Source organism: Symphalangus syndactylus, chromosome 24 (assembly GCF_028878055.3).
Source record: "Symphalangus syndactylus isolate Jambi chromosome 24, NHGRI_mSymSyn1-v2.1_pri, whole genome shotgun sequence".
NCBI classification, from domain to species: Eukaryota; Metazoa; Chordata; class Mammalia; order Primates; family Hylobatidae; genus Symphalangus; species Symphalangus syndactylus.
Window position 1 is genome coordinate 50515402 of NC_072446.2, and position 241226 is coordinate 50756627.

The 241226-nt window shown below is 46.3% G+C and overlaps 3 protein-coding genes, 1 long non-coding RNA gene, 1 other non-coding gene and 1 pseudogene across 13 annotated transcripts; 2 read left to right on the top strand and 4 right to left on the bottom strand.

The window, feature by feature from the left end:
- The first annotated feature begins 47715 nt into the window (after nucleotides 1-47715).
- Nucleotides 47716-60642, top strand: NANP (N-acetylneuraminic acid phosphatase). The gene is made up of 2 exons (XM_055265632.2): nucleotides 47716-50393; nucleotides 57630-60642. Exons 1-2 carry the CDS (start codon nucleotides 49956-49958, stop codon nucleotides 58284-58286), a joined length of 1095 nt encoding a protein of 364 aa, XP_055121607.1. The 5' UTR covers nucleotides 47716-49955; the 3' UTR covers nucleotides 58287-60642.
- Nucleotides 60643-63012: 2370 nt separating this feature from the next.
- LOC129474956 (uncharacterized) lies at nucleotides 63013-63091 on the bottom strand (annotated as a pseudogene).
- Nucleotides 63092-93019: 29928 nt separating this feature from the next.
- Nucleotides 93020-94047, bottom strand: LOC129474356 (small ribosomal subunit protein mS26-like). Its single transcript, XM_055265634.2, has one exon. The coding sequence runs from the start codon at nucleotides 94045-94047 to the stop codon at nucleotides 93430-93432; it is 618 nt and encodes a 205-aa protein (XP_055121609.2). The 3' UTR covers nucleotides 93020-93429.
- Nucleotides 94048-96885: 2838 nt separating this feature from the next.
- On the top strand, nucleotides 96886-237402 carry NINL (ninein like). Of its 9 annotated transcripts, XM_055265606.2 has the most exons (25): nucleotides 146584-146603; nucleotides 152928-153015; nucleotides 161044-161234; nucleotides 171597-171693; nucleotides 176422-176594; nucleotides 178684-178750; nucleotides 184347-184537; nucleotides 185307-185459; nucleotides 188451-188621; nucleotides 191091-191242; nucleotides 192639-192779; nucleotides 197980-198154; nucleotides 199496-199606; nucleotides 200145-200225; nucleotides 207058-207190; nucleotides 208886-208992; nucleotides 209944-210224; nucleotides 212040-213086; nucleotides 221525-221629; nucleotides 222601-222670; nucleotides 227536-227694; nucleotides 228449-228562; nucleotides 231557-231721; nucleotides 234313-234426; nucleotides 236462-237402. In XM_055265606.2, exons 3-25 carry the CDS (start codon nucleotides 161055-161057, stop codon nucleotides 236651-236653), a joined length of 4179 nt encoding a protein of 1392 aa, XP_055121581.2. In that variant the 5' UTR covers nucleotides 146584-146603; nucleotides 152928-153015; nucleotides 161044-161054; the 3' UTR covers nucleotides 236654-237402. The 9 variants fall into 9 exon arrangements, with proteins under 9 accessions (XP_055121578.2, XP_055121583.2, XP_055121585.2 ...); XM_055265603.2 differs by lacking the exons at nucleotides 146584-146603; nucleotides 152928-153015 and adding an exon at nucleotides 96886-97012; XM_055265608.2 differs by lacking the exons at nucleotides 146584-146603; nucleotides 152928-153015 and adding an exon at nucleotides 96886-97012 and having other exon boundaries at nucleotides 191106-191242.
- On the bottom strand, nucleotides 138150-138253 carry LOC129474958 (small nucleolar RNA U13). Its single transcript, XR_008654701.1, has one exon. It is a non-coding gene; the product is annotated as a small nucleolar RNA U13 (small nucleolar RNA).
- LOC134735925 (uncharacterized) lies at nucleotides 216260-218688 on the bottom strand. The gene is made up of 2 exons (XR_010119531.1): nucleotides 218277-218688; nucleotides 216260-216870 (listed from the first exon to the last, which is right to left on the bottom strand). It is a non-coding gene; the product is annotated as an uncharacterized lncRNA (long non-coding RNA).
- Nucleotides 237403-241226: the final 3824 nt, after the last annotated feature.

Consider the following 241226-nt stretch of genomic DNA (forward strand, 5'->3'; position numbering starts at 1 on the left):
GAAGATTCCACACAAAAAACTGTTAGAACTAATAAATAAATTCAACAAAGTTGCAAAATACAAATACAAAAAAAAAGAGGTGGCCAGGCGTGGTGGCTCACGCCTGTAATCCCAGCACTTTGGGACGCCGAGGTGGGCGGATCACGAGGTCAGGAGATCAAGACCATCCTGGCTAACACGGTGAAACCCTGCCTCTACTAAAAATACAAAAAATTAGCCAGGCGTGTTGGCGGGTGCCTATAGTCCCAGCTACTGGGGAGGCTGAGCCGGGAGAATAGCGTGAACCCAGGAGGCGGAGCTTGCAGTGAGCCGAGATTGCACCACTGCACTCCAGCCTGGGAGACAGAGCGGGGCGACAGAGTGAGACTCCGTCTCAAAAAAAAAAAAAAGAGGTGACCTTGAATTGGCCAACCTAAGTCTTCTTCAGTGTCTGAATAGAGCTGGAAATAGAAATTATGTTCTCATCTAAAAAATTTAAAAATTATATTGTTCAGGCACCAAATTTTGGCAATTCCCAATCTAATTTGCATTATCTATGCAAAGACATCTAAACAGATTGTCATTGAATAATTTAAATATCCAGAGCCACAAATTAGTATTTCCCTACTTCATTCCTATCCCAAGGAAATACCTTCACCATGGCAAAACTTTCTCCAATAAATTTGCCCTGATGATGAAATTCATTTGCCTCTGCAAACTGACCAAATATTTATCTAGACACTCACACACACCTCCCACCCCACCCCACTTCTGTCTCATTCACTCACAATTTGGCTTACACTTTTTAAACTTTTTTATTTTTTTGAGACAGGGTCTTGCTCTGTCACCCAGGCTGGAGTGCAGTGCTGCAATCATGGCTCACTGCAGCCTTGACCTCCTAAACTCAGGTGATCCTCCCTCCTCAGCCTCCCAAGTAGCTGGGACTACAGGCACATGCCACCATGCCTGGCTAATTTTTGCATTTTTTGTAGAGACTGGGGTCTCCCTATGTTGCCCAGGCTGGTCTGAAACTCCTGGGCTCAAGTGATCCTCCCACCTCAGCCTCCCAAAGTGTTAGGATTACAGGCATGACCACCGTGCGATAAGAGAAAATTTTACTATTTTTAATTGGTTAAAAAAATATATCTAAGACATAGCCTTTACATTTATTTTGATGTTTTAAAAATTGCAGGCTGGATGCAGTAGCTCATGCCTGTAATCCCAGCTGAGGCAGGAGGATTGCTTGAGCCTAGGAATTCAAGACCAGCCTGGGCAACATAGCAAAACCTCATCTCTACAAAAAAAAAATATAAAAATTAGCTGACATGGTGGTGCATGCCTGTAGTCCCAGCTACTTGGGAGGCTGAAGTGGGAGGATCGCTTGAGCCCAAGAGGTTGAGGTTGCAGTCAGCCAAGATGGTGCCACTGTCCTCCAGCCTAAGCAACAGAGTGAGACCCTGTTTCAAAAAAAAAAATTATATTAAAACACACAACAAAATTTACCAACTTTGTCATTTTTAAGCATATATTTTAGTATCATTAAATATATTCGCAATGTTGTGGACCAGATCCCCAGAACTTCTGCATCATGCAAAATGGAATCTCTATAGTCATTAAACAACTCCCCATTTTTCCCCTTCCCTCCACACCCTAGTAAATACCATTCTACTTTGTGTTTCTGTGAATTTTTCTACTTTAGATTACTCATGTAACTGAAATTACACAGTCATTTTGTGACTGGATTCTTTCACTTAGCACTCAAGATTCATCCATGTTGGAGCATGAGACAGGATTACCTTCCTTTTTAAGTCTGTGTAATAGTCCATTGTGTATATATTATGGGTCTTCCGTATCCATGGGTTCTGTGTCTCTGTATTTAACCAAACTCAGATTTAAAATATTCAAAAATATGTTAAATTTCACAAAGTTCCAAAAAGCAAAACTTGAATTTTCCCTGAGCCAAATACTAAGTCAAATCCACACCAATAAAGTTATATGTAGGCACTGTACTAGGTATTATAAGTAACCTAAGAATCTAGGTATTATAAGTAATCTAGGATTTAAAGCAGTGGTCCCAAGCTCCAGGCCGTGGATGGGTACCAGTTCATGGCCTGTTAGGAACCAGGCCACAGAGCAGGAGGTGAACAAAGGAGCCAGCAAGTATTACCGCCTGAGCCTCACTTCCAGTCACATCAGCGGTGGCATTAGATTCTCATAGGAACATGAACCCTATTCTGAACTGCACATGCAAGGGATCTAGGCTGCACACTCCTTATGAGAATCAAACTAATTCCTGATGATATAAGGTGGAACAGTTTCATCTGAAAACCATCCCCCTGACCCTGTCCGTGGAAAAATTGTCTTCCACAAAACCGGTCCCTGGTGCCAAAAAGTTAGGGACTGTTGTTAAAGTATATGAGAAAATGTGCCTAGATTATATGCAAATACTATGCCAAATTATATAAGGGACTGGAGCATTTGTGAATTTTGGTATCCGCAGAGTATCCTGGAATTAATCCCCTACAGATACTGAGGGAAAAGTGTGTCACATTTTGCTTATCCATTCATCTGTTGATGGACATTTGGGTTGCTTCTATCTTTTAGCTATTCTGAATAGTGCTGCTATAACATGCCTATGTAAACATCTCTTCAATACCCTGCTTTCAATTATTTTGGGTATATACCCAGAAGTGGGATTGTTGGATCAATAGCAGTTTTAATTATCTGAGGAATTTCAATGTTGCTTTCCAAAGCAGTGGTGCCATTTACAATCCCCAAAAAGGTGCACGAGGTTGTAATATGTTCACATCCTGACCAACACTTGTTATTTTGTTTTTCTTATAGTAGCTATCCTAATAGGTGTGAGGTGGTATCCCAATATAATTTTGGCTTGCATGTCTTTAATGATCAGTGATGGTGAGCATCTTTACATATGCTTCTGGGCCATTTGTATATCATCTTTGATGAAATGTCTATTCAAGTCCTTTGCTATTTTTAATGTTATTTGTCACTGAGTTGTAATTCTTTATACATTCTGCACATAAACCCCTTATCATATATATGATTTGTAAATATTTTCTCCTACCCTGTATGTTGCCTTTTCACTTTATTAATTATATTCTTTGATAAATAAATATTCTTATTTATTATATTTAAGAAATATTTATATTCTTAAATATATATTCTTTATATATAAATAATTATATTCTTTGATAAATAAATAAATTTATTTATTTATTTATTATTTTTTGAGACAGCCTCGCTCTGTCACCCAGACTGGAATGCAGTGGTGCAATCTCAGCTCACTGCAACCTCTGCCTCCCAGGTTCAAGCGTTTCTCCTGCCTCAGCCTTCTGAGTAGCTGGGATTACAAGAGTGTGCCACCACGTCCAGCTAATTTTTTTGTATTTTTAGTAGAGACAGGGTTTCACCATGTTGGCCAGGCTGGTCTTGAACTCCTGACCTCAGGTGATCCACCTCAAGTGATTACAGGCGTGAGCCACCATATCCGGCGATACACAGAAGTTTTAAAGTTTGATTTAGTGGTCTTTAAATTTTTGAATGCTTTACAGGAGGCATAAAACTGCCATACTACATGAGAACTCAAATGGTAAGTACTTAAATAAATATGAATTCTGGAACATTAGATTCTAAATGGGAGGCATGCAACAGATAGAACTGGAAAGGTCCCTGAAAGGACAGGAAAACAGACTATACCCTCTGGTTCACCCTCCCAAGGCTCAGTCCTTCCCTCACTGTCCCAGGCCCACGGCAGAATCTCTCAAAATAGACATATCCTGGACAACCCACCAGACTTGTCACTAACAAATGTATGCAGGATTGGGAACGGTTCCAAAAGCAAAAGCATTAATAGTAGGGTCATTGAGTCCTGTATGCCTTAATGCTTTGACTGGTTTCCAGTCTGTACCTAGAAAGCTTGGAACCAGTGCCTTCCCCTTCATGCTTTTGGATAACTCCAGATGTTTCCAAACAAAAGGAATGCCCAGATCACCATACTGTTCTTCCCATACTCCCATGAGAAAAATATACTCAAAGGTTGAAAGGAAACTACAAGAGAGTGGCCAGGCACAGTGGCTTATTATGCTTGTAATCCCAGCACTTTGGGAGTTCAAGGTAGGAGGATCACTTGAGCTCAGGAGTTCGAGACCAGCCTAGGCAACATCATGAAACCCTATATCTACAAAAACAAAAAACAAAAAATTAGTCAGGTGTAGTGGTATGTACCTGTAGTCCCAGCTACTCAGGAGGCTGAGGTGGGAGGATTACTTGAGCCTGGGAGGTCAAGGCTGCAGTGAGCCAAGATTGAACCACTGCACTCCAGCTTGGGTAACAGAGTGAGATCCTGTGTCAAAAAAAAAAGGAATGAAAAGAGAAAGAGAAAGAAAATTACAAGAAAGTAGTTGTAACATCTGTTACAATGTGGATGAACCTTGAAGACATTATGCTTAGGGAAAACACAAAAACACAAAAGGTCACATATTGTATGATTCTATTTAAAATATTCAGAGTAAGTAAATCCATATGGATGAAAAGAACACTGGCAGTTGTCCGGGACTAGGAGGAGGGAGAAATAAGGAGCTGCTTAACAGGTAGGTACAGAGCTATATTTTGACATGGAATTGTTTGGAACTAGATGGAAGCAATGGTTGAGCAACACTGTGAATCTACCAACTGCCACTGAGTCGTTCTCTTTACAATGGTTAGTTTTATATTATATAAAATCTCACTTCAATAAAGAAATCAATCAATCAATGTATAAAACACTGAATGTCACCTCGAATCCCATGATTAAGGCAGAGACTCATTGGCCCCATGATTAAATGGCTTCCTCTCCATTCACTCCCAAGCCTGCATACATTTGTCAGTGTGAATCTTAGCAGGGTCTGACCCACACCCTCTGCAGTAACCAGCTCAGAAAGGCAAACCAGGAACTGCTGTAGCAACCAACCCACACCAGTCAGGACATGGCAGTGACGCAGCTTCTCTAATTTATGCCCTGGCTTCCAACTCAGAACCAAGCAGAGAAAGCCAAATGTACTCCCATAACCAGTCATATGAGATGCCTCAATGCTTATTAGACACTTCCAGTGTCCCATGTCAATAGCCTCCAGTCAACAGCACATCTGATGCCTTCCCTTTTGTTCACTACAAAGCTTTCCCACTTTGTCAAAAGTGGCTGACTCTCTTGCTTTAGCAAGCACTTTCTAAGTAGGCCCTGATTGTTCCCATTTGAGTTGTCTTTATTTCCACACAGCTGTCAAGCCATTACCAGGGATTCTCACATTTCGGTGACCTTCAATGATAATCACATCTACCATCGCACACCACAGTACACAGACACTCTCTCCTAAACAAAATGCTTTCTTCAACAATGGGTGAACATCCTATGTACAAATGATGAAGTAAAAACACAGTGCCATTCAGATCTTTACTGATATTTAAACAAAGTATAGAGGAAAATTCCAAATAAACAATACAGACACAAAAAAATAAGTGCTGGTCGAAACTACTGAGAAGTGACCTGCAGTTTAGTGAATCAAAGGTTTTCCTTGTTCTTTAAACACTTTTTAATAACAGGCATGTCCTTCCTAAAGAAGCACATACCTTTCTCCTAATTTTATTCTTACCAAAGATTATATTGTATTTCTTTACAATTACATACTCTCCTCCACACCTGTGGTTATGTCTTACTTTTGGTTTTCTTTTTCTTTTTCTTTTTTTTTAAGAGATGGGGCCTTGCTATGTTGCCCAGGCTATTCCAAGTGATCCTCCTGCCTTGGCCTCCTGAAGTGCTAGAATTACAGGTGTAAGCCACCATGCCCAGCCACTTTTGTTTCTTATGCTCTTTATTTTATAACTATTCTTGCTAAATATTTTTCTATTTTAATTTTGATCAAAGAACTAGCTTTCTGTTTCCTTGATCACTAATTCACTTCTGTTTTTGGTTTTGTAGTTTGTTAACCTACATTTTTATATTTACTTATTTTCTTGGCAATTTGTTTGAGCTATTTTTATTGCTTTCTCTTTCTTTTTTTTTTTTTTTTTTGGTCTTGCTCTGTCACCTAGGCTGGAATGCAATGGTGTGATCACAACTCACTGCAGCCTCAAACTTATGGGCTCTAATGATCCTTTCCTGCCTCAGCCTCCCAAGTAGCTGGGACTACAAGCAAGCACCACCACACTTGGCTAATTTGTGTACTTTTTGTAGAGACAGGGTCTCATTCTCTTGCCCAGGCTGGTCTTGAACTCCTGGCACCACGTGATCTTCCCACTTCAGGCTCCCATAATGCTGGGATTTCAGGTATGAACCACTATGCCCGGCCATTTGGTCCTTTTCCAGCTTCTTACATTGGTATTACACTCATTTGTTTGCTTCTTCTTGTTTTTATCAAAATATCTTTAAGTTTCTAAAATGTATGCTGGATGTCATTTCCTTTCTTTAAGCTGCAATTTTTACTTTTACTTCTTCTGTAAGCTAAGACTCCAATGTATGTTTAAAATGTCCAAATGGATACATTTTTTGTTATCTTTCATTTTTAAATTTCTGCATTGTGGTCAATGTCTCACATTACTTCTGCCTTTTCAAATTTATAGTTTATTTTTGAAATCAAGTACCTGATAAGAACTTCTGAATTTTCATGTTTTAGAATAAACTGTAGTATCTAAAAGGAAAGTGTAGGTATGTATATACACATACACAGAAATCAACTGTTCATATTTCATCTCATTTTAATTTTTCCATTGTTTCATACTCTTTAATATTGTCTCATTTTTATTTTAAAACATCTACTAAATTATATATGTAAAGAAAACACACAAAATATACTTTTTTTACTATTTATATTACACTTATAAATATATGTGTTTAAAAACACATGACAAGAAGTTCCAAGCTGGCTTCAATCCCCACCACAGAAAACCAAAACCAAATATGCACCTCCAAACTCCTCACCAGCAACAACCCAGAGCTCAGGTACAAGGGTGAGACCGTTCCCAGGGCCACAGAGAAGGGGAAAAACTTCAAGCAAAGGACAGGAGAATTGGACTTCCATATCCATGATGCCCCTCCCCCTATTATGCCTGACACCAGTCTCCCCACAGCTCATGGTTTCTACAATGGAAAAAGTGAAATTGAGGTGGTCAGCCACTTCTCCAACTTCTTGGATTCCCAGGCAGGAGACCTCTCCATGCTTTAACCTATGGGTAGCATCGTGACTGCCTGAAGGGAGAACTAACCCTAAGGACAGGCAGAAACAAGCAGGGTAGGCTGGAGTACCATCCCCAGCCTCAGAAACCACTTTGTAACTCAGCCAAAGGAGATGCTAAATCAGAGTGTCTGTTCACCAGCACCATGCTGTAGGAGGAAGTTCCCTAGGTCCCCTGGACATGAACTCCTAGACAATCTTCCTTCACTGCTGGAATAATATCTTTAGGACCTCTTCCATTTAGGACAGGCAGCGCTCTGACCACTTAGAATAGAAGAGGCAAACCTGGGCTTAACGCGCCACCTAGAGCCACAGAGGAGGCAGCGACTTAGTAGCGAAGATTCACTAAGCAAATATGTTCAATAAAAAGCAAAACAAGCCAGAGAAAACTAGAATAAATAACTAATCCTCCATTGCAAAAACATAGATATATACCCACAAGAAACAACAGTAAACAGAGGAATATGACCTCCCCAAAAGGACAAAGCAAAAATCCAGAGAGTGACCCTATCCAGATGGCGACTTGTGAGCTCTCTGACCAGGAATTCAAAATAGCAATTTTGGCCGGGCAAGTGGTGACTCGCGCCTGTAATCCCAGCGCTTTGGGAGGCCGAGGCAGGTGGATCACTTGAGGTCAGGAGCTCAAGACTAGCCTGGCCAACATGGCGAAAACCCATCTCTACTAAAAATACAATAATTCAGCTGGGGTGGTGGCTGGCGCCTGTAGGTGGGAGGATCGCTTGACCCCAGGAAGTCGAGGCTGCAGTGAACCATGATCGTGCCACTGCACTCCAGCCTGGACAACAGAGCAAAACTCTTCCTCAGTAAAAGAAAGAAAGAAGATAGAGAAAATTACCTCCAAAGACCAAATCTAAGAATGATGTTCAAGAGTCAGCTGACCAAGAGCAAAGGGTAGAAATCTTCTTCAAAGAAATGATAACAGAAAATGCCAAAAACAGGAGAAAGAGATAAATATCCAGGTGCAGGAAGGTGTTAGAACATCAAACAGATTCAACCCAACAAGACTATCCCAAGGCATATAATAATCAAACTCTCAAGGGTCAAGGACAAAGAGAAGATCCTAAAATCAGTGAGAAATAAGAAGCAAATAACATACAAAAGACCTCCAATATGTCTGGCAACAGACTTCTCAGTGGAAATCATACAGGACAGTGGAAATCATACAGGAAATCATACAGGAGGGAGTGGAATGACTTTCTCAGTACTCAAAGAAATAAAAACTGCCATCCAAGGATATCGTATCCAACCGAACTGTCATTAAAATATTAAGGGGAGATAAAGTATTTCCCAGATAGAATTCACCACCACCAGATCCTTCTTGCAAGAAATGCTAAAGACAGTTCTTCAACCTGAAAGAAGAAAACACTAATGTGCAAAAGAAAACTTATTATTTTACATAAAAATGTATAAATTGGCTGGGAGCATTGGCTCATGCCTGTAATCCAAGCAGCTTGGGAGGTTGAGGCTGGCAGATCACCTGAAGTCACAAGTTTGAGACCAGCCTGGCCAACATGGCAAAACCCCATCTCTACTAAAAGTACAAAAATTAGATGGGTGTGGTGGCAGGCAACTGTAATCCCAGCTACTCAGGAGGCTGATGCAGAAGAATTGCTTTAACCCGGGAGGCAGAGGTTGCAGTAAGCTGCGATTGCACCACGGCACTCCAGCCTGGGAGACAGAGTGAAACTCCATCTCAAAAAAAAAAAAAAAGTATAAATTGAGACAACTAAAAGTTAAAACGTGGGGGTAGGAATTAAACTGTAAAACTTTTGGGGGGTTTTTGGCTTTGTTTGTTTCTATTATTTGGGATCTAAGATAAGTTGTCATCTCTTTTAAATAACTCATCTATAAAAACATTTTTGTAAGCTTCATGGTAACCACAGCAGTTTTTATAATAGATCCACTACAAGTAAAAAGCAACAAATTAAAACATACTATGAGATAAGGAAGACAGTAAGAAAGGAAGAAACAGACAAGTCTCAAAACAACCAGAAAACAAGCAACAAAATGGTAGTAGTTAAGTCCTTACTTATCAATAATAACACTGAATGTAAATGTTCTCACTTCTCCAGCTAGAAGACATGAGTGGCTGAATGGATAAAGAAGCAAAAACCAACTATATGCTACCTTCAAGAAACCCGTTTCACCTCTAAAGACACATGTAGACTGAAAGTGAAGGGGTGGAAAAAGATATTCCATGCAACTGAAAAATTTTAAAAAGCAGGACTATCTATACTTACATAAGATAAAATATGCTACAGATCAAAGACTATAAAAAAAGAAAAGGAGGGTCACTGTATAATGATAAAGGCATCAATTCAGGAAGAGAATATAACAATTATAAATATCTGTGCACCCGGCCAGGCGCAGTGGCTCACACCTGTAATCCCAGCACTTTGGGAGGCTGAGGCGGGTGGATCACGAGGTCAGGAGATCGACACCATCCTGGCTAACACGGTGAAACCCCATCTCTACTAAAAATACAAAACATTAGCTGGGCGTAGTAGCCAGCGCCTGTAGTCCCACCTACTCGGGAGGCTGAGGTAGGAGAATGGCGTGAACCTGAGAGGCGGAGCTTGCAGTGAGCAGAGATCACGCCACTGCACTCCAGCCCGGGCAACAGAGCGAGACTCCATCTCAAAAATAAATAAATAAATAAATAATCTGTGCACTCAACACCAGAGCTCCCAAGTATACAAAGCAAACATTAATAGCTCTAAAGGGAGAGTTAGACTATAATACAATAATAGTAGAGGCTTTTAACACCTCACTCTCAGTAATGGACAGATCATCCACACGGAAAATTAACAAAGAAATGGCAGAGTTAAACTACACAAGATCTAATAGGTCAAACTGACATTTAAAGAAAATTTCAGCTGGGCACGGTGGCTCACGCCTGTAATCCCAGCACTTTGGGAGGCCGAGGTGGGAGGATCACCTCATGTCAGGAGTTCGAGACCAGCTTGGCCAAAATGGTGAAACCCCATCTCTACTAAAAATAAAATTTAAAAAATTAGCCAGGCGTAGTGGCGCATGCCTGTAATCCCAGCTATCCGGGAGGCTGAGGCAGGAGAATTGCTTGAACCCAGGAGGCAGAGGTTGCAGTGAGCTGAGATCATGCCATTGCACTCCAGCCTGGGTGACAAAAAAAAAAAAAAAATTTCACACAACTGCTATCAAATGCAGCAGTTTTGCCAGTACATGGAACATTCTCCAGAGGAGACCATACCTTAAGCCACAAATCAAGTCTGTATCAAGTCTGATTTCTATTCAAAAAAAACAAGTCTGACTTCTATTTGAAAAAATAGAAATCATATCAAGTATTTTCTCTGACCACAATGGAATAAAACTACAGAAATCAATAACAAGAGGAATCTCAGAAAAATACACAAACACATGGAAATTAAACAACATGCTCCTGAATGACCAATGGGTCAAAGAAAAAATTAAGAAGGAGCCAGGTGCAGTGGTACATGCCTATTGTACAAGTTACTCAAGAGGCTGAGGCTGGAGGATCACTTGTATCTAGGAGTTCTGGGCTATAGTATGGTATGTCAATTAGGTGTCCACGCTAAGTTCAGCATCAATACAGTGACCTCCTTGGAGCAGGGGATCATCAAGTTGCCCAAGGAGACTGGGAAGTGACCCAAGTTGGAAACAGGGCTGGTCAAAACTTGCATGCTGATCAGTAATGAGCTATGCCCAGGCAACATAGCATAGGCAACATAGCAAGATCATCTCTTAAGAAAAAAACAAAAGAAGAAATTTTTTTTTTTTTGAGACAGGGTCCTGCTCCATTGCCCAGGCTGGAGTACGGTGATGTGATCACTGCTCACTGCAGCCTCAAACTCTCAGGCTCAAGTGATCCTCCTGCCTCAGCCTCCTGAGTAGCTGGGACCACAGGCATGCGCAACCACACTTGGCTAATTTTTTATTTTTATTTTTGTAAAGACTGGTTTTTGCCATGTTGTCCAGGCAGGCCTCAAAATCCTGGACTCAAGAGATACACCTACCTTGGCCTCCCAAAGCACTGGGATTACAGGCATGAGTCACCACACCTGGCCTAGAAAAAGGAAATTTTAAAATGTCTTGAAACAAATGAAAATGGAAATATGGCATACCAAAGTCTATGGGATACAGGAAAAGCAATACTAAGAGGGAAGTTTATAGCAACTAACGCCTATATCAAAAAAGTAGAAAGACTTCAAATAAACAACCTAACGATACACCTCAAGAAACTAGAAAAGCAAGAACAAACCAAACCCAAAATTAGTAGAAGGAAAGAAACAATAAAGATTAGAACAGAAATAAATGAAAAGAAATCAACAAAATGAAAAGGCAGTTTGGTGGGCTTTGTTTTTTGTTTTTTTTTGTTCTTTTTTTTTTTTAGACAGGGTCTCACTCTATTGCCCAGGCTGGAGTGCAGTGGCACCATCTCTGCTCACTGCAACCTCCACCTCCCAAACTCAAGCCATCCTCCCACCAAATAGCTGTGACTACAGGCATGTGCCCCCACACCCAGCTAATTTTTGTATTTTTTATAGAGATAGGGTTTTGCCATGTTGCCCAAGCTGGTCTTGAACTCATGAGCTCAAGTAATCTGCCCACCCCAGCCTCCCAAAATGCTGGGATTACAGGCATGAGCCACCATGCCCGACCTTGTTTTTTTGAAAAGATAAACAAAATCAACAAATCTTTATCTAGACTAAGAGAAAAAGAGAAAGATCCAAATAAATAAAATCAGAAATGAGAAAGGAGATACAACAACTGAGACCTTACAAAGGATTATTAGATACTATTGAAAGGAGTTATTTAGCTTCCCTTAGATAGATAACAAGGGAAGAGTGCCAGAGAGCCCCTGGTCCGTGGATCAGTGCCTCATTCTCACATAACATAAAAAGCAGCCTGAGAGGCCCCGGCGGTGGCTCACGCCTGTAATCCCAGCACTTTGAGAGGTGGAGGCGGGTGGATCACGTGGTCAAGAGATAGAGACCATCCTGGCCAACATGGTGAAACTCTGTCTCTACTAAAAATACAAAAATTAGCTGGGCATAGTGGCGTGCCATCTGTAGTGCCAGCTACTCTGGAGGCTAAGGCAGGAGAATCGCTTGAACCTGGGAGGCGGAGGTTTCAGTGAGCTGAGATCGCGCCACTGCACTCCAGCCTGGCGACAGAGCAAGACTCTGTCTCAAAAAAAAAAAAAAAAAAGCAGCCTGAGAAAAAATTTAGGCTGATAAGGGAACTAACACAGGGTGCTGTGCCTAGAGACATGCCCATGGTGGCACAGATAGTAAAGCCTCTGGCCCTTTGGGATACAAACTTGCGCAAACCTCCAGCTCCCTCAGATAAGAGAACAAGGCCTGGCATAGAAATGCCTTTGTCCTTTGTATACTCAGCAGGTTCTGAGGAAAAGTTTCTTCTCCTTTTGTGGGCATGGGCACAGTGGGTTCTAGTGGGCACTCTATTTTCCTTTATTTGGACTGTAAGTCTGGCTTCTATGAATTATCATTTCAGCCCCTGATTGGTCCCAGGCTAAGGTCCTGGGCCAAGCTTTCAATTCAGCTTCTGATAGGTCCTGGGCCAAGCTGAGCAGCATCTATAAATCATGATTTCAGCTCCTGATTGGTCACGGCCAAGGTCCCTGGGCCAAGCTGAGTCACGTGTTCTCCAAGACAGCCCAGGAACTAAGCACATTCCTTCCCCTTCCCAGTCCATAAAACCCGGGACCCCAGCCACTCTTCTTTCGCTTATTAAACTTTTGCTCTAACCTCACCTTTGTGTCTGTACTCCTTAATCATCTTGGAGGTAGGACAAAGAACTCCAGGTGTCATCTCAGACAAGGAGAGACTGTTACATCTTCATGCATTGCTGAGACTACAACACTATTATGAACAACTATACAACAAATTTCAAAACCTAAGAGAAATGGATAAAGTCCTAGACCTATAAAGCCTACCAAGATTCAACCATGAAGAAATAGAAAACCTCAACAAACCAATAAGATCCAAGCCATAATAAAAAGTTTCCCATCAAAGAAAAGCCCTGAACCTGATGGATTTGCTGCTGAATTGTACCATTAAAGAACTAATACCAATCCTACTCAAACTCCTCAAAAAAACTGAAGAGGAAGGAATACTTCTAAACTCACTCTACAAGGCCAGCATTACCCCAATACCAAAATGAGAGGAGGACACAACCAAAAAAAGAAAACTACATGCCAATATCAATGATAAACATAATGTAAAACTCCTCAACAAAATACTAGCAAACCAAATTCAGTAACACATTGAAAAAGTCATTCACCATGATCAAGTGGAATTCATTCCAGGGATACAAAGATGGTTCAATGTATGCAAATCAACAAACATGACACAATTGCATTAACAAAGTCAATAACAAAAACCATTACTTCAATGGATGCCAAAAAAAATTTGATAAAACTCAACATCCTTATATGATAAAAAAAAAAAAAACAACTCATCAAAATGGGTATAGGAGAAACTACTTCAAAATAATAAAGGCCATGTATGACAAACCCATAGCTAATAGCATACTCAACACAGATAAATCGAAGGTCCCTCCTCTAAAGGCTGTAACAAGACAAGGATGCCTACTTTCACTGCTGTTATTCAGCATAATACCAGAAGTCATGGCCAGAGCAATTAGGCAAGAGAAGAAATGAAAGGCATCCAAATTGGAAAGGAAGAAGTCAAACTAGCTTTGTTTCCAGATGACATGATCTTATAATTACAAAAACCTAAAGACTCCACCAAGAACACTATTAGAACTGATAAACGAATTTAGTAAAGTGGCAGAGTACAAACAAAACAACATACAAAAATCAGGAGCATTTATATATGTCAACAGTGACTGATGTGAAAAAGAAATCAAGAAAGCAGGGCCGGGCACAGTGGCTGATGCCTGTAATCCCAGCACTTTGGGAGGTCAAAGTGGGCAAATCACCTGAGGTCAGGAGTTTGAGACCAGCCTGACCAACATGGAGAAACCCTGTCTCTACTAAAAATACAAAATTAGCCAGGCATGCTGGCACATGCCTGTAATCCCAGCTACTCAGGAGGCTGAGACAGGAGAATCGCTTGAATCCGGGAGGCAGAGGTTCTAGTGAGCTGAAATCAGGCCACTGCACTCCGGCTTGGGCAACAAGAGCAAAACTCTATCTCAAAAAAAAAAAAAAAAAAATGAAAGGAAGAAAGCAATCCCATTTATAATAGTTACAAAATATATAAGACACCCAGGAATCAATCTAACCAGAGAAGAAATATCTATACAAGGTCGGGCGCGGTGGCTCATGCCTGTAATCCCAGCACTTTGGGAGGTGGAAGTGGGTGGATCACAAGGTCTGGAGTTCGAGACCATCCTGGCCAACATGGTGAAACTCCATCTCTACTAAAAATACAAAAAATAAAATAAAATAATGAGCCAGGCATGCATGGTGGCATGCACCTGTAGTCCCAGCTACTCAGGAGGCTGAGGCAGGAGAATCGCTTGAACCCAGGAGGTGGAGGTTGCAGTGAGCTGAGATCACAGCACTGTACTCCAGCCTGGCAACAGAGTGAGATTCCATCTCAAAAAAGAGAAAAAGGAAGGAAGGAAGGAAGGGAGAGAGGGAGGGAGGGAGGGAGGGAGGAAGGAAGGAAAGATCCATACAAGGAACACTATAAAATTCTTATGAAAGAAATAGAAGAAGACAAAAATGAAAAGATTTTCCATGCTCATGGTTTGGAGGAATTAATATTGTTAAAATAACAATACTACTCAAAGCAATTTATGGATTCAATGCAATCCCTCTCAAAATACCAATGACATTCTTCACAGAAATAGGAAAAATAATTCTAAAGTTTATATAGAACCACAAAAGATACCAAATAGCCAAAGAAATCCTGCCAACAAGAACAAACCTGGAGGCATCACACTACCAGAATTCAAAACTTACTACAAAGCTATAGTAACTAAAACAGCATGGTACTCACATAAAAACAGACATATAGACCAATGGAACAAAATAGAGCACTCAGATATATACCCACATATTTACAACCACCTCATCTTTGATAAAGGTGTCAAGACCATACAATGAAAAAAAGACAGTCTTTTCAGTAAATGATGCTGGGAAAACTGGGTAAGTATCTTACAGAAGAATGAAACTAGACCCCTATCTCTCAGCATACATGAAAATCAAATCAAAATGGATTCAAGACTGAAATCTAAGACCTGGAATGATGAAAGTACCAGGAGAAAACATTGAGGAAATGTTCCAGGACATTGGTCTGGGCAAATAATTTTGTATATGACCTCAAAACACATAGGCAACCAAAGCAAAAATGAAGTCCTAGCTAGTCAGGAGGCTGAGGTAGGAGGATCACTTGGGCCCAAGAATTTGAGGTTATAGTGATCTGTAATTGAGCCACTACATTCCACTCTGGGTGACAGAGTAAGACCCTGTATCTAAAAAATAAAAAAAAAGTAAAAAGATTAAAAACAGACAAAAGATCTTAACAGACATATCCCAAGAGAAGACATACAAAATGACATTTTGACATATAAAGACACACAAAAAGACAATGTACAGATGGCCAACAGGTATATGAAGCTATACTCAATATTACTAATCATTAGAGAAGTTCAAATCAAAACCACAATGCAATATCATCAATCTCACCCCAATTAAAATAGTCTGCATCAAAAAGATAGGCAATAACAAATTCTGGCAATGATGTAGAGAAAAGGGAACCCCCATACACTGTTGGTGAGAATATAAATTAGTACAGCTACTATGAAGAACTGTATGGTAGTTCCCCAAAAAAGTAAAAACAGAGCTGCCATATGACCCAGCAATTCCACTACTGGGCATATTTTTAAAAAGAAGAAAAAAGGAAATAAATACAACAAAGAGCTATCTGCTCTCCCACGTTTGCTGTAGCACTATTCACAATAGCCCTAATACAAAATCAACTGAAGTGCTCATCAGCAGATGAACAGATAAAGAAAATGTGGTAAATATACACAATAAAAAATTATTCAGCCATAAAAATAATGAAATCCTGTTACTTATAGTAATATGGATGGAACTAGAGGCATTATGTCAAGCAAAATAAGCCAAGCACAGAAAGACAAATATCACATGTTCTCACTCATATGGAAGAGCTTTAGAGCTTTACAGCTCTTACATATGAGTAAGATACAGAGTAGAGGCTGGGGGCGGTAGCTCACGCCTGTAATCCCAGCACTTTGGGAGGCCAAGGCGGGCGGATCACGAGGTCAGAAGATCGAGACCATCCTGGCTAACACAGTGAAACCCCGTCTCTACTAAAAATACAAAAAATTAGCCGGGCGTGGTGGTGGGCGCCTGTAGTCCCAGCTACCCGGAGAGGCTGAGGCAGGAGAATGGCGTGAACCCGGGAGGCTGAGCTTGCAGTGAGCCGAGATTGCTCCACTGCACTCCAGCCTGGGCAACAGAGCAAGACTCCATCTCAAAAAAAAAAAAAGATACAGAGTAGATTGGTTGTTACCAAAGGCTGGGAAGAAGAAAGGCGAGTAGGAAGATAAATGGAAAAACTTATATAAATGTATTTATTACATTGAACTTGACACTTAAAATGGTAAACATGATAAATTATATACATATTATTTACCTTACTAAAGACAAAGGAAGAAAAAAACAGCAATTGGTAGAAGCTCAGCATCTTATGCTGCCTGAAGTGATGAAGGAGAACAACCAAGTGTAGAGACCCAAGAAGACACGACTTCACATGCTATAGAAAGATTATGGGCTTTGAATTCATGGGACTGAGTTCAAATCTTGGCTTGCATTCTTACTATGAGATATTAGATGAGTTATCTGGCCTCTCTAAATCTGCTTCCTCCTTGTATAAAGGAGATAAGTAAAATAACTAAAGCAAGGGTGGGCCATAAGTGCTCAGTGAATATCTGTTTCCTTCATGTTTCCTCTTTCAGCCATAAAAAAAAGAGACATGTCAGGCTGGGCACGGTGGCTCATGCCTGTAATCCAAGCACTTTGGGAGGCCAAGGCAGACAGATCATCTGAGGTTGGGAGTTTGAGACCAGCATGACCAACATGGAGAAACCCCGTCTCTACTAAAAATACAAAACTTAGCTGGGCGTGGTGGTGCATGCCTGTAATCCTAGCTACTCGGGAGGCTGAGGCATGAGAATCACTTGAACCTCGGAGGCAGAGGTTGCAGTGAGCCGAGCCAAGATTGCACCATTGCATTCCAGCCTGGGCAACAAGAGCGAAACTCTGTCTCAAAAAAAAAAAAAGGAGACACATCACTGCAATTGAGAAGTCCTTGCATAGGGGTGATAGGGTACACCAAGGGGCCCATCATGGGTGCTGTATTCTTGAAGCATAAATCCAAGATATGAGGTTTTGCAAATCCAATATAAGGCTGCCACCCACTTGCCTTAGCCTAGGGTCCCCCAAAAGGCTTGTGCATAGGTAGCTTGTTTGCTAACGTGATTCTGGGGAGCAGAAATGCAGGATAGGGGGAGTAAAACAGAGCAAGGGAAAGACCAACTCAAGGATGCATTATTACATTAGCTGTTTGATCCCACTGGGACCTGTAGGGGTTTTCTGAAGCATCTCAGAACTGTCCATCAGGAGATGAAATGGGGATGCATTTATCCATTGACTCCAGATCTTCATTGGTCAAGAGTAGACCTCATGGCACTGACTCCCCATCACAGCTGGGTTGCGCTTGAGTGTGAAGTGGATGCCTAGGACTATTAAGCTGAAGAATAGAGATGCATAGGGCAGGAAGCAAATAATACAGTATGAGGGATGAGGTGAGGTCACTGCCCAGGTGCACCTGTGCAAAGCTGCTCAAAACATGCAGGGAAACAGTCTCCTACAGTTGTGGCTGAAATAAGAGGAGAAACAGAGAATTGTGAAATGGTGTACAAGAGGGGTCCAATACACTATCTTTCATGGGGATGCCTTATCTTTCTGCCTAGAAAGAAGGTGCTAAAATAAATTTCTTGGAGTGTCTTTGGCTTTCAATTTTATGATTCATGAAGATTAAACCAAAACTTACTAAAAATCTATTGAATAGTACAATGTGAACAGACACACACACACACACACACACACGACCATCTCATTTGATGCAGAAAAAAACTTGACAAAATTCAATGCCCATTCATGATTACAGCCAATAAATTACAAGTAAAAGGACTCTATGTCAACATAATAAAAATTGCATATAAATAGGCCAGGCACAGTGGCTCACACCTGTAATCCCAGCACTTTGGGAGGCTAAGGCAGGCAGATCACTTGAGATCAGGAGTTTGACACCAGTCTGGGCAACATGACAAAACCTCGTCTCTACTACAAATACAAAAATTAGCTGGGCCTGGTGGCACATGCCTGTAATCCCAGCTCCTGGGGAGGCTGAGGCAGGAGAACCACTTAAAACCAGGAGGTGGAGGTTGCAGTGAGCTGAGATCAGGCCACTGCACTTCAGCCCAGGCAAGCAAGACTCTGTCTCAAAAAAAAAAAAAAAGATTGTATGTAAAAAGCCCACAGCTAATATTATACTCAACAATGAAACACTGCAAGTTTTCTCCAAGGTCAGGAACGTGATCATGATGCCTGCTATCACCATTTCTATGAAACATAGTACTGGATAGTACTGGATGTTCTAACCAGAGCAATTAAGCAAGAAAAAGAAAACTCCCTTTCCCCTTCAACTGAGAAAGGAAGAAGTAAAATTATCTGTTTGCAGACAACATGATCTTATATGTAAAATTATCATGTTTGCAGACAACATGATCTTATATGTAAAAACACAAGAGATCTTACATGTAAAAACACAGACACAAAATGTTAGAATTAAGAAATGAATTTGGCCAGGTGCGGTGGCTCACACCTGTAGTCCCAGCACTTTGGGAGGCTGAGGTGGGTGGATCACGAGGTCAGGAGTTCGAGACCAGCCTGGCCAAAATGATGAAATCCCATCTCTACTAAAAATACAAAAATTAGCTGGGCATGGGGGCGGGTGCCTGTAATCCCAGCTAATTGGGAGGCTGAGGCAGAAGAATTGCTTGAACCTGGGAGGCGGAGGTTGCAGTAAGCTGAGATCATGCCACTGTACTCCAGCCTGGGTGACAGAGTGAGACTCCATCTCAAAAAAAAAAAAGAAAAAAATGAATTCATTATATTCAATTCAATTCAGTTCAAGTTGCGAGATACAAAATTAATACTCACAAATCCATTATATTTCTATACACTAACAATAAACAATCTGAAAAGGAAATTAAGAAAACAATTATGTTTGCAATAACATCAAAATTAATAAAATACTTATGAATAAATTTAACCAAGGAGGCAAAGGATTTCTACACTGAAAATAACAAAATGTTGCTTAAAGAAGTTAAGTAAGGCACAAACAAATGGAAAGACACACTGTGATTATGGATTGAAATAGTAAATACTGTTAAGATGCCAATACTATTCAAAGGGATCTACAGATTCAGTGCAATCTCTACCAAAATTCCAGTGATCTTCTTTGTAGAAATAGAAAAGGCCATCCTAAAATTCATATGAAATCTCAAGAGACTCCCAAATAATAAAAACAATCTGAAAAGATTAGAACAAATTCGGAAGATTCATACTTCCTGATTTCAAATCTTACTACAAAGCTATAGTAATCAAAACAGTGTGGTACTGGCGTAAAGGCAGATATATAGATCAATGGAGTACAATAGAGAGCACAGAAATAAATGCTTGCATATATAGTCAAATGATTATTGACAAGGGTGTTAAGACAATTTGGTGAGAAAATAGTTTTTTCAACAAATGCTGCTGGGAAAACTTCATATGCTCATGCAAAAAAAAAAAAAAAAGGTATCTCTTTACCTTATACCATATATAAAAACTGCTCAAAATGCATCAAAGTCCCAGCACTTTGGAAGGCTAAAGCAGAAGGATTTCTTGAGCCCAGTTCAAGACCAGCCTGGGCAACATAAAGAGACCTCATCTCTACAAAAAATTTAAAAATTAGCAGGCTGTGGTGGCACTCACCTGTAGCCCCAGCTACTCAGGAGGCTGAAGCAGAAGGATCACTTGAGCCCAGGGGTTCAAGGCTGCAGTGAGCTATGATGTTGCCACTGCACTCCAACCTGGGTGACAGAATGAGACCATTTCAAAAAAAGGAAAAATATTTTAAAAATTAATTTAAAAATGTATCAAATAACTAAATGAAAGGGATAAATCTATAAAACTCTTAGAAGAAAATAAGGGAGGAGGCCGGGCATGGTGGCTCATGCCTGTAATCCCAGCATTCTGGGAGGCTGAGGCAGGTGGATCACCTGAGGTCATGAGTTCAAGACCAGCCTGACCAACATGGAGAAACCCATCTCTACTAAAAATACAAAGAAAATTAGTCGGGGTGGGTGGTAATCCCAGCTACTCAGGAGGCTGAGGCAGGAGAATCGCTTGAACCTGGGAGGCAGAGGTTGCGGTGAGCCAAAGTCGTGCCATTGCACTCCAGCCTGGGCAACAAGAGCGAAAAAACTCTGTCTAAAAATAAAAAATAAAAAATAAATAAAATAAAATAAAAAATAAAAACAGAAAATAAGGGAGGAAAGCTTCATGACATTATAATGACATTATATTTGGCAATGATTTCTTGGATGTGACATCATAAGCACAGACAACAAAAGCAAAATGGAACTACATCAAATTATAAAACTTTTGTGGACACTATCAAGAAAGTAAAACGGAAATTTACAGAATGGGACAAAAGATTTTCAAATCATACATCTGATAGGTGGTTAATATCCAGAATATTTAAAGAACTTCTGTAACTCAACAAAAAAACCAATAACACATAATCCTAAAATGAATAGGAAATCACAAAAGACTTCAAGTAGTCAAAGCAATCTTAAGCAAAAATAACAAAAGAGGTATTACACTACCTAACTTCGAAATATACTACAAAGCTATAGCAACCAAAACAGCATGGTACTGGCATATGTGAAAGGAAAATAAATCTTGGAGCCCCAAAAATCACTAAGCTAAAGGGAAAAGTCAAGCTTGGAACTGCTTAGGGCAAAACTGCCTTTCATTCTATTCAAAATTATCCCTCTGCTCACTGACATAAATGCATATCTGATTGCCTCCTTTGGAAAAGCTAATCAGAAACTCAAAAAGAATGCAACCGTTTGTCTCTCATTTGTCTCTCACCTACCTGTGACCTGGAAGCCCCCTCCCTGCTTGAGTTGTCTTGCCTTTCTGGACAAAACCAATGTACGTGTTACACATACTGATTGATGTCTCATGTCTCCCTAAAATGCATAAAACCAAGCTGTCCCCTGGCCACCTTGGCACATGTCGTCAGGACCTCCTGATGATACAGGATATAAAAAGAAATTATTTGGGCAGATAATGAGGGCAAACGAGTCCTTGGCAAAACTTCTCTTCTAACAAAAAGCAGCCCTAGAAATAACTTCTTTTCTAACACAGAGCAGCCTGAAAGATAGAGCTGCAAATATATAAAAGGAAGCTGGAATCTTGCACAGGGGGAGGCCTGTGGCTACACCAATAAAAAGGGGCTACCTGGGGGCCAGGCATATCCACCATGGGGCTCCACCTTCCCTTTTTTGTTAGCACATATACAGTAAGAAATGGGCAACATGAAGAAGTTCAGGCACAGAACCCACCTGCATAATAAAAAATTGGGGTGGAGGCTGCCAGAGACTCACACCCTGTGCAGATGGCACACCTGGTCCTGGTGGTTTTTCACACTCTATGTAGATCAGACACTGCCTTCCCACTAGCTCATCTATAAAAGCCCCTGCATTTCACCATGGATCAGCAACCCATTTTTCTAGGACCCCTCTCTGTAGCAGAGAGCTATTCTCTTTCACCTATTAAATTTCTGCTCTTAAAGTCACTCTGTGTGTGTCTGCATCCTTGATCTCCATGGACGTGAGATAATAAACCTCAAGTGTCACCCCAGATGATGAGGCCACTTTATTGAGGCTGTGTCACAGGCATGCATCCTCAACCTTGGCAAAACGAACTTTCTAAATTAACTGAGACCTGTCTCAGATTTTCAGGGTATACATTTTGGTAACTACAAAAGGATTCTGAGTGGAGGTGCCCCTGACCTTTGACAAATCTCTTATCAGTGCTTGATACCAGTTTGAGCTATCTTTATGGCTCAAACCACTAGGACAATTTGCTGAAGCCTGAAGGCGCCCCCCCACCCCGCCGCCGCCCCCAGAGAATCTCTGGTCTCCCAAGATTTAAAGTTTATTTTGCTGTACAACTTTTTTTTTTTTTAGTTTTACTAGCTTCCAACACAATCAAGGCAAGTTTTTCCTGCTTCCATGAAATTCTTGGAAGGCAGGTAATTCCTTTATGGAGCTTGAGCTCCCTTCCAACAGGGAGGACAGATTTGAGTTTGTTCCTGCTTCTAGGATGGTAGAGAGCATTCTTCCTCCTGAGACCCATCCCTAGGAAAGTGACTGAATTGGGGTTTGTCTTGGCTAAAGTTTAACAACGAGCTGTTCTTAATTTCTCCTTGCCATTGAAGCACTCAGTAATCATATAAGTTGTGTCATTATTTGTTTTCCTTAACTGTTTTCTTGTTGTTATTTCTTTCTGTTTTTGTTGTTGTGTTGGTCTTTTTCCCATTGGGTTTGATCAACTCTATCTGGCTTGATCAAATCCAGAGAAAAGTTCCAAATTATGGAGAACAAGGCCTCTGAAGTGGCTACATTCACACACACACACACACACACACACACACACACACACAAAGGTGATGTGGTGGGGGGAGAAAAATGGCTGGCAAAAGGAAAAAAAAGAGGAAAGACTTTTTGACTACTAAAGGGGCTTTATTTACATAACGACTGCCTTTTTGCTAGCCAGGCCAAACTGAAACAGCAATGGCTGTATTTCTGAAACAGCGGCAATTTGTCGTAGCTGAAATATGGACGTGAGATTTTAAGATTTTTTTCCAAATGATCTCAATGGTTAAAAGTCAGCTTAGTTGAAAGCTAACATCCAAGATGTGTACGTGTGTGTGTGTGTGTGTGTGTGTGTGTGTGTGTGTGTGTGTGTGTGTTTAAAAGGCCTTCATATTTTTGTTTCTCTCCTAGGACCTTGTCTTTTTTTTTAAGCAAATTTTTTTTTCTTCTCAGTTGACTGAATTCTGTTTTCTTCATTTACTTCTGCTGTCTCTCCTTTCTCTTGCACCTTCTGCTGCATGAGGGACCTAAAACAGTTTATGATAGCCAGAGGTTCCTTACAGAAAATGAAGAAGGGGCCAGCCACACTGACTCATGCATGTAATCCCAATGCTTTGGGAGGCCAAGGTGGGCAAATCACCTGAGGTCAGGAGTTCGAGACCAGCCTTGCCAACAAGGTTGGTCTTTGGCAGAGACAGCCTTGAAACCCCATCTCTACTAAAACTACAAAAATTAGCAGCCAGGCATGGTGGTGCATGCCTGTAATCCCAACTACTCAGGAGGCTGAGGCAGGATAATCACTTGAACCTGGGAGGCGGAAGTTGCAGTGAGCCAAGATCACACCACTGCACTCCAGGCCGGGCATGGTGGCTCACGCCTGTAATCCCAGCACTTTGGGAGGCCGAGGCAGGTGGATCACCTGAGGTCAGGAGTTTGAGAACAGCCTGGCCAACCTGGTGAAACCCGTCTCTACTAAAAATACAAAAATTAGCTGGGTGTGGTGGTGGGCACCTATAATCCCAGCTACTCAGGAGGCTGAGGCAGGAGAATCACTTGAACCCAGAAGGTGGAGGTTGCAGTGAGCCAAGATCATACTATTGCACTTCAGCCTGGGCAACAGAGTGAGACTCCGTCTCAAAAAGAGAAAAGAAAAGAAAAGAAGTCACCAGACTCCCGATGCCCTTTTGGGGAGAAATCTGTTTTTAGTTATGGAACCCCAAGAGTGTAAACAGACAAGTTCGTCTCAGCTCTTAAACTGCTTACTTGTATATTATGTTACCTGTTTCTTTTTTCTTTTAAACTAAAATAGTTATTGCAACAAAGGCTACACTTGGGTTTTTAAGGAAGAGTGTAGTTTAGACACATAAAAAGTCTTTGTTTAAAAAAAATTTTAAGGGCACTGTAAAAGCATCACCCGCCCTAACCTCATCATAATTCTCCCTTTTTGGAGACCTAGGATTTAGTGTGGGCTCTTCTCAGACCTCAGAGATCCAGTTAAAAAATAAGTAGTCCCTATCTAAATAAAATTGGTCTCCTTGTACAATCCTATGATACATTTCTATAATTTTGTTTGATTGGTGTGCATCTTTAATCTCCCTCTAGCATCTTTAATCTCCCTCTAGCACCACTAGACTTTCTCTGTCTACATTATGATGTAAATTTTGCTATTTGATTTTCACCTCAGCTGTTTCCTTCAATAGTAAAATTTAAGGCTATTTAGCTGACAACTGTCCAGGGTTGTGAAACAGGTTACCAAGAATCTGAAAGTCGGCCGGGCGTGGTGGCTCACGCTTGTAATCCCAGCACTTTGGGAGGCCGAGGCGGGCGGATCACGAGGTCAGGAGATCGAGACCACGGTGAAACCCCGTCTCTACTAAAAATACAAAAAATTAGCCAGGCATGGTGGCGGGCGCCTGTAGTCCCAGCTACTCAGAGAGACTGAGGCAGGAGAATGGCGTGAACCCGGGAGGCGGAGCTTGCAGTGAGCCGAGATTGCGCCACTGCACTCCAGCCTGGGCTACAGAGCGAGGCTCCGTCTCCAAAAACAAAAGAATCTGAAAGTCTAAGACAGAGGAAGAAAGCAGTTTTTATGAATCTATAAGATATATTTCTATAGGCGTGCCTAATACATCTATGTATTCATGTGTTGTGTATACAATATTTCACTACTGCCAATACATAATAGAGCTCTAATTAATTGGCTTAAGAAAATAAAAGTGCTTGAATCAAATACATTATCAGGAAAAAAGAACAGACTAGTCAAATACTTTTTCAAGTTTACATAACAATTTAAATCTTTAATAAATAAGTTTGTTTCAAGATTGTTGGTAAAGTAATATTAGAAATGTCTTAAGAATTGCCAGCATACATTTTTGTTTGCATTTATTAATCAAGCAATTTCATACTTATCCCTGACAAATACTATTTGCTGTCAAAATTTGGTATAGGGGCTACAAAACTGTAAACCCAGCCCAAAACAGAATAATCTTTGCTTATGTAATTTTTAATAAATAAGACATTGATATTGGTTTAATCAAAATAGCTACATCTTGAATTATTCAGTAAAATTACCATAACTTCTAATCTTGTGGCTTTAGGCAATTGAGTTCACAAACAGTAAGGAGTTTTGTTTGGGAAAGGACAATTATTGTCTTTGCTTCAAAGCCAAACTATAAACCAAGTTTCTCCCAAAGTTAGTTTGGCCTATGCCCAGGAATGAACAAGAACAGCTTGGAGGTAAGAAGCAAAATGGAGTCAGGCAGGTTAGAACTTTTTCACTGTTTCAGTTATAATTTTGCAATGGCGGTTTCATAACTTTAAACAATAATGATCACAGTTTCCATAAATAATCTAGGTAAACAGTTAAAATAGGTAAATGTAATGGGATAAATACTTGTTGAAAAACTTGTCATTATTTAGAGTCTAAAGTTATATTAAATTAAATAGATATTTCATTATTTGAGGATTTTCCAATTAAGATAATTGAAGGAAAACATACTTGCTAGAAAAAAAGTGTCCTTTTTAAAAATGGTGAACAATTTTTGTCTAATTCAAAGCTTATTTAAAGGTTACATATAAAACGAGGTAAAAGGGACCAAGAAATAAGAGAGATGTAAAGAAAGTTATCAAAATAAAGAGGGTTGTTTTTGGTTAAATAAATAAATAAAAAGAAATCATTATATATGAGAAAATCTTGTATGGTAGATTTAGTCCTAGAATAAAATGACTGGTTGTTTAAGAAAGAGGGATGTTTAGGCCAGGCACTGTGGCTCACGCCTGTAATCCCAGCACTTTGGGAGGCCGAGGTGGGCGGATCACAAGCTCAAGAGATCGAGACCGTCCTGGTCAACATGGTGAAACCCCATCTCTACTAAAATACAAAAATTAGCTGGGTGTGGTGGTACGTGCCTGTAGTCCCAGCCGCTTGGGAGGCTGAGGCAGGAGAATCGCTTGAACCCGGGAGGCGGAGGTTGCAGGGAGCCGAGATCACACCATTGCACTCCAGCCTGGGCAACAGAGCAAGACTCCGTCTCAAAAAAAAAAAAAAATTAAAGAAAGAGTGATGTTTAGAACACACCAGAAAGTCCAAGTCATGAACACTCTGTGTAAGTCACAATAAGAGGATTTATTTTAAAACACAGAAAAGAAAAAAAAAAAGAGGCCAGGCACAGTGGCTCATGCCTGTAATCCCAGCACTCTGGGAGGCCAAGGTGGGCAGATCACCTGAGGTCAGGAGTTGGAGACCAGCCTGGCCAACATGGCAAAACCCCATCTCTACTAAAAATACAAAAATTAGCCAGGTATGGTGATGCATGCCTGTAATCCCACCTAGTTGGGAGGCTGAGGCAGGAGAATCACTTGAACCTGGGAGGCAGATGTTGCAGTTGCAGTGAGCTGAGATCACATCACTGAACTTCAGCCTGGGCGACAGAGCAAGACTCTGTCAAAAAAAAAAAAAAAAAAAAAAAAAAAAACCTTTTATTTATTTATTTTTTTTTATTTTTATTTATTTATTTTTTTTTTAATTATACTTTAGGGTTTTAGGGTACATGTGCACAATGTGCAGGTTTGTTACATATGTATCCATGTGCCATGTTGATTTCCTGCACCCATTAACTCGTCATTTAGCATTAGGTGTATCTCCTATGTCCCTCCCCCCTCCCCCCACCCCACAACAGTCCCCGGAGCGTGATGTTCCCCTTCCTGTGTCCATGAGCTCTCATTGTTCAATTCCCACCTATGAGTGAGAACATGCGGTGTTTGGTTTTTTGTCCTTGCGATAGTTTACTGAGAATGATGTTTTCCAGTTTCATCCATGTCCCTACAAAGGACACGAACTCATCATTTTTTATGGCTGCATAGTATTCCATGGTGTATATGTGCCACATTTTCTTAATCCAGTCTATCGTTGTTGGACATTGGGGTTGGTTCCAACTTTTTGCTATTGTGAATAGTGCCGCAATAAACATACATGTGCATGTGTCTTTATAGCAGCATGATTTATAGTCCTTTGGGTATATACCCAGTAATGGGATGGCTGGGTCAAATGGTATTTCTAGTTCGAGATCCCTGAGGAATCGCCACACTGACTTCCACAATGGTTGAACTAGTTTACAGTCCCACCAACAGTGTAAAAGTGTTCCTATTTCTCCACATCCTCTCCAGCACCTGTTGTTTCCTGATTTTTTAATGATGGCCATTCTAACTGGTGTGAGATGGTATCTCACTGTGGTTTTGATTTGCATTTCTCTGATGGCCAGTGATGAGGAGCATTTCTTCATGTGTTTTTTGGCTGCATAAATGTCTTCTTTTGAGAAGTGTCTGTTCATGTCCTCTGCCCACTTTTTGATGGGGTTGTTTGTTTTTTTCTTGTAAATTTGTTTGAGTTCATTGTACATTCTGGATATTAGCCCTTTGTCAGATGAGTAGGTTGCAAAAATTTTCTCCCATTGTGTAGGTTGCCTGTTCACTCTGATGATAGTTTCTTTTGCTGTGCAGAAGCTCTTTAGTTTAATGAGATCCCATTTGTCGATTTTGGCTTTTGTTGCCATTGCTTTTGGTGTTTTAGACATGAAGTCCTTGCCCACGCCTATGTCCTGAATGGTATTGCCTAGGTTTTCTTGTAGGATTTTAATGGTTTTAGGTCTAACATATAAGTCTTTAATCCATCTTGAATTAATTTTTGTATAAGGTGTAAGGAAGGGATCCAGTTGCAGCTTTCTACATATGGCTAGCCAGTTTTCCCAGCACCATTTATTAAATAGGGAATCCTTTCCCCATTTCTTGTTTTTGTCAGGTTTGTCAAAGATCAGATAGTTGTAGCTATGCGGCATCATTTCTGAGGGCTCTGTTGTGTTCCATTGATCTATGTCTCTGTTGTGGTACCAGTACCATGCTGTTTTGGTTACTGTAGCCTTGTAGTATAGTTTAAAGTCAGGTAGCGTGATGCCTCCAGCTTTGTTCTTTTGGCTTAGGATTGACTTGGCGATGCGGGCTCTGTTTTGGTTCCATATGAATTTTAAAGTAGTTTTTTCCAATTCTGTGAAGAAAGTCATTGGTAGCTTGATGGGGATGGCATTGAATCTATCAATTACCTTGGGCAGTATGGCCATTTTCACGATATTGATTCTTCCAACCCATGAGCATGGAATGTTCTTCCATTTGTTTGTATCCTCTTTTATTTCATTGAGCAGTGGTTTGTAGTTCTCCTTGAAGAGGTCCTTCACATCCCTTGTAAGTTGGATTCCTAGGTATTTTATTCTCTTTGAAGCAATTGTGAATGGGAGTTCACTCGTGATTTGGCTCTCTGTTTGTCTGTTATTGGTGTACAAGAATGCTTGTGATTTTTGTACATTAATTTTGTATCCTGAAACTTTGCTGAAGTTGCTAATCAGCTTAAGGAGATTTTGGGCTGAGACAATGGGGTTTTCTAGATATACAATCATGACATCTGTAAAAAGGGACAATTTGACTTCCTCTTTTCCTAATTGAATACCCTTTATTTCCTTCTCCTGCCTGATTGCTCTGGCCAGAACTTCCAGCACTATGTTGAATAGGAGCGGTGAGAGAGGGTATCCCTGTCTTGTGCCAGTTTTCAGAGGGAATGCTTCCAGTTTTTGCCCATTCAGTATGATATTGGCTGTGGGTTTGTTGTAGATAGCTCTTATTATTTTGAGATACGTCCCATCAATACCTAATTTATTGAGAGTTTTTAGCATGAAGGGTTGTTCAATTTTGTCAAAGGCCTTTTCTGCATCTATTGAGATAGTCATGTGGTTTTTGTCTTTGGTTCTGTTTATATGCTGGATTACATTTATTGATTTGCGTATGTTGAACCAGCCTTGCATCCCAGGGATGAAGCCCACTTGATCATGGTGGATAAGCTTTTTGATGTGCTGCTGGATTCGGTTTGCCAGTATTTTATTGAGGATTTTTGCATCAATGTTCATCAAGGATATTGGTCTGAAATTCTGTTTTTTGGTTATGTCTCTGCCAGGTTTTGGTATCAGGACGATGCTGGCTTCGTAAAATGTGTTAGGGAGGATTCCCTCTTTTTCTATCGATTGGAATAGTTTCAGAAGGAATGGTACCAGTTCCTCCTTGTACCTCTGGTAGAATTCAGCTGTGAATCCATCAGGTCCTGGACTCTTTTTGGTTGGTAAGCTATTGATTATTGCCAGAATTTCAGAACCTGTTATTGGTCTATTCAGAGATTCAACTTCTTCCTGGTTTAGTCTTGGGAGGGTGTATTTGTCGAGGAATTTATCCATTTCTTCTAGATTTTCTAGTTTATTTGCATAGAGGTGTTTGTAGTATTCTCTGATGGTAGATTGTATTTCTGTGGGATCGGTGGTGATATCCCCTTTTTCGTTTTTTATTGCATCTATTTGATTCTTCTCTCTTTTCTTCTTTATTAGTCTTGCTAGCGGTCCATCAATTTTGTTGATCTTTTCAAAAAACCAGCTCCTGGATTCATTAATTTTTTGAAGGGTTTTTTGTGTCTCTATTTCCTTCAGTTCTGCTCTGATTTTAGTTATTTCTAGCCTTCTGCTAGCTTTTGAATGTGTTTGCTCTTGCTTTGCTAGTTCTTTTAATTGTGATGTTAGGGTGTCAATTTTGGATCTTTCCTGCTTTCTCTTGTGGGCATTTAGTGCTATAAATTTCCCTCTACACACTGCTTTGGACGTGTCCCAGAGATTCTGGTATGTTGTGTCTTTGTTCTCGTTGGTTTCAAAGAACATCTTTATTTCTGCCTTCATTTCATTATGTACCCAATAGTCATTCAGGAGCAGGTTGTTCAGTTTCCATGTAGTTGAGTGGTTTTGAGTGAGTTTCTTAATCCTGAGTTCTAGTTTGATTGCACTGTGGTCTGAGAGACAGTTTGTTATAATTTCTGTTCTTTTACATTTGCTGAGGAGAGCTTTACTTCCAACTATGTGGTCAATTTTGGAATAGGTATGGTGCTGAAAAAAATGTATATTCTGTTGATTTGGGGTGGAGAGTTCTGTAGATGTCTATTAGGTCCACTTTATGTAGAGCTGAGTTCAATTCCTGGATATCCTTGTTAACTTTCTGTCTCATTGATCTGTCTAATGCTGACAGTGGGGTGTTAAAATCTCCCATTATTATTGTGTGGGAGTTTAAGTCCCTTTGTAGGTCACTCAGGACTTGCTTTATGAATCTGGGTGCTCCTGTGTTGGGTGCATATATATTTAGGATAGTTAGCTCTTCTTGTTGAATTGATCCCTTTACCATTATGTAATGGCCTTCTTTGTCTCTTTTGATCTTTGTTGGTTTAAAGTCTATTTTATCAGAGACTAGGATTGCAACCCCTGCCTTTTTTTGTTTTCCAGTTGCTTGATAGATCTTCCTCCATCCCTTTATTTTGAGTCTATGTGTGTCTCTGCATGTGAGATGGGTTTCCTGAATACAGCACACTTATGGGTCCTGACTCCTTATCCAGTTTGCCAGTCTGTGTCTTTTGATTGGAGCATTTAGCCCATTTACATTTAACGTGAATATTGTTATGTGTGAATCTGATCCTGTCATTATGATGTTAGTTGGTTATTTTGCTCGTTAGTTGCTATAGTTTCTTCCTAGCCTCGATGGTCTTTACAATTTGGCATGTTTTTGCAGGGGCTGGTACCGGTTGTTCCTTTCCATGTTTAGTGCTTCCTTCAGGAGCTCTTTTAGGGCAGGCCTGGTGGTGACAAAATCACTCAGCGTTTGCTTGTCTGTAAAGTATTTTATTTCTCCTTCACTTATGAAGCTTAGTTTGGCGGGATAGGAAATTCTGGGTTGAAAATTCTTTTCTTTAAGAATGTTGAATATCGGCCCTCACTCTCTTCTGGCTTGTAGAGTTTCTGCCGAGAGATCAGCTGTTAGTCTGATGGGCTTCCCTTCGTGGGTAACCCGACCTTTCTCTCTGGCTGCCCTTAACATTTTTTCCTTCATTTCAACTTTGGTGAATCTGACAATTATGTGTCTTGGAGTTGCCCTTCTCGAGGAGTATCTTTGTGGCGTTCTCTGTATTTCCTGAATCTGAATGCTGGCCTGCCTTGCTAGATTGGGGAAGTTCTCCTGGATAATATCTTGCAGAGTGTTTTCCAACTTGGTTCCATTCTCCCCATCATTTTCAGGTACACCAATCAGACGTAGGTTTGGTCTTTTCACATAGTCCCAAATTTCTTGGAGGCTTTGTTCATTTCTTTTTATTCTTTTTTCTCTAAACTTCCCTTCTCTCTTCATTTCATTCATTTCATCTTCTATCAGCGATACCCTTTCTTCCAGTTGATCGCATCTGCTACTGAGGCTTCTGCATTCTTCGCGTAGTTCTCGAAACTTGGCTTTCAGCTCCATCATCTCCTTTAAGCCCTTCTCTCCATTGGTTATTCTAGTTATCCATTCTTCTAATTTTTTTTCAAAGTTTTTAACTTCTTTGCTATTGTTTTGAATTTCCTCTCGTAGCTCAGAGTAGTTTGATCGTCTGAAGCCTTCTTCTCTCAACTCATCAAAGTCATCCTCCATCCAGCTTTGTTCCGTTGCTGGTGAGGAACTGCGTTCCTTTGGAGGAGGAGAGGTGCTCTGTTTTTTAGAGTTTCCCGTTTTTTTGGTCTGTTTTTTCCCCATCTTTGTGGTTTTGTCTACTTTTTGTCTTCGATGATGGTGATGTACAGATGGGTTTTTGGTGTGGATGTCCTTTCTGCTTGTTAATTTTCCTTCTACCAGACAAGACCCTCAGCTGCAGGTCTGTTGGAGTTTACTAGAGGTCCACTCCAGACCCTGTTTGGCTGGGTGTCAGCACCGGTGGCTGCAGAACAGCGGATTTTTGTGAGACCACAAATTCAGCTGTCTGATAGTTCCTCTGAAAGTTTTGTCTCAGAGGAGTACCCGGTTGAATGAGGTGTCAGTCTGTCCCTACTGGGGGGGTGCCTCCCAGTTAGGCTGCTCAGGGGTGAGGGACCCACTTTAGGAGGCAGTCTGTCCGTTCTCAGATCTCCAGCTGCGTGCTGGGAGAACCACTACTCTCTTCAAAGCTGTCAGTCAGACAGGGACATTTAAGGCTGTGGAGGTTCTCGCTGAGTTTTTGGTTGTCTGTGCCCTGCCCCCAGAGGTGGAGCCTACAGAAGCAGGCAGGCCTCCTTGAGCTGTGGTAGGCTCCACCCAGTTCGAGCTTCCTGGCTGCTTTGTTTACCTAAGCAAGCCTGGGCAATGGCGGGCACCCCTCCCCCAGCCTCGTTGCTGCCTTGCAGAGTGATCTCAGACTGCTGTGCTAGCAATCAGCAAGACTCTGTGGGCATAGGACCCTCCGAGCCAGGTGCGGGACACAATCTCCTAGTGTGCCATTTTCCAGGCCCGTTGGAAAAGCGCAGTATTAGGACGGGACTGACCCGATATTCCAGGTGCCGTCTGTTTCCCCTTTCTTTGACTAGGAAAGGGAACTCCCTGACCCCTTGCGCTTCCCCAGTGAGGCAATGCCTCGCCCTGCTTCGGCTCGCACACAGTGCGCTTCACCGACTGTCCTGAACCCACTGTTAGGCACTCCCTAGTGAGATGAAACCGGTACCTCAAGCAGAAATGCAGAAATCACCCGTCTTCTGTGTCGCTGGGGCTGGGAGCTGGAGACCGGAGCTGTTCCTATTCGGCCATCTTGGCTCCACCTGCCTTTCCGATAAATCTTAAACAATGACAGCAATGAAAGCCTCATCTTCAGGCCTGGTAAAAGATGCCAATCAAAATAAACTGCATTCCTGAGACACAGAAATTAAAGCTATTCAACTCCTCAAGGCCAAGGCACTATCAAGGAAGAGGTGGGCATGTGAGATTGTATGGGCTGATTTTGAGAGATAAAATAGTTCAGTTTCTCTATAAATTAACCTTTAATGTCAAAGGCACACAAATGCAAGACCAGCATATGGGCCCCTGTGTCAGATTAACAAGGTTTTCTTAAAGCATTAACAGACTCCCTAATAAAGGTCATAAATGTTATAAAAAGTTTATGGAAGTTATATCTTATGATTAACCTTAAAATTTTATAGATTGTTTATAAAATTTTGAAAAATTTAATTGGCTTCATGCTGTTTTTATTAGGGTATATCATTTGGTAAATTAAGTCTCCTCTCTGGAAGAATGAAGGTTTTTTGAAATCCTTAAGTTATCACTTCAGTTAAATGAATAATATATTTTACAATGACCTGTAATCTCATTTTGTAATATTGAGTGTTTTAAACCTTTGATACTTGACAAACTTTCCAAAGTGAAATTGTAAATTATGTCTTTTTCTGACATAATTAATCCTTTAAGGTATAAAGTTCCCTAAAGTCCAAAAATGACATATATGGGGGTTTTCTGGTATAAAAATTATACAGGAAACATTGTCAAATATGAAATGCTGTTTGGTTTTCTTTGGGCTGTATTTGTATATATTATTGATGTGTTCCAAAATTATGAAAAACTCCTACAATTCTGATATGACTTAGTGTACGTTATCAGTAATAATTATAGTTATGTTAAATTATTGTGTGCCACAGAGGTAACAAATTTTCTTCTCAATTGTGTCTTTGACTATGACTACTCTAAAATTTTTTGTCATCCATGGACAATTGTTGTTTTGGTCCTCTTTAGAAGGTGGTTTTAAAATCAGCTATAAAACTCTTAACAGGTGCTCCTCAATGCAAGTTTCTGATAACTTTGGAGGCTGCAACATCAGAATAGGGGAAAAACTTTCAGGACTCAAAGAGAGCTGAAATGTTCATGAATATTAAGCAAAACAAAAGTTAACTGCATGGACTGAACTAATAGAAGACTGAAGTAATCTTTGTGACTTTTTACTTAAAATGTTGCTGATCCTTTGTTCTGTTTTTTCCGTCAAAGAAACCTTTCTTTTGAGCTATTGACGGCTTTTAACAATTAAGTATACTCCTATGAACAAAATCTGGAACATATTTGTTTCTCTCTACCTGATTTCTCCATAATTTGGAAGCTATTTGTGAGTATTCTTAACTTATGGCAATATAGTTATTGCATAAGCAGAGTAAGAATCTGTTTTCATTTGTAACAGGACACAATTTGAGAATCTGGTTATTTTACCAAGGCTTTGACTGGAATGGTGTGCTTTCGTTTAAGGAATCAAACTTGACTTACAGAGCCAATAAAAGCTCCTTGAGAAAACTGGCCCACACCTCATCTACACGGTTCCTGAACAGGGCTCCTGACCTGTAGTAAGTAGAGACTGTCATTTTCTGACAGGCCCAGGGCCCCAAGTTATCTTAAAGCCTCAAGAGGAGAATTCACACAATTCATGAGTATTTGATGGTACAAATCCATGGCTGTGCTTGGCTTTAAAAAGTCTTATCTGAGATTTCTTCTATGAAACAAAGTTCCATCAAAACCAATTTTAAAAGCCTATTGAAAATATCATTTTTCTTGCTGCACTTTATACAAATAAGCTAGTCAAGTATACTAAGCCAAATTGGTCCTATCATGACTTGTCTTTAGTAAAAATGGGAAACTAGAGACAGAAAAATTATGTTTCAAAAACTATAGTACACCTGTCCTTAGATTCTAGTCTTGCCTGTTTTTCAATTTTTATCATTTTCAACAGTTTGAACTCAGTTCTAATTTTTCCCGGTTACTGGTCTCCAAAATAATGTTTTCAATACTTGCCTTCTTTTCCTTTTTTTATTTTCCTAACTTGAAATCACTGAAAACTAAGATGTGATTTCTTAAAGCCCTGCAAACTGAATCTGGACAACTTAAACATCAGAAGAAAGTAACAGCAACCTATTTACTTACATAAGCCACTTTCATTCCTGCCTATTGATGTATAGACTTCAGAGTAACATGGCCTATATTGATTTTCCATGATTGTTCTTTTGTTTGTTGTTGTTTTTCTCCCTTTTTGTCCCTATTTTCTCTTCATAGAACATGAGAATTCTAACCTGCTAAAAATTGCTTTCTTAACTCAGGACCTACACATCTAGGAATAAACCATCCTAGCCATGAATGATCAGAGAAAACCTGAGACCAGAGACTTGCTTTCTTCTAAAATGCTTTCTCCAGAAGATTTTAAAAAAAGAAAAGGGGGGAAATGTGAAAGGAAAATAAATCTTAGAGCCCAAAAAATCACTAAACTAGAGGGAAAAGTCAAGCTGAAAACTGCTTAGGGCAAGCCTGCCTCCCATTCGATTCGAAGTCATCCCTCCACTCACTGAGATAAATGCATATCTGATTACCTCCTTTGGAAAGGCTAATCAGAAACTCAAAAAAAATGCAACCATTTGTCTCTCACCTACCTGTGACCTGAAAGCATCCTCTGTGCTTGTCCCACCTTTCCTGATGGAACCAATGTATATCTTACGTATATTGATTAATGTCTTATGTTTCCCTAAAACGTATAAAACCGGCCAGATGTGTTGGCTCATGCCTGTAATCCCAGCACTTTGGGAGGCTGAGGCGGGTGGATCACGAGGTCAGGAGTTCAAGACCAGCCTGGTAAAGATGGTGAAACCCTGTCTCTACTAAAAATACAAAAATTAGCCAGGCAAGTGGTGGGCGCCTGTAATCCAAGCTACTCAGGAGGCTGAGGCAGAGAACTGCTTGAACCTGGGAGGCGGAGGTTGCGGTGAACCAAGATTGCACCACTGCACTCCAGCCTGGGCAACAGAGTGAGACTCTGTCTCAAAACAAAAAACAAAACAAAACAAAACAAAAAAAAAAAAAACAAGCTATGCCCCAACCACTTTGGGCACATGTCATCAGGACCTCCTGAGGCTATATCACAGGCACACATTTTTAACCTTTGCAAAATAAACTTTCTGAATTCACTGAGACCTGTCTCAGATTTTTGAGGTTGACACGTGAAATCAGACATACTAGTAGAACAAAATAGAGCCCAGAACTAAATCAATACATTTATGGTCAATTGATTTTTGACAAAAGTGCCAAAGGGGAAAGGGCGGTCTCTTCAATACATGTTGCTGAGAAAATTGAATAACCACATACAGTAGAATGAAATCAGAACTTTGTCTCACACCATATTCAAAAATCAACTTAAAATTTATTACAAACTTAAATGTAAGACCTGAAACTAAAAAACTACTAAAAGAAAATTTAGGGGAAATGCTCCATGATATTGGCAAGGATTTTTTGGATATGACCCCAAAAGCACAGGTTACAAAAATATATAAATGGAATTACATCAAACTGAATAGCTTCTGCACAGGAAAAAAAAAAAAAATCAACAGAGTGAAGAGACAACCAAAGGAATAGAAGAAAATATTTGTAAACCACATATCTGATAAGAAGTTAACCTCCAAAGTATATAAGAAACTCAGGGGCTGGGCGTGGTGGCTCACGCCTGTAATCCCAGCACTTTGGGAGGCTGAGGCGGGCGGATCATGAGGTCAGGAGATCGAGACCATCCTGGCTAACACGGTGAAACCCCACCTCTACTAAAAAAAATACAAAAAAATTAGCCGGGCGAGGTGGTGGGTGCCTGTAGTCCCAGCTACTCGGGAGGCTGAGGCAGGAGAATGGTGTGAACCCTGGGGGGCGGAGCCTGCAGTGAGCCGAAATCGCGCCACTGCACTCCAGCCTGGGCGACAGCGAGACTCCGTCTCAAAAAAAAAAAAAAAAAAGAAACTCAGGCCAGGTGTGGTGGCTCATGCCTGTAAACCTAGCACTTTGGAAGGCTGAGGTGGGTGGATCACTTAAGGTCAGGAGTTCGAGACCAGCCTGGCTAGCATGGTGAAACCCCATCTCTACTAAAAATACAAAAATTAGCAGGCAAGGTGGCACACACCTGTAGTCCCAGCTATTTGGGAGGCTGAGGTAGCAGAATCACTTGAACCCTGGAGGTAGCAGAATCATTTGAACCCACTGAGGTTCTCAGTGAGGTGAGATCATGCCACTGCACTCCAGCCTGGGTGAGAAAGAAAAAAAAAAAGAATATGACAAATAGCAGTTTCAGTATGGGAAAGACATATACTTTCTTATACTTCTGTCATTGTCTGCTGCATGATTTATTCAGATATTTTGGAGGATAGGGAAGGCAGGATTCTGCAATTCTGAATAATGGAAACTGTGGCTAAGTATATAAAGCCCAGGTAGCAGTTATCAGGTATTCTGATAATACTTTGACAACCTTGTTGGTCAGCTGGTATTAACTTGAGTGTGTTCTAGTTTAGTTATTACTCAATTGGTGTCTTCTTATTTTTCACTTCTGACTTCAACAAATGCCTGGAAACTTATTCCGTATTTGGCACAGGTCTATGCTGTGGGAGAATAATAAATATATTAGTGCTCTCAAAAACTTGCAATAAATGGGCCAGGTGCAGTGGCTCATGCCTGTAATCCCAGCACTTTGGGAGGCCAAGGCAGGCAGATAACTTGAGGTCAGGAGTTTGAGACCAGCCTGGCCAACATGGTGAAACCCCGTCTCTACTAAAAATACAAAAATTAGCCAGGCGTGGTGGCAGGCGCCTGTAATCTCAGCTACCCTTGAGGCTGAGGCAGGAGAATCACTTGAGCCTGGGAGGTGGAAGTTGCAGTGAACCAAGATGGTGCCAACACACTCCAGCTTGGGCAACAGAGCCAGAAAAGAAAAAAAAACAGCAATAAATACAGGATGATAGATGCAGGCTGGTAATTTGGGGATACTGTTGAGAACTAAAGAAATAAAGTGCCTGGGATCGTGGGATGTAAAAAATACTTCATGGAGAAAGTGGGCCTCAAGAATGGCTGTGACTAGACCAGTAATTAAGGAAGCAGGGGCCTCCACATTTTGTCCTCCTGCACTCACTCTTTGGTAATAAGGGGACAGAAAAGGAGGGGCATGAAAGGAAGTCTTTTTTCATCCTACTTCTAGGGAAACTGCCCCAAGAAAACTTTGGTTGGCAGCTTCTATAAATCATTGCGAATCTTGTGATCCCCAACATGCAGAAGAAACTCCTCTGTTTACATTTAAGTCTCATAGTATTCCATCCTGTAGATATGCCAAATTTTATTTTGTGGTTCCCGGAGCACCCAAGGGTGGTTTCCACCCTTTTGAATATACAGTGCTGCAGGAAATGCTCTAGTAACTGCATCCTATAAAAGTTGTGAAAGTATTTCCAAGGGTAAATTCCTAGCAGTGGGAATGATTGTTCAAGGGACAGATTATGCCAAATTATTCTCAAAGGAGGCTGCACCAATTTACATTCCTTCCACCAGTACATAAGGGCCTGTTTTCTTACATGGTCACCAGCTCCGACTGTCAAACATTAAACTTTTGCTTATCTCATATATGTAGGTGGTATCTTCTTATAGTTTGGATTTGCATTTCTTAAAATGTGAGTATGACTGACCACCTTTCCGGGATTAATTGGCTGTATTTACTTTTCTATCCTCTGGCCAAGCTAAGTGTTAAGAATCCAGGGAAGATACAACTTTGAGTCATCAGCATATACATACAGATGGTATTTAAAGTCATAAAAGTGAATGAGATCACCAAAGAAGTAAGTATAATTAAGCAGCCGTGGGACACTCCAATATCAGAAAGTCAGGGAAATGGGAGGAACCAGAAAAGAGACTATGAAGAGTAGTCAGTGAGCTGGGAAGAAAATGAAGAACGTGTGGTGTCCCAAAAGCCAAGTAAAGAAAGTTTATCAGCTGGGCACAGTGGCTTACGCTTGTAATCCCAGCACTTTGGGAGGCCAAGGTGGGTGGATCACTAGAGGTCAGGAGTTCGAGACCAGCCTGGGAAACATAGTGAAACCCCTTCTCTACTAAAAATACAAAAATTAGCTGGGCATGGTGGTGCTCACCTGTAACCCCAGCTTCTTAGGAGGGTGAGGCAGGAAAATTGCTTGGACCCAGGAGGCGGAGGTTGCAGTGAACCAGGATTGTGCCACTGTATTGCAGTCTGGGCAACAGACAACAGAGTGAGGCTCCATCTCAAAAAGAAAAACAGAAAGAGAAAAAAAAATCTTATCAAGGAGAAAGCAGTGACTGGCTAGTTCAAATGCTACTGATAGGACAAATAAGAAGAGGCCAGGAAATGGCGATTGAAGAGCAAGGTGAAGGTCATTGGTGGCCTGACAAGAGTAGTTTCGGTGGAGTGGTGTCAGTGAAATGCTAAGGGTGGGAGAACTTTGAAGATGCAAATCCAAGGAGGAAAGAATTGCAGAAAGATGTCCCTCAGTAAGGGTGGGATCCAGCGAACAATAGAAAGGGCTGGCGGTAGCTGGGTAGATGTGGGAGCCTAAGATTCTCTTCTGGTTGCTTCTGTTTCATCCCTATAAACCTGACAATGCCCTAATCTGAGAAAACTTTAAACCAGAAGGCACACTTGCTCTTGAGGCCGTTCAGTTGTAATAAATTTGCACAGGGGAGGTAGTTGGGAAGGGCCAGGGGAACTTCCCCTAAGGTAGGAGACGACAGGCTCAATGCTGGGCATCAGCATCCGCACAACAATGGTACCATTCTGCAGACGGAAGAATGCAGGAGAAACATCACTACAGTACCATTTCCATTCATTCCTAGATCAAGTCTCACAGTCACAAATCTTTTCTTTTTTTTTTTTTTTTTTTTTTTTTTTTTTTTTGAGGCAGGGTCTTATTGTTGCTGAGGCTAAAGTGCAGAGGCAGGACCACAGCTCACTGTAGCCTCAACCTCCTCAGCTCAAGCTATTCTCCCACCTCAGCCTCCCAAGCAGATGGGACCACAGGCACACAACACTACACCCAGCTAATTTTCAAATTTTTTGTAGATATGGGGTCTCACCATGTTGCCCAGCCTGGTCTCAAACTCCTGGCCTAAAGCAATCTGACTGCCTCAGCCTCCCAAAGTGCTGAGGTTATAGGCATGAGCCACTGAGAACAGTGATTTACAAATCTTCTATTCAGACCTTGTTTCCTGCAAATTTGAAGATCTCCTCTAACTACTAGTGTTAATCTTTCAAAATGGCAGTTTAAGTCCTGTGCTTAGCAAACAGGTCCATCTGTAATGAGTCTGTACATCTCACCTCCTTAAAATGCTACAGGAAGACTCATTCATCCACAAATATTAACTGTAACATCCTGAAGTTTCCAGACATTTAATTTAGAAGGAATTAAAGCTGTCAGGCAGGATGTGGTGGCTCACATTTGTAATCCAAGCACTTTGGGAGGCTGAGGCAAGAGGATTGTTTGAGCCTGTGAGTCTGAGACCAGCCTGGGCAACATAGGGAGACCTCCTGTCTACAAAAAAAGAGGGCAAGAAATAACCAAGATCAGAGTAGAACTGAAGGAGACAGAGACACAAAAAAACCCTTCAAAAAATGGGTGAATCCATGAACTGGTTTTTTGAAATGATCAACAAAATTGACAGACCACTAGCAAGACTAATAAAGAAGAAAAGAGAGAAGAATCAAATAGATGCAATAAAAAATGATAAAGGAGATATCACTACCGATCCCACAGAAATACAAACTATGATCAGAGAATACTGTAAGCACCTCTACACAAATAAACTAGAAAATCTAGAAGAAATGGATAAATTCCTGGACACATACACCCTCCAAAGACTAAACCAGGAAGAAGTTGAATCTCTGAATTGACCAATAACAGACTCAGAAATTAAGGCAATAATTAATAGCCTACCTACCAAAAAAAAGTCCAGAACCAGATGGATTCACAGCCAAATTCTACCAGAGGTACAAAGCGGAGCTGGTACCATTCCTTCTGAAACTATTCCAATCAACAGAAAAAGAGGGAATCCTCCCTAACTCATTTATGAGGCCAGCATAATCCAGATACCAAAGCCTGGCAGAAACACAACAAAAAAAGAGAATTTTAGACCAATATCCCTGATGAACATCAATGCAAAAATCCTCAGTAAAATACTGGCAAACCGAATCCACCAGCATATCAAAAAGCTTATCCACCACATTCAAGTCAGCTTCATCCCTGGGATGCAAGGCTGATTCAATATTCACAAATCAATAAACATAATCCATCATATAAACAGAAACAATGATAAAAACCACATGATTATCTCAATAGATGCAGAAAAGGCCTTTGATAAAATTCCACAGCCCTTCATGCTAAAAACTCTCAAAAAACTAGATATGGATGGAACGTATCTCAAAATAATAAAAGCTATTTATGAAGCTCTTATTATTTTATACAAACCCACAGCCAATATCATTCTGAATGGGCAAAAACCGGAAGCATTCCCTTTGAAAACCATCACAAGACAAGGATGCCCTCTCTTACCACTTCTATTCAACATAATGTTGGAAGTTCTGGCCAGGGCAATCAGGCAAGAGAAGGAAATAAAGGGTATTCAATTAGGAAAAGATGAAGTCAAATTGTCCCTGTTTGCAGATGACATGATTGTATATTTAGAGAACCCCATTGTCTCAGCCCCAAATCTCCTTAAGCTGATAAGCAACTTCAGCAAAATCTCAGGATACAAAATCAATATGCAAAAATCACAAGCATTCTTATACACCAATAACAGACAAACAGAGAGCCAAATCATGAGTGAACTCCCATTCACAATTGCTACAAAGAGAATCAAATACCTAGGAATCCAACTTACAAGGAATGTGAAGGACCTCTTTAAGGAGAACTACAAACCACTGCTCAAGGAAATAAGAGAGGACATAAACAAATGGAAAAACATTCCATGCTCATGGATAGGAAGAATCAGTATCATGAAAATAACCATACTGCCCAAGGTAATTTATAGATTCAATGCCATCCCCATCAAGCTACCAATGACTTTCTTCGTGGAATTGGAAAAAACTATTTTAAAGTTCATATGGAACCAAACAAGAGCCCACATAGCCAAGACAATCCTAAGCAAAAAGAACAAAGCTGGAGGTATCATACTACCTGACTTCAAATTATACTTACAAGGTTACAGTAACAAAAACAGCATGGTACTGGTACCAAAGCAGGTATATAGACCAATGGAACAGAACAGAGGCCTCAGAAATAACACCACACATCTACAACCATCTGATCTTTGACACATCTGAAAAAAAAACAAGAAATGGAGAAAGGATTCCCTATTTAATAAATGGTGTTGGGAAAACTGGCTAGCCATATGTAGAAAGCTGAAACTGGATCCCTTCCTTACACCTTATATGAAAATTAATTCAAGATGGCCTAAAGACTTAAATGTTAGACTAAATCCATAAAAACCCTAGAAGAAAACCTAGGTAATACCATTCAGGACATAGGCATGGGCAAGGACTTCATGACTAAAACACCAAAAGCAATGGCAACAAAAGCCAAAATAGACAAATGGGATCTAATTAAACTAAAGAGCTTCTGCATGGCAAAAGAAACTACCATCAGAGTAAACAGGTAACCTACAGAATGGGAGAAAATTTTTGCAATCTACCCATCTGACGAAGGGCTAATATGCAGAATCTACAAAGAACTTAAACAAACGTACAAGAAAAAAACAAACAACCCCATCAAAAATTGAGCAAAGGATATGAACAGACACTTCTCAAAACAGGACATTTTTATGCAGCCAATAGACATGAAAAAATGCTCATCATCACTGGTCATCAGAGAAATGCAAATCAAAACCACAATGAGATACCATCTTATGCCAGTTAGAATGGCAATCATTAAAAAGTCAGGAAACAACAGATGCTGGAGAGGATGTGGAGAAACAGGAATGCTTTTACACTGTTGGTGGGAGTGTAAATTAGTTCAACCATTGTGGAAGACAGTGTGGCGATTCCTCAAGGATCTAGAACTAGAAATGCCATTTGACCCAGTGATCTCATTACTGGGTAGTATATACCCAAAGGATTATAAATCATGCTAGTATAAATACACATGCATATGTATGTTTATTGTGGCACTATTCACAATAGCAAAGACTTGGAACCAACCCAAATGTTCATCAATGATAGACTGGATTAAGAAAATTGGTACATATACACCATGGAATACTATGCAGCCATAAAAAAGGATGAGTTCATGTCCTTTGCAGGGACATGGATAAAGCTGGAAACCATCATTCTCAGCAAACTATCACAAGGACAGAAAACCAAATACTGCATGTTCTCACTCATAGGTGGGAACTGAACAAAGAGAACACCTGGACACAGGGTGGGGAACATCACACACCAGGGCCTGTCACGGGGTGGGGGCCTGGGGGAGGGATAGCATTAGAAATACCTACTGTAAATGACAAGTTAATGGGTGCAGCAAACCAACATGACACGTATATACCTATGTAACAAACCTGCACGTTGTGCACATGTACCCTAGAACTTAAAGTATAATTAAAAAAAAGAAAAAAGAAAAGAGAACAGAGGTGCTCCATTACAGGCTTCAAACAGAGAGAAAGCCAGAGTCACCTATAGCCAAGTCAATGTGGGGATTCCTGCAATGCCTCGGCCAACTGAAGGGTAGAGCATGAAACACACAGCAATTTGATGGTAATTATCTTGAAAAGATCCGACCAGTGATATTTCTGCAAGGAGACCAATTCTGCCACAATTCCTTCCATCTATTAGTCACTATCTTACAATTATTTTGCCTTTTCTGATCAGCAGCTAGGCATTTGAAGCCCTTTCTTGAACACATTTATCATCTCCAATATGATAGAATCAATTTTATTTACCCATGCTAATTATTTACCCATGCTAAGCCTACCACAGTTTCATTTGTAATTACAGAAGTATGCGTGAGGGAAAGGATTTGTTGTTGTTAAATTAGGTCCAACGTTCCCATCCTTGGCGTGTCTGGTGTGTTTATAACATGCCCTCCGCGGCTGGCGGCAGGCGGACTCAGGGTGCCCAACAACGTTCTTCCCTAAATCAAAGTTCATCATGATTTTTCCTATCTAAGTTGCTTCAGGAATTGTCCCAGCTGTCCCCAGCCTGTCCAAGGAGTTCCCTGCTGGAGATTGTTCCCAGTCCACTAGAGCTGATTTTGCCTAACTCTAATAAGATCTGCAGACAAGGAAGAAACCAGGAAATGGTGGCCAAAGAAAGACACCGTGGCACCTCAAAAGTGACAAAACATGGAGAAGCAATGCCCCTCATAATTCTCCATCTCTGTCCAAATGGGCACTTCTTGGGGAACCAAGAATGCACTTCTGATCAACAGAAGGGTATCTTAGGAAGGACATTCACTGCCCATTCCTCACCCAACCCTTGGTGGTTCCAGGCTTCACCTGAATGGGTGTCTCTCCTTCTCCTGATGGCAAACTCAAGGGCTCTGAAGAGCTAATATGTTTCCAGGTCAGGAATGACCCACAATATAACTCAGTCTGTGTTATAACTCCCCTCTTTCTAACCCTTTTAACTTCCCAGTACAGAGCAGACAGCTGTGCTCAAGAACCGTGTCTCCCATGGGTCTTTATTTGGGGAATATGACAAGAAGGAAAAAATGGGACACATACTTTCAGGTGTCACAAGGGAGAGGATGATCCAGCAGCAGTTTTCCCCTTCTTTTCCTGTTAAAGTCCTACCTGACAGCCTACCCCATGGAGAAGACTCATAGGAATTAAGATATTCCAGATATTTTTAGGAAAATGAAATATTGAAGAATGGCTTCCTGAGCCAATAATGGTGGTATATTTGAAAAACAGACCAGAGTGCCAAGTTTAAAAGCCTGAAGTCATAAAAGGTATTATGAATGGATGGATGGGGAACCTCTACAAGCAGAATTCATTGATGTCACTGTAAACAATGAATGCTGTCACTCTTTTTTATATATAACAAGAAGATATGCTGCTGCATTCACACCTCATTGTAGAAGCTGTCATGCTCACTGAAATGGCACTGCATAAGCTATTTATGATGATATGAGGGAAAATATAAGGTTAAGAGATCTTTAACTGCTATCTACAGAAATGTGCTTCCACACAAAGGCGGTACATGAAATAACCTTCTGGATATCCCATGACATTGGGGGAACTGTAAAGTAGATTAACTAGCAGAGACAAATCTGCATTCAAATTACGTTTGTGCTCAACCCTGATGCCTTGGCCTCATGAACACACAGTTGTTTTTCTAGCTTTCTCTATGTAAAATCCCACTCCGAATTTTACAGCACTCGTTGGTGTGACAGATTCGCAAGTGAACTAACAAAAAATTCATGCCCCACCTTCCAGAAGATAGAGGGGCTGCTGGGAACAGATACCCAGCCACAGATGACATCTCCCAGCCACCCTTGTCTTTGTCATGGCCAAACCATAGGCTAGAAGCGGAGGGGAAGTGGTCATTTCCAGGCCAGGGTTTTTCAAAATCAGGTGCTTCCCCGATGATCTCTCCAGGTTTCCAGTGCCTGGGGATAGAGGATTCCCAGGCTCTAGGGGATGGTGAAGCTATGACAAGAAAAACCCTGGGCCTTGGGTCACCCCATGGAGAAATGACACCGCCAACCCAGGACCAATCCACACTGCACTTTATATAAATGAGAAGTGAATCTCTATTTCACTGCCCAGCCAACTAAAATTTGCAGTTTGTTACAACAGTTAGTGTTATCTTTATTAGTTGATATGGTTTGGCTGTGTCCCCACTCGAATTTCATGTCGAATTGTAATCACCAGTGTTGGAGGAGGGGCCTGGTGGGAGATGACTGAATCATGGGGGCAGACATCTCCCTTGCTGTTCTTGAGATAGAGTTCTCATAAGATCTGGTTGATTGAAAGTGTGTAGCACCTCCCCACCTCCTCTCTCCTGCCGGCCATGTGAATATGTGCTTACTTTCTCTTCACCTTCCACCATGATTGTAAGTTTCCTGAGGCCTCCCCAAAAGCAGAAGCCTGTATAGGACAAAAAACCATGAGCCAATTAAACCTCTTTTCTTTGTAAATTTAAAAAAAAAAATTAGCCAAGCATGCTGCCACATGCTGGTGGGAGGACCACTTGAGCCCAGGAGACAGAGGTTGCAGTGAGCCGAGATTGCGCCACTGCCCTCCAGCCTGGGCAACAGAGCAAGACCCTGTCTCGAATAATATTAATTAAAAAAATAAAGCTGGCCAGGTGCAGTGGCTCATGCCTGAGTCCCAGCACTTTGGGAGGCCGAGGCAGGCGGATCAACTGAGATCAGGAGTTCCAGACCAGCCTGGCCAACATGGAAAAACCCCATCTCTACTAAAAATACAAAAATTAGCCAGGCATGGTGGCACGCACCTTTAATCCCAGCTACTAGGGAGACTGGGGCAGGAGAATTGCTTGAAGCTGGGAACTGAGATCACACCACTGCACTCTAGTCTGGGCAACAGAGTGAGACTCTGTCTCAATCAAGGTGTCAGCCAGGCACGGTAGCTCATGCCTGTAATCCCAGCACTTTGGGAGGCTGAGGTGGGCAGATCACTTGAGGTCAGGAGTTTGAAACCAGCCTGGCCAACAGAGCGAAACCCCGTCTCTATTAAAAATGCAAAATTAGCCAGGCATGGTGGTACATGCCTGTAGTCCCAGCTACTTGGGAGGTTGAGGCAGGAAAATTGCCTGAACCCAGGAGGTGGAGGTTGCAGTGAGCTGAGATCATGCCATTGCACTCCAGCCTGGGCGACAAGAGTGAAACTCCATCTCAAAAAAACAGTTAATGATAAAATAATAAAGCTGTCAGGTTTTACTGCATCTAGCCATTATTCAAGTAGCAAAGTTGCAAGGAGCCGAAGACCCATGGGACATGACCAACTCAGCATTCCGCTGGAGGCTATATGATCAAACAGCAAACTGTTTATCATGAATGCAGGATATGGGCAAATTCACACTGCCCTGCCACCAAAAGGTTTGCTGAAGGACATCACTCCTTGGTGACAGGCTCCTTGAAGCTATCTATTGAGAAATCTAGCGCCTAATGTCCAAAGGATGCAGTCTCGCAAGCCTGCTGTGAACCAAATGGCCGACTATTACCAGACAATCACTCCCCTTCTCGCTATCTCTTTTGCCTAATAAATACGGAGGGCTGTGTAACGCTCAGGCCCCTTGTCCACTAGAGGCAAGGTGCCCCCAACCCCTTCTTCTAAATATACTTTTATCTCTTGTCTTTCATTCCCATGTTCCCCCACTTTGTTCAGTCCCCCTAGGTACGTGCTGGTTACATAGTGGTGCCTGGACAGGGACTGATAGCTGTAGTGTATCCTCTGTCCTTTTTCCTATCTATTGGAGGAGGAGACTTAGGTAAGACCTTACTCTGTTTCCTCTTTGTTATTTTGGCCCGGTGATATTGGGGCTGAGGGAAGAGGAGGTGATAAGGCAGGTGACGTTTTCTTCTCCTTCCTCTTTTTAGGATCTTCTGTGTGTAACTGAGCCAGGGCTGCTCAAATTAAAGCCCATAACGTTAAAGATTTTACTGGGACCTGATGCCTTTGTGCCTGATGTTGTTTAAGGTTTCTCCCCACTTGTTCCCAGAGTTCTACGTCTAGCATTCCTTCCTCTGGGAACCATGGGCTTTGTACTCCATTATTGACCACACTAGTTTTTAATTCCTTCAACAACTTAAATTCTTGTGGAGTGTGTTCATGAATAACCTACTGTGGATTATTTGGATCAGGCCTTATGGAAATAAGAAAAGCGCAAGGTCCTAAGGGCTCTCCAGCTATGACAGCAGAGCGTAAAATTCTTTGTATTGGGGTTTCTATTTCTACTACCAAAGGAGGCGATACAGATGTTTCTGCAATTGGAGGAGGCGGTATAGGCCAATTTTAATCCTCCCTGTCCTGTTTTTTATTTTCAATTCGTGCTGTGGGTGGGACAACAGATTCAGATTTTTATGAACAGCAACAGAATAGGGTGCTCTACACAAAGTTGGACAGGTCATGGAATGCCATTAGATGACTTGTCGCAAAAGGAAATCTGTCAAACAACGCATCCCCTTAAAAGGATTATGCAGACTGCTATGCCTCATCTAACCTTAGATTTTTGCCTAAATCAACAAACAACAAACTCGCATGCAAGTCAGAAGAAAAAAAAAGCTGCCCCAAGCTTCCTGTGCCTATAGTTTTATGCTAAATTGATTCTGACATTTCAGGCAATTAAAAGTAACTCCAATTAATTCACTCATAATTTTGGCTGACTGCTAATCTAAATGTCCACAATTGATAGGCTAGCCCTATACATCAACGAGGTAAGCACAGAAAGGAGTCATGGTTTTGAGGAATGCCTGTGGGTTTATTCTCCACCATAGCAATGAGATGTCAACTGTGATCGTGCTCTATAAAATATAGAAACTGTAGGTAGTCTAAAGCTGCAGAAGAAACTGCTATTAATATAGAGATAAACCAATTAATCTAACCTACTGAACATCAGTGGTCTGTTAAGCAGTTTCACCAGCGAGGAGATAGACTGGCAATTTTTTTCTCTAAAGAGCTAAATAATGAATATTTTAGGATTTCCAGCCACGTGGTCTCACTTGCAATTACTCAACTCTGTCTGCTTCTGTATGGCAAAAGCAGCCACAGACGATACAGAAATGAATGTGTACGCTGTGTTCTAATGCAACTATGGGCATTAAAATTTCTTGATTTTCATGTGTAACAAAATACTGTTATTTTGATTTTTTTAAATCCATTTACAAAGTAAAAATCACCCTTAGCCAGGCGCGGTGGCTCACGCCTGTAATCCCAGCTCTTTGGGAGGCTAAGACGGGTGGATCACGAAGTCAGGAGTTCCGAGACCAGCCTGGCCAACACGGTGAAACTCTGTCTCTACTAAAAATACAAAAATTAGCCGGGGGTGGTGGCGTGCGCCTGTAATCCCAGCTACTCAAGAGGCTGAAGCAGAATTGCTTGAATCCAGGAGGCGGAGGTTGCAGTGAGCCACTACACTCCAGCCTGGGTGATAGAGCAAGACTCCATCTCGAAAATAAAAATAAAAATAAATTAAAAAATAAAAAAACCACTTAGCTCACTGGCTAAACAAAATCAGGTAATTGGCCTGTACCTGACAGTCAATTTCTGGTCACTAATGATGACCACATATCCAAATTATAGTAAAGTTACCCAAGAGAGACAAAGATTAGAGATTAGTGTCACGATCCACGTTCTGCCAGCACTAGGTGGCACGAGCTGCTACAGCCCTTCCGCGGGTTTAAAAGGCGGTCGACGTCCCTCAACCTCTTGCTATGCCTGAAAACAACCGAGTAAAAGGCATCCAAAGACTTGAGAACGCAAGGTTTCAGGAAAGCAATCAGGAAGGGCAAAACATGGGGCAGCCACTACACAGCCCCTCCGTCTTAGGGCACAGGTACTAAACGGGTTGTAAGAGACCCAAGTCACATCCTTCAGAAACGTGCTGGCGCGGGCCCAGGCAGACAGGGATTCCACCCCGGCGAAGGCCGCAAACGGCGCGAGGCGGGAAGGCGCAGGCTCCACCTTCCGCCGCCCCCAGATCACCGACAGTGACCCGCGCGCACAGGCAGGCTAGGACCGCGGGCGCTCAAGGCAGACACCCGGCCCGCCGACGTCTCCGCGCCGCCCGCCGGGCCACCCGGAGAGCCCGCTGCCCAGCGCCTGGCAGCGCGGACAATCTCCCTCCGGGCAGTGATGACGGTCCTTCGCGCCGGAGGGCCCAGGGAGGAAAGAGATAAGCAGAAAGACACCAGGGAAGGGCACCACGCTTCGGACCAACCCCAGCCACAGCCATTGAGAAGTCGCCGCACCCCGCGGCGCCGACGCACGTTTCCAGCGCTCTTGAGAGACCAGACCCTGAGAGTCTCGCGGGATCTCACTTTTCTCGGCGGCGCAGGGAATGAGACCGATCGCGGGAATTCCACCGGCGCCGGGAGACTGTCTGGTGACCTCGCGACTCCTCCCACGTCTCGCTGGGCAGCCCGCCTTGCGCATGCGCAGGCGGCAGTGACAAGGCTACGATTCGCGCGACCGGCCGGCGCTATGGGGCTGAGCCGCGTGCGGGCCGTTTTCTTTGACTTGGACAACACTCTCATCGACACGGCCGGGGCGAGCAGGAGAGGCATGTTGGAGGTAACCTCCCCTCCCGCGGCGCTCCTCTGGGCGGGGTCAGTGCGCCCCGCCCCGTCCTGCGCGCTCACCTCCCCTTGACCCCACTTCCACCCCGGCGCCGCGGGCCGCTCTTGCTGGTTGAGACATCTGGGGCGTCCGGGTGCGGAGGTGGCTGAAGGGACGCGGGCCCTGCGGGTCTGTTTTCCCGGGCCTGGCGGCCGCTCGTCACCCAACCTCGAGCCTTGGAGCGGCTGCTCGCAGGTGCCTCAGCGGTCAGGACGCGGAAGGGCTCCGTGACGGCTGCCACGGTGGCGGAGGTGCCCGTGGGCGCGGGAGGCGACAGCAAAGCCGCGAGACCAGGCGCTGGGCCCGCCCCCGGTCAGGCTGTCGGTGTGGAGCTCGACGGAGGGTCGTGTCCCCCACGCGACTTTCGGGGATGCTGGGAGGAGACTTGGTAGAGTTAGCCCCAGTGTTGACCCAACAAGGGACACGGCTGTCAGTACCCAGCCTGGACTTAAGCCCTGCTTTAGAGAATTGTCCCCGCAGAACTCCTTCTGGCCTCCCTGGCGGGGTGGTGGTCACCGTGGCTTTCTGAGGTGACACAGCAAAAGCCCGTGCTGCGAGGCAGCAAATGCCCTTTCCGAGGCGCTCCTCCGCGGCACTGCCCCTCTACACGCGCGGAGGCGGTTTCAGACCTTCCCGTGTTCCAGCCCCAGTCCACCCCGGCTTCCCTTTCTCTACCTTTAGCTTCAAGGGGAAAGGGAAGGATTTATCAGATGTGGAAAACCCACTTTCAAAAGCTAATTCATCCAAACCTGAGCGCCCCGTCCTCTTCATGCTTCATCAGTTAGTTTTTGTGTCCCTGGATCTTCCACTACCTCATCCGTTTTCTTTTTAGCTATATTCCACTCCTGCCGCATATTCATGTTTGCCCCATAGTTTTAAAAAAAGCTTTAAAAAGGATGCCTCCCTTTGGGCTATTCTTCCTGCTCTAGATATTGCCTGTCTCTCTTGACAGCCATGTTTTCCCGGAGAAATCTATACCCGTTATCTCCTTGTCTCTACCTCCTATTTATTACTAAATCCATCGTAATATCGCTTTATCTTCACCGCTAGACTGAAATAGACTTGCTGGGTCACTAGGCAGTCCCAAATTGCTGGAATCCGTATTTTTTAAAGTCTGTCTTCATGACTTTACTGAGGCATTCCACACTTTTAACTTGTTGGCCTCCACCTCAGGGGTGCCACCCTGTGCCATATTGCCTCCAGTATCTCTCGCCGCAGATGTTACATATTTACCTGTGTGTTACTAGTAAGCTGAGTCCTGTGCATTTCAATTAAATTATTGCTGTAGGCCAATTCTTGCTGTAGGCCCAGAGTTTGGGCTTTAAAATCAGACATTTGAATATGAATCACAGCTCTCCCAAAACCTAGCTGAAAGTGCCTCAAGGAATTAACCACTTGGAGCCTTATATCTTCATAAAATGTGAATTATATTAGTCCTCAATCACCCTGTAATACTTGGGAAGCCCATGGGTGCAGTGTCCACTCAGCGAATTATAGCACCTTCCACCCTCGTACGTTGTCTGTCCACCACTGCACATTCCCCGTGCATGTCTCAGTTACAGCTGAACTCATCTCTCACCTAGACTGTTGCTGTGGGCTTGTCTCCAGGTTTACCACATCCTGTGTGTCCTCCACATTCTTGCCACAGCAATATTTTTAAAACAAAGACTAAATCGTATGCCTCCCTGGTCTTTACACCCTCACTTATAGTAGTGCTGTATTTTGTTCAGATATTTCTTAATGCATCTGTCAAAGGATATTTCAATTAATTTTGCAGCTCAGGTGCCTACTACTAAATAGTGAGCTTCTTGGGAGGGAACAAGCTGTCTTAATTATCCTCGTTTGACACATGGCAAATGTTGAATAAATGCTGGATGGATGGATCAAATTTTTACTTCGAGACTTGGTTCTATTACTGCCTCCTTTATAATTACAAATCATTGTAAACAATTTATGAATGGGCCGGGCGCGGTGGCTCACGCCTGTAATCCCAGCACTTTGGGAGACCGAGACGGGCGGATCACGAGGTCAGCAGATGGAGACCATCCTGGCTAACACGGTGAAACCCCGTCTCTACTTAAAATACAAAAATTAGCCGGGTGTGTTGGCGGGCACCTGTAGTCCCAGCTAGTCGGGAGGCTGAGCCAGGAGAATGGCGTGAACCCGGGAGCCGGAGCTTGCAGTGAGCCGAGATCGCACCACTGCACCCCAGCCTGGGCGGCAGAGCCAGACTCCGTCTCTGAAAATAATAATAATAATAATTTATGAATGGAGGAAGAGGGAAAGGTCCAGCCATTTATTGCCTTGGGCTTGGGGAGAAGGGGTCATATACTGACTGTATGTATCAACTTTAATTTTTTCTAATCACTTAGGGAAGTTATTTTTTTCCTCCCTCTTTAGACCTGTTTTTCATGGTAATTACTCAAGAGGAACTTTTCTACAGAAGCCTGGAGTTTCTCAGTGAACAAAGCAGAAGAGATTTCTGCATTTGTGAATTTACTTCTTAGTGGGTATGGCAGTGAACATAATAAGTATTTACAGGTGTGATAGAAAAAGCAGAGAGGGTAACAAATCAACATTTTAAATAGACTAGGCCTCATCGAGTAGGTGATGTTTGTGCACAGACTTGAAATAAAAATAACAGAAGCGCTGCTTGAATTGGTAGGCTGAGTGCAGGCCTCATGTTTTGAGCATATTTAAAAATTATTAATAGTTTTATTTGGAATTCATCCCCTTCTGTCGTGCTGTATCCGTATTGATTTCAGTAGGGGTTGCACCATGTTCAAGAGGCTGAAGATGAGACCCGGAGCCAGCAAATGAGAAAGGGTTTTTGAGAGATCTTATATACAAGACGGTCCATTGGCGGTGGGCTGGACAGAACTGCAGCCACTTGTAAAAAGAATGCAGTTTACATAGCATTTTCACTTAGCACCCTCCCTGCAGCAACCTCCTCCTGGCTACCTTCATTTAATGGAAAAAAAAAAAGGGCCTCTATCCCCTCTGCAACCTGAGTTCCGCAGGATGGGATGGGCCATGATTCAGATCTTCCTCATAAATAAGGAATGAATCTCTGGATTGGACACTCCTGGACTCCTTATCTTGGAACCCGAATACACATTCCTCATAGACCACAGGGTCATTCTAAGGGTGTGCGTAAGTTAGTGCTGTCAGGTGCACCTGCTATATGCTTCATATCCAAATGATTAGTATTCAGAATACACTTGTCTTAAAGTGTTGTAAAGTATTAGATGGTACCCACACTAAGCCCTCAAAAAGTCTTTTAAAATCAGTTAGCTAAACTAAAGTATTGATGATACTAAACTTAGTTCTGGGTCTAGGGAGCGGACAGAAGAATAGAGTTTCCTTTTTTGTATACGTTCAGAGAGAGCCTTAAGATAGAGTCTTGAAGTGGGTGAAGTTTGAGTTCATATTAGTCTACTAACTGATAGCCCTTCTATCAGAGCAGGGCCCTTTTCTTCAGGCCAGTGAGCACCTGGTGGGCTCTTTATACCAAAATCTTTTTCAGCCCTGCCTTACCAGTCACACACAAAGTATCATCACGCCTCCAAGTTAGAGAGCTTTTTCCTTCACCTCCAATTCAATCAATACTCCCATTTTCAGTGCAGGTGTTGGAGAGTTTGTAATAACGCATACTAATTCAGGGTAGGTGTTAATTTCTGTTTGAACTAATAAATGAATGCTGATAAACTTTTTTCCTAAAGATGTTAATATTGTTAAAATGCTACTTACTGTCCCACACCAACCTGTAATTAGTTGCTGTATGACAAAATGAGGAAGTTAATTGAAGGGATAGAATAGGAAAAGATTTTGAAACTTGGGAGTGGCATACCATGCCTTTACAAACATCTCCCTTTTAAGGTGAGCAAATCCTGCTTTTTCAGAGCCCCAAGAATGTGCTTAATGAAGTGCCAGTTGAAGTAACAGGAAATTGGGTCTGTATTGGGTGCTCTCTGTTCACTGGTTATGAGCCAGCCCCTATCTGAGCTCAAGCTCTGTGGAGTCCTAGAGGCATGTGTCCTTGCACTGCTGTAGGGTTGCTGAAACTTTGGAGCTCCTGTCAATCATAGCTTAAGAGTCCTTCAACTGATGTTGCCAGCAAAGATGGTGAGATAAACATGGAGATCGAAAAAGCTTTATTTGTTCATAGAAATTTATAAAGCAAAAATTTACAGCGTTTTGCCTCTACCTAAAATTCCTAGGGCTGGTATATTTTTCTTGGGCAGATAAGATTTTTCTTAATGATTACATTTTCTTTTAAAAATTTTTTTTCTCATATGGCCAAGTGTTCTGATACATTTTCAGATTAGCACAAATACCTCAAAAAATATTTTCCTTTCAGCCAGGCACGGTGGCTCACACCTGTAATTCCCAGCACTTTGGAAGGCCAAGGCAGCAGGAGGATTGCTTGAGGCTAGGAGTTAAAGACAATCTTGGGCAATACAGCAAGACCCCTGTCTCTACAAAAAAAATTTGTTAGCTGGGTATGGTGTTGTGCACTTGTAGTCCTAGCTATTTGGGGGACTGAAGGGAGATGAGCCCAGGAGTTTGAGGCCACAGTGAACTATAATCATTCCTCTACTGCATTCCATCCAGCCTGAGTAACAGAGCAAGATCCTGTTTGGGGAAAAGAAAAAAAAAAAACACACAACCCTTTTTCTTTGTTGTGATTCTTTTACTCTGAGGGAAGAAAAACACATGCGTTTCTCTCTCAGTAGGTGAGTTGAGTTTTTGGTGTGAGTAGCATACTGCTTCTTCCCTAGTCCCGTTACAACAGATATATTTTAACCGTAGCTGGGTGCATTTCAAAAAGCCAGCATTGCCCGGCATGTTTGACTTTCCTCAGGTGCTCACCCGGACACTGGACTTCCAGTGCAGACAGTTCATGAGGCGATCCCAGGATACACGTTAAGGGGTCGGGGAGACAAGAAGGGGAAGGAGTCCAATACGGGTTAGAGCAGCTTAATGAGCAGGTTACTGCTGTGAGCAGCTGGAGATTTCTGGGGGACAGTACACAGAACAGGGTTCAGTTGTGCTCCCCAGGGGGCAAGGAAGCTGTGATATTTATTCGCCAGTTTCTACCCTACATTTGTTGAGGGCTGCTCCCAGGGCAATACTTTTTAGCCCCATCCTGTGTGTATAGATACCCTGTGTGTGGCCAAGTAAAGCCCACAAGCAGAGAGGCCCATACTTGGAGTGGGAAGCCACTAGTGAGTGAATATAGTGTGTGCCAAGGGGATTTAGGCAGCACTTGCTATAGCATGGGGTTCAAGGCCCTTCACAAACTATCTGCGAACAGGTTCCCCAGTTGCATCTCTTGGCATCTTCCCTCACATGCCTCCATTTGGGCTCAACTCAGCTTCTTGCTTTTTCCACAAAATTTTAAACTCTTGGCCTTTGTTCATTCCTCTGTCTGGAATGATTTTCTTCTCTTCCCATACCCACTTTTTCTGCTTGTTTATTACTCCTTGGTCTCAATGTGACTTCCTCTGCCAGCTACCATGTGGAATGACTTCCATATTATTCCCACAGCTTGTTCAAACTGCTGTCATGGCATCTCCCCCACCCTCCGCCCCATGATTTGTAGTGGTTGTATATTATATTCCCCACGAGATAATGCCCCAAGGACAAAGGCCAGTCTCTAGTGCTTAAGACATAGTGCAAAGGCAAGCATGTGGGCTTTGGAAGTAAGCAGGTATGGATGCGGATCCCAGATGGGCGAGTTATTAACAGTTCTGCACTTCCCTGCCTCATTTGGAACATGGAACTGTCTTGCAGGATTGTAGAAAAGTTTAGAAATAATGTATGTAAGTATGTAGTACAATGCTTGCCACATTAGGGGTTTTAGGAAAAGTTAGAAGACAGGCCAAATGGATTAGTGTTATAAAAGCCACATAAAGAGCCTTGGGAACACGGGAGAGGGAGTATTTAACTCAAAAGTACAGAATTGGGGCCGGGCGCAGTGGCTCATGCCTGTAATCCCAGCACTTTGGCAGGCAGAGGCAGGAAGATTACTTGGGGTCAAGAGTTCGAGGCTAGCCTGGCCAACATGGTAAAACCCCGCCTCTACTAAAAATACAAAAATTAGCCAGGCATGGTGGCGGGCACCTATAGTCCCAGCTACACGGGAGGCTGAAGCAGGAGAATCACTTGAACCCAGGAGGTAGAGGTTGCAGTAAGCTGAGATTGCACCACTGCACTCCAGCCTGGGCGACAGAGCGAGACTGTATCCAAAAACAAAAAAGTACAGAATTGGGCCAGGCACAGTGGCTCACGCCTGTAATCCTAGTAATTTGGAGGCCAAGGCGGGCAGATGACTTGAGATCAGGAGTTCGAGACCAGCCTGGCCAACATTGTGAAACCCTGTCTCTGCTAAAAATACAAAATTTAACCAGGCGTCGTCGTGGGCGCCTGTAATCCCAGCTACTTGGGTGGCTAAAGCAGGAGAATCTCTTAAGCCTGGGAGGTGGAGGTTGCAGTGAGCCGAGCTGGTGCCTTTGCACTTCAGCCTAAGCTACAGAATGAGACTGTGTCTCAAAAAAAATAAAAGTGTAGAATTAGATCCCATTATAGGTGATAGTCAATTTAGGTCTTCAAAATGTGAAATGGATGTAGATGAGAAAAGATTAGATGAACAAAGTGTTATTTTTTTCTGATGATAGTCTAAATAGTGGTTGTCAGAAATTTTAAATGTTTTACCAAAAATAAGTACAAGGATTTTTTTTGTTTTGTTTTGTTTTTAAGATGGGGTCTCGATATGTTGCCCATGCTGGTCCTGAACTCCTAAACTCAAGTGATCCTGCCACCTTGGCCTTCCAAAGTGCTGGGATTACAGCCACCACGCCCGGCCCAAAAAGCACAAGTTTTATTTTCATGTCTTCATGCCCAGAATGAAAGATTTTGGACTCTAAACTACCAAACAAAGGATTGTTACTAGCTATATATGAAGAAGTTGGTTTTAAAAAATGAGTGAGTTCTAGAGCGGTTGGAAGAGCCTCACTTTGTTGTCTCTAAAAATAAGGCCAATTGCCACCAGAAACGGTGTAGTTAATAGCTGCTTTAAAGCAGAGGAGTGGAGTTGGAATCTCTCAGCCACTTGTAGGATCACAGCTTCCTAGGGCATGACTATTAAAGACATGCAATATGTTAATGGAGTTATTTTCCATTATTTAGGTGATAAAACTCTTACAATCAAAATACCATTATAAAGAAGAAGCTGAAATCATCTGTGATAAAGTTCAAGTTAAACTCAGCAAGGAATGTTTTCATCCTTACAATACATGCATTACTGATTTAAGGACTTCACATTGGGAAGAAGCAATCCAGGAAACAAAAGGTGGTGCAGCCAATAGAAAATTGGCTGAAGAATGTTATTTCCTTTGGAAATCTACACGTTTACAGCATATGACACTAGCAGAAGATGTCAAAGCCATGCTTACTGAACTTCGAAAGGAGGTCCGCCTACTTCTATTAACGAATGGGGACAGACAGACCCAGAGGGAGAAGATTGAGGCTTGTGCCTGTCAGTCCTATTTTGACGCTGTTGTTGTAGGTGGAGAGCAGAGAGAGGAGAAACCAGCACCGTCCATATTTTATTACTGCTGCAATCTTCTTGGAGTAAAACCTGGGGACTGTGTGATGGTCGGTGACACATTAGAAACCGACATCCAAGGAGGCCTCAATGCAGGATTGAAAGCAACAGTCTGGATCAATAAAAATGGAATAGTGCCACTGAAGTCCTCCCCAGTTCCGCATTACATGGTTTCTTCTGTGCTAGAGTTACCTGCTCTCTTACAAAGTATAGACCTCAAAGTCAGTATGTCCACTTAAAGCACATAAAAGGGCATGATTATGAATGTTAGAGTCAATTTGCTGAGTATGAAATAAGAAAAGTTAGGGCACTCCACTTATAATAATCCAGCTCTAAGAATAATTTTACTTATGATTTAATGGCCAATATTTTGAAGGTCTTCCTAACCCTATTGTTTCTAAGTTTTAACAACCAACCATTGAGTGGTACTTATATCTGAAAATTCAGATTGCATGAATTCAGGTCAGTAGTATAGCCCAGAAAATTTGAGGAAATATATTATTTGTTAGTCTGTAACTGGAGCTTTTTAAAATTATGTTATTAATCTTTTAGTATCTTGGCTGCATAATGCCAAGCAGGATTGCTTTACACATGGATGCACAAATGTAAGGTTTATCTTCTGGCTTAAAAAGAGATATTTTTAAAAAATAGATTTTCTAAAACAGATTTATCAAAGCAAGTGAATCTGGTTAATATGAAATAAGTACTAAGTCACATGTAAATCAAGGTATTTTATAGTGAAATTATTTTGCATATTTTGAAAACATAAACCATAGTTTTTGTCTACTTTGGATATATACTTTCTTTTATGAACCTGATTTTTCTGTATGCCTTTTTTTTTCAGAGGGCAGGGAGCAATTTTTCTATGGCATGTGATAGATTCCTCCAGTTAGAAAAAGCTGTTAAAATCAACACGTGGTGCTCCTTTACCATGACATTTTCTCACCTGTGCACAGTGAGCTGGTAGCTTCCTTTTAGTCTTCACCTCTCAAGGAAATGTTTTTACTGTCTTTTCCCAGACACACAGTGGGGTTGAGGGAGCTAGGCTGTTTTGCTAGAGATAATTGCAAGGCACATGGCACTACAAGTCATTTTTCTTCTGTGGATCCATAAGAGGAACATTTCCTCAGTGTAGCCTAACCATGCAGCCCCCAATCTGTTCCTTTTTTTTTTTTGAAATGGGATCTCTGTCGCCCAGGTTGGAGTGCCATGGCACCATCTCGGCTCACTGCAACCTCTGCCTCCTGAGCTCAAGTGATCCTCCCACTTCAGCCTCCCAAGGGTGTGTATGTGACTACAAGCACACACTACCACGCCCGGCTAATGTTTTTTTTTTTTTTTGTAGAGATGGGATTTTGCCATGTTGCCCAGGCTGGTCTCGAATTCCTGGACTCAAGTGATCCTCCCACCTCAGCCTCCTAAAGTACTAGGATTACAGGCATGAGCCACTGTGCCTGGCCCCCTCATCTGATAGAAAATTAGATTTTGCTATGAGCCATTTTCCGAGGGCCAATTTAATACGCTTGTGACTCTTCTTAGAGTTACCATCTGCCTTAAGTTTCCTCTGTTTTTCACATTCTTGGAAATATATCATTGTTTTGCAAATTTCTATATCTAATTCAGGGTTTACCAGGAGCTTAATAATTAATGGCTACATAGCAAGGCATCATCTTGGAACCGGAGAATTTTCTCTGGACTATTAGGCTAGACAGTCTCATGATTATACTAACCAAACCTGGAGTAAAGTGGTTGAAAAAAAAGAAAGCATAAAGGGGCTTATTAAAGTGGTTAATAAATATGATTTAGGTTGGTTTTTGATATGTTTTTCTTCCAGCTGTTATATAAGAAACTACTAATGTAAAATAGTAGGCTGTATGTTGGATGTGTATAGCTATGTCTTCAAGACTAATACTCAGAGAATCAAATTGTAGATTGTACCCATCTGTGAGCCTATTTCTTTAGCCAGTTTTCTGTCTACTGCCAAGAAACAGGATTCTCTGCCTCATGCAAATGCCCTTTTGTGTTTACTTTTCGCTCTTGATTTTTAAAAATGTGATTGTGCCCTTGACTGTCCCAAAGTGCTATTGCTATAACAGTGAACGTTTGTGAACAGAGGATGTTTGTAGTTTCAAGTGCAGTACCCATATGACCTTGATCATATTTTAGCTATTTAAAAATTAAGTTGGAGGATTGTGGCAGAAGTAGTCATGTGCATGATTGCTCTGATAGATTGGTTGGCGTGTGCTGCAGGGGGCTTGTCCTTTTAACTCTCCCACAGGATGGTTGTAGGCAGTGTCACATTCATTATGCTGAGAGTGAAGGTTCATCACTCCTATATCGTGGTAGCAAATCTCAGCAAGATAGCTTCTAGGATGTTAAGTGAGCAGTTCTCCAGCAGAAATGATATAGGAGGAAAAAATTGAATAATTGAATTTCCTTGTCTTCACAGTTTGTATTCGACAGAGTACAGTAATGTATTACATTCCATTTGCACCCTTCCTTAGGGAAGAACTTTGTGGTTATCTACCTTCTGAGTGGAATGTTACACAAAATATTTTAAAATATTGGAATAAACCTATGATTTTATTAATAATATTTTTTGTTTTAGAATAATATTCCTTAAAATTATGAGTGATGTTTTGTCATCTTTATTTGTTTTCAAAATTTCCCTATACACACAAAGCCAGAGGCCCTCCCTAACACTGCTTACAAAGGTGGGCCTAGAACAGACACCAATGGACACTGCACCTGGAATACCAGCACCTAGTGGGGATGTTTGGTTCCATGTGCACCTCCACATACAAGGGCACGAACATCTCAGATCTGGAAGTTCCCAGGACCCAGTGGATGCTCAGTATTGTAGGAAGGCAGGTCTTTACCAAAGTTCTTGGTTTATTGCTTTCAAATTTCTTTGCAACCTTCAGCAAGAAACATTTTCTATCATAATCTCTTTAACACATTTATAATGTTAGGTAACACTGTAAATATATATAAATATAAATATAACACATTTATATAAAGATATATAAATAAATATAAATATAACATTTATATTTATAGTATAACACATATTAATATGTGTATGGAATCTAGTTTTATATGTTTAATTTTCATAAAACATTCTTGTTATGTATGATGATATTTTTCATTCCATTCTTTTTTGAATTAGCGAATATATTCATTGTTAAACAGGTACTACTTGTAGTACACAAGTCAAAAAAATAAAAGGGTGAATGGTGAAAAGTCATTCTCATCTCTTTGCTAGGGGCCCACAACCCACTTGCCCTAAAAGTTACTACTGTTTAGTTTTTGTTTTATTTTTAAAAATAGAGACAAGGTCTCACTATGTTGTCCAGGCTGGTCTCAAACTCCTGAGCTCAAGCAGTCCACCTGCCTCAGCCTCCAAAAGTGCTAGGGTTAGAGGCGTGAGCCATGTCACCCAGCCAAGGCCAGTGCTGTTACCAGCTTCATGTATACCTGCATATAGAAGTGTATATAAGACTATATAGAATCAATTGAATTCAGGCAGATTTTTAATTTCTGTATTTCAGCTTAGGAAACAATGTTCTTGCTCAGATAATCTAAGAGTCATGCAGCTTGTGTTTAAGCCATTTGTGTTAGGAACATAATACTTTCATGGTCTCAGCCATGTGCGAGATCTCTGTAGTTCCATTGACTTTCGCATACCACCACCCTGGTGATTCCCTTTGCCCCTTATGTTAAATTTCCTATTTTCTGTGTCCTGTGTATTCCTATTTTGACTTATTCCCTCTTTTTGGTGGCATGCATCCTTGAGTAGGTTCCCTGTAAACGTGCGTAGGAGGTAAAACTTTTGAGATCTGAATGTCTGAAAATGTCTTTATTCTCTTCTCCCATCATTGATAGTTTTAATAGTGTGTATTTCGATAACATTTTTACTAGAAATTTTGAAGGCATTGGTCTGTGGTCGAGCATCCATTTGTATGTGACCACTTTCTCTCTTGTAACTCTTAGAACCTTATTTTCCTCCAGTGGTCCACGATCACATGCCTTGGAGAGGGTGTTCCATCCTCTGTGCTTGGCACGCTGAACCCTTTCAATCAAAATCATATTTTCTTGGTCCTGGGGAATTTAATGACTTCATTGATAATTGCCTCCCTTCATTTATTTTCTGATTTCTCTTTACGATTTCTGATTTTTTTCGTTTCTCTTATCCCTGTTATTCAGATGTCAGAACTCCTTTACTGACCTTCCACTTTATATTTTCACTCCCATTTTTCCATCTCTGTTACTCTGTTTCTTCAACTTTACCTTACAATCCTTCTATGATTTTTTTCCCTCTACTATCATACCTTTTAAAGATTTCCAAGAGCTTGAATTTTTTTTTTTTTTTTTTTTTGAGACGGGGTCTTAACTCGGTCACCCATTGAGGAGTGCGGTAGCACAGTCATGGCTCACTGCAGCCTTTAATTCCTGGGCTCCAGTGATTCTCCCACCTCAGCCTCCAGAGTAGCTGAGACTACAGACACATGCTATGATACCCAGCTAATTTTTTTGTATTTTTTGTAGAGACGGGGCTTCACCATGTTGCCCAGGCTGGTCTCAAACTCCTGGCCTCAAGCAATTCACTCACCTGGGCCTCCCAAAAGTGCTAAAATTACAGGCATGAGCCACCGTGCCCAGCCCCAGTGTATTTTTTAATCACTTGAGTTCAGGTATTCAAGACCAGCCAGCCAACATGGTGAAACCCCATCTACCGTAACAAAAATTAGCTGGGGATGGTGGCACACACTGAAGTCCCAGCTACTTGGAAGGCTGAGGCAGGAGAATCACTTGAACACAGGAGGCAGAGGTTGCAGTGAGCCAAGATCACACCACTGCACTCCAGCCTGGGCAACAGAGTGAGACTCGGTCTAAAAAAAAAAAAAAAGGCTTTAGTTTTACTTAAAAAAAAAAAAAAAAAAAAAAAAATATATATATATATATAAAAATATATAATTAGATGCCATGAAGTAGGCGGCAAGGCCTTAACCATATGTGTGTTGTGAGGCCCAAGGGCCTCCCAAAAGCTTTTTTGTTGTTGTTGTTGTTGAGATGGAGTCTTGCTCCGTTGCCAGGCTGGAGTGCAAGTGGCGCAATCTCAGCTCGGGGCAACCTTCACCTCCCGGGTTCAGGCGATTCTCCTGCCTCAGCCTCCCAAGTAGCTGGGACTACAGATGTGCACCACCACGCCCAGCTAATTTTTGTATTTTTAGTAAAGACGGGATTGCACCATGTTAGCCAGGATGATCTCGATCTCTTGACCTCGTGATCCGCCTGCCTCGGCCTCCCAAAGTGCTGGGATTACAGGCCTGAGCCACCACGCCTGGCCCCAAGAGCTTTTTTAAAAAAATTTCTAAATAACATTCTGGGATTTTTGTTTGTTTGTTTGTTTTGTTTTTGAGTGGAGTATCATCTCTGAAAAAAAAAAATTAAGTTTTAAAAGAATCCACAGCATATACCATTCTAAGTTTCCCTAATCTGTTTATTTGGGTCTGTTTGTTCATACTAGAGGCTTTCCTCAAGTGCCCATTAACCCTTGGTTATTTATGATAAAGAGAAGAGAGATGGAAATGCTGATTGGAAGTTCCACACAAGTGCATGGGCCTTCTCAAATCAGAGGTTCTTTTACTGTGGGGTATCTGGATGGGCTGTTAGTTGAGGGATCCCTGAGGTCAGTGTGTTAAAGTCTTTTCTCTTTGTTGGTCTGCTCTCTTAGAGATGAATCTTCAGACTGGAGTGTAGAGGTCTGATGTCAGCATTAGGAGCTGAGTGGGAAGGGTGTGTGTGCATATAGTCACCTGCTCTCTGTTTCTGGTTGCACTTGAGTCCAGCTATGCTTGGTGTTCCCCAGGCTAGAGACCCCTCTGTCTTACCCTCCACAGAGAAGCATCCCAGTGTCTGCTGAGAGAGAACAAGTTGGAGTGGGGACAGGGTTCGTTTGTACCTTGAGCACCTTTTTACCCCAGCCTCCTTAATTCAGCTGCTCCTTTCCTCTCCTTCAGGACCACAGCATCTGGGGATGTCAGTGCCCATGTCTTTGGAGGAGACTGCTGCGTACCACATTATTTCTCAGCCTTCCCCTCTGCTGCTCAGGACTCGCTTTCTTTATTCTGCTAGATCCTTTGCCACTTGTCCATATGCTTTGCAGCTTCCAAACTTGTGTTGTGGTTGACGCCTGTCTTCCTGGTCCTTGTGGGTTTGTGTGTGTATGCTTGTATGTTTGAATTCCTTTACTGTAGTTTTAGCTGAGTTTGGGGTACAAGCTATCGGATGTGTATTTCCATCCACCATCTTGATGTGGAAGTTCTTTTTCCACTTTGTGTTCAGTATTGGTCAAGACCCATGAAACTGACCCCATGCCCGATAGTCACTACTCACAGTTCAGAAATGCTCATTTGAGGTGGAGATTTACAGCATGCCTGCAGCTTTTTTCTTCTTTTAATTTATTGTTTTGAATTACTAGTTTCCTTTTTCTCTGTGTCCTTGTATGTGACACTCTTTGACATAACTCTTATCGTGATGGGAGTCTACTTGTTGTCCTGTGTTTGTGAACTTTCACCATTGCTTGGACATAGATGTTTATTGACATGCTTGCACAGTCTGACTGGGTCTTTGGCCAACATCAGCAACTCTATTCCCAAATCACTTCTAAAACAGGTACACTCACTTAGATTTCTTTAAAATTAAAATTCTTCCTGGGATACATTAGATTTATACTTTGTTTCTTTTTTTCTTAGATTTATACTTTTAAAAAATTAACTTACTCCTAGCAATAGGACTAAAATTTAGCCAGATAAAACCATAAATTTTTAAAACCAGTCTTCATTCATATATGACATATATGATAATACAGTTATTTCCACTAGATTTCTTAGAAGATGTCATTGTGATCAGCCTGACCTTCAGATAAGATCTTCAGGCTGGGTGTGGTGGCTCATGCCTGTAATCTCAGCATTTTGGGAGGCCAAGGTGGGAGTATTGCTTGAGCCCAGGAGTTCAAGACCAGCCTAGGCAACAAGGAGAGATACTGTGTCTACACAAAATAAAAAAAATTAGCCAGACATGGTGATGTGTGCCTGTGGTCCCAGCTACACAGGAGCCTGAGGCAGGAAGATTGCTTGAGCCCAGGAGGTCGAGGCTGCAGTGAGCTGTCTTTCCACCACTGTATACTGTGTTTTTGTCATTGTCTGCCTGGGTGACAGAGCAAGACTCTGTCTTAAAAAAGAAAGATTTCCAATACTCAATTTTTTTTTTTTTTCAGTCACACTCTGTCGCCCAAGTGGGAGTACAGTGGTGCAATCTTGGCTCACTGCAACCTCTGCCTTCCTGGTTTAAGCAAGTCTTCTGCCTCAGCCTCCAAAGTAGCTGGGATTACAGGTGCCTGCCACCACGCCTGGCTAATTTTTCTATTTTTAGTAAAGATGGGGTTTCCCCATGTTGGCCAGGCTGGTCTTGAATTCCTGACCTCAAGTGATCCATCCGCCTTGGCCTCCCAAAATGCTGGTATTACAGGTGTGAGCCACTGCGCCTGGCCAATACTCAGATTTTAAAAGTCATGGAAGATAGCCAGGCATGGTGGCTCACACCTGTAATCTCAGCACTTTGGGAGGCTGAGACGGGAGGATCGCTTAAACCCAAAAAGTAAAAAAAACTAAAATTTTTTTAAAAGTCACAGAAGATAAAATGGTTTTAACCACCAGACAATTAAAGAAATAATACTCAAAATAGTTCCTATTTAAAATTACATTTTTTAATGCTTAAAGGAATTATATTGACCGTTTTATTGAAGCTTAGAGGTTAAGCAAATCAGCCAATTTGGACTCTCAGATATGTGTCCTCAGCCCACGTGGCATCTCTGTGTAGATGTCTAATAGACATTACCAAAATAACTCCTCTGCAACCAAACTCCTGGATTTCTCTCAAAAATCTGCTCTTCCTGCTGTCTTCCACATCTCAGTAATGGCAATGCCACTTTTTTTTCAGGATATGGCTATATCTTGCACTTAAGAATATTCCTGGCCCATGGTAGGCACTCAGTGAATATCTGTTGAATGAAGCAGTTGTTGGCTATTTCTATGAAAATTAATTAAAATTAAACAAATTTTAACAACAAAGGGCAACTCATCAACTCGTTTTTGTTAAAATTTTGCTTTTCCTTCCTTTCACATGCGGATTTGTCCTTTGCACCATGATAAAGCAGAACGGGAATTCTGTGTTGAGGACTGCAGTGATGATGCTAGTTCACTGCCTGTAATGTGCCTGTTTCCAAGCACAAGCTAATAACCTGTACCACACTGTTGAGCTGATACAGAATGACAGTTGATGGAATGGTCACAAATCTCCATTTATTTGACATATGTATTTAATGAAGAAAATCTTCTTGAGTACATTTACAAACTCCAGCACTGACTGTCATTATGATGGAAACTATTCGTGTTCTGTTCCTTTTTTTTTTTTTTTTTTTTTGAGGCAAGGTCTCACTTTGTCACCCTGGGGTGCAGTGGTACGAACATGGCTCACTGCAGCCTCGCCTCCCAGGCTCAAGTAATACTTTCACCGCAGCTTTCCGAGTAGCTGGGACTATAGGTGAGATAGGTGAGCGCCATCACGCCCAGCTAATTTTTGTATTTTTTGTAGAGATGAGGTTTTACCATGTTGACCAGGCTGGTCTCAAACTCCTGAGCTCAAGGGATATTCCCACCTTGGTCTCCCAAAAGTGCTGGGATTACAGGCATGAGCCACCGTGCCCAGCCAGAAAATATTCTTTTTTTTTTTTTTTTTTTTTTTTTTTTTTTTTTTTTTTTTTGAGACGGAGTCTTGCTCTGTCACTCAGGCTGGAGTGCGATGGCGCGATCTCGGCTCACTGCAAGCTCCGCCTCCCGGGTTCACGCCATTCTCCTGCCTCAGCCTCTCCGAGTAGCTGCGACTACAGGCGCCCGCCACCACGCCCGGCTAATTTTTTGTATTTTTAGTAGAGACGGGGTTTCACCGTGGTCTCGATCTCCTGACCTCGTGATCCGCCCGCCTCGGCCTCCCAAAGTGCTGGGATTACAAGCGTGAGCCACCACGCCCAGCCCAGAAAATATTCTTAATACAGTTTGAAATATGCCTTTACTTGGAAGGGCTTTTTTTTATAAAGGATGCTATAGGCTATTTACTGAATACAGTGCTGAAAGCATCTATCACACAACGGAAAAAATGGCAAAAGTAGCTGGAGTCAGTAGAAAAGGGACTAGAAGACAGCAATAGAAAATCAATTACTTATTGGGCGAGGCATGGTGGCTCATGCCTGTAATCCCAGCACTTTGGAAGGCTGTGATGGGAGGATCACTTGAGGACAGGGGTTTGAGACCAGCCTCGTCAACATAGCGAGACCCCCATCTCTTTAAAAAAAAAGAAAGAAAAAATCAATTATTGTTTCAGTAATCTATTGCTGAAAAAAATACACCCCAAAAGTAAGTGTATTAAAACAACAAAAACACTTATTGTGGCATCACCTGGAGTACTGGCTTGTCTGAACTATCCAAAATGGTCTCACTCACATGGCTGGCAGTTCATTCCGGCTGTTGACATGGGTCAACATGGATGATTGCACAGGATGGCTGGAACAACTGGACCGCTCTCCATGTGGTCCAAGAGCCTCTCCATGGGACTAGCTTAGGTTTCCTCTCAACATGGTGGCTGGGCTCCAATAAGGAACATTCCAAGTGGGCAACCCCCCACTTCAATACTTTGAAGCCTCAGTTTGCATCATGCTTTCTAATAATATCTTTTAGCAAGAGCTACTCAAATAAACTATTACAGTTGTGAATGAGGTAGGTACTGCTTTTTTTACATAATTGGGCAGGGAACAGTCCCAAGAGAGACAAGAGGTGAGGTAAAGATAAGAAGGGAAATGTTCCCTCAAAGTGAACAAGCAAGAGGCATTCTGGTACATCCTGAGATATCTATTATTTGTCTCCACTGATATTTATGATAATGAAATAAACCACTGAGCTCGTGTTCTTGTCTAGAAGAACAGCTGCTACATTTGATGTACTCAACCACTAGCTCTACAGTTCAGTTACTTTTTTTTTTTTTAAGACGGAATCTCACCCTATCACCCAGGGTGGAGTGCAGTGGTGTGAACATGGGTCTAGGCAACCTAGACTTCCCTGGCTCAAGTGTCCTCCCACCTCAACCTCCCAAGAAGCTGGCACTGCAGGTGTGCACCACTGCTTCTGGCTGATTTGTGTATTTTTTGTAGAGACAGGGCTTTGGCACGTTGCCCAGGCTAATCTCTCTTTTTTTTTTTATTATTATACTTTAGGTTTTAGGGTACATGTGCACAATGTGCAGGTTTGTTACATATGTATCCATATGCCATGTTGTTTTGCTGCACCCATTAACTCAGTCATTTAGCATTAGGTATATCTCCTAATGCTGTCCCTCCCCCCTCCCCCCACCCCACAACAGTCCCCGGAGTGTGATGTTCCCCTTCCTGTGTCCATGAGTTCTCATTGTTCAATTCCAACCTATGAGTGAGAACATGCAGTGTTTGGTTTTTTGTCCTTGCGATAGTTTACTGAGAATGATGTTTTCCAGTTTCTTCCATGTCCCTACAAAGGACATGAACTCATCATTTTTTATGGCTGCATAGTATTCCATGATATATATGTGCCACATTTTCTTAATCCAGTCTATCGTTGTTGGACATTTGGGTTGGTTCCAACTCGTTGCTATTGTGAATAGTGCCGCAATAAACATACGTGTGCATGTGTCTTTATAGCAGCATGATTTATAGTCCTTTGGGTATATACCCAGTAATGGAATGGCTGGGTCAAATGGTATTCCTAGTTCTAGATGCCTGAGGAATCGCCACACTGATTTCCACAATGGTTGAACTAGTTTACAGTCCCACCAACAGTGTAAAAGTGTTCCTATTTCTCCACATCCTCTCCAGCACCTGTTGTTTCCTGACTTTTTAATGATGGCCATTCTAACTGGTGTGAGATGGCATCTCACTGTGGTTTTGATTTGCATTTCTCTGATGGCCAGTGATGATGAGCATTTTTTCATGTGTTTTTTGGCTGCATAAATGTCTTCTTTTGAGAAGTGTCTGTTCATGTCCTTCGCCCACATTTTGATGGGGTTGTTTTTTTCTTGTAAATTTGTTTGAGTTCATTGTACATTCTGGATATTAGCCCTTTGTCAGATGAATAGGTTGCAAAAATTTTCTCCCATTCTGTAGGTTGCCTGTTCACTCTGATGGTAGTTTCTTTTGCTGTGCAGAAGCTCTTTAGTTTAATGAGATCCCATTTGTCAATTTTGGCTTTTGTTGCCATTGCTTTTGGTGTTTTAGACATGAAGTCCTTGCCCACGCCTATGTCCTGAATCGTATTGCCTAGGTTTTCTTGTAGGATTTTAATGGTTTTAGGTCTAACATTTAAGACTTTAATCCATCTTGAATTAATTTTTGTATAAGGTGTAAGGAAGGGATCCAGTTGCAGCTTTCTACATATGGCTAGCCAGTTTTCCCAGCACCATTTATTAAATAGGGAATCCTTTCCCCATTTCTTGTTTTTGTCAGGTTTGTCAAAGATCAGATAGTCGTAGATAAGCGGCATCATTTCTGAGGGCTCTGTTCTGTTCCGTTGATCTATGTCTCTGTTGTGGTACCAGTACCATGCTGTTTTGGTTACTGTAGCCTTGTAGTATAGTTTGAAGTCAGGTAGCGTGATGCCTCCAGCTTTGTTCTTTTGGCTTAGGATTGACTTGGTGATGCGGGCTCTTTTTGGTTCCATATGAACTTTAAAGTAGTTTTTTCCAATTCTGTGAAGAAAGTCATTGGTAGCTTGATGGGGTTGGCATTGAATATATAAATTACCTTGGGCAGTATGGCCATTTTCACGATATTGATTCTTCCAACCCATGAGCATGGAATGTTCTTCCATTTGTTTGTATCCTCTTTTATTTCATTGAGCAGTGGTTTGTAGTTCTCCTTGAAGAGGTCCTTCACATCCTTTGTAAGTTGGATTCCTAGGTATTTTATTCTCTTTGAAGCAATTGTGAATGGGAGTTCACTCATGATTTGGCTCTCTGTTTGTCTGTGATTGGTGTACAAGAATGCTTGTGATTTTTGTACATTGATTTTGTATCCTGAGACTTTGCTGAAGTTGCTAATCAGCTTAAGGAGATTTTGGACTGAGATGATGGGGTTTTCTAGATATACAATCATGTCATCTGCAAACAGGGACAATTTGACTTCCTCTTTTCTTTATTGAATACCCTTTACTTCCTTCTTCTGCCTGATTGCTCTGGCCAGAACTTCCAGCACTATGTTGAATAGGAGTGGTGAGAGAGGGCATCCCTGTCTTGTGCCAGTTTTCAAAGGGAATGCTTCCACTTTTTGCCCATTCAGTATGATATTGGCTGTGGGTTTGTCATAGATAGCTCTTATTATTTTGAGATACGTCCCATCAATACCTAATTTATTGAGAGTTTTTAGCATGAAGGGTTGTTGAATTTTCTCAAAGGCCTTTTCTGCGTCTATTGAGATAATCATGTGGTTTTTGTCTTTGGTTCTGTTTATATGCTGGATTACATTTATTGATTTGCGTATGTTGAACCAGCCTTGCATCCCAGGGATGAAGCCCACTTGATCATGGTGTATAAGCTTTTTGATGTGCTGCGGGATTCGGTTTGCCAGTATTTTATTGAGGATTTTTGCATCAATGTTCATCAAGGATATTGGTCTGAAATTCTCTTTTTTGGTTATGTCTCTGCCAGGCTTTGGTATGAGCACGATGCTGGCTTCATAAAATGTGTTAGGGAGGATTCCCTGTCTTTCTATCAATTGGAATAGTTTCAGAAGGAATGGTACCAGTTCCTCCTTGTACCTCTGGTAGAATTCGGCTGTGAATCCATCAGGTCCTGGACTCTTTTTGGTTGGTAAGCTATTGATTATTGCCACAATTTCAGAACCTGTTATTGGTCTATTCAGAGATTCAACTTCTTCCTGGTTTAGTCTTGGGAGGGTGTATTTGTCGAGGAATTTATGCATTTCTTCTAGATTTTCTAGTTTATTTGCATAGAGGTGTTTGTAGTATTCTCTGATGGTAGATTGTATTTCTGTGGGATCGGTGGTGATATCCCCTTTTTCATTTTTTATCGCATCTATTTGATTCTTCTCTCTTTTCTTCTTTGTTAGTCTTGCTAGCGTTCTATCAATTTTGTTGATCTTTTCAAAAAAACCAGCTCCTGGATTCATTAACTTTTTGAAGGGTTTTTTATGTCTCTATTTCCTTCAGTTCTGCTCTGATTTTAGTTATTTCTAGCCTTCTGCTACCTTTTGAATGTGTTTGCTCTTGCTTTTCTAGTTCTTTTAATTGTGATGTTAGGGTGTCAATTTTGGATCTTTCCTGCTTTCTCTTGTGGGCATTTAGTGCTATAAATTTCCCTCTACACACCGCTTTGAATGTGTCCCAGAGATTCTGGTACGTTGTGTCTTTGTTCTCGTTGGTTTCAAAGAACATCTTTATTTCTTTCTTCATTTCATTATGTACCCAATAGTCATTCAGGAGCAGGTTGTTCAGTTTCCATGTAGTTGAGCGGTTTTGAGTGAGTTTCTTAATCCTGAGTTCTAGTTTGATTGTACTGTGGTCTGAGAGACAGTTTGTTATAATTTCTGTTCTTTTACATTTGCTGAGGAGAGCTTTACTTCCAACTATGTGGTCAATTTTGGAATAGGTGTGGTGTGGTGCTGAAAAAAATGTATATTCTGTTGATTTGGAGTGGGGAGTTCTGTAGATGTCTATTAGGTCCACTTTGTGTAGAGCTGAGTTCAATTCCTGGATATCCTTGTTAACTTTCTGTCTCGTTGATCTGTCTAATGTTGACAGTGGGGTGTTAAAATCTCCCATTATTATTGTGTGGGAGTTTAAGTCCCTTTGTAGGTCACTCAGGACTTGCTTTATGAATCTGGGTGCTCCTGTGTTGGGTGCATATATATTTAGGATAGTTAGCTCTTCTTGTTGAATTGATCCCTTTACCATTATGTAATGGCCTTCTTTATCTCTTTTGATCTTTGTTGGTTTAAAGTCTATTTTATCAGAGACTAGGATTGCAACCCCTGCCTTTTTTTGCTTTCCATTTGCTTGATACATCTTCCTCCATCCTTTTATTTTGAGTATATGTGTGTCTCTGCACGTGAGATGGGTTTCCTGAATACAGAACACTGATGGGTCCTGACTCCTTATCCAGTTTGCCAGTCTGTGTCTTTTGATTGGAGCATTTAGCCCATTTACATTTAAAGTTAATATTGTTATGTGTGAATCTGATCCTGTCATTATGATGTTAGTTGGTTATTTTGCTCGTTAGTTGATGCAGTTTTTTCCTAGCCTCAATGGTCTTTACATTTTGGCATGTTTTTGCAGGGAGTGGTACTGGTTGTTCCTTTCCATGTTTAGTGCTTCCTTCCGGAGCTCTTTTAGGGCAGGCCTGGTGGTGACAAAATCACTCAGCGTTTGCTTGTCTGTAAAGTATTTTATTTCTCCTTCACTTATGAAGCTTAGTTTGGCTGGATATGAAATTCTGGGTTGAAAATTCTTTTCTTTAAGAATGTTGAATATCGGCCCCCACTCTCTTCTGGCTTGTAGAGTTTCTGCCGAGAGATCAGCTGTTAGTCTGATGGGCTTCCCTTTGTGGGTAACCCGACCTTTCTCTCTGGCTGCCCTTAACATTTTTTCCTTCATTTCAACTTTGGTGAATCTCACAATTATGTGTCTTGGAGTTGCTCTTCTCGAGGAGTATCTTTGTGGCGTTCTCTGTATTTCCTGAATCTGAATGTTGGCCTGCCTTGCCAGAGTGGGGAAGTTCTCCTGGATAATATCTTGCAGAGTGTTTTCCAACTTGGTTCCATTCTCCCCATCATTTTCAGGTACACCAATCAGACGTAGGTTTGGTCTTTTCACATAATCTCAAATTTCTTGGAGGCTTTGTTCATTTCTTTTTATTCTTTTTTCTCTAAACTTCCCTTCTCGCTTCATTTCATTCATTTCATCTTCCATCAGCGATACCCTTTCTTCCAGTTGATCACATCAGCTGCCGAGGCTTCTGCAATCTTCGCGTAGTTCTCGAAACTTGGCTTTCAGCTCCATCAGCTCCTTTAAGCCCTTCTCTCCATTGGTTGTTCTAGTTATCCATTCGTCTAATTTTTTTTCAAAGTTTTTAACTTCTTTGCTATTGTTTTGAATTTCCTCCCATAGCTTGGAGTAGTTTGATCGTCTGAAGCCTTCTTCTCTCAACTCGTCAAAGTCATTCTCCGTCCAGCTTTGTTCCGTTGTTGGTGAGGAACTGCGTTCCTTTGGAGGAGGAGAGGTGCTCTGCTTTTTAGAGTTCCCAGTTTTTCTGCTCTGTTTTTTCCCCATCTTTGTGGTTTTATGTACTTTTGGTCTTTGATGATGGTGATGTACAGATGGGTTTTTGGTGTGGATGTCCTTTCTGTTTGTTAGTTTTCCTTCTACCAGACAGGACCCTCAGCTGCAGGTCTGTTGGAGTTTACTAGAGGTCCACCGCAGACACTGTTTGGCTGGGTGTGAGCAGCGGTGGCTGCAGTACAGCGGATTTTCGTGAGACCACAAATTCAGCTGTCTGATAGTTCCTCTGGAAGTCTTGTCTCAGAGGAGTACCCGGCCGAGTGAGGTGTCAGTCTGTCCCTACTGAGGGGTGCCTCCCAGTTAGGCTGCTCGGGGGTCAGGGACCCACTTTAGGAGACAGTCTGTCCATTCTCAGATCTCCAGCTGCATGCTGGGAGAACCACTACTCTCTTCAAAGCTGTCAGTCATACAGGGACATTTAAGTCTGCAGAGGTTCCTGCTGAATTTTTGTTTGTCTGTGCCCTGACCCCAGAGGTGGAGCCTACAGAGGCAGGCAGGCCTCCTTGAGCTGTGGTGGGCTCCACCCAGTTCGAGCTTCCTGGCTGCTTTGTTTACCTAAGCAAGCCTGGGCAATGGCGGGCGCCCCTCCCCCAGCTTCGCTGCCGCCTTGCAGTTTGATCTCAGACTGCTGTGCTAGCAATCAGCGAGACTCCGTGGGCATAGGACCCTCCGAGCCAGGTGCGGGACACAATCTCCTAGTGTGCCGTTTTCCAGGCCCATTGGAAAAGCACAGTATTAGGGTGGGACTGACCCGATTTTCCAAGTGCCATCTGTTACCCCTTTCTTTGACGAGGAAAGGGAACTCCCTGACCCCTTGCGCTTCCCGAGTGAGGCAATGCCTTGCCCTGCTTTGGCTCGAGCACAGTGCGCTTCACCGACTGTCCTGCACCCACTGTTTGGCACTCCCTAGTGAGATGAAACCAGTACCTCAAGCAGAAATGCAGAAATCACCCGTCTTCTGTGTCGCTCAGGCTGGGAGCTGTAGACCAGAGCTGTTCCTATTCGGCCATCTTGGCTCTACTGCCCAGGCTAATCTCAAACTCCTGGCTTCAAACAATCCTCCTGCCTCAGCCTCCCAAAGTTCTGGGATTACAGGTGAGAGTGTGAGCCACCAAACCTGGCCTCATGACTTCTTTTTTTTTTTTGAGACGGAGTTTCACTCTGTCGCCAGGCTGGAGTGCAATGGCGAGATCTTGGCCCACTGCAACCTCTGCCTCCCGGGTTCAAGCGATTCTCCTGCCTCAGCCTCCTGAGTAGCTGGGACTACAGGTGTGCACCACCACGCCCAGCTAATTTTTGTGTTTTTAGTAGAGATGGGCTCTCATCATGTTGGCCAGGATGGTCTCAATCTCTTGACCTCATGATCCGCCTACCTCAGCCTCCCAAAGTGCTGGGATTACAGGCTTGAGCCACCATGCCCAGCCCTCATTACTTCATTTTATACCAGTGATTTTTATTTGAGTCGCTGCTAAATCGAGAAATCTAGGAAAAGTTATGGACCTTCTTCCACCCAAAATTAATCTATTCACATAACCAAACATTTACATATTATTTTAGGGGTCCACCAAATTCCCCTTAACCCCCCACAAGTCCATCCATAGACACCTCTATGAAACACAACCCTAGTTTATTCCTTGGTGTCTACCACCTTGTTACACTTGCCAAGTTCTTAATAATTAGGGATGTCTGTGTCATCTTTTTGTACGTCTCCCAAGCCTGAAATGTGTGCTTAAAAATGTAATAAATTAAATAATAAAATACACTTTGAAAACGACACAGGCAGTGCTTTACTAAGTGTCCAACAGATGCCACTAAAATGAGATATTGACGCTGCTCCTCCAGAAAGAGCTGTTTTGTTTCTGGGAATTCCTGAGCAAGCCCCTCCCTCTGGGAAGGATGAACACAGCTCAGATGCTAAGTACATACTGAGGCCAGCATCCGTCCATGGGTTTTTTGTGTGGGTAAGTTTTTTGTTTGTTTATTTTTTTGAGACAGAGTGTCGCTCTGTCACCCAGGCTGGAGTGCAATGGTGTGATCTCTGCTCATTGCAACCTCCGCCTCCTGGGTTCCAGCAATTCTCCTGCCTCAGCCTCCTGAGTAGAGTAGCTGATATTATAGGTGCCTGCCATCACGCCCAGCTAATTTTGTATTTTTAGCAGAGATGGGGTTTCATCATGTTTGCCAGGCTGGTCTCGAACTCCTGACCTCAAGTGATTTGCCTGCCTTGGCCTCCCAAAGTGCTGTGATTACAGGCATGAGCCACTGTACCCGGCTGAGTTTTTTTGACTAAAAATGTTAGTGTCCACAGTGTTTTTAACAGTTTTCTAAAACCTTCACTGCAATGAGGAAAGCGAAGTCCAGACTGGTGAAACAACTGGCACACGTTCCTGCCGTGGTGGATCGGCGCTGCCGGCCCTGCTCCCCCCTGGTCTGCCAAATGCTATGCTTGCGCCCATGGGAACTCCCCAGGCAGCATTAGATACTGTGGCAGGTATTTAAATTTTGAGGGTCACATTTGGAACACCAGATATAAAAACTAGAGAACAATGTACTAGATACACGAGTGTAACCAGTGTGCTGGACAAGGATGCCATGAGGCGCGGTGGCTCACGCCTGTAATCCCAGCACTTTGGGAGGCACTTTGGCAGGCGCATCACCTGGCATCAGGAGTTTGAGACAAGCTTGGCCAACATGGTGAAACCTCATCTTTACTAAAAATACAAAATTATAGGTGTGGTGGCACATGCCTATAATCCTAGCTACGCAAGAGGCTGGGGCAGGAGAATCATCTGAACCTGGGAGGCGGAGGTTGTAGTGAGCTGAGAACTTGCCACTGCACTCCAGCCTGGGCGACAGAGCAAGACTCTGTCTCTAAATAAATAAACAAACTACTGGAATTTAGTGGAAGTGAACTTTTTGGTCACCTGCTATCCCTTTCACATCTACTCAGGGTGGGAAGTTTTCTCCTGGCAGTGGACTGAAGGGAGATGTGGACACCAGCCTTTTCTGCTCAGTCCTAGGAAATCGTCCTGTGATGACTTGACGTCACAAGCACCATCCTGATGCAGACCCATGGAGGGTTCAGCCCAGTGGAGGCGGCCACACTTCAGGCTTTGCTCCAAGGAAAACTGACTGCACCTGCCTGCCCCCCAAGGCCTGCCCGACGCAGCCACCCTGTGGGGGTGTGGGATGGTTGGCGTCTTTCTTCCACGCTCATTTCCTCTTTGCAAGTTGGGGGTGAGGTGGGAGGCTGGGCAGGGAAGTAAGTTCTCGCTTGGGACTTCCTCACCAAAGCCTGGTTTTGTCTTGAGTTGGCTCTATAGCCTCCAGGCCCAACCTGCCTCCCATTGGGCACTTTCAGGGGCTCCCATTGGGCACTTTCAGGGGCTCTTGTTTTCTGTTTTTTTCTTTGCCCGGCTGACACCTTGATTTCCTTTTTTTTTTTTTTTTTCTGGAAATGGGGTCTCACTATGTTGCCCAAGCTGGTCTTGAGCTCCTGGCCTCAAGTGATCCTCCTGTATTGGCCTCCCAAGGAGCTGGAAGTACGTGCATGAGCTATTAGGCTTGGCTTCAGGGGCTCTTTAAAGACCTCTGGCAAACCCCCTCCAGCTGCAGCTTAGCTTGTGCTTCTCCAGCGGGCTGTCTTCTGGCCCTAGGTCTCAGGCAGGCCCCTCCACCACTGGTTCTCACCACTGGCCTCCCCTTTGTCTTCTGGAAGGGACCCCAGGTCAGCCTCTCTCCCACGTCCTTGCCCCTTATCAGTGAGAATGGAGTTACATCCCACCCACATCCTTCACACCCCCTACCACCCCTGCCATAGGCCCCTTGAACTTTCATGCTTTCTGCAGAAAAGGCATGCCAACCTCTCTCTGGATTTCACCACTGGGTCGTCCCATTCTCCAGGTTCGGGTGAAGGAAGGAGTTCCCCTCTCACCCCCTGAGAGAACAGCAGCTGCAGGCTGCAGTAGCTTTCTCTCCAAAGAAATCCTGTAAATTCCCTTCCTCTTTCATCTGCGCTTTCTCCACTGCAATATTCTTGAAATAGGTAAGGGACTTCAAAAGTCAGGAAACAAGTTGTTGACTGATTGATTTGAAAAATCCTCCAACAAGTGTCACACTAACTGGTGCCTGATGTCTACTGGCTTAGGTCAAAGTTTCCATTCTGAGGCTGCGTCTGTGAGATCCACCAGAGCACGTGTGTCCTGTGATCCGCCAGAGCACGTGTGTCCTGTGAGATCCGCCAGAGCACGTGTGTCCTGTGCGATCCGCCAGAGCACGTGTGTCCTGTGAGATCCGCCAGAGCACGTGTGTCCTGTGATCCGCCAGAGCACGTGTGTCCTGTGATCCGCCAGAGCACGTGTGTCCTGTGATCCGCCAGAGCACGTGTGTCCTGTGTGATCCGCCAGAGCACGTGTGTCCTGTGTGATCCGCCAGAGCACGTGTGGCCTGTGATCCGCCAGAGCACGTGTGGCCTGTGATCCGCCAGAGCACGTGTGGCCTGTGATCCGCCAGAGCACGTGTGCCTGAATTGCAATTCCTTGCCATTCCTGAATCAACCCTTTGTTTTGGAGGAGAAAAAGTTCCAATTTTGATACCCTGGTACGTAAGCAAGAAGGAATATGGTACAATATAGATGAACACCTCCTGAAACAAAGTCTCATAAAGGAGCTACTGTGCAGTGGCTTGACTGGGGATATGAATCTAAGCTGAGGATTGAAGGAAATGAAACATTTGATTAGGGCAAAGAAGGGAGAGAATTCATTCAGTTCAACACAAGCGTAGAGGGCTCCTCCTGAGTGCCAGGCGCTGAGTATCAAGCAACCAGGAGTTTACGATCTCCACAGAGAGGGATCTGAATAGGGAGCGAGAAGTGAAATTTGGACAGGTAGGATGGACCGTCAAAAGTGGGCTGTGGACATAGGCCTGGAGTCAGAGAACACTGTCCTCTGCATTTTAGGAAGGTGGGGAAGCCTGTGTGCATGTGTCTGTGGGTCTGTGTGGAATGCGATGTGCAGTGTGGAGGTGTGTGAATAGTGAAGGCAAAGGAGGGTGTATGGAGAGGTGTGTGTGAGATAGTTGTGTGCATGTATGTAGGTGCATGGAGAGGTGTGTGTGAGATGTATATGTGTGTGGAAAGGTGTGTGTGAGATGGTCGTGTGTATATGTAGGTGTGTGGAGAAGTGTGTGTGAGATGGTTGTGTGTGTGTATGTAGGTGCATGGAGAGGTGTGTGTGTGAGATGGTTGTGTGTATGTAGGTGTGTGGAGAGGTATGTGTGAGATGGAGAGGTTGTGTGTATGTAGGTGTGTGGAGAGGTGTGTGTGTGAGATGGTCATGTGTATATGTAGGTGTGTGGAGAGGTGTGTGTGAGATGGTTGTGTGTGTATGTAGGTGTGTGGAGAGGTGTGTGTGAGATGGAGAGGTTGTGTATGTGTATGTAGGTGTGTGGAGAGGTGTATGTGTGAGATGGAGAGGTTGTGTGCATGTAGGTATGTGGAGAGGTGTGTGTGAGATGGTTGTGTGCGTGTATGTAGGTGCGTGGAGAGGTGTGTGTGAGATGGTTGTGTGCGTGTATGTAGGTGCGTGGAGAGGTGTGTGTGTGAGATGGTCGTGTGTGTTTGTAGGTGTGTGGAGGGGTGTGTGAGATGGTTGTGTGCGTGTATGTAGAGGGTGGAGAGGTGTGTGTGTGACATGGTTGTGTGCATGTATGTAGAAGTGGCGCATATATATGTACATCGGGAGGCCCTGTGTGTGGAGTGTGAGTGGCAGGTTTAGAGTGCAGGTGTGTGTGTGGGGAGTGCAGGTGTGTGCATGTGTGTATGTGGGTAGTGGGGGATGTGTATGTGGTGGTATGTTTAGTAGCATTGAGTGGGTGTGTGTGTATCATGCTGTGTTTGTATAGCACAGCTGTGTGTAGTAGAGTTGTATGAATGTCTGGGGGACTGTGGTGTGGGACTGTGTGTGTGTGAGTAGTCTATGTGTTGAGTGATGCAGTATATGTGTGAAGTGTGTACAGTGGGTGCTTATTAGTGGGGTGTGTGTGATTAACAAGTGCCGTGAGTAGAGACTGGTGTATGTAGTGGCAGGCATTTAGTGGAATTATGTGTGAGTGGTGAAGTATGTAGTAGTGGGTTCTATGTGTGTAGGGGTGTATAGTAGTATGTTTTTAGTAACATGTATTTGTAAGAAGTGGGGAGTGTGTGAGTGGTGGGTATGTGTGCTGAGTGGGGTATCTGTAGAGTGGGATTGTGTGTAGGGGGTGTGCATGTCACATTGGGTGTATCTAGAAGGGGTGTGTGTGCTTAGTGGGTGTAGTGGTGAGGTTGTGATGAATGTGAGTTATATAGTTGTGTTTGTGTACCTTGTGTGTATGAGAGTGGTACGTGTAGCAGTGTTGTGTTAGGGGTATGTGTGTGTGTAGTGGTTACTGAATAAGAACTATGTGAAGGACAGATGCTTTCTTTATTGAATTAAAACATGCCTGGGTGAGAGAGAGACAGAGCAGCAGAGAGACAGAGGCAGAGACATACAGGGAGACAGAGACAGAGGCAGAGACACAGAGACAGGGAAAGACAGAGACAGTGGCAGAGAGACAGACAGAGTCAGAGACAGAGAAGCAGAGAGAGATGAAGAGAGACACAGAGAGGCCTGGAATGTCCTGTGTGATGCCAGCCAGGGGTGCCTGTTGTCTCTCCTGCAGTCAATTCCTCTAAAGCCCCAGCCTCCTTCTTAGAGAACCTATCCTTGGCCTCTTCTCAGACTGAACTTCTCCAGTGAGTGGGCAGCCGCCTCCAACTGAGCCCAACTGTGCAGGGCAGGTTCTTCCGGGAATTCGGGACTCACAGGCTCTGGTTTGGGAGTGCCTACAGGGTCCAGGCCAGCCTGTAGGTGAGCCACGCAGGCTGGGGGAGGGCACAGAAGTGGTGTGGGCTGTGGCAGACCCACGAGGGGATGACCCAGAGGATACCTGGGCACCAGGCCAAGCCAATCGGGTCTGCAGGCAATACCGCGGGGCTCCTGGTCTGTGCGCTCTTCTGTTGCGTGAACTCTTGAAAGGGCAAGTGAGGTAAAGCCATGGTCACAGAGAAAGGGAGTCTGTGGAGACAGAAGAGTAAGTGGGTCTGCAAGGCAAGGGAGAGGGAGGGACCTGTGGGTCAGGATAGGTACAGTGGACTGAACTGTGTCTCTCCAAAACTCGTGTGCTGAAGCCCCAACCCCTAATGTCACTGTGTCTGGACATGGGGTCTTTAAGGAGGTAAATAAGGATAAACGAGGTCCTAAGGGTGGAGCCCCAATCCAATAGGAATGGTGTCCTTATAGGAAGAAGAAGGGATGCCAGGGATGGGCGTGCACAGAGAAAGCAGAGAAAGGACCAAGTGGGGAAAGGGTGAGAAGTCAGCCATCCACAAGCCAAGGAGAGAGGGTCAGAGAAACCTTGATTTTGAGTGCTCACACCTCGATCTTGAACTCCCAGCCTCCAGCACTGTGAAAAATACATTTCTGTTATTTAAGCCACCCAGTCTGTGTATTTTGTCCTGGCAGCCCAAACAGACTCAAACAAGAAGTAATGGTTGTGATGTCTTTGCAGGCCCTGGTTCAGTTGTACCATTCAGTCAAACATTTGAGCAGTATTGAGTGTTACAGGGTGTCCTAGGCTCTGAGTCTACAGCAGGGAAACAAAGGGGCCCAGACCTGTTCTCATGGAGCTCACAGGCTCAAAGGATGCAGCCACATCATAGGACCTTTCAGTAGGTTCCCTGTGCTGTTAAAGCTCCCGTGTGTGCATGTGATTCAGGCTCCAACAATTCCTGGCCAAGACAACAGCACAGAGGCCCTGGACCACCTCTGGGTGTTCTGTACAGTGGGCCCTTGGGGGCCTGGTCTTTCACCCACTGGGGTGCAATATAAACCCTCTTCAGATGCCAGAACCAAATGAGGGTTCTGGGCCCTCAAGAGGCTTGACCACAGGCAATCATGCCTGCTTTTTTTTTTTTTTTTTTTTGAGACAGAGTCTCGCTCTATTGCCCAAGCTGGAGTGCAGTGGCACCATCTTGGCTCACTGCAACCTCCGCCTCCCAGGTTCAAGCAATTCTCATTCCTCAGCTTCCCGAGTAGCTGGGACTACAGGCATGTGCCACCACATCTGGCTAATTTTTGTATTTTTAGAAGAGACAGAGTTTCGCCATGTTGCCCAGGCTAGTCTCGAACTCCTGGCCTCAAGTGATTCACCTGCCTTAGCCTCCCAAAGTGCTGGGATTACAGGCACAAGCCACCGTGCCCAGCCCCATACCTGCCTTTAAAGGGGAATTTTATTCTAAGTCAGAAAATTCCAGTGTAGAAGGAAAAAAATTCCATAGCAAGAACATCATGTTTCCCTTTATTTCTCAATTTCCTCTTCTACCATTTTCTCTAGAAATGAAAGACCCTTAGATTAGAGTAATTTTCAAAATGAACTTTCTTCTGTCAACAGCATTTTGATTGAAGTGGTAAGGATGATGTCTACTTTGGCTTACAGTAAAAACCCTCAGCTAACTTCTGTTAGCTAGCTGAATGTTAATACCTAATATTCTCACCAAAACAAGACTGCCCTCAAAAAGAACATAGACTCTACTGTAAAATAAATCAAATTAAATAAAGTGACACCATCAAATGCTGACAAGGATGCAGAGGACAGAAACTCACTGGTTGCTGGTGGGGAATGCAAAATGGTGTGGCCACTTTGGAAAACCATTTGGCACTGTCTTCTCCAGTTAAACAGATACTTCCCCTATAACCCAGAGATGCCAATGACCCACTCATAGGTATTTACCAAAGTGAATAGAAAACTTATGTTCAAACAAACAAAAACCTGTATGGAAATGTTTCTAGGAACTCTACTCATTTTTTTTTCTTTTTTTTTTTAGTGACAAGGTCTTACTCTGTCACCCAGGCTGGTGTGCAATGGTACGATCACAGCTCAATGCAGCCTCGACCTCCTGGGCTCAAGCCATCCTCCGCTTCAACCTCCTGAGTAGAGTAGCTGGCACCTCAAGTATGTGACACCATGCCTGGCTAGTTTTTTACCTTTTATTGTAGAGATAAGGTCTTGCTATGTTGCCCAGGCTGGTCTCAAACACCTTGGCTCAAGCAACCCTCCCATCTCAGCCTCCCAAAGTGCTGGGATTACAGGTGTGAGCCACCATGCCCAGCTTTGTAGTTCTATTCATAATTACCAAAAGGAATGAGCTACTGATACACATGACAACATGGATTAATCTTAGACTCATTTTGCTAAGTGAAAGAAGCCAAACCCAAGGCCAGGCACGGTGGCTCAGGCCTGTAATCCCAGCACTTTAAGAGGCCGAGGCAGGCGGATCACGAAGTCAGGAGATCCAGACGATCCTGGCCAACATGGTGAAGCCCCGCCTCTACTAAAAGTACAAAAATTAGCTAGATATGGCGGCACGCACCTGTAGTCCCAGCTACTCGGGAGGCTGAGGCAGGAAAATCGCTTGAACCCAAGAGGTGGAAGTTGCAGTGAGCCAAGATTGCACCACTGCACCCCAGCCTCACAACAGAGCGAGACTCTGTCCCCAAAAAAAAAAAAAAAAAAGAAGAAGAAGAACAAGAAGCCAAACCCCAAAGTCTACATGTGTAATTCCATTCATATGACATTTTAGAAAAGGCAAAACTACAAGGACAGAAGACACATCAATGGTTGCCAGGGACTTGGGGGAGGGGAGCAGTTAATTGCACAGGGACACATAGGGTGACTGTATTAGTCCATTTTCACACTGCTGATAAAGACATACCCGAGACTGGGAAGAAAAAGAGGCTTAATTGGACTTACATATCCACATGGCTGCGGAGGGCTGAGAATCATGGCAGGAGGCGCAAGGCACTTCTTACATGGCAGCAGCAAGAAAAAAATAAGGAAGATGCAAAAGCAGAAACCCCTGATAAAACCATCAGATCTCATGAGACTTATTCACTATCATGAGAACAGTATGGGGGAAACCACCCCTGTGATTCAAATTATCTCCCACCAGGTCCCTCCCACAACACATGGGAATTATGGTAATACAATTCAAGGTGAGATTTGGATGGGGACACAGAGCCAAACCATACCAACGACTTTCACAGTGATGGAACTTTACCTACGGTACCGGGATAGTGGATATATGGTGATCTACACAATTGTCAATTTCATACTTTATTTTTTCATACTGCATGAACTTTATTGCATGCAGATTAAAAAATAATTAAACAGCATATTAAAGACCTAATATGGAAAACAGACTGTGATAAATGAATCTAACCTTATTCTAAATGTATGATATAACCTCACTAAAGGGGCTGAGGGAAAAGGAGCTGACCTAAGTAATTTTGAAAGCTTGTATTTTAACCAGAAACTGTAAGACTAAAGAACTATATTAAGCACTGTACTCTAGTTTATTAATTTGTTTCTCACAGGCTATGGGTTAAAAATTCTGAAAGTAGACTGGGCACAGTGGCTCACGCCTGTAATCCCAGCACTTTGGGAGGCTGAGGTGGGTGGATTGCTTAGCCCCAGGAGTTTGAGGCCAGCTTGGGCAACATGTGGAATCCCATCTCTACAAAAAATATAAAACTAAGCTGGGTGTGGTGGCATAAGCATGTGGTCCTAGCTACTTGGGAGGCTAAGGTGGGAGGATCACTTGAGCCTGGGGAGGTTGAGGCTGCAGTGAGCTAAGATTGTGCAACTGCACTCCAGCCTGGGTGATAGAATGAGGCTCTGTCTCAAAGAAAAAAAAATTCTGAAAGCATTATAAAGAAGTAAGGGGGGTATGCTAGCATGAAGCCTAGGGTATTGGATTTATTTTGGAGACATCAGCATGAACTCAGGTTTAGTTTAATTGGTAGATAGGTAGGTTGGTAGACAGATGGTAGATGGCAGATAGATAGATGATAGAGAATAGACAGATAAGGAGGTGAGAGTAGACATTTATAAACAAGAGTCAATATGTATGTATATTTCCTGAGCCTGTCCACTGAAAGAGCCGAGAAGCAATGACACCTCCAATAGCAATGAACACGCCCTCACTCAGATGTTGGTTTCTAAATACAATTCACCAACCAAAAGAAGCAGGGCTTCTTGGATACCTGGCTTGATACTAGGGCTGAGGCTGGAAAAATATGAGATAAGCCTGGAACATCATATGGTGTTCACAACTACGGAAGTGCTCCAAAAGCAAAATACACAGACACACTGAGGAGTGCAGGACCCGAGCAGAAAGAGCCACCGATTGCCAAGGCTGGAACAATGGGAGCAATGAAATAATATTAGCATTAGATTATAACCTAGAGTAGGAAATAAAAATACAGGAGTCCATATCAATATAAATAGATGATTTGATTGAATCAATAAATAGAAGATAAAGACAGATCCTCCGGATAAAGAATTCTAAATAATGTATGTAGATACTCCTCCTCCAGGAGGTAGAATTTAATCCTCCTTTTCTTGACTGTGGGCTGGAATGGACTTAGTAACTTACTCCTAAAGAACAGAGTATGGGCAGGGCGCAGTGGCTCACACCTGTAATCCCAGCACTTTGGGAGACAGAGGCGGGCGGATCACTTGAGGCCAGGAGTTTGAGTCCAGCCTGGGTAACATGGCAAAACCCCATCTCCACAAAAAATACAAATGTTAGCCGGGCATGGTGCCGACCCCCTGTAGTCCCAGCTACTTGGGAGGCTAAGGTGGGAGGATCACCTGAGCCCGGGAAGTCGAGGCTTCAGTGAGCCAAGATTGCGCCACTGCACTCCAGCCTGGGTGACAGAAGAGACCCTGTCTAAAACAAACAAACAAACAAACAAAACAGAATATGAAGATGAAAATTTGAAACTGCAGTGAGGAAACCTGGCAGACAACACCTGAACCAAGTGATCAAAATGAACATGCCACATGGATGTCAGGTACCCCTTATGTGATGGGATGACAAGGGCACTTCACTTCTGTGTGTTCTTCCCAAAAGCCCCTAACACCAGTCTACTCATGAGAAAACATCAGACAAACCCAAAGTAAGGGACATCCTATGAAATGCCTGACCAATGCTCCTCACAACTGTTAAGGTCATGAAAAACAGGAAAAGTTGAAACTGTCACAGACCAGAGGAAACTAAGGAGACACACTGAGTAAATGCCACATGGGATCCGGGAACACTGGTGAAATCCAGCCGAAGTCTGGAGCTTAGCTGATAGGTTGTGTCATTAGTGGTTAATTCCCTGGTTCTGGTCATTGTACCATTGTTATGTAGGATTTTAGCATTAAGGGAGAGTGTGCAAGGGCCGGGGGGCGGTACGTGGAGCTTTCTGTACTACCTTGGCACCTACTCTATGCATCTAAAAATGTTCAAATAAAACTTACTATGAGGAAAAGAACATGGAATTTACTGAAAGAATCAGATATGCCCAGCCAGGCACTGTGGCTCATGCCTGTAATCCCAGCACTTTGGGAGGCCGAGATGGGCGGATCACTTGAGATCAAGAGTTTGAGACCAGCCTGGCCAACATGACGAAACCCCATCTCTTCTGAAAATACAAAAATTAGCCAGGCATGGTGACACTTGTCTGTAGTCCCAGCTACTCAGGAAGTAGAGGCAGGAGAATCGCTTGATTCTCCTGAGATTGCGCCACTGCACTCCAGCCTGGGCAACAGAGTGAGACGCTGTCTCAAAAAAAGAAGAATCAGATATACGCAGACTGAGTTAAACTGGGTATATCTGAGTTATCAAAGCTTTTTAAAGGCTAATGAAGCAACAATATCCACAAATGAATATATTTTCCAAGTGTTCTGAAATGAGCACTTAGCAATGACTCCTAAGGAAGTTATAAGAACTTGAATGTGGCACATCTTTCCTCTAAAGGCTGACGTTCTCTGTTAAGTCACCTGATTGTGGGTTATTCTGATTAAACTTTGGGAGATGAATGTGAACTAACAACACTGTAAAACATATGCAGGATCTTGTGGCCACTCGTCAAAACACAGCCGTCTGAGGGCTGCTGGCATTTCTCAACTTCCAGCATCACATTGGAATTCACAGATGGCAATTTCATGATAGGTTATTTAAGAAAAATTAAGATGTCTATATCATAGAGGAAAAGCTATACGGGCTGGGCATGGTGGCTCACGCCTGTAATCCCAGCACTTTGGGAGGCCGAGGTGGGCGGATCACCTGAGGTCAGGAGTTTGAGACCAGCCCGACCAACATGGAGAAACCCTGTCTCTACTAAAAATACAAAACTAGCCAGGCACGGTGGTGTATGCCTGTAATCCCAGCTACTTGGGAGGCTGAGGCAGGAGAACCGCTTGAATCCTGGAGGTGGAAGCTGCGGTGAGCTGGGATCGTGCCACTGCACTCCAGCCTGGGCAACAAGAGCAAAACTTCATTTCAAAAAAAAAAAAAAAAAAAAAAGCTATACCCCCATTAATTGAAACCATTGCCAGAAACATAAAATCAACACTAGAATTCAATAAAATGAGGAACCCTTACTGTTTATCGGGCTTTCTATAATACTAGGTGTCGTTGGGGATGTAAAGATAAAAATCTCATCATTCCTGACTGTGGCAGTTTATAATCTTGTTGGGACTCAAACAAGTAGGACCTACCAGTGGAACCTTAGTGTCATAGTACTTAACAGACCAGGACACCAGAATGAATGGTCCAAGGCAGAACAGGACTCCTTATTCAATGGATGGGGTGGAGGACTGCAGTTGCTCTGGAGGTCTTCTCAGAAAAAGACAGATTTGAGCACAACCCTGATGAATGGACAGATTCAAGTTGATGGAAAGGAGGCATGGTGTGTTTAAAACACCAAGGCAAGAGTGCCAGGAGCACTCCCCAGAGTCAGCAAGTACCTGGTTTTGCTGGAGGCAGGGCTCATGGGATGTGATGGGAGAAGTTGGAAACAGGGTCTGGGATTTCTGTGAAGGAGGCTGGGTGAAGGTTTGTGAATCTGGATTTCTCCATCTAGTTAGTGTGGAGTCACCAAAGGCCCTGGGGAAAGGAGGAGTGATCAAAGCAGGTTTTCAGGAAGATGAAGCTCATTTTATCACAACAGATAGAGAGACTAGAGGAGAAACATTTGGGAGGCGGCAAGGCTCTAACCTGGTGGGGCACAGCACTCCTGTTGCCCAGGCTGGGAGTGCAGCAGTGCAATGTTGCCCAGGCTGGGAGTGCAGCGGTGCAATGTTGCCCAGGCTGGGAGTGCAGCGGTGCAATGTTGCCCAGGCTGGGAGTGCAGCGGTGCAATGTTGCCCAGGCTGGGAGTGCAGCGGTGCAATGTTGCCCAGGCTGGGAGTGCAGCGGTGCAATGTTGCCCAGGCTGGGAGTGCAGCGGTGCAATGTTGCCCAGGCTGGGAGTGCAGCAGTGCAATCTCGGCTCACTGAAGCCTGGATTTCTCATGCTCATGTGATCCTCCCTCCTCAGCCTCCCAAGTAGTTGGGACTGCAGGTGGTCGCCACCATGCCCAGCAAATTTTTGTATTTTTCATAGAAACAGGGTTTTGCCACGTTACACAGGCTGGACTCAAACTCCTGGCTTCAAGTGATTTGCCCACCTCAGCCTCCCAAAGTGCTGGAATTACAGGCATGTGCCACTGTGCCCAGCCCTTGGGAGGCATTTTTTTTTTTTTTTTTTTTTGTGATGGAGTTTTGCTCTTGTTGCCCAGGCTAGGGTGTAGTGGCACGATCCCGGCTCACTGTAAACTCCACGTCCCAGGTTCAAGCGATTCTGCTGCCTCAGCCTCCCAAGTAGCTGGGATTACAGGCATACACCACCATGCCTGGCTAGTTTTGTATTTTTAGTAGAGATGGAGTTTCTCCATGTTGGTCAGACTGGTCTCAAACTCCCGACCTCAGGTGATCCACCCACCTCGGCCTCCCAAAGTGCTGGGATTACAGGTGTGAGCCACTGTGTCCGGCGGGAGGCATTTCTGATGTTCATTTCTCTTTGCCTCTTACTTCACTGTTTAGTTTGTAGCTAAATTCTACTACTTCCTTTTACATGCCAGCTCTATCTGCTCCGTGGGCCACTTTTCCCACTAGCTCTGGTCCCTTCCTGCCTGTTTTTCCAGCTGAGTTTCCTGCAGGCATCTTACCCTGCCATTGCCTTCTGTGTCTTCATTATTTGATGTGTCTGGCCCCAGCCTCACAGCTCCCACTTCTCTCCAGCCTCTAAGACCTTCTGAAGCATTTAGAACAATGCCCCACATCTGAAAAGTGAACAGTGCTGGTTCTCACATTCGGGGAGGAGGCTTAGTTTTGCAGGCAGTTAGAACTGCACACTTCCCCCAGGACAGCAGCAGGCAAGAAGCAAGATCGGCCTCCTTGGCAACCTACTTTAAACCACCTGAGGAAAAGGCGTTTATTACTGTGAGGCTTAAAATAAAATAAGAGACAGAGTATTCTTTTTTTTAAATTATGCATTTTAAATATCAATATGTGCATTTGCTTTTACAGTTATAAATTTCCTCATGTTTCAGACAACAGCTTGTAATAGTTTTGAATCCATTAAGATGTTGCTTTCAATTTGAAATACTTTGTGTATACATGTATATAAAAAATAACCCAGTGTATGACTCATTTGACAGATGTTTAAGATCAATAAAGGCTTATTTTTCAACATGCAGTTAGGAAGAGAGAGAAGCAGGCCAACCTCTCTACACTGTCATTTTGCTGGCTTGTTTTTGCAGTGGTACCAATAGTGGTTTTTGGAGGGAACCATGTGCCTTCAGCCTATCTAGTTAAGATCAGATACCACAATCAACAAAGACAGAGTATTCTTTTCTTTTTTTTCTTTTTTTGAGACAGGGTATTGTTCTGTCGCCCAGGCTGGAGGGTAGTGGCACGATCATAGCTCACTGTAGCCTCAGACTCTTGGGCTCAAGCGATCCTCCAGCCTCAGCCTCCTAAAGTGCTGGGATTATAGGCATGAGCCACTGTACCCAGCCTACAATATCTTAAGAATATAATGTTAGTTTGTGAACAGGAGCTCCAGGACAGACAAAACAACAGCGTGGGATGAAAGGAAAGCTGTGGACCTGAGGAAAGAAACCGAAGACCAAAGCTAGATTATTACAAGAGGAGTCAGTAATTAAAAACAGCAATGCTTAAATGGAAAGTAGAGAGGCAAAAGTAGAAGCAAGAGGAGGGCCAGGAGACTATTACACAGACTAAAGGTGGGGGTGAGTGGGTTGGAATGGCCATGATTGGATGCTAGAAGGATCCGGCACTGACAAGAAAAGGGGAGGGACATTAGTGGGAAAACTGGTAAAATCTGAATAAAGTCTTTAGTTAATAGTAACGTACTGATGTTAAATTCCTGGTTTCGATAACTACACCATTATACCATTATAAAAAACATGGCTGGGCAATCCCCTTTGGGTCCCCACCCTTTGTATGGGAGCTCTGTTTTCACTCTATTCAATCTTGCAACTGCACTCTTCTGGTCCGTGTTTGTTATGGCTTGAGCTGAGCTTTCACTCGCCGTCCACCACTGCTGTTTGCTGCCGTCGCAGACCCGCCGCTGACTTCCATCCCTCCGGATCCGGCAGAGTGTTCACTGTGCTCCTGATCCAGCGAGGCACCCATTGCCACTCCTGATTGGGGTAAAGGCTTGCCATTGTTCCTGCACGGCTAAGTGCCCGGGTTCATTCTAATCGAGCTGAACACTAGTCGCTGGGTTCCACGATTCTCTTCCGTGACCCACGGCTTCTAATAGAGCTATAACACTCACCCATGGCCCAAGATTCCACTCCTTGGAATCCGTGAGGCCAAGAACCCCAGGTCAGAGAACACGAGGCTTGCCACCATCTTGGAAGTGGCCCACCGCCATCTTGGGAGCTCTGTGAGCAAGGACGCCCGGTAACATTTATACAATGGAAATTTTCTACGGCAGTAAAATGGACTACAGATGCAAGTTCTGAACACATAACCATGGAAATATCTCAGAAACATATTGAGTGGCTACTCCCACTACAACAACCACCCCTGTTGCCTCTGGAGACCACAAGCAGCTGCCAGCTCTGGCACCTCCCATCATCAAGACAGATTTTGGCTTCCTTAGGGAGAGTGTATCTGACTGGCAGACCTGGCCCATGCTGCAAGGCAGCCGGGATAAGCAAATCTCTGTTACTTCCAAATTCTCTCATGGTAAGCAAGGTTTAGATTATGAGGTAGAAAATTTCCAAACTATAGAAAGACAACTGAAAAGAATATCAAACATGACTACAGACCCCTACAAAAAGACAGGAGATATAGGAAGCAGGTGATCCAGGGAAGTGGTTAATCTAAATAAGCTGTTCTTAATGTTTTAAAAGTAGTAACAAAGAGAATTGAATTTTCAGATAATATTTTATGGGAGATGAAGAAGAGATAGAGAATTAAAAACATTCTGCCCTTTGTCCAGTTTTGAAGATTAATATAGATAATGATTAGCTCTAGGCATTAAAAGAAATATATCTAAATATTCCATTAAAATGAAAAGACAATCCCTTTGGGGCAGTAATATTGGAATGGGATGGAAGAAGGGTTTCAGGGGCACTGGTAATGTTCCTATGCTAGTTACATCAGTGTGTGAAAATTTATCAAACTGTACACTTATGACATGTATACTTGTCTACGTTATACTTAATAAAGTTTTTTAAACTTTAAAAAAAAAACAGCGCTATGGAAGATGCTGATATTTACAGGACCTGAGTGAGAAGAATATGGGACCTCTCTTTTCTACGTTTCCAAGTTTTCTGTAAAGATAACATTAATTCAAAAGAAAAAGGTTTTTTTGTTGTTGTTTCTTTTTTTGTGAGACAGAGTTTCGCTCTTGTTGCCCAGGCTAGAGTGCAATGGCGTGATCTCCGCTCACTGCAACCTCCGCCTCCCAGGTACAAGCGATTCTCCTGTCTCAGCCTCCCAAGTAGCGCGGATTACAGGCATGCGCCACCACGCCCAGCTGTTTTTCTTTTGTATTTAGTAGAGATGGGGTTTCACCATGTTAGTCAGGCTGGTCATGAATTCCTGACCTCAGGTGACCCACCCGCCTCAGCCTCTCCTGCGCCTAGCCAAGAAAAAGTTTTTAAAAAGAAGAGCCATCAGGACGTGATGATGTCGCTGTAGGGTATAAGAGAGAGTCAAGATTGACTCAAAGGTTCTTTCCTGAACAATTGTGGTGTTAGGATATCCACTGGTTTTCATCCACAGTTACTGGCACATGACTCCCATAGCCCTTGCTACAGTTGTTATATTGGGCCTCAGGGGCAGGCCCCTGACCTTCTCCTGGCTTTCTGATTGTGGGTCTTTTTTTTTTATTTTTAGATGGAGTCTCACTCTGTTGCCCAGGCTGGAGTGCAGTGGTGCGACCTTGGCTCACTGTAACCTCTCCGCATCCCGGGTTCAAGCGGTTCTCCTGCCTCAGCCTCCCAAGTAGCTGGGACTATAGGTGTGTGCCACCACGCCCAGCTAATTTTTGTATTTTTAGTAAATATGGCGTTTCATCATGTTGGCCAGGATGGTCTCGATCTCCTGACCTCGTGATCCGCCCACCTCGGTCTCCCAAAGTGCTGGGATTACAGGAGTGAGCCACCGTGCCCTGCCGTCGATTGCGGGTCTTAAGACTCTCCCATGAGAGGGTCTCACCCTACTCCCTGGGAGAAGGAATGCTGATGTCATGAAGCTGCCATAAAACCCCAAGAGGACAGAGTTCAGTGAACTTCTGGGTAGCTGAACAGTGGAGGTTCCTGGAGGGTGGCACCCAGGGAGGTATGGAAGCTCTCCCCCTTCCTCCAAACCTTGCCCTATGTATCTCTTCACCTGTGTCCTTTACAATATCCATTATAATAAACCAGTGGGCCAGGCACGGTGGCTCACGCCTGTAATCGCAGCACTTTGGGAGGCCAAAGCAGGCAGATCACCTGAGGTCAGGAGTTTGAGACCAGCCTGGCCAACATGACGAAACCCTGTCTCTACTAAAAATATAAAAATCTAGCCAGTTGTGGTGGCGCATGCCTGTAGTGCCAGCTTCTTGGGAGGCTGAGGCACAACAATCACTTGAACCTGGTAGGCGGAGGTTGCAGTGAGCTGGGATCGCACCACTGCACTCTAGCCTGGGCGACAGAGCAACACTCCGTCTCAAAAATACATAAATAAAAATAAACCAGTGAACATAAGCGTTTCCCTGAGTTCTGTGAGCCACTCAACCAAACAGGGGGTCAGGGGGTCATGGGAACCCCAACTTGAAGCTGATCTGCCAGAAGTTCTGTGGAGGCCCGGACTTGCGACTGGTGTATGTGAGGAGTCTTGAGGACTGAGTCCTCACCTTGTGGGATCTGACACTCTCCAGGTAGTGACAGAACTGAATTAGAGGATGCCCAGCTGGTGTCTGCTGCTTGGTGTGTGGAGAAAACTCCACACACATTTAGTCATAGGTCTTCTGTGTTGACTGTTGTTGCTGTGTGAGAGTAGAGAGTTTTCCCTACACAACAATAAAATTGAAATGTCTGGAGGTAGGATGGAGGCACTGGTGTTTTTAATTTTTTTTTTTTTTTTGTGACTGTGTTCCAACAAAACTTTATTTACAAAAACAGGAAGCAGGCACGTTTGGCCCTCAGACTGTAATTTTCCCATCACTACTCTTAATGATACTCAGATGACCTGGCTGCCTGAGGGGGCTGTGGCCCTGTCTGATTCTCTGTGAGATGGAAACCACTCTAGGGTCTCCTGGTGTGCTGAGGCTGTACACACGGGCAGAACAGGGCACTGTGTTTGGAAGTTTCTGACCAAGTGGTGACAGCAGAGGGCAAAACGTGAAGGCTGTGCTGGATAAGGCTGAACCTTCCTCATAAGCAGCACCAACTACTTTATTCCAGGTCAGGGCCAACTCTTCTGCCACGATACATACATGGTCCCTGGGAGGGCACTGTCCTTACTGGGCCCCTAGGAGTCCCTGCGTTGTGGCCTGACCACCAGCCCCTCTCTGGTGATGGCCCAGTTGTAGTTCTTCGGGGAGTCCAGTGCTGCTTCCACCCGTGCCTCCAGGTTCTCTCGGGTGATGAAGTTTTTCACCTCTTCCTGCAGCTGCAGCACTTCCCGCTCCTTCCGCTGCTCGCAGGCCTGCACCTCTTCGGCCTTGCGGGCCTGCTCCAACGCCTGCCGCTGCTCCTGCTCCCGCTCCTCCTGCCGCAACCTCGCTATCCGCAGCTCGTGCAGCCGCCCGTTCTCCGCCTGGTTCCAGGCCATCAGTTCGCGGTGCTCGGCGGCGTCCTTCAGGGCCTTCCGCTCCGCCAGAACCCCGGCTCGGGCCTCGTGCACCTTCCTCCGCACCTCCGACACAAACTCCATCCTGAGGGCGCGCACGGTCTGGCGGTAGTGCTGGTAACGCTCCATCAGCACTAAGAACTCCGCAGGGTCCACCGCGGGCGGCATGTTCACGCGCTCGATCTTGGATTTGGGCAGCGGGTCGTGGCGGGTCTGGCGGCCGCGCGCTGGCAGCACCAGAGGGTCCCGGGGTCTGCACGGGGTCCCCGCGCCCAGGCGGCTCAGCGCGCCTAGCATGGCCGAGTCTCCTGGTGTTTTTAATTTTTAAGTAGTCAAAGTGGAGAACTCCTAGTCTCCCCACTTCTCTCTGATGAAGAACCACTACATTAACTCATTTAAATTCGGTATGCTCAACTGGGCACGGTGCCTCTTGCCTGCAATCTCAGTACTTTGGGAGGCCAAAGTAGGAGGATCATTTGAGCCCAGGAGTTCAAGACCAGCCTGGGCAACATAGACCCCATCTCTACAAAAAATTAGTAAGTTAGCCAGGTGTGGTGGTGCATCTGTAGTGCAGCTACTTGAGAGGCTGAGGTAGGAGGATCACTTGAGCCCAGGAGATCAAGGCTGCAGTGAGCTGTGATCACACCACCACACTCCAGCCTGGGTAACAGACTGAGATCCTGTCTCAAGAAATAACAGATAAATTCAGTACACTCCTGTGCAATGGGTAATTTTTACATTTCTATTTTGCAAATAAAACTGAGATCACAGATGTTACATGACTGGGTGATCCACAGTCAAACAGCTAGTAAGTGGCACGATTCCCACCTTCTGACACCAAATTCATTCTCCAGCCAGTGAGTGGGAGCCCGTGCAGAGCATCAGGAGCACTGAAGAGAAGACATGCTTCACAATGGCAGCCCCCATTGGCTCTGAGCACCCCTGGGAATCCAGGGTTATAAACTGGAGTCATCAGGGTCTTGGCTGCGCATCCCACAGGGACCACCTTTGTACGGTGTGCCCTGCCATTGTGCCCCACACTGGTTGGGACAGGTCATGGGCATAGCAAAAGGTATCTGGGCACATTCAGCAGGTCAGAGAAACCTGCCAGCCTAGAACACACTATGAGCGCCTCTGAACCACTCCCTGTGCTTGTCTTTTGCTCTGTATGGGGTTTAGCACTTGCAGGCACTTGGAAATTTTACTCGCCCTTGGAAACTCGGTTCCCCCAGAGCCTGTCTTTCATCCTGCTTCCTTCTCACCCCAGTCATTTTTGCCTCTGATCCTCACATCCTCTAAAGTGGAGTTCCTAAAAAATATATGCACCTTTCTCATGCTGGAGTGTACTGTAGCTCATTTTGTAATTCTGATATATTTATAACTCTCTGACATTTTTGTATATTTATGTTTTTATTTTTATTTTTTGGAGACAAAGTCTTGCTCTGTCGCCCAAGCTGGAGTCTAGTGGCAAGATCTCAGCTCACTGCAACCTCCAACTCCTGGGTTCATGCAATTCTTGTGCCTCAGCCTCCCGAGTAGCTGGGACTACAGGCGCGCGTTAACCACAACTGGCTAATTTTTTTGTGTTTCAGTTAAGACACTGGGTTTCACCATGTTGGCCAGGCTGGTCTCAAACTCCTGTCCTCAGGCAATCTGCCCACAGTGGCCTCCGAAACTGCTGGGATTACAGGCATGAGCCACCGTGCCTGGCTGTATTTACTTTTTTTTTTTTTGAAACGGAGTCTCGCTGTGTCGCCCAAGCTGGAGTGCAGTGGCTTGATCACCACAACCTCCGCCTCTCAGGTTCAAGCGATTCTCCTGTCTCAGCCTCCTGAGTAGCTGGGATTACAGGCATGTGCCATCACGCCTGGTTAATTTTGTATTTTTAGTAGAGACGGGGTTTCTCCACGTTGGTCAGGCTGGTCTTGAACTCACTCCTGACCTCAGGTGATCTGCCTGCCTCGGCCCCCCAAAGTGCTGGGATGACAGGCATAAGCCACTATGCCCGGCCGGGTATTTACGTTTTTAAATTGTTTTCCGTGTAAACTCTATAAGGGGCAGGGATTTTTTGCCCCCCGTTGGCAGCTCCTAGGACAATGCCTGGCCCTAGTAGGTGTTCGATAAATTTATACAGGTTGGATATCCCTTAACCAAGATGCTTGGCACCAGAAGCATTTAGGATTTCAGATTTTGGAATATTTGCATTATACCAATTGAACACCCCTAATCTGAAAATCCAAAATTAGAAATGCTCAATGAAGCCAGGTGCGGTGGCTCATGCCAGTGATCCCAGCACTATGGGAGGCCAAGGTGGGAGGATCACTTGAGGCCAGAAATTCCTGACCGGCCTGGGCAACATGGTGAAGCCTCTTCTCTTACAAAAAATACAAAAATTAGCCAGAGGCTGGGTCTGGTTGTTCTTGCCTGCAATCTCAGCACTTTGGGAGGCCGAGGCAGTGGATCCATCCCTTGAGCCTAGGAGTTCCAGACCAGCCTGGGCAACACAGTGAGACTCTGTGCTAAAAATACAAAAATTAGCAGACATGGTGGCAGGTGCCTGCAGTCCCAGCTACTGGAGGTTGGGACGCTGAGGCGGGAGGATCGCCATAGCCGGGAAAGTCAAGGCTATAGTGAGCCATGACCGCGCCACTGCATCCCAGCCTGAGCAACAGAAGTGACAGCCTTTCTCAAAAGAAAAGCAAGTTAAAAGAAGAAAAAATAAGTGCTCCAATGTGCATTTCTTTTGAGCATTTCGGATTTCAGATGTTTGGATTAGGGATGCTCAACCTGTATTGATTTAATATGCGGTGGAAACGTGACGACCTAGGTTTTAAGTCGCGGTTTCCTCAGTGGTGGGTTTGGGGTATTACCCCTGCCTGGCCGGCCTCCGGGCTTGTTTCCAGAAGATGCTACCCCGAGAGCTGCGAACCGCCAAGCTCTGCAGCGCGCAGGGCCCCGACAGGGACCAGGGAGGTCAGCTCCAAGGGTCATCCCAGGCTCCAAACTGGCCGGAGCCGCCCTGAAATTTGCGGAGGCCGCCCTGCCCCCACCCCGCCCCTCAATCCCGGCCCCGCCCCGCCCCCTCCCCCGTTCGCTCGCCCCCCCCCCCGTTCGCCCACTGCGCCGGGACACCGAGGGGGCGGCGCCTAGAGGCCAGGAGGAGTGTTGCGTCGCAGCCTCCAGACACAAAGAGCGGCCGGCGGGACGGGGGTGGTGCCGCGCTCCTGGCCCCGCGCGGGCGGACGGCGGAGGCGCCTCCCAGGTGAGCGGAGCCTGGGCGTCCGGCGGGCCATTCAGGCGGCTGGTGGGGTCGAAAGTCCGGGGCTGCCCCTGCGTCGCGACTCGCGCCTCAGTCACCAGACCCGGCTCCGGGAGCGCGGCCTCCGGTGCTCCTCGCGGTGCGCGGCGCAGACTTGGCGCATCTGCCGTGGTGCCTGCTCTTCCGGTCGCCCTCGAGGGCGGGGCGGGGGTCACGCCCTAAAATACCGCGCCCGCTGGGCCGAACGCTTGAAAACCGGGTTTCCCGACGGCGGCGGCGCGGGCGCCGTGGGAACGAGGGCCGGGGTCCAGCACAGCCCCGAGGCTCGGCCTGAGGCGGGCGGCCTTGGCCGGGGTCCCCCGCGGTGCCGAGCTCCGCGGTGCTCGCCGTCTGCCCAGTGCGGGCCGTTTATCTTGGCGCCGCCGGCGTCCGGTCGAGGCCCAGGATTCCCTCCCGCCAGTGTGGCTGCGGCCCCCCACGGAGCAGGACCCGCGTTCGTGGCGCTTGGGACGGTTGATTGAAAGGGTGGAGAAGTCTGTTGCGAATTTTATCTGTTGTACTCGTTTTGCAGATTCGCCCCTTTCCTCCCGCCTGTGCGCGCAGTCACACCATGTGGGAGTCTGATCGCGTTGGGTTCATACTCATCGATCGTGCCTGGGTACTGATGCCCCATTGTTAGGAGCTCTGTGTAGGGCTGTATGTTTGCACAGGACTCACGTGAGGAAGGGTGGCCACGTTTCTTTCTGCTCTGTGAGACTTAGGCCAAGCCCTGGAACAAGGGAGGAGGTTCAGGAAGAGACCCATGAAGCTGGCGGGGCTTTGGAGAAGGGCAAGTGATTTTCAAGGTCAGTAGTAAGAGGGATCATGAGTAGTGGTAAGTTTCTTCTTAGAGGCCTTTGCTATGACTTCCAGGTTTTTCATACTGTACTTAAAATACTTTTAAAAGCAGAGTTTTTGTTCTTGTTGTTGTTGTTCTTGTTGCTGTTTATGACACGAAGTTTCACTCTTGTTGCCCAGGCTGTAGTGCAATGGCACCATCTCGGCTCACTGCAACCTCTGCCTTCCGGATTCAAGCGATGCTCCTGCCTCAGCCTCCCGAGTAGCTGGGATTACAGGCGCCTGTTACCACGCCCAGCTAATTTTTTGTGTTTTTAGTGGAGATAGGGGTTTCACCATGTTGGCCAGGCTGGTCTCGAACTCTCAGGAGTTCCAGCTGGTGATCCAGCTGCCTCGGCCTCCCAAAGTTCTGGGATTACAGGCGTGAGCCACTGCGCCCGGCCAAGTTTTTGTTTTGTTTTGTTTTGTTTTCGTTTTTTAATTTTATTTTACTTTAAATTCTGAGATACATGTGCAGAACGTTCCGGTTTGTTACATGGGTATACATGTGCCATGATGGTTTGCTGCACCGATCAACCCGTCTTCTAGATTTTAAGCCCCACATACGTTAGGTATTTGTCCTAATGCTCTCCCTCCTCTTGCCCCCCACCCGCCCCGACAGGTCCCGGTGTGTGAGGTGTGTGATGTTACCCTCCCTGTATCCATGTGTTCTCATTGTCGACTCCCAGTTATGAGTGAGAACATGCGGTGTTTGGTTTTCTGTTCTTGTGTTAGTTTGCTGAGAGTGATGGCTTCCCACTTTATGCATGTCCCCGCAAAGGACATGAACTCATTCTTTTTTATGGCTACGTAGTATTCCATGGTGTATATGTACCACATTTTCTTTATTCAGTCTATCATTGATGGGTATTTGGGTTGGTTCCAAGTCTTTGCTATTGTAAATAGTGCTGCAATAAACATACATGTTTATGTGTCTTTATAGTAGAATGATTTATAATCCTTTGGGTATATACCCAGTAATGGGATCGCCGGGTCAAATGTTATTTCTGGTTCTAGATCCTTGAGGAATCGTCACACTGTCTTCCACAATGGTTGAACTAATTTACGCTCCCACCAACAGTATAAAAGCATTCCTATTTCTCCACAGCCTCTCCAGCATCTGTTGTTTCCTTACTTTTTAATACTTACCGTTCTAACTGGTGTGAGATGGTATCTCATTGTGGTTTTGATTTGCATTTCTCTAATGACCAGTGATGATGAGCTTTTTTTATATATATGTTTGTTGGCTGCATAAATGTCTTCTTTTGAGAAGTGTCTGTTCATATCCTTTGCCCACTTTTTGATGGGGTTGTTTTTTTCTTGTAAATTTAAGTTCCTTGTATATTCTGGATATTAGACCTTTGTCAGAAGGGTAGATTGCAAAATTTTTACCCCATTCTGTAGGTTGCCTGTTCACTCTGAAGAGTTTCTTTTGCTGTGGAGAAGCTCTTAGGTTAGATCCCATTTGTCAGTTTTGGCTTTTGTTGCCATTGCTTTTGGTGTTTTAGTCATGAAGTCTTTGCCCATGCCTATATCTTGAATAGTATTGCCTAGGTTTTCTTTTAGGTTTTTTATGGTTTTGGGTTTTACATTTAAGTCTTTAATCCATCTTGAGTTAATTTTTGCATAAGGTGTAAGCAAGGGGTCCAGTTTCTGTTTACTGCATGTGGCTAGCCAGTTTTCCCAGCACAATTTATTAAATAGGAAATCCTTTCCTCATTGCTTGTTTTTGTCAGGTTTGTCGAAGATCAGATAGTTGTAGAAAGCAGAGTTTTATTTTTTTTTTTTTAAGTAGTTAAAACTCATCTGTTAAACAGAACACTGAATCAGCAGCCTAGCAGTTTTATGAACTGTGTGCAAGAATGATTGTATATTAAAAGGAAAATGCCCAGGTGTTAGAGAAGCAGTCTACTTTCATGCTTGTCCCTTTCGTTTGACTTATACATCATCTATTAGTGGTTTAAATGATGACAGAATGAATTGATCTGTATTGGCAAATAAAAGTGGTATGTGTGTTTATGTAAAGTTCAGGTGCAATAAAAATTAGAGAATAACTCTTCTTTGTAGAATGAGAAAATAGCAGGCCTTCTCCAAGGAACTTGGACTTCAGATTTTTTTTTTTTTTAATGTAGAGCCGGGAGTCTTGCCCAGGGTGGTCTCCAGCTCCTGGGCTGAAGTGTTCCACCTGCCTCAGCCTCCCAAAATGCTGAGATTACAGGTATGAGCCACCACACCTGACCTCAGATAACGTTTAACTCCATCAAATTAGAAAGAAAGCACTTTATAGAGGAATAGATAGGACTTAAGCAAAAAGGTTTTTTTGTTTGTTTGTTTGTTTGTTTGTTTTGAGATGGAGTCTCGCTCTGTTGCCAGGCTGGAGTGCAGTGGCGCGATCTCGGCTCACTGCTATCTCCACCTCCCAGGTTCAAGCGATTCCCCTGCCTCAGCCTCCTGAGTAGCTGGGATTACAGGAGTGCACCACCACGCCCAGCTAATTTTTTGTATTTTAGTAGAGATGGGGTTTCACCATGTTGGCCAGGATGGTCTCCATTTCCTGACCTCGTGATCCACCCGCCTCAGCCTCCCAAGGTGCTGGGATTACAGGCATGGGCCGCCACGCCCGGCCGGACATAAGCAAAATTTAATTGAGCAGTTTACATTAACTTCAATGGAAACTTTTTCGGTAACTCATACTTACCCCATATGTTGTGATTTATAGGACTGCTCTGAGGTGGGTGAATTGATATGGTCATTTGCTAAGAGCATGTTGTAAGTCTTTTAATGTTAGGGTGTCCTTTGAGCATTTGGTGATGGAAAATAGAATAACAAGAATGGCAGAGTTCCAACTGTGTCTGTAGCTTCCCCTTTTACAGTGAGTTCAAGTTCCTTGGAGAAGGCTTGCTATTTTCTCATTCTACAAAAAAGAGTTATCCTCTAATTTTTATTGCACCTGAACTTTATATAAACACACATATCCCACTTTTATTTGCCAATGCAGACCGGCTCAATCTGTCATCATTTAAACCACTAATGGCTCTTTTTAACTTTTTTAGAAGATGGCACATGTGGCATTTGAGACTTAGGGCACGTGAGCGGGGCTCTGTGAGCACATTCTTTCTACGGTGGACATTTACTTTGGATTTTTTTTTTTTTTTAACTGAGAAGGAGTCTCGCTTTGTCACCCAGGTTGGAGTGCAGTGGCACAATCTTGGCTCACTGCAATCTCTGCCTCCTGGGTTCAAGCGATTCTCCTGCCTCAGCCTCCTGAGTAGCTGGGATTATAGGTGCCTGACACCACGCTCAGCTAATTTTTGTATTTTTAGTAGAGACAGAGTTTCACTATGTTGGCCAGGCTGGTCTCAAACTCCTGACCTCAAATGAGCCACCTGCCTTTGCTTCCCAAATTGATGGGATTGCGGGCATGAGCCACTGCATCCAGCCTACTTTTGGATCTTGCGATGAGCAGGTAGCTACTAGATAGCTTTCCTCTTTCCTGGCACAGGACAGATGTGGAAGCAGGAAGCAAAAACAGGAGCAGTGTCTTGGCCTCACACCTGAACTGGCATGGCTTCCTGGCTGCAGGTAATAGCGTCCTCTGCCCTGGAAGGCATTTCCAGCGCTGTGGCCACTTTGCTGTTCCATTCCTTGCTTATTGTGTAAGTAGTTAAGGGCGGTGGCTGTAACTGGAATCTAGGTTTGAGTTTAGCTTAGTCCTTGGCTTCAAGTGCAGATTAGGAATTCAGGCTCAAGGCCAAGACATTTGGTTAGTCACAAGCAGAGGCCAAAAGTTTGGGTCATACTCTACCTGGAGCTATTTAGAGGCAGGCTTTCCTTCTCCCACCTTGGGGTAACTTTGAGCCTCCTAGATTCTGATTATTGTTGTTTGTGAATGGACAGACAATTTTCTGGGACAGAGGAGTCTTTTGGAGCATGGCTTGTATTTTCATCCTTTTTTGACCTAGGTTCGAGAATGCTTCTGGCGCTGGCTGGTTGTACTCCCCTCTCTGAACCCGGATTGTCTTTCCTCGGACTTCAGAAAGATAATGGAGCCTTCCATCATCCTCCAAGCGAGGTGACCCGTTTCCCCCAGGACTGCTGTATAGTCTCCCTGGAGTCAAAGTCATTTGTTAGTTTCTGAAACAGCAGAGCTCTCTAGGTACCTCTGAAGCAATCAAGTTTGAGAACCTCTAGGATATACCAATTTTTGTGCATTGATTGTTACTTTGTATCTCATAAGAGGCAATCGTTACTTTTTTTTTTTTTTTTGAGATGGAGTCTCACTCTGTCGCCCAGGCTGGAGTGCCATGGTGCAATCTTGGCTCACCGCAACCTCTGCCTGCTGGGTTCAAGCGATTCTCCTGTCTCAGCCTCCTGAGTAGCTGGGATTATAGGCGTCCACCTCCACGCCCAGCTAATTTTTGTATTTTTTAGTAGACACAGGGTTTCACCACGTTGGCTATGCTGGTCTCGAACTCCTGACCTCAGGTGATCCGCCTGCCTTGGCCTCCCAAAGTGCTGGGATTACTGGCTTGAGTCACTGTGCCCGGCCCACACATCCTCTTATAACCTTATTTTTGGATCTACTTTGTTGAGTAAAGTAATGATTTTGGTTTGTTGGAGTTTCTAAGAGTGGTCAGAGACCTGAGGGGCAATCACTCTTCAAAATCTCTCAGTTTTTAAGCCTCTGGTAAAGAATTTTACATTTGTAGAGTGTATCAGTTAGGATATTTTAGCCACTAGTGTTGGAAAACCCAACTCAGTCTGGCTTAAATACACAGGGAGTTCACAGAAGACCTCAGGATGGGCTGCTCCATGGTTGAAGTGGCCCTGAGGGACCCAGGTGGCTCCTCTTCTGCACACAGCCTCTGACATCCGTGGGGAGAGGGAGCTTGGCTTCTGTGGCTTCTGTGCCTCTCTGAAGAATGAGGAGTGACAGCTGGTGCCCCCAGCCAGGGTAGTGGAGTCCTGGGCCATTTGAGCCAGTCACCAGGAGGCCTCCCCCGGCTGTCTCCAGAGGCAAGGTGGTGTGGGGGTGTGGGGACAGGAAGGACAGGCTTTTGGGTGCCTGGTCAGTGGGGGCTGTGTGAGCCTCACCATACAGGTAGCATGTCACCTGTGCCCAGTCCCCATGCACTACTTGTACACTGGTTGTGGCTGCCAGAAATGGAGCTCAGGTCTCCTGGTGTTTTGTTTTTAAATTTTGAATGAGCGTTCAGTAGGTGCCAGGCACTGTTCTCAGTGTTCTTGTTAAATTCTTTTACAGAGTACTCACAGCAGGAGGCTGAGCTGGGGTGTGCTGTTGCCCCCATCTCACACACAGAGAGTGCAAGGGTCAGAGAGGATAATAACATGCTCAGGGTCACATGGAGGTCAGGGGTGCTCCGGTCTGGAAAGGCTCTGCAGATTCCATGTCCCCCGCTGTGCCTCCGAACACAGTGGGGTTTCCAGCATCCCTTACTGCCTCCGAGGGACTATATCATTTCTTTACCTTAACAAGAAAATGAGGTATTTTCAGTGCTAGAGAAAAGCTGTGACTTATGTGATCCTGTCTACACATGCTGGTTGAGAAGCAGTATTGAGGACTGTTAGCTCAAAGTCCCATTCTTATTTTATTTATGTTTTAGAGACAGGGTTTCACTGTGTTGCCTGGCTTGACTTGAACTCCTGGGTTCAAGCATTCTCCCACCTCAGCCTCCCAAGTAGCTGGGACTACAGGCATGTACATGACTCCATGTAATGTAATTTAATTTAATTTTGCTTGAACTTTACTGCTTGATCAAATTCCTTTTTTTTTTTTTTTTTTTTTTTTTTTGGAGATAGAGTCTCGCTCTGTCACCCCCAGGCTGGAGTGCAGTGGGCGATCTCCGCTCACTGCAAGCTCCATCTCCCAGGTTCACACCATTCTTCTGCCTCAGCCTCCTGAGTAGCTGGGACTACATGCGCCCGCCACCATGCCCGGCTAATTTTTTGTATTTTTAGTAGAGACGGGGTTTCACTGTGTTAGCCAGGATGGTCTCGATCTCCTGACCTCATGATCCGCCTGCCTCAGCCTCCCAAAGTGCTGGGATTACAGGTGTGAGCCACTGCGCCCGGCTGATCAAATTCCATTTTTAAGCAAGAGTATTGAGGACTTAATGAATTGTGCTTTGCTTTTTGTGGGCTTTGTGTGCGTGTGTGCGCCCATGGAAATAACATTTCAGGGCTGGGCGAGGTGGCTTATACCTGTAATCCCAGCACTTTGGGAGACCGAGGTGGGCAGATCACTTGAGGTCAGGAATTTGAGACCAGCCTGACCAACATGGTGAAACCCCATCTCTACCAAAAACAAAAAAATTAGCTAGGTGTGGTGGGGCATGCCTGTAATCCCAGCTACACCAGAGGCTGACGTGGAAGAATCGCTTGATCCTGGGAGGCGGAGGTTGCAGTAAGCCAAGATTGCGCTACTGCACTCCAGCCTGGGCGCCAGAGTGAGATTCTGTCTAAAAATAAAAAGAATCACGCCTGTAATCCCAGCACTTTGGGAGGCCGAGGCAGGCAGATCACCTGAGGTTGGGAGTTCAAGACCAGCCTGACCAGCATGGAAAAACCCCATCTCTACTAAAAATACAAAATTAGCCAGATGTGGTGGTACATGCCTATAATCCCAGCTACTCGGTAGGCTGAGGCAGGAGAATCTCTTGAACCTGGGAGGCAGAGGTTGCAGTGAGCCGAGATCGCGCCATTGCATTCCAGCCTGGGCAACAAGAGTGAAACTCCATCTCAAAAAAAAAAAAAAAGAAAAGAAAAGAAAATATTTCAGAAAAATGAGTCTGTTCCTGGGACTGGGACAATAACAAGCCCAGAGCTTCTGCTGGCCCCACACAAAGAGGGGTGGTGGGCTCCCCCGCCAGGATGGACCTCACAGGAGCTCCATTCACAAAGAAGACCTCCAGGTTCCCCTTAGAGCCAAGGGTGTCAGACCCTAAACATGGGAACCAGCATCAGTCAATATAGTGAAATATTCACTAACTTGGAGTTTTCGTTTCAAGGGCATAGGAATGTAGTAAACAGCTATTAATTATTTAAAAATCAACAGGGAGAGTCTGCCTGGTGCAGATTTTGAGTAGGTTGTCCCAACCCCAGGGAGAGCTCCTTGTATCTGGAAGGCCTCTGCCTGTCCTGTACTCAGGTGACCTGAGGAAGCGTGTGCTGGACTGTCTGGCCACGTGGCCTTGGGGCTTCCAGCCATGCTTGGGAGGAGGACAAAACCAGGCAGGCAGAAGTGGGTAGCGTGCCAGGTCTCCAACACAGGAGAGGGGGCAGGGCCTTGAACAGACTTCAGGACGCGTGTCTCTATGTGGACCAGTGAGTAAAACTGAGTACCCACGGTCCTGGGATGACCAGCAGGGACTCCAGAGGCTGGTCTCAAATTCCTGACCTCAAGTGATCTGCCCGCCTGGGCGGCAGCCCAGCCAGTTAGCTCCCTGCTTCAGGCAACGGTGTCACTGCTCTCCAAGGCCCCAAATGAAGGTAAGTGACAGGCTGAGATTTTCCCCGACTCTGGGTAGGGACAGAAACATGGATGCCCAATTTTGGAACCCCACAATCTACATTAATGGCCTGTACTGATTTCTGGTACGGTTCCTCAGGAAACTGTGTCAAGCAGGACGTTTGCAGGGGCGGGTCCGAAGTGGATACAGTCCACAGCCTGCATAGTTCAAGACCAGCCAGGCCTTGCTCTGTGGCAAAAGTTTTAAACTGTAGTTGATAGTGTACACTGTTGCACAGCTTTTTAATTCTTATTGAATTTTTATTATTTCCAACTGTGCACATAAAGTAAGACTCTTATAATTGTAGACTTTTACCACTTAAAATTCTCAGGCTGGCACGGTGGCTCATGCATGTAATCCCAGAACTTTGGGAGGCTGAGGTGAGAGGATCTCTTGAGTTCAGGAGTTCGAGACCAACCTGAGCAATGTACTGAAACCCCATCTCTACCAAAAAAAATTGAAAAATTAACTAGGTGCAATGGCATGTGCCTGTGGTCCAAGCTACTTGAGAAGCTGAGATAGGAGGATCACTTGAGCATGGGAAGTGGAGGCTGCAGTGAGTGGAGATGCACCACCGCACTCCAGCCTGGGTAACAGAGCAAAATCTTGTCTCAAAAAAGTAAAATAAAATAAAAATGAATAAACTTCTCATAATTGAAACTCACATAAAGGTGACTACCCTGTTGCAGTCACCATGCTAACCAAGCGATTGCAGTTACTGTCACCAGTTATGAGACATCTGTGCCCCCCATGAGATGTGCCAAGGACACACCTGACCCAGGTGTTCCTGCCACCCCTGAATCTAATTATGCAGACACCAGACAGACTCTGGGACATTCTACAAAATGCCCTGCCTGTGTGTACTCCAAAAATTTCAAAGTTAAGAAACAGAGACTGAGAAAATGGTCTGGTTTAAAGGGACAGGAAAACTGTGTACAGTGCTTGTCTCTGAATTGGAACCTGGACTAGGGTGAAAAAGATAGCTGTAAAGGACATTGTTGGCACCGTGGACAGAATTTGATCTGAATGATGGATTGTATAAATGTCAAATTTCCCTAGCTTGTTGTACTGTGACTGTCTCCTTGAGCTTAGTGAATACATTTTGAACTATTTAGGGATACAGGGGCACAAAGTCTGATACCCGATTTCAAATGGAGAAGGAGAGGAGTAGGGGTAGATAGATGATATGGAGGGAGGGAGGAAGTGAGGGAGAGAAAATGACAAAATGGTCGTGATAAAGGGGGAAAAGTGGAAACAGGTGGTGAAGCCAGCCAGGTGAGGGAGTATTGGAGAATTTTTTGTACTATTCTTACAAGTTTTTTTTTGTTTTGTTTTGTTTTTTTTGAGACTGAGTCTTGCTCTGTTGCCCAGGCTGGATGGTGCGATCTCGGCTCACTGCAACCTTTGCCTCCTGGGTTCCAACGATTCTCCTGCCTCAGCCTCCTGAGTAATTGGGATTACAGGCACACGCCACCATGCCCGGCTAATTTTTTACTTTTTAGTAGAGATGGGGTTTCACCATGTTGGCCGACCTGGTCTCGAATTCCTGACCTCGTGATCCATCCACCTTGCCCTCCCAAAGTGCTGGGATTACAGGCATGAGCTACCCCACCCGGCCTATTCTTTTTTTTTTTGAGACAGAGTCTCGCTCTGTCGCCCAGGCTGGAGTCTGGTGGCGTGATCTCGGCTCACTGCAAGTTCCGCCTTCTGGGTTCATGCCATTCTCCTGCCTCAACCTCTGGAGTAGCTGGGACTACAGGCGCCTGCCACCACGCCCGGCTAATTTTTGTATTTTTAGTAGAGACGGGGTTTCACCATATTAGCCAGGATGGTCTCGATCTCCTGACCTCATGATCCACCTGCCTCGGCCTCCCAAAGTGCTGGGATTACAGGTGTGAGCCACCGCACCTGGCCTATTCTTTTAAATTTTCTATACTTTTGAAAGTTTTTTGGAATAACAAGTCAGTCCTGTATTCACTGCCATCTAAAGACCTCCAACCAATAATAAGTTTACTGTATTTCATCTATTCCAAGATAAACCTTTTTTTTTCTTTGCATGATAATATTTTTGACTTGGGGGTACATTTAAAAACTGATGCCATCTTAGCACTGGGTCACATTTTGACAGCAGTTTTTCGTCATCATTTGTCTTAGAATTAGTGGCATCTCAAATTTGATGAAATACTGTGTTTTTCTCTGGCTCTGTTATGCGAGGAGGTGGGAAAAAAGGAGACTCTTAGGAGCTTTGTATGTGACATTTTTTCAGCCCCTCATGCCCGCATCTACATTCAAGGATTCCACCCCCATGCCGTGTAGCTACATTAAACTCAACATATTCCAGACTGGATTTCTGTCTGTACCTCTATCTACCATGCCAATCTGTGTGTGCTTCCTCTGTTTCCTCCCTCAAGGAACAGAAACCTGATTTTTAGCCACCGATGGCCCCAGAAGGTCCAACGGGAGGAGCTCCAGGACCTGTCTAGGATGGGAGATGCGGACACTTCCTGTAAAGCGGGGCATGCATGAGGAGGAGGTGGCCTGGATCCTTCCCTTTCTGGGTAAAGGGTGGAAGCGGTGTGGATTCTTTACTTCGTGTGTTCTGATAGCCATATGTCACTATGTACTTGTTCTTTGTGTCTTCACATCTCCTTCTGTTGCATTTTAAAGCATTTCAATGGCATTTTTATGCCTAATAAAGCATTCTCATAGAAAAAAAAAGATGATGGTGGGCACAGGCCCTTGCCCAGCCATGCCATGGCACAGACACTAGCTTTGTTTCTTGAAATGACTTTGGCATCCAGATGTCTGTGCTTCATTTTCTCCATTGTCAAGTGAGAATAGTTTTCCCGAGTCAGTTAAGATAATGGACAAGGGAATTTAAGGTGCCATAAAGCTCTAAAATTCTGTGATTTAAAATAGGGGACTTTTGAAACAGTCATTTATACTAGAATCATTCAAATAACAGATAACTTTAGACAAACAGCTCTGAGCGTAGACGTCTGTGAAGGGCAGGGGTGTGGCTGGTTTCTCTGCTTCCTGACTCCCCACACTCCTTCCCAGGTTTCTTTCCCTTACTGGTTCCTGTTTCTGGGTGATTTTTACACTGGATGCTTGCAGGGAATTCATTCCTGACCACCAGGAACAGGTGTGCTATATGGAACAGGCTATGGCCTGATGCTCCGGGCTCTTGTGTGCTCCAGGGTCCCTAGTCACCGCCATGTTGGAAACTTTTCAGGTCTCCTCAGACCTTGAACTCCATGTGTGTCAGACTTAGAAATGGTTCCATTCAAAGTCTTTTTAGTTGACTCAGGGGAAACTGCATCAGCCCAGGATTGTAATATTTTATTTTAGTTTATTTTGTTTGGCATGGACTTCAAGTAGTTGCAATAGCAAAATATGGTAATTTTCCCATCAATGGGCTCCTCAGACTGCTGTGTTTTATCTACATTTAGGGTGATGGGCAATTCTGAATCCTCTTTTAGGGCCTTTGAGTTGTTGGTGTTGACACTGACCTTCACAGCAGGCTCATTCTTTAGAAATAGAAACCCCAAATATTCAGGCCTCTGTCAGAGTCTGTGCACTTTAGGATACGTGTAGAGAGCATAGAAGAGCATCAGTGTTGTGTGTTATGCCTCTAGGCTCCTAATTGCATGGCTGGAATTTCAGATATGAAAGTTGCAATAATCATGAGAAAAGGGGTAGACTGTTCTTAGGATTTTTCAACATAGATTTTATAGGCTATGTTATTTTATTCTTTATTTTTTGTTTTTTGAGATGGAGTTTTGCTCTTGGTGCCCAGGCTGGAGTGCAGTGGTGTGATCTCGTCTCACTGCAACCTCCGCCTCTCGGGTTCAAGCAATTCTCCTGCCTCAGCCTCCCGAGTAGCTGGCACTACAGGTGTGTGCCACCATGACCAGCTAATTTTTGTATTTTTAGTAGAGACAGGGTTTCACCATGTTGGCCAGGCTGGTCTGGAACTTCAGACCTCAGGTGATCCACCCACCTTGGCCTCCCAAAGTGCTGGGATTACAGGTGTGAGCCACCACGCCTGGCCTATTCTTTTATTTCTTTATAGTCAACATGAAACTAGAAAGGTTACACCCAGGTTCTGGGGAAGACAAAGTGTCTCAGTTTTATAACAGATGGATAGAATGGACCGGGACATGGAATGTTTGGTTGAAGTATTGCTTTTTTGTTCTGAGGAGGAAGCAAGTTAATATTCTTTCCTTATAATTCAGTTTACTAATACAGATTCTTACATGACACTAGGGCTTTTCAGGTTGATTTAGAGCTGGAAGACACATTTTCCGTGTATTTTGGATATCGAATTCCTGTACTTATTTCATGGAAAACTTTTAGAAAACTATTCAAAACTACCTTATATGCATGTGTGCTGTTAGTAGGTATGGGGCAGTATGTAAAGGTTTGTGTTCCAACTCTGGAGTTATCACTCACTGTGAGTTCGCTTACCGGATCTGTGACCTTGGGTAAATTGCTTAGCCTCTTCTATGGCTCAATTTCCTCACCTGTAAAATGGGTAATAATAGTGCCTTCTTCAGAAGGATAAATTGCAAAGTGCTTAGGAATGTGTCCAGTACATGATGAGCACTCAAGAAATACAAGTTTTATATCATCAAAAGATAATTACAAAAGCAAGCACCGTAGTGAGGGGTCAATGGTAGAGACACCTCTCCAGTGGCTCTGACAGCTCAGAGAGTGGGCCCCAGGACTGCACTCCCAGGGAGGGAGTGTTAAGAAAATCTCCTGGGGCCGTTTTTTTTCCCCTCAACCTTTAAGGTCACTTGACTGAAACAAAATAAATTGCAACAATTGTCTCATTAAAAAAAAAAAAAAACTACTCAGAATGGCAAAATGTGCAAACACTTCAAAAGAGTATAAACTTAGGCAACTTAAAGGAACAGACTGTATTTCTAAGATGCTGTGGTGACCCTGCAGGTTCTGTCCTCATGTCCTCCTGTGTCTGCACGTGCGTTCTGCAGAGTTGAAAGCTGTCTGTGCTAGGCTTCTGCCGAGTTCTCTTGGTTAGTGTTTTTACAGACAGGTGTCTGCATGTTGACACAGTACATGGCCTGTTAGCTTCAGTGCTGTTGAAAATATATACCATGATGTCTCCCTTTTGTTAGGATTTTGATTTTTTGCTGAGCTAAAGCAACTTTTTTTTTTTTTTTTAGACAGAGTCTCACTCTCTTGACCAGGCTGGAGTGCAGTGGTGTGATCTTGGTTCACTGCAACCTTTGCCTCCCAGGGTTCAAGCGATTCTCCTGCCTCAGCCTCCTGAGTAACTGGGATTACAGGCGTGTGCCACCATGCCCAGCTAATTTTGTATTTTTAGTAGAGACAGAGTTTCACCATGCTGGCCGCACTGGTCTGAAACTCCTGAACTCAAGTGATCCACCCGCCTCAGCCTCCCAAAGTGCTGGGATTCCAGGTGTGAGCCACGGTGCCCAGCCTAAAGCAACTTTTAAATAGCATTCCATGAAGAGTTTCCAAGTCTTCCTGTTTTCCTTCTTTCTGGACTACAGTGTCTCCACCTTCCTTCCTCCCTGCAGCCCTGTCACTGTGTACTCAGGCTGCTGCTGGGGCAGGTGTGCACTGAGTTCTCTTATCACAACCTCCCAGCAGGCTCCTTCGAGGAGTGCTGGAGGGTCTGGGCTGGCCAGGCTCACACAGGCCCACTCCTTGACCCTGGCATGCCAGACACGTGGAGTCATCTCACTTTGCCCCTGGTGAAGGGAGGGAAACCATTTCTTAAGTTGTTTTAATTTGTGTTTCCTTAATGATGAGCAGTACTGTGCCTATGAAACATGCTTATTATAATGAAAGGCAAGATTATCCCCTTATGTGATCAGCCTTCCTTTTTCTGGATATTTTGACATGGTTCTTACAGGAGTAAAGACATCATAGTCATAGCAAGCTGTGGCATCCTCACCCAGCCAGCCGTCGGGGCTTACTCATTAATGAGTGAGAACGGGAAGCTTTCATGGTGACAGCACCTACTTATAGAGCAGTCATCAGTTTTTTTCAGAATAATAACATCTACTTGCCCGGGATTTTGCTGGGCGTGGTGGCTCACACCTGTAATCTCAGCACTTTGGAAGGCTGAGATGGATGGACCACTTGAGGCCAGGAGTTCGAGACCAGCCTGGCCAACATGGCGAAACCCCGTCTTTACAAAAAATACAAAAATTAGCCAGGCATGGTGGTGTGTGCCTGCTGTCTCAGCTACTCGGGAGGCTGAGGCAGGAGAATCACATGAGCCTGAGAGGTGGAGGTTGCAGTGAGCTGAGATTGCGCCACTGCACGCCAGCCTGCGTGACAGAGTGAGCAACTCCTTCTCAAAAAAATAAAAAAATAAAAAAAAAAAATCTACTTATCTACTTGCCTAGGATCTCTGACATTTTGGAAAGGGTAAAAAAAAAAAAAAAAAAAGTGTCTGTATTAGTTCGTTCTCGCACTGCTATAAAGAAATACCTTAGACTGGGTAATTTATAAAGAAGAGAGGTTTAATTGGCTCAGGGTTCTGCAAGCTGTACAGGAAGCATAGCAGCTTCTGCTGGGGAGGCCTCAGGGAGCTTCCAATCATGGCGGAAGGTGAATGGGGAGCGAGGTGGCTCACACAGTGGGAGCATGAGCATGAGAGAGCAAGCAAGGAGGTGCCACACACCTTTAAACAACCAAATCTCATGAGAACTCACTACCCTGACAACAGCACCAGGGGGATGGTGCTTACCCATGAGAAACCGCCCCCACAATCCAGTTGCCTCCCACCAGGCCCCACCTCCGGCATTGAGGATTATAGTTGAACATGAGATTTGGGCAAGGACACAGATCCAAACCATGTTGGTGTCTATATGAATTCTTCTCTGCAATTTCTAGCTTTCGTTTTGTTTTGAGACAGAGTTTTGCTCTGTCGCCCAGGCTGGAATGCAATGGCCCAATCTCAGCTCACTGCAACCTCTGCCTCCTGCGTTAAAACGATTCTCCTGCCTCAGCCTCCCAAGTAGCTGGGACTACAGGCACCCACCATGCCCAGCTAATTTTTTTTTTTTTTTTTTTTTTTAGTGGAGACAGGATTTTGCCATGTTGGCCAGGCTGGCCTCCATCTTCTGAGTGATCTTCCTACCTTGGCCTCCCAAAGTGCTGGGATTACAAGTGTGAGCCACCGTGCCTGGCTGCAGTACCTAGCTTTGATAGAGAATCAGATGTGCCAGCGAGGCTCCTGAGAAAGCTCTGGGTGGTTCCTTGACAGTCGTGACATTTCCATAGTGACAAGGGTAGTGGGGCTCAGTTGTGGCCCTGCTGCATTCAGGAAGGACTGCTCTTCCTGTGGCTGCTTCCCCCGCCTCCATGCTTGCTCCACACCAGGCCATGCCTTCTGCCTGTGAGGGAATCTGGGTTACCAGTCGTCGGCCTCTCAGGTGTCACTCAAAACATATCTGCACCCACATCTCTCCTGCCTCCTGCAGGGCCTCCCAGGGGGAGGTGACCTGCCCACTTCCATTCATCGCTGTCTTGCCCTCCAGGCTCTGAGACATGGGCCGCTGGCTGCTGTGGAAGAGCTGCAGGCATGCAGTGGCTTCTGCACCAGCATCCCACCCCACTGCTGCTCCAACCCAGCACTGTGGAGCTCCCTTGGGAAGCATTATCACAGACCCTCCCAGGTAAATGTAAATTATCTTGTTTAATAAAAACAGGTATAAACTCCTTGGCATGTATGCACCTACAGCAGGATAAGTTATTCAAACTTGTTGTTTGGTTTTCAAGTGTATGGAGATTTTTCTGTTGTATCTTTCTATTACTAATTTAGTTTATATAATTTATTTCTAATTTAATTTTTTTTTTTTTTTTTTTTTTGAGACAGAGTCTTGCTCTGTCACCCAAGCTGGAGTGTAGTGGCGCTATCCCGGCTCACAGCAACCTCCACCTCCTGGGTTCAAGTGATTCTCCTGTCTCAGCCCTGCTAGTAACTGGGATTACAGGCATACATCACCATGCCTGGCTAATATTTTTTTGGTAGAAACGGGGTTTTACCATGTTGGCCAGTCTGGTCTCGAACTCCTGACCTCAAGTGATCTACCCACCTGGGCCTTCCAAAGTGCTGGGATTACAGGTGTGAGCCACCACACCCAGCAGAAAAAAAAAAAAAATTATTTTGTAGAGACAGGGAGGGGTCTCAATGTGTTGTCCAGGTTGGTCTCAAACTCCTGGCCTCAACTGATCCTCCTGCCTCAGCCTCCCAAAACCCTGGGATTATAGGGATGAGCCACCACACTCAATTCCAAATTCAGTTTCTTTCTTCAAATTCAGGGCTGCTATTCAGATAATCTCTTTCATCTTGGAAAAGTTCTGATTGTGGTTTTTAAGAAATTGGTGGCAGGGCGTGGTGGCTCACTCATGTAATCCCAGAAATTTGGGAGGCTGAGGCGGCAAGATCACTTGAGCACAGGACTTTGAGACCAGTCTGGGAAACATAGTGAGACACTGTCTCTACAAAAAATTTAAAAAATAAGCCGGGCATGGTGGCATGTGCCTGTGGTCACAGCTACTCAGGAGGCTGAGGTAGGAAGATTGCTTGAGCGGAGGAGGTTGAGGCTGCTATGAGCCATAATCATGCCACTACTCTTCCAGACTAGGTGACGGAGTGAGACTCTGTCTTTAAAAAAAAAAAGTAAGAAAGAAATTGGTCCTTTTAATCTAAACTGTTGAATTTATGTGTGTGGAGTTTACAGTATTCCTTTATTATCCTATTATGCCTACAGAATCTGTAAAGATACATTTCTCTCTTTTATTGCCAATAATGGCAGTTTGTCTTTTTTTTTTTGAGATCTGACAAATGAAAATTTGTATCTTCTTTCTCTTTTTTTCCCTTCGTTAGTTTTGCTAGAGGTTTATCAATTTTATTGAACTTCAAAAATCAGCTTTGGGTTTTATTGATTTTTTTTCTATTACTTTTCTGCATTCGATTTTATTGATTTCCCCTCTGTTATTTTCATTCTTCTGCTTGCTTCAGTTTATTTTGCTCTTTTTTTCTAGTTACTTGAGCTGGAAGCTGAGATTATTGATTCGAGCCCTTCTTTTCTAATATAAGCATTTAATAATAAATTTTCCTCTGAGAACTGCTTTAGCTGTATCCCACAAATTTTTGTATGTTGCATTTTCATTTCCTTCAGTTTAATATATTTAATTTTTTTCTTGCACTGCCCTCTTTGACCAATGGATTATTGAGAAATGTGTTGTTTAATTTTCAAGTGTATGGAGATTTTCGGTTGCATCTTTCTATTACTGAATTCTAATTTAATTTTATTATGGTCTGATAGCATATTTCGTATTATTTCTATTCTTTTAAATGTATTGATATATATTTTATGGCCCAAAATATAGAATATCTTTTTCTTGGCTTCATGGTATGTGAGAAGTCTGATGTAATAGTTAACTTTGCTCCTAAGGGTTTTTTTTCTTCTGGCTTCTTTCAGGTTTCTCTTTGTCTTGGGTTCCTGCAGTTTGAATATGATAGGCCTTGGCCTCGATTTTTTGGTAGTATCCTGTGTGGTGCTCGCTGAGCTTCCTGAGTCTGTCGTGTGGGGAAATTCTCAGTCATTATTACTTCAAACATTTCTTCTGCTTCTCTCTCTCTTTCTACTTCTAATGTTCCCATTATACACGTGTTACACCTTTGATAATTGTCTCATAGCTGTTGAAGATTCTGTTCTTCCTCCACTATACCACCCCTATTCTTTGTTCTCTTTGCTTTTCAGTTTGTGAAGTTTCTATTGAAATATTTTCAAGCTTGTTGATTCTGTCCTCTACCATGAGCCCATCAAAGGTATTCTTTTAAAAAAAAAATTTTTTTTGAGACAGTGTCTCACTATGCTGCCCAGGTTGGAGTGTAGTGGTGAGATCATAGTTCACTGCAGCCTCAAACTCCTGGGACTATAGGTATGCACCACCATGCCTGGCTAATTTTTTTTTTTTTTTTTGAGACGGAGTCTCGCTCTGTCGCCCAGGCTGGAGTGCAGTGGCGCAATCTCGGCTCACTGCAAGCTCCGCCTCCCGGGTTCACGCCATTCTCCTGCCTCAGCCTCTCCGAGTAGCTGGGACTAAAGGCGCCCGCCACCACGCCCGGCTAATTTTTTTGGTATTTTTAGTAGAGACGGGGTTTCACCGTGGTCTCGATCTCCTGACCTCGTGATCCACCCGCCACAGCCTCCCAAAGTGCTGGGATTACAAGCGTGAGCCACCGCGCCCGGCCATGCCTGGCTAATTTTTAGATTTTTTTTGTCTCACTGTGTTGCCCAGGCTGGTCTCAAACTCCTGGCCTCTAGTGACCCTCTTGCCTCAACCTCCCGAAGTGGTAGGATTACAGGTGTGAGCCACTGCACCCAGCCAGCATTCTTCATTTCTGTTACAAAGGTGTTGCTTTGTTTTCGTTTTTGTTGTTGTTGTTGTTGTTTGTTTGTTTTAGAGATGGGTCTTGCTGTGTCACCTAGGTTGGAGTGCAGTGGTGTCATAGTAGCTCACTGCAGCCTCAAACTCCTGGGCTCCAGCAAGCCTCCTGCCTTGGCCCCCAAAGCACTGGGATTACAGGCATGAGTTAACATGCTGGGTCTGTTAACAATGTTTTTGATCCCTAGCATTTTCTTCTGATTCTTTCTCAGAGTTTGCATATTTTTATGAACCTTACTCATCTTTTTGTATGTTGCCAACTTTTTCCCATTACAGCCCCTCACATGTTAATCATAGTTATCTGAAAGTCTCAGTCTGATCATTGCAACATCTTTGTCAGATCTGAGGTGGGTTCTGATGCTTGCTTTGTGTATTCAGACTTTTTTTTTCCTTGACTTTAATATATCTTGTAATTGTTTGTTGAAAACTGGACATGATGTATTGATTGGGCTATAGGAACTTAAGTAAATGGATCTTTAGTGTGAGGTTTTGTGTTTCTCTGCCTGGCAGTGAGGCTGGGTTTAATGTTTGCTGTAGCTGTAGATGGCAGAGGCTTCATATTCCTCCCGTGTCCATTTTTGTTTCCCAACTGTCTTTGGGTTTTTCTAGAAACTCCTTAAGTGGTGTATGAGGGTTCTCCAGAGAGACCAACAGGGTATCTGTCTGTGTATCTATGGATAATAGGTATGTGAGAGGGGATGTGTTAGGAGAACTGACTCATGTGACTGTGGAGGCTGAAAAGTCCAGTGCCCGGCTGGCTGCCAACTGGACGTCCTAGGATGCTGATAGCATGGCTGAGGCCAGGTCTGAAGGCCTCAGAGCCAGGGAAACCAATGGTGTAACTCTCAGTTTGAAGCCAAAGCTCGGAGAGGGTAAATCTTCCCCACCTAGTCCACTCAGACTCCCATGCCAATCTGCCCTGGAAACACCGTCACAGGCACACCCAAAAATAATGCTTTAGCAGGTTTCTAGGTATTTCTTAATTCAGTCAAGTTGACACCAAAAATTAACCATTACAAGTGGAGTCTTTATCTTGCCCCTCCGTTGTAATTCACTGTGATTATACTACAGCCCTGTTGGTGTGGTGGTAAGGTATTGGGGAAGGAAAATGTCCTGTAATCCTGTGATTCTGTCTCAGTTTTTTATTCAGTCTGAGTCCCTGGACTGTGGACTTCAGAAGTTTCTTTGCCTGCCTGCCTGTCTTCCTCCCTCCCTCCCTGCCTCTCTTCCCTCTCCCTCCTCCTCCTCTTCCCTCCTTTCTTTCTCTCTTCCTCCCCTGACCCACCCACCCCATTAAGTTATCCAGAAAGCTACTGGAGGCTTCATTTTTCAAGTTTTCCTTTTCCCTTGGCCAGATAAGGTTCTGATAAAGTGGTTTTCCTTGATAGAAGGCCTTTGTTATGGAAAACAGAATGTTCTGGGCATTTTTCAAAATGGTTACTTTTCTTTGAGTGCATTTCAAAATAATTATTATTTTTTTCTCTCTCCCCTTGTCCGAAGAGTAAGGGATTTATTTTTTTCTACAGTCTTCATCATGAGAATCTGGTGAGGCTTTTGGAGATATAACAAAACTTAGGAAAGTATGTCACTTCTGCCCCTACGCTGAAAGATTGGGCCTCAGGATTTTCTCTTATACTTGTCTATAATCAGCTTCCAGCAATCATCAGTTGCCGTGTGTTTTTACCAGTTATTGGCTTACTCGGCTTTTGCTTCAGTAAAACTGTGATCTCTGTATTTGCCCGCTGTCTCTTCAGTTTTTAGGTGGGAGTTTGCCTTGTGACCTCGTTCTCTGATGGATATAAGAAGTTTTATTTTATTCAGCTTTTTTTTTTTTTTAAGTGGGGAGGACTTAAATGGCACCTTTCAGGCTCTTCACATGTTAGAACAGAAATGGGGCAGTGGCTCACACCTGTAATCCCAGCACTTTGGGAGGCTGAGGCGGGTGGATCACTTGAGGTCAGTAGTTCAATACCAGCCTGGCCAACATGGTGAAACCCCGTGTCTACTAAAAATACAAAAATTGGCCGGGCGCGGTGGCTTACGCTTGTAATCCCTATACTTTGGGAGGCCAAGGCAGACAGATCACCTGAGGTCAGGAGTTCAAGACCAGCCTGACCAACATGGTGAAACTCTGTCTTTACTAAAAATACGAAAATTAATTGGGCCTAGTGGCATGCGCCTGTAATCTCAGCTACACAGGAGGCTGAGGCAGGAGAATGGGTTGAACCCAGGAGGTGGAGGTTGCAGTGAGCTGAGATCGTGCCATTGCATTCCAGCCTGGGCAAAAAGAGCAAAACTCTGTCTCAAAAAAACAAAAAATTAATTAGCTGGATGTGGTAGCATGCGCCTGTAATCTCAGCTACTTGGGAGGCTGAGGCAGAAGAATTGCTTGAACCTGGGAGGCAGAGGTTGCAGTGAGCTGATATTGCACCACTGCACTCCAGCCTGGGTGACAGAGCAAGACTCCATCTCAAAAAAAAAAAAAAGAAAAGAAAAAAAGTCACCTCAACCTCCCAAGTAGCTGAGACCACAGGTATATGCCACCACACCCAGCTACTACCATGCTGGGCTAATATTTTGATTTTTTTTGTAGAGATGAGGTCTTGCTTTGTTGCTCGGGTTGGTCTCCTGGGCTCAAGCGATCCTCTTGCCTTGGTCTCCCAAAGAGCTGGAATTAACAGGCATGAGCCACCACGCCCAGCCAGTTCTATCCATTTTTGCTTTATGTATTTTGTTGGTTTAATGATTTGTTTCTTCTCCTTCTTCTTCTTCCTCCTCTTCTTCTTCTTCTTCTTCTTCTTCTTCTTCTTCTTTCTTCTTCTTTTCTTCTTCTTCTTCTCTTTTTTTCATTTCTTGACACTAAGTACAAGTATACATTTAGAATTTCTGTGTCTTCTTGGCAAATGGACTTATAAAAATCATTATTTAATGTCCTGCTTTATTTCTGGTAATTTTCTTTTCTCCATAGTCTCTCTCTTTTCATATTAATGTGGCTATCTCACATTAAAAAATATTATTTGCATGATGTATTTTCTCCATCCTTCTACTTATATTTGAAGAAGATTTCTTGTAGGTAGCATATATTTGGGTCTGTTTTAAAGATTCAGTCTGATAGTCCTTCTCTTTAATTGGTGTGTTTAGACCATTTATACTTAATGTAACTATTAATATGTTTGGATATAGATGTATCATTTTGTTATTTTCTTTTTTTTCATTAGGTTTTATTTCTCTTTCTGGGATTTCTTGAATGTTTCTCAGTATTCCATTTAATCAATTTATTGAGGTTTAGACTATATATCTTTGTATAGGTATTTTAGTGGTTACTGCGGGGATTATGGTATTCATATTTAACATTGTTTACTTAGAAACAATATTGTGCCACTTGAAGTGGAATGTAGGAACCATATTACCATACAAATTCCTTTACCCACCAAATTATGCTGTAGATCTATCTATGTTGAAAATTGCTTCAGACAGTATTACAAATTTTGCCTTCAGCTAGCATAAGAAGGAAAATAGTCTATTTATGTAGCTCTTTGTCATTTTGAGATGGAGTCCTGCTCTGTCCCCCAGGCTGGAGTGCAGTGGCGCTATCTCGGCTCACTCCAAGCTCCACCTCCCAGGTTCACGCCATTCTCCTGCCTCAGCCTCCCGAGTAGCTGGGACTACAGGTGCCCGCCACCACACCCGGCTAATTTTTTGTATTTTTAGTAGAGATGGGATTTCACCGTGTTAGCCAGGATGGTCTTATCTCCTGACCTCGTGATCCGTCCGCCTTAGCCTCCCAAAGTGCTGGGATTACAGGTGTGAGCCACCGTGCGCAGCCTGCTCTTTGTCATTTCTGTTTCTCTTCCTTTATTCCTGAAACTCCAGTTTTCCCTCTGGTATTACTTCCCTTCTGTCTGAAGAACTTTGTTTAGCGTTTCTTTTAGAGCAGGTCTGTTGATGGCAAATTTTCTTGTTTTTTTTTTTATCTGAGAATGTCTTTCTTTCACCTTAATTCGTGAAAGATATTTTTACTATCTTTATTGTTGTTTTTGTTGCTGTCATTTACTTCTCAGAGCCCTCAGATCCTGCCTCCTTCCTTGTCTTTCATTGTAGGGCTCTTAGGTTCCTTTGAGGGGTCGTGGTTAGAAAGAGGAGACAGTGAATACCTTGCAAGGGGACATTAAACTCCACGAGAGAGATCCCCCCAAACCAGCAAAGGTACAGGGGGCTATAGATTCCTGGAGAAGAAGAGATCTTCAGCCCACTACTTGAAGATCCTGGGGAAGTGACAGAAACCCGAGTGAGTAGGTTACTGGCTGATGCAGCACTCAGGGCTGCTGGGCTCCAGGCCTTGGCTCAGTCAGGATGCCGGTGCCCATCGCAGCACAGATATATTAGGGCCACCTGACTTCTAGGATAATGAGTGCCTACTGACCTCAGCCAGTTTGATCATTTACAAATTTTAGGTTCCTTTTGCTAGAGGAGACTGGCCACGTAGGAAGTTGGAAATGATGAAAGGTAGTTACTCCCCCTCATTATAACCTTGCTCTCTGGTTATGATGAAAGGGAGTCTCAGACCAGCTTCTGTCAATTACACACATAGGCATTAAACAGTATTTAATAGGCCAGGCATGGTGGCTTATATCTGTAATCCCAGCACTTTGGGAGGCTAAGGTGAAGTAAATAAATAAATAAATAAATGAAGACTTAATTACTGCCTATTCTACTCAGCATGTTTATCTTTGTTTTTTGTTTGTTTGTTTTTGAGATGGAGTCTTGCTCTTTCACCCAGGCTATAGTGTAATGGCGTGATCTCAGCTCACTGCAGCCTCCGCCTCTCGTCTTCGAGTGACTCTTCTGCTTCAGCCTCCCGAGTAGCTGTGATTACAGGCACATGCCACCATACCTGGCTCTTTTTTTTTTTTTTTTTTGTATTTTTAGTAGAGACGGGGTTTCACCACGTTGGCCAGGCTGGTCTGGAACTCTTGGCCTCAAGTGATCTGCCCGCCTTGGCCTTCCAAAGCGCTGGGATTACAAGCGTGAGCCACCATGCCTGGCCAGTATATTTATCTTTGAACAAAGTGGATAGTGTTGTTAAGATCATCTACCTCTTTACTGATAATTCTTTTTATACATCTAGTTCTATCAATTGTCAAGAAGTTAGAGTTTAAATATTCAAATATGCTTGTGGAATTGTCCATTTCTCTCTTTTATTTTGTTGAGTTTTGCTTTATTTTGAGGCTCTATTGTTAGATGCTTATACATTTATGATATATCTTTGTGTTGAATTATCACTATAAAAAGTCCTGTCTTTGGTAATTAATACTGTACTCTTTTTTTTTTCTTTTCTTTTTCTTGAGATGGAGTTTCGCTCTGTTGCCCAGGGTGGAGTGCAGTGGCGTGATCTCGGCTCACTGAAGCCTCCGCCTCCTGGGTTCAAGAAATTCACCTACCTCGGCTTCCCAAGTAGCTGGAATTACAGGCATGCACCATCACACCTATCTAATTTTGGTATTTTTAATAGAGACAGGGTTTTTGTCATGTTGGCCAGGCTGGTCTGGAACTCCTAACCTCAAGTGATTTACCCTCTTCGGCCTCCTAAAGTGCTAGGATTACAGGCCTGAGCCACCACACCTGACCAATACTGTACCTCTTGAAGTCTATTAATATGGTCTCTCCAGCATTCTTGTTTACAGTATGCATGGTGGAGGTCAGCCACATTTCAAAAATAATGGCTTTAATTGAGATATAATTCAAATACCATATAATTCACCTGTTTAAAGTGTGCAGTTCAGTATACAATAAAATACGTGCACAGAGTTGTGCAATGCAGTTTCATCACACCCAAAAGAAACCCTGTACCTGTTAGCAATCACTCCCCATTTCCTTCCAGCTGGGAGTGGGAGCTGTGGAGGTGGGAAACGCCCCTGGTGCCCATAGCTCCCTTCCAGAATCCTCCTGTTTTTGGTTGCTCTCAGGTATCTGCCCTTAGTAGTTGTGTTCTGTATTCTATCCAAAGTTTATCATTTTTATTTGGGGAAAGGTCAGTTTGGTAGGATTATTGGCCCTTATATATGTATCCATGCATGAGGCAGAGTCTCGCCATCACCCAGGCTGAAGTGCGATCTCAGCTCCCTACAGCCTCGATCTCCTGGGCCCAAGTGATCCTCCCACCTCAGCCTCCCGAGTAGTTGGTATCATGGGCATATACCACGACACCTGGCTAATTTTGTTTATTTAATTACTAATTAATTTATTTAGACACAGAATCTCACCCTGTTGCCTAGGTTGGAGTACAGTGGCATGATCATGGCTCACTGCAACCTTGACCTCCCAGACTCAAGTGATCTCCCACCTCAGTCTCCCAAGTAGCTGAGAATACAGTTGCACATGACCATGCCCGGCTAATTTTTGTATTTTTCTTTAGAGACAGGGTTTCATTATATTGCCCAGGCTGGTCTCAAACTCCTTGGCTCAAGTGATCCTCCCGCTTTGACTTCACAAAGTGCTGGGATTACAGGCATGAGCCACTGTACCCATCCTTGATTTTAAATAGATAAAAGTTTTTTGTGTTACATGAAACTTTTTTTTTTTTTTTGAGACAGGGTCTTGCTCTCTCACCCAGGCTGGAGTGCAGTGGCATAATCATGGCTTACTGTAGCCTTGACCTACTAGGCTCAAGCAGTCCTCCCACCTCAGCCTGCTGAATATCTGGAACTACAAGCATCTGCCACCTCGCTTGGCTAATGTTTTGCTTTTTGGTAGAAATGAAGTCTCACTATGTTTGCCTAGGGTGGTCTTGAACTTCTGGGCTCAAGCAATCCTCCTGCCTCGGCCTCCCAAAGTGTTGGGATTATAGGCATGAGGTACTGTGTCCGGCCTGTTTTTTTTTTTTTTTTTAATTGAAAATAGGCCGGGCCTGGTGGCTCACATTATAATCCCAGCACTTTGGGGAGGCCAAGGCGGGTGGATCACCTGAGGTCAGGAGTTCGAGACCAGCCTGGCCAACGTGGTGAAACCCCGTCTCTACTAAAAATACAAAAATTACCCAAGCGTGGTGGTGCATGCCTGTAATCCTACGTACTTGGGAGGCTGAGGCACGAGAATCGCTTGAACCCGTGAGGTGGAAGTTGCAGTGAGCCGAGATTGCGCCATTGCACACCAGCCTGGGCAATAGGGAAAACAGAGACGGAGGCCTCACTGTGTTGCCCAGGCTAGTCTCAAACTCCTGGACTCAAGCGATCCTCCTACCTTGGCCTCCCAAAGTGCTGGGATTACAGGCAGAAGCCACCACGTCTGGCCTGATGTGTCTTTCTCGTTCTGAATGTAGTTACGTGAGTGTGTTCTCTTTGTAAATATTCCTTGAGCCGTATGCTCATGATTTGTATACATTTACTTTTGAATATTTATTTTTCAGTACAAATTTTACTTAGAGTAAATGTGTTAAAACTCTCATTTATCTACCTGGAACATTATCCATGGTATATTGTGTAAATAGATACAGCCTCTATGGACAGCAATTTGGCTATATCCATCAAAATTGTCAGTAGGAAGATGTAGGAGCTTTGGCAGGTGTGTGTGGCATGGGCTGCTTTGTTGTGGGGCCTGTCTGTACGTTACAGAAGAGGTGCCCGAGAGCCACATCTGACAGTGTCACAGGGTTAGGTGGACACAAATTGATGTCCAGGCTCCATCCACCAAGGTAGACGCCTGATAGACTGCCCCTACGTTTTGGGTCAGGACCATGAGGAAGATTATTCCCTAGGAACAGGAGTGAACTGGAAGGAAACTGGCCTTCTCAGAAACCACACGCTGTTTGTATTCATCTCAGCCTGTGATCTCGACTCAGGTTGTTACTGGGGTGCTGATGGCTATTTCTCTGTAGAGGAAAAAAAAAAATCATCCCAGGGCACATATTTTTTCTAGTTTTAAATATATTGGCACACAATCAAGATATTCAGGCCCGTGGAGCTATGATAATCTGAATGAAAGACCTGAGTGGCACATACTGCCAAAGCGGGCTCCCCAGGGTCCCTGATGCTGCAGTTACCAGACACAGGTTTTTTGTTTGTTTGTTTTTAAGATGGTTTTGCTCTGTCACTCAAGCTGGAGTGCACAGGTGCAGTCACAGCTTACTTCAGCTTTGATCTCCTGGGCCCAAGTGATCCTCCTGCCTCAGCCTCCTGAATAGCTAGGACTACAGACCCCCATCACCACACCTAGCTAATTTTTTTGTGTGTGGTAAAGAATGGGGGTCTTACTATGTTGCTCAGGCTGGTCTCGGACTCCTGGTCTCAAGTGATCCACCCACCCCGGCCTCCCAAAGTGCTGGAATTACAGGCATGAGCCACTGCACCTGGCTAGAGCCATAGGTTTTGTATAAATTGTGATCCTTAAACTCCAGTGTGCAGATTGCCATTCTGTTGTCTGGGATGCACTGTGTTCTATTCCATGAGCCCATACCCTTCCAGGTGGCAGAAAGTTCATTTTTATCTATCCAGAGGTCACCCAGGGCTATGTCTCTACCTGGCAGGGGTTTCATGTTCTGTCCACTCTGGCACTCAGGAGGCTGTCCTTCTGTCTGTCTTTGGGCCTTGGTTCCCATGGGTCCCCTGCACACAGACCTTTCTCCTGAACCCGTGTTCCGCAGAGTGCAGCCCTCCCGCTGTGTGGCTCCTTGTTTAGCTTCTGCTCCTTGTTGCCTGGACACACCTCGCTGCCCTTCCTTGCCTGGGCTCCTGCCCCTTCCTGAACGTTGCCTGAAAGAGTGAATTCACTCTCACTTCCCCCACAACTACCTGCAGGTTAGGTTAGAAGGCCTCGTCCTTCTGCCCTGACCTGTGCCCTGCCTGCGAGGCCCAGCCGTAGCTGCCTGGAAGGCTTGCATGTTTATTATTTGCAGCTGTTGGCTGCTGTCCAGGGACTGAGCATCTGAACCTCAGACAACAAGAAGAGCCTCCCAGTTTGTGTTGTTCTGCTCTGTCTCCCTCCTGGGGGCAGCAAGTGCAGAATATCCTCCTGCTGCCCAAGTGGGGCAGAGTGGGCAGGGAGCAGGAAACGGAGTCACCTCCATGGGCCACTGTTTCAGAACCTCTTCCCATCATGCCTGTTGAACTGAGATGCTCTTTCCTTCCTCTTTAGCTTCCCTGGGGAGAAAGATAAGTGAAGGACACTCTTTTTCGACCCAGGTTCACATAATGGCGTGCAAGTCTGTGCATTTTTGTTTAAAGGAATGAGATTTTATTTGGGCTTTACTTGTGACACGTGTTCATGCTAACCTAGCTGTATTTATTTCAGCCTAATATGCATCTGTGTTACACATTGGAGGAAAATATCTTTGCCATGGGAATGATAATTATTTTTCTTAAAATTGTTTTTAATGTTAAAGAAAATCAGAAAGTACCTTTCCCAGTGTGGCCCACAAGCCATTGGTTAGAGAAGTGGAGATGCTGGGGCCGGTACTGTGTGCGTCCTCAGCACTGGCGAAGACCAGTGAGTGGCTCTGTTTAAAATGCCATTTCCCCAACCTTTGGATTTTTGTTTTTGTTTTCGTTTTTTTTTTGTAACAGTATGTCTGAAGCCAATTACGATTCCAATAAGCTGCGTGTGGTGGCAGGTACCTGTAGTCCCACCTACTTGGGCTGCTGAGGTGGGAGGATCATGAGCCCAGGAGTGTGAGGCTGCATTGAGCTGTGATCACACCTGTGAATAGCAGCCTGGACCACATAGCAAGACCCCATCTCCAAAAAAACAAACCCAAACCCAACAAGGGTGAGAAGTAACTTCCAGGCATAGTAGGGTCTGAAGTGGAGGGCCACAGTGAGCAAGGCTGCTGCACCGGTGCCCTTGCGTGGGGAAGCAAAAGGTGAGCTGAGACCCCCCCGCTCCGTGAGTGCCTCACCTGCACCAGCTCTTTCCCAGGGTGTCTCAGCTCAGCCTTTCTTTGATTCTAGCCAGACCCTGATTCTCCAGGAAGGCCTGAGTAACCCAGTGTGTTTACTGACCTTTGCAGATAGGCTTGGCTCTTCCCAAACTTGTCCTCCAAGCTGTAAGGGCCACCTGGAGCTACTCTGAATTACTTTCTGTGTCTCCTTTCTTTTCCCATCCCTGCTCAGCACCTCTGTTTTTCTCTCCTGGACATAGCCTGGGATGTGGTTCTTTCCAGGACCTCTCAGCCTTGCAGGGGGGTGTGTCTAGACCTGACTGAGTTGACTTCAAACTTGAGGGCTTGACCAAATGCTGGAGGCTTGTGGCCCCTCCGTGATTTAGACAGAAGGGCGGGCAAGCATGCCTCTGTCTGTATAGTGCCAGCATGGCTTGGAACAAAAGCTCTGGAATCACTGTTTGGTTAATAGGATAAACATGCAATTGGCCTTACAAATCCAGAGGATTATGTTACCTTTTTTTTTTTTTTTCTAGTAGATTTATTTTTTTCTTTCACAGCTCTTTTAGAAAAGTGGTTTAACCTATTTATATGGTTAGTTTGTCAGGGTTCTTTTTGAGGTGGGGAGGGTCTGGCTATGCTGCTCAGGCTAGTCTTGAACTCCTGGGCTCAAGTGGTCCTCCCACCTTAGCCTCCCATGTAGCTGGGATTACAGGCACACACCACCATGCCCAGCTCTTTTAGTAGATTTTTAACTTGAGTTGGAAGAAAAAAAATGATAAAAGGCTTGAGGGAAATAGCTTCTGTAAAAGAAAATGAAATTTTGGTACCTCCCCATCCCCACCCCGCCAACTGGTTATGCCAAAGGGAGAGTTAAGCCTGGGAATGGAGTCATGCAACTGCTGTTCTTCTTCCTCAAACAGAGCTGTAACTTCACAACCCTGTGTCATAGTGTTAGACGCAAGCCAGGTCCCAGGATGGTAAAAGGCTGTATACCTCCCGATGGCCTCCCTCACAAATTGCTCACAAGGACATCCCTTGCTAGCCCCTAAACCTTTCAGGATACATATCTGCTATAAAACCAGTAGATGCCAATTGTAACCTTGAGTCTGCAAGCCAAGTTTAACTCCTCAAACTGAATCCTGTTAAATCTCACACTGACAATGTTGATGACAAGCTTACCTTCCCAAGTGCAGAACACACACAAGACAGGATCAGTCACTCTTCCTGCTTGACTCTCCTCCGCTCTCTCTTTTCAAAGATTTACCTTATCTGATAAAAAACATACAGCTGCTGAGCAGTTATTAGAGCCTCATAAGAATAACCATTTGCCTCTCTGCCCCCACCCTTGTTTCCCTCCTGCCTGCCCCCACCTCACACACACACTAAGTTCCCACATCCTCTTTAGAAAAGCAGAGGTCACGGATGCTTCAGTGGCTTGTGTTTTTCCTGGGTGCGTCCTCAGACCTGGCTCAATAAACCTCTGCTGATCGAGACACTTGCCTCAGTGACCATTTTTGTTGAACACCCTACCTTCTTTTTTCTACATCTGTCAGGGGCAGGTTCATATTTTCTTTTCTATCTTTTCTTTTTAATTTATTTGAGACGGAGTCTCGCCCTTGTTGCCCAGGCTGGAATGTGTGGGGGAAAGAAAGAGAGATCAGACTGTTACTGTGTCTGTGTAGAAAATAGAAGACATGCCTTTCGGCCGGAACCACCATCTTCCAGTAATTCACCAAAATGACAAACACAAAGGGAAAGAGGAGAGGCACCCGATATATGTTCTCTAGGCCTTTTAGAAAACATGGAGTTGTTCCTTTGGCCACGTATATGCGAATCTATAAGAAAGGTGATATTGTAGACATCAAGGGAATGGGTACTGTTCAAAAAGGAATGCCCCACAAGTGTTACCATGGCAAAACTGGAAGAGTCTACAATGTTACCCGCATGCTGTTGGCATTGTTGTAAACAAACAAGGGCAAGATTCTTTCCAAGAGAATTAATGTGCGTATTGAGCGCATTAAGCACTCTAAGAGCTGAGACAGCTTCCTGAAACGCGTGAAGGAAAATGATCAGAAAAAGAAAGAAGCCAAAGAGAAAGGTACCGGGGTTCAACTGAAGCGCCAGCCTGCTCCACCCAGAGAAGCACACTTTGTTAGAACCAATGGGAAGGAGCCTGAGCTGCTGGAACCTACTCCCTATGAATTCATGGCATAATAGGTGTTAAAAAAAAAAATAAATAAAGGACCTCTGGGCTGTAAAAAAAAAAAAAAAAAGAAAATGGAAGACATAAGAAGAAACTCCACTTTGTTCTGTACTAAGAAAAATTCTTCTGCCTTGAGATGCTGTTAATCTGTAACCCTAGCCTCAACCCTGTGCTCACAGAAACATGTGCTGTATTGACTCAAGGTTTAATGGATTTAGGGCTGTGCAGGATGTGCTTTGTTAAAAATGTGTTTGCAGGCAGTATGCTTGGTAAAAGTCATTGCCATTCTCCAGTCTCAAGTACCCAGGGACACAATGCACTGTGGAAGGCCGCAGGGACCTCTGCCCAAGAAAGCCTGGGTATTGTCCAAGGTTTCCCCCCACTGAGACAGCCTGAGATATGGCCTTGTGGGAAGGGAAAGACCTGACCATCCCCCAGCCCAACACGCGTAAAGGATCTGTGCTGAGGAGGATTAGTGAAAGAGGAAGGCCTCTCTGCAGTTGAGATAAGAGGAAGGCATCTGTCTCCTGCTTGTCCCTGGGAATGGAATGTCTCGGTGTAAAACCTGATTGTACCTTCTATTTACTGAGATAGGAAAAAACCACCTTATGGCGGGAGGTGAGACATGCTGGCAGCAATACTGCTCTTTACTGCACTGAGATGTTTGTGTAAAGTCAAACATAAATCTGGCCTATGTGCACATCCAGGCACAGCACCTTTCCTTAAACTTATTTATGACACACAGTCCTTTGCTCACATGTTTTCCTGCTGACCCTCTCCCTGCCATTACCCTATAGTCCTGCCACATCCCCCTCACCAAGATAATATAGATAATGATCAATAAATACTGAGGGAACTCAGAGACCAGTGCCAGTGCAGGTCCTCACTTGCTGAGCGCCGGTCCCCTGGGCCCACTTTTCCTCCTCTATACTTTGTCTCTGTGGCGTATACCCACAGGTGTGGAGGGGCAAGCCCCCTTCATCATGCAGTGGCACAGTCACGGGTCACCACAGTCTTAACCTCTCGGCTCAAGTGGTCCTCCCACCTCAGCCTCCCAATTAGGTGGGAATACAGGCACGTGCCACCATGCCCGGCTAATTTTTCTGTTTTCTAGACAGTCCCACTATGTTGCTCAGGCTGTTCCCGAACTCCTGGCCTCAGGTGATCTTCCTACGGCAGCCTCCCAAAGTCCTGGGATTACAGGCATGAGCCACTGTATCTACCCCCTTTTTTCTTTAAGTAAACGTAATGTGAGCCAAAGTGTTTGGAAAGAGAGACAAATTCCTTTTGATACACAGATGCCAAGTGTTTCATGTGTTCTTTTCACTGTCCTATCAGTGTTGAATTTACCTCTGATCCACTTTATTTCATTCTTTGGGCTCTAAAAGTTTTCCCCTTTTAGAAGGATGTTTGTAGACATGTGTATGGCAAGCTTAGCTAGAACCTTGCAAATATTATAGCTGGAGTTCTGAAATTTTCCTGACTTTTGACTTTTCCTGTGTGGAAACATTTTTTAAAAAACATGTTAGGGACATTGTGGAGTTGGTTGGAAAGAGTGACCCAAACCAGGCTGAATGGGCGTGTCTGGGGCTCCAAGGTCCGAGTGGGCTTTCCCTGCTGACACTGCTCAGCTGAGTGCATTGTGCTGCACGACCTCAGGCCACGACATTGATTTACTTCCACTCGTGCATGATGAGCTGCCAGCTTTTGTTTGGATGTAAAATAAAAACTCACACTGCCTTTTTCCTAGCACAGAGCAGGAGAGGGAGAGGGGAAGTGAGACTCAGCAGACATTGATGGACGGTCCATTAAGAGCCAGGTCCATGCGGAGCAACGGCCAGAGAGACAGTGTCTGGGGCGAGCTTGGATTCTGGATGAGGCTGGGTGTGGGAGCTATGGCCATGGATGCCAGGGCCAGCCCTGGGTGAGGCTGGGTGTGGGAGCTGTGGCCATGGGTGCTGGGGCCATCCCTGGGTGAGGCTGGGTGTGGGAGCTGTGGCCGTGGGTGCTGGGGCCAGCCTTGGGTGAGTCTAGGTGTAGGAGCTGTGGCCATGGGTGCTGGGGTCAGCCCTGGGTGAGGCTGGGTGTGGGAAATGTGGCCATGGGTACTGGGGTCAGCCCTGGGTGAGGCTGGGTGTGGGAGGTGTGGCCATGGGTGCCGGGGTCAGCCCTGGGTGAGGCTGGGTGTGGGAAATGTGGCCATGGGTACTGGCGTCAGCCCTGCGTGAGGCTGGGTGTGGGAGGTGTGGCCATGGGTGCCGGGGTCAGCCCTGGGTGAGGCTGGGTGTGGGAGGTGTGACCGTGGGTGCTCGGGGTCAGGCCTGAGTGAGGCTGGGTGTGGGAGCTGTGGGTGTGGGAGCTGTAGCTGTGGGTGCTCAGGGCCAGCCCATAGGCCGGCACGCTCAGGTAATGGCCATCTCCAGAACACCCTGTCCAAGACCAGGCTGCTTGGTGTCCTCTGATTTCCCCCTCAGGACTCTTGTGGAGCTCAGTGGTGAGGGGAGCCCAGAAGGCATTGTGCTGGGCCCAAGAGAATGAGAATTTTGGAGCACAAAGGTGCCTGGGATCAGGTTTGGCTTCCTCATTTGATATCTCAGAAAGCTCAGGCCCAGAGAGCATAAGCAGCTTGACTGAGGCCACACAGCTGCACTGGACTGGCTTGTGTGGAGGTGGCCATCCTTAAATGTGCCCCCATGGCAAGGAGAGACAGGGCAGGAACCTTGGGGAAGACCAGCATTGCAGTGCATCTGCCCAGTGGATCCCAGGAATATAGCTATCCTAGGCAGTGTGCAGTGTTATCTCATTAGTTTGATTTGCATTTCCCTAATGACTTATACTGTTGAGCATCTTTCTTTGCACTTATTGCCCATTAATGAATCTTCTTTTGTGAAATGCACATTAAAATTTTGATGCTGACAAGTTGCTGTCCGTAGAGGTTGCCCTGGTTTATTTCCCATCAGCGTGTATGAAGCCTGCTTTCTCATGGCTTCATCAACAGGGTGCCAGTCTGCTATGGGCCAAGTTGTGTTCCCCAGAATTCGGATGTTGAAGCCCTAACATCTAGTACCTCAGAATGTGATTGTATTTGGAGACAGGTTCTTTAAAGAGGTAATCAAGTGAAACGTAAAATGGAAAACATGGTTTCTCTACTCAACAGAACACTTCTAACACTGAACATGTAGTCTTTCCACACCACGCAATTCTCCAGTTCTCTTCAGAGACCCCTGGATGTCCTAGAATTTAACCCAGTTCTACACTACCTGGAGTTAGTGCAGACCCCATAGGTTAAGGGCTCAGTTCCATTTGGCTTCCCCCAGTTCAGAAGGCAGTCATGAGTCCCAGGTTGTGACCTGTGCATCTGAATGACTGACTTTAAATCAAGAGTCCCCAAGACCATCACTGGGGATTGATCATCTGATATTTTGGCTTGCAAAGCTCAAGGAAACATTTACAAATGTTTACTGGTTTATTATGAAGCTGTGACCAAGAATGTGGATGAACAGCAGATGAAGAGGTGGATGGGGTTTAGCTGCAGCCCCGCCCACCCTGGAGGCTGGGAGTGGGATTATCCTAATCCCAGGGTTGGTCCATCTGGTAACCAGCCCCTTTCCTCCTAGAGTCACCTCAGTAGTATAAACGCTGGTGTAGTTGAAAGGGGCTTATTATGAATAACAGAATTCCCTATTACTCAGGAAGTTCTGAGCGTTTTGGGAGCTGTATGTCAGGAACCTAGGACCAAGACTAAACATACACTTCTTGCTACACCGCAGTATCACATGAGGCCATAAAGGTGGCCCTGGTTCTATACAACTGGTGTCCTTATGAGAAGAGATGAGGACACGGGCACATGCACGGGAGACATCTGGAAGCCGAGGAGAGGCCAAAGAAGAAGCCACACCAACTTCTTGATGAGATGCCTCATCTGGGAGTTCCAGGCTCTGGAACAGAGGGAAATACATTCTGTTTCAGCCGCCCGGCCACGGTGCCTTGTCACAGCAGCCCAGCCAACCTGAGGCACAGTCTGACAAGCGAAAAGTCCTCTCTCTCAGTGGGGTTTGTATTTCTCCCGATGAGCACAGTGGAGCATCTCTCCGCATGTTCAAGAGCCATTTGCATTTCCATCTTTGTAATCTAGATCCTTTGCTTTTGGAGGGTGGGGCAGGGTAGGTTGTTTCAGTACTGATTTTAGGAGCTCTTTATTAAAGGAATTAACCTTTGTGATTTACATTAAAATTATCTTCTTGTTTGTCATTTATCTTCTGATTTTATTCTTTCCTATTTAGAAATTTTGACTTTTATATAGTCAAATTTCCCACTCTTTTAAGGGTGAAGCAAAAGCTGCATTTTATTCTAGATCTTTTTTGGGTTAAATTTTTCTTGGTTCTGAGTAACTTCTGACTCTGATGTTCTATAACGTTATCCTCTGATTGAGGGGCACAGGCAAGTAAGAAAGCAGTTACCCACGAAAGCTTGGATTGAATAACAGGGATGGAGAAATCACTCTTAAACTGTTCAGTCAGAATCCACCTGGGGGAAACCTGCTGGACCTGCTCAACCTTCGAAACTCAAGTGTATGCTGTGAAGGTGTTAATGGAAAACCCAAACTGTAAAATATCTTAAGGAGGTTTATGCTGAGCCAATATGATTGACTGTGGCCTGGGGAAAACACAAACCCAGGAAGCCTTGATAAGTGGTCCCGAGGCAGTTAGGGCCTGACTCTGTCTTACGCATTTTAGGGAAGCAGAAGTCACAGGCAAAGTCATACATTAGTACACTGCACTCCAGCCTGGGCAAACAGAGCGAGACTCTGTTTCAAAAAACAAAAACAAAAAACAAAGAAAGAAAAGGGGTTGTGGAGACCAGGGTTCTCATTATACTTAGGGAGCCTCCAGATAGCAGGCTCCAGAGAGAATCCATTGTAAATGTGTCTTATCAGAGCTGATACTCTCCTGGATCAGGAAGAAGGCCTGGAAAAGGAAGGAGATTCTCTTCAGAATGTAGATTTTCCCCACAAGTGACAACTTTGCAGGACTACTTCAAGATATGGCAAAGAAATGTAGTTTGTAGTAAAGTACTTCCAGGGCTTGCTATCTGTCTTATGATGCTGTACTAGAGTCAAGCTGGTATCTGATATCTTATTGCTACAGGAGTCTGCCTTGTCAGTCTTGAGATCTGTTTTAATGTTAATGCTGGTCGGTTGTGCCTGAATTCTCCTAAAGGGAGGAGGGTATAATGGGGCAGTCCAACCCCCTATCCTGTCATGCCTGAACTAGTTCTTTAGGTTAACTTTGGAATGCCCTTGGCTGAGAGGAGGGCACCATTCAGAAGATTGGGGGCACCATTCAATGATTGGGGGGCTCAGAATTTTATTTTTGATTTACACCTCCCATACATGAGGACATGCCAATGTATGGAAAGGGGAGACTTTAGGTCTACAGTCTAAGTCTGGCTCCTGAAACGGCACACTGATAATGTTGATTACAAGCTTATTTTCCCAAGTACAGAGGAAAGACAAACTCCCTTCTCCACCTACCCAGAGATGTCTGTGGAACTGACTCCTCCTTTAGTCCCTCCTCCTCTTCAAACATTCACCTTATCTTATGTAAAATGCAGATTTACTGGGCACCAGCTCAAGGCCCATGGGAATAGAACCATTCCCTTACTGCCTACCTGACCCTCTTCCTACATGCCTCCCACACTTTAAAGGAATGTGTAAATACTAAGCCTCCAGAAAACCTCTTCAGGAAAACAGCCACAGATGTAGCTATCCCAGGTTTTCCTGGCTGCTCCCTAAAGCTGCTTAATAGGCCCTGAGGGTTGAGACTTCTGCCTCAGTCCCTCATCTCACTTGTCATACTTACTGAGATAAAGAGCTCTGTTCCTCCTCAGCTCAGTTAAATCTCCATCTGCTGTTTTAACAAATGCAGCTTGAAGACAGATTTGTTTATTTAAACATTCATCCTGTCAAGGGAGATTGGCCAGCAATGATTAGACCAAGTAAAAGTTGTTTGGGGTGCTCAGGAACCAGAAGTCTCTTTCAGCAAATGTCTTTTCCCTACACCCAGCTTGGTTCCTGCCAAAGGAAAAACCTTTTTGTGGCTGCTTATTTCATGACAATGCTGTTAGCTTTTGGGTAGAAAAGGAGAGAGTTGAGTTTAGGAATCGTAATGTGAAAAAATACAGACTCCAGTGTTGTGGGACTCAGAACAGCTAGACTACTCACAAGGACCTGAAACAAAGACTTGGGCCCTGGGACTGAACATGGCTTCTGAAGTTTCCAAAGATTCCACTTCCTGTTCTCCTAAGCACCTCAAATATTTTATGCCATAGCGGCCTTTCAGCATTGGTCACGTGCAGATCTGTTCTTTAATCTGTCTGCATCCTGCTCATTCCTTGAAAGTAATTCATTACTTTTACTACAAGTTGAGAAATAGGAGATGCAGAGTAGAACTAATGAAAGATCCCTTCCTTCATTGTCTTTGGTCTAAAGATAGATGGTTCTGTGGGCCCATCAGTTCTGTGCGCCCCCTTTATCCTGTTATGTGGATGCTGGTGAGGCCAGAGCCAGGAGTTGCCTGGGGCCACTCAGCATCACTGTTTTCCCGTCCAGATTCCACAAGTCAAATTGTGGGCAGTGAACAGAAGTGAGAATATGTGTGAGTGAGGCTAGATGAGTGTGGGTTTGTCACCACTGCTGGACAAGGTTTCTCTTACACCTTCCATTCTAACACTTGCCTGTCGTGGCTGTCTGGAACCAAATTATGGTTCTAGGCTGGGGCAAGGGCAGCAGCGTCGTGAAGCTCCAGCACTGAATGCAGCCCCGTGCCCAGTGTCAGAAGGGTAGGGACACAGTGCCGTTGTCACACCCTGCTGGCCAACATGGGTTATTTGTAAAGAACCCAGATTTAAAATGAGTTTAACTACTTTCTATTCAATATAGAATTTCAAAAATGGAAGGGATCTTGGGATTCATCTGATTTCATGCAGTTTTACATAAGAGGAAACTGAGGCCCAGCTGGTGTTGATGGAGACAGCCTGAGGTGCTTGCTACTGTGTCCCATCTCCCTTTTGACCAGACATGCTGCTTCATATTCCTAACTGGTGTCGTGTGTGTATTCCGTCAGTCACACCTGACTTCAGGCTTGCAAGCTGAGAACATTTCTTTTATATCTTTTGTATTCCATCAGATTATCTAAGATTTACATAGAGCAGACATTAAATAATTGCTTATTCCTTCAAAAAGCTGTTTGTCAATGAAACCTATAGGAAGATGTGATTTTTTTTTTTAACCTATCAGATTGTAAAAAATATCTGAAAGTTTGATAATGTGCTGTGTTACCAAGGGATAGAGAGGCGGCCTCATCTGTTGCTGGTGGGACTGTGCATTGGTGTAATTTCTTCTGTGGAAGACATTTTAGCAATATCTCTCCATATGGAAAAGATGCACACTCATGACCCAAGGGCTCCACTTCTAGGAATTTATCCCTCAGAGGTTATTTATTACAGCATTGTTTTTATTAGCAAAAGATTGTGTGTTAGGCTGCTCTTGCATTGCTATAAAGAAATATCTGAGACTGGGTAGTTTATAAAGGAAAGAGGTTTAATTGGCTCACATTTCTGCAGGCTGTACAAGCATGGCACAGTCATCTGCCTTGCTTCTGATGAGGCCTCAGGAAACTTCCAATCATGGTGGAAGGTGAAGGGGGAGCAGGTACTGAGAGCGGGAGTGAGGGAAGCAGGGAGATGCCACACATTTTTAAACTACCAGATCTCTCATAAACTCAGAGCAACAGCTCAGTCATTATCGTGAGGACAGCATCAAGCCATTCATGCCAGGTCTGCCCCCAGGACCTAAACACCTCCCATCAGGCCTTACCTCCAACATGGAATCACATTTCAACATGAGATTTGGAGGGGACGAACATCCAAACCATAGCAGATTGGAAACAACCTAAGTATCTATTGATAAGAGGCTGGTTAAGCTATCACACGCTCATAGCAGGAGTCATGTGTGTCCACGGTGGGTGATGTGACAGGATCAGGGCTGATCTAGGCAGGGATCTCACAGATGTTGTGGCAAAGGGGGACTAGATGGCTCAACCCTGAGAGCAGGAGAATGGTCACTAGACTGATTCTAGACTCCACATGGGTGTCGATGGACTTGTTGTATCAACAGAGCCTGGCAGGGCAACCCAGCCATGGGGAAGATGACAGGCTTCCCAGTCAGGCTGATTGGACTTCATGTCAGCTCCAGTATGCCCTTTGTGATGTAAGCCTATGACCCAACTTCTCTGTGACTCAGCTCCATTATCTGCACGTGATAACACTTCCATGGCATTATTGATAGGATGTATTTTATGTCTGAGGCACACAACAGGTGGTCAGTAAAAATTAGTTTTTCTGAGCCAATCATGGTAGCTCACACCTATAATCCCAGAGATTTTGGAGGCCAAGGCAGGAGGATAGCTTGAGGCTAGGAGTTCAAGAGCAGCTTGGGGCAACAAAGTGAGACCCTGTCCCTACAAAATATAAAAACATAGCTGGGTGTGGTGGTACATGCCTGTGGTCCCAGCTACTTGGGAAGCTGAGGCAGGAGGATCACCTGAGGCCAGGAATTTGAGGCTACAGTGAGCTACGATTGTGCCTCCTGTCTTAGCCTCCCAAGTGGCTGGGAATACAATGGCATGCCACCATGCCTAGCTAATTCTATTTATTTATTAATTTTTTTAGAGGCCTTGCTTTGTTGGACAGGTTGGTCTCAAACTCCTGGCCTCAAGTGATCCTCCCTACTCGGCCTCCTAAAGCTTTGAGACTGTAGGTGTGAACTACTGTGCCCAGCTGAGATTCTGTTTTCTGATGTCTGCATCTGAGGCCTCAAGTTCCCCAACATTATAACAAAAGACTAACAAGGACTATAGGAGTTATGAGCCAGGAGCTGTGGATGAAACCAATATGTATGTATATCTCATAATATCACAATAGTATACAAAAACTTTCCTTCTAGATAGCTCTGTTCCTCCCCCTTTTCATGCTGTTATTATCACAAATTACATCCTTAAACATTTTGTACTTATCAAGATAGATATGTAATTATTGTATTGTGCAAATTGCATATTATTGGTCTTTTATACCAAATGAAGGGGAATGAAGTTAAATACAAAAAATTGATTAACTTTTGTATTTACTGATATGGTTACCATTATTGTTACTTTTTATTTCTTCATGTTGATTTTAGTCTAGCATCCTTTTAGCCTGAAGGACACTCTTTAGTATTTCTCATTGGTTAGATTTGCTACTGAAGAACTCTCCCGGTTTTTGTTTATTTGAAAACGTCTTAATTTCCCCTTCACTTAAAAAAATGACTTTATTGGCCGGGCACGGTGGCTCACGCCTGTAATCCCAGCACTTTGGGAGGCTGAGGCGGGCGGATCACAAGGTCAGGAGATCGAGACCATCCTGGCCAACACGATGAAACCCTGTCTCTACTAAAAAAAAATACAAAAAAATAGCTAGGCATGGTGGCGGGCGCCTGTAGTCCCAGCTACTCGGGAGGCTGAGGCAGGAGAATGGTGTGAACCCGGGAGGCAGAGCTTGCGGTGAGCGAAGATCGTGCCACTGCACTCCAGCCTGGTCAACAGAGCGAGACTCTGTCTCAAAAAAAAGAAAAAAAAAATGACTTTATTTTTTAGAGCCAGTTTTGGTTAATGGCAATATTGAGCAGGGTAGAAGAGAGATCCCACATGCCCTCCACTTCTGCCATGCACAGCCTCCTTCACCATCAGTGTCCCACCCCAGCCTGGTCCTTTCATTGCATTTGCTGAACCCACATCGACACATCATCCCCCTCCAGAGACTAAGGTTTATATTAGGGTTTATTCTTGGTGTTGTACATTCTGTGGGTTTTAACAAATGTAAAATGAAATGCATCCACTATTATAATATATTACGGAATAGTTGTACTAACCTAAAATTCCTCTGTACTTCCCCTGTTCATCCCTCTCTTCCCTCCACTGCTGGCAACCACTGATCTTTTTACCATCTCCACACTTTTCGCTTTTACAGAATCATATAGTTGGAATCGTATAGTATGTAGCCTTTCACATTGCCTCTGTCACCTAGCAATATGCATCTAAGATTCCTTCATGTATTTTCATGCCTTCATAGCTCATTTCTTTTTTCTTTTTCTTCTTTTCATTTCAGATGAGTAATGTGCCAACATCATAACAGGGTTTCAGGGTAGCACATCTCACACATGCATGAGAACACCCAGCTATCACACTTATGAACTACAAGAGGATCACTCATTTCTTCTTAGTGCATAGTAGTCCATTATCTAATGTACCACAGTTTATCTGTTCAGCTACTGAAAGACATCTTAGTTGCACCCAAGTTTTGGCAGTTCTGAATGAAGCTGCAATAAATATCCAGGTACAGTTTTTGTGTGGACATAAGTTTTCAACTTATTTAAGGAAATACCAAGGAGTACAATTGTTGGATTGCATTGTAAGAATATGTTTGGTTTTGTAAGGAACTGCCAAACTGTCTTGCAGAGAGGCTGTCCCATTTACATTCCCAGCAGCAGTGAATATGAGTTTCAGTTGCTCCTGATTCTTGTCAGTATTTGGTGGTATTAGTATTTTGTATTTTGGCTATGCTAATGGGTGTGTCATGGTGTCTCTTTGTTTTGTGGTTCCCTGGGGGCATATAATGTTGAGCATCTTCATATGCGTATTTGCCATTTGTGTATGTTCTTAGGTTAGACGTTCACATCTTCTGCCCATTGTTCAATTGAGTTTTTTTCTTATTGTTGAGTTTTTTTGTTTGTTTGTTTGTTTTGTTTTCCTTTTTTTGAGACAGAGTCTTGCTCTTGTTGCCCAGGCTGGAGTGCAGTGGTGCGATCTCGGCTCACTGCAACCTCCGCCTCCTGGGTTCAAGTGATTCTCCTGCCTCAGCCTCCCGAGTAGCTGGGATTACAGCCCTGTGCCACCACGCCCAGCTAATTTTGTATTCTTAGTAGAGATGAAGTTTCACCATGGTGGCCAGGCTTGTCTCAAACTCCTCATCTCGGGTGATCCACCCACCTTGGCCTCCCAAAGTACTGGCATTATAATTGTGAGCCACCATGCCCGGCGTTGTTGAGTTTTAAGAGTTCTTTGGGCCAGGTGCTCACACCTGTAATCCCAGCACTGTGGGAGGCCGAGGCAGGTGGATCACATGAGGTCAGGAGTTTGAGACCAGCCTGGCCAACATGGTGAAACCCTGTCTCTACTAAAAATACAAAGATTAGCTGGGCATGGTGGTGCATGCCTGTAATCCCAGCTACTCAGGAGGGTGAGGCGGGAGAATCGCTTTAATCCAGGAGGCGGAGGTTGCAGTGAGTCAAGATGGCGCCACTGCACTCTAGCCTGGGCAAGAGAGTGAGACTCTGTCTCAGAAAAGAAAAAAAAAAAAAATGAAAATCAATGGACTGTAAATCCAAGGGTTTATTTCTGGACTCTCAGTGCTATTCCATTTGTCTGTGTATCTGTCTTTATGCCAGTACCATACTGCACTGTACCTTTGTAGTAAGCTTTGCAATTGAGTGGGAATATCTAGCTCTTCTTTACCAGGATTATTTTGGTGATTCTTGGTCCCTTGAATTTCCATCTGAATTTTAAGGTCAGCTTGTTAATTTATCTAAAGAAGCCAGCTGAGATTTTGGTAGAGATTGCTTAGACTCTGTGATGGGTGAAGGAGTTACAGCTATCTTAACAATGCTGAGACTTGGGATGTTGTATTAGTTCCTAGGGCTGCTGTACCAAATTACAACAAATCAAGTTAGGGTTAAACAACAGAAATCTATCCTGTGACAGTCATGGAGGCCAGAAGTCTAAATACAGGGTGTTGGCAGGGCCACTTGCTCTCTCTAGATTCCAGGGAAGAATTTGTGCCTTGGCTTGTTCAGCTTCTGGGGGCTACAGGCATTCCTTGGCTTACGGCTGCATCACTCCAGCCTCTGCCTCTGGTCACATTGCCCTCTCTTCTCTCTCAAAATTCTTTCTGCCTTTCGTGAGGCTATATGTAATTGCATCAGGTCCCACCTGGATAATCTTGGATTAAACTCCTCCTCCCAAGATCTTTAATCTACTTAACTTTCTTTGCTATTAATATATAAGATAATATTCACAGGTTCCAGACATTAAGAAGTGAATATATCTTTGAGGAACTACCACAGATGTGTCTCCATTTATTTAGTTACATTTAAACTTTTTTTTTTTTTTTTGGAGGCATAGCCTTGCCCTGTTGCCCAGGGTCCAGGCTGGAGTGCAGTGGTGCAATCTTGGTTCACTGCAGCCTCAACCTCTCAAGCTCAAGAGATCCCCCAACTTCAGCCTCCCAAGTAGCTGGGACTACAGGTGCATGCTACTATGCCCTGCTGATTTTTTCCATTTTTTTGTAGAGATGAGGTCCCACTATGTTACCCAGGCTGGTCTTGAAATCCTGGGCTAAAGCAGTCGGCCTGCCTTGGCTTCCCAAAGTGCTAGGATTACAGATGTGAGCCACCACATCTGGCTTAAGTTTCTTTCAACTATGTTTGTTTCCAGAGTATAGGTTTTACATTTTTAAATTAAATTTATACCTAAGTATTTTGTTCTTTTTGATACTCTAGTGGGATTGTTCATTGCAGGTATATAGAAATAAAATTGAATTTTATTTATTTATTTATGTATTTGAGACAGAGGATCTCTCTGTGGCCCAGGCTGGAGTGCAGTGGCATGATCTTGACTCACTGCAACCTCCGCCTCCTGGGTTCAAGTGATTCTCGTGCCTCAGCTTCCTGAGTAGCTGGGATTACAGGCGTGCACCATCACAGCTCACTAATTTTTTTGTATTAGTAGAGATGGGATTTCACCATGTTGGCCAGGCTGGTCTTGAACTCATGGCCTCTACTAATCCACACCCCTCAGCCTCTCAAAGTGTTGGGATTATAGGCATGAGCCACCACGCCTGTCCTACAATTGAGTTTTTTATATCAGCCTTTTTTTTGTTTTTTTTGTTGTTGTTGTTTTGTTTGTATGTTTGTTTGTTTGTTTTTGAGACAGGGCTCTGTCACCCAGACTGGACTGCAGTGGCACAGTCTTGCTCACCACAACTTCTGCCTCCCGGGTTCAAGTGATTCTTCTGCCTCAGCCTCCCGAATAGCTGAGATTACAGGCAGCTGCCACCCCGCCTGGCTAACTTTTGTAATTTTAGTAGAGATGGGGTTTCACCATGTTGGCCAGGCTGGTCTCGAACTCCTGACCCCAAGTGGCCTGCCCTCCTTGGCCTCCCAAAGTGCTGGGACTACAGACGTGAGCTGCCACACCCCTTTGCTCATTTTTGAATTGGGTTTTTGTTTTTGAGTTGTAGAGTTTTTTATTCTTGATATTAATTCTTCATCAGGTATTTTCTATTGCATAGATTCTCTCTTCTTAAGAGACAATGTCTTGCTATTTTGCCTGGGCTGGACTTGAAACACCTGGGCTCAAGAAATTCTACTGCCACAGCCTCCCAAGTAGCTGGTACTACAGGCACGCACCACTGTGTCCATCTGTGTTTCTCTCTCTTAATAGTGACTTTAAAAAGTGTTTTTTTGGCCAGGCGCAGTGGCTAACACCTGTAATCCCAGCACTTTGGGAGCCCAAGGCAGGTGGATCATTTGAGGTCAGGAGTCTGAGACCAGCCTCACTAACATGGTGAAACCCTGTCTCTACTAAAAACATACAAAATTAGCTAGGTGTGGCGGCATACGCCTGTAATCCCAGCTACTTGGGAGGCCGAGGCAGGAGAATCACTTGAACTTGGGAGACGGAGGTTGCAGTGAGCTGAGATTGCCCACTTGCACTCCAGCCTGAGCAACAAGAGCAAAACTCCGTCTCAAAAAAGAAAAGTTTTTTTGGTTGTGCGTGGTGGCTCATGCCTGTTACCCCAGCACTTTGGGAGGCCAAGGCAAAAGGATTGCTTGAGCCCAGGAGTTCGAGACCAGCCTAGGCAATATAATGAGACCCCCATGTCAACAAAAAAATTTTTTTTAAAAATAGCCAGGAGTGGTGGTGTACACCTGTACTCCTAGCTACTCAGGAGCCTGAGGTGGGAGGATCGCTTGAGCCCTGGAGATTGAGGTTACAGTGAAACATGATTGTGCCGCTACACTCCAGCCTGGGCCATAGAGCAAGAGTCTGTCTCAAAAAAAGAAAAGTATTTTTAATTATTATGGATACATAATAGTTATGTATATTTATGAGGTACATGTGATGTTTTGATGCAGGCATATGATGTATAATAATCAAATCAAGGTATTTGGAGTATCTGTTCTCTTGATAGTGTCATTTGATGCACAAAATTTTTAATTTTCATGAAGTCTAATTTATTTGATTTTAATTTCCTGTTGTTACCTGTGCTTTTGGTGCCATCCAGAAACCCTTGCCAAATCCAGTGTCCTGAATCTTTTCTCCTATGTTTTAAGAGTTTTATAGTTTTAGCCTTTACCTTTTTGTGTAACCCATTTTTAGTTATTTTTTTATTTTTATTTTTATTTATTTTTTTTTTTTAGATTTGCTCTTATCACCCAGGCTAGAGTGCAGTGGTGTGATCTCAGTTCACTGCAAGCTCCGCCTTCTGGGTTCAAGTGATTCTCCTGCCTCAGCCTCCCAAGTAGCTGGGATTACAGGTGCCTGCCACCAGGCCCGGCTAATTTTTTGTATGTTTAGTAGAGACAGGATTTTGCCATGTTGGGCAGGCTGGTCTTGAATTCCTGACCTCGAGTGATCCGCCCACCTTGGCCTCCCAAAGTGCTGGGATTACAGGCATGAGCCACTGCACCTGGCCTAATTTTTATATATAATGTAAGGTAAGAGTCCATCTTCATTCTTTCCCTTACCACAGTGTTTTGATTACTCTGTGGCCTTGTAGTGAGCTTCAAAACTGGGAATTTTGAGTGCTCCAACTTGGTTCTTCTTTTTCAAGATTGTTTTGGCTATTAGGGGTCATTCAAGATTTTATATAAATTTGAGGATGGGCTTTTTCATTTCTCAAAAATGTGACTTTGGGATTTTGTTGGGGATTGCATTGAATTTGTTTCGAAGTATTTTATTCCTTTTGATGCTATTATAAATGGAGTTGTTTTCCTAATGTCCTTTTCAGATTGTTCATTGCTGGTATATAGAATTGCAACTGATTTTTTGTTTGTTTGTTTGTTTGTTTTTGTTTGAGACACAGTCTCACTCTGTTGCCCTGGCTGGAATGCAGTGGCGTAATCTTTGCTCACTGCAGTCTCTGCCTCCTGGGCTCAGGTGATCCACCTGTTACTGGTAGAGGGTCTTGACTCCAAGTTGTCCAGGTTCTTGGCATTTTGAACAAAGAATTGGACAAAACACCCAGCAAAGCAAAGAAAGAATGAAGCCACGAAAGAGCCAAAGCAAGGATTTATTGAAAACGAAACTACACTCCACAGTGTGGTGCGAGCGGGCTGAGCAGCGCCTCAAGGGCCTGCATATAGAATCTTCTCCTGTCCAGAAACCTCCGGCTAGAGGTTTGCCATTGGCCACTTCATGCTCACCTCGTGGAAATGAAGTGGTGGCCTGCAGTTGGTTGCTTTCAGCATCAATCAGAGGCTGAAATGGAGTTCCAAATGTTACACTCTTGTGCAACATCTGATTGGTTGCATTTTGCAGCCAATCAGAGGCTAAGGTAAAGTTACAAAGTTGCAAAGGAGGACTCCACCCACAATCAGTCTGATTGGTTGCAGACAGCCAATTTCCCATCTACCACGCAGAAAAGGTTGGGAGTTTGCAAAGGGAGTAGCCTGAGTAGCCTCTGGTCCTTTTGTTATTTAGGCGTCGAAAGTTAGGATTTTCCTTTCAATTTAGTTGGGCATGAAACAGCCATAGGTTCCCTCCTCCAGAGCCTATTCTCCTGCCTCACTCCTACCTGAGTCTCCTGAGTAGCTGGGACTACAGGCACAGAGCACCATGCCCAGCTAAGTTTTGTATATTTTGTGGAAATGGGGTTTCGCCATGTTGCCCAGGCTAGTCTGGACCTCCAGAGCTCAAGCTGTCTGTGTGCCTTAAAGTGCTGGGATTACAGGCATGAGCTACCACACCTGGCTGCAACTGATTTTTAAGTGCCGATTTTGTATCCTGCAATTTTGCTGAATTCATTTATTGTTTCTAACAGGTGGTGGGTATTTGGGAGGGGGGTGTGTGTGTCTGTGTAATCTTTAGGATTTTCTACACAGATTGTATCATCTACAAACAGATAATTTTACTTTTTTCTTTCCTATTAATAAACCATAAGCCATATTTCTTTTTCTTTTTCTTTTCTTTTTTTTTTTTTTCGAAGACAGATTTTTGCTCTGTTGCCCAGGCTGGAGTGCAGTGGCGTGATCTTGGCTCACTGCAGCCTCCACCTCCCAGGTTCAAGCAATTCTCGTGCCTCCGCCTCCCAAGTAGCTGGGATTACAGGCGAGTAGTGCTTGCCACTACCCCTGGCTAAATTTTGTATTTTTAGTAGAGAGGGGGGTTTCACCATGTTGACCAGGTTGGTCTCGAACCCCTGACTTCAAGTGATCCACCCGCCTCAGCCTCCCAAAGTGCTGGGATTATAGGCATGAGCCATCATGCCCAGGCATTTTTTTTTTTTTTTTTTTTTTTTTTTTTTTTTTTTTTTTTTTAGCGAAAGCAAGTTTATTAGAGAAGTGAAGAAACAAAAGAATGGCTACTCTATAGAGCAACTCCAAGGGCTGTTGGTTGGCTGCTTTCAGAATTCTCTATTTGCCTTTAAGGTTTGACCATATGGCTATAATGAGTCTCAGTGTGGATCTCTTTAAGAATATTCTTTTTGGGTTTCTTACCTTTTGGATCCAAATATGCATGTCTTTCATCAGATTTGAGAAGTTTTTGGCCATTTTTTCTGTGAATGTTTTTTCTGCCCCATACTTCTTCTTGGTCTCATCTGATGTGTATGATTGTACACTTGACCTTTAGACTCTGTTCATTTTTCTTCATTCTTTTTCATTTTCTTCATTCTTCAAATTGTGTAATCTTTCTTGTGTGCAGTGACTGAAGTTTCTGTTCTTGACAGTCAGCCAGTGACCTGACAAAGTTTCTCCCTTCCCAAAAGGTATTCCCATCCCTTTATATATTCTGATAGATGCTTTCGAGGGAAGCTTGTGTAGCCCAGGAAGGCTGAATGCAAGGCAAGGTCTGTTTCATTCCCTAAAGATACCACTAGACCAACCAAAACCCTGAACCCATGCTTTGGAGGACAGGGTCCCCACTGCCCACTCTGGCACCAGCCAGACACCCCAGGAGTGCAGGCTGCTGTCGTCCAGCTCTAGGGCAGCAGGAACAGGGGCTGAGGAACAGGGATGGTAGCAGGCCCATAAGGATCTGAAATGATTCCAGAGTTTTGAAATAGTTGATAGCAGTTGCTCAGTAGTTTCTGTGGGAGCATCTGACCCCCTAGAGCTTCCTGCCCCGCTATTGTGCACAGTGTCACTCCTCCCATTGTTTTTGATCATACACGGATGATTCTTGTCTTATTATAGCTATTACATGGTAGCTGCAAATGTGCTCTTCTAGTTCTCTCATTTCTTCTATTTCTGTTATTGGCTATTTCCAGTGAAAAAGAGGAACTATTGCTTTCTTTACAGTAGATTTATGTTAGAAGTTGATACTGATGCTGAGAATAAAGTTTTCTATTTTTGTAATGATATATATAGAAAGAGCTCATTTTATATACATAGAAGTGTATGTGGATATTCTCATGTCTATAACTAATTGTATGGATATTTTGTAATTATATGGATACACATATTAGTATGTGTGGATATAAAAGTCTTTACATACATTGACATACAATAGGAACTTAAAGGATTAGCTGTATATGATTATTTATCTTGGAAGCTATAAATGCCCACCCAGCTTGTAGATGGTTAGAGACATGTACAGTCCCAGACACATTTGCCTGTATAATGGGGCATGGTAACATTTATTCAGTACTTGCCATCTATCAGGCACGGGTCTCAGTACCTAACATGTTAGCATGCTTAGCATTAGCTCTTTTAATGCTCAGAATGTCCTAATCAGGTTGTTCAGATCACGGAACTGGGGTTCAGGGAGGTGAAGTAACGTGTCCAAGACCACAGAGCTAGAAAGTGGCAGAACCCACATTAAAACCGGAGACTTTGAGAGCAGAGTCTGGCATTGATAGGTACCGAGGTGTCTTTTTTTAGGAGACTACAGAAAGATAGGTGTTCTAGGACAGTTTTAACATTTGGTATCTTTGTAGTTTTTAGTCTAAAAATCTACTTTGTAGGGAAAGTATTATATTAATTAACACTTAAACGAGGTATAAGCTTATTTTTATATTTTTGGGACTGAAACAATAAAAAAGCTTCTTAAACCTTATTTGATAAAAAAGGGATAGCTTTTCAAACTTGATTGTTGAGATATTTCGGGTCTGTGCCTGCAAAATAAATAACTAGCAAAAATTTTGAAAAATAAGCAAAAGCCATGGAAACACTTAAAGCAGAAGTTAATCCTAATAGCTCAGAACTGCCGGAGTGTGAAGGTTGATTCCTGCTGGCAAGGCCATTGGAAGTAGCACTGAGGTCTGTTCAGCTGGAAGGTAGGCACTGGCTTCAGTGTTTTATTGGGGTTATAACATCTTTCCAGATAAAAAAGGAACACCCTCAAACGGCTGCCTCAGCCCTGTTCTTTCTGGGTGAGTGGGATTTACAGAGATCCTTGTTGGGAATGGCTTCCCGTTATGGACACTCTGGGTCTGTAGGTGATCGGCACACCTAGGCTGCCTCCGAGTGGTCATGAATCTCTTCTCTGCCCTTAATGCCCAGTGGATTCTGGGGGGCATAGCTTAAATTCCCTCATCACTGTGCATAAATTAACTAAATTAAATGCAAACCAACACCTTGCTCCTCCGGCCTCCAGAGGGCTGTACTGTCCTGCAGAGCAATGACAGCGTCATATGTCTCTGGGGCAGTGTCCAGTTTGTTGGGGGACAGGCTTTTCCCCTCTGGATGAAAACAGGATTTTCTTTCACTTGGTGGCAAAGTTTATGTTTGTATCTTTATAATTAAGCTTTATAGCATTAGGATTATTGAGAGCCTACTCATTCCGATTTCCAAAAATGAAACTAAGAGAAACTGTGTTGCTTTTTATCTGGAATATTGCCCTCAATTTTATAGTCAGCTGCTGAATGCTGGCCAGGTTTTCTGGTGATTTTGACATGCAAACATTTTATGCACATGTGGAATACCAAGGAGTATTAATAATTCAGTTTGCATGAAGAAGAAACTGAAGAGGCCTCTGAACTGCCCAGGTAAACAGTGTGTATTATTATAGTGAGCTGCTTGTTGTGAGGCTGCACTGAGGCACCTGCACAGGCCTGGGAGCCCCCAGGAACCCGCAGGGGCGTGCAGTGGCAGTGCTGGACGAATGTCTTGGTCCTGAGAGTTCAGGAAAAGCTCCCTGTTTCTTTCCTCCTCCCCGTGGGTCTGTGGAAGGATGATAGAGAAGGGGTGTCCTTGCCTCTGCCCTCACGCAGAGGCTTTGGGGAGTCTAAACAGAGGGCTGTGGGTGGGCAGCTCACGGGCTGTGGGCTCCCTGGGGAGAGTTAGGGCGGCTTTCTCCCCTCGGTGTTCTGTCATTTGCATTGGTTGTATTTCCAAGTAGGGAGGGAGGGGAAGGCCGATTTGCAGCAAGGCACCTCTGGAAATAGGGTTTGAGCAGCATGAGACTGGGATTCTGGGCACCTGTACGTACATGGGACGGTAGTTCTGGTGTCCTTGGCAGTATTACAGCGTGTAGTGAGTAAGCAGCAGTCTCTGTATGGAGCGCCTGGCCTTTTCAGTCATCGCCCCCTTAGTAGCAGGTGTTTAGTTCACCCTGTGGACCTCAAGGCCACAAGTGGCAGGAGCTGGGACTTGCCCAGAGCTGAGCTGCCTGCCTTGGCCACTCAGGGGACCTGCGGCCTCACAGCGGGGTGTGGGCCAGGTTACTCATTCTCCGTGGCTGTGGAGTCAGCATTGCCAACCTCTGTTTATCCAGGGTTGTCTTTTGCATGGGTCAGGAAGATCCCGCTGCTGTGAACCCTGGCATGTGACCTTGGCCTCTCTCTGTTGACCCTGGCAGCAGGAGCATGGCTGTTCGCTGACTCTTTATCTCTGCTGTCCCAGCTGATGCTGTGAGTGTGCATACAACTGTGCTGCAGGGAAATCAGACACTGGATTCTGGGCATCAGCACTCGTGCCAGGGAGCTGACCCCAGCCCTGCCCATGTTAGTGTACGTTTTGGTAACATCAAGTGCCCACCAGGCACTAAAGGGCAGCACTCATGTCATTTGATCAAACACTGCAGGTCAGTGGGCAGGGCCTCTCCAGCAGCAGCTGACAGCCAAGGTGCCCTGGCTGGCAAGTGTCTTCTGCTGTCACCCTTGGTCAGGGCCTGAAGCCCAGCTCTGTGCTCCCTGACCCTGTGTTCCCCAGCCCTGTGCTCCCCGGTCTTGTGCTCCCCAGTTCTGTGCTTCTCCACCCCTGTGCTCTCCCCAGTTCTGTGCTACCCACCCCTGTGCTCCCTAGTTCTGTGCTCCCCAGCCCTACCCATCACTGTGGCCAGGCCATGTCCATGCCTGGGAGCAGAGGCCATGCCATGGTTGGCCAGCCACACATGGCAGCCTAGGACCATGTCTGCCCTGGCTGTGCCCCTGAGAGCTGCCCACCATCTACACCAGGTCCAGGGCATCAAAGGATTCCTTACCCAGAGGAGGCTGGGGTGAGCTGAGAGAACTCTGGAAAGCAAATGTGGGTGTAATTTATGTTGTGGTGGAAGAAAAAGAATATACCACGTAGTATTTTTACAGGACCTGGCAGACTCCTCCCTTCCATGGTGGTCCACTGTCCAAGAGCGAGACCTTTTCATAGGACCACAGGCCACAGCAGAGGTGGGGGAGCCCACCCCTCTCAACCCCTGCTTTCAGAAGAAGAAGCTGGACAGAAACAGAGCTCCTCTCGCCTGTCGACCACAGGAGTCCCCTCTCAGGACAGTGCCTGAGGTGCACAGGCCACGCCCATGCCTCCCTGCCCTTCACTCGGCGGCACATGTTCATCTTCCAGTGGCGTTGTGGGGTTGGGATGGGCCAGGGGCGGCCACCAGCATCTCACACCTTGGTGTCTTTCACCCAGATAAGCCAAGCTCCAACCCCAGGAGAGTCCCCAGCCTGGTCAGGGCACCATGTTGGTCCCGTGGATACCACTGGGGTGGGTAGAGGCTGGGTCCCTGAGAAAGGGGGAGGGAGAGAGACCGAGCAGCAAGAGTGCAAGTGTAGATGTGCAGTTGCAAGTGTAGATGTGCAGTTAACGTGACGTGCATTTCGACTCTTGTCAGGAGCCTCGTTAATGGTGGCCTGTGGTGCCACCGTGGGCCTGAAGGAGACAGTGTCCTGAGGTAGCTGCGCCCCCCACAATGGGACGGTGAAGGCACGAAGCTTGTTTCCAGGTTCCTCCTCCCCACAACCACCCTCCACCTGCTGCAGCCCAGGGCTGTCCTTCCAGAGGGCCTCCCCGTGACGCATCCCCGTCACCCGCAGAGGGTGGTGCTACCTGACAGCCACACTGCTGTGCATGTGGGGTGCTGCATCCGTGAAGTTCAGTGTTTACTCTGGTATTCTGTACTCTGTTTTAATTTTGTGCGTGGGGATGACTGGCTCCATAATGAACTTCACACCTCCCCAGGAGCACTGCTGTGTTGTATGTGCAGAGCCAGCAGGTGCGCAGCTCCTTGACCCATTGGATTTACATCAGTTTTTATTTTGCCAAATAACATACTCACATGGTTTAAAAATGAAAACATTCAGGCCGGATGTGGTGGCTCACACCTGTAATCCCAGCCCTCTGGGAGGCCAAGGTAGAAGGATCACTTGAGCCCAGGAGTTTGAGACCAGCCTGGGTAACATAGGGAGGCCGCATCTGTACAAAAAAGTTTAAAAGTAGCCGGGCAGGGTGGTGCACACCTGTAGTCCCAGCTACTTGGGGGCTGAGGTGGGAGGATCACTTGAGCCCTGGAGGTTGAGGCTGCAGTGAGCCGTGATCAACGCCACTGCACCCCAGCTGACAAGAGGGAGACCCTGTTTTAAAAACAAAGTCAGAAAGTTTAAAAAAGTGTATGTCGACATCAACTACCCCCCTCTGTTGCCTTCATGTCCCCATCTCTCTCCTTAGAGGCAACCACATTTCAGTCTTAGATATTTCTCCTGATACTCATGTCCATACCCTAATTGTACTGTTTTATAGCATGCAGAGTATGAGCAAGGTAATTAAACCTCATTCTGCTGTTATTTCTTATACTCTCTAGGCTCCCCAGTGGCCACTGTGCATTTTTGCTGTTGTCACTGCATAACATTGTCCACTGCAGAACCAACAGGTTGGCCATGATTACACTTCTACTCTTTTGCCAGGTTTGGCTTTATAGAGGCTGATGTTGTCTGGGCTTTTACTGTCTTACTGTTTTTTGGTTTTTTTTTTGTTTTTTTTTGTTTTGTTTTTTTGGAGACAGTCTCACTCTATCGCTCAGGCTGGAGTGCAGTGGCATGATCTCAGCTTACTGCAAACTCTGCCCCCTAGGCTCAAGCGATTCTCTTGCCTCAGCCTCCTGAGTAGCTGGGATTTCAGGCGCCCGCCACCATGCCCAGCTAATGTTTGTATTTTTTGTATTTTTGTAGAGACAGGATTTCACCATGTTGGCCAGGCTGGTCTTGAACTCCTGACCTCAAGTGATCCACCTGTCTGGGCCTCCCAAAGTGCTGGGATTATAGGCGTGAGCCACTGCACCCAGCCCTGGCTTACTTTTTAATGAACTTATTCTTATTTTTTCCAAATGCTCCATCAGCCTTGTCAAAAGCCTATCCCTATTTTTCTCAAATGCTCAGTGGGCAGTACACAGCAGTCTGTTTGAAAGCCTATCCGTATTTTTCCCAAATGCTCAGTGGGCAGTGTGCAGCAATCTGTTTGGGGTTGGTCACCTCCCATCCCTGGCCTGGCTGAGCTCCTACACCAAAGCCTCCCGTCTTGGATGGAGCCCAGATCATGAGGCTGTGTCTTCGAGTTTCTTGGTTCACCCCTTGTTTTGCTGAAGTGTGTGTTCAGCGTGGGTTATATAGACTTTTGGGTAGGTGGAAAGTCATTTACCCTGAGCACATGGAAGGCCCTGGGTTGGCTCTGAACTTTCAGCCTTGCTGCTGCAGGCATGGTGCTGTTCTGATCCCTGTTGCTGTGATGTGGGGCTGCTCTTTCTCTCTGGACATCTGTAGGGCTCACTCGTTAGTTTGCTCTGAAGTTCACGAGGGTGTGCTTGGCGCAGGTGCTTTTCATTTGTTGTCCCAAGCGGAACGACTTTTCCATCTATGTGCTTGGAAAAGCCTTGTATTATTCTAATCATTTCCCCTTTCCCTTCCCTTGGCTCCCTTTTCTGGGCTTTTCAAGGATGTGTAGAGCTTTGGGATTGATTATTTTGCAGGAGAGGGAGGCAAGGAGAAAATTCAGATAAAAGTGCTATAGGAGAACAGAGTTGGGCAGTTTCAGAAAGCAGGCCACCATGTTTTGAACACTTTCTTTCTTTTTAAAAAATACATTTTACTTAAATTTAATGGTGGTAAAGAACACAACATGAAATTTACCCTCTTAACCATTGTTAAGTGTATAGTTCTATAATGTTAACTAGATTCGCTTAGTTTTGTAACAGATCTCTAGAACTTCTCCCCCACCCCAGTTTATGAAGGTATAATTGACAAATAAAAATGGCATATATTTATGGTGTACAAAATGATGTTTTGATACATGTATACATTATAAAATTGTTAAATCTAACTAATTAACATATCTGTCCCCTCACATACTTAATACTTTTTGTGGTGACATTTTAGATTACTCTCATAGCAATTTTCGAGTATACAATATGTTATTATTAATTATAGTCACCACGTTGTACAGTAGATCGCCAAAACTTATTTATGTCATACCCAAAACTTTGCACCCCTACCCAACACCTCCACATCCCCGGACACCAGCCCCTGGCCACTCCCGTTCACTCTTAGCTTCTCTGCGGCCAGCTGCTCTAGAGTCCACATCTGAGTAAGGTCTGTGGCGTTTGTCTCTCTGTGCCGGCCTTACTTCACTTAGCGTTAGTGTCCTCTAGGCGCATCCATGTTGTTGCAAATGACGAGATTTTCCTCCTTTTTGAGGTGTCATAATATTTCATTGTACACAGAAGTACAGTGAGTCTTTTGTATCTGTGGGTTCTACATCTATGGATTTAACTAACCATGATTCAAACAATGTAGTTAGGCCTGTGATGGTTGCCTCTATACTGAACATGTAGAGGCTTTTTGTTTTCTTGTCATTATTCCCTAAACAATATGGTATAACACAGCATTTACTTTGTCTTAGGTATATATAATCTAGAGGTGATTTAAAGTATACAGGAGGATATGCATAGGTTATAGGCAAATACTACATCATTTTATAGAGGGACTTGAGCATCTATGATTCTGGTATCCATGAGAGGTCCTGGAACCACCCCCTATGGATATTGAGGGATGACTGTACATATAGTCACACACCACATAACAATATTTCAGTCAGCAATGGACTGCATATACAGTGGTGGTCTCATAAGATTATAATACTGTAGTTCTGTTCCTTTTCTATGTTTAGATTACCATTGTGTTACAATTGCCTCCAGTGTTCAGTACACAAACCTGCTTGTAGCCTAGGTTTGTGGGAGGCCATGCCATCTTGGTTTGTGTAAGTACACTCTGTGATGTTTGCATAACAACGAAATCACCTAACAACACATTTTCAGAACTTATCACCAGTGTTAAGTGATACATGACTGTATCTCTTTGAGATGCTGTTTTGAATTCTTTTGGTTATTGTCACAGGTGAGCGGCAACTGTCTGGGGCTGGCAGCGCAGGGGTAAGAAGAATTTACCAAGAAAGGCAGAGAGAAAGGAGAAAAATACCTTGTAGGTAGGTAAAGAAGGGCAAAGAGAAAGTAGAAAAATACATTGCAAGGGAGCAACAGGCACAGCAGGAAGAGAGGAGGTGACTGCAAAGAGACAAAGCTTTGTGGGGATTTTATAGAATAGCGTTTATGCTGCATGCTGAAGAGGGCTTTGTGCAGTACTGATAAGGCCAAGGTTGCAGTGAGCTAACGTGCAGGTGTCTGGTGAGAAGTTGGGCACAGGAGGACTGTGTATCCTGGGCCAGGAAGAAGGACAGACTTAGAGCTTACCTACTTTTCTTTTGGCTTCTCCTGCTCCCACCAGCCTGGCCCCGCAGTGCCTTCAAGTTTTCAAGTTTGATGTAGTCCCCTTTGTGTATCTTTGTTTTTGTTGCCTGTGCTTTTAGTGACATAGCTAAGAAATCACTGCCAAATCCAACATTATGAAGCTTTCTCTTTGTTTATAAAACTATTACACTATTTTAGTTAAAACTATAAAAAGCTTTATAGTTTTAGGTCTTACATTTAAGTCTTTGATCCATTTTTGGTAAATTTTACAAAAGTTAATTTTTGTATATTGTAGAAAGCAAGGGTTAAACTTGAGTTCTTTTGCTTGTGGATATCTGTAGTTTTCCCTGCAGCATTTATTGGAGAGATAGTCTTTTTCCCGTTTTGTGGTCTTGACACCCTTGTTGAAGATCGTTTGACTGTATGCATGGGGGTTGATTTCTGGGGTCTGTATTCTGTTCCATGGGTCTATGTCTGCCTGTGCTGAGACCACACTGATTTGACTACTGTATAGAATTGATTTTTAATTTCCCTTTTTTTCTGTCTCATTTTTTATCTTTATTGTTTAGATACACTTTATAGGAGCTTTCCTTGTCTTCTGATTCTGCTGTTGATGTTTGTTTTGCCACTGTAACATGTCAGTGTCCAGGAAACTTCCCTTGGTCTTGGATCGTTCTTTTTTGCCCAGCAGTCTGTTTTATTTCCTGGCTGAAATGGCTTTCCTCTCTCATTCTCTGGGTAGTGCAGTTTTTCTGTGTGTGCGTGTGTGTGTTTTGGGCTCAGCCCCTTCATTATTCTCCTCTCTCACATCCGTCTGTCTGTCATCATCAGCTCCAGACTCCAGGGAGTGGAGTGTGTGTGAACATTGGAATTCTAAGCCCCAACTTCAGGCTGCTCAACTGCTTCTGAGACCCTCCACAGTTCCGCGGGGTTCATGGTTTGTCTGCTGTCTTGTTGCCTGGGCTGTGTTCTGGGGCTCTTGGATCCCAGGGCAGCCACTTGAAGCAGCCAGCCTCTCTGCAGCGGGGTTCCTATGTGGCTGAGCCAGGCCGCTTTCCAGGTGAATGCAGTCTTCTGTGGAGCCTTGGGGTTTTTCTAAGCCTTCCTGGCCAGGGTTTCCAACTGCCTCATTTGCTAAGGTTGGTCATGGGGTATTTGAGAGGTTATGGAAAGACACTTCGCCCCTCTTCCTGGGGTGAGGGGAGGACAGGTTCTATCGGGTGTATGGGAGGAGACAGTACCTCCTCCTTTCCTTTATTTTGAAAATGTGGCTGGATATTGTCTTGGATAGGGGTTAGGCCATACGCTGGCAAATTGTCACAGAAAGGTCTTTGGCTTGTAGACCTGCTGTGTCTGACTCACCTGCTTGCCCGCACCTGACTCACCAGTAGGTGAAGCACCTGCTCTCTGAGCAGAGTCTGAGACGCAGGAGTGAGGGAGAGGAGAGGAGAGGAGCGGCTCCCAATGCTCAGTAACTCAGCCATGGACTTGAGAAGGCTCGGTGCAGCCTTGAGAAGTGGCGGGGGCTGCCTGTACTTCCCTGCTCACATGGGGATGGCGGAGCAGAGCTGCAGGTCCCCTTGGGGGCTGGCTGGTCAGATGGGTGGGCTACCCCTACTGCCTATGCCATGAGCCTGCAAAGACAGGGCCAGAGGGGACCAATGTTTGCCAGACGCCAGCCCTGCTGGCCAGCCCTCCTGTGGATGCTTTATTCATAGTCATATGGGCATTGAAGCTCCTTCCCTCCTCTGGAAATCCTAGCCCAGCCTCGAAAACGTGAATCTGGGGCTCTGGGAGGAAGGGAAGTGGTGTGGCTGGGGCCTCCTGAGAGCCCCACGCATGGAAGGGATCAGTGGGCCCAGCTGCTGTGGGTGGCGGGGAAGGAGCTCATTCTCCAGCCTTGCTGCCCCTGCAGTCCCAGCCATGGCAGGGTCTTTCCTTTTTTGTGCCTCGCTTAGTTCCACAGAGGGTTTGTAGTGTCATGGGCCAGGCCTGACCACACACAGAGCTGTCCTTCTAAGGGCAGCCAGGGCTCTGCAGGGCCCAGTTTGAGACTTTCCCCATCTTGTTTAGAAAGGGAAAGATGCCCGTGAGAAAGAACTTTGAGTCCCCATTTTGTGCCTTCTCCTGTGTAGTAAAAATAGCTGTGGTGTAGGGAGAGCTGAGAGCCAAGGCCGGGCACCCCCAGCTGACTTAGGTGCAGGACTTGCCCACAGCCGAGAGATGAAGAGATCCCTTTTTTACCCTCCGACATTGGGAAAACAGCCCAGCCGCGTGTTTCCTCCAAGCCTCGCTGTCTGGGAAGCACTCCTGGACCTTCCCAAAGGCACAGCTTTTGGGGCATGGTCAGGAGGAAACAGTGGTTGGTTCACACCTTTCAGAGCTCACGAAGAGGAAGGAGCAGGAGTGTTCAATGCAGGAGGTTTTGTCTTCTCCCCTGTTGCGGGAAATCAGGGACCCCAAACGGAGGGACCGGCTGAAGCCATGGCGGAAGAACATAAATTGTGAAGATTTCATGGACATTTATTAGATCCCCAAATTAATATTTTTATAATTTCTTACGCCTGTCTTTACTGTAATCTCTGAACATAAATTGTGAAGATTTCATGGACACTTATCACTTCCCCAATCAATACCCTTGTGATTTCTTATGCCTGTCTTTAATCTCTTAATCCCGTCATTTTCATAAGCTGAGGAGGATGTATGTCACCTCAGGACCCTGTGATGATTGCATTAACTGCACAAATTGTTTGTACAGCATGTGTGTTTGAACAATATGAAATCTGGGCACCTTGAAAAAAGAACAGGATAACAGCAATGTTCAGGAAACAAGAGAGATAACCTTAAACTCTGACTGCCAGTGAGCCGGGCAGAACAGAGCCATATTTCTCTTCTTTCAAAAGCAAATGGGAGAAATATCGCTGAATTCTTTTTCTCAGCAAGGAACATCCCTGAGAAAGAGAATGCATCCCTGAGGGTGGGCCTCTAAAATGGCCCCCTTGGATGCGGCCATCTTTTGTGGTCGAGCTGTAGGGATGAAATAAGCCCCAGTCTCCCGTAGTGCTCCCAGGCTTATTAGGACAAGGAAATTCCCGCCTAATAAAATTTTGGTCGGACCGGTTGTCTGCTCTCAAACCCTGTGTCCTGATAAAGATGTTATCAATGACAATGTGTGCCCGAAACTTCATTAGCAATTTTAATTTCGCCCCGGTACTGTGGTCCTGTGATCTTGCCCTGCCTCCATTTGCCTTGTGATATTTTATTACCTTGTGAAGCACGTGATCTCTGTGACCCACACCTATTTGCTCACTCCTTCCCCTTTTGAAAATCACTAATAAAAACTTGCTGGTTTTGCAGCTTGGGGGCATCACAGAACCTACCGATATGTGATGCCTCCCCAGACACCCAGCTTTAAAGTTTCTCTCTTTTGTACTGTGTCCCTTTATTTCTCAAACTGGCTGACGCTTAGGGAAAATAGAAAAGAACCTATGTGAAATATCAGGGGTGAATTTTGCCCGGTATCTGGCTGAATTTCCCCCAATACTCCCCTGCCCCTCAGATTACATATGCCCATACAAGCAGGAGGTGATGTAAGAGAAAACCCTGGATTCACCTAGCGTCCCTCTTTGAGAATACTTAGTCAGATACATGATGTTGCAGCCCTGCACACAAGAGCTCATTGTATTTTTTAAAATGAGGGAGGCAGGGAACAATCTCTCAGTGCAAGTTTAAAAACAAGTTGGAAAATAATGTGTTCAGTGTTACACTTATACTTAAGTGAAAATACATGTGTGTCTATGTGTTATGTACGTGCCTCGCCGCCCATCTGTTCTAGAGACTTAGAAATGATCTCAAAGCCTGTGTTCCAAGCAGTGATTCTTCTGGGAAGCAGGGAGGGTAGAGGGACAGGCTTATTTTATTTTCTTTATTTTATGTACTTTAAATGGTTGAATTGGTTACAACTAAACATAAAATAGAAAAAAAGTGGAGGAATTTTCAAAACGGATTTTTTCATGATTCTTGGAGACACGGGAAAGGGCTGGAAATTGGGCCCTGGTCGGCTGGGTAAGCCCTGGAGGCATCCTGCTCACCTTCGCCTGGGGTCCTTCCACCAGCCACTCTGCCCTCTGTCCCCATTCCTTGCCTTTCACATTCTTAATTTTACCACTTGTCTTTCTTTTTCATTTCTATTTATTTATTTATTTTTTTGAGACGAGGTCTGGCTCTGTTGCTGAGGCTGGAGTGCGGTGGCGCTATCACAGCTCACTGCAGCCTCGACTTCCTGGCCTCTAGGTGATCCTCCTACCTAAGTCTCCCAAGTAGCTGGGACTACAGGCATGCACCACCACGCCCGGCTAGTTCTTTCTATTTTTTGTAGAGACAGGGTCTCACCATGTTGCCCAGGCTTAGTTTGCTTTCCTTATTGTTTATGGTTTTCTGTCCATTTTCATTGTTACCATCTCAAAACAGTCTGAAAGAGGAGGAAGATGTTCACAGTTCACTTGTCTTCGCCCTGTCTGAACTTCTGTGTACTCCTGTCTGAGAAGGGTTGAGTAATTTGATTAGCAAATAGGGCAGGCCCTTGCAGATGCTGAGCAGATGATCATTTTCACCTGCACTCCATCTGAGACTATGAACCGGTTTGTTCCTTCTCAGTGTAGATACTGGCTGTTTTTACAGCTTATCAACAGGTCTTTAATTAAAAAGTCAGATGTGTTCACCTTCTACAATCAGTTTAATGTCACCATGAAGATTCTACTTAATTTTTTTTTTTTAAGAGACAAGATCTTGCTCTGTCACCCAGGCTAGAGTGCAGTGGTGTGATCATGGCTCACTGTAGCCTTGAATCCTGGGCTCAAGTTATCCTCCTGCCTCAGCCTCCTGAGAAGCTGAGACTACAGGCTCACACCACCATACCTGGCCAACATTAATTTTTATATCACTGATTATATTGTTTTCCTGAGTAAGATGAGGAGCATGCACATTTTCCACTGGGGAGTTGATCTGAACAGATTTTCAGCCCCTCATACATTCTTCTTCTGACTCTGACTTCCCTACCCCATGTGGATGATGGCAAGTAAACGCCACCCGCCACCTTAAAGCGACATCTATATAGAACTGGCATTTACTGTGCTGTGCCTTGCTGGAAAGAGATGTTGCTTCATTGTTTCATGTTTACGAATTACTTGATTATGAATGAGCTTGATTGACTTTTCATGTTGTTGTTTCCTTATATTTTCTCTTTTTTAGAATTGTTACTTAGTTCTTGTGTCTACCTTATAGACTGAACCATATGAAATTGCCTTTTTGTGGGTCAGAATGATGGCCTAATATTGGTGGTTTTATGTGGTTTATCTGAATATCTTTAGGACCTTAATGTTTTTTGTTTTAGTAACATTTTCTAGTTACAAAAGTGTTCTACTTGTTCTAAAATTTTTGAGAGATATAAAAATATATAAAATAGGAAATATAAATGTGTAATACCGTGAAAGCATTTCTTACCATTTTGATGTATTTGTTTCTTTTTTTCCCTTTTTTTAAATATATTTTCCTCCAGAAAGTTGCAGAAGCTTCTTGGTAGTATTGTTATAAGGCATAAATGAATTATTATATGTAAAGTGACCAGTAAGTATATTAGTTATTATTATTATTTTAAAGTTTTTATTCTTCTACACTGCCCATGCTATTAAATATTTTTCAGAAATGTGATTTTGGCTGGGTGCAGTGGCTTACACCTTGTTATCCCAGCACTTTGGGAGGCCACAGCAGGAGATCACTTGAGTCCAGGAGTTTGAGACCAGCCTGGGTAACATAGTAAGACTCCTATCTTGGTAAAAAGTTTTAAATAAATTACCTGGGCACGGTGGTATGCATCCATAGTCCCAGCTACTTGAGAGGCTGAGGCAAGAGGATCTCTTGAGCCCAGGAATTCAAGGTTACAGTGAGCTATGATTGTGCCACTGCACTTCAGGCTGGGTGATAGAGTGAGACCCTGTCTCTAAACAATCAAAAATAAATAAATGTGAATTTCAAGACTATTTAATATTCTGTCATATAAATACACAATAATTTGACAAACTGTTCTTCTGTTGGATATTTTAGGTTATTTTCTTTCCTGTCCTTATATAAATAATATTCTGATGAACTTATATTTTTGTCTGTAGCTCTGTTTTCTTAAATATAAGGAATTTCATGTAAGTAGATACTAGGCCAGTTAATATTTTAAGTATTCGTGATATACAGACAAAGTACCCCCCAGAAATGTTTGCCAATTCCTTTCTCCAGCAGTGGACGAGATCCCCTGCTTACAACAGGCATCCAGGATTTTCAGTCTTGATAATTTGACAGTTACAAATAGCATATCTTGGTTTTAATTTGAGCATTTTTAGATGATTATTAATTTTATATATATATATATATCTTTTGTGATTTATTAACATCCCCTGTGTATTTTTATTGGATTTTCCTTTTTTTCTTTCTTTTTTTTTTTTTTTTTTTTGAGACAGAGTCTCGCTGTCGCCCAGGCTGGAGTGCAGTGGCACGATCTTGGCTCACTGCAGGCTCCGCCCCCTGGGGTTCACACCATTCTCCTGCCTCAGCCTCCCGAGTAACTGGGACTACAGGCACCCGCCACCTCGCCTGGCTAATTTTTTGTATTTTTAGTAGAGACGGGGTTTCACTGTGTTAGCCAGGATGGTCTCGATCTCCTGACCTCGTGATCCGCCCGCCTCGGCCTCCCAAAGTGCTGGGATTACAGGCGTGAGCCACCGCGCCCGGCCTCTTTTTTTCTTATTGTAAGCACTTTTATTTAGTACAATTTAGTAAAATTTTTACTACCTATTATTTGAAAAAAAAAAGAAAACCTTGTAAGGAAAAAAACTATGTACATGTATACAGAAAAATTAATCTGGGCTGCATGCGGTGGTTCACACCTGTAATCCCAGCACTTTTGAGAGGCCAAGGCAGGCGATCACTTGAGGTCAAGAGTTCAAGACCAGCCTGTCCAACATGGTGAAACCTTGTCTCTACTAAAAATACAAAAATTAGCTGGGAGTGGTGGCGTGCACCTGTAGTCCCAGCTACTTGTGAGGCTGTGGCAGGAGAATCACTTGAACCCAGGAGGCAGAGGTTGCAGTGAGCTGAGATTGCGGCACTGCACTCCAGCCTGGGCAGTAGAGCAAGACCCTGTCTCCCAAAAAAAAAAAAAATTAGATTGTATGCTGGTCAAAATATTTATAGTATTGTTTTTATATGGTAGTGGAATTTTTGATGGTTTTAGTTTTCTTTATACTACGTATCTCTATTTTCTAATTATTCTAGAATAGTTTCCTTTTTGAGATAGGGTTTCACTCTGCTGCCCAGGCTGGAGAACAGTGGCACTGTCAAGGCCCACTGCAGCCTTGAACTCCTGGGTTCAAGCAGTCCTCCCGCCTTTGTCTCCCAAAGTGTTGGGATTACAAGCGTGAGTCACCATACCTGGCCTAATGGATATTTTTCATGCAACAAAGAAATTCTGGTTCTTGTGACTGACGACTGAAGGACTATTTATCCTCACTCTCTGTTAACCTGCTCTGGCCTCTCCTGCAAGGGTGGAGCTAAGTCCTCCCACTGTGTGCTTGGCCCTGCAAGGGTCCCTGGTGCCTTCCCCACATGCCAGCTCCTGCGCCTGCTTGGACCATGTAGCTCGGTGCTCAGCGGCAGTGTGGGAATGGGAGGGGAGGTAGCAAAGTGTCCTGATGTTTTCTTCTTCCCTTGCACACTGCCAGCCTGCTATGGGATGGATGAAGAAGAGAACCACTATGTCTCGCAGCTCAGGGAAGTCTACAGCAGCTGCGACACCACAGGGACTGGCTTTCTGGACCGCCAGGAGCTGACCCAGCTCTGCCTTAAGCTTCACCTGGAGCAGCAGCTGCCCGTCCTCCTGCAGACGCTTCTCGGAAACGACCATTTTGCCAGGGTGAGTGTTGGACTTCATTGTCATAAAGGAAAGCACAGGGGTCTATAGTTGGCTTTTATGGGCATTTGGTAAATATCAGCTGAATAAGGATACAAGTATCAAAGGAAAGTTATTAGCAAATGGAACAGTGTCCTAGTTTTTCCCTCTATGGAAATTCTACAGTGTAGAAAGTGGTTTCTTAAGATTACTTGTTTTTAATGTGGTAACTTCCAGAGGTTTGGTTTTGTTTTTCCAGAAAGATATTTTAGTGGTTTGTCACAGGTGCAGAATGGGGAAGGGGTTTGGTATAGGCCAGTGGTGTGTGGTTCACAAAGACCACATGGGTTGGACCTGTGAGCAGCTCACACTGGTAACCAGAGAGAGTGTCACAGTCCCTTGAAGGCAGATTGTCTTACACAATTTCACAGTTTGAAGTCCATCTAGGAGTTGGACAAAACAATTGCAAGCTACTGTTGAAAGAACGAAGGATACTCATGTCCAAAAGTATCCCATAATTTCAACGAGGCCAGATAGAAAATGTGAAATTGGAGGGTTCTTTTCTATCAGAAGGTCAAGATCATCTAGAATGGGGATCTCGGTCCTAGACTGCAACCTGCTTTCATGATCCAAACACTAAAAAGCACCTCTCCGTTCCTACTTCTCAAACGTGCCTGGATGTTACTGCTAACAGCAGTGCCTTATCTTGTTGGTCATCTTAACTTTGAACGAGTAATATTTTTTCCACAAGACTCAGTATTTTCTTTTCGTTTGTTTTTTTGAGACAGTCTCACTTTGTCATCCAGGCTGGAGTGTAGTGGAGCCATCTCGGCTCACTGCAACCTTCACCTCCCAGACTCAAGCGATCCTCCCGCCTCAGTCCCCCAAGTAGCTGGGACTACAGGCCTGCACCACCACACCCGGCTAATTTTTGTATTTTTTTTGTAGAGATGGGGTTTTGCCATGTTACCCAGGCTGGTCTTGAACGCCTGAGCTCTAGTGATCCACCTGCCTTGGCCTCCCAAAGTGCTATGATTACAGGTATGAGCCACCACACCCAGCCAGTATTTTTATTTTGAATGGGGGAAAAGAAACCCAGCCAGTAAATTTTCCTGAAATGGCCCTTGGGCCAAAACAAATGAAGAAAAGAACCACTCACTGCTGGCCAGTAGAGAGTCTGGGTGAATCCGACCTCTTGTTAGTTCCTCAAAGAAGCCTCACCTGCTGTGTCAGCAGGGCACTGTGCCTCCCTCATAAGGAACTCTCCTCAGGCAAACTCATGCCCTTTCTCTGACTTTGGTTTCTATTCCTGCCTTTTTCAATGCGCTTAAGAAGGCAAATGTGTTATTGATAGATAATGATCTAGCCTTTCTTGATATCACCTGGAAGTGTGTTTGGGACATAGATGAGCAAAAGGCACATTTATGAAAAATCAATGCTCTGGTTATTTAAGCAATATAGACAGATGGTCCAGTTTTTTATATATGTGCGTGTGTGTGTATATATATATATATATATATACACACACACATATATATAAATATATATAAAACATATATATTTATATATAAAATACATATATATTATATATAAATATATAATATATATGTTATATATAAATATATAATATATGTTATATATAAATATATATAATATATTTTTTTTTAATTTGGGTCTGTATCTTGCTGAATTGATATTTTTGAAAAATCAAGAATTTGGAAATCAAACTTTGGAAAATTCAAAACCGGAAGAGTAACTTTGGGTCCACGTTCAGATTGCAGGCTCTGCTGATTGAATAAGCCATGTCATTCCCAAGGCTTTCTTCATTTTATATTTACAGGAATGATACAAGACAAACATCCAATTCTGATAGAATAACCATGATTGGTATTAGAACATCAGCAAGGAGAAAAATTCTCTTGGGTTACGTGAGATTTCTGACTGGAACCCTGTCACACGCGCCCCGAAAAGTGGCTCGTCTGAGGCGGAATTTCCTTTCAGGAGGCCTGAGGCTTTTCATATGTTTGTGGGAGGGGATGAGAAGAAAGTTGGGTACCACAAGCAGTGGCAGGAGCCGGGCCCTTTCTGACTCAGCTCCCCCTGGGATAGCCATGCATGTCCAGCCATCGTCCTTCTGTCTGTCCCAGCTCCATCCGCTCCTACAGCCATGCTTCCCAGAAAGCAAGTCAGATGTTAGATAAACTAAGAAGTCACTTTGTTTGCACTAGTGCTGTCGACTCTGCTCTGACATTATCCTTTCTCTTCTCTCTGTAACATTTCGAGAGCACCCTGCCGGTGCTGCAGATGCCTAGCATTCACCTCTCCCTGCCTGTCGCTTCATCCTGTCTCCTCGGAGATGGTTGGTCATGGTGGACCATTTTTCTTTTCAGGCTCTGCTTGCTTCTCTGCTTCGTCCCACAGACAGGGCAGAGCTCCCACAGCCCCTGTAGGTGGAACATCATACAGAGATTTAAGGGAAGCGGTATCCAGCCAGAAATATCCATATAGGTGTCCCAGTTTTTCTACAAGAAACCCAATGGTAGAGATTTCAGGGAGTTTCAAAGAAAACCAAGATAAACCCTTTATCCAGGGGAATGGATTGGCTTTTCGGTTCAAATACCGAAAAGGTCAGGTGCAGTGGCTCACACCTGTAGTCCCAGCACTTTGGGAGGCCAAGGCAGGCGGATCACGAGTTCGGGAGGTGGAGACCAGACTGACCAATGTGGTGAAACCCCATCTCTAATAAAAATACAAAATTAGCCGGGCCTGATGGCACGCACCTGTAATCCCAGCTATTCAGGTGGCTGAGGCAGGAGAATCACTTGAACCCAGGAGGTGGAGGTTGCAGTGAGCCAAGATCGTGCCATTGCACTCCAGCCTGAGCGACAGAGCAAGACTCCATCTCAAAAAACAAACAAACAAATACTACATATCCAGTCCTTGTAGTAACTATCATATATGATATTATATAAATGTTACTAATACAGAAATCTCATAAAAATGAAACTGGCCAGGTGCAGTGGCTCACACGTGTAATCCCAGCACTTTGGGAGGCCAATGTGAGGATTGCTTAAGTCTAAGAGTTCAACATTAGCCTGGGCAACAGAGTGAGACCTCATCTCTACAGAAAAATCTTAAAGGTAGCTGGGTGTGGTGGCCGCACCTGTAATTCCAGCTACTTGTGAGGCTGAGCTGGGAGGATTGCTTGAGCCCGGGAGTTTGAGGCTATATTGAGGTGTGATTGTGTCACTGCACTCCAGCCTGGGCAACAGCATGAGACCCTGTCTCATATATATATATTCTCTCTTATATATATATATTCAGAAAAAAAAGGATGGTCACATCTGTATTGAACAGGTACAGACCTTTTTCTTCTCACTATTTCCTAAACAATGCAGCCTAACAACTATTTACATAGTATTTACATTGTATTGGCTATTATAAGTAATCTAGAGCTAATTTAAAACATACAGGAGGATGTGCATAGGTCATATGCAAATACTACATTTTATACAAGGGACTTGAGCATCTGTGGAGTTTGGTATCTGCCAAGGGTCCCGGAACCAATCCCCCAGGGATACTGAGGGACAATTGTAATTTGAAGTTGAAAGTACCTCTAGATCACACATTCCAGCCTCTTTGTGATGAATGAGTCTGAGATCATGCAGAGATGGGATGTTGTAACTTATTGGTAAAATACCTGAATATATGGGGTTGCTGCTCGCCTTTTGTGAGCTGTAAAGAAGGACACAAGAAAACAAACAAGTGTGGTCAAGATGGTATCAGACTGAAAATGGCACCAGACTGGGCCATCTGATCCCACTGCTCTTTGATGGGTGGAAGAAAGTCAGCTGGTAATTATTACCAACAACACAAAAGAATCTGTGATTAGAACGAGGAAAATTGCAATTTCATCATTTGTTTAGTATTTGACAGCTATTTTGGGGGGACTTATTATGTGCTAGGCAACACCAGATGCTAGGGATGCAAAGAGGAAAGACTCACAGTTTCTATCTTCATGTGAAAGGACATGCATTCAAGATAAGCATTCTAGCATTGATTCAGACAGGAAAAATGTGGAAACAGCTTTTTCAGTATGGGATTGGTTAAATAATCCTGGTAGCTCTCCCTCCCTCCCTCCCTCCCTCCCTCCCTTCCTTCCTTCCTTCCCTCCCTCCCTCCCTCCCTCCCTCCCTCCTCCCTCCCTCCCTCCCTCCCTTCCATCCTTTTCTTCCCTCTGTGGCCCAGGCTGGAATCTAGTCGGCTCGCTGCAGACTCCCTGCCTCCAGCTCGCGTGTTTCTCCTGCCCCGCCCTGCGGGCTGCCTGGGATTGCCGGCGCGCGCCACCACCGCTGCCTGCTTTTTCTCCTCTGGCTGGAGGCGCGGTTTCGCCATGTTGGCCAGGCTGGTCTCCAGCTCCTGACCCCGAGTGCTCTGCCCGCCTCGGCCTCCCGAGGTGCTGGGACTGCAGACGGAGTCTCGCTCACTCGGTCCTCAGTGTTGCCCGGGCTGGAGTGCGGTGGCGTGGTCTTGGCTCGCTGCAGCCTCCGCCTCCCAGCCGCCTGCCTTGGCCTCCCAGGGTGCTGGGATTGCAGCCCCTGCCCGGCCGCCGCCCTGTCTGGGAGGTGGGGAGCGTCTCTGCCCAGCCGCCCCGTCTGGGAGGTGGGGAGCGTCTCTGCCCAGCCGCCCCGTCTGGGAAGTGAGGAGCGCCTCTGCCCGGCCACCCATCGTCTGGGAAGTGAGGAGCGCCTCTGCCCAGCCACCCATCGTTTGGGAAGTGAGGAGCGCCTCTGCCCGGCCGCCCCGTCTGGGAAGTGAGGAGCGCCTCTGCCCGGCCGCCCTGTCTGGGAAGAAGTGAGGAGCGCCTCTGCCCGGCCGCCCCGTCTGGGAAGAAGCAAGGAGCGCCTCTGCCCGGCCGCCCCGTCTGGGAAGAAGTGAGGAGCGCCTCTGCCCGGCCGCCCCGTCTGGGAGGTCTACCACAGAGGCCAGAAGCAATGTGGGGGCTGGACGTGGTGGCTCATGCCTGTGGTCCCAGCACTCTGGGAGGCCGAGGCGGGTTGATCACTTCAGGCTAGGAGTTTGAGACCAGCCTGGCCAATATGGCGAAACATATGAAAAATACAACAGACAAACCAACCAACCAACCCAGTGACAACAAAACAGGTCTACCCTGGAGTCATACTCTAATTTTTTCTATTTTCCTCCCTTTCTGATCCTTTATCCCACTTTCTTTTTCTTCCTCTTCCTTCTCCTTCTTTGTCAAATAGAGGATTGAGTTATTATCATTGATCCATATAAAGTCCGTCTCTCATTTATTTTCTTTAATTCCCACTCCCCATTTCTATTCCCCGTCTTCCCATGTGCAACCTTCCTAATATGTTTGATACACATCTTTTTGTTTGTATGTATTTTTAGAAAATGTTTATTGTTTTGTGTGCAAAAAATTAATAATAAATATTCCTGGTAGCTCCATTTGTTGAAATCTTTTGCAGCCCTAAAAAAAGGAAGAAGTAGTTCAGGTGTTCTGATAATGGCAAGTGAGCTAACTCAGGCCAAGCTTTCAAGGAGGACTACTAGAAAAACTGAACAAAATAATAAAAACAAATATTTTGAAAACAGTAAAGAGCAAATAAATCAGTGAGAAATTGCCAGTCAAAAAATCTGTGATAGGCTGGGCATGGTGGCTCAGGTCTGTAATCCCAGTATTTTGGGAGGCCAAGGCAGGAGAATCACTTGAGCTCAGGAGTTCAAGACCAGTCTGGGCAACATAGCCAGACCTTGTCTCTACTAAAAATAAAAAACAATTAGCTGGGGGTGGTGGTACACACTTGTAGATCCACCTACTCAGGAGGCCAAGGTGGAGGATCACTTGAGCTTGGGAGATGGAGGCTGCAGTGAGCTGTGATCCTGCCGTTGCCCTCCAGCCTGGGTGATAGAGTGAGATCTTGTCTCAGAAACAAACAAAAAAAAAATGTAGTAAATTAAGGACCTAGAGAGGTAAGCTTAGCACACAAAAGCCCCATTTTCCCTGAGAATATTTTGTGATTTTAAGTAAGCAACTGAGAAATTGATCTGTGGCCTTGGGGGCCTCAAAGAGCCCCAGAAACATATGTCAAAACCCGGAGTCATTCAAGGTAGAAACCCAGGGTTGACAAACCAACCCCAAAGTTAAGGAAGAATCCTGAAGGGTAAGACCTGTAGGGTAAAGATGAATTGCAGTCAGTCATTATACTGCTTTGTGGTCTGGTCTTATATCCCTCAGTACACTAGATAATCTCAAATCCTGCACTTAGATTACTGGCACTACATGGATAGGCACCTAGCCAAAGCAAACAATAAAAGTGCCATCATCCCAAATCTGAAATTATTCCTAAATAATAGCTAAATACAATGACCAGCATACGATAAAGGATAACTGGGCAAACAAACAAGACAGATGAACAAGAACCAGCAAAAACAATTGACAATGGAAGCACACCCGCAAATATGTGAGATATTAGAATTGTTAGACACAAAATACAAAACAACTATGTTTACTATATTAGAGATTTTTTAAAGCTTAAAAAATATCTAAAAGAACACTGAAAAGTGAAGTAACAAATCTGAACAATGAACCAAAAAAAGTCTAGAACTGAAAAGTATGATCACCAAAATTTAAAACTAAATAGAAGCATTTAACAGCAGATTAGACACAGCTGAAGAGACCATTCATTAACTGGAGTCATCCAGAATGCAGCATGAAGATATAAAAAAGAGGTGGTACCTCTTTTTATGGAGTGAGAAAGTCCAGCATCCCTTTAACTGGAGTCCCGGGAGGAAACAAGTGAATGCTGGAGGGGCATTATGTGAAGAAGTAATAGCTAAAACATTTTCAGGACAGAAACATACTTCTTGGGATTCCAAAAGCCCATGGAATTCCAAGCAGGATAAAGAGACATCTATACCTGGCATATTATGTGAAACTGAAGGAAAACAAAGCCAGAGAGTATCTTAAAAACAGCCAGAAGTGGGTACACAGGATCTCTTTGTATTTTTCTTACAACTGCATATGGATCTATAATGATCTCAAGATGAAAAGTTTAATAATTTTAAAAGGGAAGCTAGAGAAAAGACATATCCTAAAAGTGAGCCATAGTTAGATTGACCGTTGCTTTCTGTAATGCAACAGTAGAAGTCAGAAGACAGTGGAAAGATATCTCCAATATGCTAGAAGAAAATAACTGCCAACCTGAATTTCATACCGAGTAAAAATATCCTTTAAGAATAAAGGCGAAAGAATGCCTCTGTAAGAAGGAGAGTTCTGCTTAGCAGTGAAAGGATATAGAAGCAAAGACACCCAATAAATATTTGTTGAGCCCCTACTGTATGCCAAAAGTGAGCTCACATTTTAACTGGGGGGCAGAAAATAAGCAAATTCATGTATAATTTAATGTCAGATAGTAATACACGTGTGTCCCAGGCAGAGGTGTCTGCAAAGAAACAGCCACATTTTGCATTCAATGGCAGCAACAGAGATGTGCTTATGCAAATTCTTGGCCAGATTTTGGAAGCATGCTTGGACCTATGGCCCCAAACCTTCTTCTTCAACACTTAGTAGTGGTATTTTGACTAACCTAATAGCCCTTCTGTTGATTTCTTTCTGTGTGACTTTTACTGAAGCATACCTAGAGAAAAGAGCCATGTGTCCAAGTGTACAGGTCAGTGAATATTCCAAACTGAGCACATCTGTGTAACTATCACACCCTTATCCCTCATCATGTCTCTTTTTGGTTCCTCTGCTACCAAAGGTTAACCACTGTCTGGACACCAACACCATAGATTTTTTTTTCCTGTTTCTGAATTTTATATAAATTCTGTATTTTAATACAGCACATACTCAGTACATACTCTCTGGCTTTTTTTTTGAGACAGGGTCTCACTTTGTCACCCAGGCATGATCTTGGCTCACTGTAGCCTCGACCTCCTGGGCTCAAGCAATCCTTCTGCCTCAGCCCCCCAAGTAGCTGGGTCTACAGGCACGTGCCACCATGCCCGGCTAATTATTGTATTTTTTTTTCACCATGTTGCCCAGGCTGGTTTCCAATTCCTGAGCTCAAGCAATCACCCTGCCTCTGCCTCTCGAAGTGCTGGGATTACAGGCATGAGCCACCGCACCCGGCCATTCTCTGGCTTCTTTACTCCATAGTGTGTCTCTGAGATACATTCGTGTTACTGTGTCTATTAGTGGTTTGTTCTTTTTCATTGTCAGGTATTTCATTGTATGACTATGTCTGTATCAATTTGTTCATCCATTCTGTTTAAATGTACAGCAGAGTCATTTCCACTATTCTAAAAGGATAATTTATAAGTTATAAATGATTTGTTTGTTAAAAAAAAGAATTAATGTAAAATAAAAACATGTTAGACAAAAAATTTGGCACTGGCATATTCAAGAAAAACAAAGTTCTTTTTTTTTTTTTTTTTTTTTTTGAGACGGAGTCTCGCTCTGTCTCCCAGGCTGGAGTGCAGTGGCACGATCTCGGCTCACTGCAAGCTCCACCTCCCGGGTTCACGCCATTCTCCTGCCTCAGCCTCTCCGAGTAGCTGGGACTACAGGCGCCCGCCACCACGCCCAGCTAATTTTTTTTTGTATTTTTAGTAGAGATGGGGTTTCACTGTGGTCTCGATCTCCTGACCTCGTGATCCGCCCGCCTCGGCCTACCAAAGTGCTGGGATTACAAGCGTGAGCCACCGCACCCAGCCAAGAAAAACAAAGTTCTAAAGGATGTATTTTAAATAGTTGGAAAATTATTCCAGATGGAAAGTCAGAATTGCAAGAAGAAATGAAAAACAGAATAACTATGTGGATAATTCTAAAATGAACATTATACAAAACCAAAAATAGTATTTTGTGAGGGTTTAAAACATATAGAAATAAAATACATGATAACAAAGGCATTGAAGTCAGGAGTGTGGTAACTGGAGCTAATATATTTCATTGGTTTTGTATTGTCATAGAAGAGGGTAAAAGTATTATTAATAGTCAACTTTGGTAAACTAAGAATGGATGTTGTAATTTTAGGGTAATCAGTAGAAAAGTGGAAATAGACTATATAACTTCCTTTTTTCTTTTTCTTTTTTTTTTTTTTTTTGAGACAGAGTCTTGCTCTGTTGCCCAGGCTGGAGTACAATGATGCTATCTCAGCTCACTGCAACCTCTGCCTCCTGGGTTCAAGTGATTCTTCTGCCTCAGCCTCCCAAGTAGCTGGGACTACAGGCACATGCCAGCATGCCCGGCTAATGTTTGTATTTTTAGTAGAGATGGGATTTCACCATATTGGCCAGGCTGGTCTTGAACTCCTGACCTCAAGTGATCCACCTGCCTCGGCCTCCCAAAGTGCTAGGATTACAGACATGAGCCACCATGCCTGGCCATAACGTCTAAATTAATAAGAGAAAAGTGAAATCCTAAAATAGTAAATCCAAAGGCAGGATGGAGGAGGGGAGAGAAAAACAAGCAAGTCAAATTGAAAGCAGAAAGAAAAATAGTCAGTTTAAATCCAGTAAATCAGTAATCACATTAAATGTAATTAGATTACATATTTAAGTTAAACGATAAAGTTTGTCAGATTGGACAAAATCCAACTGTTACTGTTCATAAGAGACATATCTAAAACATAAGGATATTAAAAATTGGAATTAAAAGTTCAATAAAAAGATAATATCATATAAATATTGACCAAAAGAAAGCTGGCATTAGCCGGGCATTTCTTGTTAAAAGAGAAAATGGACTTTAAGGTGAAAAGCTTTACTGAATTAAAGAGTGTGAGCATTTTATTATAATAAAAGGTTCAGTTCACCAAGGGAATGTGCCATTAGGGCACATTCTATGGCCCAGCAATCCCCTCCTCAGGTGGGTACTATAGCAAAGCTTCTGAGGACACAGAGAAGCCAAATGAAACTAAGCTTTAGGCATGCATGCAAATGAGGTCTAGAAAAGCGAGGAAGCTGTGACCATAAAAGTCAGGGTAGGGTTCAGGAGATGTAGGGGAAAGGGTCGTGGTGGAGAGGCCTTCTGCAGTGCTGGCGGCGTTGGGGATGCCATGGGCGTTCACCTTATGTGTAACGTTTCATGGTCATCAGATCCCTCTTTCCTAATTATGTTGTTTGATTTATAAAATTGTTGATAGTGTTTATTTGGTGGTAGGATTATGGTTCACTTCTACTTTCCTTATCATGCTCTTCTGTTTTTAAAAATCTTAAGTAAATATTTGAAAACATGAATGTTCTCATTCTAAAAGGCAGTAATAATATGTTTCTATCTGAGAGAAAATCCAAAAGAGTCGCTTATGAAATGTGTGATCTGTTGAAAGCGACATTGTCCTCTCTCACCTTCAATTCACCCAGGTTAACTTTGAGGAATTTAAGGAAGGTTTTGTGGCTGTGTTGTCTTCAAATGCTGGTGTTCGCCCCTCAGATGAAGACAGTAGTTCTTTGGAATCAGGTAAGAGGATTTCCTCCATGTTTTCTTTTCATTATTTGTTTGTTAACTTTTGGAGTGTAATATTCTAATGAAAGAATCCAGCAGTTCTGAAAACTGAATTCTACCTTACTTTCTGTCACCCTCAAGGTATATGGACTTGGAAAAAACACTTGATGTTTTTTCTTCCTTGGTTTATTTGTGAAATGGTGTCATATAATAACTCGCGCTGTGCCTGCCGTGGATGATGACACTGCCCTGTGCTAATGTGACTGATCAGAATCCTGTTACAGGGACAGGGCTGCTGGGACACAGGCTATGTCCCTAAGTGGAAGTGGCATCCTTGGAGAAAGCCACCTGGCCTTGGTTCCAGCCTCAAGGTGCCGGGATGGTAACAGGCTGTGGGCAAGGTCAGAGGGACGGCTGCCCAGGCCTGGAGTGGTGAGTTGGTGGCAGCCTGCTTCTTGGTTGCAGATGGCCCCATGTCAGGAGGGTGTGAAATGGGTGTGGCTCTTTCCCTTTTGCAGGGGTGTTGTGTTTGTGGTATTATTTAGTGTGTCACATAGGGAGCACTTCCCTCGTGTCTCACAGCAGGATGTCCTGGTCAGGAGGGGTGTGTGGCAGTAGACAAGGCTGTCACAGGGTTTGGGGCAGAGGACGGGAAAGCAGAAGGGACCAGGCTCACACAGAGGTTTTCTGTGTGGGCATATGGCATTGAGCTTTGTGTACGTTTACAAAGAGTCCATTTAACCCTCATAGAAATCCTGTGGCATTACTTACCATACCTGTTATTCAGATGAGGAAACTGAGGCCCCAGGTGAGAAGAAATTCATTCACCATTCCACAGTTAGTAAGCGATGGCCAGGATTTGGGTCCCGGTTCTCCAGCTTGAAGTCCTGGGCCCTTGTGTGTGCACTGTTGCCAGACCCCACTCCTTCTGCTGTGTGCTGGTGGTTGCCCCTTCCCACTTCCTCTTGCTGGTTGCAGAGGTGCTGGTAAGGAGCCCTGGGGTGGGAGAAGAAGCCCTGGGTTCAGATTCAGCCCCCCCTAGCCATATGCATGACCTGTGTGAGGTGTAAGTTGCTCCAATTCACACTTTCCTTCTTTAAGATGTGAAAGGGCTCCCTACTCTCCCTAAGGCACAGGAGCTTGGAGGGTGATCAAAGATATCAAAGCACCTTGAGGAGGTGACAGCCTGGTCCCCTGATGCTGTGTTTTCCCATCTGTGCTGGAGAACACAGAAGGTCCTTCTCCTTGGTGCATGGTGGGCGCATCTAAGCTTAAAACTGTCTCAACCTGTGGGACATGTTGTCAGTGCTTCCAAAGAAACAACAAGCTGTTCAGAACTTGTGCTTTTTCTCACCTGTTTCAATTCTATTTTTTCTTTCTTTTTCTTTTTCTTTCTTTTCCAATTAGAATTTAAAAGTGTTCCTCAACTAAATGGTCCTATTCCTTATCAACACTTCTGTATTAGTTTGTTCTCATATTGCTATAAGAAACTACCTGAGACTGGGTAATTCATGAAGAAAAGAGGCTTAACTGACTCACAGTTCTGCAGACTGTACAGAAACCATGGCCGGGGAGGCCTCAGGAACAATCATGGTGGAAGGCAAAGGGGAAGCAGGCACGTCTTCACATGGCAGAGCAGGAGGAAGAGAGTGAAGCGGGAGGTGCTACACACTTTTAAACAACCAGCTCTTGGGCTGGGTGTGGTGGCTTACGCCTGTAATCCCAGCACTTTGGGAGGCCGAGGCGGGCAGCTTACAAGGTCAGGAGATCGAGACCATCCCAGCTAACACAGTGAAACCCTGTCTCTACTAAAAAAAAAAATACAAAAAAAATTAGCCGGGCATGGTGGCAGGTGCCTGTTGTCCCAGCCACTTGGGAGGCTGAGGCAGGAGAATGGCCTGAACCCCGGAGGTGGAGCTTGCAGTGAGCTAAGATTGCACCACCGCACTCCAGCCTGGGTGACAGAGCGAGACTCTGTCTCAAAAAAAAACAAAACAAAAACAAACAACAATTAAAAAAAAACAGATCTCATGAGAATGCACTCACTATCACAAAAACAGCAAGAGGGAGGTTCTGCCCCCATGATTCAATCACCTCCCACCAGACCCTTCCGCCAACATTGGGAATTAAATTCAACATGAGATTTGGGTGGGGACACACAGCCAAACCATATCATTTCACCCTGCACACCCCCCCAAAATCTCATGCATGTCCTTCTCACATGTCAAAACACAATCATGCCTTCTAACAAGTCTCCCAGAGTCTTAACTCATTCCAGCATTAACTCAAAAGCCCAAGTCCAAAGTCTTATCTGAGACAAGGCAAGTCCTTTCCGCCTATGAGCCTGTAGAATAAAAAACTAGATAGGTACTTCCAAGATACAATGGGGATACAGGTATTGGGTAAATGTTCCTGTTCCAAAAGGGAGAAATTGGCCAAAACAAAGGGGCTACAGGCCCCATGCAAGTCTGAAACCCAGCAGGGCAGTCATTAAATATTAAAGCTCTAAAATAATCTCCTTTGACTCCATGTCTTACATTCAGGCCACACCGATGCAAGGGGTGGGCTCCCATCCTGTGTCTCTGCAGGGTACAGGCCCTGTGGTTGCTTTCATGGGCTGATGTTGAGTGCCTGTGGTTTTTCCAGGTGCACAGTGCAAGCTATCAGTGGATCTACCATTCTAGGGTCTGGAGGACAGTGACCCTTTTCTCACAGCTCCACTAGGCAGTGCCCAGTGGGGACTCTGTGTGGGCTCCAACCCCATATTTCCCCTCTACACTGCCCTAATAGAGCTTCTCCATGAGGGCTCTGTCCCTGCAGTAGACTTCTGCCTGGACATCAGATGTCTTCATATATCCTCTGAAATCTAAGTGGAAGCTCCCAAGCCTCAACTCTTGCCCTCTGTCCACCTGCAGGCTCAACACAACATGGAAGCCACCAAGGCTTATGGCTTGCACCCTCTGGAACAGCAGCCTGAGATATTTTTGGCCCATTTTAGCCATGGCTGGAGCTGGAGCAGCTGGGACGTAGGGAGCAGTGTCCCAAAGTTGCACAGGGCTGCGGCTCTCTATCTCCAGCCCATGAAACCATTCTTTCCTCCTTGGCCTGTGAGCTGGTGATGGCAGGGGGTGCCATGAAGCTCTCTGAAATGCCTTGCAGGCATTTCCTCCATTGTCTTAGATATTAACATCTGGCTCCTCTTTACTATCACAAATTTCTGCAGTTGGCTTGAGTTCCTTCCTCCCCTGAGAATGGATTTTTCTTCTCTACCACATGGCCAGGCTGCAAATTTTCCAAACTTTCACACTTTGCTTCCCTTTTAAATATAAGTTTTAGTTTCAGATCATCTCTTTGCTCATGAATATAAGCATATGCTGTTAGAAGCAGCCAGGGCACATCTTGAATGCCTTGCTGCTTAGAAATTTCTTCCATCAGGTACTCTAAATCATTTCTCTCAAGTTCAAAGTTGCACAGATCTCTAGGGTAGAGGCAAAATGCCACCAGGCTCTTTGCTAAAGCGTAGCAAGTGTGACCTTTTTTCAGTTCCCAATATGCTCCTTATCTCCATTTGAGACCACTGCAGCCTGGACTTCATTGTCCATATCACTATTAGCATTTTGGTCACATCAGTTTAACAAGTCTCTAGAAGGTTACAAACTTTCCCACATCTTCCTATCTTCTTCTGAGCCCTCCAAACTGTCTGAACTTCTGCCTGTTATCCAATTCCAAAGCTGCTTCCACATTTTCATGTATCTGTGTAGCAATACTCCACTCCTGGTGCCAATTTTCTGTATTAGTCTGTTTTCACATTGCTGTGAGGAACCACCTGAGACTGGGTAATTTATTTTTAAAGAAGAGTTTTAATTGACTCACAGTTCCTCAGACTGTACAGGAGGCATGGCTGGGGTGCCTCAGGAAACTCAGAATCATGGCAGAAGGTGAAGGGGAAGCAGGCATGTCTTACATGACTGGAGAAAGAGGAAGAGAGAGCAGGGGGAGGTGCTACACACTTTTAAACAACCAGATCTCATGAGAACTCAGTATGATGAGAACAGCAATTGGGAAATCCACCTGCATGATCCAATCACCTCCCACCAGGCCCCTCCTCCAATACTGAGGATTACAATTTGACATGAGATTTGTGTGGGGACACAGAGCCAAACCGTATTAACTTCCCATATGCTCAGACCGTTCTGGTGAGAGTGTGCTAGGCCAGTCCTTGATGGTGCCTGCTGTCTTGGGATGATTGTTAATAAGGCACATGATGACTCTGTCCCAGTGGGGTGAGAGATATTCTGGTCACCCTGTGTTATTGTCAGCTGCCTGGAATGTCACTTGACATTTAGCGTGTTCACTCAGGGTACTGAGAGTCAGGTGATCATCAGCTATATGTTCTTGGATTATTGGAGGTTTTATTGCTCCTTAGCATAGATAGCTAGATTTTGTATTAGTTTTTCATTACATAAAAGCAAATATGCTTTAAGAAGTGTAAATAGCATACAGAGTTTAGGGGAAAGTCCTCCTCTCCCCACCCTTGCTTTCTCAGTCTCCCACCCAAGGTCATAGAATTGCCATTGTTCACTGTCTCTCATGTCTTTCCAGATGCTGCTGTGTGCAGAGCAGTACATGTTTGAGAGGCGCACTGGGTGCTGAGTGTGCACCTTCTCAGAGGGTACCTGCTGGCCTGCATGGGCCCAGAACTGCTATAAAGGACCCCCACCAAATTTCCTGTTTTCTTTCCAGGTGCCTCCAGTGCCATCCCTCCAAAGTATGTGAATGGTTCTAAGTGGTATGGCCGTCGGAGCCGGCCTGAGCTATGTGATGCTGCCAAAGAAGCCAGACACGTGTCCGAGCAGCAAACCCAGGCCAGCCTGAAAAGTCACCTCTGGCGCTCAGCGTCTCTGGAGAGTGTGGAGGTGGGTCAGGCCCCTCTCCCACCCCAGCTGCCCAGTGTTGGGAATAACAAATGCTTCCCTTCGTCCCTGTTTGTAGCACATAATCACAAGATATGGGGAGGGCAGCCGTCCTCTCAGGCACCCTGAGTCGCCAGAAGCTTGGTCACTTTGGGGAGTGCCATTTCATTTAAATTGGGTCTGGTTGTCTTCAGGACAGTCCTGGACACAGGGTTCTCTCCTGAATTAGTGCAACAGAGAATTTCCTCAGACTGTACAGGAGGCGTGGCTGGGGATGCCTCAGGAAACTCACAATCATGGCGGAAGGCGAAGGGGAAGCGGGCATGTCTTACATGACTGGAGAAGGAGGAATAGAGAGGAGGGGGAGGTGCTACACACTTTTAAACAACCAGGTCTCATGAGAACTCACTATCATGAATCCTTTGTATACAATATCTCTCTTTCCCCGATACCACCACCAACTCTAGAAGGCAATGTTTATGGCTTCATGGGAGTGAAGGGTCAATGTGCTAAGAGTAGAAAAGGGAAGATGCCTTTTTGAAACAGCCTCGAGGTTAGGAGTGTGAGTGTGTCAACTCCCAGCCCTACCTATCTTGAACACTTAGTTATACTGAGGCCCAGCACTTACAACTGGCCTATATGAGCCAATGCGTCCTGGGGCCTTGGAAGTTGCCTCCCTGTCCTCCAGGCTCCCTGGGTCATTTGCTGCAGGTGCCTGGGATGCAGGGATCACCCAAGGAGAGGGGGATGGGCCCAGGAGATGGCTACCAGAGTCTCGTGGGGCTTCATGTTAAGAAATATGTCCATGGGGTAGGTCCACAGCTTGTAAGTTAATCATGGATTGGGTCGAACCATTTTCAAGGATTCCAAAAGGTTCCTGGTTCCTGCTCTCTGTGCTGTCAGCTTCTGCCAGGTGGGTCTCGATCAGGAGCACATCCTTAGACAGGTCGGGCCCCCAAGTGGACTTGTTTACCGTTTGTTTTCAACATTTGTGGAGGTAAAGAGGGAAAACAACCAAAATATATTTAAATCTTAGAGTCTTTTTTCTCAGGGGCATGTGACATCTAGGTGATGCCAGTAAATCCAGAACATTCCTTTTTTGTTCTTTTTTAAAAATTTGGACCTCAAGGATGGAGAGATAGTGAATCTCCTCCTTGTGGTGGATCATCATTGGTGCCATTCTGTTTAAATCATCTTTGATTCCCAAAACCTGAATACAGGGAAAGCTGCCTTTAGGGTTGTCAGTGGAGTTGAACTCATTAAAAAATGGGGTTGCGTATTTATCACCAACTCACAGATTCTCCCCGATCAGAGCCAGTGCCAGCTTTGAAGCATACAGAGTCTTGGTCACCAGGCATCCATTCCACAGTCAGTTGTGGGGACACACAACACCCAGACAAAAGCAGACTTTGATTCCAGTTGGCTGATGCAGTCACTGCGGCACGAGGTTTTCACTTAAGTTGAGTGTTTCTTGATGGCCCGGGCTCTTGTCTTGGGTACAGGTTTGCAAAGGCTGCTGGGGTGTGAGGTGATTACCAGGTGCTGTGATATCGCGGAGCCCTTGGAGGGATACAGAAACCTGCTCTCACCTTGCGACTGTTTGCTGAACTGATGTGGTTGATGAGGGAAAGGTGCAGAGAGGCATGTTGCAAGCCTTGTATGGCGAGTGTGTCCTGAGACTGAAAGATTGGCTGTGGCTGCAGGGCTGGCTTCTTTCAAGTGCTGGGTCTGAAGCCATCACCATGCAGAGGGGGACAGGCTTCTCTGCTGCTATGACATGAGTGTTTGATTGTATTTTCAGTGTCAACTGTTGACAACTGGGTTTATATTGAGGAGCCCCGAGCGTGCAGAACAAGGCATGTCCCCTGTCTCGCCGGCCCAGCCCCTTGCTGCTGCTAGGCGGGGCTCACCTGGGGCTGCTAGCTGGCATGCAGGGCAGCCCCAAGGTGGGGGTGGGCTTTTCCTCGGAGGAATTGACTCCATACTCAGCCATCCCCCACTTCCCGAAACATCCTGCTCTATTTGTTCCCGGTGCTCCGTCCCCAGCAGCGTCCCCTGGAACTCACAGCCTTCTCTCTGCATCTTTCTACAGAGTCTCAAGTCAGTTGAAGAGGCCAAGAGCACTAAAGAAGCTCAGAATGAATTATTCGAAGCACAAGGTAAAGCCTCAGCCTCGCATTCAGTACTCTCTTCCTTTGCCCAGAGCTTTGAAAGCTGAAGAGCTGGGTCACTGGGCAGTACACAACCACAAGTTTAATTTCCTGGGAAACGCGTGGGGTGGGTTTTGTCCCGCTGGATTCTTCCTTCTCCAGGAGTGGTCAGAATGTCGTCATCACAGCAGTGAGGCTGTCACTCAGTCCTCATCCTCCCAAGGTCAGACCCCGGGGCAGAGGCCCATGGCCGAGGGAGCAGCGTGGTTCGTCACACTTCATGGTCTGCAAGTACTGATGTGACCCCAGCTGGCAGGTGTGGCCCTGTGGTTTCAGGCAGGAGGGCCTTGCTTGGCCCCGTCACCTCAGACTGCCCCTGCACCTCCTTCCTGGCACGCTGGGCTAGATACAGCCTCTCACCTGCTGTGCAGGCACAGTCTCAGCACCCACCAGGGTTTCATCTGTCCCACAAATGGAGTGTAATACCTGGTCCTGGAGCTCAGAGCCTTACATAGCAGCCAGAAGGCCAGCAGCTGGTATACATAAGCAAATCACAGCGTGCAGCCTCACAGCACTGTGCAGCATGCAAGGGGAGGCTGACCGTCCGTGCTGCCGTGGTGCCCTCTGCAAGATCTGGCATTTTGGGAAGAGAAGCTACATGCAGGGGCATGATTGAGACTTCAGCTCCCTCACCACATTTCTGGAGTGACATGCATTACGTATGTCATGGGGACAGAAAACTAGGCAAAAAAACTTCCCAGTGGATCCCCCTGGGGAGAGGAACAAAGGCTCTGGGAGGGGAGGACTTCTTTTTAATTTTAATTTATCTTGTGTTTGCCTATAATACTTCCTTGACATTAAAAAGCAAACAAAAATATTAATTATGAATCCTAGAGTATTTTGGATAGAAAAGACCAACACCTATGCAAACAATGCAAAAACAGAAGACTCTGTGGAAGTGACTGCTGACTTACATGATGCCTGCAAGAGTGAAGAAAGGGGCCCCACAGAGAGGTGGGTGTGAGAGGATCAGTGTGGTGGCCAGACTCTGAGCTCTGAGGAACTACCCAGGTGTGAAGCTGGCAGCCCGGCTAAGCCTTGCAGCAGGCTTGGCATAATCCGAGCATCCCTCCTCTCAGAGCAGCTTGGGGCTCAGGAGTGAGGTCTTGCTGAGCTTGGGAACAAGAGCTGAGGTTCACACCAGGCCCTTACGATCACAGCACAAGCTTTTACACCTCTGCTGCAGAGCTTCTCCAAGGAGCAGGGCTGCAGTGCTCAAGGAAGGATTGGAGAAGGTGAGAGACTTAGGATGGACTCTATTGCATCTAGGGCCTCTGTTGGGACACTTGAAGGCTGGGTCTGAAATCATATGAAGCGTCACTGATGCATCTGGGCTGGAGGAGCTCAGCTGAGGACAGCCTCGGAGAGGTTGCAGCAGGCCTCAGCGTGGCTGGGCTTCCTTACAGCATGGCGGCTCAAGATAGTCAACTGTCTCACCTGGTGGCTTAGGGCCCTAAGGACACGTGATCCCAAAAACAGGGCTGGGATTTCCTCACTGAGTTCAGGCCAGCCTCAAAGTCACAAAGCATCCCTTCCACCACATTCTATTGATCAAAGCTGTCACAGGGCTATCAGATTCAAGGAGAAGGGACACAGACCTGAAGGGAAGAGTGTCAAAGAAATTTGAAGCCACATTTCCAAACTGCCTCACATGGGCAGGCTGAAAGGAAGAGGAAAGGCAAAGAGGGGAGAAGTTAGAACAGGGGGGTGTCGTGTGCTTCAGGAAACAGGAAGGCCGGGGGCATTGATGGACGTGTAGGGAGCAAACTGCGGGATCCTTAGCAGCTAGGCATGTAAGGTGCAGGTGTAGGGAGTGCAGGAGGCTACCATGGCCTTTGAGGAGGCAGTGATAAAAGGAGCTAGTGTTTCAGGGTGCAGGGATGCAGGTGACTGGGGAGGAGAGGCTGGAGCCTGGCTGAATGCCGAGAGCCCTCTTCAGGCTGCCAGCGCCCCCCGGCTCCCCATGTTGCAGAAGGACCAGGGTGGCAGTGTTGGATGTGTCCCCTTGGCATGAGGCCATCCCAGGAAGTCATCAGGCTGCACTGGATCCCACTGGTGAGGCGTGGACAGGGTCAGTGCCTCCCAGTCAGTGCCCTGTACCCCAGGAACCCCCAACCCGATGGGGTGCCCTGCCATTCCCTTTGCCCTGGGCTGGGCTGCAGGCCAGGCAGGCCACTGACCATGCAGGGCAGGGAGTAGCACTGGTCTGTGTTTCTTAGTCATGTGAGCAGTTTCACTATCTTTCCAGGCTTTTCCGTGTGAGTCAGTGGATACCCTAATGAGGCCTCCCCACACAGGCGGTCACATGGGCTGACTGTGCAGAAACATAGCTTGGATAGAGGGCATTGCCCTGGGATTTCTGCCAAAGTAAACAGCACCCCTTGGACCATGATCCTTGAATGCCAGGGCCGTTATTTGTTCAACTTTTATCTCAGTAAATGTCAGGGGAACTGACCTGAGCTTCCAGCTGTGGTGCTGGACAAAGCAGGCAGATTCCTGTGTGCTGAGAAAAGTCAGCCAAGCCGCCATGTCTTACATCCTTGAACTTGATGTCTAGATCTAGAGCAGCGAAGTGAAGGGCTCGCAGGAGGAGGCTGTTTTTCACCCACCAATTTCAGTGGTCTCGCCTGGAGACCAGGTTGGGGTTCCTTCCAGCAGTTTACAGAAACCTTTGTACAGGATCAGAGCTGACAGACAGTAGTGCGCACACACTCATGTCAAGCTCAGAGGACTTGCCCGACCTCTTCTGCCAGCCTAAGAAATTACCCAGTATCAGGATTGCTTTCACATTTTTCCTTGGAGATTTCAGGCATCTTAGGCCGGAAGGGACCTCGAAGGTGGCCTTTTCTTACCCGTCCCTTTCCTCTTGTTTTCCTCAACCCAACCCACAGTGTCATTTGTGAGCACACGATCTGGCTCCCTTTGGGGGATGGTGGCTTTCCCGTTACCAGCGGGGTTATCAGTAATTCACGCCCACATGGCTCATCTACCTGAAGGATCCAGACCGCTGAAGCAGAACTGCAACACTAAAGTCTGTGTTGGGTGGAAGCGGCCATGTCCCTGCTCTAGGGTAGGCGGTGTGGATGAGGCATGGAGGAACATGTCTGGCTGGACACGTAGCTCACCATAGGAACACGTCTGGCTGGACATGTAACTCACCATAGACACTTTCTCCTGGACACCCAGTGTCTGTCCTCATTCTCAAGCTGTTTCCACAGCTTCAAACACATCAAGAAGACAAGCGGCGGAAGACTAAGGTTAGGAAAAGTGGCCATCCACCACCTGAGCCCGCTGATGAGTCCTAAAGACACCAGTGCCTCCCGAGTGAGGCGCGCAGAGGACACACCGCCACCTGCAAAAAAAAAAAAAAAATGTCGAGCCTGCAGCCAAACTAGACTCTGATGGTAACTCAGGTTTTCTGGAAATGTTAAGGATGGAGGAGCTCGTTAGACGACACCCTGGGGAAGCAAGCAGATAGATCCGGATGTGGAACATTCCACAAGACAGTGGGTCTGATTTCTTTAAAAAGGCATGGGCTATGGGGATTTGGGAGAGGTGCTTGTGGCTGAAGGATGTGAGAGGAATAACAGCCAAGGGCATCCTGAACAGTTTGGATGCTGGTTCAAACAAATCAACTGTAAGAATATATTTTTGAGACACTTGGGAAAATCCTGTTGATTTTGTTAGGTGTGGTAGTGGCATTGTGGTGATGTAAGAATATATATATTTTTTCTAGAGATATAGATCAAATATGTGGGGCAGAAGTAACATGAGATCTGTGATTTCAGATACCCCAGATGGATCCAGACTCATGATGTTTTGACTCAACGATTTTTCAACTTTGTGATGGTGTGAGGTCAATATGCATTCAGTAGAAGCCATCCTTCAGTGTCCATGGGACCATTCTGATCTTCACTTTCAGTACAGTGTTCAGTAGATTACATGAGACATTGAACACATTAGTCTAAAATAGGCTTTGTGTTAGAGGATTTTGCCCCACTGTCGGTTAATGTGTTCTGAGATGTGTAAGGTAGGCCAGGCCCAGTTACGATGTCGGTGGGTTAGGTATATTCAGCACATCTTCGACTTGACATTTGCAGCTTATTGTGGGGTTGTTGGGCTGTAGCTCCATCGTAAGTTGGGGAGCATCTGTACTTCTAAACACTTCAGTCGTAAGAAAAGCGGGTAGAGAAGAAGCCTGTGGCAGGGTGCTGTCATAGTGGAGCCTGAGCAGCAGGTACTGTGGACTTCACTTTACTCTTTGCTCTGTGTAAGTTAGAAAAGTTTTCAAAAATTAAGCTATTGAAAGACTGGTCTTTTTATTGTAAATACAAATAATAGAGCCCTCGCCCTCTTTTTTTATTTTGAGACGGAGTCGTCTTCTGTAGCCCATGCTGGAGTGCAGTGGTGTGATGATCTCGGCTCACTGCGGTGTCCACCTCCTGGGTCCAAGCAATTCTCTGCCTCAGCCTCCTGAGTAGCTGGGATTCCAGGTGGCTGCCATCACACCCGGCTAATTTTTGTATTTTTAGTAGAGACAGGGTTTCACCAATTTGGCCAGGCTGGTCTTAAACTCCTGACCTCGTGATCTACCCGCCTCGGTCTCCCAAAGTCCTGGGATTACAGGCATGAGCCACCGCACCCAGCCCCTCTGCCTCTTTTAAGTGCTTGCACAGCTGACCATAGAAGGTTCTCTTCAGAAAGAATTTTCCCCATTACAGGCAGATATTTTCCCCTAACATTTATTTTGAAAATGTGTAAACAGAGTGAAGTGCAAACAACTGTGGCATGAAAACCCATGTACCAACCACCTAATTCCACCTTTGGTGCTTTGCAGCTCCCCTTTGTCCGTCCGTCCATCCCTCTGTCCATCCGTCCATCCCTCTATCTGTCCATCCATCCAGCCCTCTATCCATCGATCCGTCTGATTTCAGAGTCACTGACCAGCATTGCTGTGCTTCCCCGAAATGCTTCAGCCTGGAGCACAGGACTTAACTGTTGCTGGTTTTTCTCCCCAGCCTTATTGAGGTGTGATTGACAAATAAAAATTGTATATATTTAAGGTGTACAATGTGATGATCTGAGACGTGTACGTTGTGAAATGAATGATGACCACAGTCCAGCCAGTTAACACGTCCATCTCACCTAGTTATGTGTGTGTGCTGAGAACACTTGAGATAGACTCTCTTAGCAAACTTCAAGGAAGCAATCGGGTCTTATTAACTGTAGGCACCATGCTGTACATTAGGGCTCCAGAACTTAGTCATCTGGTAACTGAAAGTGACCCCCCTCCACTAGCATCTCCCTCACCACCCAGCTCTGTAACCAGTCTTCTACACCCTGCTCCTGCGAGTTCCCCTTTCCTTAGATCCCACGTGAGTGAGATCTCGCAGTGTTTGTCTTTCCGTGTCTGCTAATTTCACTTAGCGTAATGTCCTCCACATTCATCCACGCTGTTGGAAAGGGCAGAACGTCCTTTCTAAGGCTGAGTCGTGCTCCATTGTGTATGCATCAGGGTCTAACTGTGACTCCTCCCTTGCTTCAGGAGAGCTGCAGACCTGGGATTCCGAGGACTTTGGGAGCCCCAAGAAGTCCTGCAGCCCCTCCTTTGACACCCCAGAGAGCCAGATCCGGGGCATGTGGGAAGAGCTGGGGGTAGGCAGCAGCGGGCACCTGAGCGAGCAGGAGCTGGCTGTGGTCTGCCAGAGCGTCGGGCTCCAGGGACTCAAGAAAGAGGTGAGGGGCACAGCAGGCCATCCAGCCACGTGTTCCTGGCCATGGTCACGGTTTAGTGTTGGGTCTGGAAACCCCTCTGCCCTTCAGCCACTCATTTAGGTGCATCACTTTCTAATCTAAAATCCTTTGGTGGCTCTTGGCATTTCTGCCAAAGGCTAAAAACTCCAGACACCTTTGAAAGCCCATCTCTGATGGAGTTGCCCAGTCTCACCAACTCCCTGCCATGCTCAGGTGTAGCAGGCACTTCCCGTTCCTTCACTCACATCCTTCCTCTGCCTGGATGCCTTTCCCCCTTCTCTGTGTGGCCAGGTTCCACTGCGCAGCCAAGACAAGGCCCCCAAGCCTGTCCACACTCCCCAGTGGCCATGTTCTTTCTCCTCCTAGGTGGGAGGCCAGTCTGCCTTGCTGGAGTTCTTCTCAGCCCTGTGTCCTTGCTGGGCCTCACACTGCAGGGCCTGGCCTTGCTCAGCATCCCTCAGGCTCCAGCCCCAGCAGACACTGAATAAGCATTTGTAGAACTGGGAAGTTCAGGTGACACCCACTCACAGTGAAATGGAAACCAAGTCCTGTGGGTGTTACAAGATAGAGGGAGGGGGCGCCTTGGGAAAATACAGCCCGCATGGTCTACACAGTTTTAAGGCTGGATAAGACTAGGAAACGGCCCTTGTTGGGTACTTGGAACCAGAGGGAGGGAGGGAGGGAGGCCCTGGTGAGGGAGGTTGGGTGGAGCTGTTGTGGGTGGGCCTGAGGTATGATGGCTTTTGTTTAGGAACTCGAAGACCTGTTTAACAAACTGGATCAAGACGGAGACGGCAAAGTGAGTCTTGAGGAATTCCAGCTTGGCCTCTTCAGTCATCAGCCCGTGCTACTTCTGGAGTCTTCCACTCAGGTTAAACCGAGCAAGGCTTGGTCTCATTACCAGGTAAAATGTAACAGTTAAATCCTGAACCCAGCAACCACTGCTGTCACTCTCTGGTGACTAAAACTGCTGACTCCCTCCCTGCCTGTGTCACCACACAACGAGCTGTCCAAGAACTGGACAGGCCATGCACACACGCATGTATGTGGGAGGCTACATGACGTAGATTCTGGAGCCATATAGATTTGGGGTGGGTCCAGTGTTGCTCTTCCCTGGCTGTGTGTCACTAGGGGAGTTACCTTCTCCAAGCCTCAGGCTCACATGTAAGATGGGGGTGGTTCGGGTGCCCACCTCCTGGGACTACAGAAGGCAGTGCTCAGGTGAGGAACGTGCTGCTCAGGTGCCCACCTCCTGGGACTACAGAAGGCAGTGCTCAGGTGAGGAACGTGCTGCTCAGGTGCCCACCTCCTGGGGCTACAGGAGGCAGTGCTCAGGTGAGGAACATGCTGCTCAGGTGCCCACCTCCTGGGGCTACAGGAGGCAGTGCTCAGGTGAGGAACGTGCTGCTCAGGTGCCCACCTCCTGGGGATACAGAAGGCAGTGATCAGGTGAGGAACGTGCTGCTCAGGTGCCCACTTGGGGTTATAGGAGGCAGTGCTCAGGAATGTGCTGCTCAGGTGCCCACCTGGGGTTACAGAAGGCAGTGATCAGGTGAGGAACATGCTGCTCAGGTGCCCACCTGGGGCTACAGAAGGCAGTGCTCAGGCACGTGCTACTCAGGTGCCCACCTCCTGGGGTTACAGGAGGCAGTGCTCAGGTGAGGAGTGTGCTGCTCAGGTGCCCACCTGCTGGGGTTACAGGAGGCAGTGCTCAGGTGAGGAACGTGCTACTCAGGTGCCCACCTCCTGGGGTTACAGGAGGCAATGCTTAGGTGAGGAACGTGCTGCTCAGGTGCCCACTTCCCAGGGCTACGGAAGGCAGTGCTCAGGTGAGGAATGTGGCAGCTCCTCAACCTGTGCTGTGATATGCCCCAGCAAGAAAACTCCCTCCCATCCTCCCCATTGTGGAATGGCGAGGGCAGTGTTTCTGTGTTAGTCCGTTCTCGCATTGCTAAAGGAATACTTGAGACTGGGCAATTTATAAAGAAAAGAGGTTTAATTAGCTCACGGTTCTGCAGGCTGTGCAGGAAGCATGGTGCCAGTGTCTGCTCAGCTGCTTCTAGGGAGGCCTCAGGAAGCTTACAATCATGGCAGAAGGTGAAGGGGTGCAGGCAGGTCACATGGCCAGAGCAGGAGCAAGAAAGCGAGGAGGGAGGTGCGACACACTTTTAAACAACCAGGTCTCATGAGAATTCACTCACTATCATGAGGACAGTACTAAGAGGGATGGTGCTAAACCATTTGTGAGAAATCTGCCTCCAGGATCCAGTCACCTCCCACCAGGCCCTACCTCCAGCATCGGGGATTACATTTTAATATGAGATTTGAGCGGGAACACAGATCTAAGCCATATCAGTTGCCAAAGGATCCATTGAGTCTGTCTAAGATTGGTCCTGATAGTATCCCTTAACCCATGCTCTATCTCTTGCACAAATACCGGGTCTCTCTGCAGTTTGAGGAGACCAGGGCATGGCTGCCCAGGGGCTGGATACTTCCTTGCTGCTGCAATTGGTCCTGAATTTGGTGAGTGGTGTTGTAGGACCAGTAGTGCTGTTCTGTACCGGGGGTAGATACACCTGAGAATCTAGGTTTCTGACTCTAAAGTCAATGAGGGCCAGGCATGGTGGCTCACGTCTGTAATACCAGCACTCTGGGAGGCCGAGGCGGGTGGATCATTTGAGGTCAGGTGTTTGAGACCAGCCTGGCTAACATGGTGAAACCCTGTCTCTAGTAAAAATACAAAAATTAGCCAGGTATGGTGGTACACATGTGTAATCCCAGCTACTCAGGAGGCTGAGGCAGGAGAATCACTTGAACCCAGGAGGCAGAAGTTGCAGTGAGCTGAGATCGCATCACTGCACTCCAGCATGGGTGACAGAGTGAGACTCCATCTCAAATAAATAAATTAATTTAATTTAATTTAAAAACCCAAATAATTTAGAAACCTGGTGAAAAAAATCAATGAGGACCTGGCACAGTGGCTCATGCCTGTAGTCCCAGCAGTCTGGGAGGCCAAGGCAGGCAGATCACTTGAGCCCAGGAGTTTGAGAGAAGGTGAGACAACATAGTGAGACCCCATCTCAAAGATTTAAAAATTATCTAGGTGCGGTGGCACATGCCTGTGGTCCCAGCTACTTGGGAGGCTGAGCAGGAGGACCACTTGAGTCCAGGAGGTCGAGGTTGCAGTGAGGCTAACATCAGTGAGAATGACAAAGAAGAAACTCAGGAGCCAGCAGTGAGGAAAGGGGTCAGGCAGCCATGTAAGGCCAGAATGATCAACATGAGGTCCCACAGGTCATGCTTAGTGTAGGCTGGGGAGATGCCTCCTGAGCTGGCTTGCCTTCATTGTCGAACCCCATGAGTGGCCATGAGCCACCCATGCTGCATTCTGAGGGTCTGGGGGGGTGTGTGCCTCTGCCTGGGCCAGCGCACTTCTGCCCTTCCAGCCTGCCTTGGGTTTCTTTTCACAGCTGAGACTTTCCTGGTGCTGGCATGGACTCTCTTGGCCTCTGCCTCTGCCTCTGCGAGGCCAGGCTCCCACCTTTGTGAATTCAAGGGTGGAACATTAAAACTCCTTTGTCGTCCCTCTCCAAGTGCTGATGAGTGTGCTGACTGGGGCTGGCCGGTTGGGCCACGTAGGTGCAAGGCCTCAGAGTCCTGGGTGCTGGGGGCCTTGGTTGCATGTCCCGGCTTTCTCACCTGCACAGCCATGTGACCTTGGAGAGGTCATGTGATGGGGCTGCACCTCTGACCCCTCTGGGAGCTGAGGATGGTCTCATGAGCTGTTCCTGTGAGGCCCTCTGAGCACAGGCTGGGGAGGGTGGAGAGCACATCAACAGCACACAGGCGTGAGGCTTTGGACGCTGGGCGCTATGGAAGTCTTCCTGACTTGCAGGTCCCAGAGGAGAGCGGCTGCCACACCACCACGACCTCATCCCTCGTGTCCCTGTGCTCCAGCCTGCGCCTCTTCTCCAGCATTGACGATGGCTCTGGCTTCGCTTTTCCTGATCAGGTCCTGGCCATGTGGACCCAGGAGGGGATTCAGAATGGCAGGGAGATCTTGCAGGTTTGGAACTGGGTGATGCCTAAGCTGGACAGGGGACCTGGGGGGCCCGTCTGCTGCAGAGGAGGATGGATGGAGTGTCCCAAGCCAGGGACCCAGCAGGGGTGTGTGCTCTGTGCAGAGAATGCCATGCAAGGAAGTCCAGGTAGAAACCTATCTCTTAATTTTTGCTACTAAAATATAGGACATTATAATTTAAAAGGATAAGAAATAAAATACAAAGATAGTGTGAAAAAGTCCATTTGAAGGTAGCCTTTAGTGGCTTAGACATTTGCCCTGAATGTTGGGCCAAGGAGGTTAGATGAATGGAAAGAAATTGCCTGTTGTGATGACGACGATTTCTGTTGGGCACCACTGTCACAGCAGTTACTGATGATCTCAGAGTGAGCCCGAACTCTCCTGGAGCCCCTGCCTGGCTGGTTGAGCTGTTCTCCCCCATGGCGCCCACTTATCCCAGGCCTTTCCTGCCATGGGCCGGGTGTAAGGAGGCGCACCCTTCCCTCCGTGTTCTGCTGGGGCTGCCTGGGAGGGAAGATGTGGTCCTCGCATGGGGCACAGCTCCTCACAGGCTCAGGCTTCCCAGAGGGATGCAGGCCAGCCCTGGAGATTTGGAAGGAGCTCTGCCTTGGGCACAATTTGGCGACAACTGTGCAGGGGCAGAGGTGTGCAGGGGCCAAGCATGGATGAGGGAAGACAGCCTCGCGAGGTGCAGTGAATTCAACTGAACAAAAACCTATTAAATAAGAAAGAAAGCCTACCTGCCCCCCTCCCCCTATTCCCTGGAGGGGGCGACAGCTGTTGGTGTAGTGGGTGTCCTGCAGAGCTTTTCCCTGGCACATGAGAGATGTATATATACATTCTGGCTAAAATTTTTTTTTTTGTTTTGCAAAATTGGTGTCATACCGTTTGTCTTGCTAATTTGTGCGACCCTTCGCTTTTCCTGTGATAAATCTGGGCATTTATAGTGCATCGATGTCCTCTTGCTGCTGTGCCAGCATTTCTCTGAGGCTGGACTCCTGAAGTTGCACCCTGTAACTCTTGGAGGCTCTGTCATACTCCCTCAGAAAATGTCCTGTTGGCACAGACAGACAATACAGGAAGGAGCCCAGACAGCCCTTGAAACAGTCCACCCAACTCCACGGACCAAGGCCCTCATAGGCCCAACCTCATCTGTTACCGAGTCCCCCAAGATGGCAAAGCCAGACTTGGACAGCTGGCCTCGCGATTGTCCTGAGAGCCAGAGGCGGAGGCAGGATCACCAAAAATCGCTTGCAAGAAGGGCAGAGAGCACAAGTCTCTTGGTTCCAAGATGCCCGACACCTGACTCCACAGCTCTGGGGGTGCCCTGGCTGCTGCTGCGCCCTGGCTCTGATGAGTGCATCTTGCCTCTGCCCTTATTGGGAACTTATTCTCTTTCCCATTTGCGCTAGAGCTGCTGGTGCTGGTCTGCAAAGACGTCCTGGGTGGCTTCTCCCTTGCTTCGTGATAGATTATTGCCAAATTCTGCCTTGCAACTCAGTCAGCATTTCTCACCTCAGGCTGCTGTGGTGGTTCTGTCCCTCTACGCGTCCAGTGACATAGTGAGGAGTGTGTGCTTGTGTAGGGACAGCTTTCCAGGCGGCTCCCCAGCCTCTCCCAAGATGCCATTGCTCCTCAGGAGCTGCTGGGAAGTGGGCAGCATGGAAAGTCAGCCCCTACTTCACAGGAGACTCTGGGCCAGGCATGTCCTGGCACCTGCTTCAGCCGCCCTGCCATGGTATCTGCCGCTGGCCTGAGCAGGGCGTTTGTAGCCACAAGTGGAAAGCAGAGCCAGGAATACCCGAGGCAGAAAAGGCAAACGCGACAGAACGTTAGCTGCCGCTGTCCTTGAGCTGAGGGGTTTAGGGTGTGTGTGGCTCTATTTTTTGTTGTTTCAGTAAAATGCTGGCTGTTCTGTGCTTTGAAGTTTATGAGGTGCATTCTTCACACTTCTGAGGGGAGGAACACCCTGCTCTGGAAAGCTTTTTGGCTCTAAGCCTGAGGGCTGCTGTGGGGACCCTCTCCATCTCGCCACGCTTTTCCTGGTGGCATGAGCTGCAGGTCAGGCCTCATTGCAGGGAATCCCAAGGCTCACATCCTTAAAATAGATTATTTCAGAGGGAAAAGGGCCTTGTGCCCTGGCCTCCACAGCAGTCCCCATGAAGGGCCTGCAGGGGACTTGCCCCTGCCTGTGTCTGACACTTTGTCCAGGAAGAGGGGTTCTGTCTAGCCTGGGCCTATGCACCCCTGAGGCAGAAGCAGGAGGACCAGGCCGTTGACAGCCCACCAGAGTTGCGTGGGATGGAGGAGGAGCACCCCTCAAGATGCAGAGACCTTGGCAGACAGGAGGGGCAGGTGCTGCCTGGGACAGCCGTGCTGGGCTAGGCCCTGGACTAGGGAGGGAGCAAAGAGGTGTCTGCTTGGGGAAGTCCCTCAGCCTTTCCTGCTTACCAGGCTTGCTGCTTCCAGAGCCTGGACTTCAGTGTGGATGAGAAGGTGAACCTTCTGGAGCTGACCTGGGCCCTTGACAACGAGCTCATGACAGTGGACAGTGCCGTCCAGCAGGCAGCCCTGGCCTGCTACCACCAGGAGCTGAGCTACCAGCAGTAAGAGGCCACAGGGGACTGGGGAACGTGGCAGTGTGGCTGGCCAGGTGGGCCTGGAGGAGGGTCTGGGACACACAGGACACCAGTCAGCTCTTGTCCATACCACATGGCCAGTCCTGGGGCAGGGCTCTGCACACTGTCTGTCCCGTGCTCTCTGGGCCCTCAAGCCGGTGCTCGCAGAGGGACAGGAGCAGAATCTAGCCACGGAGCATGGACAGGTGAATGGCAGCCGCTCGTCTGTGTGTCTGGGCTGGGTGAGGCCTGAGGACCTGTGCCATCTGAGTCCACACAATTTAAGGCTCGCTGGCTTTCCTCCCACTTGTTGAGGTGCTTGGGATCTGTATGTTGGGGGCCCCCACTGAGCCCTTTTCATTGAGGTTTCGAAGGGACAGACGTGAGGTCCCCCCTCATGCTGGCGCAGGCGCTTGCCAGCACCAGGTGGGGTCCTGCCGTTGCCTCTAGTGCCAGGGGCTGGGCTGTCAGCAGGAGGAAGGAAAGGCGCTTTTCAAACGTGGTCACAAAATGCCCCGTGACGTTGGGCCGAGAACCCATTCCCTTTTAATTGTGTCTGTTTGGTTTGGCTGACCATTCAGGCCATCCATCTGCTAAGCAGATTTGCAAAAAGATTGTTTTGGTGTTTTTGTCAGTGTTCTGAAGCTGCAGAAAAGATTGGCAGAAACCACAATCTCAGTCCTAAAGACTGCATCTGTCCAGGTGCAGACAGCGGAGCCGCCTCTGGCCTCAGGCAGCTCTGCAGATAGAACCAGAGAAAGGCTTGCCCAGGTCCATCCCTTGGCCTTACAGGAGGGAGAAAAGCTCCTTCCGTGGGGAAACAGTCACCGGAATAGCAAGTGCCACCAACGATTTACACAGTGCCTCAGCTGGGTCAGGGTGGCCAGACAGAGCTGAGACCACATACAACCACTGCGTTGTGTTCTGGTGACTCACTGTGTGCTCACTAGTGTGCTGGGATGCCCGTGCAGGGCTAACAGGTGGCCAGCCTCCTCCCCGACACATGCCCGTTACTGAATTAGGTACCTGCGATCCACGCCCAGCTGCCGATGAGAGGGCTCACAGACCAACTCCCACATGCCCTGGGGCTGCCTAAGCAATGTGGCATGCTGTGGAACTCCAGGCTCAGTCTTCCTGGGTTAGAAACCACCTAGAAACTTTCCTTGCCAAGTCGTGTGGTCCCCCTGTCTCAGTGTACCCATCTATAAAATGAGCATAGCAGTTGTGGAAACTGCCTTAGGAGCAGGCTGCTGGAGCAGCGCCTGCTGTACAGTTGGTGTGCTAGTTTCTATCATTGATGCAGATATGGGGCCCAGAGCTACCTGGCATGGTGGGTCAGGCCAGCAGTGGGGTCCCATCTGACCCCGTCTCCTTCCTGTGGCAGAGGGCAGGTGGAGCAGCTGGCGAGGGAGCGCGACAAGGCGAGGCAGGACCTGGAGAGGGCCGAGAAGAGGAACCTGGAGTTTGTGAAAGAGATGGACGACTGCCACTCTGCCCTGGAGCAGCTCACGGAGAAGAAAATCAAGTGGGTTCTGGGGCCCAGGTGGTGGATTCTTACCTGGGACTCCCCAGCCCCTTTGAGGGCGGGTAGTGGACACAGGGCTGCCAGGGGCCAGAGCTGCAAGTGTGGCTGAGTGGAAACCCCCCTATTTCACCTGAGCCAGGGGGAATCCAGGGGACACAGCCTTGAGAAAGCAGAGCCCTGCTCTTCCTGGGGTTGGTGCAGTGCCTGGCCCTGGCTGCATCCCCAAGGGCTGACGAGGTCCTGCCTCCTGCCCTTGCTTTGCTGGGCTCTTTCTCACACAAGCCAAGCCTTTCTGCCCCCAGCTGCGTGCCTGTGATGCAAGAGGCAGGTGGCTGTGTTGCAAGGGCTGGCAATGGTTTCCTTTTGGCCCAGCAGGTAGAAGGAGCCCAGAGAAGGAACCCAACTCCAGGTATCACAGCTGTAGTGACCCCAATGTGGGGACAGTTGTGTGGAACAGTGGCTGGATAGACCAGAGAAAAGGATTTCTGATTTGTTTTTATTTTTGCTTTTGTTTTTGAGATGGAGTCTCCCTCTGTAGCCCAGGCTGGAGTGCAGTGGTGCCATGTTGGCTCACTGCAACCTCCGCCTCCCAGGTTCAAGCAATTCTCCTGCCTCAGCCTCCCAAGTAGCTGGGATTAAACAGGCGCCTGCCACCACACTCAGCTAATTTTTGTATTTTTAGTGGAAACGGGGTTTCACCATGTTGGCCAGGCTGACCAACTCCTGACTTCAAGTGATCCGCCCCCATCAGCCTCCCAAAGTGCTGGGAATACAGATGTTAGCCACCATGCCTGGCCTTAGATTTCTGATTTGTTTTGTTTAAGGATACAACCACCGCACTGGTTCACGAACAGAACATCTGAGGAAATCCCGCCCAAGAGGGTGTCCCAGGCTCAGGCAGGGAGAGGGGCTTCTCTTTGTCATTGGTGGGGCACAGGTCTGCCAGGGCTCAGCTGCTGTTTTTCACCTGAAGTTTGGGCATGCCTGGAGGGTCCTCCAGGGGTAGCTCAGGACAGGCTTTCCTGGCTCTGAGTCACAGCTGTTGGGCAGGGGCAGCAACACATGGCTGGCCTCCCTGCCATTCTCCCTTGTCAGTGGGTCCTCTGGTGGCTCGGGAGGTCTGCCCGAGGCTGCAGTCCTGGCCCTGTTGTACCCACGCCCTTGGGTTCTTTGTCTGCAGGTCGGCCCACCCTCTGCATTGCACAACACAGACACAGCACTCGCTGCCATGGCCCTGGTGGCAGTGGCTCAGCTGAGCGTGGCTAGCAGAGAAGAGCTATGCACGGTGGAGCCACGTGGTGTGGCACCCTCCAGGGATGCGGGCGGTTTGCTTGGGGTGCTGCAGGGTCCCCAGGGTGAGCCTGCAGATGGGAGCCCGGCTGCTGGCCACATCGCCTGTTGGAATTGTGCCAGCTGCACCATGGGCTAAAGCCTGAAGTTGCTTCTCCTTTACCAAAGAAGCCCTGAGCATCTTTGTCGTGCACCTGGGGGTCCAGGGGTTGAGGGGCTACTGATGGGTCCATGCCCTCTGGGGAAGTGAGTTTGGTTGGTGAGACGGCTGTGGTGTGTCTCCTGTGTGCACTAGGGGTCGCCTCACTTAACGGCCACTGGGACCAAATAGGCCATTTATCCCCACTGTTCAGCCAAACAAACTGAGTCCTGGAGCAGCTCAGTAACTGGCCCAGTCCCGCAGCAGTGAGTGTGCGTATGTGAAGCTGACACCCAGGTCTCCCTTCTCCTGGCCTTACACTGTTTCTGGGACAGCCGAAGGCCACTGGTCAGCTTTCTGGGGAGCAAGAGCCTCAGGTGGGAGAAGCATGAGGGCAGAGCCCAGCCACTCTCCTTCAGGCCTTCCAGAGCCAGGCACAGTCCGGGGCCAGCTCTAAGACCAGTGGGCGCCCCCCATCTCCATAACCCATGTCCACAGAGTTTCCATGGATCTGTGCTGGGCAGAAGGGGGTCCCCGCTGCACCTCCTGCAGCCGCCACCTCCACGTGGTTCAGTCCATAGGGGGCTGCTGGGACAGGGCAGAGCCTCACCCCGCCTCTGTTCGCCTGCACCTCCCAAGTCCCCTTTCCTTCCAGGGCTGGCTGGGGACGCCGTACACAGCAGGTCCAGATCTACCTGCGCCTCTAGATGGTGTGGGGAGTTAGTGTGAGTGTGTTGGGCCTGTGGAGTGCAAGGGCATGTGGGGTGCAATGAGGGTGCTGTGAGTGTTCATGGGACCTCAGGTATGTGGGGTACAGTGGTGGTGCAGTGCGTGTGCATGGGACCCATGGGGTGCAGTGGGGGTGCTGTGAGTGTGCATGGGGCCCGTGGGGTGCCATTTGGGTGCTGTGAGTGTATGTGGGGCTCGTGTGGTGCCATGTGGGTGCTTTGAGCATGCTTGGGACCTGTAGGGTGCAGTGGGGGTGCTGTGAGTGTTCTGGGGCTAGAGGGGTACAGTGGAAAGTGCCGTGTGCATGTATGGGGCCTGTGGGGTGCAGTGGGGGTGCTGAGTGGGATTTGCTGAGTGTGCGTGGGGCCTGTGTGGTGCTGTGTGGGTGCTGTGAGTATGCGTGGGGCCTGTGGGGTGCAGTGGGGGTACTGTGTGCATGGGGCCCATGGGGTGCAGTGGGGGGGTGCTGTGTGCATGCATGGGGCCTGTGCGGCCTGTGGGCCCCCTGGAGCGTACGTTCTTGGTGCCACTGGCTCCTGTGGCTGTGGTGGTGGTGGGAAGCCCCTGTAGGACTGTGGTCATTTTCAGGGAAGCTAAAAGTCAAGTCTCCTTTCACCAAACATGAGGAGGTGTCTGGTGAGGCGAAAAGCCAGATACAGGGACAGGCGCAGGCAGTGGTTGGGGCCCTTGCCCTCCACGTGGAGGAGCTGGGCTAGGCCTCAAGGCCCGAGTTCCCTGCCCTGAGCGTGGAAGGCGTTTCGTTAGGAAGCGGTGTCCCTGCTCCTGTGGGCAGGGAGGGTCTCTGTGGTCTCCGTCAGCTGAACTATTCTGGGCCAGCCTTGTAGCGTCATCGTTCCCACCTGGCTGGGGAATTCCTAGAGGAGGGACCAAAAGATGCCCCCCGGCCCCTGGGCGAGGTGACCTTGACTTTGTTGCTTAAGACATTCTCATAGCTCCCTGCCTTCCGGAGCGCACATGAGGCCAGCTTGGATCTCCAGAGGAGACAATTGCTAACATTCAGGAGCTGAAAGTATGTCAGGGAGACCCACGGGGAGCTCCAGGAACTCATTTCCTCTCCCTGGACGCCCCCTCCTTTCTCCTGACGGCTCTGTTGTAAGCTCGATTCGTCCGCCTCTCACTTTCATCCTGAGTGTCGGGAACCAGCTATCCCTGTTGGTGCCACAGGGATCTTGGTGCTGCCTCTCAGGACCTGAGGGGCTGGGCTCTGACCAGCGACCTCTCTCTCCCGAGCACAGCCTCATCCCAGCCTTGGGGTTAGCAGGGCTCCTAGACAAGGGTGCTCCTTGTGAGACACTTGTGTTCAAAGCTGGAAGTAAGTTGACTTTCATACTCAGTTTGAGTAACTGAGAACTGATTTGCTTCTGTCCACACGTGTATAGCTTGATTCTCTCCCAGCCATTTGGAAAGACTTGTGTGAATTGTCTTTCCCAGGGTTAGAGGATTGGAAACACTAAGGCAGCACCTCTGTCTTTGAACCTGGTGGAGGGATGCATTCGGGGTGCTAAGCTGCAGCCTCAGAACCCACGTGGCCCTGAGAGCTTGGGTTTTGTCCCATGAGCAATGGGAGTTATGAGTAGATTTCTGTAAGTAGCTTTTATTATTGCATTAGGTTTTCCTTACTATAAACATAATGATACATGTTTATTGCACACATTTTAGAAAATACAATTAAAGGAAAAATAAAACCAGAAATCTCACTTTCCCGGGGGTATCAGTCTTTACATTGTCTATATATCTTTCACCTTTTTTTTCTATGCACATAATTCTTAAAAAAATGATACCATGTTGTGGCCGGGCGCGGTGGCTCACGCCTATAATCCCAGCACTTTGGGAGGCTGAGGCGGGCGGACCACAAGGTCAGGAAATCAAGACCATCCTGGCTAACATGGTGAAACCCCATCTCTACTAAAAAATACAAAAAAGTAGCCGGGCGTGGTGGTGGGCGCCTGTAGTCCCAGCTACTTGGGAGGCTGAGGCAGGAGAATGGCGTGAACCTGGGAGGCGGAGATTGCAGTGAGCCGAGATCCTGCCACTGCACTCCATCCTGGGCGACAGAGCAAGACTCTGTCTACAAAAAAAAAAAAAAAAAAGATACCATGTTGCATATGCTTTTCTGATGGCCACAGATCATCTCACATGGGTATTTGTGTGGATCTGCCGTAATTTATTTAACCATTTCCCTATTTTTGTATATTTCAAAAGTTTTCAAACAGTAGACTGATAGGAAATACGTAGCTTTAACACTATCCCAAAAGATTTGTGGAGTATTAAATTAGTCAGATTATTGTACTTCCTTCATACTCTTCCCTTTTGAGTGTTGTTTCTTTAAAGTTCTGAGCCAAGATTAAAAGCCTGGGCTCTGGGGCTCCGGTGTCTCGGACTTGGTTATGGGCATCACCAGGCTTCTGCAGAAGTCGGAGCCTCGCTGCTCTTCAGTCTGGGTAGACATGGTTTCAGAATTCCAGTGAAGCTGCTGTTTCAGAAAGAGATGAGACTGAGCGTTGAACACTGTTTTTCCTGCTAATGGAAATGGTTATTGTAAAAGATGAATGTAGCAGCTGAGAAAAAAATACCCCCCACCTCTTCCTCGGATTGCTTTGGGAATTCACTGTCCATGGGTTTCATGCTGCCTCCCTCCTTGGGAGGGAGGTGATTTTCATGTGCATTTGGTATCAAAAGTCTTTATCAAAGGGCTGTTGCCTGCCATGCACACCGGGTGGAGGGGCCACCTTGGGACTCACCCCAGGGAGCTGTGCTCCTCGCTGTGAGGGGGCAGCTGGTGGCATTTGCCATGTGACCCACCAGATCCCCTTGTCTGGGGTCATTTCCACCAGCCCGTGAGGGAGGAGCACCCAACCTCAGATTTGCCTCCCAGCATGGGCAGCTCAGCCAAGGCAGGGCGGCCCTGCATGTGCTGAGGACAGGGGCGTTTCTAAGAGGGAGGAGGCTAGGAAGGGGGTGGCGTGGGCCTGGGTGGCCCTGACATGACATGTCTGACGTGTGATGTGTGGCATGTTACAGGCATCTGGAGCAGGGGTACCGGGAAAGGCTGAGCCTCCTGCGGTCTGAGGTGGAGGCAGAGCGAGAGCTGTTCTGGGAGCAGGCCCACAGGCAGAGGGCCGCGCTGGAGTGGGACGTGGGGCGCCTGCAGGCTGAGGAGGCTGGCCTTCGTGAGAAGCTGACCCTGGCCCTGAAGGTAGGGGCATCCCCAGCGCATCCAGGAAGCTGGGGGGAGCCTGAGCATTCCCCACACCCACGTCATCCTGGTTGAGGATCCAGATCCACACCTGCCAGTGCCCTCAAGTTTATGTTTTAGGGCAGGGCCCGAGGGAACACCTGCCGCAGTGAAGAAGTGTCCCACTTGCTGCAGAGCAGAAGGGGTCCTGGCTTGCCAGCAGGACATTGCCCCTCCTTCCCCACCACTCCCACTCTCTGCTCTGGGACAGGTGGACCTGAGGTCAGGGAGGGCCAGCACCCACAGCCAGCACTGCTTCAACCCCAGAAACCAGGAACACCCGTGGGGGCAGCAAAGAGACCAGAACCTAAAGCCCAGCCTGCCTGAGGCTGGCTTTGTGGCCTGGAGCTGATGGGGTTTGATGGGCTTTGGTGAGTGTCTCACAACCGTCCCCTGATACTGACTCCAGTGAGGCATCGCAGCGGGACAGAGGTGCTGGCCCTTGCTGTGCTGGTCCCTGCTCTGCTCCTGCCTGTGTCCTCCTCTCCTAACTCCCCACACCTGCCCCACCTCCCGGGAGGAGAGGCTGGGCAGCCTGAGCCCCCCAACAGTCTTGCTCTCCACCCTTCTCACCGCAGTCCCCCACCGTCTACAGACACTGCCTCCTCCCCTGGTGATGGCTGTCTGAGCTGTCCTGGTACAATATCTGATCCCTGGTTTAGGAATGGCTCTGGAAGGATGCCGTTTCTGTAATACTTTTGCAATGCTTTTGTATTCCCCACCCTTTCTTTTTTTTTGAGATGGAGTCTCACTTTGTCGCCCAGGCTGGAGTGCAGTGGCACGATCTCCACTCACTGCCTCCCGGGTTCCCACCATTCTCCTGCCTTAGCCTCCTGAGTAGCTGGAACTACAGGCTCCCACCACCAGGCCTGGCTAATTTTTTATATTTTTAGTAGAGATGGGGTTTCACCATGTTAGACAGGATGGTCTTGATCTCCTGACCTTGTGATCCGCCTGCCTCGGCCTTGCAAAGTGCTGGGATTACAGGCGTGAGCCACCGCGCCCGACTCCCCACCCTTTCTTGTATGACTCATGGCCTTTCTGAGCATGTGGTAAGGGAGGGGACAAGAGAAGTGAAGACGATGGGGTAGCCACAGTCTGGGTGGGCTCTGAGGTCTGTCCTGGGAGGCTGGGGGACATCCCCGGCACAGCCGCCTGCACAGCACCAGGTGCCTTGCCTGTGGCGGGTGGGAGTTCTTTCCTGATGCCCAGTCCTGTGAGAAGCAAGCCTCTCACCTCCATCCTGCACACATCCCCTCCGTCCTGCAGGAGCCTGATGAGCCACTGGCCTGTGTCTCCTAGGAAAACAGTCGCCTACAGAAGGAGATTGTGGAAGTGGTGGAAAAGCTTTCGGATTCGGAGAGCCTGGCCCTGAAGCTGCAGAAGGACCTGGAGTTTGTGCTGAAGGACAAGGCGAGTCCCTTTGCTGACAGTCTGCCTCCAGAGGGGAGGGCCTGCTGGGCAGAGTGGGGGTGGCGGGGGAGAGATGTGGCAGGTGACAGAATTTGGTATTCTCCTAAAATTTAGAATGAAGAGAAAATCAGCATGAGGCCTTCCCTCTGCCTCCTCTGCATGACAATGTGGGGGGCCATCTGCCCGCACAGCACAACTGCTCACTAGCGACAGCCTCAGTGGTGGGGGGCATGGAGGGAGGGCAGGGCCCTCCCTGGGTGTCACCTAGGGAGGAGGACGGGGAGAGGGGCTGCCCAGGGTCAGGGTCTGAGCTCCAGGGATGAGTGTGGCTACCTTAGATAAATCTGGAAAATCCTTATGCCTTGTGACCTTCTAGACGGGGGAGTAGGGAGAAGGAGGGGGGATGGCGGCTGTACCTGGAGATGCAGCGCCTGGTGTTGGGGGAAGCTGGGCAGGTTCTTGGAGCCCAGGGGCTGGAGAAGCAGGTCCCCCTCTGGCCCGAGGCCCACCTGTGACTTCCTCCGTGTCTGCCTTTCAGCTGGAGCCACAGAGTGCAGAGCTCCTGGCCCAGGAGGAGCGGTTCGCAGCAGTCCTGAAGGAATACGAGCTCAAGTGCCGGGTACGTGCCCCGCTCTGTCTGCCTTTTAGTCTCATGTCCAGGCTCTGGGTCTCCACACGCAGGTGGTCCACAGGAACGCAGGAGTGTCTGCTCCAGGGAGAGCCTCTGCTTGCGGCCATGCTTGACCATGGCCTTGTCACACTCCTAGACTTAGGGTTCCCTGGCTCCTGTTGCCACCTATCCTGAAGGCCGCCTCTGTGTGTCCAGGCGCCATGCAGGGCACTGTCGTCTTCTGTTGTTCATGTTTAGCTTTCCTGGGCCAAACCTGCCATGCGTGTCTGTCAGTTGGAGACACAGGAGTGCAGGGCGCAGTGGACATGGTGAATGAAACTTAAACCCAGGAGGACCCCCGTACGTGCTTAACGTTCTCAAGGACCCCAAAGAGCTTTTGTTGATGTAGGTTATGTGGATTAAATTTAATATTTACCATGGTAAAAATTAAAGTGGAAATTTTTTTAATTTATTAATTTATTTAAGAATAATAATGTAATAACAGGTTAACATAAATAGCCTATTTTGGGGAACATAGCTGTTTTCCAAAAGAAAGAAAAACTAGCCAGGAATGTGCCATGGTGTTGCATTCTCGCCAGCCTCCTCACTGGCCGGCCCAACAGAGGATGGGATGCTCAAACCTGCTGCTGCGTCAGTCCCTCATGATATCACATGACGCAGAGCATCTGGAACTGCCACATTCCCCGAAAGAGAATGAGCGCAAGGAGGCCGGGCGTGGTGGCTCACACCTGTAATCCCAGCACTTTGGGAGGCCGAGGCGGGTGGATCACGAGGTCAGGAGTTCGAGGCCAGCCTGGCCAAGATGGTGAAACCCCAGCTCTGCTAAAAATACAAAAATTAGCTGGGTGTGGTGGTGCACGGCTGTAGTCCCAGCTACTCAGGAGGCTGAGGCAGGAGAATCACTTGAACCCAAGAGGCGGAGGTTGCAGTGAGCCGAGATCGCACCACTGCACTCCAGCCTGGGCCACAGAGCGAGATTCCATCCCTCCCCAAAAAAAGAGAATGGGCACAAGGAAGTCACTTCACACCTCGGCGTGCCACACATTCACCTGCCCCGCTGGGCCACGTGTGGGCTGCTAGGAGGCCTGGACGCCCACCCTCACAGCCTGTGTTCTGGTTCTGTATGACACAGTGTGATTGATTGTTCGGGTTCAGAGCCTGCGGTTGGACCACCACCCTCCTTGGCACATTTTAAATGCAAGCTGCCAGGTTCTGGGGCATTCCAAAGCCTCCATTTCTTCCCCTCTCTGCTCACCTGAGCACGCAGAGACCGTGGAATGTTTCAAAGCTCGGGTGTTTCTCTAGATCTGCAAGAGTGGTTCTGTGAGGAAAGCCCAGTTCCAGTGCCTTGAAGGCCACCTCGCAGACGATCTGATGGCTGGCCCAGCCAGCTCCCCATGGTCTCACCCCACCCTGCTCTGGCCCGCAGAAGAAATTCTGTGTAGAAGAAAACAAACTAGAGTTGAAGTGGGTTGATTATTAACAATACAGAAAAATTACCTTATCTCTAAAGTCGTTGACCACATGGTTCTTTCATAGGCAGCTCCTGGTTAGGTTTTAATTTACCAAAAGTTAATTTATGCAAAACTTGTACAGAAACATTTTTTTCACCATCAAAAACCCCAGTCCTTGACCCACCTGCCCCTCTTACATCCTGGCATACAGAGGGTTAGGTCCAAACAAGTTGTAACAATAGACACTGAACCCAGCCAAGCTCTCAGCATCAGGAACGGCTGGGCATGTTATGACTGTTATTCTAACAGAACCCTGTATAGGCTTGAAAATAACATGGAAGCGGATGATTTTAGGCATGGAATTCTTTCCAGGCAGCATTGCCAGGTGAACAGAGATAAGTCACATGCATCCACAAATAACAGCCATTTAAGACCCCGTATAATCCCCCCACCCAGCAAAAATGAGAAAAAAATCTAAAGGTATCAGTAGAGCTTGCTTACTGTTCACTCATTCATTTCTCCTGCAAGTTAGCTGTAATAATAATTTTAATAAAAATTTTCAAGTTGGGCAACCATAGTTTATAACTATATGAATGGGTGATGATCTGAAACTGACTTAATTTTACCCGGTGGATAATCTTTAGTTACCTTGGGTGGTGATGCCATAGCACAGCTGGTTTTAGTTACAGCTCATTCTTTCTGTGTGTGAATCTTAAGGCCACATCACTCCGTGCTGAAAATCTGTTACTTTTTCTGGGGATATTGTGGTGGTCATTGTTAAGTGAGCAATCGATGTGAAGTAATTTCACATGATTTGAAATTTGAGCAGGTATGATAGGGAAAATATATGTCTGTGAAGCTGGTAATTCATGGGCTGCCCTATAGCCAGAGAACCAGATAAAGCATTGTTGTTCAATTTTAAGGGTCTATTCTCGAATCACTCTGAATGATTTCCCTCCCATGTAAAGTGACCCTGACTTTGTCCTTGCCACACGTTGCTTTGCAACCCCAGAGGATCGAGGTGAGCCCGAGCTTGCGTTCTCAGTGGCTGTGCTTACCCCTTCCTGTCTGTGGTTTACCTCCATCTGGGCACCCTGCCGTTGTTCCCTGCATGTCTCATTCTTCTTTTGAGAATCCTGTGTGTGGTGAGCAGTGTCACCTTCCTTCTGCCTCGACTGGTGTGTGTGGGGTGGGTGGGGCCTGCCGTGCGGATGGGGTCCAGATGGTGTGCTGCTAGGACTGCAGCTGCATGTGGGCTGCCGGCTTCCTCCTCTGGTAGCTGCTGGAGCAGACTCAGAACCTAGAGATAACCTTCCATTAATAGGTTCCTTTAGTGCCCTGGATTTTTCATATTTAAGACCCTTCTTTCTTTAACATGATTCTGTTACTTAAAGACATGCTATTCTTTTCATCTGGGGTTCTTTCAATTTTATTTTTTGAAACAGCAGAGATATTTTATATTTAAATGCTAACCTATTTATTCAGATATTTCCCCTTTCCTTTTTTTGGATATTTTTTGTCTGTTTCAAACTAACATTTAGAATATTTAAAAACTTTTTATATGAAAACAATTTCAAACTTTCATAGTTACAAACAAAACTAGTGCACAGAACACATGTCTGTGTACCTTTACCCACATGCACCTGTTCACATTTCACCCTGTTGGCTCTGCCTTCGTATACCTGCTCACTGGCTTGTGTTGGTGTGGATGTGAACGTGTAGACATCGTTATTTCTGAGCCACAGCCTCAATCCAAAGGAAACATCAGCAAACCACAACATGAGACCATTTCTATGAAAAATGGGCAGGAACAACAGTGTTCTTCAAAATTATCAATGTCATAAAAGACAAAGAAAGGCTGTGGGAATGTTTCAGAGTCAAGGACGTTAAAGGAACAGGACAACTGAAGGCAGCACCTGGCCCTGGACAGAACACTGGAGAAGCCACTGAGAAAAGGAGAAAACGTTGTGATTTTCACCACATCCAAGTTTTATTTACTATACCTTCTAAAGCCTAGTTCATAATAGATTTTTACAATAATAACATTTGATTTAATAAAAATTAAGGCCCACTGATCAAAAGACACAAATGGGAGTAAATGTCTGTGAATTATGTATTTATCTGATAAAAGACTTAGATCCAGAATATATAAAAACTCTCTCCAAATATGAATACATAACCTAATAAGAAAAAGGTGTATAAGTACCCATGAAGATGCTAAACATGATTTAGCATCCGAGGGTCAGATATGCACACCCTGACCCTTCACCGCCCAGTGCTTGTGTGCACTTCCTGAGAAACGCTTCCTCCCGTTCTGCTGGCAGTGCTGTGCAGCTTCCTGCTCCTGCAGGTGATCATGCGAAGTTCAAGGATTTGCAGATTGCTCATTCAGCCTTTGGTAGGCTTCAAATTGATACAGGCTTTAAACCACAGAAATTTGTAAAAGCCACAAGCGAGGGCTTTTGTTTCCTGGAGAGTAAGTTTCCCAACACCTGACTGAATGAGAATATTTTCTCATGACTGAGGCATGCTTGCTAGCTTCATGAACTGCCATCGAAGCAACATGTTACCTGCTGGCCGAGTTCCGCTTCCCTCAGTGCATCCACCCAGGGCCAGGTTGTCTCTTTAATGTCCTTTATTCTGACTCATTTCCTTTCTTTGTCTTTATAACATTGATATTTTTGAGGAATGTTGTCCTCCTTGCTTTTTCATAGCAACGTTCTTGTTTTGTGTGTTTCTGATGTTTCCTGTTCACAGCACTGAGGCTGTGCGTCCTCGGCTGGCACAGCACGTGGGTGATGTTGTGCCCCGCTCGCTGGTGTTGCTTCTGATCTCCCAACCGAGGTGTCGCCTGCTTTCTCTGCTCTGTAATCACCGTTTTTTCTCCCCTGCAACTATTAATAATACACAGTCAGTGGAGAGACACTTTAAGACCATGCAAATATGCTGCCTTCACCAGAATTTTCCCTGGATTTAGCATCACTGGTGATTCTTGCCTGATTCAGTCTTTACTATGATGGTCGCAAAATCATTTTTCCTGCTTAGCAGCCCCTCCACATCTGTCCGTGCTATTGGCATTCTACTCAAGCTAGAGAAATCCTGTCTGTCCAGATCTAGCCATACATGTACCAGTCACTGGTATGGACTCATGAATTCCCATTTCCTCCCTATGGTTTGTAATTATTTTGGTGCCCAAATTGTGCAAGATTTGGCAAGTGAGAGTCCTCGGCTGCCTGCTGTGCCACGGCATGCCCCGCAGTGTTGGCTGCTGCCTTGTTTTGTCAAATGTTTCCACACTTGCTGGCATAATGAGATGCCCCAGCACCTGCCCGCAATCTGCCATTTCTCCAAGGAGTCTTGGTTCCTTTCCTGAGGGAATGGTTTTAGAGACAGGATCTGGGTGCCTGGCATGCTGCTTGCTCCTAGGGGGTCGCTGTGTTTTGACTGAGGGCATCTTTCTGGTCGGTCTCCAGATTCCAGAAGGATCACCCTGAGCCCTCCCCACTGTGTGTCACCTGATCTCTGCAAACTCACTTTTGGGGTTTCTTTGTATTTTGTAACAAGGATATTGGTGTTTTTAAAAACATTTTTTCTTTCAACTTTTATTTTAGATTTGGGGGTACATGTGCAGGTTTGTTACCTGGGTATATTGCATGATGTGCCATGTGGGCTGGGGCCTCCCTTCTCCATCTGGGCCTCTCCAAGTGGCCTCTGCAGGGCTACTTTGGGCTTCATCACAGCATGGTGGTGACAGCTGCCCCAGAGCAAATGTCCCAGCAGAAGTGGGTGGATGTCGTGTTCCTGAAAGTCCCATGGCATCACTTCTGCTGTCTCCCAGGTCGAAGCAGTCACAACTCCCACTCAGGCTGCAGGGCTGGGGACCCAGGCCCCAGCCACATGTGAATGGGGAAGCATGCACAGCCTGGTTTGTGTCTGCTTCCTGAAGGTCTGCAGGACCCTGGGAGGTGTCTAAGAAAGTGGGCTAGAAACTCTGCCCTTCCTTTCCCTTTAAAGAGCAAGTGACTGAGCATACTGGTTAGGACGTAGTTCATTAAAGTGGGAGCACAATTAAGCTGGCCACAAATGCGGATGCCTCCCCTGAAGCTTCCACCCACCCTGCCACGGTGTCCTAGCCTTCCCATCGCCCACGTGGCCTCCACCTGCTCCAGTGTCTGCTTACCAACATCATCCTTTCTTTCTGACATGTTCTTCTCTGCTTTGCAGCATATGATCTGAAGCAAATGGTTTCCTATTTGGTGGTTAAAGCTGCAGAACCCTTTGCAAATTCAGTAGCCGCTGAGGAAGGAATCCTATCCTTACCCAGGGCACTGCCTGACATGCACACTGCAGCACCACTGCGGTTCCAACAAAGACTGTAGCTTCTGGTGGTGACAGTATTCTGCATTTTCGTTTCTTTTCTTTTCTTTTCTTTTCTTTTTTTTGAGACAGAGTCTTGTTCTGTCACCAGGCTGGAGTGGAGTGGCACGATCTCGGCACACTGCAACCTCTGCCTCCCAGGTTCAAGCGATTCTCCTGTCTCAGCCTCCTGAGTAGCTGGGATTACAGGTGCCTGCCACAACGCCTGGCTAGTTTTTGTATTTTTAGTAGAGAACGGGGTTTCGCCAAGTTGGCCAGGATGGTCTCGATCTCTTGACCTCAGGTGATCTGCTCATCTCGGCCTCCCAGAGTGTTGGGATTACAGGCGTGAGCCACCATGCCCGGCCATACTCTGCATTTTCTACATTTCTCCCCAGGAGCCGCCTCACTTTTTTCTTTGATCCCCTCCCATATAACCAGTGATAGAAAGTGATATAAGGGCCGGGCGTGGTGGCTTACGCCTGTAATCCCAGCACTTTGGGAGGCTGAGGTGGGCATATCACTTGAGGCCAGGAGTTCAAGACCAGCCTGGCCAACATGGTGAAACCCCATCTCTACTGAAAATACAAAAATTAATAAATTAATTAACCAGGCATAGTGGCGCACACCTGTAATCCCAGCTACTTGGGAGGCAGAGGCAGGAGAATCACTTGAACCTGGGACGAGGAGGCTGAAGTGAGCTGAGATTGTACCAGTGCACTCCAGCCTGGGCAAGGGAGCAAGATTCTGTCTCTAAATAAATAAAATAAAGTAAAAATAAAAGTTTTTAAAAGTGAGAAAGTCAAGAAAGGACCTTTGTTTTGGCTTATCTCACCATGACGTTAGCGACTTAAAATCCAGATGGTTTCCTGCTGGAAGCTGGGAAGCAATAGGCCCTCACCTCACAGTACACCTCACCTGCAGGAGACACCCCTGGAGGCCAGCGTGGCCATCTTGCTGGGCTGAATGGCTGCAGCTGCTAGAGGAGGTGTCTGGCTCTGTCCCCACAGGACCTGCAGGACCGCAACGATGAGCTGCACGCTGAGCTGGAAGGCCTGTGGGCGCGGCTGCCCGAGAACCGGCACAGCCCCTCATGGAGCCCGGGTGGGCGCAGACGGCAGCTCTCTGGACTCGGCCCAGCAGGTAGGAGCCCGTCCCTGGGAGGGGGCTGACCCAAGGCCTGCTGTTGACACCGAGGCCCAGAGCCAGGAAAGGAGAGTGGAGATGATGAAGATGATGATGTTGCTGTGACCTGAAGGGAGGTGGTCTGCTCTGCAGGGACTTTCCAAGGAGGATCCAGCGATGCCACAGGGTGACCTTGCAACATGGAAGGTCACCTGGAGAGGGAGGAGGAAGGGAGGCTGAGGGTGGGCAGCCCCAGGTCTGACCCAGGCTGTTCCCACATCAGAGCTGTTTCAGTGACACGGTACTTGCTGAGACTGAGAAGAGCTAAATCCCAGAGAATGCACCGGGGCCTCCCAGTACTCCAGCCTGTTCAGACAGAGGCTGTCGGGGCTTACCCTTGCTGCTTCTGGGTGATGTGGTAGTTGGCACCACCCCCCAAGTCTGAGCGAGGCAGGGAGGCACCAGGCACTAAGGGAGCGGCCCTACCTGGCTGACTGCCCCTGTGCTCCCAGCCAGTGGGATTGGGACAAGCTCCAAGGACCCAGAGTCCCCGGAACCCACATTGAAGTGTCTCTGGCTCCTCTGCAGAGAGAATGGGGGTCCAGGTGCTGCAGGCGCCCTTGAGGTCTGTGGTGCTCCTTTTGGAGGATGGGGTGGCCTCTGCCCACTCAATAGCAGCATACAATGCACATGGCTCCATGTCCACTGCTGTGACAGGGGCCCATGGGGACCCAGCAGCCCCACCTGCTCTCCTCGCTCCCCTGTCATGGCAACCTCAGCCCCTCAGAGAATATTTTGCTGCCATCTGTAACCCCGGGAGAACTTCAGAGTTCTCCTGTTGCCCTGGAACTGTTTACTCAATAAAATTTAAAAAATAGGCCAATATGGAAACCTCCTAGGGGAGCCTAGTCAGGGCTTTTGTGCATGTGAGACCAACCTCCTGGGACCCCTAAGGCACCCCCTCGCCTGCTGGCTCCTGGATTGGAGTCAAGCTCCTAAGGTGCAACCCCAACAGCTGGCAGACTCTTAGGAAGCTGCATGGAGGAGCAAGACCCCACCGGCCACCCATCCCAGAAACACACAAATCCAGGATTGCCTGCACCCAGGGTGGTGCCTGTGGGTCCGTAGCCCCATTGACATCCCACTTGGACGCCGCTGGCTGTCATACCTCCCTGCCCATCAGACTCAGAGCGCTAATTCCAGCAGGGGTTAATGTGCCAGACTTGCCTCGCAGAACCTGGCATCATTTGTGTGATGAAATAATAATGTAGGGCCACCAAGAAGAAAGGTTATCTAAATAGATAACCTCCGTGCACACAGCTATGGTCATCTGCACATCATCTAAAGCTCTGCACCACCAGGCATCTGCTGTGCCACAGGCCATTATGTCCTTCCATTTCCTCCGTGACCCTGGCATCTTCAGGGAACAGGATTTAGGGTACAGTAAATGTACCATAGCACAGCATATTTTAGGGACTAAAGGGGCTCCTGTGAATCATGTGGGGAGCCACCTAGTCTCATCTCTGAGTGTTCTGGTAAATAACGGAATGCTGTGTACTGACGAATGCTGACTTTAAGGACGTAGCGTCATCCTCACAGCCAACACCGCCTGCCCCTCCCGGATGCCAATGCCAAAATATCAGATTGGAAGGTTTGGAAGGGGCCCCCATGGCATCCTCAGTGTGACAAACGGAAGTGTCCTCTTGTTTGCAGGCATTTCATTCCTGGGTAATTCTGCTCCAGTGAGTATAGAAACGGAGCTGATGATGGAGCAGGTAAAGGAGCATTACCAAAACCTCAGTACCCAGCTGGAGACCAAGGTGAGGAGATCGTGGGGCTGTGGGGCCCTAGGGGAGCAGCTGCTGTGTGTCGGGCAGCTTTACTTGGCCACGCTGACATTTCCACGTGTGTCTGCTCTGGAATCCTTTGTCTCATTGTGAGCCCCTTTGGGGAGGAAAGTTTGTAGGGAAATGCAAATAAAACTGACATGCTGCCCAAACCCTCTTTGGAAGGACACAGGACATAGGATGACTGATGGGGAGGGAATGGTGTGATGCTCTGGAGTGTCACAAGGGGATACTTGAGGTAGTGCAGCGCCGTGGCCAGCCCTCCTTGCCGGTCTGCGGGTGGGAATCAGTTACTGGCTGTGCTCCAAGCCTGAGCGACCTGGCATTTGCCCCCCGGATAGCTCAGCGGCTTTGAGGCCAGGGCCACCCTGGATGAAACTGTCAGGATGAACTTAGCCCTGTTCTGTTTCTAGACTGTGGTGGCTTTTGAGGGACAGTGTCCATGACTTGTTGTGTGTCCAGTTCCTCCGTCTGAGTAGCAGCTAGGTGGAGCTGTCTGTGGCCATGCCCTGGGGGTCCCTGAAGGATTAACTGGAAGCTCCGGCGAGGCCTGCCTACCCATGGTTGGATAGTATTCCTTCCACTGAGGGCCTCCACGCTGTTCAGAGCCACCCCGAGGTCCTGTAAAGGTTCCACCCGCTGCATCCTTTGCAGTGCTCGGCCAAATGCTCCAGTGAGCCCCGAGCTTCCTGTCCCTGCCTGCCGCCCTGCCTCGGGGGGATAGGTGACTCACACCTCACTAGGCCCTGGGGAGCACCACCAGCATTCATGTCACTGTCCCCTTCTGCACACCCTGGCACCTCGGCAGGCCAGGACGCCGGTCTTTGCACGTTGTGCCAGGCAGCTTCGTGTTTCTGTGTTGTGTCAGCAGCCAGATCATTTTTAGGGCCTCCTGGTCCATGGGGCTCATGTTTCTCGTTTTAGGTAAATTACTACGAAAGGGAAATTGCGGCACTGAAAAGGAACTTTGAGAAGGAGAGGAAGGACATGGAGCAGGCTCGCAGGCGCGAGGTCAGCGTGCTGGAGGGTCAGAAGGCCAACCTGGAGGAGCTCCACGAGAAGTCTCAGGAGGTCATCCGGGGCCTGCAGGAGCAGCTGGACACAGCCCGCTGCCCCGAGCCTGAGCGGATGGGCCTGGCGCCCTGCTGCACCCAGGCACTGTGTGGCCTGGCCCTGCGGCATCAGAGCCACCTGTGGCAGATCAGGTCCGGCCGGCTTCTTTCGAGATTTCAAGTCTGGGGTTTCTTGCCAAGAACCAAAAGTTGAAATTAGACTTAGGAAACAACTCAGAATTGCTATGCCTCCTGACTGGGTGGTTTTCCTCTGGGCAGATGGGTGAGTGCCAAAAGAACAGGTCCTGGCACGAGGATTCTGGCTCTAAATTTAAAATATACATTGGATCATGGGCCATGAAGCCGTTCACTGTGTACAAACAGCCCAGTGTTCTGTACCCTCTGCCTCAGCCATGCCCGGCAGCAACATTGCCTCCATCGCTCAGAGCTGCCTGCTTCTCCAGGGCCAGGCAGGGTAGCATGTGGGGAGATGGAGAAAGGCCTGAAGCCCTGAACAATGGGAAAGATGGCCAGCTGGGATTAGTGAGGTTCCCAAAAAAGGCTCAAGTGTGCAAGCGAGAGAGAAGGCTTACAGAAAGCCTGTGCTGGTGTTTTGTGTGTTCTGGTGTGAGGTACATGTGAAGTGACCGCGTCTGTTCTTGGGGGCATCTGAGGTAGGAGAGGAAGTGCCTGGTCATTGCAGACAAGCTGCTGCTCAGCTGGCACCCACTGTCCTGTGGAGAGCCTTGGCCCTGGCTTAGAAGAGGATGGGCCCTCCCACCCCACTGGCCGGGCGACCCCCAGCCTGACAGAAAGTCATCTTTCCGGCCGGATGCGGTGGCTCGCACCTGTAATCTCAGCACTTTGGGAGGCCAAGGCGGGTAAATCACTTGAGCTCAGGAGTTCAAGACCAGCCTGGCCAACATGGCGAAACCCTGTCTCTACTAAAAACACAAAAAATTAGCTGAGCATGGTAGCAGGTGCCTGTAATCCCAGCTACTCGGGAGGCTGAAGCAGGAGAATCACTTGAGTTCGGGAGGCGGAGGTTGCAGTGAGCCGAGATCTTGCCATTGCACTCCAGCCTGGGCCACAAAGTGAGACTCGTCTCAAAAAAAAAAAAAAAAAAAGTCATCTGTCCATCCTGTGCCTCCCCAGGCTTTCAGCTATTTCCCCTTAAAGCCGAGAGCGTGTGGTAAGAGACTGGGTCAGAGTCCCTGCAGACCCCACTGGGAACAGAGGGGCAGGCACGAGCAGCCCCCCTCCTCTCAGCATCCAGGCCCTTGTGCACCTGGCCCCCACCCGGAGCTGTCTCTGGCAGCCTGCTACTGGGGAGCTGCTGTCCCCGCTCTGCGGGGCTCCCGATCTGCCAACGCTTGGAGGTGGAGCCCCCTCTGACCACTTCCTTGCTCCCCCTGCCCTGGCCAGGCATGGACCACATACCCCTCCTGGTGCTGTGGTCTTGCCAGCTCCCACTTCACTTCCACTGGACTCTCCTACGTGCCACCAGAGGTCCCAAAGCCCAGCAGCTTCGGGGAATTAGGGGACAGTTTTGGCTCTGGGTCTCCAGCGCGATCCTGTAGAACCCACTGCAGTGCGGGCCATGTCCTGTGTCTGCCCTGTCCAGTTGGGAGCCTGTGAGGGCTTGGAACGCGGCCTGCACGGCCGAGGGGCTGCAACCGGGTCCTGCTTGGTGGTGGCCACCTTCCATGTGAACACTCCACATGGAAAGGGTTCGTGCTTGGGCTTCCATGTGCAGAACCTCGCTCCGTGGGGCGGATCCTCGTCTGGACTCTGAAGTAGGGCCCAGGGTATAGGTTGAAGCCAGGGCTGAGGGAGGCGAGGAGGTATAAAGAAAGCCAACCAAAGAGAGAGGAGGTCGCAGCCATTGCAATAGCTGGGCAGACTTCAAACCCGAGAGAGGGGCTGGGGGCGGCAGGGCTGTGGTGTGTGACGGTTCTATTTCCGCAGGAGAGAGGCCGAGGCGGAGCTGAGTGGAGAGCCGTCGGGGCTGGGAGCCCTGCTCGCTCGCAGAGACCTGACCTTGGAGCTGGAGGAGCCGCTGCAGGGACCCCTGCCACGCGGGAGCCGGAGGTCGGAGCAGCTGGAGCTGGAGAGGGCACTGAAGCTGCAGCCGTGTGCGAGCGAGAAGCGCGCCCAGATGTGCGCATCGTTGGCCCTCGAAGAGGAGTTGGAGCTTGCCCGCGGGAAGCGAGTGGACGGGCTCTCCCGGGAAGCAGAGATGCTGCGGGCCCTGCCGAAAGATAGGCTGGTGGCAGGAAGTGGCCGGGAGGGCGCACGTGGCCTCCTGCCACTGCGTCCGGGCTGTGGGGAGCAGCCACTGGCCTGGCTGGCCCCAGGTGATGGCGGAGAGTCTGAGGAGGCAGCAGGAGCCGGGCCTCACCGCAGGCAAGCCCAGGACACAGAAGCCACGCAGAGCCCGGCCTTCGCCCCTGCCCCGGCATCCCATGGCCCCTCAGAGAGGTGGTCACGTGTGCAGCCCTGTGGGGTGGATGGGGATACTGTCTCAGAGGAGCCAGAGCCTTTCTGCGCGAGCACAGCGGGGCTGGAGCAGCCTGGAGCCCGGGAGCTGCCTCTGCTGGGAACAGAGGGAGACGCCTCGCAAACCCAGCCATGGATGTGGGAGCCACTCCTGAGGCCGGCCGCTTCGTGCAGGGGACAGGCTGAGAGGCCACAGGCCATTCAGGAAGAGCGAGCACGAAGCTGGAGCAGGGGCACCCAGGGGCAGGCCTCGGAGGAGCAGGCCCGGGCCGAGGGCGACCTGGAGCCTGGGTGTCACAAGCATAGTGTGGAGGTCGCCAGGAGAGAGACCTTGCCATCCCACCTCCAGCTCGCAGACCCGCGGGGTTCCTGGCAGGAGCAGCTTGCTGCCCCGGAAGAGGGGGAGACCGAAATAGCGCTGGAGAGAGAGAAGGATGACATGGAAACCAAACTTCTACATCTGGAAGACGTCGTCCGGGCTCTGGAGAAACATGTAGACTTGAGAGAGAACGACAGGTTTGCCTTCTACTCATTCTTAAAACTAAAAACTTAAAACTAAAAATGCAGAACTAACCCACTGACCCCTGTTGCTAATGGTGCTGTATGGTCCTTTCTGCCGACAAGCTCGCAGCCCCTGATGGGGGCTGTGTAGCCCTTCAGCCTGAGTAGGGGTTGTGAGCCCAGCCCGGTCCCAGAATCCCACTGTCATCTGGTGCTCTACCACTGGGCAGAGGGAGGGCAGGACTGCCTTTCGGGGTCCTGAGCCCGCCTCCCGGGTTCAAGATATTCTTGTGCCTCAGCCTCCCAAGTAGCTGGGATTACAGGCGCCTGCCACCATGCCTGACTAATTTTTGTATTTTTAGTAGAGACGAGGTTTCACCATGTTAGCCAGGCTGTCCTCAAAGGTGATCTGCCCGCCTTGGGGCTGACAAAGTGCTGGGATTACAGGCGTGAGCCACCGCGCCTGGCCCTCGCTTCCAAAGCTTTTTCATTGTTGTTCCCAGCAGAAGCTATATACCCATTAAACAATAACTTTTGCTAGTATTTTGTTGAAGATTTTAGCATCAATTTTTGCATCATAAGGGATTGGTCTGCAGTTTTCTTTTCTGGCCTGTAGTGTCCTTGTCTGGCTTTGGTATCAAGTAATGCCTCATAGAATGAGTTTGGAAGTGTTCCCTTCTCTTCAGTTCTTGGAAGAGTTTGAGAAGAGGTGGTGGAAGTTCTTTTTTGAGTGGTAGAATTCACCAGTGAAGCCATCAGCTCCTGGGCTTTGTTAGGAGGTTTTTTTGTTTTTTGTTTTTTTGAGACAGAGTCTCGCTGTGTGGCCCAGGCTGGAGTGCAGTGGTGCTGTCTCGGCTCACTGCAACCTCTGCCTCCCGAGTTCAAGCGATTCTCCTGCCTCAGCCTCCTGAGTAGCTGGGATTACAGGCATGCACCACCAGCAATCAGGAATTTAAAACCTCATAACAGCTGGGGCGCGGTGGTTCACGCCTGTAATCCCAACACTTTGGGAGGCCAAGGTGGGTGGATCACCTGAGGTCAGGAGTTCGAGACCAGCCTGGCCAACGTGGTGAAACCCCCGTCTCTACTAAAAATACAAAAATTAGTGTGGTGGCGTGCGCCTGTAATCCCAGCTACTCGGGAGGCTGAGGCAGGAGAATCGCTTGAACCCAGGAGGTGGAGGTTGCAGTGAGTTGAGATCGCACCACTGCACTTCAGCCTGGGCAACAAAAGCAAAACTCTGTCTCAAAAAAAAATTACAAAAATTAGGTGGGCATGGTGGCATGAGCTTGTAGTCCCAGCTACTTGGGAGGCTGAGGCAGGAGAATCGCTTGAACCTGAGAGGCAGAGATTTCAGTGAGCCGAGATCACACCACTGCACTCCAGCCTGGGTGACAGAGTGAGATTCCATCTCAAAAAAAAAAAAAAGTTCCTTTAGTGAAACTCTATTTGGAGTAAATTTCCTGTTTTTGCTTCTCTGAAAAGTATCTTAAATGTTCCTTCATATTTATAAGACAGTATTCTTAGGAACACACATCTAGCCATTAAAGGGCCGCCTCTCCACCCTTGGAATGTCTGCTCTCCGTGTCAGAGACCCGGTTGCCGACACTGCATGGTTGGCCCTTGGTCCGTCTGTTCTTCCTTTGTGTGCATTTCCACGTACTTGGTGGCTTAACAAGGCACAAAAGTGCGACGTTTTAGTTCTGGAGGTTGGAAGAGGAAAGAGTCTCCTTGGGCTAGGAGTGAGGTGCTGGCAGGGCTGCGGGGCCATCCAGAGGCCCCGAGGGGAACTCCCTGCCTCGCCTTCTCCAGTGGCCTTGACTTGAGGCATCCTTCCATCCCGGAAGCTAGCCCTGGATGGCCGAGTCCTCCTCATATCACCTCACTCCGACACTGACTCTTCTGCCTCCACTTTCTACTTCTAAGGACACTTGTGATTACGTTGGGTTCCTCTGGAGAATCCAGAATAATCTAGTCAGAGAATGAGCAGTCTTCGTTCTCCCTGCTGTGTAATGTCACATAGTCTCTGTTAGAGGCCAGTATTGTGCCATCCACAGTAGTTATCTGACTTCTGTGCTCTGGCTACTTCTGAGACCTGTATCTTTAGTGGTTTTTATTTGCTGTGCATTTCTTTCTTTTTAACTTTTTATTTATTTATTTATTTATTTTTTTTTTTTGAGATGGAGTCTCACTCTGTTGCCCAGACTGGAGTGCAGTGATACAACCTCAGCTCACTGCAACCTTTGCCTCCCATGTTCAAGCAATTCTTCTGCATCAGCCTCCCAAGTAGCTGGGATTACATGTGCCCACCACCATGCCCCGCTGATTTGTGTGTGTGTGTGTGCGTGTGTGTGTGTGTATTTTTACTACAGACGGAGTTTCACCATGTTGACCAGGCTGGTCTTGAACTCCTAGCCTCAAGTGATTTGCCTGCCTCATCCTCACAGAGTGCTGGGATTACATAAGGCCTGAGCCACCACGCCCGGCCACTTTTTATTTATTTTTATTTTTATTTTATTTATTTATTTATTGTAGAGATAGAGTCTCACTATTTTGCCCAGGCCGGTCTCAAACTCCTGGCCTCAAGCGATCCTCCTGCCTCAGCCTCCCAAAGTGGATCCTTCTTGAAATTACAGGTGTGAGCCACCTTTAACTTTTTATTAAAAAAGTTAAAAAGCCTCTTTTTAACTTTTTATTAAAGTGTGATACACATAAGAAAATGTATATATTTGTACAATTAGGAGAATTGTCAACAAATTGAACACGTCTGTGTTACCAGCGCCCAGAACGAGAGATGTAATTCACCAGAGTCCCCAGGGGTAACCACTTCTTACAGCATAAATTCAGTTTGCTTGTTTTTGAACTTTACGGAGAGGAATCATGCAGTGTGTACTCTTGTGTCTGACTGTCTTGGCTCAGCCTGGTTGTACGATTGATCTGTGTTGTTGCTGTGGTTCATACATTTGCATTGCTGTGTGGTATTCTGTTGTGTGGACATACCACAGTTTATTCTTTTCTCCTATTGATGGGCATTTGGGTAGTTCCTAGTTTTTGGCTCTCACAAATGTAACTGCACTGAACGTTCTTGCGTGTGTCTTTTGGAGCATTGTGTTGGGCTGTACCTAGAAATGGGATTGTTGTGTTGTGGGTATTGAAGGGCGACAGGCTAGTCAGAGACGACACTAGTGGCAGCCAAGAGATCTTTATTGGAGAGGTAGAGGTCAGGTCGCACGGGGGAGAGAGAGAAGAGAAGAGAGAGAGAGAGCTGCTGGTGTGCTGGGTTTTATATCCCTTGGGCCTACGTGGGGCGGGCCCAAGGGAAGGGGGGAGATGCTTCTTTCTGATTGGCCCTCCTTTGGCGGGTTCAGACAGTGCCTGGTCAAGGAGGGGAGAAGAACCCGGAACCGGCGCCATTAAGGTACCCCTGTTACCTAACGTTCCTCCCTTTTTTGTTTCTTAAGAAGTGGGGAAATGGGCGTTGTAGTTTGTCTGACTACTTCCTGCTGAGCGGGGGCGTCGTGGGGGAGGGATATGGGAGGACTCTGGGGGTTGTGTACGGGGCATAGCAGGAGTATAAGGCCAAGCAGTAGGGCGCTGTATGTGAACATCTCCTCAGTTGTGAAGTCCATGAATGTTCCTTGTAGCCAGCCAAGGGGCAGGGAGAGGTCTGTGATGAGCCAGCAGTCTTTGCGGAGATCGTCTAGGAACTGGTGGAACCGAGACATGGTGCTCAGAGTCTGTCTCTGGAGTCAGCCGCTTCTTCGCTGGTTGCTAGGAGTTGATACTGTCTAAGGAGAAGCTGGTTAAAGGTTTGGTTAGAGATGGATGAGACTTGCTGTCTCATGAATTTGAGAAGGCACAGAAGGAGAGCACAAGAGGACCCATGAGAGGGCCTAGAAATGGGAGGATCCAGGGTAGGAGGGGGTCTTTAGGGTGTCCCACAATGATGGGGACGAGTTGGCCCCTATTAGTTTCTTCCTAATGTTATGTAAGTTTTAATGTTTGTAAGAAGATGCAAGTACCGCCTTTTTCAGCGGTGAGTAAATCTAGAGCTCGGCGGTTTGAAGTGTTACCCCTGCTAGGGATGTGATTTGATGTTGTAAAGCGGAATCTTGAGATCGGAAAACTCAGACACGCTGTAACCTAGGGAGGCAGCCTCTAGTCCTGAGCCTAGTAGGGAGGTAGTGAGGGATAGCCCGAGAATGAATGGTAGGAAAACTGTTCTCTTGTGTCGGTGTGCTGATGAGCCTTCAGAGAAGGGTAATAGGGTGAGTTGGGGAAAGAGAGTGACGGGAACACAGGGGCCACCAGTGGAAGAGGTGATAGACTTGTGTAGGGAGCCATTGCACCAGCCTTCGGGGGCTGGGAAGTTTGGAGGAGCGGTGGTGTAGGTGCAGTTGGTGGGGGGCGGGCAGGCGCCGCTGGGAGGGGTGTCTGTTTGATCTGGGCCGGCGGCTGGAGCGGAGGGTGGTGGTATGGGGGGGGGCTCGTCGGCTGGGTCGAAGTCGGGGGCAGAGGGAGGGGTTGGCAGTTTAAGAGCGGCAAGGAGCTGTTGGGGTTCGCAAGGGAGGCAGAGGTTAGGTGTGTCCTGTAGGAGGAAGAAGCCGTGAATATATGGAATCTCTACCCATTTTCCTGTTCGCACACAATAGTCGTAGAGATCCCGAAGAAGATCAGGATCGAGAGAGCCATAAGGAGGCCATTTGTTTTGGTTGTCTAGGGGATAGGTGGGGCAAAATTTAATTAGGTGTTTTGGTTTGATGTCTGAGGCGAGGCCAAGGGCTGACAAATTATTTAAAAGACATTGTAGGGGGGAGTCGGCCGGCAGGGATGCAGAGCCTCCCATAATAAGAGGAAGGAATAGACGGCGACGAGCTAGGCAGGGCGTCCCCTGCTAGCTGCTTGCCTCGGAGCGAGTCAGAGCCTCCGGATCGATCGTCACCGAAACGGAAGGACTGAGGAGCCTCTGAGAGGCGGGAGGCCGTGGGTCACCTGGTACCAAGATTTTAACGAGCGAAGGAGAGGGGCCCAGGCCGGAGACAGGAGGAGGAGAGGGAGAAAACTCCGTTCCCTGCAGGCCGAGGTGGAAGTGAATGATAGGGGCCTACCACTTCCGTAAGGGCGTCGGGCAAAATTTGTCCGTCACGGGAGCAGCTAGGGCCTGGCAATTTGCCCGAGAGGTAGGCCCGGGAGGGGAAAACTTACCGAGATGAGGCTGGTGGTGGGCGAAGAGCTCGGAGAACAGGAAAATGGGTGAAGGCTGGCCGGAGGTCTAGACTGAGCCTGGGAAGGGATCGGGGTCCCACCTAAAGGTGGGGAATCCCGATCCGAGTCACGGCACCAAAATGAAGGGCGACAGGCTAGTCAGAGACGACACCAGTGGCAGCCAAGAGATCTTTATTGGAGAGGTAGAGGTCAGGTCGCGCGGGGGAGAGAGAGAAGAGAAGAGAGAGGAGAAGAGAAGAGAGAGAGAGAGCTGCTGGTGTGCTGGGTTTTATATCCCTTGGGCCTACGTGGGGCGGGCCCAAGGGAAGGGGGGAGATGCTTCTTTCTGATTGACCCACCTTTGGCGCGTTCAAACAGTGCCTGGTCAAGGAGGGGAGAAGAACCCGGAACCGGCGCCATTAAGGTACCCCTGTTACCTAACAGGTATAGACGTAGTTTTCTTTTTGTTCATCCTACTTAGAAAACATTGTCCCAGCCAGGCATGGTGGCTCACACCTATAATCCCAGGACTCTGGGAGCCCAGGAGTTCAAGATCAGTGTGGGCAACATAAGGAGACTGTTGCTACAAAAACTTAAGAAAAATTAGTCACACATGGTGGCACGCACCTGTGGTCCCAGCTATTTAGGAGGCTAGATGGGAGGATCACTTGAGTCTGGGAGGTTGAGGCTGCAGTGAGCTGAGATTGCACCACTGTACTCCAGCCTGGGCGGCAGAGCAAAAGGAAAAAAAAACAAAAAACATTTTCCCTGTTGAATGTATGGATTGCATTGGTGTCTCATGAAAACCTCTCAGCCATTACTATTAAAATATTGCCTCTCTGGAGGTTGCAGTGAGCCAAGATCGTGCCATTGCACTCCAGCCTGGGCAACAAGAGCAAAACTCTGTCTCAAAAAAATATATATATATATATGTGTGTATATATATATATGTATATGTATATGTGTATATATGTATATATATGTATATGTATATATATGTATATGTATATATGTGTGTGTGTATATATATATATCCTCCCACTATTTTCTTCAATTAGATATGTGAATGTTAGAGCATTTCACTTTATTTCTCAACCTCTCTTTTATATTTTCCATCTTCTGTCTGTATCACATTTGGGGTATTTTTTACATACCTCTGTGTTCCAGGTCAGTATCTCATTCAGCTCTGTGTAATCTGCTATTTAACCCATCCCATGAGTTTTTATTTTGACATTTTTTGTTCACTTCTAAAAATTCTGTTTGGTCCTGTCTGATCATTGTCAATAGTTTCTTGTTGCTTGTTCATTGTTTGTTTCTGTCTTTTATTTATGTAAATACTTCATAACACTTATTTTTAGTTTGTGTCTAATAATTCCAATACCTGCAGTTTCTAGGGGATTGAATTCTGGCTTCTGGCTTCTGCTGTCATTTATGGGTGGCTTTGCTCCATGTATGTTATGGTGATCTTTGATTGTGAGCTCATATTTGCTTGATGTTAATCTCTGGGAATATAAAGAGCCTTATATGGGATGCCATTGCTTTTGCAGAGAAGTGGGAGGCTGCTAATCTGGGACTGTCTGAACCTCCTTCCAGGGCCCTGTCTGGTGCAGGTGTCCACAGTGCAGCTTCTCCATTCTGCTAATAGCAGTGCTGACATAGGCATTGGTTGCAGGGTCCCCCCCAGCTTTGTATTGCATAATGCTCTCCGAGTTGATTTCAGCTTCTAGGATTTTGTTTTGTTTGGAGACTCTTGCAGGTTTCCTTTTCTTTCCATGAGGACAGTCACAGAGGTTATGATCAGCTTTGCACAGGATCTAGTTGTTTGGCGGTCGTGTGGGGGATGGGGTGGGGCACCCCTCAGCTTTCGGCCTTGCATCAACTTGTTCTCCATTCTAGAGCCAGAGTGATAGTTTAAAAACACAGAACTCTCCTGCTTGAAACCCTTTGCTGCCTTTAATTCCAGTGACTTCTATTTATTTTTGTCTTTAGTATCTCATGAGATAAAATGAAGGCATATGAAGAAGATACTTATGTTTACTATTATAAGCATAATACATAAAGCGGGCTGATGTGGTCCCAGCACTTTGGGAGGCCTAGGTGAGAGGATCACCAGGAATTTGAGACCAGCCTGGGCAACACATCAAGACCCCATCTCAACCACAATAAAAATTATCCAGGCGTGGTGGCACATACCTACTGTAGTCCCAGCTCCTGGGCCCAGGAGTTCAAGGCTGCAGTGAGCCATGATCATGCCACTGTACTCCAGCCTGGGTGACAGAATGAGACCCCATCTCAAAGAAAAAAAAAAAAAATACATGAAGTGAACATGGTGAGATCATGTGGCTTTCGGTATTTTCAGACTGAAAAAATAAGAAGCTAGTACCATATAGAGACCTATTTGGGGAATACACATTAGCCTTACCAGTCAGTATTAAGAATGCATTCTCTGGGTAGCAAGTATGGGTCTTAAGCTACTTCACTGGTGATCTTTTTTTTTTTTTTTTTTTTCAAAGACAAGGTCTCACTATGTTGCCCAGGAGGGTCTCAAACTCCTGGGCTCAAGCAGTCTTCCTGCCTCAACCTCCCCAGTAGCTGGGATTACAGATGCATGCCGCCACCCCTGGCTCCCATTAGTGATCTTCATTGGTAAATTGCCATCTTCATCTATCAAATCAATGGCATTACCCAAGCAGGGACTCCCCGAGTTGTCAGAGAACAAAGACGGCCCCAGGCAGACTTGGTTCACATAGTGGCTGTCTATCCCTGCCTCTTCCCCCTTCGAGATTCACCTAGCAAAAGTTTCCCATATATCTTGGCCTTCTGATTCCTGTGTTTCTTAGCTCCACACTGGGTTCACTACCAGGGCATGAGTACCCTGCAGTACCTGAGGACTCACGCCCAGCACTGGCAACCAGGACACACATGTGTTTGGTGAGAGGCCATAGATGCAGGAGCAGGTCAGCTATAAACTCAGCATAAGCAAAACCCAAGGTTCTGAGTGCATTTGTGACTTGATGGCATGGCAGTTTAGAAGCTAAGAAAGTTCCATTTTCTGTGACTTGGCTCATGGGAGATGCAAGACGTTAACACCTGGTGCAGGAAGAGGGAAAGGAAGGGTGTCTGGTGCCACCTCCAGGGATGGGGAGATGGGGACGCACAGTTCTCAGGACTCCCCGCTGCAGAGCCAGGCTCCGTGACGACATGTGGCTCCTCAAGTGCTCAACGGTCTTTTCTCAATTTTTACGCAGGCTGGAGTTCCATAGACTTTCTGAAGAAAACACTTTGTTGAAAAACGACCTGGGAAGGGTTCGGCAAGAGCTTGAAGCTGCAGAAAGCACTCACGGTGCACAGAGGTAAGGGCCACGCCCCTACCCAGACCTTCTGGAGGTGCGTTTTGCCCTCCATAGAGTGACCTTATGCAGTCTCCATATAGATAGTGGGACGTGTTCTCAGATTAGCCCTGCATTCCAGAAAACCCTAAACCATGAGCCTTGTTAACTTCTGAACGACTCGGCAGATGTGGGAGGCTCTGGGCTCCTTCCTCGTGTAGGCAGCACCTGAATGCCCCAGCTCCTTGGTGTGGGAAGTGAGGCAGAGCGCCCACAGCATGGTGGGGACTGCGAGCAGAGCCCCAGCACAGGCGCTGTTCACCCCACAGAGATGCTGCACGTCACACTTAGGGGTTGGGGGAGGCCACAACAGTGTCTGTAGGGGTCAGAGGTGCTCCTAGGATCCTCTCCTGATAACAGTAATTCTGAAATGATGGAATTGCCGCAGTGATTAAAGTAGAGAGTCCCAAGCAGGTACCCAGGGATTGCCCTTCCATGACAGCACTTCCGAAATCTCAAAGCTTGTTTTCCTTTAGAAACCATTTTTCCTCTGCTTTTCCTGAGTCTGTGAGGACCCTGCTGATGGCATGCCTTCGGAGATGCCAGGCTGTTTCGGTCTCTATTCACTCTGCTGAGTGTGAAGTGTTACGTGTTTTACAAAAGAAATATTCATGTATTTGAGTGAGGAATGTCATGCAGGGTGTGCATTCTTACAATGCTGGCTGTATAGATTACTAGAGGCTCTCTAATAATCCGACAGTTTCACATTCCTAAAGTCTTCGTGGTTTGGGATAAACCACGGAGGACGGGATCGTCGTCTTCATTAGCAGCAGCAACAGCAGGGACCGAGAGGGGCTGAAGAATGCCAGGGGCAGGTGTGGGCGTCTATGCTGTGGCTACAAACCCGCATGCTGCTCTTACCCTGGGTGCTGACCAGGAAAGAAGGCCCTGGTTGGTCACAAGTGGTATCACTGTTAATTGTGCTTCTTCAACAGGAAGGAAATTGAGGTTTTAAAGAAAGACAAGGAAAAGGCCTGCTCTGAGATGGAGGTGCTCAACAGACAGGTGATGTATCGATGCCTGGCATGAAGCTCATGCCACCCTTCCTTTTTTTTTATTATTTTGAAATCATTTTAAACTTACAAAAGGAAGCGGAGAACATTCTTCTAAAAGACTTGAGAGTGAGTTGCTGACTGGCCCCCAGGCCCCATCAAAGTCAGGAACTGAACGTGGCTGTGAAGGCCCCTGCCCCAGTCAGATCTGCCGGTGGTCCCAAGGATGTGCAGAATCATGTGGCACGCAGTAGTTGGGACCACAGGCATCCCCTGCAGGGTCCCTTTGGTGCTTTGATCTAAAAACTGTGAGCAACTTCTCACAGATGCTGGCAGGCAGGCACTGTGTGTGTTGTGAGTGCCCAAAGCTCTGCACTGGCCCGAGGCCCAGCTGCTTGTGGAGATGACCGTCTGGGGAGCCGCAGGCCGGGATGCTCAGCTCATCTTTTGTGTTTTTAGTAGAGATGGGGTCTCACTGTGTTGCCAAGGCTGCTCTCAAACTCCTGGCCTCAAGCAGTCCTCCAGCTTTGGCCTCCCAAAATGCTGGGATTATAGGTGTCAAACACTGCCTGGACACTCCCCAAATTTTGGGTTTTGTTTTTTTTTTTGAGACACATTATCACTCTGTCACCCAGGATAGAGTGCAGTGGTGCGATCTTGGCTCACTGCAACCTCCACCTCCCAGGTTCAAGCAATTCTTCTGCCTCAGCCTCCAGGGCAGCTGGGATTGCAGGCGTGTACCACCGTGCCTGGCTAATTTTTGTATTATTAGTAGAGACAGGGTTTCACCATGTTGGCCAGGCTGGTCTCGAGCTCCTGACCTCAAGCTATCTGCTGGCCTTGTCCTCCCAAATTGCTGGGATTACATGTGTGAGCCACTGTACCCGGCTTACCCCAAAAATTTTACCATGAAAAACTTTAAACACAGGAAAGTTGAAACAATATAGAGTGATCATCCACATACCACAACATTAATGCAACTGTTAACGACATTGCCGCGTGCACTTTAGTTCTGTTCATATCTATATATTTCACGTGTGCATGTGTATGTGTGTGTTCTGAACCCTTCGAAGACAAGTTACAGGCCGGGTGCGGTGCCTCATACCTATAATCCCTGCATTTTGGGAGGCCAAGGTGGGAGGATCACTTGAGCCCAGGAGTTCAAGACCAGCCTGGGCAACATGACAAAACCCCATCTCTACAAAAAAAAGAAAAATCAGCTGAGTGTGCTGGCATGTGCCTATAGTCCCAGCTACTCGGGAGGCTGAGGTGGGAGGATGACTTGAGCCCGGGAGGTTGAGGCTACAGTGAGCGGAGATCGTACCACTGCACTCCAGCCTGAGTGACAGAGTGAGACCCTGTCTCTAATAATAATAATAATAATAATAATAATAATAATAGAAAATAAGTTCCAGATGTCATGATACTCCACTCCTCAATATTTCAACAGGCATTTCTTAAAAGGAAGTGCATCTGCCGCCTCGCCACACTGAAGGAGTGCTGTCACACTTAAGAAACTTAGCAGTAGTTACCTCATATCAGTATTCAGACCATATTCTCATTTCTCCAGTTATTAAAAAGTGTCCTGCACAGCAAGTTTTCTGGCAGTAGGATGCAGCTGGGGGTGCCACATTGTGTGTAACTATGACTCTGTTCAGCCGTGTTTAGCTAACAGATCAACTTGCTGGCATAAACCAGCCACTTGAGTGCATTCATGGCACCTGTGGCTCAGGCATTAGACAAACACAGCCTGGACGGCCGTCCCTGCTCTCTGATGCAGGGTCTTGGCTGGGAAAGCTGGACAGTTGGGGTGACCTAATGGCCAGGGCTGGAGTCGTCGTCGGGGACCCCTTTTGCTTGTGTCTGTCTGAGGCCTCTCCTCACGGGGCTGGGCCTGGAGGGAGTGTCGTGTGGGGTGTCAGGGAGCTAGTGTTCCAGGGCAGCTGGTGGGAGGCGCACGGCTCCCAAGCCCTCCTCGGAAGTCACTCTACGTTATTCCCACTGAGTCCCTGGAGCCGCGGGGGAGGTTTCTCTGATGGGCAAGTGTTTAGGTCACATTTCAGAAGAGGATATGGGATGGAAGAGGCTGCTGGAGGCTTCTTTGGACAACACGTCCCCTGCATGGTCCCTTTGGTGTTTTGATCTGGAGGACCTGTTTTTCCCCATGACACTGGCTTTTGGAAGAGCCCAGGTAGTGGTCCCATGGGCCATCCTACATTCTGGATCTGTCCAGTTGTTTTCTGAGAGTATAGGCTACTCTGGTCGTATGTCACTTGTCTGTCTTGTAAACTGGAAATTAGGCCTAAAGGCTGGAGCAGATGCAGCGTGAACATACTTGACACAGATGTCATTTGTTTTAACACACGCCCAGGAGACAGCTGCTGACATCTCATGTTGGCTTCTGCAGTGAAAGCCAGATGAATGCAAGTTCAAAATTACGAGGTGGCCAGTGTGAACGCCACCCGGAGCAGATAGCATCTCTGCCTCCTGATGCAGCTCCCTGCGCAGTGTCTGCCCAGGAACTTGTCACCCGAGTCACAAGGAAGCACCAGACACACCCCAAATGGGAGGGGGTGGAACTGTATTTGTCAAAAAATGTCAAAGTCATGAGAGACAGAGGCTGAGGAGACATTCCACATTTGAGGAGACTGAAACAACAGGACAGGGCCCAGCTGATCCTGTGCCAGGAAGGATGCTGCCAGGCTCGTTGACAAAATGAAGTGTGGGGACATCGAGGCCACTGTCCTGAAGCAGTAGCTGCACAGCAGCCATGTGAGAGCTGCTGTCCCTGGGAGGCAGGCGGCTGTGGAGGAGGGAAGACATCATGTGTGCGCCTGTGTGTGTAGGGGGCAAAACAGACTGGGGGAGTGTTGTTGGCCAGGAGCCAGGATGGAAGGCAGGTGGGTTTCCCTGGTCATGTTCTAGTCTTGCAGCTGTTCAAGTCTGAAATTATTTCCAAATGAAGAGTTTTTTGTGTGTTTTTTTGTTTGTTTGTTTTGAGATGGAGTCTTGTTCTGTCACTCTGGCTGGAGTGCAGTGGTGCAGTATCAGCTCACTGCAACCTCTGCCTCCCGGGTTCAATCGATTCTCCTGCCTCAGCCTCCCACATAGCTGGGACTACAGGCATGTGCCACCAAGCTTGGCTAATTTTTGTATTTTTAGTGGAGATGGGTTTTCACCATGTTGGCCAGGCTGGTCTCGAACTCCTGACTTCAGGTGATCCTTCCACTTCGGCCTCCCAAAGCGCTAGGATTACAGGCATGAGCCACCACGCCCAGCCACCAAATGAAGAGTTTCAATATTAAAGGTGAATAGAAGAAAATCCACTATTGTGTTTATCTCAAGAACTGAAGGAAGATTCCATTTCTACTCATGAAATCAAGGCTGTCTTTAGAGGACAAGGTGAATGTGTGTCAGTATTAAAACAATTCTAATTTTCACAATAAAATGTCATAAAACACATGAGCACTATACCATATGCAACTGCCACATGCTTATGTCGTGGTGGAAGCTTCTCTTAACCTCAGGCGTGAGGTTCTAGGGAAGGGATGAGGTGAGGTTAATTTGCAAGGAGTTGCATGAGAAAAATGCGTGGACTCCCTAATCTTGAGTAAATCCAAATGGAAAAACGTCCCAGTTTTCTTATGTGCCTGTAAAACCTATAGAAGCAAAGGCAGTGGTTGTTGGCATGACTCTGGGAAGGTGACGTGTGCGTGGTCGATTGTGCTGAGAGCGAGTCAGAGGACATCGCTCTGAACCCCCAAGAGCTTCGGGGGGAAAAAGCAAGTAAGCAGAAATGTGGTTGCATGAAGATGTTCCTGACAGGTGGCTGCAGACAGCAGAGCCTCTGTGGTCCAGACCTCAGGGCCACTTTCCTGCTGCTGTTTCACTGCACCGCGCCCTCACAGGTTCCCCCGCTGAACGTTTGCTGAAATCCACTATCTGTGGGGGGTGCTGTTGAGAAAAAGCAAAACATACAATTTGATGAACCCATGTACCCTGCCAAGAGCTACGCTTGTGTGTTCAGTGACAGAGATCAGAGGAGACTTAAGAGATTCATGTACCTCAAGTTTAAATAGGTTGCTTTTTCGTTAAAATTGCCGTATATTTTTAAATATATTAAAATAGTCGTGGAGGAAATGAGAAAAACGTGAAAGGTCTTCCAAACAGTGGCTTGGACGGTCATGGCATATACTCCCCTCTGGTGGCCTAGATGTGTGTGTGTTTCTCCTAGGGGCTGGAGCAGGGCTTCCTGTCCTTGGCACTGGCGATGTTTGGGGCCAAATCATCTGCGTCGTAGGGTGTCAAGTGCCCCCATGCCATTGGTACCAGCAGCTTCCTCCATCTCCAACTGTGATCACCAAAAATACCTGGAGACATTGCCAGACATTTCCTCAGGAGCAAAGTTGTACCTGGTTGGGAGCAATTACAATGATATGAATTGAGCTGCTGGCTTAAAAGTATTTTAGGGGGGCAAGGTGGGGCTGGGCTCAGTGGCCCACACCTGTAATCCCAGCACTTTGGGAGGCTGAGATGGGAAGATCCCTTGAGGCTAGGAGTTCAGGACCAGCCTTGGCAACACAGCTAGAGACCCTGTCTTGACCAAAAAACAAAACTAGGTGGGAGTGGTGGCGTGTGCGTGTGGTCCCAGCTACTTGGGAGGCTGAGGTGGGAGGATCGCCTGAGCCTAGGAGGTCACGGCTGCAGTGAACCATGAATGTGCACTCCAGCCGGGGCAACAGAGCGAAAGCCTGTCTTGAAAAACAAAACAAAACAAATGACTACTTAATAAAAATATAGCCAATGATGGGCAAATGTATATATAAAATGAAAATTAAAAACATTTTTTTTATGTATTTAAAAACTTTTTCTCCCTAGAATCAGAACTACAAGGATCAATTATCCCAGCTCAATGTCAGGGTTCTTCAACTGGGACACGAGGCTTCTATGCACCAGGCCCAAAACGAGGAGCATCGTGTGACCATTCAGCTGTTAACAGAGAGCCTGGAGGAGGTGGTGCGCAGCCGGCAGCAGCAGGTGGGTGGCCTCAGCCGCAGGCAGCTCCATCTGGGCTCCGCTGGAGGCTGGGAGCTGCAGGGTGGGGAGGCGGCTGCAGACAGGTCAGGACACGCGCTGAGGAGTCTGGAGGGAAGTGAGGGACTTCCCAAGCATGCCTTGGAGAAATAGGTGGACGTGCTGTGTTGGCAAATCCCAGTATCTAAAGAAAATAGCAGAATAGCTTTACATGCTGCTGACAGAGGAGTGAATTGGTACAAAGTTCCCCGAGGGCAGTTTAGAAAAATACACACTTAGAGGCTGAAGAAAGTCCACATGCCTTGACTTCACGATTCTGATGGGGATGTTTCCAAGAGCCTTGTGGAAGGATGCAGCTGCAGCATTTTCTTTGCTGTGCTGTTTATAATAGCAAAGCAGAACCAAAAGTGGCCGAGTCACCAACAGAAGCTGAGGGAGTCACTGGATCACAGCACAGCCACTAAAAACCGTGTTTTCAAATCATAGCTAATGCCCCGGGAAACACTCCCACCGTGGTGGGGAGAAGGCACTTCCTGCAGTGCGTGGCGCACCCGACACTGTCTCACCAGGGAGATGCGTGTGTGTAGAGGAGGGGCCAGGGAGTGACTGCAGGACACAGGGCTGGCCTTGGTTGGTGGGTTCATGGGGATTTAAATTTTGTAATTTTTTTTCTGTAATTTTCTGAGGTTTCTGCACGAATTACATACCAGACTCTTCAGATACTTCTTGACTTGTGCAATTGATTTTTTAAAAACAGAGTGACCAAATCCAAAAACTTAGAGTTGAACTTGAATGCCTGAATCAGGAACATCAGAGCCTGCAGCTGCCATGGTCAGAGCTGACCCAGACCCTTGAGGAAAGTCAAGGCCAGGTGGGTGTGAGTGGTGGCTGGAGGCACTGGGTCCAGTCCCACCCGGGAGCAGCATCACCGCAGTGCCAATGGTTTTGCCAGGCCTCCTCCAGCCCAGAGAAGTTGTTGCGCTGCTGGACACAGCTGTCCAGGTGCTTACCGGGCCAGGACCGAAGCTGCTCCCAGCGTAGGGTTGGTTTGACTGTCAGCAAGCCCCGTGAAGAGTGGTGACTCAGTTTACTCCTGAGGGAAGGAGTGCAGTCACCATGCCTTTGGGTGAGCCCTCCACAGAATGGAGGAGCCAGAGGCAAGCCTGGGGACTGTGTCGTCAGAACCAAGGCAGCAGGCTCCAGCCCTGGGGGTGGGGTGACATGGGCAGTCATGGGCATGCGTGACACTGGCCTCCGCACACGCCTCCAGGTGCCGCATCTGCTGGCCCCGCAGGTGAGAGGTGCGGGAGGTGCAGAGACGGGAGGCTGGGCTATGGTGGCAGGGGCTCGTGGTCCGGGACAGACAGGTGTGTGCAGGGGCAGCCGAGCCGGGGCCTCAGGGAGGGGAGCTGGCTCAGGGGATGCTTGTGGAGGGGATGGCTCAAGGGAGAGGAGAAGAGCAGATGTGTGATGGCCAAAGGTGCCCAGAGGGCGAGTGCCCAGTGTGGACACAGGTGCGGGGCACACTTAGAAGCTTGGCTACAGAGAGGAAAGGGGGCTGTGGGAAAGGGTCTCTCCCCGCCTGCCTATGAGGCTCGGCTGAGCCTCTGCACCAGGTCCCCGCCCCCAGCGCTAGCCCTGGCGCCCTGTGCAGAAGCACCCCCTAGACGTCCTGAGGCACAAAGGGGTCAGCTGGGCATGGACCCCAGAGCTTTCTGAGGTGCTGCTGGGGCTCCCATAGGCTCTCGGCCTTGCAGCTACAGGCTGTCAGTTTCCCAGAGGTGCTCTGCCTATTTGGGGCACCCTTCTCTACTTTTGAGTCTAAAAGGAACCCTGGAAAATTGCCTGGGCCAGTTCAAGTCCTTTGAGGCTGAGGAGTTAAGACCACCTGAAAAGGCCGGCACTTCCTCAGCACCTGGTGCTGCGAGGCACCGCTGGGGCCAAGGGAGAGCATTCCACACCCCTGGGGCCGCGCCTGCCACCAGCCTCTCAGTTGGGAAGCACCTCACCAAGTCTGTCCTGCAGCCATGTGGGTCACCCCTTCTTCCTCATGATTTAGAGGAAGACGCTCCCCCAAAGCACATGGCTTCCAGTCAGCATCAGGAAGCTGGGGGCTTCCAGGGTAGCTCAGGACACTCTGGAAAAGGCAGACGGGGCTCCCTAAGAGTGGCCATGAGAGGCTGGGCCTGAAGCTGATGTGGTTGCTGTTTCCATGTGGGAAGGAAGCCAGGGCAGTCACTGTCATGCCCATGTGTGGCTCAGGAGGAAGGCCCCAGAGGCCAGAGCAGACAGGAGGGATGGGGCCTCGTAGAGGAGCTCAGAGGGTGGAGGGTCTCCCAGGGGAGCTCAGAGGGCAAAGGGATGAGGACTCACAGGGCCCTCTCCACGGGAAGGACAGGAAGGGTGGCTGCACTCAGAATGGGAGATGATGCCCCATCTGAGGCTCTGCCTCACTCCAGCACCCAGAACACAAATGTCTTTGTTTCCAGTGCTCCCCTGGGGACGTCTTTCCCTGGCCCTGTGACTGTCAAGGTCTGTAGATGTGGCCCGTCAGGCGTTGCCAAGGAAGGAAATGAAGAGCACTGGATGGCTCTCTGTTCAGTAGATGTTTACAGGCTGCCCACCGTGGGCAGAGATCCCCCTTGGGCTGGACCCTGGCCATGCTGTGGACCGGCTTAATTAGTGGGGGTTCAGTCCCAGGATGGCTGTGGGGGGTGGTGCAGTCCAGGGACCTGCAAGCATCAGAGCCCAGGGAGTGGGGGTGCAGGGCCAGAGCCCTCCTGGGTGGGTAGATTTGCTTGACGCCTGGGAGTCCTGCAGGCCTGGGGGGCGGCAGCCAGAGTGACCGTCTGAAACGAGCCTTTGGGAGAAGGCTGCGTTTGGTGGAGATGCGATTTAGAACTGGTTCTTCCCTCCTTTTCTGTCTCAAACCATAAGCTGCCCTCCAGGGCCTGGAAAATGTGGGGTGCAGGTGCGTCTCTCTGGGGTGACCCCTGTCCTGAAGAAGGGTGAGCTTTACAGTGATGACCTGGCCCCCCAAGACAGGCCCCCAGCTCGGCTGAGTCAGTGCAGGGACTGCTGAAGGGAAGCTGGGCCTGGCAGTGCGGGTGCAGGGCGTTGCCTTCCCTCTTCCTCCACCACGTGGTGATGTCAGGCCCAGCCCAAATGTGACCCCGATGGAGCGTGATTCCCACTCTGTCTTGGGGTCTCAGGTGAGTAAGGGATGGCGTGGCCAGTTCTTATAGGGTGCCAAAGAAATCCTGGTGAAGCCTCCAGTCGACTGGATGTAAATTGTATTTGGATCTTGCCTTGAGCTGCTTCATTCAAAGGGCTGGCATAGTGGTACACAGTTTACTGTAACAACTCAGCCCAAGTCCAGCAGACAGTCCCATCCAGGAAACCAGGCGCTGCCAGGAATTCCAGCCCCGGCCCCACCTTCCCTTCAGCAGTCCGTGTTGTCTGGGTAGTCTGTGGCCAGTGTAGCCCTGTTTCAGAGTGAGGTCTCCGCTGAAAGGAGAACTGGCGTGGGTCATTGTTTGAAAAGAATCAGGCCCCAGCGAGGTTCGCCGAAAGCTAACACTGGACGCAGCAGAATCTGGGTCTGACAGGAAGTCAGAGTCACCATTTTGAGGGTGATGGACACATTTTCTGCACTCTAGCACTGTGTGGAAGCGCTGGCTGACAGCAGCCTGGCTGTCCGAATTCCAAAGAAGTGGGCTCCTTCTAAATTTTCAGGTGCTGCTGCATACTCGGGAGCACACGCCTTCCTTGCCCTTGCAGGTGGGGGTGTCCTTGGATGGAGAGGGTGCCCCTCTGTGCCGTATCTCAGCAGCCCCACCATAGCTGTGTCCCCTTCCCCATGCAGGTGCAGGGAGCTCACCTGAGGCAGGCCCAGGCCCAGCACTTGCAGGAGGTCCGGCAGCTGCAAGAGCAGATGGGCCGGCTGGTGCCCCAGGACCGTGTGGCCGAGCTGCAGCGCCTGCTCAGCCTTCAGGGAGAGCAGGCCGGGAGGCGCCTGGATGCACAGCGGGTGAGTGGGGATGCAGCACAAGGTGGCTGACGAGATGAGGAGGAGGGTGAGGTGGGCCCACCGGTCCTCAGTTACCCAGAAGCTGCCCAAGTGTGAATACATGAGTCACGTATGTAGCATGTCAGATGGTGAGGAAGGCTGTAGGGAGAGGGGCAGTGTGGTTTTAAACAGGGTGGCCAGACAAGGCCTCACAGGTGGCCCCTGAGATGGTGAGACCTGAAGGAGGTGAAGGAGCGGCGCCATGTGGCAGGGGAGCAGCAGAGGCCCTGGGGTAGGGGGTACTTGGCATGTTCCAGGGGAACAGGGACCAGAGGCCGAGGGCAGAGAGCAGAGGGTGACAGACTGGGCCCGGCAGGTGCCGTGGGCCGTGCAGGTGGTGGGAGATGGGAGACAGTGGCTCAGAGCATGGACTGTGGAGGGTGGGATCCCGCCCACCACCTCCCAGCTGAGTGACCTCAGGCAAGTGAACCTCTCTGTGCCTCAGTTTCCTCATCTGTAAAGTCCTGTTAGCAGTAGTGTCCACCTAAAAGGCTTATTGGGAGGCGTCAATGGGTTGGCAACTTTAAAGCACTTGAAGGGTCCCCAGCACAGCTGTGCCCTATGCAGGAGCTTAATTCAAAAGTCTGAGAGAATAACTCACTCCTGAAATTCCCAACATAGTTCATAGTTCATCAGGGACAGACTTCAGGAGAGATCAGGAGCCAGAGGGCAGGGGACACCCTCATGAGAAAGGAATTGGTGCACGACTTGAAAAGTGGGTAACATTTGATGTTTGTAAAGTGTAAATTCTAATGTAGAACAACCTTGTAACATCACACAAAGGGGTCAAGCTAAAGTTAAGTGATGCTACATTATTGACAAAACAAAGTTAAGGAGAATCCCCCTAGAAAAATACACTAACACAGTGAGGGAAGCTCACTTTGGAGTTATTTATGGTTAAAATCTTGGGACCAGTTCTCTGAGGACAGATGAGTCTGCTGATTCTCCCTGAACTACAAAGAGAAAGGAAAGCTGTGTGGTTTGGGCCAGAACATATTTTGTTTTGTTTTGTTTTGTTTTTTGAGACAGAGTCTGACTCTGTTGCCAGGCTGGAGTGCAGTGGCGTAATCTTGGCTTACTGCAACCTTCGCCTCCTGTGTTCAAGCAATTCCCCTCCCTCAGCCTCCTGAGTAGCTGGGACTACAGGCACGCATCACCATGCCCAGCTAATTTTTTGTATTTTAGTAGAGACAGGGTTTCACCATGTTGGCTTGGCCAGGATGGTCTTGATCTCCTGACCTCATGATCTGCCCGCCTCGGTTTCCCAAAGTGCTGGGATTATAGGTGTGAGCCACTGCGCCCGGCCCTGGGCCAGAATATTTTTAAACTTTTGCTCTGGACAGATGAAAGATTACCCACAGTCACTGTCAGATGTGTACATTTGAGCTGATTTCCATTTTATTTATTTATTTATTTATTTTTGAGACAGAGTCTTACTCTGTCACCCAGGCTGGAGTGCAATGGTGAGATCTCGGCTCACTGCAACCTCCACCTCCTGTGTTCAAGCAATTCTCCTGCCTCAGCCTCCTGAGTAGCTGGGACTACAGGTGCCTGCCACCATGCCTGGTTAATTTTTTGTATTTTTGGTAGAGATGGGATTTCACCATGCTGGCCAGGCTGGTCTTGAACTCCTGACCTCAGGTGATCCACCCACCTTGGCCTCCCAAAGTGCTGGGTTTACAGGTATAAACCACCTCCCTCGGCCACTAATTTCCATTTTAAAATAAATAGCCTTGAGCTGATTCTTTTTAAAATGTAAAATATTGCCTGTAACCTTTTCGTTTTTGTTTTTGTTTTTTGTTTTTTTTTGAGACGGAGTCTTGCTCTGTCAACCAGACTGGAGTGCAATGGCGCGATCTCAGCTCCACCTCCTGGGTTCAAGCAATTATTCTGCCTCAGCCTCCCGAGTAGCTGGGATTACAGGCACCCGCTACCATGCCCAGCTGATTTTTTTGTATTTTAGTAGAGATAGGGTTTCACCGTGCTGCCCAGGCTGGTCTCGAACTCCTGAGCTCAGGTAATCCGCCCGCCTCAGACTCCCAAAGTGCTAGGATTACAGGTGTGAACCACTGCACCTGGCTTTTTTTTTTTGAGATGGAGTCTCACTCTGTCACCAGGCTGGAATGCAGTGGTGCTATTTCGGCTCACAGCAACCTCTGCCTCTTGGGTTCAAGTGATTCTCCTGCCTCAGCCTCCCGAGTAGCTGGGATTACAGGTGCACGCTACCACACCCAGCTAATTTTTTTTTTTTTTTTTTTTTGAGACTGAGTCTCACTCTGTCACCTAGGCTGGAGTGCCACTGCAACCTCCACCTCTTGGGTTCAAGTGATTCTCCTGCCTCAGCCTCCCAACTAGCTGGGATTACAGGTACACACCACCACACCCGGCTAATTTTTGTATTTTTTTTTAGTAGAGATGGGGTTTCACCATGTTGGCCAGGTTGGTCTTGAACTCCTGACCTCAGGTGATCCTCCCGCCTCGGCCTCCCAAAGTGCTGGGATTACAGGCATGAGCCACCACGCCCGGCCACCTGCAACCTTCTTTTATGGCAGGAAGAACATGAGAAACAGCTGAAAGCCACAGAAGAGCGGGTGGAAGAGGCGGAGATGATGCTGAAGAATATGGAAATGCTTCTCCAAGAGAAAGTGGATAAGCTGAAGGAGCAGGTGAGTGATGGGCGCTGCTGCTTTCGTGTCCGTGTCCTCTTCTGAACGCTCTCCACTTTTATGGGTGTGCGGGCAGCTAATACATGAAAAGGCTGTCTTGTCACAGAATTCCAAGGAACTAAATGCATACCCTACACTGCAGGTGCACATTCATTTATTTTCCTCCGGGAATGGTTTTAAGATCTGTCCTTTGGGTGTTCACATACACTCAGAAAGGACTCATCCGTTCATTTGTTCGTGTAGTCATTCAGGCATCCCCAAGCACTTCTGGTTGAATCTTTCCTAGGTAGACCTGAGATGAGCAGGGCTGAGCCTGCATCCCGGACCTGACCCTCTGGAGACAGAGGCAGATGCTTCCATAGAGCATACATGACTCAGGCCATGATGAGTGCTCTGAAAATGAGGGAACAGAGGTGGAGGGAGCGGGTGGGGTGGTCAAGGCCACTTTGAAGAGCCAGCATTTGGTCAGATGCCCAGTGACCAGCACAGGAACTTCCAGCTGTGTCCCCAGCAGAGCCCAGGTGGCATTTGGAAGGCTCACTGAGTGGGAGATGCACACGTCTCCTCTTGTCTGGGGGACTCCGAGGAGGGCACATTCCAGGCAGCGGACAGCCATGGAGGAGGCCGCCATGGCTGGTGTGAACTGATAGGGCTCAGATAGGCAGCGCCTGTCGTGTGTGTCCTGGAAGCCAAGGTCAGGGGTTTGGGTTTTATCATAATGGCAGTTAGAAGGCATAGGGAGATTTTAAGTAAAAGCGTGACAGGATCTATCTTTTAGAAGAAGCCATACTGGGGAAAAAGTCACCTGGGCTACTATAAGGAGCAAAGACCAAAAACGAGGCGCCATAGCTCACCTGGTCTGTAGGTGTTGGAAGTCTAACTCAGCAGGTGGGAACCGACGTGCAGCAGTGCTGTGCCCCGAGGGCTGATGGCACAGGGTGTGGGTGGACCCCGCGGGTGTGGGGTGCACACACACAAGACGCCCGGCCGCGGACCACATTCAGTGTTAGGAGACATTAAGATAAATATGAAAACCTGAAGAAGTATTTTTGCTCCATCGTGATCCAGTATGGTTTGGTCTACATGAGGGATCCTGAGCTCAGCCCAAGCTAGACAAGGCATTTGTGGAAGGTGCCCAGTCCCTCCCTGGGGCCACCTGTCCTTGCCCAGCTTCCTCCCCTGCTGGTGCCCCCAGTCCCTCTCACCCTTTCTCCCTGGCACACACCCACAGTCCTCAGTTGCCCGTCTCTCCAGCAACACCTGACTTCTGGTTAAATCCTGTGGCTCCTGCACACCTGCCCTGGCCCTGAGCCCAGGCCACAGCCCAGGCGGGGCCTCAGTACTGCCTGTCCTGCGCCTGCTCCCTCCCCTGCTTCCCTTGGCTCATGGCCCTGCTGACATCACAGCCAGTGGAGCACACACAGATGAACCTGTTCCACACTCTGACCGTCCCAGGGCCTTTTGAGGACTGACCACTTTGGCCTGAAGTCTTTGTTTCACGGCACACAGCTGCCTCAAGTTTTCTCCACCACATAGCCCAGCAGATTCTCAATTTCCTCTCATGCCAGGGTAACAAAACTTGTCATTATAATCCAGTATTTGTGTCAGATTTCTTTGTTTTTTGGAGACAGAGTCTTGCTCTGTCGCCCAGGCTGGATGGAGTGCAGTGGTGCAATCTCTGCTCACTGCAAGCTCTGCCTCCCGGATTCACGCCATTCTCCTGCCTCAGCCTCCCTGGTAGCTGAGACTACAGGCGCCCGCCACCACGCCCGGCTAATTTTTTTGTATTTTTTAGTAGAGATGGGGTTTCACCGTGTTAGCCAGGATGGTCTCCATCTCCTGACCTTGGGATCCGCCCGCCTCGGCCTCCCAAAGTGCTGGGATTACAGGCGTGAGCCACTGCCCCCGGCCTTGGGTCAGATTTCTAAGAGCCCAAAACTGTGGTTTGCATAAACCTGGGAGGATAAAAGAGCAGGCTGATCTGTAGCGTTTCTGCACCGGCCTCATGCAAAGCATGGCTTCCTCCCCTCTCTAGTTTGAAAAGAACACGAAGTCCGACCTGCTGCTGAAGGAGCTGTACGTGGAGAACGCCCACCTGGTGAGAGCACTTCAGGCCACCGAGGAGAAGCAGCGAGGTGCCGAGAAACAAAGCCGCGTCTTGGAAGAAAAAGTTCGCGCGCTCAACAAACTTGTCAGTAGGATCGCCCCCGCAGCCCTCTCTGTGTAAAGACGGATTCTTTTGTAGGATTCATTCGAAAGCACATCTTTTAAATTAAGCCACTGTGCTGCCTTAGTTTTCCGGGGGTCATAAGCCATGAGTCCTGGGACATCTGAGGATTGGGGTTCTTTGTTCACCCCCCAGATAGTTAATGAATGGCCTGCCCTGGGCAAGATGGGGGTGGGGGGCTGGGGGAACATGCATGTTGCAAAAGCCTGCGTTTTTATTGGCGGTCCTGAGTAATTTCCCTTGGCAAAATTCCCAGTTTTGCCACTTGTTGGAGCCAGATTCTGGGAGCTTTCAGCAAGGAGCAGGTAAGTGAGCAGTTAAGGACAGCACTTTCCATGTGGTACTTCTGACCCTGGCTGTCAGATTGAAATGTAAAGTCAGGGCTCTGTACAGTTTTGCCATTTCACTGTTCTGCTTTGAGCTTAGGTCATTATAACTCTTGGTGGAGGGTGCGTACACACATTCCAGAAAAGGCTTCACTCGCTGGGAACGTCAACCCAGCGAGAAAGCAGGGGAAGCCCCTTCTTCTCCAGGGACCTTATCTGTGGACTCAGGGATGATGGTGTTTATTGCAAATGCACAATCTTTTTCCCACTGAAATGTCATCACACTGGAAATTGTACTATATGTAAAAAAAAAAAGTATAGTTTTATATTTGAAATGTATATAAATTATGGCCATATGGCCGATTGGAATGTACTACTGTAATATAAAAAGTCACTGTATTTTCTATTAAAATTGACTTCTAAGTTTGTTTTTAATTTTTTAAACTATAAAATATTTCAAACATACAGGAAAATAGTTATATAAGAAACACCCATGTGCCCATCAACGTATCTAGTGAGAATAATATCCTGCCACAGCACTGTGGAGGGCGGGAGCCTGTTCTGTTCTCAGCCCCCTCCCTCTTCCCAGGACAGCCGCCATCCCAAAGCTGGCATGTCTTCTCCTTTCTGCAGGAGAAAAATGTCACAGCACCATGGAAAGATAACAAAGCCTGGAACAGATGGAAAGGTCGGTTCTTTGGAAGATTCGGCAACATGAAGTTGACTGGTTCTTCAAAGTTTACTGATAAGTGTAATTAATCCCAATAAAAATACAGATGTTCCATGCCCCAATCAACCCCAGAATTGGACAAGACATTCTAAAGTTTTTACATACAACTAAATAAGCAAACAGAACAATTAGGAAAATTCCGAAGAAAGAAGAGCAATGTATGGGGAGTAGTTCAACCAGTTATTAATATATAAGTCCTAATACAGTTTATGTTACATGGGTGTATGCATTTGTCAAAGCTCATTGAGGAGTACACTTCTTCATTCACTTTGGGCTTCTGTCTGAGACTAGAGTAATGAGATTGGAGTAACCAGGAGACCTGAACAACATTATCAATCTACTGACATCTAGAACCCACCACACAACACCAGCAGAAGCAAATGCAGCCAAACAAACACTTACCAAGACAGACCATATCCTGGGCCAACAAATCTCAAAAAATTACGAAGATTCAAGCCATACAATGTATGTACCGTGACCACAATGGAATTAAATTAGAACTCTATCCCCCAATATGAAGCTGGAAACCATCATTCTCAGTAAACTATCACAAGGACAGAAAACCAAACACCGCATGTTCTCACTCATAGGTGGGAATTGAACAATAAGAACTCATGGACACAGGAAGGGGAACATCACACACTGGGGCCTGTCCTGGGGTAGGGAGATGGGGGAGGGACAGCATTAGGAGAAATACCTAATGTAAATGATGAGTTAATGGGTGCAGCACACCAACGTGGCACATGGATACATATGTAACAAAACTGCACGTTGTGCACATGTACCCTAAAACTTAAAGTATAATAAAAAAATTAAAAATGAGGTAAATGAAATAAATAATTACATGTGCCCTGAAAAAATATATATATATATATCCCCCAATATTTGGAAACTGAACAACATACTGCTGAATAGCCCATGAGGCAAAGAAAAGAGGGGAAATTGGGAAATATCGTGGATTGAATGGAAATGGAAACACAATATATCAAAATTTGTGGGGTAGAGTGAAAGCATTACTTAGGGGAAAAGTCATGGCACCAAACACCCAGGTTAGAGTAGAAGAAAGGTCTCAAATCAACGACTTCAGCTTCTACCTTAAATAATTAGACAAAGAAGAGCAAATTAACCCCAAAGTCAAAAGAAAAGAAAATGATGATGATCACAGCAGACACCAAGGAACAGAACAGATTGGCCATGACATGCTGCAGGCTAGAGCTGCTGTGTTAAGTTTGGTTGCACGGCCACACTCATTACAGATTCCCTACATCCACAGATTCCCTATGCCTGCTTCGTGCTCCAGCAGCAGCACGGAGCGGCTGTTAACAGGTCATGTGGCCCACAAAGCCTAATACACAGAAAACATTTGTTGACCCTTGAAATAGAAAACAAAGAACAGAGAAAGTAAACCGAAGGCCTGTTCTTTCAGAAGATTAGTAAAGTTGATAAACTTCTAGTCCAGTCAGAATAAAAGAAAAAAAAACTCGTATCAGAAATGAGAAGTGATATCACTACAGGTGATACCACTATAGTCTACAGATATACAAGCATCATAAGGCAATATTATGAAGAACATTTTTATTTTTTGAGACAGGGTCTCACTGTTGCCCAGGCTGGAGTGCAGTGGCATGATTATAGCTCACTGCAGCCTCCAACTCCCGCTTCAGCCTCCCGAGTAGCTGAGATTACAGGTGCACAGCACCACACCTGGCAATTTTTTTTTTTTCCCTGACATCTCACTATGTTGCCCGGGCTGGTCTCAAACTCCTGAGCTCAAGCGATCCTTCTGTCTTGGCCTCCCAAAGTGCTGGGATTACAGGCATGAGCCACCGTGCCCAGCCCATGAACAACTTTATATAAATAAATTTGGTAACTTAGATAAAATGGAGAATACATAAATTGCCAAAGCTCATTTGAGAAAAAAATGGATAACCAAAATAGCCATATATTTATTAAGCCAAAACTATGGTTAACCTTCCCACAAAGAAACTTCAGGCCTAGATGGCTTAAATACGAACTCCATAAACATTTAAGAAATAAATAATACCAAGTATATAAAACGTATGATAGATGATGATATATTGATTTCATCCGTGGCTCCTTGTTCGTAACTCCCATGGCCTTCATTGCAGTCTTTTGTTGTAATGCTTGGGCATTTTAGGCCTCAGAAGACAATCTCTTTCTGCCCTTCTGCCCTCCTTTCACTTGCTCCTTTTTCTCTCCAAGGCAAGAATCTTCCTGCCTTTCTGTCTTGGAGCTGGCCATAAAGAAATTCTCTGTGACCAGAAGGGGCACTGCCCCATACTCTGAAAGAAGGAATGCAGCAGAGGCTAAGAACCTGAGCAGACGGGCCTGGCTGGATGGCGCCACTCAGACTATGAGCATTAGATCATACCCTCTTTGTCCAGTCGTCTGTCTGCTTGGTTGTCGATCATGCCTATCTAATGAGATTTCTATAAAAGGCCCAAAAGGACAGGGTGTGGAGAGCTTCCGGATTGCTGAACATATGGAGGCTCCTGGAGGGTGGTGAGCATCGATGCTCCATATCCCTTCCCCATACCTTATCCTATGCATCTCTTCCATTTGGGTCCTTTCATCTGCGTATTTTACCATATCCTTTATAATAAACCAGTAAGCTTAAGTGTTTCTGAGTTCTGTGAGCTGCTCAAGCAAATTAATTGAATCCAAAGAGGGGGGCATGGGAACTCCAACTTGAAGCTAGTTGGTCAGAATCTCAGAGGCCCATACTTGTAGCTGGTGTCTGAAGGGAGGGCAGTCTTGGACTGAGCCCTAAGCCTGTGGGATCCGACTGTAGTGTCGAAACTGAAGTAGAAGTAGAGGACACACCTGGTGTCCACTGCAGAGCTTTGTATGTGGGGAAAACCCCCACGCATTTGGTCAGTCTTCTGTGTTGTTGTTGAGTGACAGAACAGTTTTTTTTTTTCTATTTAGAAAACTCTCCCAAAAAACTGAATAGGAGGGATTATTTTCCCAAGAACACCACAGACCAATATTTCTCATGCACACTAATGCAAAAATTCTACAAAAAAATTTCAAATAAAATCCTACAAAAGAGAATATATCATGACCAGGTGTGGTTTATGCCAGGAATGCAGGGTAGGTTTAACATTGAAAACTCAATCGATCAATCAGCCACTGTAATTCACCAGACTAACAAACTAAAAGACAAAACCATCTCAACAGATGCAGAAAAAAAATATGACAAAATCCAGCATCCATTTCTGATTTTTAAAAAAATTTTCAGTAAACTAGGTGTATTAGTCTTCTTATGCTGCTAATAAAGACATACTGGAGAGTGGGTAATTTATAAAGGAAAGAGATTTAATTGACTCAGTTCCATATGGCTGGGGAGGCCTCACAATCACGGCATAAGGCAAATGGATAGGGACCAAAGTCACATCTTACATGGTGGCAGGCAAAACAGCATGTCCAGGGGAACTCCCATTTATAAAACCATCAGATCTCACGAGACTTATTGACTAATACCAGAAAAGTATGG

What these genes read in the sequence shown, in the direction of transcription:
- NINL (XM_055265601.2), top strand. Translation starts at nt 136,879, where the DNA reads ATGAGCCAGGAGCTGTGGATGAAACCAATAT. An exon ending in CTCTGGACTCGGCCCAGCAG is followed by an intron (nt 207,191 to 208,885) that starts GTAGGAGCCCGT and finishes TCTTGTTTGCAG; the next exon opens with GCATTTCATTCCTGGGTAAT. An exon ending in TGCGCAGCCGGCAGCAGCAG is followed by an intron (nt 227,695 to 228,448) that starts GTGGGTGGCCTC and finishes TTTTAAAAACAG; the next exon opens with AGTGACCAAATCCAAAAACT.
- LOC129474356 (XM_055265634.2), bottom strand. Translation starts at nt 94,047, where the DNA reads ATGCTAGGCGCGCTGAGCCGCCTGGGCGCGGGGACCCCGTGCAGACCC.
- NANP (XM_055265632.2), top strand. Translation starts at nt 49,956, where the DNA reads ATGACGGTCCTTCGCGCCGGAGGGCCCAGGGAGGAAAGAGATAAGCAG. An exon ending in GCAGGAGAGGCATGTTGGAG is followed by an intron (nt 50,394 to 57,629) that starts GTAACCTCCCCT and finishes TCCATTATTTAG; the next exon opens with GTGATAAAACTCTTACAATC.